Below are 263,212 nucleotides of genomic sequence, written 5' to 3'. Positions count from 1 at the left end.
GGTAGGCTCCTACAGCCAGTTCTGCGCTCCCACCCCCAGCTCCCATCCCATCTGGTGTTCCTCACCAACTGTTAGGGGAGCTTTCTTTATTTACCATTATTCTTGCTCCTTGTGAAAGCCCAACAACGACATAGAACCTGGAGAATTACGTGCAGCACAGATGCAGGGAGCTGCCCACCGTGCTGCTGACACCCTGAGACCTGCCAGGGACGCCCCGTCCATGCCCTGTGCACACCATTCCAGGGGAGCCCACAGCTGTCTGGCTGTATGTGGCTTCCGGAAATTTCTGGTTTCATCTTTTTACATCTCCCTGAGCTTCTCGGTGGTCTGTGGCATGGATCCTGAGTCCCATCAGCAGCCACACTGGAGCTTGCTGTCAGTACTCGCCTCTGATACATGCCCCAAACCCACCCCAAAATCCTTCAAACTAAAGTCAAGACCCTTCTTTGGCTGTTTGGGTACCGTACATGCATTCATGGCTGTGTCAGACTTCATTCACATGCTGTTGTAGCTCTGCTTGCCCAGATTTTCTGTTTGATGGTGTTGTGACCTCTCCTGGAAGGTGGCCTGGCAGCAACTAAACCCCCGTGGGCTGCAGATGGACCATCCTGTCTTCTCTGGAGGAGGGTGTGTTGAGTTCCATCACTGTCACATGTTGGAGTCATTGCCTGTCCTGTGGCCCTGTGGCCGACAGCACCCAGCTTCCGGGGACTGTCAGCCTGGCCTCCATGAGGCCCTTGCTGACCAGTGCAAGAGCCCCTCCTCCTTGCTCCCTGCTGGACCATCTGCAAGAGCGATCACCTCCAGGCCCGAGGGAGGCCTTGGGTGAGACATCAGTGTGTGCCTTGCGTAGATGAGGCCAGCCCAGGATGCATTCTCTGGTGTTTTCTTTCCCTGACTCACTGCATCCCTGCCCCTCCCCACCCCTATTCCCCTGGGATCCCATTCTGGACCCAATGTCCATAAGTCAGACTCCTCTCCCTGGAAGTGTGGCTGGCACCCTGATGCTGATTTGGTATGGAGGGGTATATGAGTCTGGGCAGCCTCTGGGCCCCGCCCCACACAGAACCTGACATACCCCATCCTCCTGGGAAGCAGAAGGGTGGTCCCTTGGTGGTTGTGGTTGAGAATGTTGAACAAGGGAATTGCAAACTCTTCCCTGAAGGGGGGATGCAGACCTGCTGTCAGTCAGGAGAAGAGAGGCCAAGTACAGTTCCCCAGAACACTTGCTTGTTTTCGTGCATTTCACGAAGTAATTATGGAGAAGGACAAAGTGCTGCTTCCCAAGCAAATGTCAGGTCGGGGGAGGTTGTGTGGACCATCGTACGGGGCTCCGGGGAAGGGGACACCATGCTCATGTTCAGCTCCACTGCCAACACGCACACACTCACTTGGTTCCATTGATGTGTCATGGCTCCTGCAGGGTGGGGGATGGGTGGGAGGTGACATCCTCCCTCCCTCCCCACCCACCCTCCATACTCCAGCTCCCTGGTCTGACTTCTAGCATGACTAAAAATGGTCCGTGTACTTGCCCAGAGCTCAGCATTGCATTTGATGGGAAGCAAAGGGAAATCAGAGCCTTTGAACCAATCCCCAGGCCTTGATGGGCCCCTTCAGCACCCAGTGGGTGGCCGCCCTGGGAGAGGGGGTTAGTGATGCTCAGCAGGACCCATTCACACCCCCACCCCCCTCTTCTCCTGGGTCTGCTAGCAGATCAAGAAAATGGACCATTTCAGTCCTGATTTGATATGATATAAAAACCAGCACAGAGCTTAAAAAAAAAAAAAAGGTGGTGTCCCTGTTGCTTGCATTCTGTTATTCTATTCCCTTTTAGATGAATTGATGTCATTTGTATAAAAATATCACAGTTGAAAATAAACATTTCCCTGCCGTGAGCATTGTGTTTTCTGGGGACCGATTTCCTGGCAGAGAATATAAGGGCCGATTCTTTCTATTGATCTGAGGCCCAGTGGGGAGGACGGAGAGAACGGGAAGGATTGGCTGAAGACAGGCTTTCGGCTCAAGCTCAGCACCCCTGACATTTTGGACTAAATAATTATTTACTGTGGACAGTGCCCTGGGCCCTACAGGACGTTGAGTGGCACCCTGACCTCTGCCCACTAGACGCTGGTGGGACCGCCAGGTCAGGACGTCAGGAATGTCGCCGGGGAGTAAAGTCTCCCCAGGTAAGAACCGCTCACACAGCATCACCTGGTGAGCAGTTTGCATCGATTGTAATTTGAAAGCTGAGAACAATGGCCATAATCCAATAATACATCCACGGCTGTATTACTCATTATACAGCTTGAGGGGGGTTGTTGTTGTTTTTGAGAATCTGTATTTCTTTTCAGGGGGCAAGGGTCATATGTGTCTCCGGCAAACCCTCCTGATACAGTGTTTGTATTTCAATGAACGAAATGTCCAAATACTGCTTTAGGAGGAAGCCCCGTAAGTCTCTCCATAAAATATCTTGGGTCTTTTTAAAGGCTCCGAGCCGCTTGCTGCCCTGCCAGCCCGGGAGGCTCCCACGTCTGCTACCGCTGTCCTTGGCTCTTCCAGGAGCGCGTCCAGGAACCTTCCTCCGGCCACCAGTCTCCATGGGAGTGAGGTCACTGTTTGGCTGGAGGATCTTTTTCATAGCACAGCTTTAAAGACTCATAGTTTTGTTTTGTTTTGTTTTTACAGTCTTGTTCATGAATAGTAAAGAAATAGAGATACACAAAATTGTTTCCTCCGTTTCCCCCTAGTTCTGGTTCTTGATTTAGTTCATTTTGGGTTTGCAGAACAAGAGATGCTGTAGGGAAACTCGCCCCTCCTGACCTTGTATGTTTTTTAAGGTGTCCCATGAACTTCGCGTCCTGCAGGACAAACACAGGGGTAACAGGGAGACACAGGCTCCTGTGCCGCGGGGGCTGCAGCTCGGCCCTCCACTCTCCGTCTGTAAGATGCAGCAACAGCGCTCCAACTGGGGCTCCGGGAGGCCCAGCCTTGCGAGGTCTTCTCTGGCCTTGCCGCCCACCCCGCCCGCCTTCTCGTGGTAAAAACCACATCATATGACTCTAACTCTCTAAACTGTCGCCACATGGACAGTAAGCAGGTGTCTAGGGCTCACTCACTCTGCATGGCTGAATCTCTAGCCCCTGGAATGACACCCTGACCCCGTCCGCCCCCCAGGCCCAGCCGTTGCAGTGTGTGTTCTTTCTCTGTGTACATGACTCTTCTGGGTCACATTCCTGTGCAAGTGGAATGCTACTTGCCATTTTGTGACTGGCTAATTTCACTCTGCACAGTGTCCTCGGGGTTCATCCATGTGGCAGGTGTCAGAGTTTCCCTCCTTTATAGCCTAACAATCGTCTGTCGTGTGCATGCAGTGTATTTCCTTTACCCTCTCATCTGTGATGGACATTTAAGCTTTTTTTTTTTTTTAAGATTTTATTTATTTATTCATGAGAGACACAGAGAGAGAGGCAGAGACCCAGGCAGAGGGAGAAGCAGGCTCTGTATGAGGAGCCCAAAGCAGGACTCAATCCCAGGACCCCAGGATCATGCCCTGAGCTGAAGGCAGACACTCCACCACTGAGGCCCCTAGGCATCCTGACATTTAAGTGTTTTCCACAACTTGTCTGCCATGAATGACGCCAAGGTGAACAAGGGAGTGCAGTTATCTCCTTGAGACCCTGGTTTCAATTCCTTTGGATAAACACCCAGTTTTGTCCTACTTCTGGCTTCATAGTCAGATAATCATAATTTTATGATAGAAATGAGAGACTCTGATTCTTTTCTTTTCTAAAGCCCTACCTGGCCTGGAGGGACCCATGGTTAGGGCCTGTGTCTCACTAGTCTCCGCGTCCCCAGCACCTGGCAGGCACTCCATAAAGCCTGCTGCATGCCCAGCAGGCTGAGCCCACAAGTTGCCAAATGTAAATGGCGTCCTGGCAGCGGAGGCCCTCAGTATACACGATGTCTCCTTCTCCAGGGCAGGACTGCAGACTTAAGGTTATAACAGAGGCATCGCATAAATCTTGCCCAGTCATGTGCTCTCTGTGACATTTGGGCTGCAGACAACCTCCCATGTCTGAATATGGGGTTTGGAACATAGCAATACCTATCCTGGTAAAAGAACAAAACAAAATACCCAAGCACTTCTGCTAGGGTATGTGAAGCTCGGCTTTCGGGTAAGCACTTCTGTAGGATATAAACGAGGGGTGGGGGGGAGCCAGTTCAACACCAGTACTTAGGGGAAGACAGTCTAGCCGCTGACCCCGACATGCCTTATCAATTTCTGGGCACGCTTTTGGCTGGAACATGGGGTCTCGCAAGGGCCTCCTGGCCAAGAAGTCGGGGAAGGTCATGTCTGCACACCGAAGCACTCATGCACCCACGCGTTGCAAGAGCTCTCATTCAGCACCACCCACACATTTTTTCCCAGCCTCTGTGTCTTCGTAAAATTAAATATCAGTGGGATGTGAGCCAAACAGATGGCTTCCAGGTCTTGTGAGAAAGGAATTGACTTCTTCTTCGGATGGGATCAGCACAGTCCCTAGCCCTGCAGCTCAGTCTTTGGGAAAAGGCAGGCATCCCATTACACTCTGCATTCTGCTCTGTCCCCTGTTCTCTGGTTCTGTCATGTAACGTGGCAACCTCGGGACGCCCTTGGATGCTCTGGCACTCTGGGATTGACTTCAGATGCCTCCATTTGTCCTGAATTAGAGCCACAAAGCCAGTGAGGTTCCCCGGTTTGGGGCTGGAATGTGTAAAGGCTCCTGCGCCTGTGCCATGCTTCTGGTCAGGCAAAGACCAGCGCTGCTGTCTTGAAATTGCCTGCTAGAAGCCACAGCCAATTCAGGACAAGTGGAGGCACAGGGGTCAGCATGCACGTTTGCCATATGTGGCAAAAGTGATATTATGATGATGAAAGCACTTCACAGAGTGGCTATCCTGTCTCATGGTCTGATGCTCAGTGTCCACAGCCTGATGCCCCTGAGGCCTCGCGAGAGTCAAGTGGCCAAGCCCATGCTCTTTTCTGTACTCATTGGTGTGCAGCGTTTGGCTCCCTGGCCCACGGTCGCCCGTGCTGAGGTCAGCCTGCTGGGGCTGAGAGCAAGGACTTTTTTTTAGAAAAAGATTTTATTTATTTATTCATGAGAGACACATAGAGAGAGGCAGAGGCACAGGCAGAGGGAGAAGCAGGCTCCATGCAGGGAGCCCGATGTGGGACTCGATTTGGGGGCTCCAGGGTCATGCACTGGGCCGAAGGCAGGTGCCAAACCACTGAGCCACCCAGGCGTCCGAAGAGCAAGGACTTTGGATCCAAGCAGACCCGCGTCTGAAGCCCTGTTTCACTGCTCGTTAGCTCTGTGACTCTGGCACTTCCTTTCTCTCATTGCTTCAAGCTCTTTACAAGTAGGGAATGTCACAGTTCACCTGCAGGGTTGTTGTGAGTTTGAAACGATGTAGCTGCATGAAAAGCCTGCCCGCACGCTGAGGCCTCGCCAGGGCCCAGCCCGGTCCTGTGGACCCCGTTTCCAAACATCGAACATCGCGGGTGGCCTGCGGAGAACTGCTCGCTTCGGCGCTCACTCTAACCCTCCTGAACCACAGGCAATCGAATCTGCATGGACAAAGATCGAGAGGTTTTCCTCTTGTGACTCCTTATTTCCATAGAATGTGTGGGAAGAAAGGCTCTGGTCCTCACTGAGAGCCTAGGGGAGCTTTGGCTACAAACAGAAAGTAAGGAAATACGGGGGTCCTGGGGGGTGGCGCAGTACAGCCTGTGAACGCTGCTGCGGAGGCTGCCTGGGAGAGTGCTCGCCTGGCTTGGGGCCAAGAGGACGGGCTGAGGGGTGCGCCGTCTGTCTCACTCCTGCGCACAGTCAGCCTCCCGGGTTGGGTTGTTCTCATGAAACTGATCTGAGCGGAGATCTGTGCCCTGGACTGCAGTGGGGGGCGCTCTCAGGATCGGGGGGTTCAGGAGTGAGGGGGGCAGGACCGAGCAGGGCATGGAGGTGACCTCGTGGACTTGCAGCAGGGCCTCGGCTGACCCACGCCGAGCTCCGCAGTGGGCCTGGCCTTGGTAATCCCACACTGACCTGGCCCTGGCTGAGCTCTGCTTCCGAGAAGAGAGGGGGTGCATCTTGGGCCAGGTGGCCTCTCACAACCGACGGAAATTCCAGGAAGGGATGGAGCTGGAGCCTCTGTCTTTGAAGGGGACCTGGGCATCGGGGGTGGGGGGTGGAGGTGGGGGCAATGTGGCCCTCTTCCCAAACTTTGCCTGTGCCTGAGCAAGCCCCATCTGCCTTGTAGTCTAGCCTGGAGGCAGCCCACGTAGAAGAAGAAGTCCATGGGTAGAGGCTGGGGACTCACAACTTGGTCCTCGGGTGTCCCCTGTTCAGCAGCACAGATGCCCCAGGCCTTTGGACGGGACCTGGTGGCACCTGCTCCAGCCAGTCTAGTGGGCGGGATATTGGTTCCTGTCTCTGCACACACCGGTGCGTGAACACTTACCGCTTTCCCAGACACACAAGGGGTCTGTCGCTAGGGCCACCTAACAGAGGAGTGCAGACAGGCAGTTAGACCACATGCATTGGTTTCTTACAGTGGTGGAGGATGGAGTTCTGAGATCAGGGCGCTGGTGGGACTGCAGAGGCCTCCCCTCTGGTCTGCAGAGGGTTGGCTCCTCCCTGAGTCACCACATGGAGTGTGTGTGGGGGGGCTCGTTCCTTCCTTGTATAAGGAACCAGTCATGTTGGGTCAGCACCCACCCCAGGACCTCTTTGAACTTAATGACCTGCTCAGGGGCCCCATCTTCAAATACAGTCACATCTGGAGGACTCCACACAGGAGCTCGTGGGGCAGTGGGGGTAGGCACAATTTGATCCATAGCAACGTCAAGAATTGACTTCAAAGATAAACTGTGTCAGATGCTTTATATGAAATCTAACCATGTTTAAGCTTAGAGTCTGGTATCCGTCGATAAGGACACATAACCCAGTGACCCATCCCTGGGGCTGTGTTGGGAAACCTGGGGCGGGTGTGCATCAGTCAGCAACACCACCTGGAAATGCTTCAATGCTGGAAAACCCAGGCGCCTTGGTCTTTTCTCTCCCAGAAAGGAATCAAAGCACATGACAGGTGCCAGGTTTTCAATTTAGCATGAAAGAGGCAGGAATCAGAGCATGTTCCTGGGTGAGGCTACCTCTGCACACTGTCCCACCTAGGCTGCAGGTGCTTTATCCCAGAGTGAGAGCACAGGTAACCTGTTATCTCATGGAGTGTTTGAGAAATGAGGACAGCCACGTGGTCACACATACTGGTGCTGATGTTCCCCTGTTGGCCCTAGGAATCATTGGGAGCTGTGACAGAAGTATGTGCTTCTGGCCAAGCCCACTGGTGCCATTTGCCCCTAAGTCAGGGATGGGGACTTTCGTGAAGTTCAAGACCCAGAAAAGAAGGTCTGGATGTGTTCTTCCCTGGGAACAGGTGGAGAGGAGTTTGGATGAATGGCAGCTGTTTGGGTGGATGCTGGATGCTGGGGACTTAAACCCCATTGGGCAGCCTGACCTGGCCGTCCATCCCTGGGGTCCACTCTCTGCTCTTCTCCAATCCCGAGAGACTCTCTTGATCCTATTTCCTTGCCCGTAGGTGCTGGATGAGAAAAGTTCCTTCTCTGGCTGCTTTGAAGTATAGAATCAGTAGGAGACATGAGGTCCATTGATGCCAACTGACCACAAGACAAGTGCTCCTAAAAACAGCGTGGACTCTCAGTTTGCCAGAAGAGGAGCACATGGGAGGGGGGCAAGAGGACTGGTCAGGAGGAAGAGGTTGGGGGGAAATTTGGGCAAGAGCCTTTAAAATGGTCTCCTCGGGAAGGAACGGGTGAGACAGGGTAGGCAGGCTTGGGATTGGCAAGTCTGGGTGACTCCAGCAGGCTCAGGGGTCGGGGGCTGTCTTAGGTGTCTGACACCTGGCCCTAGGTGATCAGGGAAGGTAATAATGGCCCGGACCATGGGTGCAGATGGAAGAGGTAGTGGGGTGGGCTCTGGACAGGTTGGCTTGCATCTGAGCGGTGTGTCTGCAGGCAAGTCCAACCGTCCTGGGAGAGGCAACCCGTCCATGGTCGGCAGGGCGCCAGATGTCAGAGGCACAGCTGGGGCTTGGTGGCAAGCTCTGGCTTTTTAGATGTAACTGGGTTTGGGATCAATGCATTGAACTTCGTAAAACATTTCGCATTCAGTCCAACCCAACACTGGGGCATGTGTACGTCTGTTTAAAAAAGATATTAAATCATTTTTTGAAACTGAGATTTTATCTGAAAGCCTTCTCATGACTTGAGATTGACAAACCAGACCTGTCAATCCAGAATTGTCAATCCAATGGCTTGACAATCCAGAATTGTCTTTTAATTTTTCCTCCTTTTTAGAGAAGAGTGATAACAGGATCTGAATAGTAAACATAAAAACCTTAGTAGGCATCAATCCAAATAATAAAAAAAATTCAAGAAAAATAGGCTTTTTTCCTCCTTATCTCAAATTCATAGTATCTGGAGCTATACCTGTAAGTGTTGAGTTTGCATTCTTTCCAAAGTGTTGGTGAGGTGCTTGACATGAGTTAGAAAAACATGTTCTTTCCCCAGATACACACTGTCAAGTGCTCACCTAGGTATTCCCGCCAACCGTGGAACTCTTCTCAAAGTGATACAAAACGAAGACCACTGAAACCTAAAGAAGTTTTTGGGCATGATATGAAGAAAGGGTCAAAATGTAAAATTCAAGATTATATGCCTGTGTTTATCAAAATTCTCCAGATAATAATTTTAAAGGATAATTAAAAAAATCGACTAGACCATTTTATAATTAAAAAAAAATTCTTAAGTTATTTGGACCAGATAATACAAGTATCAGAATCAAATCTGGCTGTTGAGTTATGTCTTCTCTAAAGCTCACGGGTGAGGCGTGAAGTATTTGAGTCCTCAGTGGTCCTCACCACACGCCACCTGAATACTCAGAGCAAAACCTCTCTGTGTTCTCTCTTCTTCTGAGCTCTGCTGGCACCCGACTTTATCTCCTTCCCTTTGTCTACCTTTTTCTTCAACTAACGCATTTATTGAGCACCTACTGTGTGCCTAGCTCTCCCTCCTTACATCAGGTGTTGGGGGCACAATGCTAAACAAGGCAGACAGCTCCTGAGGTCAAGTGGGAGAGAGGTGATCATGCAGCAGTTTCTGTCCAATCACTGTGGGAGGACAGGGGCAGGCATGGATGTTGTCAGTGGGAATCCTGGAGGCCATCTGCTGGGGACTTTGGAGACCTGGTTTTTGGTTATCATCGGTACTTCTATGGAAGGGAGGCCCTTGTCTTGTGTAGAGTGTTTGAGAAGAGAGACTGAATCATGAAGCGTGTGTCCCTGGTTTGCTGGCACCATCCCACTGCCACGAAGGGAGCTGGCCTCATGACAGATGAGATGTGACACTGCCAAGCCGCCACCGCTCAGCCCTGGATAAAAGCCAACCGTCACTTTGAACTCCTTGGCCAATGCGAGCCAATAAATGTCCTTCATTGTTCAACTTAAGTTGGTTTTGACGGACTCCTAACGGACTCATTAGAAGGGACGGTAGAAGGGGGAGAACATTCTAGAGACAGTGAGCAAATATGAGAGTATGTGAGGTGCTCGGCCTGGCTGGAGCTTTGAGAGGGAGGGAGAAGGAAAAGGCTTCAGGCTGGAGGATCTTGAGGACCCCTGCATGCCGGGTTACCCTCGAGTGGTGGGACACACTTGGGAGCTTCCTGGGGGAGATTGTAATGGCCTCACCTCACCCACTTCTGGCCAGCAAGGATGAGGTCGGAGAGAACGGGTTATGTTCTCAAACACTTTGGTATCAGGTCCCCCCTTACACTAGAAAATAAAAAGCCTTTGTTTTTGTGGGTTGTATTTACCAATACTTGTTAAATTATCAATTAAGTCAGAAATCTAAAAAAATTAGCAATGAATATAGCACATTTTAATGAAACATAACTATATTTTCAAAAACCAAAAAAGCTTCAGAAAAAAAGATGGTATCGTTGTACATCTTTGCAAATATCTTTAATGTCTGGCCCAGGGGAAGAAGCAGATGGTTTCATCTGCTTCCACAATCAGCCTGTTGGGAGTGTTTTTTGGCTGATGTACCCAGAGAAAGTCTGACTTCCACAGCTATAGGCAGTTGGAAAAGGGATGGATATTTTAATAATCTTTTCAGATCATTATGCATATTTTTCTTTGATACTACACCAAAATTCAACAAGTGATAGTTTCCTACAGGTTAGTTGCTAAGTGAAATCTGAAACCATAGCCATAAACTTGTATTGGATTAGGTTAAAATCCATTGCTCTCTCACGTGCTTTGAATGGCTTTTGCCCATGCTTGTTTGTGACCTTGCAGAACCCTGAATGCAACTCGGGGACCCCCAGGGGTCCCCGGATCACCCCTTGAGGATCGTTTCAGTAAGTCAAAGAAGCTATGCCAGGAGCCTGGATGAGGGAAGTGGTGGAAAGAAGGGCAAAGGAAAAGTGGAGGTGTGCTGAGGGGCGGCATGGGGGCCCTGCAGGGAGTCTGGGGACTGGTATGATTTATGAGAAGAGGAAGATGTGCCTCCAGGTTCTCGCCCAGAGACATGTAAAGAACACAGGGAGAAGATTAAGAGTGGATAAAACGAGGTGGATTCTTCTGAATGTGTTGGGATTGGATGCATACCAGACATCTTGGACATCACAGACATGAGGGCCTGAAGCTCATGAGTGCTCTTCCTCGGGGATAGTTGTTGATTGGAAGTCATCAGCGTATGTGCTGTAATGAAAGCCAGAGAACAGAGTAGGCATCTTGAGGAGAGTTTGTGGAGGGTGAGAGGAGCATTGAGAACAAAAACCCATAAAGTATTGACACCCAGGGGACAGGAAGGAGGGAGAAACACTCCAAAAGAAGACAGAGATAAAGAGGAAAAAACCAGGAAGATGCCATGTCATGGAAGCGAGGAAGGAGAAGGAGTGCTTCCTGAAGGAAGTGGCCAAAGGGAGTTGCAGATGGTTAAGGAAGACAGGATCCAACGTGCTCACCATGTTGAGAGTGTGAGCCTACGGGTGGTGTTGGCAGAGTGTGGTGGAGGGATCCGTTGAAGTCAGAAGCTCCTCCTTCTTTCCCTCCCACTTTTCATACCACTTGTTTTTATTGAGCACCTGCCGTGTGCCAGGCATATCATATTGAACATGGTCTTCACTTTCATAATAATTGTAATTAGTGTTATGGGGAAGACAGGAATCATCAGGTAAAACAATATAGCAATATACGTGTTTATGAGTCTATGGCAATCCTCAAATGAGCACTAAGGTAAAGATAAATTCACTCTATTATGGTCAATGCTAAGATCTAAAATGCTCTGAAAACCAAAAGTTTTTCATAACACATTTGGTGGCAAAGAAGTATAGGATTATACAATATGACCTCTTATAGTCTGGAAACTTCTGAATTCCTAATAGTTTCACAAAGATTTCAGATAAGAGGTCATGGACCTGTACTGGCTCCATTTTACAGATTAGGAAACAAGATGCAGAAAGGTTAAGTTTCTCCTTCATGTAGACATAGCCACACTAAGCTGTCACACTTGGCTGATTCCTTCCTGGGATGTCCAATGTCTAATAGAGTAGTCTATCTATCATCTACCTATTTATCATTTATCCATCCATGCATCCATGCATCCATCTATGCACTCATTCATCTACCCATCCACCCATACATTCATCTGTCCCTACAACCACCCAGCCAACCAGCCATACACCCATCCAGTCATGTACCCATCTATCCATCCTTCCTTCCAGCCATCCATCCATCTGCTGATCCATGCATCCATCCATCCATTACCCATTCTTCTCTCTGTCCTAAAACATCTAATTGAGACTTACTATGTGCTAGATTGTAAGACATGGTTCAAAGTTGTTGGAGAAGATATGAAAAATGGGGTGACTGGGTGATGGGCTCTGAGGGAAGCACTTGACGGGATGAGCACTGGGTGTTATATTGTATGTTGGCAAATTGAACTCCAATAAAAAATATATACAACCGCCCCCCCCCCCCCGGGGTTGCAGAAAGTACTATTTCCACAGATGTTACTCAGGGGCTTTGGGAACTCAGGGGATGGTTTAAACGCTGAGCTGCATCCTGGCTGTGTAAGGTATTAATCAACAAGGTCCTTCTATCCCTCTCATCATTTATTCAAGGTCAGGGAACACATTTCATTCCTTATAGCCTTTGTATTATCGCTACGAGGCCTCTTCCAGTGTTTGGATACTGTGGTCTCTGGAAAAAAATGATGAGGAGGAATTTAATGATTGATTTGCTTTGTGCTTCAGGAAGTAGCAGTATAACGACTGAATGGTACAAATACATGTCATATGACAGTCGTCAAAGGGATCGCAGACATATGTCTGAAAAACAGAGTAAGAGAAAGGATGCTTTAAAAATCCATTAGAAAGACTACTTTCAAAAGGAGAGGCAAGGCTATGGGAAAGAACAATACAAAACAAATGAATATTTTTGTACTTGTGAGGGGCCTGTTAGGAAAGGTATATCAGGAGGACGGAGTCACTGGTGCAGTGCCAAGGAGTGTCCCTGTGTGCATGAGGGGAACAGCAGACTAGGATATTCAATGTACATCAAGAGGGGCCTGAGGCTCTTGACCAAAGATGCCCCCCACACCTGTCTCTGGATTGCCCCTGCTTTCCTGTCTGGGTGTGTCACCCCTTTGAGATTCTGGTCTCACCTTGCTGGCAAGCTCACAGCTGCCTCCTGGTCTTGGCTCAGCATCTCTGCCTTGTCACGACAGCACACCCCAGCATGAGCTGCGGGCAGGAGAAGTTCTGAACTTTGAGGTTCTTTTCCGCTCAATTTTTACAAAGGATGAGATCGTTACTTGAAAATTTTGTGTTTTTTTGTGTTTATGTTGTTTTGTTTTTGACTTTTTAGCAGCAGAAACTTTTCCCCACCCCCGACAAACAAAAGTTAGTGCTCACCCACAGTTCTTATTTTTAAAAAAATTTTATTTAAATTCAATTTGCCAACATATAATAGTATAGCACCCAGTGCTCATCTCATCATGTGTCCTCCTTAGTGCTTGTCACCCACTCTATCTCCCCAAGAAACAAGAGTCCAGGGCCATATGGCTTCCCAGGGGAATTATACCAAACATTTAAACAAGAAATAATACCTATTCTACTAAAGCTGTTTCAAAGGCTAGAAATGGAAGGAATACTTCCAAACTCATTCTATGAGGCCAGCATTGTTACCTTGATCCCAAAACCAGACAAAGACCCCACCAAAAAAGAGAATGACAGACTGATATCCCTGATGAACATGGATGCAAAATTCTCACCAAGATACTAGCCAATAGGATCCAACAGAACATTAAGAGGATTATTCACCATGACCAAGTGGGATTTATTCCTGGGATGGAAGAGTGGTTCAACATTCGTAAAACAATCAATGTGATAGATCACATCAATAAAAGAAAAGACAAGAACTGTATGATTCTCTCAATAGATGCAGAGAAAGCATTTGGAAAAAATCAGCTACAGTCCTTAAAACAGAAGATGAGCCTTTGTGGTGGAGGTTGAGCTGTGAAGGGCGGAACCCCACCCTCCCTGCCCCCAGGGGCATGGGAACGTGGCCTCCTGTTACATTACTTTCTTCTTGATTTTCTCACAAGCTTTCATTTTGTGAACACATCAGAGGTTGACTTTCATGATGTGTGCAGACTCATGATACGTGTCCACATTTGTGTGTATATATTTTTCTATACTGTAGGTTACATTTGCACAAAAGATTGAAATATTCCATTGGTAAAAAGAGAAAAAGTAAAGGTAGAGATGCTAAGTACACATTGTCCAGTTGAAGAAAATAGAATCTGGGCTTTCAGTTGCGTGTTTTGGATCACACTCTAGAGACAGAATTACAAAATTGAATCTAATTTTGTGCATGTGTTGCCTATCAGTTCCTGAAAAAAATTATTTAAAAAATCATGCCACATTTCTCTCAATTTGTAATCGTTTCAATGAAACTACAGTGAACTCTAGTGAGTTTGCCCGACTTTAGAACACAGTTGAGCCTTGAACAACATGGGGGTAGGGGTGCCATCCCCCCACATGGTCAAAAATCTGCATATGACTTTGATTCCCCAAAACCTAACTAACAGACTACTGTTGACCGGAAGCCTTACCAATAACGTAAGCAGTCAATTAACACATATTTGGTACATTATACGTATTATATATTGTATTCTCATGGTAAGTAAGCTACAGAAAAGAAAATGCTGATAAAATCATAAGAGAAACAACAATTGCAGTATGTCCTGTATTAATTGAAAATAATCTGTGTATAAATGGACCTGAGTAAATCAAGCCTGTTAGGTTCAAGTGTCAACCATAGTTGTCAGAGGATTCTTTAAGAATCCATCCCCTTTCGCCTTCACTTCTCAGTAGTGAGCAATGGTATGGAGCTTTATGGGCAATCAAGGGATCGAAGGAAGTCTCCAATGACCAGAAACCCAAATGCATGGACCCTGTTCCGCAATAAGATGGTCCCAGGGAAACACGCCTCACGGAGGGTGGACGCTCTATGCCACTGATGGCTCAATGAGTGTTGAGGGTGCTCATTGCCTAAAGAACTTGCCTTTTTTGTTAGTATTGCCCAGTTATTGGAAACTTGGATTCCATGCCTGTCTGAAAAAAAAATCTCCACTGTGCTAAGACTATTACATGAATAATCTCATTTCTCTCTCACAAACTCCTAGGGTATGGATATTTTTGCCATATGTGAAACCAGGGTTTGGAGATGTTAAGCTAGTTGTCTAAGATCACACAGTGAATAGGAGGTGGAGTCTGGATTCGGACTCAGGCAGTCTTACTGAAAAGCTTGAGGCTCTTAATGACCTCACTAGCCATGTCAGTGAAACATTCCAGTGTTTAGAAACTATATACCATTCTAGTTAGTCACTAGAATGTGCAGTTAGAGTTGGCAGTGACCTCATTGACTCATAAGCCTTTGGTGAGAGGAAATTTCCAGTAATGAAATATCGTTTTCAAAGGCAAGATTCATGATTTCATCAGTAGTATATTAACTTTTTTCTCTGGAATTGGGATTCATGTAATGCTATGCTTTGGCTGTGTAAGGAAAGCAAAAAGATTAATCAGCAGTAAAGAGACCTAGAGGTGAAAGTAAAAACCTGCATCAAAATTGAGTCATCAAGAAACAGGAATTCATTTTTCATTTGTAGGAATGGAGGGCATGGCCTCGGACCTCTCTCCCCTACCTGCTTGCCCCACATAGACATTTCCCTATCAGGGCCCAGAAGATACTTCCACTGTCTTCTGCTGAGAAGTCAGCTGTGAGCCTTACCGCCACCCCTTTGAAGCGAATGTGTCATTACATTTTTTTCTGGCGGCTCTAAAGATCTTTCTCTTTGTCGTTGGTTTTCTGCAGGTTACCATGACAGTCCCTAGCGTAGGGTTTTCTTTCTATATAACCTGTCAGGTTCACTGAACCTCTCATCTGTGGGGTTTGTGAATTTTGAGAAATTCCCTTTGAATCCTGCTTCCGTCATAATCTCTTTCTCCTTGCTAACACTTCAGTGATGTGACATTAGATGGTTCCATCATGTTGCTCTTATTTCCTAAATGGATTTTATCCATTATGCTATTTACAAAACAGATTTTATTTGAGAGAGAGAGAGAGAGAGAGAACAAGCAGGGGGAGGGGCAGAGGGAGAGGGAGAAGCAGTTTCCCTACTGAGCAGGGAGCCCGATGTGGGACTTGATCCCGGCACCCTGAGATCATGACCTGAACTGAAGGCAGACCTGAGCCCCTCAGGTGCCCCCCCTTTTAATTTAGATTTTATTTATTTATTCAAGCTTCCTGATCCTTTCTTGAACTGTAACCAATCTAGTGATAAACTCATCCATCCAGCTCCTGATTTCAGTCCTTGTGCTCTTCAGACCTAGAATTTCCATTTGATTTCTTTCTTATCAATTTGAGTTTTTTTGCTAAGTCTCCATTTTGTCATTTGATTTCTTGAACATATGACTCACAGTTATTTTAAAGTCTGTGTCTGATCGCTCTCCTATCTGGATCTGTTATATATACATATTTTTTTTTCTCTTGGCTCTATCTTTCGGTATATCTGGAAACTTTTCATTGTATGGTATATGGTAGACATTGCATATAAGAAACTGCAGAAGCTCTGTCTACTGTCTACATTGTTGAGTAGAGTAGCCACTACGTGCCTACTGAGCCCTTGAAATGTGGTTAATTTTGTATAAAATACTGAATTTCAAAGATTTGGCACAAAAAATGTGGAATACCTCAATAATTTTAATATTGATTATGTCTTGAAATAATGATATTTTGAAGATGGTTTAAAAAAGTACGTTATTAACATTAATTGCACCAGTTTGTTTTTACTTTTTAAATAGGCTGTCAGAAAACTTAAAATTATTTATGTGTCTCAAGTTATATTCCTACTGCACCATGCTCCTCCAGATGGAAACATCCCCCTCCAGGGAGGTTCACTGTAGCTACTTTCTGGCACGCTGATAGAGGGGGTTAGATCACATGCATTCAATTATGGATTGAGCCAATTTGGCACCTGGTGGAGTCCTGGCATTGTACAGTGTCTTGGGGTCCTAACAAAGCCTAGGGAGTTCGAAAGGACCCTGCCCAGAGGCAGGCACAGAACTCCAATCCCTCTGCATGCGAGTTTTCCAAAGTTCCGTTTGGTTTCCCTAATGTCTTGGTGTGTTTGGTGGCCATAACAAAACATCACTGGCTGGGTGGCTTAGACAGCAGACGTTTAGTTCTCACAGTTTGAGAGGCTGGACGTTGGGGATCAGGGTGTGGTGTGGTCAGGTTCTGGTGAGGACCCTCCGCCAGGCTTGCAGACAGCCCCCTTTCCTCTGTGTCCTCCCATGGAGGAGAAAGAATCAAGAACTCTGGTGTCTCTTCTTATAAGCATATTAACCCCATCATGAAGACCCCACTTTCCTGCTCTCATCTAAACCCTATTATTTCCCAAAGGCCTCCTCCACCCCAAAGGCTATCACACTGGGGAGTAGGACTTCAAAGTGTGGCTTTTGTGGGGATGTAGCTCAGTCCACTGCACCAGCAAGTGTTCAGAATCTGCAAATGTCCCGGGTTAGAACTTGGCTCAGAAGGTCAGACTCATGTCTGCATTTTCTGCCCATCAGCAGACTGATCTCTCAGGCCTTAGACTCTGCCTCCATAGCTCCATACTACTGCTGAATCCTCAGACTTTGTACATCCGCACATCCCTGCAGAGGCCAGGCCGTGTAGGGTTCTTGGCTCAGCACAGTGTCCCCCTACTCTCTGGGACCGTGGTCAAGTGCCAGCAGCCACGTCTCCAGCATCTTCAGACAGAAGCCAAGGTGCCTTCTCCAGCTTCCCAGGGAGGCATCAGAAGAATGCAGCTGCCACAACAGACTGTTAGAGCCCAGAGTGCACGTGTCAGGTCATCTCCAACACTGCTTCCTCCCAATAAATGTTGGCCCACTTTTCTCCCTTCGTGTCCATCCCTCTGTGGAATCCACAGTGTGAGGCTTTCCAAAGTGACAGTGGGATGTGGGTGCTCTACTGAAGGTAAACCTCTGTGTTCAGGTCCTGCCCAGCCTGTCCCACCAGGTCCAGGGACAGGACCAGCCTGGGGCCCTGCAGAGCACAGACATGGGAGTCTGACCTTTATGGCTTTTGTTATATGCTTTGAAGACCCTAACCTTAATGTGTTATAGAACATTGGGAGCTAAAGTGAGCCCCAAATTACTTGTTTACTGCTTCTAGAATGTTCTTTTCCTTTGAGCATCTCTTTGCCTGGGTTGACACTTAGATGTTCACAGACAAGCGGTTCCCTCCAGCTGCCACCAGAGAGCATGAACTTGAACTTTGTGCTGCCAGACCTTTGACAAAAGCTAAGTGGAGAAAGGGCATGTGGTCCAAGTCTCCTGCTAGGTAGCCATCGAGCTGTGCCTGGATCAATCAGCTGTGTGCCCTGATTACACCACAGTAGGGACTAAGGAGCCTTTACTGAACTTTACATGGGATTAATGCCATCAGCTGCCATGGCAGGTAGAGCTAATTTCACTTGAGGACATGCTTTCCATGTGAAACAGTCCCCGCCTTTTTTTTTTTTTTTTTTTTTTTTTTTTTTTTGAATTTGGAAAACAACTTCTTTCTACTCCTAGGATCAGGAATAACTAGACTACTTCTTGGAAAATGGCTTGATTTTGTATTGCAAACTCTGAATTATGTAACCAATGGTATTTTCCTCTTGCATTGGCCACTTAATAGCTTCAAGTCATGCTTCCAGCTTTCTTCTAACAAGCATATGGGATCCACCGCATGCATCTGCTGTGCTCATCCCAAGTGTGCCTTTGCACGATTCCCTGAGCTAGGTGTTCTCCTACCTTTCACCTCCAACGACATTGCTCTAGGTCAGACCCATCTCTCCCCTTGCCCGATTACTGTGGCCTCCATTTTATTGGGTTTCCTCCACCCAGTCTTACCCTGATCTATTACCTCTATTAGTCAGGAGAGTTATCTGTGCTAGCTATCTGTTGCTGTGTAACAAGTTAGCCCAAAACTTAGTGTTTAGAATAACACACATTTATTGACTCATCATTTCTGTGGGGTGGTCATCTGGACAAGGCTTAGCGGGATGTCTCTGACTCAGGTTCTTTCAAAGGCTACAGTAGGTGTTGGCGGGGTCTGCATCATCCGGAGGTTGAAATGGGCAAGGGCTCACTTCCCAGCTCACTCACATTCCTTCACAGGCCTCCACGGGGCAGCTCACACCAGAGCAGCTATTTCCCTCCATGGGAGCAAGTGAGACTACAGGAGACATCCTGGAGGGGACCACGGTAATCTAACCATTCCATGCCTGTTGCTGTATTTTGTCTGTTAGAAGTGAGTCAGTAGGTCCAGTCCATACTGAGGGGAGGGCCACATGGCAGGAACATCACAGGGCATGGACCCTTGGGGCTGTCATGGGGGCTGCCCACCACACCTCCTGACGCACAGAGCAGGCTGTGCTCTGCTGGCATTCCTGTGGTGCTTCCTCACCGCCCTTCCACAAAGTCCAAACTCCTTGACTCAACTGGTAGGACTACCTGGCCATGGCTGCTTCTGGCCTCAGTGGCAGAAGCTCTCTTGCTGGCCCCATTCATCCTTTTCTAGAAAGAAGAAAATGGAATCCACTTGGCTTCATCTTTTCTCTGTCCCAGATGACATTTTCATAAATTAGCAAACTTATCCAAAAAGCATGAAGCATAAAGCTAAAAATGTCTCCAGAGTGGTGTCCCTTCCAGGAGCTGATCCCTGGGTAATATACAGTTGGCTGTCACCGGACTGAGATGAGCCAAGGCCCTCAGAACGGCTAGTGCTTAGGATAGGGGGTCAAGCACTGTTCAGAGGGCGTGAATTAACCTCTTTACCCCCCACACCACCTGCACACAGGTCCTTCCCAGGCCACAGGGGTTGGGCCCAAGAAGCTGGCGCAGAGCCCCACTGCGTGTGCTAAGGCTCTGTGGTGCATGCAGATGTGACCTGGCAGGGGACGGCTGGAACCACGTTTGCTGTCTGCCTTCCTTGGTGCCAGCACGGGGCTCCAGGGGCAGTCTGAGTCCTGCAAATAGCTTTCATTGGCTACTTTGAATCATACATAACATTTTAAGAGAAAGGACGGAAACAGCAATTTTGTACTATTTTTAACGTGTTTTGGGATTTAATGAATTTGATAATATGAAGAGATTTTTTGCCATTGTTTATTTTACTGTGTTCCCTAAGTAATCCTTTTGAAACAAGGACATTTAGGGGAAAAAATTAAGTGCCTTTGGAACACACAAGTCTGTGTAGGACGATTTTTCCAGAAGGTTTTCATGCTGGTTCTTTCTTCTAGAAAATATAATTTACAACAAGAAAAGTTGATGGAGACAGACCTGTGTTGGAAAGCTCCGCCACTGGGAGCCCACAGGGTGATATTGACATTTTCTTACCCATTTCTTCTTTTAACAAGTGTGGGATTGTCTTCTTCTTCTTCTTCTTCTTCTTCTTCTTCTTCTTCTTCTTCTTCTTCTTCTTCTTCTTCTTCTTCTTTTCTTCTTGGCAGAGAAAGGGAGAGAGAGAGAGAGAGCAAGCACACAAGCAGAGTGGGGGAGCAGAGGGAGAGGGAGAGAGAATCCTAAGCAGGCTCCACGCCCATTGAGGACCACGATGTGGGGCTCAATCTCATCACCCTAAGGTCATGACCTGAACTGAAATCAAGAGTCAGACACTTAGCTGACTGAGCCCTCCCAGGTACCTCCAGCAAATGTGGTTCTATTTTGGGGATCAAGTCAGGTGATTCCCAGCCAAAGACGTGACACTGAGACAAGCAGATTTGGGCTGAGGTCAGGAAGCCTCTTAGAACCAGGGACAAGGTGAGGTGCTGGCAGCTGGGGGCACGTGGAGAGAAGACAGCCCTTTTGGGGGAGGCCCCGGATGGTGCAGGGTTCCTGGGCAGAAGGCGGGAGACACATGTGTGCGTGCGTGCTGCTAACTGGGGATTCCCAGCATCCAACGGCCTTGATGCCCCTCCAGCCCTATGTCTAAATCAACAACGGCTAACGTGACTTCTGTGCGGCTTGGAAAGATGTGCAAACCCAATAGCCATGCCCCCTTTGCAAGTGTTAGCCTGCACAGGTGGTAGAAAAGAATGTCTCTAGAAGATCTAGGTCTCTGATAGCAATACCGTGTGGGCCCATCATTCCAGAACCTGTGGCATCCTGCCGGATGGGAGTGCTGAGAACTTCCCTCATTCTTCTCTGCCCAGGCTCTCAGCTCCTAGATATGCCATTCTCCCGAAAGGTATGACTTTTTCACTTGTCCCACCTACCCCACCCCAAATCAAACCCAAATGTCTTAATGCAGGCCTTATTAATGGTGATTTCTGCTAATTGCCCTCCTCTTGCAACCTAGAACAGCAAATGGGGGAAAACAAAACTGTGTCCCTCTCTAACCAGTTCAAACTGGCCGAGTCCAAGGGGTCCATTTGCCATTTAAAGATCTGGCTTCCTGTTTCCCCTTCCTAGGAGTTAATTTTCTGCTGAACACAGGTTTATCTTTTTTTTTTTTTTAAAGATTCTATCTATCTATATCTATCTATCTATCTATCATCATTTATTTATTTATTTATTTATTTATTTATTTATGACAGAGAGAGAGAGAGAGAGAGAGAGAGAGAGAGGCAGAGACACAGGCAGAGGGAGAAGCAGGCTCTCTGCGGGGATCACAACCTGAGCTGAAGGCAGACGCTCAACTGCTGAGCAACCCAGGTATCCCTGAACATAGGTTTTTTTGTTTTGTTTTGTTTTTTAAAGATTTTCTTTATTTATTCATGAGAGACACAGATAGAGAGAGAGGCAGAGACACAGACAGAGGAGAAGCAGGCTCCATGAAGGAAGCCCGATGCGGAACTCGATCCCAGGACTCCAGGATCACGTCCTGGGCTGAAGGCAGGTGCCAAACCGCTGAGCCACCCAGGGATCCCCCTGAACATAGGTTTAAAGGAGCTTTTAAGAAACCAGTAGAGTCAGGGACCAGACTAAAACCCTGGCCTGCGGCCCATCAGGTGGTCTGGCCTGTGACAGTGCTGATGCAGCGCTGCCTGGAGCATCCTGTCTTGAATCTTTCTGATGCCAGTAGTCCGGGGATGCATGAGGGCCACCCTCCCTCCTGCCTATCCTGGCCTTTTTTCCTCTCCCACTTCTGAGTGTTGCTCCATGCAGAAAGCAATCTGCTAAAAATCTGTTAAAAAACACACACACACACACACACACAACCATTTTCGCACATACCTCATTCCACTAGAAAAAGGAGCCCAGTCTGCAAAGCACAGCTGCATGATGGTCTCACTCAACCCCCATCCCATCCCACTCTTTAAAGGAGGAAATAGGCTCACAGGTGCAAGGAGACTTGCCCGGGGCCCGTGGCGTTTGGTGGCCAAGTGCGTGACTGGATACAAGCCTTCCCAGATGATCCCGGAGCTGTAGCTCACTCCGTCTGTGGTGGGGCCACCCGGGCTGAGCCCTCCATGCTCCCTGCCTGTGGGCCTCACTCTGTGCCCTCACCCCCTCTCCTGTCCCCACAGCTGCCCTAGCCCACCTTCCCTTCCCCAGCCCTCTGCCTGGGGGACGTCACAGCTCTGAAACATGTCCTGCGTGGGCCACTCAATGGGGGCGGGGCATAGGCATGGGAGGTGGGAGCCAGGGCAGAGCCAGGACACAGAGCTGTGTACCGAAACCTGGTAACACAGTGTTCTTAGAAAACAAGTCACAGTCAGTCATGCATTTCCAGAAGGTGACAAATACCATGGATGTCACAATATCATAAAAATGACATGTTTTTGTACATCGACATCCTTGTGAGACACTTGCTGACTATTGCTGCGCTGGTGGCAATCTGCACGTTTCCTCTGGAACAGCTGCTGCCCAGGGATGAGATTCACTGGCGTCCATAACTTTCGGGCTGCTGTGTCGGGGTGGACCGAGCATGAGCTCACAGACAGACGGCCTGGCTGTTTGTAGTGCTGCTCTGCCTTCTGCATCGAGAGATGAGCTCTGGTACATTGCATGACATGTGATTCTCGTCAAAGTGGGGGAGAAGAAGTACACTATGTGTATAAGTAAATATACTGCATTTTAAACATTTTTGTGACATGACGGCACTTCTCTTTTGACCAGCCATCAGTGGGAACGGCCCCGTTTCTAAGTGTAATGATGGGGACACTCTGTGTCTCTCAGGCCGTGCATCTCCTCAGCCACCTGCACCCCGTGTTGGAGGGCATGATCCCACCTCCCTGGCCTGACACCAGGGGCTGGCGCAGGGGGCAGGAGGGCATCCCAGGAGCTCATGTCCAACCTGCTGTGGTCAGCACTAAGTCAGCCATCCAACGGAGGCGACTAATACATACAAAATGCCCCCAGAAGGCTGCCTGTGTGGCTCAGTTGGTTAAATGCTTGACTTTTGATTTCGGCTCAGGTCATGATCTCGGGGGGTCATGGGATCGAGTCCGGCATCAGGCTTTGCACTCAGCCTGGGAGGCTGCTTCTCTCCCTCTGCCCCTCCCACTGCTTGCATGTATGCTCTCTCTGTCTCTGAAAGAAAGAAAGAAAGAAAGAAAGAAAGAAAGAAAGAAAGAAAGAAAGAAAGAAAATACTGCATGTTAATTAAAAACAAAGCAAAAAAAACCCCAGAGATCAAATTAAGCATGTTCCCAAATCACCTTCCCATTGTCTGGATCCCAAATGCTCACAGGCACCCAGAGGCCCTCCAGTCCGTGGGACAAGGGGAAGGAATGGCTGCAACCAATTTCCACTCCAATAACCCTCTTTCCAAACCTTTCAGAAGCATGACAACATGAACGGGTTGCTGGGGTGCCCACCGCCGCCTCGCAGCGCTCAGCTCCACTCGGTGCTGCCCTCACAGGCACTGGGGCCATGGGGTGGGTCTGTGGGCTCACCTGTACCCTAACATGCTCCAGCCCCGACACCCAGGACCTCAGAATGAGGCTGTGTTTGGAGCAGGGCATTTACAGAGGTAATTAAAGCCAAATGAGGTCATATGGCATCCTCACAGGAAGTCATGAAAGACCCCACTGGGGAGGCTGCAAGTGGTGTGAAGGGAGCATGGACATGCAGATCATTGGGAACTCCATTCCAGAGGGAGAGGCCTGAAGTGCAGGTGTCTTCAGGTGGAAGCCACCTGCATGGGCTAGATGGACATGGTGTGGGAAGAGCAGAGGCAGGAGAGTGGCCTGTGACCTGGGCAGTGCAAGCTGGGAGAGCTTATGTGGTCAGCACCCAGAGGTTTGGCTGTGTCTCATGACTCGGGTCACCATGGAGGGCCAGACGCATGGTGACCCCATCAGACTCCCCCATGGATGAAACAGCTCCATCTGGCATGGAGTCTGTGCCACAGGGGCCGGGGATGGAGGAGGGAGGTCACTTGGGAGGCTGTAGGGTCATCTACTTGGGACAGTGGGAAGGGGAAAGGGGGTTAGTTTGGGATCTGTTTTGGAAGTGGAGCCCATCTGGGGGGAAAGCTGGCATTCTGTGGGACTCTCACTGAGATGCAGGAGGTGGGATGAGCTCATTCGGGACATACGACGTCAGAGGTGTCTGTGAGGACGTGGAGGAGATGCCTGATAGCAGCCGCCTGAGTCGGGAGGCAGGGACATCCAGCCTCAGGGACGGGAGCAGGGCTAAGGAAGGGGAAGCTCTGGTGCGCACCCAGTCAGATGCACCTGGGAGGTGCTGCGGGTGTGCACCAGGCCGAGGGAGGGATTCCGTGACGCAGGCTGGAGGACCAGAGATGCAGGTTCTCAGTGAGAAGGGATTGGGGGACATGGAACAATGCCAGGGAGAGATCAGTGGGTTGACCTGGGAGTGACCAATGAGGGCAAGGAGCCTGGGAGGCCGAGTTCAGCAGGTGGCCTCGAAGATGCTCTGTGACCATCAGCTTGACTCTGGTGTAGACCAAGATGACAGAGTCATGCTGAGATGACAGTCCCAGGTGGCACATGGGCACCAACGGCCTGAGTCCTCCAAAAGCTCAGAGAGGGAGCAGCTCCCTGCGCCAGGGAGAGTCTAGCAAGAAGCAGATGGCATGTCAGGTTAGGCTGTTCCAGGGGGCGTTTCATGGAGGCAGTGCTAGCAGATGTGGTGCAGGTGACAGGAGCTATAGAAGCACCAAAGGACCAGGGATGAACCACAGGCAGACCCCGCCCTTGGGCCAGCAGCGTGTGGAAGGGGCGCTGCTGGTTCCAGAAGAACAGAGGCAGGGACAGACAGCACCCGGAGTCATTCCAGGGCGGCCTCGGGGTGAATGTGTGGGGTCGGCTCACTGACCTCGCTCTCATGGGTCTCGCCGATTCTTGCCGCAGCTTTCCCGGCACAGCCGGGGACGGGGAGCCTTCCAAGGAGGACGGAGGGCCGAGAGGGTGGAGCCATGAGCGGAGGATAGATAATCAGGCCCCCTCCAAGGTTTAATCACCTGAGCTGACATTGAGCCAGCGGCCGGACCTGAGAGTGGGGCCATCCTGAGTCATCCGCCCCCACTTCGCCAGGCCTTCTGACCTCCAACCGGGCCCCCCGATGTGCCCTGCCTGGAAGACCCCACGGCACTGTGAGGAATGACGTGTGCCCTTTCCAGCTCAAGTTTGGGGGGTGGTTTGATACGCAGCAGAAGCTAGCGGCCGCACACTCGCAAGGCCACCTGCAGAGTGATGAGACGGGTCAAGCGTTGCAGCATAGCGGGAATTCAATAAATGTTGGTCATTACTGATAGGGGCCAGGTGTTTGCAATCTTTTGTTTTGTTCTGTTGTTCACCGTGAGTGCTGCCTTGGCAGGGGGAGCTCTCTTCTCTGTGCGAGCTCCGCTCCGTGAGTCTGCAAGCGGGGGCGGTGTCCCTGCAGGAGGCTTGGTGCTTGTGTCCACCAGGGCACCAGGGCACCACGACTCTTTTATATTAATTTCTCAGCTTATAATGCTCATCATATGGCTCGTGTAGAGGTTTGCCTGGCACATGGGTCTTCAATGTACCACTTAATACGTCTGCTCGTGCTGCCTTAGACGCGTGGCAAGCTTTTGTGTTGCTACCCTGGACTGGGGGTGGGGGAGGGTCTTCCTTTTGCCTTCATGAGAAAGGGTGATGAGTGCTCGGTGGGTCCCAACCTGAGTGGGCTCCCCTGTCCCCCCGCCCCTCGGTCTGGTCTGCATGAGTGTTGACCACTGTCCTGCGGGGGGTGAATCTTGGCCTCCACGTTGGGGCCCAGGGTGCACACCCAGTCCTGCCGTGGGCCACTTTCTGCTCCAAGCTCCGTCTTGCTTCTGAGACTATTCCTTTTTATTCTTGGGAGCTAGGCTCTGCATTTTGCATGTTGGACTCCTGGCCATCATGTCCTGGCCTTTGTAATGGTGGGAACTTCTCAGCCCGCCCACTCCGGGACATTCTCAGCAATTGCTTTCTTTGCAGACCGGATGGGTCTTTCTTTTCTTTGCATAACATGGAAAACGCCTTCCAAACACTGACTTCAGAGCCAAAGGATAGCACTCCTCGGAGCTGCCTTGACAGGCTGGTGCAGATTTTCATTGTAGTGATTTCCCTGGGAAAGCTCTTCTCATAATTTAAATAATTCTCTTCAGTGTTTAAAGGAGGTAAGGCCCCTTCATGTCACACAGCCACCTCTGTCCCCAGGGCCATCCCTCCCCTTCCTGTCCTCTTGCTTTGACATGTCTAGCAGTTGTGTCCATGTTGTCAACGACACGTTCACACGTCCTGCTACCCACCACTCGATCCATCACCTCCTCCTCTCTCTGTTCCAAATATGATAGATGATATGATAATCACTTTGATAATCACAAATATGATAATCACATTGTATTTTATTATTTGATTGATCAATTGATTGAAATGACCCCTTTAAACTGTTCTCCATCCCAGAGACTTGATAGGGCATCCTAAGGCCACCTGGTAGGAGACACAGACATGATAGTCTAAAGCTCCCCCTGACTGCACTCCCTGTCATCCGTCAGACTTGCCGGTTATATTTCATGGCAATGTTTGCATTCTGTTTTGATCAAATATCTATAGTCTGGCCTTAGATTGACAGTAAGAGGGTTTTTTTTCTTAAAGCACAGCATTGACATAGTGTTTTATGTCACTATTCATTCCGAGTGCTTTGCCAGGATCACATTCTCTGCAGAAGTCTGTGCACTGCCAGAGAGAAATGCTCCTGCGCGAAGATGGGAAAGCATCCTCTTTCATTGCTCCCACCTAGCGCCTTCCACGTGGACTGTGACTAGCTACCTTTTGCTTCTTCCCTTGAGTTTCCCTGTATTTCCTTTCCAAAAAGAATAATGTATTTCATTTACTCATGTTTCTCTTCCTCAAATACTATTTGACACTCCTGTTGGAGGCAGCATCCTGAGAATAAGGATGCAGATAAAACAGAGCCATGTCCCTGTCCTTCCGTTTGCTCTCTTGGGGGCGAGGGATGCTGGGAAACACATAAAGAGGTGAAGTGCATGGTGGACGTGGAGGCCAGCATGGTGGAGGTCGAGTGGGTGGCACACGGGGAGCCCCAAGCTGGAGTGGGAAGTTTGCAATTTAAAATATGGTGACTCGGGGCACCTGGGTGGCTCAGTGGTTGAGTGTCTGCCTTTAGCTCAGATCGTGATCCCCAGGTTCTGGGATCAAGTCTCTCGTCGGGCTCCCCGCAGGAAGCTTGCTTCTCCCTCTGCCTACGTCTCTTTCTCTGCGTGTGTGTGTCTCTCATGAATAAATAAATAAAATCTTAAAAAAAAATACAATGACCAGTGGTCAATGTTCTCTCTGGGACGATGTCCTGGCCTTTCCTCTGCGGGGTCAGGAACATGCACAGAGTCTGAGCTGTGGCCCTGGGAGCCCTTGCCCTGGCTGATTACAGGTCAGCTGTCCCTCTCATGCAGGCCCTCAGGGCCCCGGCCAGGTCTGGTTGCAGAACAACATGTTTGGCAGAAGCCCAGGGTCTCACCCATCCGGTGACATGGCCCTGCGGGTCTCAGGCTTCAACCTTCTGTCTACAGGGCAAAGCATTGGGATACGCAAAGCTTCTGCTAAAGCAGGTCCAGCTCCCCAAAACTGCTCGTTTTCTGAGCCCCGGTAGGGTGAGGGTAGCAATCTTGGTGAGGCATCAAATTCATAGGAAACTGTCCATTTTTCCTCTTCCTTGATAAGAAACACAGTTTTAGCGCCAACAAGCGGTAGCAGTGCCAACCTTGCGGGTGCTGCCAAGAACATGGGTCATAGGCTCACAGCACTTCTGACCCTTCCTTCAGACCATCGAGACTTCCTGTAGAAAGAAAATGATAGGATGGATTTGTCATGAGTGCTTTTATTCTTTTATTTGGTACTTTCTGTGTTCTCCACATCTTACTTGATGCACATGGCTGATTTTTACAATCAGACTAAAACTAAGTTTAAACAAAAAGTTCACCCAATCTGGGTAAAAGGGGGGCAAGAGCGTATGGTTCTTTGTTACTTTCCAAATTCTCTCTGATGGGGTTTGGATTTTGTGCTTAATTCAGTAAAGTAATGTTTACATGATGTCACGGAAAGAAAGCAAGGAAAAGTAGACTCTTAACCGCTATGAAACATTTTACATAAATTCTATCTGGGCACAGTGACCTTTTGTTTGTTTGAGTTTGGACAGTTAAAAAGACAGGGTGCATAGAAAGGCGGACCTCTCCAGACCCGTCCTTCCTGAGTCGGGGCGTCGTGGTGACTTGTGTCCTGCTCGCTCATCAATTAGGGCTTTGGTGGTCTGGGCAAAGCTCCAGAGTTGCATGTGTTCCAAAGATTTCTGTTGCCTCCCTTGAAATGTTTTACTTGTTTTCAGAAATGCCCCAGGGAAGGCAAGGAGGTCCCCATGCTCTTGGTTTTCCAAATTAACATGTGTCTTTGGCGGGAGGAGGAACCACATGCTCCGCATGTCACTGCTGGTGTCAGGTCACAGGCCCGGCAGTCTGGGGAGTGGCGGCAGATTAGGCGACTATCCCTCACCCCTCGTGGGTGTGGATGGTGTGCTAGCTTGCAGGGAAGTCACCCCGGGGGTCTCACGGCTCCAAGCTGGGGAGTGTCTCTGGGCTCTGAGTGTGAGGATCGCCCACAGCCCCACGGGCCTTCGGCAGATGAGACGGGTCAGAAGCAGGGCCTCACACACCATGCTCGGCCATGACAGACAGCTTGCCCTGCTCAGCATGCCCTGATGGATATGGGCTCTGCTCTGGGGCTCCTTCCTGGCCATCGAAGTGGTTCTGCAAACCACGAACGGTCCATCTGGTGTGACGCTCACGCTGTGGCCCAGCATTCGGGGAGGAGGTGTCTTGCAGAGGAGGGATGGCCTCCACTGCAAATGGCCTGCCCATGGCATGTGGTGTGTGTGACCTGAACCGGGTGCTGGCTCCCACCCCAGAGCCTCCAAGACGGAGGAAAGTAGGGGGTGGCAGCTGGAGCCGATTCAGGGCAGATTTTGCTGAGTGACTGGAATGTCCACAACCCTGTGTTTCTTAAAAGCTTGCTCAAAACCCTAATTGTAATGTTTGGTATATATTTTTTTCTGTTCCCTGGAAAAATTGCACTGGGCAAATGGCACTTCGGAATCCAGCATTTACAGTATGGAAAGTACCTCTGCAGTGAGTGTGTAGAGGGAGAGGACTTTCTGTAAACACGGGGCGGGCGTGCTGCAGAAGGGCCACGTGGGGCCGCACCATCCCTAAGGTGGAAGCTCCCCAAGCACAGCAACCCGGGCCAGCGCGGGCACCTGCTAGGTCCCCCACCATTGTTTGTGCATGAAAGTCTACCCGGGTTCTCCAGGACACTAACAGGAGCTTCAGAGAACAAATGGTTAGCTTGGGGACACTGGGGTGCGCAGCAAGCACGGTTCTGGCCTGGAGTCCTCCGAGCATCTGTACTGAAGCCCCAGATAGAGGCCACCTGTGCAGCCACTCAGAGTCCCTGGCCACACCCTCTTTGGATGACAGGACAGAGAACTTTCTAGTAATGAGAAGGTGAAGCTTCAGACTCAGGATGCCCAGACTCACAGGGGCCCCTTGCCCTTGCCGACAGTCATGATGTTGGAAAGTTAAGCCCTGTGTCCACGTGCCCACATGAGAAAGAAGAGCCGTGGTGGTGTGATGCCACCTTCACTTGGCATGTGGCAGGGTGCCTAGAACAAAGCAGGTGTTCAATAAATAGGAACTCTTGAAACTATCATTGGAAAACTGGGTCCCAGAGATGATCACCCAGTCCCAGGCCACCCAGCCGGGTCCCTGGTCAGCTTGTCTCCTCCCATATCCCTCATACTGCCCTAGGCTCCTTGATAATAGAAATCACACATGGTTGTGCTCCTCTTGTAAGCAAGGCCAATCAAATAGGGGGTGCCAGGTGCTCCCCTTTCACAGAAGAGTGAAGTTCGCAGATGTGTATCAGGGCTCAGACCTCAGTCTTGCAGAGACATTGCTGAACTCGAACAGCCATAAAAGATGTCTGCTTTGGCATTCCAGCATTCCGGGGCAGCCCACACCACCATTTGGCCACATCTGGTCTCCATCAGGCCTGAAGTGTTACATAAATACACGCATGGTTTATGGGGTGAGGAGGCCTCTTGAGACAGCCTGGGCTTTGTTCTGGGGAGCTCTACAGATGGGTCCAGGGGCTGCCTCACAGCCAGGCAATGCTGTCCTCAGGGACAGAGCGCTCTGCCCCCATCATTGCAGCCGGGTGGGGATGCCACACTGGTGCACCCATCCATTCCAGCTGCCTTCACTCATGTCAAACACACCCCAAAGTTCAGTCTTCCTACAGAAGCTTCTGGTTATAGACAGTTGGCAGAGTTCAGCTGGTTGGAGAAGTTGGTTAGAGAATGCTTCATAACCCTGTGGGCTCTACCCCCACCCCCACCATCCACCCACCCATCTACATATCCATCCACACATCCATTCACCTACCCATTTGCCCACCACCTACCCACCCATCCATCCACCCTATCAACCCTCCCATATATCCACCCACCCACTACCCCCCCTTCAGTCCACCCACTCATCCACCCACTCATCCATCCACTCATCCATCCATCCATCCATCCATCCATCCATCCATCCCATCAACCCACCCACTCATCCACTCATCTACTCACCATCCACTCATCCATCCATGCATCCCAATTCCATCTACTATGTAATGAATATGAACTCTTTGCATGTGTGAAGTGTTATTCTAGGCAGAGGGAATGTAAGAGCAGCAGCAAAGTCAGGTAGGGAGCTGAGCTCTGTTCCACATTCCAGAGCGAGGGACTGACATTGAATGATTGCACAGTTATTCATTGGCTGGGGCGCTAAATGCTCAGAAGGAAAGTTGCAGAGTGCTCAGAGAGCACGGAATAGGAGATGCCTCCGTGTCCCTGGGAGGCAAACGGGCTTCCCTGCGGGAAGAGATGGGCAGCAGGACGGCCTCAGGGTGCAGGCTGCAGGCTGCAGATCCTGGCCTGACTCTCTCCACTGGTTTCTGTGAGGTTCAGTCCTGCTGGTTTGACGGCTAATTCCTTCCCGACAGATGCCTCTGAAACAAGGCTCTCCTTTCTCGGGGCAAAGCCAGTCAAGTGTCCCTAGAATCAGTTCCCTCAAGGAATCTGATTTAAGGATTTGATCCCATAAAAGCAAAGCAGAGGAAGGAGGGAAACAAGGGGTCCTGCACATCGCTGGCCCAGGCAAAGCTCCTCACCCTGATGCCCCGGGCTCTGCTGGAGCTGAGACCACAGCCACGGAGCGGCTGACCACAGCGTGCACCATGGAGCTGTCCTCCTGGGGTCTCATCTCTGTTTTATGCCCCTGCTGGGTGAGCCCGACCCAGGGGAGCCACAGAGGACAGGATATCTCCCTGCCCTTGGCTGTGGGGGACGCAGAGCCCTGTCCTCTCTGGGGAGGCCCGAGGTCGGGGGGCAGCCCGATGACAATGCCACGACAGTGGCCTGGCAGGGCTTGGCCCTCTCCGGGTTTGGCTGGTAATTACGCCTGGGAGGTGGTTACACTGGCCTTGTGTCTGCTCTCTGTGGCTTTGCCTGGACCTACAAGAAAGGGAACAGAACCCTCTGTTTTGTGCTACGGTGTAATTTCTTCGTAGGACAGGGCTTTTCGGCTACTCCCAAACCGGCTACCTGCTAGCAGTGGCCACTCATTTCCTTGCACGCAGAGTAGCAATTACACAGCCACAGGGCATCCACCAACGGGCGTGTTCCCCTCCGTGGGGCGCACTTTGTGAAACGGAGGGGAGGTCCTCTGCCTTCAGGAAGCAACTCTTAAAATAAACATGCCAGACGCTTCCCTCGGTTATCTGCCTGGGAATGGGAAGGAGCCTTGGTCGCTGGTCCACATGGGGACAGGGAGGAGGAGAAGGGGGAGAGCTTGTGCCCAGGTGAGGGCACTTGGGGCACACTCCCCACATGCCGGCCAGGACCGGCTGTGCCCCCACCCGCCTTTTTAAGCTTAACCAGAAGTTGTTTCCACCTAAGCAACGCGATGGTAAGACCCCAGCTGCAGGCAGCTCTCCCCCGGACAGAGCCAGAATGTGCACCTTGGTGCCAGGTCCAGACACCGCACTGGTCAAGACAGTGAGGGTCCTTGAGAGTCGTTGATACCCAGCCCTTAAGTAGGTGGAGGAAGCTGAAGGTCACGAGGTCAGCTGGACCGTCCAACGGCGTGGTCCCCAACCTCCTCACGTCCAGCTCCGTCTCCCCCAAGGCAGGAGTTTTCTGCAGCTCAGCCCTGGAGTCTGTGAGGCCTCAGAACAGGAAGATTCCGAAATCTTAGAGCTGGAAGGGCCTTGGCCCCTCCCTTCCTGGGGGGAAGGTGAACACACAGAGGCAGCCTCATCTGGGTGTCAGCCTGGGCACCGACGGCAGGGGCTGGTTGTATCTGCTTTGTTGTGTGGGGGTGACCAGTACAGGGCCCGGTTCCCCCGAAACCATGGGGGATCGCTACTTGTCGAGTGAGGGGAGGTATAGTGAGGGCTGTGGAGGGGCACCTGGGTACCTGGAGCCCCATCCTAGCTCTGTCTTCCCCCCACGTGGACCTCCTGCTTTTGAAACTGAGGAGTCATGTGCGTTCTCATGTCCCACCCTCCAGCCTGGGCTTCACTCCATCTCTGTGAACCCCCAAATACTCTACACTCACCAGCATTTCTAAATCGTCCAAGGATTTGCCTTCAAAGTAGTGTCAGTGTTTCCTGCATGAACATGGACACCTGCTCTGTGACGAGATGGCCAATTATTTCTCCGAAGGACAGAGGGGTGCTGAGCCCCTGACACCTGATATGCACCACCAGTTCTGTAACTGGTTTTGCAGCCAAGGGATTGTTTTGGCGTGCTTTCCACGCATCGTATCCTCAAAAGTCATTTTGACCAGCTCTTAGGACACCTCTTGATTTTGCTGGGCCTCTGTTTCCCTGCTGGTCTGGCTGACATGCCCGTGGGGTTTTGGATGGGGATGCTGGGACCTGACTATGTGGAGGCACAGAGACATCACCCCCCAGGCTCGTGAACACACAGCCTGTAGAACAGCCCAGGGAGAGGTGGAGAGGAGATAGAAAAAGCAAGACCAGGCTTGACTCAGAGGCTCCAGCCAGGGAACGTGCTGATGCCCAAGGCCGCCCCGCCTGGGTCTCCCAGGGGCACCTCTCAGCTGCCGTGTTCGTGCAGTGGAGTCCTCACGTTCAGTTCACGGCAGTAGTGCTCTCACCACCTGGACACAGCTCAGGATAGGGGATCGTGACTCTGTGATTTCATGGCTTGAAACAAGGATTGGGGGGATCCCTGGGTGGCTCAGTGGTTTGGCGCCTGCCTTTGGTCCAGGGCACAATCCTGGAGACCCGGGATGGAGTCTTGTGCCGGGCTCCCTGCATGGAGCCTGCTTCTCCCTCTGCCTGTGTCTCTGCCCCCACCCCTCTGTCTATCATGAATAAATAAATAAAATCTTTTAAAAAAAGTGCTTTGAGTTTTATGGGGATACAATCGACGCACAGGACCATGTGAGCTTGTGTTCCGGACGACGCTTGACTTGGGTGTGCTGTGACATGGTTCCCGGCGTAGGTTTAGCTCCCGTGGGTCAGCAATATTTAAAAAGGAGGGTCAAACAAAAAACTGTGGTTTATGAGAACTCCTGGTTCCTGAGAGAGAGGACAGGTTAGCACTCCAAAATGTGAGATGTACGAAGTCTCAGAATGATGGACAAGCTTTACGTAGATAAATCTGTCTTTATGGAAAACTAATACATGGTCCGTTTTTGCCTGGTTTTATTGTGGAGCTTCTGTTACTGAGCATCCCTGGTCCTGTAGGGCATCATCGGTCCAGAGCAAGGGTGTAGATGGGCCTCTACTTCAGAGCTAATGCCTGTGGCCAACTGTGCTGTGGATTCTGAAGCATCATCTAGGCTCACACATTATTAATTAGCAATGTTGGACTGGAGCTTATAGTGATTCTGAAATATGCTCACATTCCCCCTGCATGTGGGCAGCCTTAGTGACTTTTGAACCTCAGCTGGGAGTCCGGCCACAGTCTTGTGAGGGCAAAACTCAGGGTGCACGAGGAGGTAGCGTGCAGGTGTTTGGACCCATGGCCCCGGCTGGAGTGGCAGCGGACTGCGAGCATCGCCCACCAGGCACAGGGGTGAGAGCCTGCAGGGGATTCCAGCTGCCCCAGCCGAAAACATGGGAGGCCGAGGTGAGCCACCCTCCCAAGACTTTCTTTCTTTCTTTCTTTCTTTCTTTCTTTCTTTCTTTCTTTCTTTCTTTCTTTCTTTCTTTCTTTCTTCTTTCTTTTGTTTTAAGATTTTATTTATTTATTCATGATAGAGGGGGGGCAGGCAGAGACACAGGCAGAGGGAGAAGCAGGCTCCATGCAGAGAGCCCGACGCGGGACTCGAGCCCGGGACTCCAGGATCACGCCCTGGACCAAAGACAGGCGCCAAACCGCTGAGCCACCCAGGGATCCCCGCAAGCCTTGTTTTAAGCCGGTAGTTTCCAGGGTGGTCTGTGCAGCAGCAGCAGAGAACCCAAACCGTCACACCCGGGGAAGTGGCAATGTCTACTGGTCGCATCCTCAAGCATCTGAAATAAAACACACTCGAAGTTAATATTCTCCCACTAATCTATGCCTGTTTTCCTCTGGAAATTTAAGACCTCAGCGTGCCCGATGTAAGTGGAAGAACAGAGGGCGGGGTGGGGTTGGCTCCTTCCTATAGATCTCGCTCAGATGGACCGAGCCCTCGGCGGACAGCTGGCGGCTTTCCACACAGCCTGGGTGCGCTCTGCAGGAAGGACCAGCCAAGAAGCCAAAGCTCCCACTCTGGGGTCTGGCCCCCACCAACAACCCCCGCTGAAGGGCTCGTCCACAGTGATGACGTCAGCTTCCTACAGGATTTGTGACCCCAGAGCCCAGCCTGGGGTGAAATCCTGAAAATTTCAGAATTCAGGAGACCGGGAGCCCTCTATCCAGCACTCAAGCGTGCGCTCCTTCCAGATATGCCGATGGCCCTTCCCTGCGGTCCAGTGCATATTAGAAATGTCCTGTCCCCAGGGATGCGCACCCGCAGGTGTGAAGTGCATGGTACTGGACGTGACAGTCTTGTGTGAGGACAAACCCACTGGGATGGACTGAGATGGAGTCCAGGCTTTGAGGGATCAGAGGCACAGAGTCAGACAAACCCCTCATTTTAGTGCAGCATGGGGACAACAGGCTGTGGCTGCTCAGCATTCAGGGTGCATGTCCTGCTTGCTCCTTTCTTTTCCTGGAGAGGAGTGAGCCAGATGGGGGGGCAGGGCGCCAGGACAGTGAGGGCTCTGCTGGGCTCCCGCAGCCTGCACCTCTGCATGCAGGGGCCATGCAGGGGCAAAAGGGCCAGGAGGCTCCTGAGAGCCCAGAACTGGCCAGTGTAGACAGTCTGCGGGCTGGGAGGAGGTTCTCGCTGGGTCTAGGGGGGCCCCAGCTTCTCCTGCTGTAACCCCTCCCAGCCAGGAGCTTCTAAAGCAAAGGGGGCAGTGACTGGCTGCAAAGCAAGCCCAGTGTTTGGCTCTGGAGACAAGATGTGTCCTAGTCTGGCTTTTAGAGCTTTGTGCCCCCTTACAGCCCCATTGGGCCCCCTAGGTCCCGCCTTGGCCCTAGAGCCCCTGGCCTACCCCTGTGCCATCCAAGTGTCTATGAGGTGCTGTTGCTGTGAGATCCAACCCCGGGGCCAATGAGCAGCAGGACTGGCTGGCTTTCCCCCTGCACCTGACCCTCATCCCTTCTCCCTGAGGCCTGCATCTCTAACTGCACACCTCTCCCCATCTCCCTCCCTCCCCTCATCCCCCTCTTGCTCAGGCCAAGGCCAGAGGACCCCCAGGTGCATGCACAGCACCTGTACCTGGACTTGCCCCCATGCACATGACACTCTCCTGGCACATGTCTCCTGTACCCTCATGGCCACACCAGAGCACCTGGTCCACATGGCCTGGTAGCTTCATGCACACAGGCTTTCTAAGAACTGACACATCCGCCAGCAGGAGAGGCAGGGCCACCTCTGTCCCATGTCACTTTGTCACTGTGTCCCTGACACCTTCACAGTGTGGCCTGCGAGCTCCCGGCAGATGCCCACTGAGGGCTATGTCGGTGGTGGCCACATAGCAGAGCCTCGTGGTTGGAGACAACATCTCCGTGCCCATGGACCTACCCTCTGGGCTCCATGGGGTGGGGGGAGGTGGAGTGGGGGAGCTGGTCTAGACTTCACGGCCTCCTCCAGAGGGAAATGCCTAACATGGTCAGAACAACCATGTGCCCTGCGCTTCTTCGCGCACCATGGCTTCTGGGCTTCATGTGAGGGGGGTGGGGGAAGAAGGAAGTTGGAAGGAGGGAGGGAAAGGGAAGGAGAGAAGGAGGAGGAGGGAGGGAGAGGGAAGGAGAGAAGGAGGAGGAGGGAGGGAGAAGGAGGGGGCAGGGAGAAGGAGGGAGAGGGAGGAGGGGAAGGAAGGAGGGGGAGAAGGGGAAGTGGGGAGGGATGGAGAGGGAGGCAGGACAGAAGAAGGGAGGGAAGGGGGAGGGAAGGGGCAGGGTTGGGGGGAGCTTTGGGAACCACACAGCCTCACTTCCTCTGCACCCCCCAGAGGCAGTCACCAAGATGTGCGCAGCTTCCAGGACAATAGGGACCAGGGAGGAGGACTAGACTCCACCTCTCTTTGACAAGTCCTGGTAGAGCACACATGACTTAGAAGGCCCCACCGTAGCCTCTTCTAAGTCCCTGCTCAGGGGCAGAAGCACGTTCCCACTGCGGTGCAAACATCCCAGCACGTCTCCAGACCTCCTGCCCCTCCGGCCTCAACCTCCCTTGGAGCTGGAGCAGTGGGGTCTGGGTGCGCAGGAAATACCACCGTGGCTACTCCGGAGAAACACAGTCTGCCCCCAGGACGTGGGCTTCCCACCGCCATCAGGAAGCACACGGGAGGTAGTGCGCTGCTTCCCCCCTGAGACGCAGGGGGAGTGTCCCTGTACCTGACATGCCCACCCTGGGGTCACCAGATGCTCAGTGTTTTCGTTTTCACAGAAAAACATGACCTGTGCCCTGGCCTTTGAAAGCAGAGCCTCTGGGACATGGAGACCAGGGAGGGAAGGGCCCACCGTGTGAGGACGGGGTGCCCGCATCACTCATGGACCCCGGGGTCGGGAGCACACGGCTCTCTGCTTTCCTGTGGGATGGTCACTGCAAGGTCGAAATCAGGGAGAAGCCGTGATCTTAGAACCAGGGGGCTGTGCAGCCTCGAAAATCTGAAGAACGGCGTTGGCTGTGAAGGGGGGGGTCTCTGTCTGAGCCACACAGGCCTGTGCTCTAGAAGCCACGGACGCCGGGGCTGCACCCGCAAGAGCTGCACGGGCAGTGGAAGGTACCAGGCGCCTTTTAAAAATGTATTACTTTGGGGTAACTGGGGGGTTCAGCGGTTGAGTGTCTGCCTTTGGCTCAGGGCATGACCCCAGGGTTCTGGGATCGAGTCCTGCATTGGGCTGCCTGCAGGGAGCCTGCTTCTCTCTCTGCCTGTGTCTCTGCCTCTCTCTCCGTGTCTCTCATGAATAAATAAATAAAATCTTTAAAAAAAAATTGTATGACTTTGAAAATCATGTGCCAAAGTTTCTGTGGACTGTGCTGGAAAGGGAAAATATTTACATTCTCGGGCAGCCCAGTGGCTCAGCAGTTTAGCGCCGCCTTCAGCCCAGGGTGTGATCCTGGAGACCTGGGATTGCATCCCACGTCGGGCTCCCTGCATGGAGCCTGCTTCTCCCTCTGTCTGTGTCTCTGCCTCTCTGTCTCTCTCTCTCTCTCATGAATAAATAAATAAAATCTTAAAAAAAAAAAGAATTTACCATTCTCTGTACTCAGCCTGAGTCCCCGTGACCCAGCATCCTGTTCTGCATTTATTTTTCTAAAGTGAGACCTCAGCGCGTGTGGGAACTCCAGCAGAGCTGAGCTATCGCAGGCTGTGTGGTGGCTGCTGCACCGGGATGTCAAAGGGGGAGGCACGGGCTTCCCAGGTGAGGGAAGGGGCTCATCCTGGGACCAGAGCCCCCATCCCTCTGCCTGCCGTGGGTGGTGCAAGGTAACGACACAGGTGCTTGCAGGCCTGGGGGCCAGGCTCGAGATTCTGGGACTCTGCAGAGACCTGGGGCATCAAGAACATGGGGCGGGTGCTAGTGCTGCAGACCCACTGCCCGCCCTCCTGCCAGTGCACCCGCGGCCCGGGGGAAGCAGGCTCTCTGTGGACTTGCCTGGGTCTGCGAGTCTGGGCAAGGCCCCCTCGCGTTCCCAGCACCCACGCCTCCGGTCTCGAATGGCTGGTAAAAGGTCGATGTTCGAAAGGCCCTCCGGATCCTGAAACATAAACACTGCATAATAAGAATGTTGGAAAAAAATAAAAAGATGGTTTCCATCATTTTCCCAGCTGTCTGAGTTAATGGGCTGCTGCTCTGAGAACTGGGGAGATTAGCCTTAAGAGGAGATGCAGATGGCCAAGTGTGACCCCCGGGGGACCCAGCCCCAGGCCTGTCACACAGCTGTTTCCTGGTCCCCTCCCCCCTTCAGTAAACACTCGGTGAGCTGCCCGCCTGGAAGTAGCGCTGGACAGTCCCAAACTGGGTCCCAAACCTTTGATGTCCAGGGAGGATGAGCGAGCCAGGCGCGGACTTCAGTAAACTCAGAAACCGGGCGCGGAACCCATGTGACCCCCGGGGCTCGGGAGGGCAGCCTGGGCTGTGCGGGGCGGGCGACGGGCCGCGTGGGAAGACCCAGTGCAGCCTCCAGCCCACCCTGGCCTCAGCCAGGTCCTGTCTGTCTACGAGAGTAGGTGGCTTACTGGGGCGTTCTCGCTGTCTGTAACCACAGGCCTGGGCTTCCCTGCACACTGTGGAAATGTTCCCCCACAGGGACTGAAAACCCGGCATGAGGAGGGGGTTCAGAAGTGCCTGGGAGCAAGAACCCCACAAGGGAGCGGAGGGCCTGCGCTCAAGATTATGACCCAGCTGAGTGGGCGCCTGGCTCTGCAGGTGTGATCTGGGACGAAACAGCTCATCTCCAGGCTGTGCTGGGGAGAAGCAGGAGGCCAGGCCGGGACCGGAGGGCTCGCTGCCCGTGAGTCTGAGTGCCGGTGGGCGTCTCTAGCACGTTGGGGGTCATACCCCCTAGGAGAGCTGTCTGGAGGGTTGCAGGGGGCACGCGGGGCACCCAGTGGGCAAGTGCCACTCAGTGAGCACCCAGTCAATGAGGCCTCTTCCAGCAGTGTGAGTCTGATGTGACAGCACAAACATGCAGGGGGCTGAACACCGTTTCCGGCTCCCCATCTTGCCTTCTTGCTGCACAGATAATCTCAGCATTTTCTCTTTCCTGAAGCTGCTATAAAAGATCCACGAGCCATCCCAGGTCTGGAGAACATAGCGCCACTGCCGGAGCCCAGAGGAATGGAAGTCTTTTTCTGCTTTCCTGAGGCAGGCCCTGGAGAGCTCCTGTAGCAAGAGGCCTAGCATCCGAGTGAGCGCTGGCAGACGCGGGCACAGCTCCCACAGGCCACGAAGCAGAGCCTTCAGAGGCCTGAGGGCCTTCCGGTGGGAAAGACCCTCCCTACCTGCTGATTCTGTGATTCCACCACCTTTCACTTGGCAGAAAACGAGGTGGAAAGATTTAATTGGCACCTTGAAAGACAGTGCTAAGGCCCTTCCTGAATGCTCACACTGCCTCTCACCTGTACCCCCACTGCTCCCTCCAAGCTTGGGAGTCAGCGTGAAGGGCCCTGAAGGCAGCCCCATCTGCCCCGTCCTTTGCCGTGGTTGAGTGGGCCTGGAAGCCAGGAAGGTGCTCTGGTTTCAAGAAATACAGGGGTTGTATTAGTAGAAGGTGAAGGAGGAGGGGAGGGTATTGCCCCAGTCTTCCTTGCACAGTCTGTGGTCTTACCTCGTCGTCCCCTCTACCTGAGTGTGATGCCAATGGGGACCTGGGTATCTCAGCAATGCAGTCCACCTGCCCAGATCGGCCAATGGGAGATGGGACAGTAGGACCCTCTGAGGGGCAGCCCTGCGGTCGGTAGAAAGGATAAACCAGATTCACATGGGAAACTGTATCTACACCAACCTAACACTGGTTCAACCCTTAATTCTGCCAAAATAACTCCAACGAATGAATGAAGAGGAGACTAGGTGCTCCTAAAGATACAGGCTTCCAGTTATGAAGTGAATAAGTCCCAGGACGAAAGGCATAGCACAGGGGACAGAGGTACTGCAATCAGGCTGTACAGTGACATGGCAGCCACACTTGTGCTGAGTAGTGTGTAGACTTGGTGAATCGCTGTGTTGTATGCCTCAAGCTCGTGTAGAATTGTGTGCCAACTACACCAATAAAAAATGTTAAATAATATTTCACCTAACCCGATATATCCAAAATAGCATTTGAACATATTATAATATAAAAATTATTAATGAGATATTTACCCTATTACTGTTTTAGAAATCTGGCATATAAATAACTTACTTAGAGCACATGTCAGTCCCTGTGCCACATTTTCAGTGTTTAAGGGGGAAATGTGGGTCTGCCAAAACAATAAAGTCATACTTAATGGAAAAAAACCCAAACTCCAAACTAGGTGCTACTGCCCTCTACCCCAAGCTTCTTGTCTTTGACTAGTAATCAAACACCAAAAGAAGCCTAATTCAACAATTTATAGTCATTTTTAGAACAGATGCAATTCCATTTCAATGAAACTCATGGGATGTAAGTTTTTTTGGAAGACTTCTAATTTTGAAATAATTTTGGCTTCACAGGATGTCATAAAAATGGTAGAGAAATGAATGCCCCACGTACCCTTCACCCTATTCCCCTCAAGGGTTATACCTCATGAAACTATAGTTTGTTATGAAGCCAGAAAGCAGACATTAGCGCAGCGCACATGAGGAGTGCCATGTCATTTTATCACCTGGGTGGACGGATCCCCAAAATCACGGTATGTCCCATCACCGTGGTGTTCTTGCTTTCACACCGTCCCTGCCCTGGCTGCCTGGTATCCTAACACCTGACACCCCTTGTCTGCTCTTCGTCTCCACAGTTTTGCCATTTCGAAGTGTTTTATAAATGGAGTGATCTTTGGCTCAGCATGTTGCCCTGAGATCTGTCCACACCAAGTATCGACAGTTCACTTCTTTTCACTGCCGAGTCCTACTCCATGAAATGAACCACCACTGTTAGAACATCACTTCTTGAGGTGGTTTCCAGTTTGGGGTTATCACACATAAAGCTGCTATGAACATTCGTACAGAGGTTCCTGTGTGCCGATTTCTATTTCCCTGGGATTGATACCCACAAGTGAGGTTGCGGGTTGTACAGTAAGTGTATGTTTAGGTTTTGAAGAAACAGCCAGACTTGTTTCCTGGGTGGCTGCACCATGCACACTCACAGCAGCAATGGATGTGAGACCTAGTTCCTCCTCAACCTTACCAGGACTTGGCATCGTAACTGTATCAGCTGTTCGAATATGAGGTAGAAAGATAGATAACACATAACATAATCTGGTATCTAATATATATGTACTTGGAATATTATGTATGTAAACTCATGTGGTTGTTGGCCATCTGTGACTCCCTCCATGAAGTACCTGTTCATGTCTTTTGCCCATTTTCCAATGGGTTGGCTTTGTTTTTATTCTTGAGTTTTAAGAGCTGTGTAGATGTTCTGTGTGCAAGTCCTGGACCATCCATCCCCATACGTGGCTTATCTTTCAACCCTCTTCACCTTGGCTTTTTGAGACCAAGTCTTTAGAGTGGCTGAGGTCCCAATAGACTGATTTTATTCTATGATGGGTCCTTGTTTTGGTGCCATCAGGTAGTGTATTCATCATCCTGGGCCCTGAAGATTTTCTCCTGAAAGTTTTATAGCTTGTTCTTTTACATTTAAACCTATTACCCATTTTGGGTTAATTTTGTACAAAGTGTGAGATTTAGCCTGACCTTCATTTGCCTTGTGCAGGTCCAATTGTGCTCACACTGTTAAAAGACTAAGATATGAGACTAAAGAATTGTTTTAATTTGTCATTTTATTTGTGAATACATAAGTGCAATTACATTTCTTTGAGGTAGGTTTTGACAGTGAAACTCCTCATCAGGAACACTTTGGACCTGAAATACGTACAGAGGGTCTCGTGTCCATGCCTCCTCAAGGGCAGAGGTCTTACCATGGAGCCTTAGTTTAGTGGGTGGGTCAGTTTCCTGTGGGGGCAACATGTTTGCAGGATGGCTATGTGCCACTGGTTGATGGCAAAATGAAAGCTTTTCCTGTGCTCAATCCTGCCAGCACTCAACCAGCTTCTCCAGTTAACACAGGACCCACAACCTGCTTTCCTGGCATGTGGAGCAGGTGCACACAGGGCCATGTGGATGCCATTGGGGGCTCTGGGCCTTGTCCCCAGAGAGTAAGAATCTGTTTTAGTAAACACATAGATTGGGCGACTAGATGGTGAGTAGTTAAATCTAGTAAAATTTGTCAGTATGAATCTCGTCTTAGCACATGGCTTACGTTTATAAGGCAGCAACTTTCACTGCATTCTTTAGAAGGAGATTTAACTTAAATTCAGTTTTTTTCTTTCACCACCAAAACAGGAATGATTTTCTGTTCCTGTTCTGGGCGTGCACTTGGCATTTGGGCTTGGTCTTGATAGAAAGTAATGAGAGCGAGGGTTTTTGTTCTATTGTCCTGTCAGGCTCTCTGGGCGCTTCCCTGTGAAGGTGAGGTTCTGTTCACTTGTCAGCCATGCCAGGGGTACATGTTGATCTGATTACTCCATCTGGTTAGTCTTCATATTTCTGCTGTTTAGGGGGGTGAGCATCAAGACACAGCTCCAGTGGCAGCAAGACCATCCCCGTGGCTGTGGTCACCCCCAGATCCAGCGTCCCCACATCTGGCCTCCACTTTAGGCCATAGTGGGACACACGGGGAAGGAAGATGTGCAGCGCTGAACCTGTCCTGGAGCCCAGGCTGGGATATAAGATCCTCAGATAGGGTCCTGATAGGATCAGGAGGACATTGGCTGCTTTTCAGCGAATTGCTCAGATCTACTGTCTGCATGACTCCATCACAGGGACACTGGAACCATGTTCGATAAGTGGTCTGAACCCTCACCCTATTCTACCCACCACCGTGGTGCCAGCCACAGCTGTTGAATGACCCATGTGCCTACTATTTGTCTCGATTCTGGAACACAAGGACCCTACAAATGGCCTTTTCCATCTTATCCTCTCTACTTATCCCCTACTAAGGCACTAAGAAACCAGAGGAGCTTCCATGGGTAATTCTTGACTTTTTAAATACCAAAATGAGTGGCATAAATGAATATGGCAAGACTTCTGAGATGGGAGACATGGTCTTGGTGTGATCTGGGCAGAAAAACCTTCGAAGATCATGGGCACCTAACTGGGGCCTTGAAGGGAGCATGTGAATTAAGTGGCTAGTCTCCCTTTCCCTTGTCACACTCACTAGCCTCTAGAAGCCCCTTCACAGAACCCTGGACTGATTGAATGTGCAAGCCAGCACTCAAGGGTTAAACAGCAGAAAGCCTGCTTGTAGACAATGAGATCCAGATTTAGGCCGAAATTTGAGTTGATGCATCCCAGGCCCCACTCCCTGGGAAAATAAAGAGAAAAAGGTGAATCTCATCTGGTGGTGCTAGAGAAAGTCCCCTCGGAGAGAGACCATCACACAGGAAAGGGCTGGGAGCTGGGCAAGGAAGTCATTACCATGATATTTCAAGCTCACAGCTCCAAATCCAGAGCAGATGGAGAGTGTTAGGTTGCATTTCTGAGCCGGATTATAAATCAGCTCAAGGTAGCCTTGGCATTTCCTGAAAACCACTGCAGCCTCACTGGGGGACGTTCAACATTCCACTGCAGAGAGCTGCAGCAGATCCTGCTGTTTAGGGCAATTATAATTAAAAAGTAAGATTGGCAGAGTGGATTTAAAAAATGGCCCAACTGTGTGCTGTTTATGAATAATTCTCTTTGAGTTCAACAGCATACATAGGTAGGTTGAAAATAAAAGGACAGAAAAAGATATCCCATGAGACTATCAATGAAAAAAAAGGCATGAGAGGCCATATTAATTTCCAATGATGTAGATTCCAGACCAAAGAAAATAACTGAAAACAAAGAAGGACAATTCATAAAGATAAAAAGATCCACCCACCCAGGAAGACATTGCAATTCTAAATGTGAACATAAAAAACAACAAACCCTTAAAATACGTGACACACAAACTGGTAGAGTTGAAGGAGGAATAAATAAATCTACAATATGGTTGGGACCTTTGGCACCCACCTCCCATCACCTGGCAAGAAAATCACATGGACAGAATATGAAAACACAATCTACCACCGGCATCTCATTGGCACAGTGTAACCCTTGACTCCAGAGCAGCAAAACACTTTTTTTTTTTTCAAATGCCCATGAACATTCACAAAGAGAGACCCTATCATAGACCAAAAACAAATACCAAGGAAAGTAAAAGGTTTAAAGTCATACAGAGATTATTATGTGAGTATAATGGAATCAAGCTTGTAATCAATAACACAGAGACAAAAAAAAAATCTCTAAACATGTGGAAGGTGCACAGCATGCTTCTGAGAAACCCATGAATTAAATAATGTGGAAGTATCACAGGAAATGAAAAAAATGTAGAACTGAATGATGAGAGAAAATGAAAACACAGCTTATAAAAGAACGTGGGATGTGGCTAACACTGTGTAGAGAGGAAAATTCATAGTACTAAAAAATTCTTACGTTAAAAAAGAGAAATCTCAGTTCATAAATCTAAGTCCATACCTCCAGAAACTGAAAAAGAAGAGCAAAACAAATGGAAAGGAGCAGAAGGAGGGAAATCATCAAGATCAGAGCAGAAATCAGTGAAATGGAAAACTGGCAAACAGAGAAAATTAATAAAATGACAAGTTGGTTCTTCAAAGAAAAAAAATCAATAAAATTGGTAAGCCTGCAGCAGAGGGTCTCAGCAGCACCAGGATGGAAACAAGATGTTGTAAGGACATCCCTCAACCATTAAAGGATTACAAGGGAAATGAGGAAATGGGACAAATAATGTTATGCTCATAAATTTGAATATTTAGAAGAAATAAGCCTTTGAAAAAAACCCTAATGCTGCTAAAATTCAGCCAGGGTGAAATAATCTGAATAGTTCGAGAATCATGAAATAAATTGGATTAATAATTGAAAGTCTCCTGAAAAAGAAGCCTCCAGGCCCTGGTACTTCGACTGGAGAATTCTACTACATACTTGGGCTTTTGGTTCAAAACATTATTTTTATCATAATGATGCAGAAAGGGAATCCCGACTGTTGCAGAGTGTTCTTAGGTACTATTTCTTCTCCTTTTCTTCTTCCTGGAGATGCTGAGGCAAGACCTGCAGTGCCATGTTTGCTCAGCCCTGTGGGGTCCCTACTTTCCTGTCTCCAAGGGCCAAACTCCACCTTCAAGCCAGATGCCTACCCTTGCCGCCCACGACGTGACTGTGACTGCTCTCTTTCCCAGCAAGCCCCAGGCCCTGGTGGGTTTTCACTCTGCTCCTCCTCTAGTGTTTGGGACCAGAGCAGAGTCTGACGTGCAGAAGGGCAGGTCCCTGAACAAAAAGTGCTGAGCTCCCAGAGACAAATCCCAGGAGGCACAATTGGAGCCCATGAGTGGGATCAGGGGCAGCCAAGAGGCCAGCCAGTGAGTTCACCGGATGGACCGTCATTTCCTGTTCTCAAAATTTCCTTTACGATCTGCAGCCTGGCTGCCATGTGGGGAGGAGCACCGGCCCCAGTGCTGTGGGACTGGCTGGTGCTCCTGGTGGGACCCCAAGACCTCACACAGGAGCCTGTCCTGGCTGGTTCTGATCCTGCACACAGAGAGACACGACACGGCTGGATGTGAGGGTCAGCGGAGGGGTGTGTGTGCGTGTGAGGACACATGTGGGAGAGTGTGTGTGAACATGCATGTGCATCCGTGTTTGAGTGTGTGCAGAAACAGGATGGTGTCTGTGTGCGAGTGTGTATGTAAGTGGGCCAGTAAGTGTATGTATAGAGAAATATATATGTATCTAAAATGTAAAGACTATTTTTCTTTTTTTAAAGATTTCATTTATTTATTCGTGAGAGACACAGAGAGAGGCAGACACAGGTAGAGGGAGAAGCAGACCCCCTGCGGGGAGCCCGATGTGGAACTTGATACCAGGACCCCAGGATCATGCCATGAGCAAAAGGCAGATGCTCCAGCACTGAGCCATCCAGGTGCCCCTGTAAATAGTTTTTGAAAACCATAACCAAAGCCCCATTATCACCTGCAGATCCTAACAGAGATCCTCCGTAGCATCGGCACGCAGAGCTCATTCCTCTGGCTGCCTCACAGACCCTACTTTGGCAGCTGAGTCAGTGTCTGAAAGAGGCGGTTCCTGTGCAGGTGCAAGTGTCCCTCACTGTCCCGTGTGTTATTTGCTGTATCAGCTGCTCCCCTGTCCCCCAGAATCTGCTTTTGTTGGGACTTAGCACCCAGAGGCCGTGGTTCAGCAGGTCCCTCTGCCCAAGTGTTTCCTGTGAGCTGGCGCTTGGACCTCAGGCTTCACTGCCTCCAGTTGCAAATGTTTGTTGGGTACAGGCTCGGAGGGGTGTGTCCTCCTGCAAGAGGCTGCTGTGTCTGCCGTGTCCTCATTTGCTGAGGTCAGCCCCGGAGGGCTGGGGCTCCGGTGGCCCTGTGTTTGTGGGATGCACATCTGCCTTGCCCTGGCCCAGGGGCTCACACAATGGGGCCCTGGCACTGTTGCTTTTATGGGAATCGGTACTGGGAGGAGGGTCCCCATCCCCATGGACAGGCTCAAGGCCTCGGGAAGGGGCTCCCGTGCACCGCTCGGGACTGGATGATGCCGTGGACCCCGGGCCCGCACAGACTGTCCTGACGGCTAGCAGTCGGGTGGCACCTTTGGGTGACTCCTCTTCAAACAAGCGGGGAGCCCCTTACTTCAGCTCTGCTTTATTCCGATGCTGGGCTACAGAGTGCCTTGCAGGCTCCGGGCAGAATCTGGGAGCTCTCCTGGCTGCTGCGAAACCAGCACACCGTGGGCAGAGCCGGCGGTACTGCCAGATGAGTCTTGGGGCCTCACCTGGAGTGTTTCCTGCAGAAAGAGATGAGAGGGGGGCAGATGGAAACTGCGCGGGCGGGAGAGGGGACAGCCGGGGGCGCAGATGCTGTGATGCACAAGCCCAAGTGGCTGTGGCCTGTTGTCTTGGGTTAACGCCGCCGCCGATGACACAGGGCACACGTGGGCGTCACATGCAGATCGTCTGGCACTGCTCACGGCAGCGCCACCCTCCAGGGTCCCGAAGCTGCACCTGTCGTCACACGATGCTGCTGACAAGCTGCCGTAAATGGGCCCCAGGAGCTGCGACAGGCCCCGCTGCTCCCCATGCAGAGGACACGGGGACACCATGGCTGGGGGACCGCGTTGGGGACAGGAGGGGAATCCTGTCTGATTCTCTGCTCCCGGCCCTTGTATTGGGAGTGACCTGACACGTGGCACCCGCCCCTGGACTGTCCCTCAGTCACATGCACCTCCAGCCTGGGCAGAGGACCCCGCACAGCACAGGGAGCCACCCGGGCGTGTGCTTGGGCACAGAGTGAGCCAGAGGGTGGGTTGCCTCCACTTCCAGCAGAAGTTTGTGTCTGGCTTGTCTGGATGGTTCTGCAGGTGGGCAGGAACTAAAATTGTCCACAAAGGCATGAGCAGGGTGCACCTGGCTGTCTGACCAGAAGGCCGCAGGCTGGCCTCACCTGCAGGAGCCCGTGGCTGGGGAGCCTGTAGGGAGACCACTGGAAGCTCTCCAGATTTTACTAGCTGTGCAGGCAGCACACGCTTCCGAACTTTTCCTTGATGCCTTGTCTCCTAGAAACAGGGAGACTCCAAGACGGACAGGGAGTGCCTGCTGGAGGGCAGTTGGACACCTCATACCGGCCTGCAGACTCGCAGCGGTGGGGCCTGCTGGTACTGCCTGGGCTGCTGGGGTGCAGTCGGGGCACCTGGGGGCCTGAGCCCCATCCTCGTGCATAGCAGACACTCAGAAGCAGATATTTTAGAAAATAATCAGCACAGGCCCTAGAGCTACCACCTAGGAACATAAGGGAACAAATCCTGTTTCCAACACGCAACTAAGCAGAAAAACGGTACAAAGCGAGCGTTCAGAAGGAGAGCCGTTACGTTGAGAAACATAGTACGTGATGGGTAAGGGATTTCCCTGTTGAGAAGTGGGGGGTCCACTGAACAGACTGGTCCTTCGGCATCTGGCACAGGCCGTGTGCCTGGATCCCAGTGGAGAAGAGCAAGCATTGACACCTGATCTCCGTCAGACTAGGACGTGAGCAGGCCGTCAATGCTTGTGATGTTCAGTCCCAGACGCACTCGAGTTGTCCGAGCGGCAGCTGCCTTTACCCTGTTCCCTGGAGCAGTGAATCCTGTACTCGAGGTTGGCGCCTGGCGGGCACTTGCATAGGAAAGCCTGACGTCCGCGGAGTTGCCTTAGTTTTGGGCGGCCTGTGGCAAGGAAGTCCACGCCTGAGCACCCGAGCCTGGAAACGGGGAACCCACAAGGGTAAATCTGCTGCCCGTGCCTGCCTGAGTGGACGGGGCTGTGAACCGACAAGCTGGAGGTGTGGTATGGGGGCTGCACGTTTGCAAGGTCTCCAGAGGGAGACGAGCTCGGGGATGCTGGGCAGTTTGCAGGGAGAGGGAGAGGGAGAGGGAGCAGGGACTGCTCAAGGGGTGTCTCTCGGGGCCGGAAATGGAAAGCTGAGGGCTTCCAGGTCACAGGCAACGCAAGGTGGGACTTAGAAGAAAATCGGCCTACAGGAGGGCTGCAGACCCTCTCCCACGAACAGGGAGGAGGAGGAGCAGGCAGGGGAGGCGGCGGGAATAGAGACCCAGGTTGACATTCAGGGAGAGGCCCGAGCTCCAGCGACCAGGCTCGGGCCTGAATGAAAGCAAACAAACCAGGATACTATCAAGGTTTGGAGGGAATCGCATCACCACAGGGACCACAGAAAGAGATGTCGATTTGGGGAACATGTTGACTGTTGGGACCCTCAGACATCACTTGGTGCCATTGCCACAGCAGCCCCGCCACAGCCGGGGTGACACACCTTCTGAGGGCTCCATGGGACGTTGGTGCTCGGAGCCTGGTTACTCTGCCTCGAGGAGGCCCCACATCCTGGAGATGCCTGCCCGGGGGCACCCAGGCCTCCTGGCCCTGGATGAACTAACTCCCAGCACCTGCTCGCAGTCGCTATGGACATGGGTCCTTCAGCAGCACCCGAGTCATCACAGCGACACCACTGAGCCCGGCCATCACTGCAGATCTGTTAGCTGAGTAAATGAGTTTTGTTTGTGAGCTGCTAACCTTTGGGGGTGTTTGTCCCACAGCAGTAGATTCACAAAACTGCCCCACGAGCAAGAGGCTGGCCTTTCTCACCACCGCCTTCCTGGGACGAGGGCTCCTGTCCTGCCAGCACATTTCACCTGTGGCCCATAAGGTGGATGAGGAGGAGCCTCCCAGGTGCTGTGTCATTGAAGACAATGGATCCAGGAGCCCCGTCCCCCACCCCAGATTGTTTAATTAAGAGTAATCCCTGCACAGGCAGGCGGCTTCCCAGGGACTGCCCAGTGGAATCCAACACACCCTTGAACCAATACTACCGTGTGTCCCCTGTTCTTCTTCTGAGCAAGAGTTTACAGTAGGCCCCTGCCCGGCTCCACTGCTGCCACGGGGCCTGTGGGGGGAGGGCCGACTTGACCGTCTATGTTCCCAGAGAGATTTCCCATCTGGTCCTCATGGAGAAGAATGTACATCACCTCTGCATTCCCAGACTCTTGGCGTTAGGTTGGTCATGTGACGAGCTCTGGCCAGCGGGACGCGGCCAGCCCCTTGCCGGCCTGGCTTCTAGAAGGTCCCACAGCATCATCCTCATTTGCACTCTCTGTCCCTGCGGCTGAAGGCAGAGGGTCCTAAGATGCTTGAGTCTCGCAGTAGAAACAGCCCAGATGCACATGAGACATGCAGGGAGCAAAATTAACCTTTTTTTTTTTTTTTTTTATGTTAAGCCACTACGTTTTGGGGTTGTCTATCATAATATTTAGAATTAATCAGCTGAAGATGATAAGCAAAGACTATGGCTGGGTATGTTAAAGTGGAAAAGACCCAAATGGCCTATAAAAATGAAAAGATGCTCATCACTATGAAAAGCCAAACAGCACTTCAATATCATCACCCCCCTTCTCCCCCGTCAGATTGGCAAGCAGCTGTCTGCAGGCAGTAGGGAGATAGAAGCTCTTCAGCATCGATGCCGGCAGTGTGTGGACTCAGAGGTCACGGCGGGACACAGAAATGGATGTAAGTGCTGTAAGCGGAGAGATTTCCTGCAGATAGTGAGCTGAGCAGTCAGGGCAAGGGCTGGGAGGGCGGGAGGGAGGGGCTGTGGGAGGGGGCTATGGGTTACGTTCCAGGGAACAGACCCCCACCTGCCGCCCCGGAGCTTGCAGAGCGCCACCCCTGCCAAGGGATGTGGGGGCCCAGATATTGCCATTGGAACCACTCGATTCAGGGGCACCGTCCTCCCTGTGTTGCCAAGGTGGGAGAGCCAAGTGGTGGCCATGACTGACCCCCATGCAGACAGATACCACTCAGTGGGGAGGCAGTGAGGGCTGCAAGAGGGGCTCGTCCTTTGATTGTGCTCCGCCGGCACGACCTCACACAGGACACACACGCCCACAGAGCCTGGTACACACGGGGCAACGCAGCTAACCGGGTTTTCAGTGTTAAATTTTGGACACGTGGACTGTCTCTCAGCATAAGACCAATACATGTTTTTTTTTCTGTGGTCGTTAATAAGGGGAAATGGTCTGGTGGCCGAGGGGCAGGGCGGGGGGCAGGGTGGGGGGCTGGCATGTCAGTCACAGGAGGGACAGTCCCTTACAGACCCTCAGAGGGGTTGATCTCCATGGACATGGTACCTCCTACCAGGGACCCATTGCACCTGCCACCCAATGAGAAACCCTCCCTGCCCTGAAATCTTGCCTTTTCTCCAATAAAATTCCATTAAGACAACCCCTCTCCACTGTCTCCTCTTCCTCCAGAAAATTACCTTCCTCTCCCTTGTTTGCTGGATGTGCATTGGCTATCCTGTGCCATGTCTGCATAAGCCCATTATTGCTGGTAAAAGGATGGGTGGTTTTATGTTTAAGCTTCACAATCCAATCCATGGAATATTACAGAGCAGTTAAAATAGATGGATCAGATCTACATAAATTAACACAAATAATATATGTATTATATGTATCCCAGTGTCCTGTGATCGAATCCTGCATCAGGTCCCCCACAGGGAGCCTGCTTCTCCTTCTGCCTGTGTCTCTTCCTCTCTCTCTCTATGACTCTCATGAATAAATAAAGAAAATCTTTTTAAAAATATGCATCATTGATACGACACTTCATGTGTCTTTCCATCACGTGCCTGTTCGCTGAATCACAATGTTGTATATGGACTTTATGCAGCCATGGGATTTCCAACCAAACTTCTAATGGTCAAAAGCAGCAGAAACAGATGATTAGCATAGAAAGGGGAATTCAGGAGCTAAATGCTTGTTTATTCATAATCAGGAGAAGAGCCAATTCGCTGGACAAAGCTGGACCAATCAGAAAATAAAATAACCTAATTTCTTGTCTGTACGAGAAACTGATGGTTCAGATTCCTAGTTCACACCACCGTGTCCTTCTGTCTTCGTTTGAATTGGCTTTTTATTTACTAAGAGATAAACTTCAGTTATTGGATTTGAGAGCTAAATATAAAATCCCAAATATGCAAATATTGAAGATGGTTTAGGAGAATATAATTGACAAAAAGTAATCTTTTGAACTTTATTGTTACTTCCGTGGGTAAAGAGAAATCACAGTGTGATACACGTCACAAAATGCATCAAAGAGATAGAAAAGATGACAACCAGGGGTGCCTGGGTGGCTCAGTCGGTTGAGTATCTGACTCTTGATTTCAGCTCAGGTTGTGATCTCAGGGTAGTGGGATCCATCCTTGCATCAGGCTCCGCGCTCACAAGGGAAGTCTGCTTCTCTCTCTCTCTCTCTCTCTACCTGTCCCCTGCACATGCACTCTTGCACTCTCTCTCTCAAATAAATAAATCTTCAAAAAAAAGTGAAAATTAGGAAATGTATTCAGCGGAATCATATACTCATAGAGAAAACTAAAAACAACTCAGATTGTTTGTCCCTGGGTGGGGGGAGGGAAGATGAAGTGTGATTATTATTTTGTTTTCACACAATCTTGGGTTTTCCAGGGACGCATGTGTAATTTTTGTGATCTGTGCCCATACCTACTAGCCAAGGAGGGGCGGGGGCATGCCTGCCACCGACGAGGGAGGTTCTCTGTGTGTAGAAGTACGAGGACCATGCGCCATGGCCACTGGGTGATGTGTGGGGCTGACACGGAGGGCATGGCGCCTGGGGATGGTGGCAGGATGGCCTGGGCAGGGATGGGCCCAGTTCAGTAGATGTAGGGCCTTGTCAGGAGGGTCCGTGGTCCAACCCCGAGAATAGTTGCTCTCATGTGCAGCTACGTCAGGTGGGTTAGTGGTGCCAACCCACCTTCGACAGCAAGAGAATGTTCTGGAGAAGAGCTGAGCTCTGCTCCCACCCACGAGTAGGACCTCGGAGAAGGTGACCACGTAGGTGTGTCTAGTTTCCTCGTGTGGATGGCGGGGCTGTGCTGGATGATCTCCAAAACCGAGAGGCACAGTTACCCTCCGTCCCGATGCCTCAACGATGTGCATGCTGCTGGTTGTTGAAACAGCGATTAGCTTGCCGGAGCTTTTGCTTAGAGTCTCTTTCTGTTTTTCCAAGACAAGATAGTTGAGTGGGAGAGGATGCTAGACTTCTCACTTCCTCTTGCTTAGGGCAGGGCATGGCTGACCACATGGTGCTCACGTGTCCCCTTGAGAGGCACGGAATAAACAGCATTGTCATACGTGGCCTGGAAAGCAGGGCCCGTGGAGCGATGGCCGAAGAGCGCAACCTAGGAATGTCCTGTGGTCTGAAGCTGGATTCCCCGGCCCGCCCCGTGGCCACACGCGGGTCCCTCCTCCTCGCACGGCTAGCTGTGCCACTCCCTGAAAGTCTCCACTGGGGATGCCAAGCTCTGGGGGGGAGGGCTTTGGGTCACTCCATTTATTTATCTATTTATTTATTTATCTATCTATTTATTTATTTATTTATTTATTTATTTATTTATTTATTTAATGGCAAGACAATATGTTTTCAAAACCACCCCTCATTAGGTGGTTCCAGGCACGTTCCCTAGAGAGCTGGTCCTTTCTCTCCAGCGGCTCTGTTGTGCGAGGAGCGTGGCCCCAGGACGCACAGGTGGTTTTCCTGGGGAGCCAGACTCCTGGCCAGAGTTTCAGGGAGAGGCAGCTTTCCTGCACAGGGGAGCACAGGTGCAGTGAGGAGGGTTATGCCGGGCAGTACACAGGGGCACACGCACTCTGTGGTCCCCGCCTGGGCCGTCAGCAGGTGCATTCACTCAGCCTCCACCCAATGCCACCAAGTCCTCCTGGCTGGATTCCATTACATCACTGATCACTGAGGCTCAACTGCTGACATGGAGAAACAGCTCTGACCCTGTACGTATAGGAAGGTGGGCTTGGGAGAAGGACAGTGCGTGTGGCCCCTGCTGCACCCCTGCAGAGGGCCTCCTCTTCCTTCCTGGGTGTTGACCCCCACCCACCCTCCCCTCAAGGATGGCAAAAACCCACCCTGATTGGCTCAGGGGGCATCCCAGCACGTTCAAGGCACTCAAGTGTGAGGCGTTGGTAGCTAGGGAGGCAGACTCTTGCCCAGGTTGGAAGCTGGCAGCAGGAAGCGAAGCTGCAGGTGTGGAGGTGAGGAGGAGAAAGCCGGCCTCAGGAGAGCGCACGGGGAAGAGACAGAGGGAGACGTCTGAGTGCCTGGATCCATTATTGCCTGAAGCCTGCCCTGCATTCAGGTCCTTGTGTTCTGCAGCTGGGAGGTTCCCACCGTGTTTTAAGCTGCAAGCAGGCCTCACTGGTCCTGACCCTGGATGTGGCTCTTTGGACTGGCGCCGCTCTGCTCTTGTGACTGTGAGGGAGTCACCACGACACCCGTGACTTGGTGTCAGGAAGGCTGAGCTGTGATCTCATGCGATTAGGGTCACTGGCTCTCTGAGCCTCCGTGGTCATGCACCAGGGCAGTCCTGCCCTGCCTCTTCCATATAGGCTGGCTGTGAGCGTGGAGAGTCCAGGGCAGGGCAGAGGAGGGGTCACTGTGTGCCTGTCGCAACTGTGGGGCACTGCCCAGGGCAACGCCTTCAGAGCCAGCCGCTGGGAGGCCCCAGGGTACAGCGCCACTAGAGGAGCCAGATACCCCCCGTCTGGGGGTATAGGGCCCTGCGCCCCTCGTCCATCCACCTTCACTGTCTGCCTTTCTGTGTCAGGTCAGAAAGCAGCCCGGGGAGTCTGGGTAGAAGCTCCTCAACCTTGCTGTCCTGAGTGTAACGGGGGGCCGTAAGCGAGGACTCCGGCGGGGGTGGGTGTTGACTCCAGAGGAGGCTCCGGATGCGGATCCTGGGGGTGACTTCCTTCACCAGGAGTGCCGCTCAAGGGTTCTCTCCTGGCCCACATACTGTCTCCAAGACAAGTTATTTCCTCTGATTAAAAAGGAGTCAAGAGACCTGAGAAAGTCATCTCCTATCGGAGCCCGCCCGTCCTCCCCACCAGCCCAGGACACGGCCCCACCAGGCAGTGTCCCTGTCCCCATCTCACTGACCCGGCAGGGGCTTCGTCAACTGTCCTCATTGGCTTCCTGGGCCTTCCTGCCACTCCCCGAGTCGGCCCGGGTGCAGGCAGTGTGGACTCTCCTGGGAGCACGCTTTTCAAATACAAACCAGCACACACAGAGCCCACACGGCCACCTGCTCTGGGCCCTCACGGCCTGGGTCACTGTCCCATTGACCGTATCACCCCAGGGCCCAAGGCCGGACATCAGGGACAGTCTCCGGGCTCATGGATGTCATTCAAACCAGCTGATCCGAAGCCTGCTTCCACAGCCCCGTCCGTTCCTTGCCACAGAAGCCACAGCAAGGTTGTGGCCCATGCACCCGCTCAGTCCTTCTGCCACCTTCCGCCCCCCCACCTCTCCCATGGTGCTTTCTCTGGAACCACTGCTCTCGTCCTCTCCCTGGTTTCCTCTTAATCCTCCACACTTCTGAGGCCAAGGCACAGTGACTGTGATCCGCATGCGGGTTCCCAGCCCAGCCAGCCTTCCCGGGAAGGGCTCAGGGTCCTGCATCTTGTGTTTTAAGCTCCAAACGGCAGGATGTCTCAACCAAATGGGAAGACATTGTTTGTTCTTGCAGCCCGGGAGATACACATCAGCCCAGATCTGGGCCTGGAGCTGTTTATTATTCTTGGCGGAAGAGGGAGAGGGGGGCAGATCTTGCATCAGCATGCTTGTCCCGGGAGAGTCGTTACTGTGATGCTAGCCCCGCGAGGAGGCCAGCTCGTGGAAGGGGACAGCTGACCCCAAGCCCCGTGGACGTGTCCACTCCAAAGGGGACGGGAGGCCGGCCACCATGCCTGGATCAGAACCCGCTGGCATGGATGCTCCTGCCCTGGGGGGCACAACCCCCGTCCCCTGCTGGACTTGCCCCACTTCTGAACGCCGGGATTTAAAACGATGAAGTTCAGACGTGAGGCAGCCGGGTCCATCCACTTCTTCCTGCCGGTAGTGCAAATCCCCAGCGTCATCACCTCATCGGCCAGCAGGCAGCAGGGCCCCCGCGAAGCTCCCCGCCCTGCGTCCAGCACCGTAGTTCTCTTTTTTAGCACAGATGTTGCATTTTGCATTTTTATTACCCAGTCTCTGAACAACACCGAAGGGCAAACACAGCCAACTTCCAAAAGATGTCTGAGAGGCTGTTGAGCGGGGAGCAGCCCCAGAACATGAATCACATGGAGACCAGCTGTCCCTTGCAGCATCGCTCACGTACCGACCCGTGGATCTTATGGATCCTGATAGAGTGTCCAGCTGAAGTACCTGGGGCCCACGGGCGAGGCACACGCAGGACACGGGGGGCTGCGGTCCTGGCTCTCCTGTGAGCCGGCTGCACGGGAACGGTGGGTCCTCCCCGCCCGTCTACACCTCTTTTGAGGCGCCACTGAGAACCACGCTGGTTCACGCGGCGCCCCTTCCTGCCCTTCCAGCTGCAGGGTGGCACGTGTGACGCTCGCCTGCTCACAGCCCACGCGCCTCTCCCACTGCACCCCCACCCCCGCAAAGAGCTGGCAGGGGCTCCTGCGTCCCCCCGGGCTCCCTGACCCACTCCTCCCCACCTCCCACCGTGTGCGCTGCAGTGAATGGCTGGTGGCCTGCCCGGCAGCCCCGCTCCTTCTGCAGGCGGAGTCTGACTTTACTCTGGGAGCCAGCTTCTGCCACGGGACACTTTCCGTCCTGCAGGCAGGTGGGTGGAGGCCCTGGATCCGGGCGGTGAGAGGGACGTGAACAGCAGGCAGGGCTTCCAGGAAGGTCCTCAAAAGAACTGGATGTCACGTGTCATCCCTTCCCTGTCCTCCGTTTTTCCTCCTTCATGAACCTGGAGTGTAGACACAGTGGTTGGAGGGGCAGCAGTCATTCGGAATGATGGGAAAAACTTGACGATGGAGGCCATGGCCAAGGATGGGCAGACCCTGAGGGTGGAGGCTGTGGCTGAGGATGGGGAGGCCCTGAGGATGGAGGCCGTGACCAAGGATGGGGAGGCCCTGAAGGTGGAGGCTGTGGCCAAGGATGGGGGGGCCCTGAGGTGGGGGTTCATAATATGGCAGGTGATAAAGTCAACAATAGACCAGGACACTAAAATACCATGGATCGCATGCCACACTGGGACTGCTTTCCTAAGAATGTCACACTATTTGGGTGAAATAAGCCACTTATACACAATCGCGAGCCACAGTTGGATGATAACCCGGTGCCTTGGCGACACCTCCCCATCGCCCCCAGACACACTGAGACCCTGGATTTCTGCTTCCGAGTGGAGCCAGAGCTTCAGACCTTTGTTCCCTCCATTTCCTCTTCCCTCTGTCAGGAAAAGTGACCCCTTCCCCAGGTGGCGACCTCTCCTAAAGAATGTGTTTTGGATAGAAAAGTCTTAGGTGGCTGGTAAACAAGACGAGCTCTGCACCCAGCCCACATTCCCCTTTGTCCTGTGTCCCCATACCTGTTCCTCCCTACGCGTCCTCAAGACTCAGTGTGGTCATACTGTCTGGTGAAAAGTTCCCTGACCTGCCCATGTGGCATCAGGGGCCCCTCTTCTGTGCTTTCCAGGTGTGTCCAGGATACTGGGGTAACTGTCTGCTCTATGTTTCCCTCTTGGGAGCTGGGAATGATCTGGAACACGTCCTTCCCACCAGCCTCTGCTCAATTCCTGGTGCTCTGATACATGTTTGTTGAATGAACAAATGAGTAGTTGTAGGATTCACTTTAAATGAAGAGGGTTGGATCTGTTCTGACATTATTGGCCATTTGATTAGATCCCCCAAGGAAGCCCAAAACCCACCCTGGCCCAATGCCCCTCCTCCTTGGGGAGGATCGTGGAATTGGCACTGTCGCCTGCAGCTGAATGCATGAGTCACCCAGCGTGAGACCAGCAGAAAATCTGTGGTCAGCCCACAGAGTTGTGAGAAATAACACTCCATCCTGGAATGGCTTATGACCCCGAGCAGATATGTGATGCAAGATTCTTTCTCCCTAATTCCCTTTCCCGCCAGTTGAGAGGTGAGCTGAGCCTTTGCTGCCCCCCGTGGGAGGACGTAGAGGCGGAGAGCGGGTGGGAGGTTAGTGCTGGCGTGGGAACGGTATCTGCAGAGTGACACCAGGTGCGGCTCCATCCCTCCTCTGGAGGCGTGTGGGGACCAGCTTCTCTGGACCCCATGTCCTCTGTCCACGGGCAGCCTGAGTTGGCACAGTGAGTTTTCAAAGGTTAAGTGGGGTCTGCAGCCGGGCGCTGGAGGGGCCAGGCCAAGAATATCCTTGGAACTGGGGGTGTGAGACTCTCTCCACCTGTTAGAGAAGCTACTCTTGCATGGGTTTCATATATCAAGCTTCTGTCTAAAATTTTGAGAGAAGCATTGAGCTGCTTTGAACATGTGAAAATCACTGGACTAGATTATTTTTCAGGGCCTTTGGGGACCTAATCTTGAGTAAGCCGGAAGCCCATGGCTCCAGTAGGAGCCTGCGCTCATTTGGTGTCTTGCCGCAAACATCCAGAAAAACCTAGTGTCCAAACACCCTGTGGTTTCACATGTAGCTGGAGGACGTGGAAGCGTGTGGTGGGACACAGCACGGAGACATAGCTGGCCTGCAGGGCTGTATGCGGCCCCACCAGTCAGAACGAGTCCCTCTGACATTGCCAGTGAAGCACTCCTCGGTGCCAGACCAGCTGGCCCTGGCTCTCCCCTGTGTGTAGTTGGGGTCCATCCCTGCTCAGTCTTCCCGAAGGTTTGCTCAGCCCCCAGTATTGTAGACACATCTGTCGGCCATCTGCACACCCAGGCCTTGGCAGGACAGAGACCAAAGATCTGTACACCGAAATCACTAAGACATTAATACAAGAAATTAAGGAAAACACAAATAAATGGGAAGATATCCCATGATCATGAGTTAGAAGGATCAATATTGTTAAATGTTCAAATTGCCCCAAGTGATGCAATCCATATGAAAATCCCAGTGGCATCTTTCACAGACATAGAACAAACAGTCCTAAAATTTTTATGGGATCATAAAAAAAACCCAAATAGCCAAAGCAATCTTGGGAAAGACTAATGAGGCTGGAGGCATTGTATTTCTTGATTTGCTGGGTGGCTCAGTCGGGTAAGTGTCTGCCTTCAGCTCGGGTCATGATCTCAGGGTCCTGGGATTGAACCTCATGTGCGGCTCACTCCCTGCTCAGTGGAGAACCCGCTTCTCCCTCTTCCTCTGCCCCTCCCTCTGCTTGTGCCCTCTCTCATTCTCTTTCTCTAAATAAATACATAAAAACTTGCTTTCCAACTATAGTATAAAGTTACGTAATCAAAACAGTGTTAGCATAAAAACCGACACATAGATCAATAAAATAGAACAGAAATCCCAGAAACAAACTCACATGTCAACTAGTCTAGGGTAAGAGTGCAGGAAAATGCCCAAGGTGAAGGACAGTCTCTTCGATTAGTGGTGTGGGAAAACCAGACAGCCACATGTAAAAGAATAAAGTTGGACCCTTACTTTACATCATACACAAAAATCAACTCAAAATGGACTAAAGATTTAAATGTAAGACCTGAAACCAAAAATCTCCTGGAAGAAAACATGGAAAAATCCCCTTGATGTTGGTCTCGGCAATGGTTTTTTTAGATCTGACACCATAAGCACAGCTGACACAGAGAGAAGCCAAGTGAGACTGTAATCAAAGCAAATGCTTCTGCAAGCAGAGGACACCATCAAAAAATGAAAAAGCAACCTCTGGAATGAGAGAATATCTTGCTAAGGGATTCATATTAAAAATATATAGGGATTTCTACAACTCGATGGCACCTGCCCACATAATCCTATTAAAAATGGGCAAAAAATCTGAATAGACATTTCTGCAAAGAAGACATACAGATGGGCGATGAGTAGATTAAAGGTGCTCAACAACACTCATCGTCAGGGACATGCGAATCACAATCACTGTGAGGTGCTATGTCACACCTGTAAGGATGGCTATGGCAGGGACACGGAGAAGAGGGAGCCCTCGTGCACTGTTGGCAGGAATGAAAACTGGTGCAGCTGCTGTGGAAACCAGTATGGAGGCTCCCCAAAAAGTGGTAAATAGAATTACCCCATGATCCAGCAACCCCATGTCTGAGTATTCATCCAAAGGAATTTAAATTAGGATCTTGAAGAGATATCTGAACTCCCATGTTCATTGCAGCATTACTCACAATGCCAAGATATGAAAACAACCGGAATGTCTATCCATGGATGAATAAGTACAGAAAATATCACACACACACACACACACACACACACACACAAAGTGTGCACGTTGAGATATTATTTGGCCATAAAATGAAGGCAATTCTTTCAATTGGGACAAATGGATGGACCTGGAGTTCATTATACGTAGTGAAATAAGGCAGACATGTAGACAAATGCTGTGTAATCTCACTATATGTGGAATTTAGTCAAACTCACAGAAGGAGAGATGGAAGGGTGGTCACCAAGGTCTGGAGTGAGTGGAAATGCAGGGTGATGGTCCCACGGGACGGAGTTTCAGTTATGTGACACAAATACAGCCTGGAGACCTGCCCCAGTGCTGTGGCTAGCAGTGCTGCACTATATTCCCAACATTTCCTAAGAGGGTAGATCTTATGTTGGACGTTACACATGCATCATAGTCACAAAGGGGCAGGAGGAGCATGGGGAGGTGGTGGATTTGTTATGGCCCCAAGGACCATCTGGGTTCACAGGTATGAGCTTAGCACCTAACTCACGGAGTTGTGTCCATTACCTACTACGACTTTTAACATGTTGGTCACACCTCAATAAAGTGGTTTTAAAGGACAAAGAAATCAGCCCTGCATGTGCCTTTATTTCTGGACTATAGCTCCTTCTAATCCCTGTCACAGTCCTTTTCCTCTCTCCATGTCCCGAGAGGCATGTTTCCATTGAAAGCACTAGACAGATGACACGATAAGATTTATAATTTTCTTCACCAAGCAAAACAGTGGGAGTTTGTGAACCTCTTGAAACATGACCCATTCAAGCCCCACACTGAGCCAAGTGCATCTTCAGGACACTGATCATGGTCAGAGCTCCCATGTTTCTTGGGTGCTTTAACTGTTCTTCTATCTACTTATCTATCCATCCATCCATCCATCCATCCATCCATCCATCCATCCATCCATCCAACTAGCCATCCATCTGCATCCATCCATCCATCCATTTATCTATCTATCCATCCATCCACTCATCCATCTATCTTTATATATTTTTAATTTAATTGTAGTTGACACATAACACCAGTGTCAGGTGTACAACAGCTCCCCACAGGTGTAGCTATGTACCATCTTTTGAAGTTCCTCAAAAAATTGAAAATAGAAATGCCATGTGATTCAATAATTCTACTACTGGGTATTTACCTAAAGAAAACGAAACCATGCATTCGGAAAGACACACGCGCCCCTGTACTCACTGCAACTTTATCTACGGTTGCCGAGGAATGGAAACGACCCCAGTGTCCACCCACAGACGAATGCAAAAGGAAGTTGTTCTAATAGACAGTCTCTGCTCTGGGGCATTTTCTGGTGACCTAGTGACCATATTCTTATAAAGGAGGGGCAGCTTTTGGATTTAGATGAAAAATCGAGAAAACTGAGGATGTTATGAAAGAATTTGTAAATGGCGGCCCAGAGCCCTCTTCCTGCCAGCCCCAAGGAGGCCTGAATGTACGCTTTTCCCCCCCACCCCACCCCCGTTGATACTTCCTGCAAATGTGGTTTTAATCCAGAGCAACGAGTTCTGCAAACTTAGGTCTTGGGCCACTCCTAATAATAGACTGCCCCCTGCCCCCAGGCTGGCGGAGAATGTGGGGTCCCGGGAAGGCTGCATCCTGATGCCATTTGCCTGCCAGGCCCAGGCCGGCGGCAGCTGCAGCTGATTACAGCTCAGCAGAGGGCTGTGTGTGATCGATGACCCGCCTCCTCCCTTTCAGAACCCATCAGCACACACTTGTGGAAGTAAAATTAGAGGCTCCGGCCAAGGTTTGGCCTTGGGAAATGCACTTTCCCCTCCTTCTGTTCAGGACAGCCAGCTGTGTCCAAGGAGGCCAAATGGAGGGACTGGGCGAAGCCCTGCTGAGCCCCGCCAGCCCCCTGCTTGCTGCCGTCCATGTGTCCAGGCTCTGGAACAACAGTCTCTTCGACTTGCATGGCTTTTTGGGTTCAATTTGCCTGCTTCCTGCGGCTCGTCATCATGCTCCTTCCCCGGCACCCAGGAGGAATTCCAAGGCAGGCACTTATCTTCCAACCGTTCCTAGTTGGGCCCTTGGAAATCTCAGACTGTCGCCACCTACTTCCTGCTACCCTTACCCCCTTCTACCTGTCACCACAGCCCATCTTTCTCACTAAAGAGCCCCCCTCAGATTCCTGCTGGCCCCTCCTGCTTATTCCCAGGGCCCATTGTCCCTCGAGTGAGTGAACCAGAGCTGGCCCAGGGTCCCCCTGCACCAGCCATCACCTGGGCTTCTCCGCGTGACATTTCCACATTAAGATAACACTCTGTCTCCTTGAAATCCATATTTACCTCCAAAGCCTCAGCCCTCAGTTAAAACAAAGAGACTACTTGGTGAAGGGCTTCCTGGAAAGATCTTGTCAACTGAGGTGCTCTTCCTCCTTGCCCTATGACAGCTGAGAAAGCCCCTCTCAGGTGAGGCTGTGTCTGGAACACTTAGGGTCAAGAGCTGTGCGCAGGGCCCTCACCCCAGGTTAGAAGGGGAGCCAGGCAGGTCAAGAATGAATTAGAGAACATTAAGAAGTAAGAGCATTCAGGGGCACCTAGGGGGCTCCGTTGGTGAAGCATCTACCTTCGGCTCAGGTCATGACCTCAGGGTCCTGGGATCGAGTCCTGCTTGGGCTCCCTGCTCGGTGGGGAGTCTGCTTCTCCCTCTCCCTCTGCCCCTTCCGCTGCTGGTGCTCTCTCTCTTTCTGTCTCTCTTTCAAATAAATAAATAAAATCTTAAAAAAAAAAAAAGTGGGAGCATCCAGATGCAGAGAGAAAAGGCGCGGCCAGAGATGCTCTGCAGCACCCGTGGGCCCGGGCTGGAGAGAGCTCCCCGTCAGCCGGCTGAATCTAAGACACACTTTCCCTGCAGCGCTCAGTAGGACCCGACATACTCTGAGGGACTGGGCTCTGTGTTCCAGATTAATAAGAGTTTGGGGATGGCGGCAGCAGAGCATTGAGGCGGGCGTGGCGCCCCCAAGGATGCGACCCCAAGCTCTGGCTGCGCATCTCTGCTCTTTGTGTTCATTTTTCTCCTAAGAGAACCTCACTCCTGCTTCAGCCCCCAGGAGACGCCAACACCACGCTGCCTGCCAGGGAGGCACTCGCCTGCCCCCTGAGGGCCTGAGGCCATGGGGGGGGGGAGAGGGAGGCTGGGGGTTGGGAGGACAGGGCCCCACCCCCACCCCCACCTTGCCTGCCTTGCGCTTCACCTTGAGTCCGTCTCAGGTAACTTGGCTCCTGGCCCCACGAGCTCGACTTCCCACCCCGGGACCCGGAAGGAGTCCTGAGCATCCGCGGAGGGTCCCTGTGGCGGGCCCTGGACGGCCGTCCCCGCGATGGGGTCCTGCGCTGTGTGCACACGGGGACTCCGCAGCTGCCTCTGCCAGGCGGCCCCCCAGGCTCTCAGCAGGCTCGCAGCCCCGGGCGCAATGGGCAACCCCAGGCGCCGGCCACCCTGCCTTTCCTCCTCCTGAGTGTGGAGATGGCGGGGTGGCCTCCAGGGGCAGCAAGGGCACGGCGGGCGGGGGGCAAACCCACAGGTCCAAGCAGGTGCAGGGGAGTGTGAGGGCTGAGAGGCCAGTCCCAGGGAATGGGGCCCCCGCAGCTTTCTAGAGGCCAGGAGTGGGGATCAGAGCAGTGCAGTGCGTGGGGGGGCTCAGCACGGCAGCCCCGGGGGTGAGGACCAGCTCTCAGAGGCTCTTCCTTGCTGTGCTCTTTGAAAATAGGGATTTGGGGAGGAAAACCTTGCACCGTGTATATAAGTAGAATTATGTGATGACAGAAGGACCAGCTGTCAGGAGCGAGGGGAAGGCAGGTGGGCAGGGGCTGTGAGCTGAATCAGGCCCCCCCAGCTCATGCTGCTGGCCTCCTAAGGAGCAAGTTCAATGCCAGCCCGGAGCTCCGACCCTGACCCCACTGAGCCCCCATTCTGTCTCCACATCCCGTTAGGTGATCCGCACAAGGAGCACGGGCGTGTCCCCGGCAGGCTCTGCCGTTGGCTTTCTAGGAACATATATGTCTGCACGGGGATCCCTGGGTGGCACAGTGGTTTGGCGCCTGCCTTTGGCCCAGGGCGCGATCCTGGAGACCCGGGATCGAATCCCACGTCGGGCTCCCAGTGCATGGAGCCTGCTTCTCCCTCTGCCTATGTCTCTGCCTCTCTCTCTCTCTCTCTCTCTCTCTCTCTCTGTGACTATCATAAATAAATAAAAATTAAAAAAAAAAAAAGAAAAATTATTATATGTCTGCACGAGAGGGATGGGGAGCTGCACCCGAAGAAGGAAAGACCTGGCCTCCCCCACTGCGAAGTTGGCCGGGGCACTGCCCCTGTGTGTGGGAGAAGGCGCCTGGAGGTCCTGGGGACCCCGCCTTGGAACCTGCCTGCAGGGAGGAGCCCCCGGAGCTGAAACCTCTCCTTTCTCTGTGCGTGGGGCTTCTGCAGGGAGCACCCCACCCCGGGGCTGGAGAGGAAAACAAGTCTGGGGTGTAACTGTGAAGTCACACGGCTGCGTTCACTTGTCGCACAGATGCCAAGCCCCTCATGGTTGCAGGCTCCATGGGCCCTGGGGACAGGGGACAAGGCCAGCCTTAGCTGTGATTAGAGTGCAGAGACGGCACGCTGGGGCAGAGCGGCTCTGGGGCCAAGACCCTGAGGCCCAGCAGCTCTCCGTCACAACAGATGAATGGATAAAGAAGCTGTGGTCTATGTATACCATGGAATATTCCTCAGCCATTAGAAATGATGAATACTCACAATTTGCTTCAACGTGGATGGAACTGGAGGGTATTATGCTGAGTGAAGTAAGCCAATCGGAGAAGGACAAACATTGTATGTTCTCATTCATTTGGGAAATATAAATAATCGTGAAAGGGAATAAAGGGGAAAGGAGAAAAAAATGAGTGGGAAATATCAGAAAGGGAGACAGAACATGAGAGACTCCTAACTCTGGGAAACGAACAAGGGGCAGTAGAAAGGGAGGAGGGCGGGGGGTGGGGGTGACTGGGTGATGGGCACTGAGGGAGGCACTGGATGGGATGAGCACTGGGTTTTATTCTATATGTTGGCAAATTGAACACCAATAAAAAATAATTAAAAAAAAAAAAAAGAAAGAAAGGGACCTGAGGTGCTCAGAGCGAGGAGAAGGAGGAGGGAGCCTGGGGGCCCCCAGGAGACAGCCTCTGTGGAGGATGATGGACTGGGGCACCACAGGTGTGTGGTCACCAGGCAGGCCTGGACGCTCCCCAATTCCCCATTTCAGCACGCGGGTGCCTTACGTTTCCTTCCCAGGCAGGAAATTATCTGAGGACCTGAAGGGGTCGGTGCAGGGGCCCCATGTCATGGGTTGGTGATCCTGGACCGGAGTGAGGAGTCTGCGTGGTCCTGACTCAGGCTCTGGTGGACAGCAGCACTGGCCTTGGGGGCTGTGAGGATGTGCGCCCTCCCCGGAAGTGTCCCCTGGGTGCACCCCAAGTAACTGGAACCCCAGAGCAGCGATGCTCAGTGGGGTGGGGGTGGGGTGAAGGAGGAAGAGCAGGGAAGCAAGGTGGGAGCAGGGCTTGGGAGCCTGTCCTGATGAGATGCAGGGGGAGCGGAGGGGTGTTGAGGGGGGGATGAGTACGGCTTCCAGGGTGTGTGTGGTAGCAGGGAGGAGACAGGGGCCATCGTTACTGTGGGTAGGGGGGCCAAGGGAGGCAACAATGTGGATGGTTTTAGAGGAGCAGGAAGGGAGGCAGGAGAGGAGGGGAGATGCAGTGCATGAGGAGTCAGGGCGCCTTCTCCAGAGCCAGGTCAGACTTGACCAGCGTCACCCTGATGTTCTGGCTGAGACGGAGGCAAGCTGGGCGGTCATGTCCAATTGTACAGGTTGTGAAGTGCACAAAGCTGCCTTGCATGGTAGGAAGCATCATTCTTGCTTTACATCATTTTATGATGAGGCGCCCCCCACCCCGCCTCCCCTGCCTGTGGGCCCTGAATAGGGCAGGGACCTAGGGCATCTGCTGAGCAGGAAGGGAAGGGCCAGGTGGGGGTTCCTGGGGAAAATCAGGAAAGGGATGGAGGAAAGAAAGGCTTGCAGCAAGCCCTGAACATTTCTCCCCCTTCTTCTTGCCCAGATGACCTCAGGCTCTGCCCATGGCTTAGGACCCTGGACTATGACCCAACACCTTCCCCCAAGGACAGAGTCACAGGAAACCTGGCGAATGGACCTCTGCCGTCAGAAAACCTGATGTACCTGCTTAATTTTTTCAAAATCAAAATGAAGTATTTGATTCCCTGGGTATTTCAAAATACTCAGCAAAACCGTTTCCTCCCAGACCTCATGTCTGAGTTTTTTTTTTTTCAAGTACTGATGAAATGCAGCTCCTGGCATCTTCTATCTATCTAAGCCCAGAAGTGCTCATCGCCTGCCCTCGGCCACCCTGGCATGCAGGACCCACGGGGCCATCAGGACAAGTCTACCCCAGCCGCGTCCCCCTCCTAAAAAGGACCCTGTGTGGCCTGCATCCTCTGCTCAGGAGCTCACAGCACCCATTTCTGTGAATTCTGGGCTCCTTCAGAGGAAGGACACCCCTTCGGGCATTGCTGGTTTCACTGAAACCCACGGCCCAAAATTAAGGCATCGTGGACTCACGGGCATCGGCTCAAATCAAGGCTTCCTCGGACAGTGTGTGGCCTCCAGCAATCGGTGCAACTTCTCTTTGTCGCAAGTAGAGGGGCAGAGAGAGTCCCTCTAGGAGCTGACGCTTGTTTAAATGAGATTGTGCTTTCCCAGCGCAGAGCACACCCTGGCCCAAAAGTCAGTAACTACTAGGGGTCATCGTTACTTATTCTTTAGAATTTTTCTAAATGTGTTAACTCATGTGTTATATCGTTATTATTGAAAAGAAAAAAAAAACCTGTTTACAACCCAAGAGTTGCTGAGTCACAGCTGGGGGGCTGGGGCATGCTGCTGGGGTTCCAGGCGGACCCCGAAGCTCTGCACCAATAAGAGGGCCCAAGAGCACCTGGTCCCCACCCCTTGGGAGGCAGCGCGGAGGATGCACGAGACTGTGAGGACAGAGCCCACATCCTGCATCAGGACACACGCGTCTGCATGATGGGCGCGCTCGAGCCACCAGGACCCAGGATTGTCAGCTTCCGTGCCTCTGGTTCTGCTAGAAGGGCCAGGTAATGAGGTGGCAGGACATGGAGTCATCCTGTGATGATGAGAACCCCACACACTGTGCAGCGCTGGACAGGCCAGAGCCGCAGGGACGCCGACAGTCCCCTCAGAGCAGAAGTGCTTCCTCCGCGCCTGCACTTGTCTCTGTGAACCCAGAACATTCTGATGAGCTCACTGTGGGAGCTGCTGCCAGCAGCCTAGATCACTCTCCCCTCCTGCACATGACCACAGGGAGAGGCTCCGGGGTCCCCGGCCATCTGTCTGCTCAGTACCCCAATCCCCCAGTCAGCAGACGGTTGGCTCCTCTCACAGGGCCTGGCTGCTCCCCGTCTGCACTCCGGCCTCCAGGCCTTGGCCAAACTTCATCTGCATCCCCGTTCCCTCCAACCTACTGGGCCTGGCCTCTGACCTATCAGGCCGTGCAGACGCCCCTGCTGCTGGCTGGCTGGCTGTCACCGTGCCTGCAGGGACTACCCTGTTGCTGCCTGTGGGTCAGGAGGTCCGGCGTCATCTCTCCCTCTGCTCCTTCATTCCTTCTTCCCACCCTGGGGGCTGTGGGGTGGGTGCCAGGGTCCCGGGATGGGGAGTCAGACCTAGACTGAAACCACTCCCACCACTTGCCATGATGTGACCTGAAAATGGTCTAAACTCTCATTTTAGAGCTCGTGGCACACTGAGCTCCTCCTCGCAAAGTCCAGGAGAGCTTTTGTCAGTGTGACTGTGGCTCACGGAGAGTCCTCACAGGCTTGCAGACCCTGTGATGAGCACGCGGAGCTCCCACCCAGCCTCGGGGCTGGAGCCGGTGCCCTGACTCCTCTGGACGCCGAGGGTGCCGTCTGTCCGGGTCTCCATATATGAAGTGAGGTGGCTGCCCTGCCTCTCGACCTTGTCCTGGGGAGCAAGTGTGTGTCCCTGCTGGATCGTGGGGTGGATGCAGGTGCCTGCGTGGCCGCTGCAGGGGGCCATGCACCCAGAACCAGACCTGATGCCCGAACAGGTGTGATAAGCATGTATTTGAGGGATACTGTATGCAGGCCCCTCGCACACGACCTGGCAAAGCATGGACACTCGGCAGCCGGAGGAGGAGGGGTTTGTCCACACACAAAATCCCGTCACTCACCCTCCACCTTCGCTGCCCTCGGTCAACGACGCCAGAGCCCAGGACGGATCCTGGCTCACACTCGTCACCTGATAAGGCATCTGTGCCCCCGGGGAAGGTGGTGGCTGCAGAGAGGACAGCAGCACCAGCCCTGCCAGCACAGCGATACCCAGCTAACGTCCACGTGGGGAAGTCGGAAGGTCCATCTGGTGCCTGCGGTGTGGTCGGCAATGGAAGCTCACTTTCCTGTGATTCATTTTCTCCCCAAAACCAAAGTGCCTGGTTCTCTTGCTCTTTCCGTCATACAGATGAAACTGGGGCTTCAGTGTCCAAGCTGCCCACCGGCGTGACAGTGCATCACAAAAAAAAAGAAGTTTCTGTTGGTTTCTGCACAGCAAGCACTGAATAAACATTTGGGTCTTGTTTACTTGGAAGGGTTGTGGCCTCACCCCCTGTCCCTGCTGAGGGGGCAAGGTTACAGGGCACCTCCAGCCCCACTGTAGACCCAAGGTTGTGTCCCCTTGCAGGCCCACTGGGGGGGTCTCTCTCCCCAACACCGAGCAGTGCCCCAGGACAGCCTGAAGGGGATCGTGCTTGCTGCATCGAAACAGAGAACAAGGAACATCTGGGGGTCCTTTCTCCTTTCCAAGAACAACATAGGCTGCAATTTATTTTTCTTTTAAAAAAAATTAATAAGGGAAAAAAATGCCCCCTAAACTCCTAGGGGAAATCCAAAGACAGCTATTCCCACCACATTTTGAGGAAGTCTTGAACCTTTCATTGGCAGACATCAGATTCTCAGAAGGCGACTGACCTTCTGCAGAAGCCATTAGAATGCATCCTCTGGGCAGGGGTTCCAGAATCAAAGACTGTAGTCCCACCAGGCTGCACACAAGCCCTGCCGTTGGAACCTGTGCACGCGGCCTGTGGGGAGACACCTGCAAGTGTGCCACGCTCGTGGGCTCAGAGGCTGCCCTGCGCTGTCCAGAAAGGTCCCAAGTGGGGGGCGCTGCACGCTTCTACCCCAGCTCACCACAGTGAAGCTCAAGGGGTCGTCTCCCTTCCTGAATGGGCTGCTCCTTCCAGCAGAGGGGAGGAGGCCCCCACTGGGGCGTGTGCCCAAGGCTGCTTCTGGGATTTCCACAACATGTTCCTTACTAAAGGCACCTGGGTGCCTCAGTCAGTTGAGCGTCTGACCGTTGATCTTGGCTCAAGTCATGAGGGTCGTGAGATCCAGCCTGGTGTTGGGCTGTATGCTCAGTGGGGAATCTGCTTGAGATTTTTCCCTCTCTCTCCCTCTGTCCTTCCCCGCTGCTCACTCTCTCTCTATCTCAACTAAATAAATACATCCTTAAAATAAATAAATAATGGCACAGGGATGAGCTCACATTTGCAGATGATTGTGAGTGACTGTTCTGGGAAATGACAGTCCAAGCCCACATAACTAATGGGTGGGCCAGAACAATAGTCCAGGTTCTGCTCAGAGCATATCCTGTCTGTGGCTGCACAGGGTCCCTCTAACACGGCTCCCTGCCCCGTGCCTGCAGGCCATCACCCACCTAATAACATCTCAGGGCTGGGACACGCACCTACGCTCTCACTGCTCACCCAGACTCCAGGTGCTCACTGGTTTAGATAACATCTGCGCATTCTTGTGTGGCTCATGACTGCAGAGACCATGGCAGGGGGGAAGAATGGTCCATGCATCACATGTCCAGATATGTTACAGCTCTGGTCCCAACCCCAAGGAGACCATGACCCAGGTGCTCATGCACAAACATGTGGGCAGGTACACTGGTGCCTCTAATCTCTGGGCTGCCCCTCAGGGCCAGAAGGGCTCATTGTAGGCATGGTCAGCTCTTGGGAAGAGGCCAAGTGGAGGTGGGCTTGGGATGTTTTCACAGGGATTTCTGTGATTTAGGGTACCCCAAGCATGATCTAGAATGAGGAGTGCAGGCCCGAGGTGGGTGCGTCCTCTTACCCTATGAGTGCCTCTGCTGGAAGGGCCCCACAGGACAGGTCCAGCATGGGCATTCCGACGGCCAGGCCTGACCACAGGCTCCTCGTGCTGGGCTGAGGGCCATGCCAATGTCTCCTGCTCAGCTATATCTTCTGCTGTGTGATGCCAGCCTTTTAAGCCACATGCCCTCCCAGGGAGTAACATCTGCTTCATGTCCCCATGAACATGTTTGACATGGCCCACTTGTCATGGCCTAGGATCCCCTCACTGTAGTCACCTGCTGAACCCCCAACCTCCTCAGCTCCAGTGTGACTCTTATCACACTGTCTCATAGTCATTTTATGGTCTGCCTTCTGGCCAGAGGGGGATTCTATCTACATAGGACACCCAACACAGAGTTGGTGTTTAATCAATATATTGCCTTGTTTCATCCCCAACCTTGAGAAATGAGAAATGAGAGAGATCGGCTTCTGCCCAGGGTCGCAGATGCCCATGGAAGGAGGTTAGAGCAATGTGTGCTTGGATTGTCTTCTTCCCAGCAGACCTCAGGCCAGGAGCCCAGCTAAATACCATGCTCCTGGGAGAATCCGGGAGAGATTTAGCATCAGGGTCATCTAGCATCACCCAACAAACAGATGTCAGGTGCTTCCTATGTGTCAGACCCTGGATGGACAGTGACATACAAAGGAGCAGCCAACTGGCACAACTGGCACAACCATTGGCCAGAGAGGATCTCTCCATACTGCCTTCCAGTGACTGTGTCAAATTACATTCTCACTAATAGTGTGCAAAAACTCCCTCTTTGTTCTACATTCTCACCAACACTTGTTATTTTTCATCTTTCTAATAATAACATTTCTGCCAGGTGTGAGGTGACATCTCACTGTGGTTTTGATTTGCATTTCCTTGAGTGTTAGTGATTTTGAAAGTCATTTTATATACTTGTCAGCCATTTGTATGTCGCCTTGAAGCAACTAATAGTCTATTGCTCTTTCTAAAATTAGGTTATTTGGCTTTTTTGTTCTTCGGTTGAAGGAGTTCCTTAAATAGCATGAAATAGCATGGATATTAACCCCTTATCAGTTAGATGGTTTGCAAATATTTTCACTCTCTTGTTTGTTTCCTTTGCTGTGCAAAAGTTTTTGGTTTGATGTAATCCCATTTATCTCTTCTTTTTTTTTTTTTTCTTTCTTTTTTTTTAACTTTGTTCCCAGCGCTTTGCATGTCAGATCCAAAAAATTATTGCACAAGAAATGTTTTCTCTATGTTTTATTTTCTCTAGTTTTATGGTTCCAGGTCTTATGTTTAAGTCTTTAATCTATTTTGAGTTTATTTTTGTGTGTGGTGTGAGATAATGTCATTCTTCGGTATGTGGATGCCCAGTAACACCACTTGTTGAGGAGGTATTCTTTTCCTATTTTGTGTTCTTAGCACCCTTGTTGAATATCAAATATCAACAAAACCACAATGATTTTGGACAGGATAAATAAAATCAACACACACTTAGCTAGACTAAGAAAATACTCAAAATCAGGAGCTATTATAACATCCATTACTGTAAAGTGGGGTGTAGAAATTCCTTGCCATTATCGTACTGCTATCTGTCTCTTCAATTCTGTTACTATATTTAGGTGCTCTGGTGTTGGGTGCATATATATATTTATAATTGTTATATTTTCTTGATGAAATGACCCTTTTGTCATTATATAGACTTTGTCTCATGATAGTTTTTTTTTTTAAGATTTTATTTATTTATTCAAGAGACACAGAGAGAAGCAGAGACACAGGCAGAGGGAGAAGTAGGCTCCCTGAGGGGAGCCTGATGTGGGACTCAATCCCAGGACCCCGGGGTCATGACCTGAGCTGGAGGCAGACACTCAACCACTAAGCCACTCAGGTGCCCCTCTTTGACAGTTTTTAACTTAAAGACTATTTTGTATGATATAAGCATATAGAAGCATAACCATTCTGCTTTCTTTTGGTTTCCATTTGCGTAAAATATCTCCTTTCACGTATTTAATTTCAACCTTCTGTGTCTTTAAAGCTAAGGTGAGTCTTTTATAGATAATATATAATTGGATCTTTTTTAAAAAATCTACTCAGCCACTCTGTGTCTTTTATTTGGGGGAATTTAACCCATATATATCTAAAGTAATTACTGATAGATAAAGACTACCACCAATTTGTTAATGTTTTATGTTTGTTTTGTACCTCTTTTGTTCCTCTTTTTCTCCTACTGTCTTATCTTGGTGTTTTACATACATTCTTTTATGTTCTCCGTCAACATATTAGCTTTTTCTTCAATCTTGTCACTTGGTTTCCACAAGATGACCACTACAGTTCTGACCACTACAACATAATACAAATATGTCAAAGGCTGAAAAAGGGAAAAGGAGCTCTTCTCATATTCCTTTCTTTTTTTATCAGGGAGGACAAAATTTTCTAGAAATCTTCCGATAGATCTCTCCTTGGATCCCATTCACATGGCTATCTTTAGCTGTAAAGAAAGCTGGGAAAGCGAATATCTGATATTTTCAGCTTGAATTGTGGGGACTGGCCAAAAAAAGAATAGTAACTAACAGAGTCCGACAGACCAACACCCACTATTTGGCAACATCGATTCTGACAGATTTGGGGCAGGGGATTACAGAATGCCAGGAATTCCCCTAAAGACTTTCCCAAATTTCCTCATTAGTGTAATAAGCAAAACCAAAATACTGGTTTCCAAATGACACCTTGAATTTAAGGACCCCAGCCAGAACACAACTACAAACATGACCATAAGTCTAATATTGGAGAGGGGAGGGAGGTAATGCGCTCCCCAATTTTCCAGAAGTAGAAAATGTTAAAACTCAAAATAGGACAAATTCTCAAGAGTATGTGGAATCAAACGCACAAAATGTAAGATATTTCACCATGGGTTTATGCATTAGACAACATGAGTTCAAAAATCACGTTGGCATATGCAGTTAGTTAAAAAGCCCTGTAATCACTTTGAAACTCAAATCAATATTTTCAACTTGGTGCCTCTAAGCAGCTGGTATTTTCAGCACTTACATTTGTGAGCTCATTTGTTTCTATCAATACTCATTCATAGCTATGCACATTAGTAAACAAATTTAGCATCTCGGTAACTGATTAATTGTGTGTGTAAGATAACGTCCATTCTCAGAAACACCTCCACAATCACAGATTTAGTCTGCAGAATTGACTTTGATTGCAAACGAGATTTAGATTCTAATGTCAAGTATAGTATGAAGAGCCCTAGCCAGAGAAATCGGAAGAAAAAAAATAAAAGCATCCAAATCAGAGGATAAGAAGTAATATTAATCCCTATTTATAGATCATATAATCTTTTATGGTGAAAACCCTACAGACTCCACAAAAAATAATCTGTTAGAACTAATAACCGATTTCAGTAGACAGCATACAAAATCAACATTCAAAAATCAGTTGCAGCAAAACAAATCAAAACAAAACAAAAAAATCTGTTGCATTTCTGTAAACTAACAATGAACTTATTGGAGAGGGAGGGTAAGAAAATTCCGTTTATGATAGCATCAAAAGGAATAAAATATCTAGGAATGAGGGTCCCCTGGGTGACTCAGTGGTTGAGCCTTTGGCTCAGGTCATGCCACCGGGGTCCTGGGATCGAGTTCTGCATTGGGCTCCTCTCAGGGAGTCTGCTTTCTCCCTCTACCTGTGTCTCTGCTTCTCTCTCTATGCCTCTCATGAATAAATAAATAAAAGCTTAAGAAGAAAAGAAAGAAGAAAGAAAGAAAGAAAGAGAGAGAGAGAGAGAGAGAGAGAGAGAAAGGTAGGAAGGAAGGAAGGAAGGAAGGAAGGAAGGAAGGAAGGAAGGAAGGAAGGAAGGAAGGAAGGAAGAAAGAAAGAAAAAGAAAGAAAGAAAGAAAGAAAGAAAGAAAGAAAGAAAGAAAGAAAGAAAGAAAGAAAGAAAGAAAGAAAGAAAGTTTGCCAGGAGAGGCAAATCTGTGGAGACTGGTCTGCTAACTTTCACATTCAGGCTCCCACACAAGCAACTTCCATTGTCTCATGTTTTCCCTGTGTACAGTACACATTTTCCTGTTTCTTTGCATGTTTTATAATTTTTTTGTTAAAAATCTAAAATGAAGATAACATATATCACCATTCTGGATACTGACCACTCCACCTACCGAGGCTTGTTGTCTCTATTTGTTCATGTCTTTGTTGAATGATCTGGAGTATTTCACTGCAATCAGTTTCCACGGTAGTGTGACAGCCGTGATTTCAGTCCTCCGAGGGCGCTGTCCTGGACAGTCACTCTGGGGGCCAGTGTTTTCGCAGGGCTCTCTCAATCGTCTCTCTCGTTTCTCTGTTAGGCTCTTTCTCTCTTGGTATCGTACCAGTAATTATGCTTCACTAACTGTTAGCTGATTGCTCTGTTGTTCTCAAGAATATTCTGAAAATAATCTGTTGCTCTACTATCTGATCCATTTAAACTCAGGCCAGGGGTAATTTGTGAGGCCAGACTTTAAAGTTTGTTCTAGTTTCTTTCCTGTTATTCTCTGTAACTTAGCCAACCTACAGCATAGCTCACTGCTGCCAGGAAGACACCAGTCTCGGCTTCATGACTTACTGTCCAAACCTTCGCTGTTTCTGAGAGTTCCCTTAGGCTTGCACTCCCCCACACTGTTTCACATAAGTCTATTTCTTTGAGGAGAGTGTTGGGACTCTCTGTTCTTTGGCCTTTCTCGCCTATGAGCAACGTTTTGGAGCCATTGACCTGGAACAGGCACAGGGATAGGACAGTGATCCTCTTTTCCAGAGTGACACCCCTAGTTTATAGGCAGGCCCTGGCCTGGGGATGGCAGCCTCTGGTCCTTTCCACTTGCTCTTCACTGCATGGAAACTGTGCCCTGTGAGCTAAGCTTATGTGAGAGTGACAAGGCCCTCAATATGCTTAGTCTGCATGCCTCAGTAGAGGTTTTACCCTGTAAGAGAGGCTAGGGGATGAAGCTACTGACCTCTCCTCTGTGTTCACCTGGGCTTTAGTCTCTGACACACATACCCAGGGGGGTGGGCAGGGACAGATGTCCCTGTGTTCTTGACACACCTGTCCAAAGTGAAGCTTTCACCATGTTCATCTGGGAGAAAGGAGAGAGCCACAAATTCTTGCTGTCTTATCAAAATTAAGTGCTCTTGAGTAAACATTTATTTATTTTCTGTGTGCCTTTTGGAAAATTTCCAGGATTTAAATGATTGAGTTTTTTAAATATTTTTCACCAGTTGCAATTTTTGTGCTGGGAAGCAGGTGTATGGACCTTCTCAAACTACCATCCTGGAACAGAATGTGCTGATTATTTTAAAAGTACACTCCAAGGGTGCCTGTGGCTCAGTTGGTTAAGCATCTGCCTAAGGGTCAGGTCATGATCTTGGAGCCTGGGATTGAGCTGTGAGTCTAGCTCCTTGCTTGTTGGGCAGCCTGCTTCTCCTTCTCCCTCTGCCTCTCCTCCTCTTTATGCTCTCTCACTCACGAGTGCATGCTCTCCCTCTCTCAAATCAATAAATAAAATCTTTTTAAGAAACAAAATAAAAGTTCACTCAAGAATGCTGGAAGACAAAATAAAGGATTCTCTCAGAAAAGAGAAAAAAGGGAAGTAAGAGAGAAGACAAAAGACTTAGTGGGGAAACCTGGTAGTCAAGCTACTGAGTAACAGGATATCTAGGTGAAAAAAAACAAAAAACAAAAAACAAAACAAAACAAAAAAACAGAAAAAGATTAAGGGGGACAAATTATCCCAGAAAATACAAGGAAATTTCTCAGAACTGTAAGACATGCATCTACAGATTGAACATACCTTCTAAAGTCTAGCATTTACAATTTAAAATTTAAAATAGTTAATGATATTATAATAGTGTTGCAGGGTGACAGATGATAGCCACACTGTAATGAGCATATGGAACTTATGGAGATGTAGAATCACTATGCACTGAAACTGATGTGACATTTGTATCAATTATACTCAAAAGAAAAAAAAACAAAGGTACATAATTATGTAATTTTAGAATGCAACACCATAAACAAGATGGTTAAAAGCCATAAACAGGCTCAATGCAGTGATCATTTTTCAATATCTACAAATATGGAGTTGTTATGGTGTACACGTAAAACTATTATAATATTTTATGTCACTTATACCTCAATAATCAATAAATGAAAATTCTAAAATGTTAGGGGAGCTTGGGTGGCTCGGTCGGTGAAACATCTGCCTTCGGCTCAGATCATGATCCCGGGCTCCGGGGATTGAGCGCCACATCAGGCTCTCTGTGGGGAGCCTGCTTCTCCTCTGTCTCTCCTCCCACTCATGCTCTCTTCCTCTGTCTCAAATAAATAAATAAAATATTTAAAATAAATAAAAAATAAATAAAAATTCTAAAATGTTAAAAAAAAAAAACAGAAGATAGGCCACCTTCAAAGGAACACAGTTATGAATGGCATTAGCTTGGATTCTAAAGACAATACAAGAATGCCTTCAAAACTCTGAAGGAGAATAAATTTGATGTATATGTTAGATTATTAAATTACATTTATAAATAATATAATATGTTATATATTTATATATTAATACTATAAATTATTAATAATTTTAAATTAATATAGAAGTATATATTATATATTAGATTAAATAAATTTGATATATTATATTAGAATAATATATATATATATATATATTCTATCTATACCAAACATTACATGTAATGACTTAATCAAGACATTTTGGACATGCAAGAACTTAAAATTTATTTCCCACATGACCTTTCTTTGGTAGATATTTTTGGGTATATTCATCTGAAATGAAGCACTTAATCAAGTCAGAGCATCATGGGAGCTGGGAAGCCATGTCCCCACCTGGAAGAGAGTGTTCGAGGACAGCAGAGGCCCAGCGGCCCTGGAAAAAGGCCAGCCTGGGAGAATGGAGGGGTTCCAGGGGGGACCCGACTCCCAAAGTTTGGGGAGGGAGCAGGAAGTGAGGGCCATCAAAGGGAAGGCATCTTTGGATGACTAGGCAGGTGAGCAGCAACCACCCCAAGAGACCAGATGCAGAGATGGGGAACTGTGGTACATCTGGTTGCTGGGGCATGGTGGTGCACCCCTTCCCTGGAAGCTGTACTGAGGCTGCACTTCCACACAGTCCAGGGGAGGCAGGAGGCAGAGCCACCTTCGTGACTGTCAGGAGCTAAGTGGTTTCTAAGAGTGAACAAATCAAAAACCAGTATAAGCAGTTACATAGTTGTAGAGATAACCACAGTTGGAATGTGGTTGCCACTGAGAATCATGGTGCATTTCTTTCAACAGGATTTCTTTTGGTTTTGCAGGACTTTTGTGTGACTTAATATTTTAATGATATAGGATTTTTATTTTAAAAAATCTTTTTACATTCATTTAAAAATATTTATGATTTTGCTTGGCTCTTTACTATCTGTTTTATTTTTTTTATTTTGGAGATGAATGTAAGGCCCAGCTAGCCAGGAAAGCATGCAGGAGCCACGAGGCCGCACACAGAGTTCTTTGCCTTTGCCTGTATTGTGCCCAATAAAACTTTGGTTTATTTTCCAAATGCAATTCTTTCATCTCCGATTCACTCCTTGTCTGTTCCCATTTTCTCACTGTCCCTTAGTATTAATTGCAAATTTACTTTTTCTCCTTCCTTTTGTGGCCTGTTAGCCAAAGCTGCCAGTCCTCTTACCGCTGTCTGTGCTCTTGGGCTTCTGCACAGCCTGCGGGGCAGTGACCTGACGCTTCTCCCTGTAGGTTAGAGGGCCTGAACTCCGCACAAGGACGTGGCCTTTTCCTGACGTAATTAGGAAGGAAATTAGGCAAATCAGAACCAGAAGGAAAGCATTCCTTGGGAAAACTAGAAAGTGTCAAACATCAAGAAGCTTTCTAAAGCCTACGCATTCTCTACAACCCCTGTTTGTTTATTCATCCTTTTGGGGTCATCCACGTGGTTGGTGCATCTGCTCCTTAACTTGCATTTTAGTAGCATCGGGGCTACTAAATGAGGGAGAGAGGGAGACAGTGATATTGTGGGCTCTTTCTCAGCTCCCTCTTCACCCCGGCTGGTGGAGAAGCTTACCTGTGCGTGCTCATGGCAGCCTCTCACCCAGCTCACACCCACCACCGCTGCACATGCCTGCCCAGCTCATACCCGCGACCAATGCACACACATGAGAGAGAGGGCATTTGCTCTTAGGCTCTGCTCATCCAAATTCCCAGGATGGTTTGCCTCCTACTCAAACTTACAGAATTCACAGGAGAAAGGAGTGAAGAGACGCCCACTAGCAATATGTTTTTCCTCAGTTGTCTGTTTCAGATAAAAGAGGTGGAAATTATCGAAGGCCCAAGTTCCAAGTTCCACACAAGCTGCCGAGCAGCCCGTAGTGAGCATCGTCAGGAACAAAACTGTCACATGAGTCTTGAGCCCAGTCCCTGACGTCCAAGCCAGAACCAAAGCTTAAAACCTGTTTTGATTTTTTTTAATTAAATTGTTATGTATTAAAATGTGACTTATCCAAATATTTAAGTTACTGTTACTACTTCTTTCCTTTTTGAACTAGGATCGAGTTTCCTACTGTGTTGATGCTCCTGGGGTCTTTCCACTGCTGCCTCTGAAAGTGTATAGCCACATAGACACCCCCACCCTGGCACTCTCGGAATTCCAACACGTACCTGCAGGAAGCAGAACGGCGCATCTTGAGATTCACACCAGCCCCGAAATCTTGGGAAGAATGACCTACAGACAACAACAATCGGGTGTATGATATTTATCATTTGAGCAATTACAACCACATATTATGTGGTATCTGCAGCATGCATCAGTGAAGACCATGCTCCGTGCTGCCTACAGAGGCACACGTGGCCCGTGACCAAGGGCCCCGCCGCCTGTTTGAAGGTTACACCACAGTGTCCAGCATACAGGCCATTCCAGAGAAGTGTCTCCATGCCAGCCCAAGAAACTCTGTAAGGACAAAAATCACATTTTTCTCTTTTGCATTTGAAAAGATTTGTCTTGTCATGGAGCATGTTGGGATTATGAAAAGCTTGACATAGTTCCAGATCCCTTGTCTCTCACTTATTCATTAAACAAAATAGTTACAGAATACAGGGCACATGCCAGGTGAGAGCTGGAGTACCGTGAGTGACCAGGACACAGCCATTGCCTCATCCTGCTGCCCTGTGCAGGGCTCTTTCCAGCCACTCACTTAAGCTTCTTGATCTGCAGGATGTGTGATTACACCACTGAGCCAATGGCAAATACTAACAAAATATTCCAAGCACTGGTCTTTGTGAGTTATATTTAAAAAGAGAGACCATGGACGTTCAAGCGATATGTGCACCAGACCTCCAATCTGTTGTTTCTCCAAAACCTTAAGATCCTTTTCACAAGCCAGCTGTTTCCTAGCAGGTTAGAAGTTGAATTTATGTTTCTTCTCTTGTTGGAAAGCTGTAGGGGGAGGGAGAAAAAAAATCTAGAATTTACCATCTGTTTTGGGTTGACTATGAGTAATTTAGGATTATAAATTTATCCTAATTCCTGGGAAACCACACCATAGCACCTTACAGAATGCTCAAGGATATAAATCCTCATCTTGAGGTCAAGGCAAAGTCTTGTAGAGGGAAGTCCAGTGGTGCTCCCGCGATGGCCAGCATACAGAGAGTCTCTTGGTGGGAATTGTTGCAAAGACACAGCAGCACCTTACAATAGAATGCTCTTCCTGGGGCCTCACCAAGATGTGTGCACTGTAGGAGGATGAAGTGTCAGGACCTGCTCAGTGGGATAAAAGCCAACTTTACATAGACCAACAACCAGTTCCCTCTCTTTTTTCTGCCCTGGGGGAGTTCATCTAAGCTGTCAAAGCCAGAAACAGAAACAGAGCAGAACTTTCTACTCCTTAAGGATGGAAAGTGTGTTTTGGGTAACGTTGCCTCCCCAACACTTGCCACATAGCAAATGTTTGAAAAATTAAAACAAGGCAAGAAACTTGACGCTTTCACAGGGGAAAAAATGAAAATTAATGTGTGTATAGCCTTCTCCTTCTCCACCCTCTGCGAGACAGGGTCTGGTAAAGAAGTGAAATGAGCCAATGTGCTTCACTGGGGGAGATGAGCAAGGACGGAGCTCCCAGGAAGAACTGGGTAGGGCCATGTGGGGAGAAGGGGGTGTGGAGGCTGAAGGCAGGGTCTAAAATCCAAAAGGGATAGTCGCGGGTCCTGTGGGGCTGGAGAAGGCCTGGCTGGAAGGAAGAGAAAGAGAAATGGGGTCTTGAGATGAGAGAGTCAAGAGAGGACTTCTGGGAGCTTTTCCCTTTGTCCAGGGAAGCTCAGGGTAAAGATTCACATGGACGCCTGGGCTCTGGAGCTGGGGGGGCCAGGTGCTGCTGGGGGTGGGTGCTTGGGAGACTGTCCGAAGAGAGGAGCAGGCTGGCTTGGCTTTGTGTGGTTGTAATATTTTCAACTCCACTGTGTCACAGTTACCAACCCCAGACCTGTGGCCCAGTCACAGCCAAAGCTCATGTGCTCCCAGCAAATAAGTGGAGTTCACAGAAAACATGCAGAGTCCAGTAATACATAATGTACCCATTTAGCTGCATGAGCCCGGGGGGTGGTCAGTGACATGCATGAGTGCCACCCGAGACAGTGGAGGCTCATTGGGACCAGTTCACTTTGCACAGAATGTGATCGGATCCGTTCTAAATGCCAGACCACTGCTTTGACAAATACGGCAATCCCAAAACATCCGCCCAGTAACAACACCTAGTATTTACTCAGGGTCCGAACAAAATCACGTTCCAGCAGATCCAACAGCTCCTGTCCTAAACTCCTCCAAAGACCACAAGGACTGCTTTTCCATCTTATTTTTCTTCACAGTGATAACCGAAGGGAAAACACATCGTGATTTCTAACGACGCCGAGAGTCCTCCTGTCTCCTGCACATCTGGGGGCCTGGGCCGCTCCGCCTGAGTGGTCCTGCAGACCAAGTTGCTGAGGCGTGCAGATCGCAGGAGTTCTCCCCAGAGAAGGCCCAGGCTTTGCCGCCAAGCATCCGCCCGTTACTAATCCGCCACCCATGATCTCAAAGAGACGCCCGCCTGCCTCGGACCACACAGCGGCTGCCGGATGCCCACAGCTTCACAAAGGCATTCCTGTGTCTGTGGTCCCTGAGCAAGCAGCTACAAAATGCTGCGTCATCCTTTTCCCAGAAACCAATTAGTGTCCTCCGCCTGACCGGGCTCGCTGGTGGCTTTCTCAGTGTGCACAGGAGCAGCGGGCAATCGCCCTCCTGGTGGAGCCGTCAGCAGGTGGTACGCAAACAAGGAATTGCCCTCAGAACGCACAGCACCTTTCTGCAGAGAAATGCACACAGCGTGCATTCAATTTCTTTTCAAAGCTCTACCAAAAAGTAGTGTGTGGTGCACAGTGATGTCCATACTGTATTTCTGTAGGATAAATCCCGGGGAGGCAGAGCTGCTAGCTGAAACGCCATGCATATTTAGAATTTTGAAAATTATTACCAAGTGGCTTTCCAAAGAAGGTGACGCCAATTTATTGTCTCATCAAAAAGGTTACCCATGCTCCATCAGCACTGGATAATGTCAAATTTTTCGCCTGATAAAGATGAGATGGTGTCTCACCATTGTTGAAATTTGCATCTTTTCAGTGAGTTATGAAGTTGACCCTCAACTCCTATAAATTGCCATTGCTGTTCTTTGTGTGTGAACCCCGTGTTAAGTCCTCTGCAGGCCTGATCTAAAGGATCATTCATCTTCTTATTGGTTTGGAGGAGCCTTTTATATATTAAGGAGCTCTGTCTTTCTTATGAGTAATGCAATTAATTTTTTACTTCCTGGTGGCACAGCATTCATCTGGTCTGTTATTCTGTGTAAAGTTTTTACAGAGCCAAGTGTATCCATCTTCCCTGTGTCATGTCTGGAGTTTATAGCCATACTTAGAAAGTTTTTTCATAATTTGGGAAGATCTATAAAATCCACCTATTTGGTCCATAGTGCTTCCACAGTTTCATTTTTACATTTAATTTTTAAAAAATTTATCTGTTATTTTGGAATGAAGTAGAGAATGAGCACTTTTGTGATTTTCCAATGAAGAAGCTACCTCCCCCCTCACCTTCGACTCACTCACTTTATCTGGGATGCCAGGAGTTGTATACAGAATTTCCACCTGCCTTTGTTTTTTTTTTTTTTTAATAATAAATTTATTTTTTATTGGTGTTCAATTTGCCAACATACAGAATAACACCCAGTGCCTTTGGATCTGTTCTGGGCTCTCGGGGCAGTGGGGCTGTGCTGGAGCAGAGCGAGCTCTGCCTCGGGGTGGTCTGCTCCTAGGCAGCCCTGCACTGTCGTTTCTCATTGCTGCGACACTGTCACTCACAGATACGGCGAGGCTCACATTGCTCGATTTTCCCCTATGGTGCTCGGCCAGCCCCGCACACCCCTACCACACTTACTACCACCATCTTTGTTTCACTGTCACTAGTTATGCTGAGCTGTTTGGGACGACGTGGTTACCATCACGTCATGGAGTCACGTCAATTCGTATCTTTGTTTTATCTTCCCCTTTCCCTGGGGTCTTATTTTCACTCTCGTTTAACTGCTTGGCAAAGTATTTAGAACCACACAGGACAATTCAGGTTCAAGTGGGTCTCTTTGTCTTCTCTTGATTTTAAACGTAATACTTTAGGTTTTTTGTTTTTTGTTTTTTTAAGATTTTGTTTATTTATTCATGAGAGACACACAGAAAGGCAGAGACTCAGGCAGAGGGAGAAGCAGGCTCCCCGCAGGGAGCCTAATGGGGGACTCAATCCCAGGACCCCCTGGTCATGCCCTGAGCTGAAGGCAGACGTTCAACCACTGAGCCACCCGGGCGTCCCAATACTTTAGGTTTTTACTACTAAATGGCAGTTCAGAGTTTAGGTTTGGAAGTTACTTGGATTCAAATGCCAGCTCTATTTCTGACCTGATATGTGACTTGGGACAAACTCCTTAACAGTTTTAAACCTGGAGTTCCCCATCTGTTAGATGGGAATGTTAATATTGCAAAACTCCGTGTTTTCTTTTTTTCCTTTTTTTTTTGTTAAGTATTACAATCAGTGTTATGTCTGTTTCACTGTATGAATTTGGAAGTTTCCTGTCTTGGTACAGGTTCCAAACAATACAAATATCACCAGAGTCACATTTTTTTGAAAGCAGGGAAGAACAGGAGTTTGACAATGTGCGTGACAACACTCAAGAACTTTCACAATTTCTTCTGCTTGTGTTTGTCTCTTTAGATTTTGTTTTTACCTCTTATCAAATCAAATTTTGTCATTTCTATTTTCCTGGAAAATCACCCATTTAATTATTTTCAGTGGCTCTAAATATAGTGCAGAAAGGACATTTGTTCACAGTCCGAGAGCTGGCATGGGACAGAATGCCTCTTCTTGCAACCTTATTTGGAACCTGCTGGTCAGGACATAGACCTTTCGTGCTCTTCCTAAGTGTTGACTTGAAAGTAACAAATACTTTTTAGCAAGTAGGGGAATTCACAAATGTGGAATGCATGAATTATGAGGACGATTTGGATTTCTGGATTGATTTTCTAAAATGTCACAATTTTTACATCTATAATCATGAGGTATATTGGTCTGTAGTTTTTTTTTTATTATTAAAAGACTTTATTTATTCATGAGAGACACAGAGAGAGAGGCAGAGACACAGGCAGAGGAAGAAGCAGGCTCCACGCAGAGAGCCCAATGTGGGACTCGATCCTGGAACTCCAGGATCATGTCCTGAGCTGAAGGCAGACACTCAACCCCTGAGCCACCCAGGCATTCTGGTCTGCAGTTTCTTGTGAAGCCCTTTAACAGGTTGGATATCAGAAGTGGCAGCCTCACCACGAAGTGAAGAAATATATCTTCTTCCTAATCAATTTTCTAGAAGAATCTCTGCACTATTTGCATTGTTTTTTCCCTAAATGTCTGGTAGAGTGCACCATTGAGGTCATCCTGACATGGACTTAACCTTGTGGGAGGGATTTACGTGTATATACATTCGTGGGGCAGGGGGAGTGCCGTACTATTTATCACCTTCTTTTAAAATAAACATTTTATTTCTGAGCAGTTTTAAATTGACGGGAATCTTGCAAAGATCGTACCAGGAGTTCCCATAAACCTCACACCCAGTTTCCCCTGTTATAACATCTTACATTAATATGGTTCACTCACTATAATTCATGAACAAGTATTGATCAATCATTAACAAACGAAGTCTGTGCTTTGTTCATATTTCCTTCATTTTTACCACCTGTCCTTTTAGTCCTCCAGAAACCCTTCTAAGATGTGAAGGAAGTAGGGGAGGATTTTAATTACAACAAAATAAATGTCTGTAACATGTGCAGAGCTATGGTTTTGTTTTTTGTTTTTTTGTTTTTTGTTTTCTTTAAGAGAGAGAGGATGAATAGGGGCAGAGGGAGAGAGAAAATCCCAAGCAGACTCCACACCAGCGCAGAGCCTGATTCAGACTTCTTGGAAGACACAAATCTCTGAGGTCACTCAAGGAGAAAGCAGTGACTTGAATAACTCTGCATCGGGGTGCCTGGGTGGCTCAGTTGATTGAGCATCTAACTCTTGATCTTGGCTCAGGTCATGATCTCATTTCCATGAATTAGTCCATTCATCTAAGTTGTTGAATTGATCGGGGTACAGTGGTTCCCAGCATTCCCTCACAAGGTGTTATTACCTTTGGACTGTGTGCTGATAGGACATCTTTCCTTCCTGTTATTGGTGACTTGTGTCATCTTTCTTATCTAATCAGCAAGATTTAAGATTTATCAATGTCGATTTTCTCAAAGAAAGAGCTTTTCATTTTGTTGATTTTCTCTCTTATTTTCCCATTTTCCATTTACTTGATTTCTGATCAATTTTAATTATTTCTTTTCTTCTGCTTATGTTTTGTTTCTCGTGCCCTACTTTCTCTGTTTTTTTATGGTAGGATTAGAGATAATTCATTTGCAACCTTTCCCCCCCTCAATATATGTATTTGATACTATAAATGTCCTACTAACTACAGTTTTTGCATTATCCTGCAAATTCCGATATGCTGAGTTTTGTTCTCAGATTAAAATACCGCTTGGGGGATCCCTGGGTGGCGCAGCGGTTTGGCGCCTGCCTTTGGCCCAGGGCGCGCGATCCGGGAGACCCTGGATCGAATCCCACATCGGGCTCCCGGTGCATGGAGCCTGCTTCTCCCTCTGCCTATGTCTCTGCCTCTCTCTCTCTCTCTCTGTGTGTGACTATCATAAATAAATAAAAATTAAAAAAAAATACCGCTTGGCTTTCCTTTTGCTCTCTTCTTTGAATCATAGCTTATTTAAAAGTGTGATATTTACTTTTCAAACATTTGCTTATTTTCAAGATGTCTTTCGTTGATTTTAATTTAGTTCCTTGGTGGTCTAAGAACATATTTTGCATAAGGCTGAATCATTTTTTCCCTTTAATTTTCTTTTTTTTCCACATAAATGCTTATGTTCTCTTTATTTTATTTTGCTTTATTATTTTTTTAATTTGAGCATAGCTGACACACAGTGTCACTTTAGCATCAGGTGTATTTGACAGGTTTATGCATTATCCTGTGTTCACCACAAATGTAGCTTCTGTCTGTCTGCTACATTGCTGTTATAATGTCACTGACTATATTCCTTATGCTCTGCTTTTTATTCCCATGGCTTAATCATTAGAGGCTGGAAATCTGTACCTCTCATTCCTCTTTACCCATTTTGCCCAAACCTTGAGCCCCCTTCCCCTCTGGAAACCATCAGTTTGTTCTCTGTACTTATAGCACTAATTCTGTGTTTGGTTTATTCATTATTTTATATTCCATATATCAGTGGAATAATGCGGTATTTGTCTTTCTCAGTCTGACTTATCTCATTTAGCATTGCACTGTCTAGGTCCATCCATGTGATCTCAAATGGCAAGATCTCATCCTTTTTTAATGGCTGAGTAATATTCCATTGTGTATTTATACCACCTTTCCTATCATAAGTCTATCAGTGGGTACTTGGGTTGCTTCCATATCATGGCAATTGTAAATACTGTTGTGGTAAACACAGGGGTGCATGTACCTTTTCAAGTTAGTGTTTCAGTTTTCCCTGGGTGAATATCCAAGAGTGGAATTATTAGATCATATGGTATTTCTATTTCTAACTTTTTGAGGTGCCTCCATACAGTTCTCCACAGTGGCTGCAGCAGTGCACGAGGAATTCAGCAGTGCAGCACTGCATTCCCACCAACAGTGCACGAGGGCTCCCTCTTCTCCACGTCCTCGTCAACACCTGTTATTTGTGTTGCTCATTTTAGCCATTCTGACTAGTGCAAGGTGATAGTTCATTTTGATTTTGATTTGCATTTCCCTGATGATCAGTGATATTGAGCATCTTTTCATGTGTCTGTTGGCCATCTGGATGTCTTCTTTGGAAAAACATCTATTCATGTCTTCTGCTCATTTTTAATAGGATTATCTAGGGGTGTTTTGATATTGAGTTGTATCTTTACATAGTTTAGATATTAACCCTTTATTGGTTATGTCATCTGCAAATATCTTCTCCCATTCAATAGGTTGCCTTTTAGTTTTGATGACTAGTCTCCCTTGCTGTACAGAAGCTTTATATTTTGATGTAGTCCCCACAGTTTATTTTTCCTTTTATTTCCCTTGCCTCAGGAGGCATATTTAGAAAAATACTGCTATGGCTGATGTCAGAGAAGTTACTGCCTGTGCTCTTTTATAAGATTTTTAGAGTTTCAGGTCTCATATTTAGGTCATTGATCCATTTTTAGTTTAGTTTTGTGTATGGTGTAAGAAAGTGGTCCAGTTTCACTCTTCTGCACATTGCTGTCCAGTTTTCCCAGCACCATTTGTTGAAGACACTGTCTTTTTCCCACCGGATATTCTAGCCTGCTTTGTCGTAGATTAATTGATTGTCTAACAGTGGGTTTATTTCTGGTCTATTATGATGCATTGAGCCATGTGTGTATTTTTGTGCTGGTCTCACATTGTTCTGATGGCCACAGCTTTGTCATAGACCTTGAGGTCTGGGAGGATGATACCTCCAGCTTCATTCTTCGTTGGCTCTTCTGGGGTGGGAGTTCCCTTTGTTACCGTGTCCACTTCTCTCTTGCTATTCTGTGTCTCTGGTTGTTCTATGAGCAGGTATGACTTAACAGGTTCCAGGAAGGAGGTGAGTTCATTTTCCCTACATCACCATCTTGAATTAGACTTCCCTTTCCTTTAATTTCTTTGACAGTTTAGATTTGCAAACATCTGAATTTTTTTCTCGTGCTCAGAACAATTCTTATCTTGAAATATACTTGTACATATATTAAAAAAACACATAGCTTTTATTCAGGATGTTAGATTTACTTTTCCCAGCTTTAATATACCTCCAGCTGCAGAATGACTGACAATTGAAATGTATCCTTCTATTCCTTATTTTCACCCTCTCTCTCCTCTCCCACTCCTTCTGCCCCTTTCTCTCTCTCTCAAGAAAAGTAACAATGATAAATGTGAGGCTAATATTTATGTACAAATATGACTTTGAACATTCTTTCCTCAAAAAAGAATTGGAAGGAGGGAAATTTCCTTCTGCAATACTTTTCTTGACTATACTTGCCAGATGCTGGTGAGTAAGTGAGGTCAGATCCAATCTTCACTCTGTCTCCATGGAATATATTTATGATGCTTCTGCTGAATCACCTGTCCTCAGGGCTGTTTTCCCACCTTCTGCAGGTAGACCAGCAGCCCCAGGGAGGGAAGCACATGCTCAGAGTCCTAGCCTGCCTGTGTGTGTGCATGTGTGCATCTTCTAGGACAGCATGGTCCTCACTGCACAGACCAGTACAGCTGGCCTCAGGATGCTTGCGTCCTTTCTGGAATGGTAAGTCAGCAGGGATAAATTTATCCAAACTGTCTTTTATCCTCTGTCTTATCTAATTTTCTCCTTACACCCTTTTCTTTCCATAGCATCTCTGCCCATCATTCTCTTTGTTGGCTTGTTCCTTGGAGTGTGTAACATAGACAGTTACGGGTGAGTACAAATACCAAAGTACAAATCCCCATACCCTCAACTTTCAACTGCACTTCTTTGTATGGACCACGTACTTCCCTGTTTTACACAGTTTTCCTGGATTCTGCACCATCGTCCCAAGTTCCCAGACAGATCTGGATATTCACTTTGAAAAATACAGATATTTCTGTTTCATCTTCATCTTCACATCATGACTTAGGTCATGAAATTTTATTTGTTGTCCTTAGGTTCATAGTGTACTCCGGAGAATCTTCAAGTTGTCAAAAATCTACATGTAAAACAATTGCTTCCATAGGGTCAGAGGTAGAGGACAGAATATTTTAGATTTGAAGTTTATAGATACTTCCTCTTGAACAATTTGTATTGACATCTTATATAGAAAGTTTTTGATATTTTTATAGGTATAAATGTTATCAGAGGTTGGTTTGCAAAATGACAAACACAATTCTCCTTCAAGGACATGGCCAGTGTCTGCCTAACCCATTAATGGGTTAACCAGCAGGATGACAAACGTGACTCAGAAGAGAAGTCAGATCTCGAAGAGACAGTTGGTGGAGGAAAGGCTGCTGGAAAGAGGATTCCCAGTCAGATGGAGAAAAGAGGTTGATCCTGGGGTCCTGGGATCAAGTCCCGCATCAGTCTCCCTGCATGGAGCCTGCTTCTCTCTCTGCCTGTGTCTCTGCCTCTCTCTCTCTGTGTCTCTCATGAATAAATAAATAAAATCTTACAAAAAAACCCCTAGCTTTGAAGAGGTATAATTGACATCAAATGCATATTTAGACTGTACTGTTAGGACTCTATTGACATAGCGCATATGAAACCATCGCCATAGTCAGGATAACGATCATACACATCATCCTCAAATCCTCCGTCATCTTTTAACAGGAAATCTATTGAGACTGAACACAAGGGAGTTGTTTTCTGGGGTGGTTTCAGGTGTGGGAACAGCCCTAGGCTCTGGGCTTCTGCTCCTGAGAGAGTCACCTTCCTGGAGGGGTCCTACCTCCTCTGGCGCTGGAGCAGCGGGGGTCAACTCTCCTGTCTGAGCCGAGGCCCCCTCATCCCCTGCCCCGGGGCATCCTCGTGGTGCCCAGCTCCAAGGGGGAGTGCACCCTGGACTCCAAGCAGGTGGGAGCAGAGCCCCTCGGGGGGCCCTTAACTCTTCCCTTGTCTAGTTCGAGGCTCACAGTGGCCAAGCTCCTCAGAAACCATGATGTTGTTTCAAGGCACTACTTGCTCTCTTTTTGGGGGAAGGAGCTTTCTTCTTTAGAGCAAATTTGGTGTTGAGAACAGTCTGGCCACTCAGTGGCTGCGCCCCATGAATGACCTGTCCTCCTGGTTGCCTCATAGCAAAACGGGGCCGACTTTCCCTCCGCAGCCCACTCTAGATGCTCACACAGCAGCAGCTCTGAGACTTCTCCTTCTGCAATCTCACTTAAAAGCAACAGGCCTGCTAGTGGTTTGTATTCCCCTTGGTTCAGGAGGAGCCGAGAATGACCTCAGGCAGGGAGGGACGATGTGCACATGGCCCCCTGCACCCTTTAAAAGCCTCCAGCCCCGTGAGCTGTGACGGCTGGACACCCTGCTGGCAAGACAGGATGCCTCCTTCATCTCCAAATTACCTCCTGCCTCTGCTGCCCACCCGCCCTCCACTGCTGCCCCAGGCCACCCACTGCTGGTCTGCTTCTCGTCGCCGGAAGTCAGTTCACACATCCAGGGATTTCATGTGAAAAAGCGATACACCATGTGGCCTTTGGGGACCCGCTGGTTTCCCTCGGTGCGGTGGAGACACTCAGCGGTGCTTCCGCGTCTGCCAGTCCCTCGTCCTTCTGATATTGAATACGACCCGTCACATGGGCACACCTCATTTCGGCTTCCACGTACCTGTTGATGGACGTCTAGGTGGCCCTCAGATTTGGGCAGATTGTGAATAAAGTTCTCAAGAGGTCGCGCCGTCCCAGCTGGAGCGCGGTTCTGCTGGCACCAGGAACGGAGAGTGTCTCTGCTTTCTTCCCGCTGGCTCGGAGCAGGATCCCTTCCTGGCTCTGAGTTGTATTTTCCTGGTGACTAGGGATCCTGAGCAGCTCTTCCTCTGCTCCTTGGCCGCTGTAACTGTGCTTCTGAGAATCGCCTATTCCAGCCTTTTGCCTATTTCTAAAAAATAGGTTATTTGTCCTCTAATTCCCCTGGACACCCCAGAGAGTTGTGTTTTGTATTTTATGCAAAGAATAAGGTTACTTGCAAGACTTTCAGTTTGTTGGATGATGACTCTGCCACACTGGAAGCAGAATTCCCTGCTATCTGGACCACTTGTGCAGTGATTTAAGTATATTCAAGAGATACATTCTGTCATTATAGGAAAACAAATGAAATTATTTAATTTTCTAAGAAAAGCTTCAGACAGAGCATATTTTTTCCTTCTGGTCAATTAAAGCATCAAGTTGATTTTTTTTTTTCCAGAAAATACTGGAACACACTTTTCTCCATGCTCTTTCATTATATTTTGAATTTTATTTATATATTAATCAATTAATCACTGGTAATTTAAATAACAACTCATTGTTTGAATCCAATCACTGACATGAGAACAATGCATATTTAGAACCATCCAAATTGACGAAAACAGATTCCTTCTCACAGGATCTTCTTTAACATGTTTATATAAACTTTGCTTTGTTGGGCAAATGATTTAATTTGTTTAGAGATTATTTTAAGTACTTACTACAGTTTAATTCACAAAAGCTAAACATTGTTTCCACAACCCTGGATACATTAATTTGTGTAATAATAACCCTTTCTTTTTCTGCACTAACAGAGTTTTATTATAAGCAAAATCTAAATTATCATCCAGTTCTGAATTAAAGGAATCCAAATTCAAGAGTCAGGCAGACTGCAGCCTCCAAGCTGGCCGTCTTCGCACACCACCTGTGGTTCAGGTTGGGATAGTGTCTGACCCCGTACTGGTCCAGATAGCGCACATATTCACACCTCACTTCCAAGTATTCCTCTTTCTATATGCTACTTTTTTTTTTAAGATTTTATTTATTTATTCATGAGAGACACAGAGAGAGAGGCAGAGACACAGGCAGAGGGAGAAGCAGGCTCCTGCAGGGAGCCCGATGTGGGACTCGATCCCAGGACTCTAGGGTCATGACCTGAGCCAAAGGCAGACACTCAACCACTGAGCCACCCAGGTGCCCCATCTATATGCTACTTTTAAATAAAAGCCTCAAACAAATTTTAGAAAGTCAAGTGTGCCCGTTTGCTCTTTCCGAAGGTGTGGTGTTGCTCATGGGATGCTAGCTTCTTTGATTCCAGTGCCGGTCCAGAAGCTAAACAGAAGGTACATCTGGAAACACACTCTTAACTGTTGCCCATTCCCTCTGTCGTGCAAGGAGTGAGCAGATCCTGCCCCAGATGCACTTTCCCGTCCCCGCAGGACAGAACCTCTTCAAACTGTCTTGTTGGAGCTTTGAGAAGCTAGAGCTTGAGCATTCAGCTTAGAAATATTTACAAATATTTCCCAGGAAACATGACTAAATCTGCAGGAAATGTGACCATCTCTGTGCTTGTTATTGTGAAAGACGGCTCCCATGTTTTGGGGTTTGGAGAGTGAGCGGATGCCGCAGCAGATCCAGGCAGCTCAGTGAGCAAAGCCCCACCAAGGAGCTGCTGATGGTTTGCAGCCGCCCTCGGGAAGTGGAGGCCTTGTCCTGTGCTTAGGTTCTGGGCACCTTCCCACGCGGAACACTTTCCCCTCATCATCCTCACTACATGTGCAGCCTGGGCCCTTGCGGATGGCAAGTCGTAGTGTCTGCGATGCTCCAGCCCAGTATCTGCACAGACGCAAACGTTTGGCGGAGCCGTCATCACACAGGTATCACTGGCGAAGGGGCTGGTGGTGAATGTCCTCTGCGTCAGCAAATAGATATTCAACATGTGACGGGCTAAGAAGGGCCCTGCACGGCTCATCCGTGTCTCGAGACTGCGGCAAGCCAGGCTTTCCACGGCCGGGTAGGTCTGCACACAGGGAGCTGTTGTGCCACCCGAGGCCCTCGGAACAGGGGCAGAGCAGCAGCAGCCCCGCAGAGACACCGTGACTGTCTCCCCCAGAGTCACGAGGAAACCCCGAGTGCTCGAGTCTTCTGGCTGCCCCGTCGCTGGCACTATCACTGCAGGTCACGAGGTTCGCAGCCTGTGTTGGCAGGGGACTCGCCGTGGTGTCGGGGCACTGCCCTGGGGGCTCCGCTGCCCCTGCAGATGATCACGAACAGTGTCACGAGCCGGGATCAAGGCAGAGCGTGAGTCTTGTCACCGTGGGGCTGCTGGACCCGACAGCAGGCTGAGCCCACAGTGTCGTGCTGCCAATCACCCGTGGGGCAGGGGTGCCTCCTCGCCCCGGGGGGCATCCTGAGGTGCCTCAGCGAGAAGTAGTACACCCCCAGCGAGTCACTTCCACAGGGTGGCCGTGGCATCTGCCTTCCACGGTCACCAGGAAAAGGAGCGTCAGCTCCACGCTGCGATTCGTTCAACCTGGTGAGTCTCTACTTTTCTCATCTGTAAGCTGCAAATCAGGATTTTCCTGACAGGATTGATCGAGGCATCAAGTGCAGAGCCTGCCACGTGGCCAGAGGGCGGTGTGGACAGATCCAGAAGTCTGCTGTGTTGGAGGCCAGGCGTGGGGCAGTGGTATGCGCAGGTGTCCCACGACACCCTCCCCGGAGACCTCTGCGGGGAGGAATGCACCCCCATCACCCCAAAGACAGCTCCAGGGCCTGAAAGCAGGCACGCTGCCTCCCCTCTTCCATACACAAGAGCCCACTGTCATCACAGGATGTTCATTTTAGACAATTTCGTCTGGGAATGGGTGCAGGCACAGGGGAGTCCCTCTGCGATCCCCCAGGTCTGCAGCCTGCACCCCCGCTGCTCACACTGCTGGGGGCCCCTGCCGGAGGAACAGAAGTTTGACAAACCTGTTGGTGGAGAGGTCGTGTACGAGCTCCTGACGATGAGACACGGCTCCCAGGGAGAGCTGCATGGACAATGGAAGATTTCTGAAATGCAGACTTTTTGCCGACCATCCCACCAAATAAATGCAATGCACTATGACTTTCTCATTCTTGACTTCCTGTGTGAGGGACTTTTTGTGTTGAAAATGTTGATTGCAGAATGTTTGGAAGGTGCCAAGAGGTTCAAGGAAGGATGCCGTGGCGAACTGCATCTCAGCACCCACACCTGAGAGGCAGGTGCATGACCCTGGGGAGCCGAGCTTTCTCCCCTAACCCCACACAGTCGTTGGATGGTGGCACCTCCAGACACCCATCTGCAGGGTGACGTGCAAGAAGATTCCACTTTGACTGGAGGGGACTCTGGGCCTCTCTTAGGGGCGGGAAACGGTGGGAGGATGGACCCCTCTTGCAGAGAACCCCTGCCTCCGCTTTGCAGCTCTACTCTCCAAGATCAGAGGCCACAGCCCCTTCTCTGGGGTGGGTTGGGGAGGGGTTCTTGTCTGGTCCGGGGGCTGTGGGAACTCATTCTTGAAGACAAACCCAAAACAAGTGGGGAAATGAGGCAATTGGAGTCAAGATCTACCCTCCCTCCCCAGGTGGAGTCCCTCAGTCCCCAGTGAAGGGACAGCCTCCGCAGCCCCCTTTTGACCTCCCAGCTGGGGAGGCGGAAGACATAAGTGTCTTCCACGGACTGTTCCATCCTTTGCTTTATCCAAAGATGCAAAATTGTTACAGCTCTTTTACAAAGTTGTAACCCTTTACATATAATTTTGCAGCCATTCTGTTATTTTGAGGTCACACTTTTGTTTTTATAGTTTTTTCTGTTTTAAATTTTCTACGGTACACATGCATTCCTTTCTTTTTTCAAAAAAAATTTTAAGATTTTATTTATTCACCCATTAGAGACACACAGAGAGAGAGAGAGAGAGGCAGAGACACAGGCAGAGGGAGAAGCAGGCTCCACTCAGGGACTCGATCCCAGGTCCCCGGGATCACACCCCAGGCTGCAGGCGGCGTTAAACTGCTGCGTCACCAGGGCTGCCCCATGCATTGCTTTTTTAATTCAGAAAAATCCATGCTCTTCGTAAAAAGACAAGGTAAATGAGTAGTGGAGTGTCTGGCTACCATAGCACCCGAGGAAGCAGGTAGGTGGTGGGAGGGGGCAGGGCAGGAGAGGGGGTGGCAGGTGAGCCCTTGGTTCAGGGACCAGGGGATGGTAGCCTGCCTGCAGGACAGAGCCTACATTTTCATTGCTTTGAAGGGACAACTTCAGGTTTTACCCTATTTTTTCACTCCCTAACTCCTTCAAGGGGTGGCACTGCAAGTGGCAGCCTGCTGCCAGTACCTGGGATGCTCAACGGCCATCAACCAAGCTGAGCGTGGCCTGAAAGGATGACCAGCCTGGCGTTGACAATCCGCCAAGAACTAACAGTTCCTCCCACACTCTTGAAATACCTGATCTTTCCAAAAGGACAAGCTGAAGCCCTGAGGTCTGCAGGTCACGTCGGCAGCATCAGTAGCCCCGGGTCCCTGCCAGCAGAGATTGCCCTGCGGCAGACTGGAGCCTCCCTGGCCCGTCCAGTGTCCCCATCCCTGTGAGGCCCCACCACGGCCCTGCCCTGTGTCCTGCCGCTCCTGCAGGCTCCAGCGGTCTCTCTGGGCTGGCACAGTGGCAGCAAGACACCAGGCCAGACCGAGGGGCGTGTGCCCTTCCCGCCTCAGGCTCGTTCTCCCATCCTATTGAGTTATTCTTCACCCAGCAGCGATTCTTAGGCTTTTTCATTCTATCACCAAGCTCGGATACATCGCCAACACTCTTCCCAAGGGAGACAAGTGCACATTAATCAAGGGTGGAGATACTCAGTCTCGAGAAGACCTCAGTCCTGCACAAATTGATCTATGGAATCGATGCCATCCCAACAGATCGTTCAGCAGGCTTTGGAATGTTTGATAACGGACTCTACAAGTCCCACAATAGCCAAGATCATTTTTTTAAACGTAAGAATTCTTCAGTTATGGGGAGCTAACATTATCTGATTTCCAGATTGTAGAGAGTTCTCAGGCACCGAGGTGATGCACGTTTTTTTGAAACTAGGGACATTGAAAAGAGCAGTGGAATGGAGGCGACCCCCGCACCATGGGGACGGCCAGTTCTGACCAAAGTTCACAAGCAATTTCCTAGAGAGAGAATAGCCTTTCCTCTCACAGGTACTGCTACTGTCAGATTCATGTGTTAAACGATGGCATTGTTGTATTTTACAAAGTGAAGACATGGAGCGAATGCGGGGGCTGCAAGGGGCCCATTGGCCGCACACCCACTCGGGATCTTGAATCCTCCCCAGAAACTTGCCAGTGCGGTTAGCCCTGACACAAGTAAAGGAGAAGCAGAGAACGATGATGGTAAAACACGGCAAACAAATCTACGGTTTCAAAATGACTTTTCTCAGGAGTTCACATCAGGTGTCATAAATAGTCAAGGAAATGGAGGGGCTGGTGGCTTATCGAGATTCAGAGAAGCTTCTGGAACGGGAGGCAAGGCAGGGAGGGCGAGCTGGGAGCGGCGTGTTGGCGTGCTCCCCGAGCCTGGAAGCTCATTCTCCCTGGAGACGTCCAGGGGGCCCCGATGCCCTAACCTGGGGGGACTGTCTCCCGCACACACATCCAGCCCCCCTGCTCCTAGCTGAGAAATCGTGCAGCAGGGACAGTCTCAGGCTCCTCCCGCCCCTAACACCCACCATGTTCGCCAGCAGACTTCAGAAGGAGGTGCTAGCACCCCCATTTTACTTGGGAAACTAGTCTGCTCAGAAAACACATCTCACGCCTCCCAGGCCAGCCTGCCACCCCTGCCATGAACGCTGGTCCAGCTGTTCCTCTGCCAGAGCCCACGGGCACGGGGTAAGGGTGGTTGGTGTGAGCGGAGCCACAAGGACTTGGCACCTGAGGGGCCAGCAGGGGTGGGAGGGCCCTGGGCTCCTGAAGCAGACCCAGACTCAGCTTCGATCTTGAGGAAAGGTCCCCCTCCTCCTTCAGGTCCATAGAGTTAAAATGAGAGAGAAGGAGGCTTCAGAGAGGTCCCAGGAGTGAATATAGACTCTGCCCCCAGCAGTAACCCAAAGCTGCCTCTACAGAGGAGGAGGAGGGGCGGGGTGGGACGAGCCGGAGAGCAGAAGGACCGAGAGCAAGCTTTATTTGGTGAAGGAGACAAATAGGAGGTGGAGGGCCTGAATCATTTTATTGGGAGTAATGAGCTGGGTTTATGGGGTGGCTTCCTTCTGAAGATCTAAAGCCATTGCCATACCCTCTATTTTGTTTCTGTTCACAGCAACTTGAGAAAAACAACTGTGTTGTGAAAGAAACGTAGAACGCAGAGATGCCGCCTGGAGGGAAGACACAGGGGCCCACCGAGGCCGGGCAGCATCTGGGCTGGGGGCGGAAGCGCCGCAGCAGGTGCTCCCCACACCCTCGTGCCCCCTCCTCCCCGGTTTCCGCCCAAGGGGCTCCCTGTTCCCAGGGATCTTTCTCCCCCCCAACAAAAAAAAAAAATAGGTTTTAGCCTAGAGCAGTGTTAGGTTAATGCAAAACGTGGGAAGGAACAGGATCTCCCACATGCCCCCTGCTCACCCCAGACAGCCTCCACCCCCGCCCCCGACCCCGTCAGCACCCCCAGCAGAGGGCCGTGTTCATGACACGGGACGAACCTACACGACATGCCGTCCTCACATCAGGGTTCACTCGGGGACGTGCCTTCTGTGGGTTTGGACCAATGTACGGGGACCCGTGGCCTCCATGTGCAGCCCCAGAGTCCCTCCACTGCCCTGAAGGTCCTCGGGCCCCAGCCCTCACCTCCAGGCAGCCCTGGGCTTTCCACTGTCTCCGCAGTCAAGCCTTTTCCCGAGTGGCCCACAGCCGGGATCGTGCAGCCTTTCCAGGTGAGCGTCTCTCTTAGAGCATGTACTTAGGGCTCCTCCACGGCTTGTCGTGGCCTGAGAGCTCGTTTCTTTGCAACGCTAAATAATGTCCCATTGTCTAGAGGGACTGAGGCTGGGTTATCCACTCACCTCCATGGGTGAATCTTCATGAGTTTGGGCAGTTACCATCTGAGCTGCCTTGAACACTGTGTGTGGGTTGTTGTGTGGACTTCAGGGCTCACCTCTGTGGGGTAGATGCCCAGGACTGTGATCGCTGGACCCCGAGGGAAGAGCAGGTTAGCTTTCACTGCCATTTCCATCTCTAGATTCCTATTTTTTTTTAATTTTATTATAGAACCGTAACACAACACCACGTTAGTTCCAGATGTTTAATGGTGTTTTGACAGGTCTGTACATTATTGGAGCAGCTTGGGTGATAAGAAACCACCTGTTCTCCAGCCACAAAGGGGAGTCCCTGTGGCTTCCCTCGCCCCTCAGCAGGCAGATGCGGCCAGAGCACGGCAGAGACTGAACAAGCCCGGAGCATGGTCCCCACCTGCATCCAGACCTGTGCATGTGTGCAGGGGTCCGGGAGAAGGTATCTGATGTCCAGAGTCGGCAGTGGGATCCAGCGTTGCTTCCAGGGCCATGGGCACAGGTGACCCGTCCTGTCGTTTTGCTCACTGGTTAGAGCATGCGATACGTGCCAGCTGCTCCTATCCTGCAGCTGAACTGCAGAGGTGAAGTGGGTCGTGGTGCCCTGGACACAAGAGTGGTCACAGTGCGGCTCTTTGCCCTCACCTCCCAGAGGGCATAATACTCATCCCACTTCCACAGAAATACGTGTCACCAGGCCAGGGGCACAGGAGTGCAGAGACTTAAAAGCCTGACCATGTGGGACATTGTCTAGGAAAGCTAGCATGTTTCCTCCAAAGCAGCCAATGAACAAGTAGTAAATAAATAAGATGAGAGATGTTTTGGGAATAAAAGAATTAAGTGACCTAATAGTCTGTGTAATGGGTGGGCCTCGTTTGGTTCCAGACTTTTTTTTAAGATTTTATTTATTTATTCCTGAGAGACACAGAGAGACAGGCAGACACAAGCAGAGGGAGAAGCAGGCTTCCTGCAGGACTCGATCCCAGGAGCCCAGGATCACGCCCCGAGCCGGAGGCAGACGCTCAACCGCTGAGCCACCCAGGTGTCCCTGATTCCAGAGTTTAAAAGCCAAACATAAAATATAACATAGAGATAATCAAGGGAGTTTGGATATCCGCCAGGTGTTTGTCAGAGGTGGTAACGCCATATCCAAAGTATCAAAGATAATTGTCCTGTGTTTCTGAGAGGCTCAGGGAGGTACGCAGCAGTACAAACATATGGAGCCCAATATTTGCTCTAATAATGAAAATAAACCATCCAACAAACAGGGGGGCTCTCAGGCTTCACAATCCTGGCTGGGCCCCCCACAGGGCCAGAGTGTGACCTGGAATTCATGTTTCTCATGAGTCCAAGGTGCTGCCCACACGAGGTCACTGTCAGAGAGCTGCGGCACAACAGGAATGACAGGATTGAAAAGTGCAGACTGTCCCCGTGGCCGGTGTGGGGTTGGGCTTGGGGTCGCCAGGGTGTCCTTGAGAGACTGTCTCCATTTCTGTGCTTGACATAGAAGGTATTCGCACATCTTTCAAACAACATGTTCTCTGCAGCCTTTGAGCGCTGGGAACACGCTGACAGTTCAGAAATCGGCTCCTTGCCGGTAGTATCCTCTACCCAAGTCTCCCTGGACAGAAATCGAGCAGCAGCCCCAGGAGACACTGGACCAACGGGATTGCCCAGTGTCGGGCTCTCTCTTCCCACATCTGGGCAGAGACTGCGGCCACAGCCCCCCCCCCGGACACAAGCCCCGGGAGGGAAGGCCGCAGGTGGCAGGGGCTTGGCCACTCGCTGCCATGGGAAGAGCCGCATGTAGGTGACTTCGTTTGCAGGTGACTCATGTCCCGGTCCATTGGCCATGGAAGCGTTTGGTGCTGTGTGACTGTCAGAGGCAGAAGCCACTTTCTGAAACCCCACCCCCCTTCCCTCTCCAGGGAATAGAGACACAAAACGGTAGTTTAGACCAGAGAAACACGTGCTGCTCCTTCCTCTGGGGCCTCCTGAGCTGCTGAGGGGCCAGTGCTAACGATACTCACCTTGTGGCCCCACAGTGGGTGGGAGCACACGAGTCGGAAGGCTCCCAGCGCTACGAGCCCCCAGCTGACGTCCTCACTGGGGTCTGTCCCCTACTCCTGCCTGACTGGCGGAGACCTAGGGCCATGTGCCATCGGGACAGGGATAGACAGGTTCAGAACAGAAAGGACCACACTGCCGGTCTCCCCTGGGGACCCAGCAGAGCCCTGGAACCCAGCCTTTCAAAACTGTCCTGGACGTTCCATCGAGTCTCCTATAAGGTTGTCCACTGGCCTACCTGGAAGAAAAGCAGGACACCAAGTACTGCGTCCGTCACCCTTTAGCAGAGTGGGCTTTGAATTTGGGCTTCCCAAGCACAATGAAATGAGAAACCCACGGCCTATCCTGTTTTGGTGACAAACGTCCTCAATGCAGGAAAAGCAAGCAGGAGTTTGCATCCTGGCTTCTCCCAGAACGGGTTAAGTAGGCAATTTCAGGGTGATCTACTTCCTGCCATCCCACCTACCTAAAAATAGCTTACATTTTAGCATAGAAAATCTCCTCTGGGACCTACAAGTCTCAGGGTTGACAAGGCAGGAGTTGTGAGCCTCCATGTGGGGGGCAAGTCCAAAGTTTCCAGATGGTCCTTCTGCTGGGGGCAGGGTGGGGGGTGGGGGAAGGGTCCTCCCCACTGGGGGGCAGAATATGTCGGGGGGGGCGGTCCCTTCCCTCGGACCCTTTAGTACAGATTTTCTACTTTGTTCTGCAAGCAGAATTTAGTCCTAGGGCCTCAGGGGTCTCTGTTTATTTAAAATGAAATAACAAAATTAATACAGATGCCTGTTGAAAAATTATAAGATGTAGCTAAGAAAAAAAATCTAGGGGCTCCTGGTGGCTCCTCAGACGAAGGGAGCGTCTGCCTTTGGCTCAGGGTGTGACCCTGGGGTTCCGGTATCAAGTCCCGCATCGGGCTCCCCACAGGGAACCTGCTTCTCCCTCTGCCTGTGTCTCTGCCTCTCTCTGTGTGTCTCTCATGAATAAATAAGTAACTCTTAAAAAAGAAAAATATCCGTTATTTTCACCATGAGTGCTGCTAACTGTAAGACATTGCATGTATCACCAGGTATGCTCTGCTTTTTTGCAAACGTGTGACTGATTTTAAAGTAACAACCTGAAGCGATCATTTCTACAACCTTAAAGAAAGATTGAAAGTCATTGAGGTTCAGGAGACAAAGCCTTGGAAATTCAAACTTGGCCTCCACTGGGCGATTAGGGAAGGCACGCTGTGGAGGGGATCTTAGGAGATGCAGCAGAGCTGTGGAGTGGACACCCCCGCCCCCCGCCAGTGGCCCCAGAGGGTCCATGAGACCTGGGGAGTCTGCCCATGGTGCCCTTGGGTGAGGACCCAAGCTCCACTCCCACAGCCCGTGCTCCTGGAGGTGCCCGTCCCCATCCCGGGAGGAGCCTGGCCCTCCAGGCTCTGCGTGTGGGATCCTGCTCTCTCCCCTCTGCGCAGACGCCGACGCCTGGAAGTTCAAAGGCTTCCAGGGAAAGCGTGGCAGAGGCAATTCAAGCCCACACCTGCCTGCACCCCAGCCCACGCGTGGCCAGAGCGCAGGGAGGAGGGGCCTCGCTGCAGCAGGTGGCCGCACCGCCCCCTCGGGGAAGCCCAGAGGCCCCCCGCCCTTCTCTCTCTCTCTCAGGGCCACCAGCCTCCTGACTGAGCTCGTCTGGAATCACACCACGTTGCAGAAATGACACCATGGGTGTCATGGGTGGATCAGCAACAGGACTGCTGCTGGGCCAACCTAGAAAACTAGCCCCACGTGCAGCCGTGTCTTAGCAAGGTGGGGCCCGAATTCCAAACAACACACTTGGTAAATGAGCCGTTGACGCCCCACACACTTGGAGATAGAGGCTGGGACGGAAGGAGCACAAAGGGTGTTGGACGGGCTGTCAGCTCACCCCACTCCTGCCCCAGCGCCCCGCCCCTGCTCAGGGTCCACTCCCCCCAGGTACAAACATGGGGAGAGATGAGTGTGGGGGCCTAGTGGCTGGCTGGGGGTGCCCGGGACCAGCCCTGCCAGGATCGATGTCCTCGGATGGCCCATCCCCTCAGACCTGGGCCCAGACCTGCCATATGCAGCAGAATGTGGCAGAAATGCCAGGTCCCACAATAAACCCCAAGAAGGCCTAGCAGCCAGAGCCTTGTGCTTCTGGGCGGTGTGTCAGCCCCTGGAGGTATGGTCGTCTCCTGGGGACACTCCATGGAGAGACCTGGAATGGCCCAGGGGGAGATGTCACCAGCCCCCTCTGCCCATGCTCTGGGTGGGGGGCACTGACCTGTGGTCCTGGGATGGCCCGGGGGGAAGTCACCAGCCCCCCTGCCCATGCTCAGGGTGGGGGGCACTGGCCTGTGGGGTCCTGGGATGGCCCAGGGGGAGATGTCACCAGCCCCCACTGCTCATGCTCAGGGTGGGGGGCACTGGCCTGTGGGGTCCTGGGATGGCCTGGGGGAAGATGTTACCAGCCCCCCCTGCCCATGCTCAGGATGAGGGGCACTGGCCTGTGGGGTCCTGGGATGGACCGGGGGGAGATGTCACCAGCCCCCCCTGCCCATGCTCAGGGTGGGGGGCACTGGCCTGTGGGGTCCTGGGATGGCCCGGGGGGAGATATCACCACCCCCACTGCCCATGCTCAGGGTGGGGGGCACTGGCCTATGTGGTCCTGGGGTGGCCCGGAGGGAGATGTCATCAGCCCTGCCTGCCCATGCTCAGGGTGGGGGAGCACTGGCCTGTCCCATCTTGGGATGGCAGCCCCCAGATCTGAAGCCTGCGCCCCCTGCTTCCCACCCAGCTGTGGGTCTCTGCCTTTGCTTCCTCAAGCCAGACCCACCTCATGGGTCAGCTCACCTTTGCTGGCTGTGGTCCTTGGCAGGAGCCCCCTCCGTGCCCCCTGCTGCCCCAGAACAGAGTAGGGATCAGGTGTTTTCTATCGAGACAAGACATGCCTGAAAGACGTGACTAACCCTGGGGCCCAGAACCTCGGTCCCTTAAGGTAAAGTTTTATCATTGAAGTGAATTACAAACAAGGCCAACAAAAGAGTCTTTGCATAAATATGTTTTTTTAAAAAATAATCATTTTTATTATTTTTTTTAGAAGTACGGTTGACATACAATGTTACATTAAGTTTCAGGTGTGTGACACGGGGATCTCTCTATGATATGATTTGCTCATCCCAAGTATAGGGGCCACCTGTCAGCCCACGACAGCATCATGATCCCACCAGTTGGACACCCCACACTGCACTGTCATCCCCGGAATCACTCACTCCGTAACTGGGAGCCCGGATGCTCTGCTCCTTCCCCCACTGCGCCCAGCCCCCCACCCCTCCCTCTGTCAACCACCAGTTTGTTCTCTGGTTTTATGGTTTGTTTCCGGTTTTTGTTTGTTCATTTATTCATTTGCTTTGCTTTTTAGATTCCACAAATGAGTGAAATCATATGGTATCTTTCTCTGACTGATTTATTTCAGTGAGCCTAATACCCTCTAGGTCCATCCACATTGTCCCAAATGTCAAGATCTCACTGTTTTTACGGCTGCTATTGCACTCTGTATATGTGTGTGACATACACACACCACATCTTCTCTATCCCTTCATCCATCCACGGACATGGGCTGCTCTCATAGCTTAGCGATTGTATATCACGTTGTAATAAACATAAGGGTGTGTATATCTTTTTGAACCAGAGCTTGCATTTTTTGAGTAACTACCGAGTAGTGGAATTCCTGGATGCGAGGGTAGCTCTATTTCTAACTTTTTGAGGACCCTCCGTACTGCTGTCCACAGTGGCTGCACCAGTGTGCATTCCCACCAACAGTGCGCAAGGGCTCCTTTAAATACTTTTAGTGAGGAACAGCACTGTCTGTGCTTCTGGTGGCTGAGCTTTCTTTTTTTAAAAAGCTGAGGGAAACCATATTGATCTGCAATCCTGGCTGACGGTCAGAATCACCTGGGAAGGTATTTCCAGAACATTTCAGGGCTTTTAACAACACAGGTCCCGGATGCGAGGTTCCGTGAGCGTCTGAGTTTGAGAGCCCTTGACCTTGGAGGCTGGTCAAGATGCGTCCCTCCGTGGCTCCTGCGATTCCTCGCTGTTACTTGTGTTTTTCTCGCTAAGTCGGAATGAGCCCCTTAAGCACTGCAAGGCGTCAGACATGCCTTTTCCAGCAGCCAAAGAAAATTATGGAAACCCTTATTGTTATCATTCACCCTATGTTTGTAACTTGTTTTCATAAAAAGAATTGTTCTGTACAGATGCAAGTATCGGTTTTCAAATAATTCAATCTTAATTGTTAAAACTCTTAATGAGAGTGAGAGCAAGAGCTGTTAGCTAAGGGTTTGAATAGCCGAAAGGAAAGCAATACTCATTTATATTAGTAAATAACCAGGTATGATTTAAAATTCACTTTCGCAGTAAATACAGCTCATTTTTATTGAGCTGCGGTTGTGACTCACGGCCAGCCTCTGCGCGGGTGGGAAGCGTTTCCTCTGGCTGATAGCCGTGAGCTCGATCCCGCCACGGCGCCCAGCTCACCCGAGAGGAGGCGGCCTCGGCTACACGGGAGTCTGGGGGAGAACACGTCCCCCGGAGGGCACGCTCTCCCAGGAGCACCCCGGCCACTGCAGCACGTGTGCCAACAAGCCCAGAGTCCAATAAATGCTCGCAGGGCGGGCACTGTGGCGCCACCAGCACCTTGACGGTACACACGGCCGGACCCGCGCTCCAAGTGCCAACAAGCAGCCCCGTCCCCAGCGCTGTGGCCCCAGATGCCCACTGTGCTGACCGAGGTTTGCCTGGTTTCTGAATGCTGGAAACGCAGCAGTGCTGGCTGTGCTCGTCTGCGTCTGACTCTTCTGCTCGGCATCACGCGCGGCAGGGGTGCTGTGTCCCCGCAGACCGCTGCTCATGCGGACCTTCCTCCCTGGGCTGGCAGGGGCAGGTCCTTGCGTCTGGCTCAACCTTGTTACCACAGCCTCCCTCAGGGGGTTAAGCTGCTGGCGGTGCCCAGTCGTCCAGCAGGCATGCGTTCAGCTTTCCTGGGCAGTGATAGTTTTCCAAAGTGGCTGCATCTACTTATCCTCCCACCAGATCCATACCTTTGTCCTTCATCACTTGTTATCATTCCTGCTTATTGATTCAAAGGAGTTCGTTACATACTGCAGGTACGAGCCCTTTGTCGAGTATTTGCATAAATAGGAAATCGCCTTTTTATAATCACGTTGTTTTTTGGTGGATTACGAAGCCCATACTTGCCGGTCTATCAACTTTATCTGTCTTTTTTGCAGAACCAGCTGGCTGCTCTGCAGGTTCTCTATGTCACCGTGTTTCTGTTTTGCTGACCCCTCATCATGATTCCCCTCTGTCCAGTAGACTTAAACTTGCTATTCTTTGTCTGCCTTCTTGAGAGGTGCACATGAGTCACCAACTTCAAGCTCTATGCTGCCTCGCTAGATCCCTCAGGGCTGTGGCGTCAGCCATCCACACACCAGGAGCAAGTGGCCTCTGAACCACGGGCTTCTGCACGCCATCAGCCTCCGTGGCCCCCGGCCCTGCCTTCTGCGGGGGGTGCTCAGCAGCCGAGAGCATCACTCCTGTCCCAGGATGTCGGTGCAGGGACGTCGGAGTGTCCCCACTGCTCAGGAGAAAACCCAAGCTCCCCATGAGCAAGGCGGCTTGTCCAGAAACAGACTGGGACTGAGTGGCTGGGACCCCGACTCACTCTGTGCATCGTCAGCTCATTAGCCGGGAGCACCCATGGCGTCTGGGTCGCTGGAGATGCACCACCCCCTGCCTTCATGTGACAGACCGTGAGTTGTTCATAAGAGACGGTGAATATACAACCCCTGAAACTGAAAGCAGGCCCTTGAAGAGATATTTGTGCACCCATGTTCATGGCAACACCATTCACAGTGGCCAAGGGGTGGAAGCAGCCCCAGTGCCTGCGGATGGACAAATAAATACAACGTGGTCCCTACCCAGTTGGATGTCACTCAGCTGCACAGAGGACAGGCACCCTGCACCTGCCACGTTGTGGGTGGATGCTGAGGACACGATGCTGTGCTGGGTAAGCTGGATATAACAGGACAAAGGTTGTGCAACTGTCTTGTAGGAGGGCCCTGAGGATTCCAGTGCCAGGGGCTGGGGACGGGGAACACGGGCTTGTTTCGTGCCAACGGAGCTCCCGTGTGGGGAGACAAATGTTCTCCAGACGGATGGTGCTGGAGACGGTGGCGCAACGGCATGAATGTGCTTAATGCCAGTGAATGGTGTGCCTGAAACTCATTAGGATCACAATGTTCATGCGTCTGTGTTTTACCACAGGTTTTTAAACATTTTTAAAGATGCTGGAAGAGCTGGCTGGGTTTTCCAGCCTTGAACCTCACGTGGTCATTCATGGCCTCCTCCGTGAAGGACCCAGGGGTCGCCGGCGGCAGGGACGGCGCGATGGGTGGTCGCTCCACGGGACTAGGACCCCGAGCGGGCCTTAGGGTGGTTCTGTCTGTGCCCTCAGGCATGGTCGGAGCTCCCGCTGCTGCTGGTGGCCCCGAATGCCATCCACACGTCCAGTGCCTGAAGGAGGTTGAAGCTCAGGGCTGCACAGAGGCCACGCACAGCCAAGTGTGTGCAGGGCTGGCCGCCTCTGGGGGCCATTAGTCCCTCACAAACGGGCACTTGAACTACATTTGTCCCCACACCTTTGCCTCACTGGCTCCAGTCGCTTTGTTCTCCAGCCACGGAGAAGCCTGTGGAGTCTCGGCTGCCCTAGGCCTGTGGGTTTCCTGGAGCTTGTTTGAATCTCTGGGGACCTCTCGGGCCACCCCAGGATGGATGTGCTGGGAAAGGTCGGACGCCCTCATCCGAGTTCTTCTACTGACTTCACCCCCCATGGTAGGTGTGGGGCTGCTACCACAGGCCCGGAAAGCAGAGTGTGAGGGGCTGAGGTCTGCCCGCATCCCACATGGAGGGGAGGAAGGCCAGCAAGCGTGCTGACCCCTCTCGGGGAGCAAACACGGCTCCAGCCAGAAGATCCCGGAGGCGAAGGGCCACTCCTCCCTCACCGGCAGGGAGAAATTAGAGTTTGGAACAGCCCTGGCCCAGCCCAAAGCAGGAGGGGGCGAGGCTGCACCCCCCAGCCCCCGCTGGTGGTCCCACGCGCACGCCCCTGCCCGCAGACCTCACAGTCCTGCTGCGAGGACCCAGTCACCTCCTCTGGGTGGCATGTCCCATAATGAGACCATGTGGATTCCAAGTTGAATGTCTTCTTCTATGTGGAAGCAATCTCCAGAGATCGCCACGTGGCTGCCTCCGAAGAGACCAAAGACCAACACGGGACACTGGCCAATGACATCTGTAAGAGACAGACCAGGGGGTGATTCCAAAGTGTGTCAAGGATCCAGGTCTCAGATGGCACAGCCCAGCTCCCAACTCCACAGCCACAACAGATGCCCATCCTCCCAAGGGTTCAAATCAACTGTGTGCTCCACATCTATCTTAATCTCTCTGTCATGCACATATGCCACATGTATACACACGTACACACCATGCACACCGCACGGACACGTGCACAGAAGATTTAGAAATGCTGTGAGCAGCAAAAGGCGAATCCCAGTGGAAACGTACAAATTCCCAACAAATTCCAGCCAGCTGTGCCCGGACCCCCACACCAACGGAGGACCCACTCTCCTGCCACATTTTGCTGTATGAATCAGAACAGGCCGGTAAAGCTGCTGCTGGTGTGTACGAAGCAAACCCTGATAATGGTGTCTTATCGAAAACAAAGCAGCTTCAAGCCCCCAGGGGTTCTGTGAAATTCAGTTGCTTCATGGAAGAGTCTTTCTCTTGGCTTCACAGTTGACAGTTGCTTTGGACACCGAGTCCCCGTGTGCGGTAAGGATGCACGGGTGAGCCCCCGGGCGGAGCCCTCTGCACCCGGGACTGTCCCGCGGCCCTGCACGTGCACACGGAGCTCCCAGGTACGCACACCTGCCTTGAGTAATGAAGGTCGAGGCACAGAATTCCCCGAAGTGACCCTGGGCTGGTGGCCTCACGTCATCCAGGTCCACCCAGATGTCCAGCTGAGACCTGATGGGGTAACAGCAGTCTTCCCAGGAGACCCGAGGGGCCACACATGTGATTCCAAGTGGCCACAGGGAGGGCCTGGGGGGAGGGGTTTCTGTTTACAAATCTCCAAAGGTGATGAGCACACAGCAGAAGGACGGAGATGTGGACGCAGGAAAGCTGAGCACCGGGCTCCAGAATTGGACGCCTGTCCCCAGACACCCAGTCCCAGCGTAGGAGTGTGCGAGGTGCCATAACACAGCACCCCAGGCTGCGTGGAGAGGCTGAGACAACAGAGCTGCACCGTCCACCACTGCTCTGGAGGCAGAAGGTCTCGGTCCCGGTCCCGGTCCCGGTCATGGCGTGGAGAGGGCTGACTCCTGCTGAGGTCAGCGGGCAGAGGGGAGGCTGTGGGCCTGTGGGCTCCTCTGGCCTGCAGCTGCTGTTGTCATGCCCACACCGCATCCTGCCCGTGTCCTCATTCTCCTTTCCTGTGATAGTACTGGATGAGGACCCACCACGATGACCTCTTTTTAACTCGGTTACTTCTACACAGACCCTGACTCCAAATAATGGCTCATTCCCAAGTCCTGGAGGGTAAGTCTTCAGCATATGAATTTTGGGGTGGGACAGACACAGCTCAGCCCATATGCACCTAGCAAGGAGGTTGGGGCAGCTCAGAGATGGCACATGCATGAGCAGTGGAAACCTCTGCAGTGCGTCTACCCAGACCCCCCGAAACTCCTCTGGGACCCTGTACAACCAAGACCCCTTCTTTCCCCAGATCTGTGGCTGATCACAGGAGCCACACATGCTCACCAGAGCAAGAGGCTGCTCAGGACCTTTTTTGCAGCAAAGTCTGGGCCGTGAGACTTGATCCTTGAGGTCTACCTGCAGGGTCACAGGCTGGAAAGCTCATGGGCAAGAGCCCCATAAGTTCCTCACCCCCAAGAATGCAGAGGGGCTCCCTGGCCAGGCTACCTCGGCAGCTCCCCTTCCGTGTCATGTGCACTTCACAACCTGTGATCTGGGAATAGGTGACAACAAATGAAAACCCCAATCTTCTGACCAGCTGTCTCACTCAAATCCCACCTATCAAACATAATAGAATAGGTGTTTTCAATTTCATCCTAAGATCGTAGGATGGAAGTGCTCGAGAATCCCGGTGGTATCTGAGAAGACTAAGAACCAATGCTTCCTTTCAAGGAAACATGATGAGACGTGGCTCGTTCTGTCTGTTGTCAGTCCCCTTGATACCTCAGGTCTGGATAATCTCCCAGATGAACCCACAGGGCTCTTTCCCCATGAACTTCCTGGCCGAACGAAGATGTAGGAAAAAAGCCAGTTTCTCTTTTTAATGTTTAGCTCTGCAGAATCGACCTCTGTGTCTCTAGTGCATTTGGTTGTTGTGGTTATTTCCTCTCTGAGTCTCCCTTATTCCGCATGGGTCTACTCCCTGTCGTCAACATGGTTCATCCTTGTCTTGAGCATCTTCTCTTTATGGTCACTCATTCTGACAACCCGCTGGTTATTAGAGTTCCCTGGCCCCCAGACATTTCACTCCTTCCTCTTTTTCTCTCCCTCGTTATTCGCAGAGGACAGATTTCTTCATCTTCAGGAATGTCCTCACAATCCTGGATCTCTGAAACTGGACATTTCCCATTCATCACGAACAAAAGGCCAGGCTGGGCTCCTCATGTGTGTTTTCCTTACGTCTCCGTTTGCTGGGCCTGCGGGGTTAACCATGTGCGTGCTGGTTGAGCCCCGGGGGAACACTGGCCCCAGCTGCAGACTCAGAACCATGGCCTCCCGGCAGCACTCGCCATGCTGGAGCGAAGCTGGTGTCACGGTACGTGTGACGACCATGTAGGGGGCAGCGTGGCAGTGCCCAGGCCCATACATGCATGCTGCCTTCGAAGAGCAGGCTTAGTCTTGCCGGGGCCCAGATGAGGTCAGCGTCCAATAGACAGTCTCCCACCTCTGCAAGGCTTTGGGGACCAGAGGGGGGGGCGCGTTACTGTCCGTGTGGCCACTGTTTGCTCTGCAATGTGCTGCACGGAAAGCCAGCCACAGCCAGAGGCCACTTGACGGGTTCACCATGTAAGAACACTATACACAAGGCCAGGAATGGACATGCCATGTGCCTTTTTCATGGACAGAGCTGCTGGAGGTGGACAGGTCAGGAGTTGCTACAGGGCCAAGGGCACACGGTAGCCTGTGCTCTGGCTGGCACCGACCCCGTCTCCCACGGAGCTCCTGTGCTGGTTTTGCACAAACCCTAGGGGTGTGTCTCATATGGTGACATCTGGAAGCATCACCTAAACTCCTGATATTCATTACTTGGAAGGTGTCCCGGCCTCCCTTCAGTTCAGAGGGAAGACCTAGAAGGAATGGCCACAGTGCTATGGACAAATGGACGGCTGCACCAGGCTCTGGCCACCACAGGCCCGGAAAGCCCAGTGACCCCAAGAGCCCTTCACCATGTCACTGGTCAGACGAGAGGGTCAGATGGCCCGGTCTCCTGGAGCACCGTGGCTGAGTCACAACCATGTGGGGCTGCAGGCTTACAGCTCTGAAGGGCCCACCCAGGTGATGCACATTCCTGTCCTCTGACAAACCACAGCCAGGGGCCCTTGATGACTCCCTCCAGGGGTCGGGCTCTTTCCTCCTCGGTGAGGGAGGCCTCCAGGAAAGCTTGCAGCTGCTGTTGGATGCCCCCAGGAATGATGCTCGTGCTTGCAGCCCATAGCACTGGGCAGAGTGGCGCTGCAGGGCCCAAGGGACATCTGGGCACAGGCAGGGTTGACGCTGCTGATGAGTGTCTGCTGAAGGAGAGACGCCTCCTGGTTAGCACCGTTCCCCTGCCTCTCACCAGGAAGGGAGCTGAACTGTTGGAGTGCACGGGGAATATGTGACCATTTGGGGGGCATTCCATATATTCCTGAGTGTGAGGCCTCTGAGTATTTGACTTGACAAAGAACATTCACACAAATCTACTTCACGGGGTAACAGAGACCCCAAAGGTCTATGGTTCTTTCCCCAAAGACATGGAGCCAGTAAATGCCAGGTGGGCTCCAGGTAGGGCCCCCAGGTCCCCAAGCCCAGCAGCCACCTGGCTGCCCCTCCCCCTGAGAGTGGGGCTCCCTGCTGCTTTTCAGGATCTCCCCTCTCCCTGACCGCATCCTTCAAACAAACCACGTTCGGAGCATCAACGACCTAGATTTTAATTTTTATTCCAGGTTTAAGCTAGTTCATGTCAAGGTCAAGAGCATGTTGGTTAATAAATCCCTTTAAACACTTAAGATAAATAAAACCAAGTTCCCTTCAGCAAAACACGCTTGGGGATGTTCTCGGTGGGGTTTGCCTGGACAGGTGAGCCATACATCCTGTGGGGACGCTCTGTCCCTGGACAGCTCTGGACCAGGGTGAAGGACGCTGGCTTTGGGGATCAGGCCAGGGGCTCATCCTGAGACTGTGAGCATCCCCACCTGCTGACCAGCTCCAACTCTATCTTGTGTGTTTAGGGTGAAGATGAGATTGTTGTTTAGCAAACCCCGTCTTCCATGACCCCCTGTGGGAACACATCTACTCCCCACACATGCTCCCTGTGCACTCCAACAGTTCAGCTCCCTTCCTGGTCAGAGGCAGGGGAACGGCGCTGGAGACTCCTTCAGCAGACACTCACCAGCAGCGTCAACCCTGCCTGTGCCCAGATGTCCCTCGGGCCCTGCAGGGCCACTCTGCCCAGTGCTACAGCCTGCAAGCACGAGCATCATTCCTGGGGCATTCAACAGCACCTGCAAGCTTTCCCAGAGGCCTCCCTCACCGAGGAGGAAAGAGCCCTACTGTGGACAGTGCAGACGTGAGCTGAGTGCAGTGTGGCGAGGAACTGCCCACTGTGTCTGCTGTGTGTCTCCCTGTGTCTGCTGGCCCTGGGTCTGCCTCCTGCCGAGCAGGGGGCACAGGAATAGGGGTGCCGGGGGCATCTCCTTCTGTTCAATTCCCGTCCAGCACTGATCTAACTTGCAGAGATTGATGTGCCATCTGTGGACCGACTCCGAAGGTGATGAATCACGTGAGCTCACGCTCAAAAGAAATGTCAGTTGAGCCATCAATAGGAATAAAAACTGTGGGGTGCCTGGGTGGTTCAGGCAGTGAAATGTCTGCTTCAGGCTCTGGTCATGATCCTGGGGTCCTGGGAGCGGGTCCTGCATCAGGCTCCCTGCTCAGTGGGGAGCCTGCTTCTCCCTCTGACCCTCCCCTGCTCCTGATCTCATTCTCTGTCTCTCTCTCTCTTTCTCTCTCCCTCTCTAAGATAAATAAATAAAATCTAAAAAAAAAACAAAAACAAAAAACAAAAAACCCTGCTGATTCAGAGTGTGGCTGAATCACGAGTATGGTTCAGGAGAAAAAGAGTAGAGAGTGATTATGGGGCTTGCAGAGGACAGGTGTGTGCAGAGGACAGGTGTGTCCAGGGGTTGTGCAAAGGACAGATGTGCAGGGTGTGTGCAGAGAACAGGTGTGTGCAGGGGATGTGCAGAGGACAGGTGTGCAGGGGGTGTGCAGAGGACAGGTGTGTGCAGGGCATGTGCAGAGGACAGGTGTGTGCAGGGAGTGTGCAGAGGACAGGTGTGCAGGGAGTTTGTAGAGGACAGGTGTGCAGAGGGTGTGTAGAGGACAGGTGTGTGTGCAGAGGACAGGCGTGTGCAGGGTGGTGATGGGCTGTGGGGTGGGGCAGAGGGCGACGTGCTATAGCATGTTGTGTGCAGCGTTTGATGTGAGACAGGGCGCAGAATGAAGGCTTTCTACGGCTCTTCCGAAACTCACAGTCATTTCATGTCTCCATAAACATGAAAAGCTTCACATAAAAACTTCCCCTAATTAATTACAAGAACCCTCTAACAGGCAGGGGAGGTTTCACTACAGCGACAATGGGAAATGTTATCCCCACGACCGTGAAGACTGTAAACGCACTGGGCTCAGCTAGCTCTTAGGGACGCTTGTCAGGAGTCTACCTCGTCTGAGGTGATGTTGAAAGGGGGAGCCTGGTGGAGGTGGAGAGGCAGGGGACGGGGAAGCCAGAAAGAGAAAGCAGCCCCCTTAAGGAATTTCTGGCAGGGGCGCCTGGGGGGCTCAGTTGGTGAAGCATCTGCCTTCAGCTCAAGTCATGATCAGGGGTTCCTGGGATGGAGTCCAGTGTCGAGCTCCCTGCTTGGTGGGGAATCTGTTCTCCCTCTCCCTCCTCCTGCTCCTTCTCTCTCTCTGTCTCTCAAATAAATAAATAAATCTTTAAAAACATAATTAAAAAAAAGAAGTATCTGGCAGAAAATTCAGTTTAACACTAAGTTGACCCACCAGGGAGAACAGTATCTCTGTGGAGTGGCACCCGTAGGGGGCGCGGGGACATGGGTGAGCAGGGGAATTCGGGGACCTGCAGCCCAGGAGTGTGCTCTGTGCCATCCCGTGCCTGTGCGTGTGAGCCACCTGGGGCCTGCTGCCCCCCCCCAGAGGAGCCCCGCACAGGGGATGGGCTGTCCCTGCCCAGAGGAGGTCACACAGAACATCTAAGACCACCTCACGCTGCTGCATGGGAGAGACACGCGTGTGCCCTTGATGAAGAAAACTGCCATCCGTGAACTGCTGGAGATGGGGCCCCGCAGCCGGAAACCCACCAGGCCCCCACCACGATGAGCCAAATCCCACCAACAACCACATGAGCTTGGCAGGGGGCCCCAAGGGGCATGGGAACACACGGCCCCACGGGGTCCTTGCTTGCAGCCCTGAGAAACCCTGAGCTTGGAACTCAGTCAAGCCGAGCCAGGACTCCTCACCCACAGGTGCTGTGAGATAATAGACGGTGAGTTTTTTTGTTTTAAGAATGACTATATTGTGGCATATTTCACATATATACAACTCATCCATTATACATCAACGCATCTTAGTATAGTCACAGGGTTATGGAATCATCCTAGAATGTTCTAGGACATTTTGATTCCTCCTAGAAGAATCCCCATACCCATTAGCTATCACTCCATACTCCCCTCCACTCCCGTCGAGCCCTGAGTAACCATCGACCCAGTTTCAATTTCTATTTGTCTATTTGTACACTTGATATAAATGGAATCATACAGTATGTGGTCTTTAGTGACTGGATATGTCCGTGTACCCTATATCACTTCAATGTTGTAGGAGTTCTTCATATATCCTAGATACAAGTGCCCAGTCAGATACGAGATTTTAGATAACTTCTCCCATTCTAGGTGTTGTCTTTTTGTCTCTTGGATGTATGTTTAGTAGCACAGAAGTTTTTAATTTTAATGAAGTCTAATTTACCTCTTTTTTTTTCTTTTGTCACCTGTGCCTTTGGGGTCATCATCTAAGAAACTATTGTCAAGGCTGACATAATGAAAAGTTGCTCCTTTACTTTCTTCTAAGAGTTTTACAGACTTAGCTCTTACATTTAGGTTGATGATTCATTCTGAGTTCGTTTTTGTGTGGTGTGAGGTATGGGATCAACACTAGTCTTAAGCATATAGATGCCCACTTGTCCCAGCACCCGTTGGTTGAAAGACTATTCTCTCCCTGCCTTGAATTGTCTTGGCACCCTTGCCGAAAAGCAATAGCTCATAAGTGTAAGTACTTATTTCTTATCTCTTTTTTTATTTCTTGTTTTTAAAAATATTTTATTTATTTATTCTGAGAGAGACAGAGAGATAGGCAGAGACACAGGCAGAGGGAGAGGCAGACTCCCTGTAGAGAGCCCGATGCAGGACTCGATCTCTGAACTCCCATATCACGACCTGAGCTGAAGGCAGATGCTCAACCACTGAGCCATTCAGGTGCCCCACTTTTTAAATTTCTTATCTCTTAATTCTATCCCATTGATCAATATGTCTATCATCATACCTTGATTATAGCAGCTTTAAGTTTTGAAGTTGGGCTGCATGAGTCCTCCACCTTTGTTCTTCATTTTCCAAGATTGTTTTGGCTATTCTGCATTTCTTCCATTTCTATATAAATTATAAAATCAGTTTGTCAATGTCTGTTAAAAAAAAAAAAAAGGCCCGCTGGGATTTTGATAAGGATCACATCGAATTTGTAGACAATTTGGGGGGAGGGATTACAACAATCTTCACAAAATTAACTCTAATATCATTATATGGAATGTCTTTCCATGGATTTAGATCTACTTTAATTACTTTCAACAATGTTTTATAGTTTCTAGTGTAAATGTTTTGTACTTACTTTGTTTCTAAGTATCTTATTTTTTGATACTGTTGAAAATTGAAGTTTCCTTTAATTTCTTTGTCAAGATGTCCATTGTCAGTATATAGAAAGACAATTTCCTTTGGATTTGATCTTATATTCTGATACTTCGCTGAACTCCTTTATTAATTATATGGTAGATTCTTATCATAGATTCCTTAAGATTTGGTATACACAATGTCATGCTATCTGTGAATATTGGTTTTACCTCTTCTCTAATTTGGATGTATTCTTTTCTCTTCTTTTCTTTTGTTTTCTTACATTCTGTTATCTTGGCAAGGACTTTTAGCTCAAGGTTAAATAGAACTAGCAAGAACAGATATCCTTATCTTGTTCCTGATTTTAGAAGGAAAGCTTTTAGTTTTCAGCATTAAGATTATGTTAGTTGCACTTTTTCATAAGTGTCCTTTGTTAGATTTAGGAAGTTCCCTTCTGCTCCTTGCTTGTTGAGTGGCTTTATTATGAAAGAGTTTTGGACTTTTTACAAGTAATTTTTTGCAACTATTGATATGATCTTCTTTGGTCTTAATTCCATTATGTATTGCATCACACTAAATTTTGGATGGTTAAATCAACTTTGCATTAGTAAGATACATCCTTTATGAGATTTAGAAGATTTGCTTACAAGAATGTTTCACCACTTGCTGGATGGCCTTAGGACAATTTTCAGAGACTTTTAATGATCATTTGTTATAATTTTACGGGTTGAAATAGCAATTTTGTTGGAGAAAGCGTCCATGAAGCTCCTTATCGGCCATTCTGGAAGTCCTCTAAGTTGTTTTTAAAAAGCTCCCAAACATGGCAGTTGTCTGCTATGTGGTAACAGAAAACTCATACAAGAGTGACTTGGGTTCTGATTGCCAACCGCTGAGAATGAAGAAGCAGCTGTAGAAAAGTGTAGGAAGAATGCTTCTCCAAAAGACTTCTCCCAACTGGGCCACCCCCGAGGAGCAGGGCAGCTGAGGGCGTGCACTCTTGAGGTCCCACCTTTCCCCCTGGCCAGCTTGTGGGTACTGGGATGGAGGACAGGTGCAGCATGGGCCCCGGGGAGTGACGGGGGTCCCTCTGCTCCTGCCCACAGCACAGGAGAGCTGCGAGACACCACAACCCAATTTATGACCTGAAGCACATCTGCTCAGAGCAACTTACCCCAGTTTATCCCCGAATATCCAAAAAAAATATTCAGGGTGATAGAACTGCTAACCTGAGACATTAAATGCAGATGTGACTTTCACAGACCCTAGATAATAGAAAATTCTTAGCCAATAATCATCCTGTTAGGGATAATGGGTAAATTGTATCAAAGTACAGCTGGATTCCTGTAACAAGTACATAATCATGATATGGTGGAAAACTACCATTAACAATGATGCTTTTGATATTTTATGTTGTATTTTAGTGGCAGAAAGAAAAAAAACCAAGTTACTCTAAAAAGCAGGAGAGAGGCTTTATGTTACACAATCCTCATTGTCCCATACAATACACGGTGGCTCCCCATAGACTTCATGTATCTGTACCATGTGAACAAACACACAGAAGGACATGGTGTCTCTCTATATGCTCCCATGGATACTGTATGTAAATACATACATGCACAAATACACACGCACACACCATTTGGTGAGGGCCTGTTATGTGCTGTACCACACACAGTGCCAAGTGATTTAGAAACAACATCTCATTTCTTGCTTGCAATAACTCTGCAAGGGCTCTAGGTCCTCTTGGCACCTGTGAATGTGACCTTATTTGGAACCTTATTTGGGTCTTTGCAGATGCCATTGCAGTCATTCTGAATTAGGGTGGTCCTAAATCCAATAACTGGTGTCCTTATAAGAGGAGGCAATGTGGGCACAGTCATATGGGGGTGGACAGGCCAAGCTGGCAGAGAAAGACACTAGAGTGACGTGCTGTAAGCTGAGGAACCCTCAGGATCGCAGACAACCACCAGAAACTAGAAGAGGCAAGGAAGGATCCTCTGTAGCTACTTCAGAGGGAGCATGACCCTGACAACACCTTGTTTGGAGGATTCTGGCTTCCAAAACTGAACAAAATAAATGTCTGTTGCTTTAAGCCACCCGGTTTGTGATACTTGTTATGACAGACCTAGAAAATGAACACAAAGTATATTTATCCCCATTCAATGCATCAGGACACTGATCAGGACTAAGGGTTTCATGGGAGCTCCCACACTCGTAGTTGGCCACGCAAAAGCATGGGTGGCCTGGGCACCCTGTTTACTGCTGGTGTCAGAAGTGGGGAAGTGTTGCTGGCCTGAGCCCTTAACTGTGGGGTGTGTGCTAACTCTGGGTGAATGGCATCAGGAACAAATTGAATTGAATTGCTGGACACTGAGGTGGTGTCAGAAAGTTGGAGGTTGTCCCCGCTAAAGTGCAAACTAAGCCCAAAATGTAATACTCATATACCCATATTTGATTGGCAAAAAAAAAAAAAAAGAAAAGAATTCTGAGAATGCCAGCCGTGGGGAAGGCTGTGGGTGGAGACAGGGTTTCAGACACAGTCCTGGGGCATGCAGATCAGAGGACCACTTTGGAAGTGAACTGACCATTGTGTCTCAAAGTTGGATCACCATATACATATGATCCAGTAACTCTGCTCTTCAGCACGTGTCTGTGGGAAACTCCCACGCACATGCCCAGAGCATCTGCACCAAGATGTCCATGCCAGCCAAGACCCTGAGACCATGAGAAAATCCATCGGCGGGAGAATACTCTGTGGTCGAGTCCAAATGGCCATTGTGCCGCCATCCTAATGACCAAGTATAAGCAGTCCATGGGAGCATGGACGCCAGTCCCAAAGTTGCCTGCAAGAAGCGAGGCCCAAGAGACACTCTCTCTCTCCATAAGATGGTGAACTCTCCTTTTCCAAAGTTCAAAAATAAACAAAATGAAACTATATATAGTCCAACATACAAACAATTTGTTACAAAGCAAGGACTGACCCAGACAAATTTCTTCGAGGTAGTAAATACAGCTCTTGAAGAAGTAAGCAAAATTGCTGAGGTCTTCAGTCAGGTACCGGGTTTACCCTTCCACCCCCTCCCAGGGACGTCAGATGTGGTAGCAGTTAGCAAAGTACAATCTTAGGCAATGCTCTGCCCCGAGAGGTTTTTTCCACCAAGAAGACGTGTCCTTTCAGTTTTTATTTACTTGCTAATGAGAGTGAGAGGGTTTTCTCAGCAAATCCTTGGAGAATAGGCTTTCTTGTCGTGCATACATGTTATGAGATTTTTGTGGAGCAATGACGTGAAAACGTTTTGTTTGTACAAAACAATTAAGATTTTTTACAGGGTCATTTAACAGGGGATTTCTTTTTTCCCTTTTCTTGGGAACCCAGCCAAGGGACTCTGTCATCTGTCTGAGTGCCTATCCTGGTGGTGCGGGATTCTGTATGCAGAACCAGCACAGTCAGAAGTGGCTTCGGGCAATGGCAAGATGGCCCCATGGGGACCAAGTGGGGTAAGTGAGGTCGTCAGAGGACAGCCCATCCGCTTCGAGCGCTGGCTGCCGGCAGACACTGGAGCAGTCCAGACGCCAGTACAAGTATCCTTGGTTAGTGGGAGAATTATGCTGAATGGGGCATTTGTCAAAGTCCAAAGATCTACGAAGAAACAAGATGAAAACCATCAATCTCTTTTTTCTAATTATTTTATTTCTAGGAACTTATACCTTCAAAAATATTAAGATTTAAAGGGCACCTGGGTGGCTCAGTCGGTTGAGCATCTGCCTTTGGCTCAGGACGTGACCCTAGGGTCCTGGGATCAAGTCCCACATTGGGCTTCCCTCAGGGAGCCTGCTTCTCCCTCTGCCTGTGTCTCTGCCTCTCTGTGTGTGTCTGTCATGGATAAATGAATAAAATATTTAAAAAAGAGAAAAGAAACATTCACTCTGTACTTCCGGCAGTGGCCACAACATGAGTGAATGCCAGGCCATGGGTGCCCCCACTGGCTCCACCTGCACACGGCCTCATGCTTGGAAGATGAGGCATTTCCGTCGATCGTCGGGAGACCAGGGTCCCCGATATCTGCAGCACTGGCAGACAAACAGGACTGGCAGGCTATTTGGAACATAAAGTTATTTTTTAATTGCATATTTAGAAGTGTATATAAATGGATTCCCAAGAGAAATCAAGGTCAGACTTTGTGCTCGCAAACCCACCTGGCCAATGTTCCAGCTCTGTGTGTGTCGGGGTGCTCATGCTTGAACGCTTACTGTGAAAAGGTTCGTCTGACGCCGTCAGTCCAAAAAGTTACCACACCTTATAAATACTCTCAAAACTGAAGCCACCTGCCTACAGAGCCTGCGTGGCTTAGGGGATGCACATAACCTGCCCTTGCAATGTTTCAAAAATGAAGTTCAGATCATCCGGACGCGTAGGGTTGCCTGTGAAGCGCCTCATCCACACGGAACCTGTCCAGGCCAGGCCAGTAAACGCCAGGATCCATCTCAGTAACCAGCTTGCCCATTCTGAAAATGCGCTTCCTGTCACTGGCTGAATGCTCCACAGCCAGCGTTGTGGCATCGGCCCCTGGGGCAGGTTCCGCACTCCACCAGCAGCCCCTGAGCTCACTTTCGACACCATTCCTCCTGACAGCCCTGAAGTCCACCCGCCAGGTTGGGGGTCCCTGGGGATGCTGCTGAGAGCCAGGAGAACAAACATTTGTTCAGACGTGGCTTCTGCATCCACGTCCTCAAGTTGCCAGTGACACCACCCACCCCGGGGGATCTCAGCAGCCAGTGCTTCTCCCCACCCCCTCTGCCCACCCCGTTACCTCTGACTTTGCTCGAGAGCCGCCCTTCCCCTGCCCCTCCGACTCCCCGAGTCCTGCCGCCTGGAGCTGGGCCAGCTCCCTGCTGCCCTCAGCACTTTCTGCACAACTGCAGCCAACCCGACCCGGGGAGCCTATTTCCGCCACTCTGGGATGTGTGCATGTCACAATAACGTGTTTGTGAAACAGTCTTGAACAAACACAACTCAGAGGCAAACAACTACACAACAAGTTTCTAAAATGCCACTCACGTCTACCCAGTGCCACTGCCGGTCTACATCGGCCAACAGCTCCACGAACGTGAAGCTTGGGGAGATGCCTGGTCCCCCATTGCTTGCCTGCGAGGAGACGTGCCTCCCGTTCCAGTCAGGAGGAACACCGCGGCGTAGCTCTTGGGTCACCATGGCTTCCATCTCCATTATCTCTAAGAACGAGAGAACAATCATGGTAGAGTAGGAGGACGGTGGTAGAGGGGGAGGACTGTGGGCGAAAGGAATCCACAGCCTACTGCAGGTCGAACACAGAATTTGAACTCTTGAGATAGTCATACATCAATCACCCAGAAGTACCCCTCCGGAGGGGAGACTCGGAGAAAACAGATGGGTGGCCCTGATCACCGGCAGCCAAGGCACCACGCATCAGCCCTGGGTATGGAAGACTCGATGCCCCGTAAACTGAGGGGTACTGTCCCATTAGGAGGCCCAAAGCAGAAATTGGCAACATTCAAACCGGGTTTGAATTCCCTGACCTGGCCTGGCTTCCCAGGGGCTTTCTGTTTGGGCGACACAGGGCAGCTTTTGACCTGCTTTGGTGAAGTCACAGTGTATGTGTAGGAGATGGTGCAAATCAAAACCCCAGCATGATGATCCTTTTAGCTCAGGGTGCACTTGGGTGGTCATGGCTACATGCCGTGATCACACGTGTGTGCGCACGTGCGTGCATGCACGCACGAGGTGTCTCTGCATAGACACCAACTTCACTGAGCAACACCTGCCACTGAGCTCTTCTCCACGTGGCTGAAGTGCACTCCAGATGTCCAGAAGTGTCTCTAAGAAGAGCCAGGCCCACCAGGTGGTGGATGGAGGTGTGTGCACGTCCCATGGCAGCATCTCAGGGTCTGACATGACCTCCATCCACCCCGAGGCTCTGGTGTGGTGGTTACTACATGTCAACATGGCCAGGGCACACGCAGGCACAGGGAAGGCAGTTTTAAATGTGCATGTTCTCCACTGTGGTGGTTACCTCCGAGCTTTGGACCCAGCGGGCCCAGGAACCTGCATTTCTCTGGTAATGCTGCCGCTGCCCCTCCCCAGCCATGCCCTCACAGCTCCCATCTTTTGGGACAGACTCCTGAGGACCCACAGTACCTCTGCATGGATGGCAGGTTGAAGCCTTGTGAATGCTCACTGGAGGGACCGATGGACTGGCCACTTACCTAGAATCCAAAGAGAACCACCCCAGAAAAGACTAAGGTCCCTGGGCCAGTCACTCACAGAAGGAGCAGGAGGGCAATGGGTCGGGTCAGACAGTGGATTTGCAGTTTCCATCCTTCCCCCAGGACCAGCTTTATGTCTTTTCAATCCAACAGCCCCGGAAAGCTATTCCCAAATGTGCAATCAGCAAGACGCTGAGGATTGATGGTGCTTCTCCTCTCTCTTGCAACCACCTTCCTGTCACTGTAAGCTGGGTCCAGCTTTCCCTGCGGGGCCACGGTGGTTGGGTGGAGAGGCAGAGGGCCCCACGGTGTTGTTCTGTCTCCAGGTGGGCACAGGCCGCAGCAATCCTGGTCACCCCTCCAGCCATCTCGTCTGCCCTCCACCTCGAGGATGGAGCCTCACAGCTGTTCACGTGTTCTCTGTCCCCACAGAAAAATCCTAGGTGCTCCTGCTTCTCACAGCATTGTCCATGGACAACTGGGGACCTTAGCTTCAGTACACGTGAGAAGCCGCTTCCTGGATGTGAGGGCTTGCACCTGGCATTGGGCCCCTTGAGGGTTGGGACCCGAGGCATCCTCATCGTCTCCCCTGCGGCTCTAGACCCATTCGGCTGACACATTCACAGCCATTCCTAGGAGACTGTTCTGGGGACAGGATGGGAATGGGGAGGCAGGAAAGTTCACAGGCAACAGAGCCCAGAAGTGTCTCTAAGAAGAGCCAGGCCCTCCAGGTGGTGGATGGAGGTGTGTGCACGTCCCATGGCAGAATCCCGGGGTCTGACGTGACCTCCATCCACCAAACGTGAGCGGTCTAGCTGGGCACGGTTGGCTTCTCTGTGACAGGCTTGCCTGTCTTCTGCACTGACTTCCGACAGCTCCAGGAAGGTGCACTGTTCCTAGTGTGTTCACACCTCACATCGCAGTTTACACAGGGAGCCCTCTCCCCACCGTGAACACGAGGACCACTTAGGAGAAGCCTCCTGGACAGGGAGTGTCACCATCTATGCAGACACATGTCCCCTGGGTCCCCAGGGAAGCTGGGTCTGGGGTCTGTGTCTGCTTGTGAGGAGGGTAGGAAACCCCCTCAGCGGCTTCCATTCTGAGCCATCTCTGAGCCGTCCTGGGAGGCAGCCCAGACCTCAGTGCAGCCACACAGGCCGGTGCTCCCGGGGAACTCGGCCCAGGCCTCGTGGAGGGCTCTCTGGAGTGGCCTGCACGCTGCCCACGGCCTGTGGCTGGGGGAGGGCCCAGGCCGAGGTTTCTGAAACCAGCCACGTGGGGGGGGGGGTGCTCCGGCAGGCTCAGCTGTGCTCCTCTCTCCCGGCCCTTGTAAGTGACCCCCATAAAGTTGCAGCCTCGTGTCTGTGGGGTCAGCGTGCAGCTAAGGAGCTGGGATGCATTCCCAGAGAGGGAACGTCACACCAGCACCAGCGTACTGGGCGCGTCCTGGAATTTTGATGTTATTTCGAAACTCCTTCGAAGCTCCACGTCTGTGCTTCTCAACCGGATGGGATGTGGTCTCCCAGGGGGACGTTTGGGAATGTCTGCAGATATTGTGGTTGTCACGGCTGGGAGGGCAGGGAGCTACCACATGCCAGGGGCAGTGGGGGCAGAGGCCAGGATGTCGCCCCACATCCAGCAATCATGGGACGGATTATCTGACTCCACAGGTCAACGGTGCCAAGGATAAAACACCCTGCTCTACGGGCTTCTTAAGAAACACTGGCTTATGTGTAAGAGATCCAGGAGCGAAGCTCTCCCATACTCGCTGCACCATGTTACGTCTCCAGGGGCTGTGTCTGTTCCACGCGGCTCTCCCACCCTCCCCACCCTGCCCACTGGATGGAGCACCACACCCGGACCCACTCTCCCAAGGAGCTTAGGGTTTGTGTATTCGTTTGGGTCCTTCACGAGGCTGATGCTGAGACAGTTTGGTGGCAGTGGTTTGTGTGTGGATGATTACAGGAACCTCTTGGGGAGTGGCGAGGGGGTGATGGAGGGTGGGCTCCTGAGCTCCACCTCACTGGGAACCCACCCCAGCCAAACTCCTCCTGCTCCAGCCTGCTCCAGGGCTGTCCGTCTGAAGACACGGCAGATGCCTAGGAGTGGGCCAGGGTCAAGGGCAGGGTGCTCACGGGGTCCACTCCCACTGACCTCCCCCAGCAAATGTGGGCAGTGAGCACCACTGTTTCCCTATCAGCTCCTGAGACTCGGGGATGACCTCATCCCACTGTGTTCCCAGAGCCTGGCCCCTGGTAACCCCCAAGAAATCCTTGGTGCATGAGGAAGGAGCGAATGCCCACAATATGTGCGAGGGGCTCACGGCGATGGGTGGCTTGGCTTCCGTGGACCCCGCCTGGCTCACCAGCAGAACTCGAGATGCACCGGGAGGGACAACGGGCCAATCCAGTCTGAAATCTGAAATGATCTTGGGAAGCACACTCTGTGCTCAGCATCGATCCAGACGGTCGACAAGAGGAGAGGGCTTGGGCTATGATCCCTGCCGGGGAGGACCCCCACTCCTCATGACCTTGGATGAGAAATCCAGCAGCTGCAGTGGCAAGGGCCCGGGCTCTGCAGGTGCACCTGCCTGCTCCACGGCTGCAGCTCGACAGTGGGGAGAAGGTGAACGTTATGAGAGAATTACAGGGTCTGAGCCACTGTCCCACCTCCCTCTGCCCTTCCCCCCGACGTATTGCTGTGAAATGTTCCCAGTAAGCAGAGGAGCCAAAAGAACTCTGCGGTGATGACAGATATGGGCAGCGCCTCTGATCACTCTGCTGCAGCCACCTGCCGCCCCAGCCCCCATCCCACAGCTCCACTGCTGCCGTCACAAGCTCTAGCTCCACCCTGGCCGGTGGTGGCTGATGGGATGAGGGTGTCCCTCCGTGCGGGGCCCCCAACACCTCCTGCCCCCCGCCATTTGGGGGACACTACCCAGGAAGCCACCCCACCCCACAAACTTACCGGTGTGCACATCAGCTGCCGAGAATCTATTTGCTTAATATCTTGGAAATCAATTTCTCATTTCTACGGGTATTAAGTATGTATTATTGAACTGAGCAAGATGGATGCGATTACATCACAGTGACGATTTCTGAGACAAATACCCACCATTTGCTTCAACGTGGATGGAACTGGAGGGTATTACGCTGAGTGAAATGAGTCAATCAGAGAAGGACAAACATTATATGTTCTCATTAATTTGAGGAATATAGATAATAGTGAAAGGGAATAGAAGGGAAGGGAGAAAAAATGTGTGGGAAATATCAGAAAGGGAGACAGAACATGAAGACTCCTAACTCTGGGAAACGAACTAGGGGTGATGGAAGGGGAGGAGGGCGGGGGGTGGGGGTGAATGGGTGACAGGCACTGAGGGGGGCACTTGATGGGATGAGCACTGGGTGTTATTCTGTATGTTGGCAAATTGAACACCAATAAAAAATAAATTTATTATTAAAAAAAAAGAGGCTTGTGGATGTTTAGCAATTGTCCACCTTAATCCAATGTATACAAGAACAGAAAGGTGTGACACATGACAGAGGAAACGTTTAGAAGAAAGAAAATAGGGAAGTCCAAATAGACCGCAGACTATCATGACGTTTGAAGTTGATGTAAATGGAGAAATAAAGAAATTGGTAAAAATTGAGGCAGGAGAATGTAGGTCAAAAGCAAAACTAAACCAAAACGCAAATGAACCACAAAGTGTGCAAAATACAGAGTAGGACAAAGAAAGTACATGTGCTGGGCAGGGCAGGAGCGAAGGGTTTTGGTGTTGTTGATGCAGGGCCGGGGGTGTCACCACACCAGGAGGCCGGCTGACCTCCCCCCGCGGGGACCCTGGCAGGCAGCAGCAGGAACCCAGAATCATAGCGCCCAGAGGCCTGGTCGGCACCTGCCCCGCAGCTGGGCTCACCAGCGGCAGGAACCCCTGCTTGGGGCCTCCCGGGAGCCCCGCTTGCAACAAGGCTCGAGGACCGCCTTCGGCAAACCCACTGCACACGTCATCTGCTCCCCAAACACAGGGCCAAGCCAGCAAGCGGGGGCCACCTCCAGCGCCTGGCCTCCTTGCTAGCAGTCCCTCATCACTCCCCGGGGAGGTTCTCCAACGGTGTGACTGCTTCTGCTGAGGGACACCGAGTGTGTGCCGAGTGTGAGCTCCTGGAGCAGATTTCCAGGCTTCGGTGAGGGTGATCCTCCCACGAGGACTTTCTCGTCTCATCCGTGAGTTCCTTAACCAGCAGTGACTTACAAAACCAGTTCGCTGCTATCATGGTCATTGCCTGGCACAGCCTGTGTGTGTGTGTGTGGGGGGGGGTGTCCGTAGGCAGCTAACTGGGATGGACATCTCTGAAGGCCACTGCTGGACAGGAGCATCAGTTCCCTGCCATGAATGATTAAATAGTTCCCGGAGGACATGGTGACCTCATGTAAAGCTAGGAGACAAGGTTGGTGGCCTCTGCGGTGTCAGGGGAAGCGGACTTGTGCCTTGTCTGAGGCATTTGGGGTCCTCAGTAGAAGCCCCCTTGTGCGCTCCCAGCCTGGATGGGTGATGTGAAGAAACTTGGGGAGCCGTGAGGGCTGAGCGGGCCAGAGGAAGCCACACAGCATCCTGCACTGCTCTCCATCCCGCCCCCGACTCCGAGCCGGCGCACAAGGCAGGCCCCAGGCAGTCACACAGCTCTGTGTGGGCGTCCCCAGTGCCTCCCCACCACCTGCGGGGGAAGAACCCAGGCTGCTTCCCCAGCCCATGGGGACGGCCCCCTGGGGACAGCCACATTCCCCGAGCCTGAGAGCCCACAAGCAGACAGGCTGCAGAAGCAAGTGAGCTCGTCGGCTGAGTCTGAGGAAGGAAGGGCCCAGTGTGCCCAGTGTGATCACAGGGGATGGAGGGCCTTGAAAGGAGAGGAAGGAGGACCAGGAAGGCAGCCTGAGAAAGGCCTGGCCTGATGACCCCAGACTCGGAAGATGGAAGGAGGGGCCACCAGCCAAGGAGTGCAGGCAGACTCCAGGAGCTTGGTCCAGTGGGACCCATGTCAGACTTTGCATCTACACTTATCTGTGTGGTTCGAAGCCACCAGGTCTAGGGTCACCTGTTCCAGCAGCTTTAGGAAACCAATACAATGGCTTACAGGGTCTCCCCCTCTGCCCTCGGCTCCTTTCCCCCCCATTCAGCCAGTCTCAGCATGCTCTGCACAGACTGACTGTCTCATTCTTCCCAGCAGGACACACTAGTTCCTACCTCAGGACCCTTGCACTGGCTGCTCCATTTGCTTGCCCCACTTGGCCACTGCCCGACCTCCCAGCTGAGCAGCTGCCCCCACAGGCAATCTCCTCCTCCTTGCCGACCTAGCGCTTCCATTCTGACCCACAGTGATTTGGACCAAAGGCCCCCAACACACTCACCCTGATGTCACATGACATGTGGGCACACAGCCTTAGATGTCCTCACCCTGTACCTCACTTCTACTTCCACCTTATTCCCACGGTCACTGCTTTTTATCCTCTGCACTATTTTCCTTTCTGTGTCCTCTGAGGATTTGGCCGCAATCCGCAGGCTCCCCGAACCCAACCTTGGTCAAGACAGATCCTCTGCTCATTGTAATTCGTGGGGTGTCTGGGCCCGCTTCATGTCGGGCAGAGAATGGGATGCCCAGGGGGCGCCTCCTGGAGACCTCACTGGCTAGGGGCAGCAATGGGGCTGCTCCACCCAGCGTGTTGGTGTAGAAACACATGGGTCTTACTTCCCGCAGACAGTCCTGTTCTAACAGCCGTATTTGAAGATAATGCCCCCAAATCCACTTTAAAAAAAAAAAAAAAAAAAAGAATGCTTTGAAGTCACCTAATTTGCCACACACACATGTGGCTGGGGAAGCAGCGGGTCTTCCCTCACCCGTGGGTCCAGCCTGGGTTGGGGGGTGTCCAGCTCCCCTTGCAAACAAGCAGGGGAGCTCCCCCCTGAACCTCAAACACACACCCTCCAAAGCATCCGACCGCAAGGTCTTCCCTCAAAGGCAGAATCAACCTAAGGAAAAAATAAGATGAAATCCAGGGTAAGAATCTAAGACTTTAGTCGTAGTGGCAGGTGTTTCACGAACTCACGTTTGGTCATAAATGTCAGTGGACTTTCAGGGCTCTCATGCATCAGGAGAGATGAACCAGAGCTCCAGCAGCGTCTCCAGCCTCCCCTGGGGACGGCTGTGGGCCAAGAAGCAGCCTGTCTGGACTCGGGACTCGTGGGGAACGGTCTCTAGTGGGCTGAGCGTAATGGGGTGAGCGTCGTGGAACCTGCATGCAGTGTCCACTCAGGCTGGACACACTGGCTGGGCAGCCTCGGGCCTGCTGGCTGCACGCCTCTTGAACATACACCAATTCTGCACCCTGACTCAGGACGCGGTTTCTTCTGCTTGAGCCCGTCAGACGGGCCGCCCATGAGAGCACACGCTACCCTGAGGCGTCGGCCCCAGCAGCTCCCGCTCCCTGCACTGGCTGTCCTTGGGCGGGGGTCCCCTCGGAGGCCTCCTGACATGCCAGCCCTCCCCGGCTCACGTTTCTGGACCTCTGCTCCTGCTCACCGAGCTCGGACCTGTACCACGTCCTGAGCCAGAGCTGAGTGGCTTCTTCAGGAAGCTTTCTCAGGGCTCAGGAGCCCGCCCTGACCGACGTCCCCCACCGTCTGGCTCCCGCACAGGGATTCGGGAGAGAGACTCTGAGCCTCCTCAGCAAGGCTGGAGCAGACCGTGTGTGTGGGCCTCAGAGATGCAGAGAGGGAGGGAATTAACTTGGGGAAGGAGAAGCCGACAGCAAGCCCACAGGTGATGTTGAACACCACGTTTTTGTGCGACTAACCCCATGCCATGCATGGTGAATGCCCTGGCTTTGAGGGCATCCTTGACAAGTGCCCTGAATGGGAACTGTGCCGGAGGAGCTTCCTCCTGGCTGCTCATTTCTGTCGATTGCATTGTCCTCATCCATCCCCCACCCCCCATGAGCCTGGAAACATTAAAAAGCAACTGTCCTCACTATAGCAGAAGGCGGGCTTGGGCCGGCTTTGCTGTGATTCTGCACTCTGATGAGGCCCTGTGCGTAGCCGCCCTCCGTGATCCTCCTTCCTGCTTTGAGAGGCATGGCCAGAAAAGCCAACCATTTTCAAATCATCATTAGGAAGAGGGGACTTCCCCAGACTACCAACCCAGGGGCTTACCCACTTCCCTCCTGCCAGCCGGCCTCAGATGTTCCTGCAGAGTCTGCAGGCCACCACATAGGGCTGGTAAGGACCCCGAGGCCAGGGTTGTCAGGAGGCTGCCTGGCCCGGACCCCCACCCGCACAGCTCATCTCAGCTGACCACATCCTTCCTGGGCCCAGGCCACCCCGGGAGCCTGTGCTGTTGGGCTCCGGCAGCCTGGGAGGGCAGTCTCCAGCCCTTTGCCTCAAGGAGGGGTGCTGATAGGGCCGGGAGACCCCTGCACCTTCCTGGGAGCCCCCCAGGGTCCCGTCAGCAGCACCCTCACAGCCACATACCCACCTGTCACTTTCACTCGACCTTAGAATGTTCTTGCTCATAACCCTCGGAGTCAGTTTTTACCCTAATTAGGGCAGCTGAGCCTTGGAACGTCACATTCCAGCCAAAGACCAGGATGATGGCTGGGCCCAGGAGCAAGTGGGGATGCTGGTGTGGGCAGCTTCCGTAGCGTTCCTCCCTCCCAGCAGGAAGGAAGTGGGGCGTTCGGGGGCAGGCCTGGTGGGTTGGTGGCTGCGACGTGGGAGCATGTACACAGCCCTTTTGGTTTCTTCTGTTTCCTAATTGGGAGAACAAAGCAGTGAGTGATGACAAAGCTCTGGGCATCCTTATACAGAGGCAAGTTGTCTCTGAGCAAAGCTGAACAGAGGCCCAGGGGCCCCTCACAGCCACACAGTGGACATGACGAGAACCAGTCAGCAAGAACTCTGGAAGTGTACCCAGCTGCTTGTGGCTGGGAGGTGGAGTCGGGGCTGGGTGGAGCAGCTCAGGGCTTTGCCCAGGACTGCATGGGCAGTTGGCAGAGAAGGAGGGAGTTTTAGAGAGCTCAAGTGAAGGATGGGGACCCAATAGTGGGAATGGACTGCTCCCTTCCCGGGGACAGGCCAGGACATGCAGGAGATGGACCCAGCAACCCTGGGGGACATCCTGACCCAGCACTGGCGGGAGCCAATGGGATAAGCAGAAGAGGAAGCAGAGCCCTCTGAGCAGAGCCCTCTGAGCATAAGGAGGTGGAGCATAGGGAGCATAGGGAGGTGGAGCCCTGGGGGTAGGAAGGCTCCAGATCCAAAGGGTGTCAGGGACTAGGGCCAGGCAGGGACCATGTTAGGCAGCTATACCCAGAGATGAGGATGCAGGCTCAGGTGAGCCAGAGATGCAGGTGGGGCAGCTCCTGGGCACACAGCCACCTGGTCAGCTGCTTCTGCTACTGCTGGTGCCCGGGAGTGCTGGGGGGCCCAGCCACTCGGGACCCCTCCCCTCCATGTGTGCCCAACAGCCTGCCTGTCTGTTAAAGAGCAGATCCCTAAAGGCTCCACATCTGTGTTTCTGTGGACCAGAAGGGTGCTCACTTCGGCAGCACATATACTAAAATTGGAACGATACAGAGAAGATTAGCATGGCCCCTGCACAAGGATGACACACAAATCTGTGGACCAGAAGGGAAAGCCAGCCTCTTTGACATACCCAGTGATTCTGAAATGCAGGTTCTGGCAGCACCTGGCAACCAGCCCAGAACAGCCCCCGCTCCAGACCTCTGCCTTCCTTCACCTTCGAGGCAGAGCACCTCCCTCCCAAAGAGCAGAACAGCATGGCCAATTCGTGTGCTCACAGGCCCACTGGGTCAGGACACGCTTCTGCTTCGAAGCCTGCAAAGGCCCCGACGCCCTTGCCAGGACAGCTGCAAAGCCTTAGCCTGACCACTGAGAGGTGTGACCCTTCTCGCCACTTTGCCCTCATGCCCTCCGGGCATTTCTAATTGTGCATAATGCCCAGAGGGCACACATTCTCTGGGCTTGGAGCCCACCACCCAGCCCTCCTCAGCTGCAGCCTGTGTGTTGTATCTGTTCTGTAGAACAGTCCAGTGTCTTGGTGTTTTATGGATCCTCCATGCTGTCATGTATAGGAACTCTTCACCAGGTCCCGGGCCCAGAGATGCTCTCCTATATTATCTTATAAATGTTCAGGCACATTTTTTGCTTATGGATAATCAATCACTTTAACATCACTTGTTGAAAAGATAATCATTCCTTCATTGACTTGCTTTTGCAAATATCTGTCAAATATCAATTGACCATACCTATGTGGGGTTATTTCTGGGTTCTCTGTTCTGTTCTATTGATTTTAATGTCTCTCCTACCAACATCACAACATTATATAATGTGATTATATAATAAGTCTTGAAATCTGGTAAAGTGACTGTCCTGTTTTATTGTTTTCAGAATTGTTTTAGTAATCCTAGGTCCTTTGCTTTTCCATATAAATAGAATCATTTAGAATATTTTGAATAACTTAGAACAATTTTGGTTATTTCTCCAAAAAAAATTACTGGGATTTTTGTTAGAAATTGTGTTAAACATGTTTATTACTTTTGGAGAATTGAGTCTTTTATTATGTTGGGTCTTCTAATCCATGAACATGGTATGTCTTTCCATTCATTGAGATCTTTGATTTCTCTCTTCAGCACTTTGTAGTCTTCAGCATGCAAGTTCTGTGCATGTTTTGTTAGATTTGCATCTAAGAATTCCACTTTTTAAGTGACTGTAAGTTGTACTGTATTTTTCATTTCAGTTTCTGTATGTTCATTACTAGTATATAAAAAAACCAATCAATTTTTATAAGTTAATCTTGAATCCTGCAGCCTTGTTTATTAGCTCTAGGAATTTTTTATTTGTGAATTTTCATAGCTTCCTTAGGATTTTTTAAAAAGATTTAAAAAAATTTATTCATGAGAGACACACAGAGAAAGAGGCAGAGACACAGCCAGGGGGAGAAGCAGATCAGAGCCTGATGTGGGACTCAATCCCAGGACCCCAGGATCTCACACCCTGAGCCAAAGGCAGATGCTCAACCACTGAGCCCGCCAGGTGCCCTGATTTCCTTAGGATTTTTTAGAAAGACCATTATGTCATCTGCAAATAGGGACACTTTTATTTTTTCCTTTCTGATCTATATGCCTTTTATTTCCTTTCTTTTCCTTATTGTGCTAGCTAGATTTCTAGGACCCTATTGATTAAGAATGGTGAAGGTGGGCACTTGGTCTTGTTCCTGATCTTAGAGGAAAGCTTTCAATCGTCCATCAGGTGCGATGTCAGCCATAGGTTTTCTATAGATGCTCTTTATCAAATTGAGGAGGATTGACTCTACTAGTTTTTTGAGAATTTTATTACAAGTGGATGCTAATTTAGGTTTTCTCCATCTTATAATGTTCTTATAAATTAGATACAATCTAATTTGATACAATCAATATGTATGTATGTCAATAATACAATTGATACAATCATATGTTTTTTCTTCTTTATTTATATCATGGATTGTATTGCTTGATTTTTAAATCTTAAACCTGCATCCCATTCCTGTAATGAATTCAACTTGGTCTCAGTAATCTTTACTTCCATATATTGCTGAATTCTGCTTGCTAGAATTAGGAATGTATTACATTCCTACATACATTAAGAATGTATGTCTCTGTATTCATGAGGAATATTGGCCTGCGGTCCTTTTTTTGTACGATCTTTGCCTGTTTTTAGCATAGGATAATTCTTGCTTTATAAAATGATTTGGAAAGTGCTTTTGTTTTCTGAAAGAGATTGTTAGTGACAGTGTTAATCCTTTTTTATATGGTGTAGTAGAATTTTTCAGTGAAACCATCTGAGTTGGAAGATTTCTTTTTTGGGGAACTCAGAAATCATGAATTCCATTTCTCAAATTATTAATGTCATATTTGAAGAATTGTAGAAATGTGTACTTTCCAAGGAATTGGCCTTTTATATCTTAGTTGTCAAATGTACATGTGTAGAGTTGTGCATACCTTTTCCTTATTATCCTTGTGATGCCCTCAGGATGGGTAGTGACAGTCTCAGCTTCATCCCCAATATGCACTTCTGTTTAATCCCTTCTTTTCTTGGTCTTGCAAAAGTTTGTCAATTTACTGATCTTTCAAGGAATCACCTTTTGTTTCATTGATTTGTTTTCTCTGTTTTAATTTAATTAATTTCTACTCTTATCTTTCTTTTATCCTTTTTATTGTTGTTTTGGGTTTATTTTGCTCCTCTATCTTGTTTCATGATTTGAGAGTTTAGACTATTGATTTGAGACTTTTTCTCTTTCCTAAACTCAGCTTTTTAAGACATTTTTTTAGGGGTGCCTGGGTGGCTCAGCGGTGGAGCATCTGCCTTCGGCTCAGGTCGTGATCCCAGAGTCCTGGGATTAAGTCCCTCATGGGGTTCCTTGTGTGGAGCCTGCTTCTTCCTCTGCCTGTGTCTCTGCCTCTCTCTGTGTCTCTCATGCATAAATAAATAAAATCTTAAAAAAAAACTCAGGGTCATGAATTCAAGCCCCATGTTGGATTTGATGCTGGACAGGGAGCCTACTAAAAATAAATAAGTAAGTAAAACATTTTTTAATCAAGGAGAAAGGTTACTGCATGGTTTCAATTAATATGGAAGGAAAGCTTTTCACACACGTGCATCTTATAGAAAGTTATAGAACTTCTATGATCCATTTAAATACCCAGATAGTTAACATTTCACCCATTGAAGATGGCACAGTGTACCGTTTTCCAAATGGAGATTCTGACTCTCAGAAACTCAAGTTTCTTGATTAAGAAATAAGAATGGGGCAGCCCGGGTGGCTCAGTGGTTTAGTGCCGCCTTCAGCCCCGGGGTATATTCCTGGAGACCCGGGATGGAGTCCCATGTCGGGCTCCCTGTTTGGAGCCTGCTTCTCCCTCTGCCTGAGTCTCTGCCTCTCTCTCTCTCTCTCTGTCTCTGTCTCTATGAATAAATAAAATAAAATCTTAAAAAAAAATAAGAATGATGGTAGAAGCAAGATTCCTCATTCTTCCGCCCACCACAGTGCTCCAGCCTGCACAAGCTGTCTTCACGGGCTGGAACAGGCGCTGTCGGTAAGGGTAGGTTACCATATTGGCTCCCCGACCCAGCTGCTCATAGTCCCAAACTGAGAGAACAGTTGTGGGAGCTGGCCAGATGAGGGTCTGTGGATAGTGTCCATCCTCCTGCCCTTCTTGCCTTCCAGCTCCACCTGAGTGGTGGAGGGAGCCGTCCCTGGGCCACTCCACAGGTTGGTTGTTTGTGCACAAAATTCAGGCTAATGCTTTTCAGGAGGGGGGGGCAATCTCCAAAAAGCCAACTTAGATTAAGGAACTCCAAATGGATGGGACATTCCAACTCTGCCACTTACTAGCTGTGCGACTTGGGGTGAATGTAGGATCATCTCTGTGCCTTGGTTTGTTCATCTGAAAAATGGGATGATCAACAGTGTTGATGTCACAGCATCGTTAAGGAGTGGGCCTGTGTGAAGCTCTCAGACAGTGCGGGCAGCAGTGAGCCCCAGGTCAGTGAGCGCTGGTCTCAGCTCTAGTGATCCCCTCCAAGCTCCTCCTGTCCCTCCTGCTCAAAACCCACAGGCCTTTGATGTTGGAGTGAGGAAATTCCTGTTGCTTTCCATGGTCACCCTGTCTCCCCACCCCCACCCCCAAGCAAAGCTTCGCTCAGCCAAGAAAAAGCAAAGTTGTTCAGCGATGTTGCAGACACTTGTTCAAAAAGCCAGGAGCACGGGTGGAATATACAGAACCGGTCCAAGCGGAGGGCAGACAGGTTTCCGCACAACCGCCGCATCCCCTGCAAGCTCTGTGAGCGCCTGGATAAACACCACCAGGCGTTTCTGTCGAATTACACTGCAGACGGTATGTATAAACAGTCTTCCTAAGCCCAGGGCACTGCTCCGGCAAGCCAGCCCCACCACACTTTCCCAGGTGGGGAAAGGCCCCTGTGAAGGCCCTTGTTTTGGACAGAGAGCACCGAGTCCTGTTAGCACCAGGGCTGCTGAAGACAGAGCTCCCGGGCTGTGGGGTTCGGATGCCCACCTCACTGCCAGCCGTCAGACAGCTCTCAGGACGAGGGACCGAATCAAAGGTGCTCCCATCCCCCAGCCGGTCTTTTCCTCTCTGGCTCTCAGACTATGGAAAACACAGACACACCAGCCCCTCCCCATCTCCCCAGGCCAAGCTCAGATTTCCCCATCCGCTCCCGCTGCCCAGCCGACCACAAATTCGGAGGTTCCCACACCCACTTCAGGTTTGGTTGCTTGCTCCAACAACTTCCAGAACTCAGGATCACACTTTACTTATGTCTCTGGTTTATTATAAGGGCCACAATTCAGGAACAGCTACATGGAAGAGATGCACGGGCAGGGTGAGGGGAAGTGGCCCAGAGCCCTGTGCCCTCTCTAGGTGCGTCTCCCTCTCAGCTCGTAGACGTGTCCACCCACCCGGGATCTCTCCAAACCTCCCCGGAGATTTGGGAACAGGCTGGAAGTGCCAACCCTGCGATCACACTGTCGGTGCCTCTGTCAACTGGCCCCCATCCTGGAGCTGTCTGGGCCCCAAGCCACCAGCCATCCCGTTAACGTTCAAAAATAAACAAATTCAAGGATTTTAGGAGCTCTGGGCCAAAAAAGAAACAAAGACCAAATATTTATTTTATATTTTATTGGAGGGTCCATGTGTTCATGTTCCGTGGAGAGCGGGACCCATTACCTCCTTCATGGTTCAGACCCTCTGCAGCACACACACACATATGTGCACACATATACCCCCACACACATGCACACACATGTCACACACTTACAGAAACACGTACACACTGGCTAGGTGCCCTTACAAAATAAGAAATGTGAACAGAACAATTCCTGGCATCTCTGTTGTCTCCTGGTTGATAGCGCCGTGCAGACAGCCGCAGGAGGCAGGAGGCAGGGGCACAGACACACAAGGGGTACTTGGAAGTCACGGTTAAAGCTGTGCGGCTTACCCTTGGCAGGTGTCTGTCAGCGAGTGAATATGTATTGTGCAGCAGTACAGCCAGTCAGAGGCTTCACTTGGGTCCACTCGGGATTATTGTACAAAAGGCCAACTTCGGTCCTGCAGATCCGTCCCCGCCTTGATGCGTGACCGCCATTTCTCCCGGTGCTGTGTGAACGACTTCCATGCGGGCAATCTGTGGGACAGAGGCCCCTTTCCTCCTACGGGGCACCCTTTCTTGTGGCTCGCTCAGCTGCCCCCTGGCCTCCCCAGGGCTCCATCCCGAGCAGGCCTGAGCAGTGGCCTCCAGCAACCGAGAAAGGTGGTGTGCAACCTTTCCTCAAGATAAGAGCCAAAGCAGAGCTAAGAGTGGGTATAGTGCCCACTTATTCTGATCCTGGGGACTGGGAAAAGCACCCAGGATAGGGAGGCAGAGGCCGGGAGGGGAGGCAGCAAGGGGGTGCATCTCCGGGCCCAGGTGTCCGACTTGGCGGCGGCTCAGCTGCTGCAAATCCACTCCTGGGGCATCTTGGCTCTGTGGGGGACGGTATCCCGGAGGGTCAGAGACCTCCAACCTCCCCGCACCTGCTGGCGGGGCTGTAGGCGCCACAGTGCTCAGACAGCAAATGTCTGTACAAATCTTTTTGTAAAATTATAAACAATCATGTATTACTTATGTGTCATAATATGTAACTCATTTGTTCAAATGATAGTCAAGTTTGGGACCAGATGGTTTTTCAGAAGCGTTCACATTAAATCATGCTATTTTTTCATTTTATTCCTATAGGCCTCGACTTGATTTGACAGCCTGAGAACAGAAGTGGATACATTTTTAAAGTATTCGGTATCTGACATTTTGTTTTTCTCCAACCTCGTATTATGGAAAACTTTCAAACATCCAGAGAAGGGGAGCACATGCACAACTCCTCACCTTGTCCCCACCTGCCTCCAACCACTGGTTTTGTCCCACCAACTTCGTGTGCTGTATTGTTTTGCTGAGTCATCTAAAAACAAATTTTAGACATCGAGATATTTTACCCTCAATAGTTCTCCCAGAAATAAGGCCGTTCTTCCAGACGAGCATCGTGCTATTGTCATGCCCAATTCACACTTCCAATGAGCCCATGACATCATTGAACACTCCCTCCATTCTGAGATGTCCTCCTAGTTTGTCAGGTCCATGCTGGTCGTCAGAAACGCTGCTTCTTTTTGGCTGTTTTTGTACTAGAACCAATCCCACCCTTTTCAGGACTTTGATCTGTTGGAGGGATGTCAACCACCTGGCTCTCTGCACCCGTCTGGTCCTCTCTCCCAGTGTGGTGGACCAGCAGCTCTATCCCTTCTGCTTCCCGGAAACTGGAAGTGAGAGCTACAGGCTTGGCCTTTGGTTCAAGTGAAGTGTTTTTAGTAGGAACACAGCCTGGGTGATTTCGTGGGCTGGATTTTGCATCCCCGGAGGTGGGGCCGGTTCAGCCCAGTGATGCTGAGTTTGAGTTCCCGTGAAGGTGCTGACAGATGTCTCCGGTGGAAGTGGAGAATGTTTTTTCCTTCTCAGGTAGCACTGTGTGATCGACACACTTTCACGCTGCCCCGTCCCACACAGTTATTTCATTGCGGGACGAAGAATTCGGAGCTCCTAGTTCCTCCATTCCTTCTACATTTAAGAGCTGGCATCTACAAAGAGCTTTCCTTGGTTAATCAATCAGGGAGGCAGAGGGGGAGACTTTTATCCAACAGACTCGTCAGGAGGGAGGCCTGGTTTCCTAGAGAGAAGTAGGGAGAGAATATGGTCTTTAGGGGCTCAGAGCCCAGCATCTGAGCCTGAAAGCCCAGGGAGAGAGGAGAAGGAGGGGTGGGACCCTGCTTCATTGAGAGGGCTGTTGTGGGGAGAGCACTCATGAGGAGAATCTTTGGGGGAAAGAAGTGTTTTTGTAAAAGGATTTTCAAGAATGCCTCTATGTCCGATCCTCGATCCTCATGTCTCCCTTGGGGCACCTGCATAAAAAGCCCTAGTGTGTTTTAGGGTTCCCAGAGTCCTGTTCTGAGGCTGGTTTTGGAGGCATCCCCAGACCTCAGGTCGCCCTGTTCAGTCTGGATTTCAGAACCCCTCCAGTGAATGAAGACAGGGCGCCAATCACAGTGAACTTCAGGCAGTCACCAGTAGTTAATTTTACATTGCACAAAGCAACTAGTTGAAAGAATTATGGATGACCCGACTGACCAGTCAGGTGTAGACATGGAGGCCAGGACGCTGTACTGTCCCCTGGCTCTGGTGGGTGGCCAAAGCAGCAGCTATCTATTTTCCTTCGCTTGGCTTGAAGCTGAAGGGGGCAAGCACCCTCCCACTTGCAATTTGGGATGAAGCGGTTTCCCAGGGCTTGCACAAGACACGCTGAGTCAGTTTGGAAGGCCTCCCTGCAGACGGGGCTCCCAGCAGGTCAGGCTGACTGGATTAAGTGGCAGCAAGGACAGGGCAGGGTCAGCGGTCCTCTGAGCCCCAAGGGGAGGCCAGAACACTGCAAGCGTTCCAGCTCACATAGTCCAGGGCTCATGTTTCTCAGTGGGGAAAACACACAAAAGCCAGCAAAGTGCAAAACATGCCAGGCGCCCATTAGGGCTCAAACCCGCCCCAAATAAGCATTTGCTCCCAGCTGTGGAGGAAGGTGGGACAGGACTCCTTCTCTGGGAGCAGGGAGCCCCCAGATCTGCGGCAGGAACCTGAGGGAGACCCTTCCCCACATCCTCCTCTCTCCCTCCTGGGACCCCTGGCCTGGATCCTGTCTACCCAGGGAGGTACACCCTTGGTGTAGGTAACAAGCCTCAGCTTCCCTCTTCCCCCCACCCCCGTCCTAGGAGTTTCTAGGGTTGGTTGCTGTTTGTTCACCTGGCCTTCACTTTCCTTCTCCAACAGAAAATTCTGTAGTTTAGTTGTTTCCTCGGGTATTCCGTGGAAGCACTTGGTCTGGACTACTTCATTCATCCAGGCAGGAGGGTGCAATGTCTTTGTGGACAGCAGCCCTGAGAGCTGGGTGACTGTGTGTGCAGGGGGCCTGGGGTCCACAGCCAGGGCAGGACGGAGGAGGGTGCCACGTGCTAGCCCGGGAGCCAGGAGTCCGCTCGCCAGCCAGTAGCCACTAGCCCAGGGGCCAAGGGTCAGCAACTTCAACGGAAATGATCCAGATCACTGCCATGGTAACGATGATGATGGTGATCATCCTCACCCACGGAAACCCCTCCTGTGAGCACTGCAGGTGCCTGGCCCCAATCTAGCCTCAGGCCAGTTGGAACCTACATCCCACCCACCGCCCCTGACAGGCCAGGTCCTGAGACCCCCAGGGTCTGCTGCCAAGAATTCACCCACCCCAGGGCCAGAGGCCTGCCTGGGGCAGGGGCTTGGACGAGCTGCACCCTGAGGGCACTGAGGAGGGCACGGGAGGGCACGGGGCGCGGAGTGGGAATGGTGAGTGGGGGGCGGGAGGAGGGCGCGGGGGAGGCGCGAGGGGCGAAGGGAGGTGGGCTGCAGAGATGGGGACGGAGAGATGAGGACGAGCTGGGGAGGCGGGGGCTGGGGGAGGGGCGCCGGGGCGGCGGGGCGGGAGCGGGGAGGGCGGGCGCTGCGCGCGGCGGGAGGAGCGCGGGCCCCGCCCCCAGCGCCGCTGGAAAAGTTTGGGCCCGGGCGGGTGCGCGCAGAGGCTGAGCCCGCGGGTCCCGGCAGAGCCCGGCGCCACCCGCCACCCGCCCCCGCCGGCCGCCCGCGAGCGGAGGAAGGGCCTCGAGGATGCGCGCGGCGCGAGGACGCCTCCCAGGCGGCGGTGAGCCTGCGGGCCGGGCCGGGGGCCGGGCGGGGGCCGGGCGGGGGCCGGGCGGGGGGCACCTCTCCCACCGTCCAGCCCGCCCGGGGGACAGCGCCCTGCCCTGCCACCGCCTGCCCCTGCCCGGGCCACCCACTCCTGCGGCAGCCGCGGCCGGGGCGGACGGAGGGCTCCCCTGTGCACGCGGGCGCGTGTCACAGCCAGGGGCGCGGGGATGGTTCCTTTTTAACCACCTCCCGGGAGTCCAGACCGAGCGTCATCTTCCCATTCTCAGGACCTGGAGGAAAGAGAAGTGGCTCTTTCCAGAGAAGTCCCCTGGGCCCTATCCCTAGAGCGATTGAAAAGTTACGTGTCCTCCGGGGAAGAGGACCTGGGGGCTCCGGGACCGGGTGGCCGTCGTCGTTCTCCTGGGAAAACCATTCTTTTTTTTTTTTTTTCTTTGAAAACCATTCTTTTAAACGATATTCTCCACATCGTCCCATTCTTTCCCGTCTGTTTCTGGAAGTAGGCAATGAGGGCTGTCAGGATCGGGGCTGGAGGGTGACATCGCCACTTTGCAGTTGTGAGGTTCCCGAGGAAGTCAGTGCGCTGTCCTCCCAGCGAGACAAAGCCTGGAGAACGGCAGGGACTTGTCCTTCTTTGGCCTGATGCAGGAGACGGACGCTGGCTTTGCCACTTTCAGCCTCCCCGGCTCCAAATGGTCTCTCTCTCTCTCTCTCTCTTTTTCTCTCTCTTCTGGGGCTGGCCACTCCCGGTGACATGTTTCATTGTGGGTTTTTATATTTAGATGTAAGAGAGGGCCTTCTTGTTGGGGGTTTAAAGGGAACACGTTTTGTTAGGAAGATTAAGAAAAGGGAGTGGCATGAACACGGGGTCTCCTGGAAGATTATTTTCAAAAGCGGAAGGTCCACCCTGCACATGGTACCCACCCCCAGCTGGAGCCCTGAGCACTTCCAGAACTTCTTGCTCACGTCTGGATGTCAGAGGTTGCAGAGCCCGCTCTGTATACCCACATCTTCATCATTCGTGTTTGCAACATTCTTTTCTTTTTTAGTGGCAATCCTGCGGGCGTGGTTAAGACCAGTGATTCCTAGAAGTCCCAAGGCAGGATTGTCCTGTGGGGTGTGACGGACAAGGGTGGCCATGCCCCTGGCTGGCGGTGGCAGTGGTGATGATGGTGGTGGTGGTGTGTGTGTTGTCCTCGAGGAGTTGGTGGAAGTGTCTGGACCTGTAGGAGTTTTCTCGGAACTGATGCAGAGCTCTGTTCAGGTTGAATAATTCTGTGGCCCTAGAAGGACCACACACTGGGCTTCCTCAGTCAACAGAGCTTCACATCCGGCCTGCCTGTCTGGTTGCTCTGTCACCTGACACCAGAGACTACAGGTCAGCCTTTAGGAGCAATTCCCCGCCACCCGCCCCACCCCATAAAGATACAGCTGGGATGGCTTCTCAACAAGTTTCATCTTTGAAAATGCTGCTTTTGTCTTTGTTTCTGAATTTCATAAAATGCATGGCTGTCCTAATTTTCTACCACGGGTGCATGGTAGAAACTTGCATTTCCTGAAGAAGGAGCCTCCCGTGTTGGCCTCATAATATTCTCAAAATGTGGGGACTGATTTTCCGTTCTCTGGAAATTGTGACACTGATTTGACTCTGTGGTGTCTTTTTTTTTTTCCCATCCTTCTGAAGACACTTTGATAGCTACAGTGGATGTGTGGTTTTTTTTACAGTAAAAAAAGGAGACTCTGAGCATGCCAACATCTGAATATTTGTGAGTGTCCCTGCAGTGAAGCCCCCTTTTCTTCTGCAGGACTTTGTTCTGGGAGCCGGTGCTGACACAGTGGGCAGGGCCTTGGGGCACCCTCAGGCCTTCCGTGGTGGGAGCCGGAGCCGTGGGCCGTGCTTTCCGGGACCTTTCTTTTCCCTCTCACATGGCTTCCTCATTCCTGTCTTATCAGTTTGGAGCCACTTCTTATGATTCCTTTGCACCCATTTTCTGCTGAATTCATTAATTGCCTTATGAGATGTATCATGAGCTCTCGGAGGTAATAGGGTGTGCTTGGTGGACTCCATCCAGGTGCGAGAGTCCTGTGCTTCAGTTACGGTTATGACAGCGCTGGGCACGGTCTGTTCTGTGTTCTTTCCTCCTATTTTGGAGGAGCTGCAGCTGCGGGTCTGTAGGAGGCTCGGCGGCAGGCCAGCTAGGTGAGCCAGCGACGAGACTGCCCAGTGGAGAATGTGGCCCCGCCGGGGGTGGCTCCGGCTTGCCCGTGGCTCCGTGAGCTGGGGCAAGTCCGAGTGGCTCTTTGGCCCTGCAGACACCACTCCATCTCCCTGGTGTCGGTTTTCCATGTAGGTCGGCATTCCAGCATTTGGCTAGCCTGCTGGTGACACTCTTGTCACCTTCAAGTGAAGAACACCAAGAGGGGTGGACGCTCCAGAAGAGCTGACCCCTAACATGGTGCACGGGAATCAGATGACCCACATCTCCAGCCCAGCACCGCCTCCTCCAAGCTGTGTCACCAAGGACAGTGACCCCCACACCCCAGCCTCGGCTTCCCTCTATGTACACTCAAAAGGCAGATGCTGCCATGGGGACCAGACATGGTACCCTGCAAGGTGCAATGTGTGCTGCGTGTGCTGTGTCGCTGTGGCACAGGGAAAGGGTAGGAGAGACCCCACCATTAGGACTTCTTGGCCAGGTGTCTCCTGTTTGCATAAGCCCTTCCCTGCCCGGAGGAGCTCATCCCCGCACACCTTCATTCATCCCATGGCAGTCTGGGCAGGAGTCCAGCCTGTGCTCTTACTTAGGACAAGCGGAGGAGGGAGAGTCTGAAAAATCCGCTTGAAGAGCAGAGTTTAAGGCCTCTTGTATCCAAACCGGTTGCCTTGTGATGGTGGACAAGCCCAGGCACCCGGGAGAGCGGGCGCGGAGGCAGAGCCTGGGGCCTGTGCGGGGGTCCTGCAGCCCACCCCGGGTACGGAGCTCCGGAGGAGTGTGTGAACACCCACCTACCTGCTGAGAGAGTCACTTGTAGGAAAGCCACCGGGTGAGTTGGTAGTGGGAGGCCTGCTCCTCACAGTGGTCTCGCCAGGGCCCCAGGACTGGGCTCCCAGCAGAGGGCAGGCCTGCGGGGCTGTGCATGCAAGGCCTCTTGCACCGAGCTACCTCTGACTGTCCAGCGAGGTCACCTCCAAAATCTGGGGGCAAGAGGAAGTACTCATTAGCGAAGGAATTTCCTGGGGCATCGAAATGACCAGCCCGTTATTTCTTTCCTAAATTCTTGTAAACAACAACAACAAAATACTGCTTTCCAAGAAATCCGCTGGTTGGCAAATGCTTGGTGTTTTACTTCCGTCTGGAGGATAGTTGATTTCCCTGGGAAAACGTGCCTTTGACCAGCAGCACCCTGCGTCTGACCGGAGAAATCTCATTGTCTTCTCTTGTCTTTCTTGTTCACCACGATGGGGAGAGAGAGAAAGAGAGAGAGAGAGGGAGAGACCCCAGGCTTTTCAGAAATATTTCCCTTTACTTTTTTCGTTTCCTTCTTTTTATAGTTTATTTTTAAAATTGACATGTGTCATGTGTAGAGAAAGTGAATCGCTAGTGCAGAGCGCACATCTGGAACCCATGGGGGGCCCAGGCTGCCCCTCCCTGCAGATGCACCCCCTTGGAACAGAGGGACAGAAATCCCGCTGGCGTGACACACAGTGAAGCTACCTTCTAGGTGCCTCTCCCGAGCCCGCACACCGCCACCTTCCTCAGCATCAGCCTTTATTTCTCAGTTGTTGGGGGGAAATTACGCAGGATTGGAGTCTTAACAATGAAACGTCAGATGGTGGTCACTGCCAGCCGCAGATGCTTAACTTTTAAAATAAAGCAAAACGTGAGCACTCACGCTGTGTAAAACTTGCCCTCGTGGGGACTTGTCCAGGTAGCCCAGTGGCCAGTCTCTGCAGGGACCAGCTATGTCAGAGCCCATTCCCGACACCACCACGACGCTCGGAAAGCCAAACGACCCCATGGGAGCACAGGTACAAGCTCACAAGGATGTCTCCACCCACACCCGGCAGTGCTTCCTAGGAAAATGACGTGCAGAAACCACCCTATATCCATAGGCAAGAGTGGCCGGGGCATCCGTCCCTTGACGGGAGCAGGAAGTGCCAGCATCCAAATGCACCTCCCTGTAGGACTCAAGGGAGCATCGTGCCATTGGCAGAAAGATGCCAGGCACAGTCGGATGCTGTGGGACCCCATCTATGGGAAGGTCGGAAACAGCTACGTACAGCCCTCCAGAGGGTGAGAAGCCCAGCCCGTGACCCCTCTGGGGGTCGGTGGTGACTGCACCGGGTAGGACAGGCTGGCTCCCCAGGACTTGATGGCCCAGTGCCCTGCACTCCGCAGAACAGATGTGCCTGGAGGGCTGGTGCCCCACCTGGTCTTGCGCTCCGAGGTGGAGGGCGAGAGGGCGGAGTGTTCTTCCCGCAAATCCAGGTCCTGCCTCACCCCCTGAAAGGTGGGGCCCGAACTCTGTGATGCTTTTGACCACAAATAACAGCACTCAGATGCATCCAAAATCAATCTGGCCTTTAGCCCAGCACGTAACTCTCAGGATGGAGTCCGCGTTCTAATGTTGATAATCCAAAGAAAATAAGCTTTTAGATTCCAAAGGGAGCCAGATGTCTTCCAGTTATGAAAATGCAGCGAATAGCATTTAGCAAGAGATGCTCTGAAAAAAACAGGCTCTTCGAGTGATGAATATTTAATCAAGGAAAATGATAAATTAAGCATTAGTGGGAAAAAACATTCACCCTCAAAATGCATGTTTTTGGTGGCTCTCTGGCACATCTTACACCATTCTCATTGTGGCTCTTGTATTGCTGGGTCTTGGCTTCACTTTTGGCTTGTTTTTCTGCTCTGCTCTGTTTTTTGTTTTGTTTTTTCAAAACCTGGCACGTGGGGAGGAAAAGAAACGGATGGGAGTCTGTGTAGCCCTTCACTTGCGTGTCCTCGCTCTTTACGTCCAAGAGGTTCCAGATGCAGTGGGTTTATGGGGACACATGTCCCTTTGGTCGGTGCTCATGGCACAAGCACGGGAGTAGAGTGTGTGCCACGGGGGGAGCATCCACGACGTGGAGTCACCATGGGGGAAGCAGGCCCAGAAGACGAGGTTCACTTGTACTGTGGTTTCCAAACCTTTCAGATGTGGCTGCTTGGAGCCCTTTCTCACCCTCCTGGGTGTGAATTCACCAACAATTCACTTTCCTCACCCTTTCAGGTCACACTCGTGTGTCTGCAGTTCAGACTGTGCGGGTGCTAACTCACTCAGGATTATACCCCGTGTTAACCACACGCCCGCCGTCCTTCCTGAGATGGAAGCCCCTGGCAGGGGAGCAGGTGTTGTGGACACAATGGCCCGTGGATGTAGGGCATATGGAGGCCTCGGGGCAGCCACGTCGACCCTCCACCGGCTGGGACACAGCCGTTCTCGGGGCACTGCTCCCTTCTGACTGTCGGTGGGGTGGCCGTGTGCTTCTCGCCCCTGCCTCTGTACTGCGCCTCTTCCATGGACAAGGACGCTCGTAGGGCAGGGTCGGTCAGCCCCGTCTGTGTGGGGCTGGCTGTGCTCTGGGCTGTGCTGTGCCCAGGGCCCCGCGAGCAGAGGGAGGTCGTGCCAGCTCCATTCACAGCTCGCGGATAAGGAACCAGCAGACAAGCAGAGCATGTGTTGGGCTCCCATGAGCAGACAGGCGCCGTGAGAGGCGTGGGGCACTCTGCCCCTGTGTGACCCTGAAGCAAGCCGCTCCAGGCGCTGGGCTCCGGGATGGTCAGCAGCGTCATTATTCCCGCTCTTTATTTTATTTTATTTTTTAAGATTTCATTTATTCATGAGAGACACAGAGAGAGAGAGAGAGAGGCAGAGACACAGGCAGAGGGAGAAGCAGGCTCCACGCAGGGAATCCGATGTGGGACTCGATCCCGGGTCTCCAGGATCACGCCCTGGGCTGAAGGCAGCGCTAAACCGCTGAGCCACTGGGCTGCCCTGTTCCCGCTCTTTAAAGGACAGCCTGCGATCTGCCGTAAGAAGTGGCGAGTAGAGAAGTCTCGAGGGGCTGGGCTGACCCCAGGGCAGAGGGAGCCTGACTCGGGGCAAGAAGGCTTGGCCAGGGTTAGAGGAAGGTGCGTGGGGCCGGGGCGCTGGCGGGCCAGCTGCCCACCGAGCTGACCGTGCGCCTCCAGGGCACCTACCGGCACACACCTCGCAGGCATCCTGCACAGGCCACAGCCCATGGGCTTTCCGGAGGAGGCAGGGCCTGGGTGCCCCAGCACCTGGGGAGAAGTCCCTGCAAAGAAGGAGCAGAGCCGTCTTTCCTGATCTCAGAGAACCTGAGCCCCGGTGGAGGGGAGGGTGTCACAGCACCCTTGGCCCTGAGCAGTGCCTGTGGGGCAGCGACCTGAAGGGTGCCTGGAGCCAGGGCCCCGCGGACTCTCCTCTCCTCCTCATCCAACAGCAGCCACACACACTGCGCCCCGGGATCCTTCCAGGACCCAGCACCTCCCGGGCTGTACCCGAATCTGGCATCGAGCTCAGATCCCAACACACCCCAAGTGTGGAGCCCGTGTGTCTCCAAACCCAAAGTAGGGCTATGACTTAAACGTCATGAAAGAAAAAAAAGTCACCACTGGATACTCTGCAGGCTGTTCTAAGCCAAGCTCATGTGCTCATTAGTAGATGTTTAAACATAGGTTTGTAATTTAAAATCAGTGCATCCACTGGTAGCCCCGTCCAGCTGGGACGGTGATGTCCCCACAGGTGATGGGTGTGGCCTCAGGTGAGGGTGGGAAGTATCAGAGGGGAGGGGGGCTTAAACCCGGGGCCACCGATGGCTGGCACCTGGCTTCGGGCCTCCTCCGTCTGCCTATACCCCCAGCGGGGTCCTTTCTCTCTGCTCACGAACAACGGCTTCAGTTCCGGGGGCGCAGACGGTCTGACCTGAGCTCTGGGTTTTCAGCCAAGTCCAGAGGCCAAGTGCTTGTCCCTGACTCTCCTTCTATCACCCTTGGTAGAAGTATGGGCTCATGGCCCATCTGCCCCTCCCCACACTGCTGCCATCAGGGAGCTATGGGCCGTCGTGCCTCCCACTGCCCTGCCCTTGGTGGCCGCATGGCCCTGTCTCCGGCCTCCCCTGTAGGCCGTTGGGACCCCACTCTGTGTCTGGCCCTGGTCCCAGGGACGCCATCGGGGTGGTGTTGCTCCCCTAGTGTTGCTCCAGGCTCACCAGGGGTGGCTTCCCGGGGGCGGCATTCTGGTTCCCTTCTATTTTGCTGTCCCAAGATGATCCCATTTGTCTTGGGGTAAAGGGAATCATGGTTTGGCCGCTCCTGTGCTGTGGCGGAGGATGCACGGTCAGCGCCCCCAAGTGCCTTGGGATTCCCTGACAGACTGACGTGTATTTGGGTCTGTTGTGTCATTGTTGTACGAGTGAATGACCGCGGGGCTCACACACCGACCTCCCTCCCAGCAGCTGCAGACACCAAGTGGCTTCCTGCGGCCACCTCAGCCCCTGAGGAGCCGTGGGCCCCCACATAAGCTGCCTTCCCCCAGCTGTGCTGCGGCTGCCCCCTGGGTGGTCTTGAGCCCCCGTAATCTCTGGGCACCCCACTTTTATCTTCGCAGCCCCCTGCTCTGCACGCCCCGGCTGGGGTCCCGCCACCGCCCGGGCCACCCCGGAAGCCTGAGCCCGCGCCTGTTCTCTGGTATGGATGTGCCCAGGGCGCCCTCTGCTGGGATCCGGAGCTGAGCCTCTGCGCGCCCGAGCGATGGCCACAGTCGTCCCGCCGCGCGCCAGGCCCTCTCCCGGGAACGGGAACGAGACCGAGACCCTGCACGAGCACTACAACTACGTGGGCAAGCTGGAGGGCCGGCTGAGGGAGGCCCCCGAGGGCAGCATGCCTACCACCGTGCTGTTCCTGATCATCTGCAGCTTCATTGTGCTGGAGAACCTCATGGTTCTCATCGCCATCTGGAAAAACAATAAGTTCCACAACCGCATGTACTTCTTCATCGGCAACTTGGCCCTCTGTGACCTGCTGGCCGGCATCGCCTACAAGGTCAACATTCTGATGTCGGGCAAGAGGACGCTGAGCCTGTCTCCCACGCTCTGGTTCCTAAGGGAGGGCAGCATGTTCGTGGCCCTCGGGGCGTCCACCTGTAGCTTGCTGGCCATTGCGATCGAGCGGCACTTGACTATGATCAAAATGAGGCCGTACGATGCCAACAAGAAGCACCGCGTCTTCCTTCTGATTGGCATGTGCTGGCTCATCGCCTTCTCGCTGGGTGCCCTCCCCATCCTGGGCTGGAATTGCCTGCACAACCTCCCCGACTGCTCCACCATCCTGCCCCTCTACTCCAAGAGGTACATCGCCTTCTGCATCAGCATCTTCACAGCCATCCTGGTCACCATCGTGATCCTGTACGCGCGCATCTACTTCCTGGTGAAGTCCAGCAGCCGCCGGGTGGCCAGCCCCCACAACTCGGAGCGGTCCATGGCCCTGCTGCGGACCGTGGTGATCGTGGTCAGTGTGTTCATTGCCTGCTGGTCCCCACTCTTCATTCTCTTCCTCGTCGACGTGGCCTGCAGGGTGAAGCAGTGTGCCATCCTGTTCAAGGCCCAGTGGTTCATTGTGCTGGCGGTGATGAACTCGGCCATGAACCCCGTCATCTACACGCTGGCCAGCAAAGAGATGCGGCGGGCCTTCTTCCGGCTGGTGTGCACCTGCCTGGTCCGGCGCTGGGGCGCCCGCTCCTCACCCACCCAGCCCGCTCTCGACCCCAGCAGAAGCAAGTCCAGTGGCAGCAACAACAGCAGCCCCTCACCGAAGAGCAAGGAGGACCCTCCCCAGATAGCTGCCTCGCCGTGCATCATGGATGGGAACAAAACCCTGCAGAACGGGATCCTCTGCAAGTGAGCATGGCCACCTCCAGGAATGGCCATCCCCACATGTCCATGAGACAAGAGGTGCTCAGCTCCCAGCCACGTTCTTATTTATTGCATGCGTCACCCCCGGGGGTTCTGGAGCTGGCACTCGGGAAATCTGTTTGCCCATGTGTGGCCCATGTGGTGTGGACGTCCCAGGAAGAAGGGGACCCGAGGACTCGCTGGCCTGTTTCACAGTAGACAGCCTGCCTGCCTTGTCCATGTTGGCGTGAGTCTTCCAAACGTCCAATCTGCCACCTTCCCCTGAATCCCACGGGAGGGAAGGTCGTGGGCCCACAACGCGCAATGTGCTTCCCTGAATGTCATGGCAATGTCTGGTAACTTCACACTACGTGGACCGCGCATGCTGTGGATGCTGGCGTGTTCGTCTTTTCTGTGTCACGCAGCGCTCAGGTTTCTGACGTCCACCATCAGGACACAGCACCTGTTTCTGCTGTAGGCAGCAGGACGTGGCACGGTGTCCTGACCGGACCGCCAGGAGCGAGGCTGAGGCTGGCAATTAGCCGGACATGCCCATCCCTGTCTCCTCACACTGACACGGAGTCTTGTGTTCAGCAGGCTTTGAAAAAGGCTGCTCCCGGGTGGGTCTCAGGTGCGTGGATCTGACCCTGACAGTGTCCAAAGGACCCTGGGAGAGTGAGAGTGCGCTGAGAGCTGCATCCCTGCCTCTCCCCAGGGCTGTGTCCCTGCAGAGACTTGAACACATCCCCCAGCCCCATTACCCACATTATGTGACTGGTGACCCTCCAGATCTCAGAAAAGCCCACCAGGGGCTTCCCAGAGGCCATCCCTGGGCCAAGCAGAAGAGCCCAGAAGGCAGAAGCGGAGGACAGACACCCTGGCCAGAGGAAGCTGTGGTATGTTTGATGTGAGGAAAAATTTGTACGGAATTAGGAGAGGCTGACAGGCTGCACTTGGATCCTATTTGGAGCCTGGTCCCCTCTAGCCAGAGAAGCACCAGGTCAGTAGGACCGAGTTGTGTGCTCTTCCGGGAAATGTAGTGATGCTGTAGGTAACAATATGGGGTCAGCCGACCCTGCATCCCCATCCCCGCATGTAGGGGGTTCCTCAGGAGGTATTTGTGCATGAGGAGCTTCCCTCAGGGATCCCACCTGCAGGACACACCAATGAGGACGTGCACACATGTGTGGAGATCTCACACCCACAGAGTTCACGTGTCAGGCTCTTGGCCAAACACAAAACAGGCAGCCTTCAAAAGGACTCTCACATCAGAGCCCCTGAGGCTTTCTGGTTCGCCGGGCATTTCGGCTGAGTCAAGACTCCAGAGACACCTTGACACGTTAACCGTCTGGAGGAGACACTGCTGGCTCCTGCGTGTTATCAGATGCCCATGCTCCCAACCGAGGCACATTCCTGTGGGTCCTGGGGGGTCTCCGTGTCCTGACCAAAGACTTCCCTCATTTCTGTGACTGATGAGAGAAGGGGATGCTCATTGGTGGCACTTTTGTTGGCTTCTTTACGTCGCTGGAGAGGAGTGTATTCTCGGGTCAGACAGCATGTCTAGAAAAGTCAGGCATCAAGAAGACACAGCAGGGAGCACCACGTGTTCACCTAGGGAGTGAAGTGACCACAGAGCTCAGGGTCCCTGGGGGTTCCTGGGTCTCCGGTGCTCTTATTGATGACACTTGCTCCTTGATCCCGACTTCCCATTGTGAGAACACAAAACTTGCAAACAGTTTGAGTGGAAAAACCCAAAGGAGTAATCGTGTGCATTCAATACATGCAGAAAATGATAGACTTTAATAGCAGCATGTACAGCCTGTGCCAACAGCTGCGGGTCATCGAGGGGTTGAGTTTCAAAGCCACCTAGAACATATGCATTAGATCTCTTTACTGTGTCCCGTGTGTGTTTGTTAAAAAAAAAAATAATAAAACCAAAAGCCTGCTTGTAAACCTGTCACTGGAGGTTAGCATGGGGGGTTCATCTGCACCAGGGGTGCAGGGTTGCGGCCTGGCCTCCCCCATGGTGCCAGCGTTCCCCCAGGACTGAAGCCACCCTGGGAACCTGGGGACTGTGCCTCCTGCACTTCCCTCCGACCCCGGCATAGCTGGTGCCCAGGGAAGGGGAAGACTCGGGGTGTCAGGTTCTGTAGGCCCCAGTGTTTCCAGGAGGATGAGCTCTTGGATGGGGGGATTACGAGTCCTGGCCGAAAGCGACGGGATGTTTGGTTCTGCTCCATTTGCAGCAGGAGGGAGTCGGTCAGAAGCGGCCCATTGCCCAGCGCCCTAGGTGACAGAGGGAGACTTCTAGCCTGTGAGTGCATGTGTCTGTGTGCATGTCCATGTGCATGTGCGTGTGCATGCACGTCCATCCCAGAGTGAGGCCTGCATTCACCCTAACTGGTCTGGTCTGATGTTCATGGAGAAATCTCACAGCCCTGGCGAGGTCCACAGCCCGCCGCGCCCTGGACTGTGCCCCAGGCCACCAGGCAGCCGTGACCCCCACCCCACCAGCTCTGCTGCTGCCAGGCCCTCCCGCCCCCCGCCCCCGGCACCATGGGCCGAAGGGTGAAGCATGGCAGGCGACCGGGGTGTCTGGGGATGGCAGGGTACCTGCTCCCTATGGGAAGGTCCCAACCTGCCCTCCCCGCCCTCGTGAGGCAAAGCAAGGTCCACCACCCACGCAGAAGACTTTTTACACAATCCTTTATTGCTCACAGTTACACCGACGATCATTGAAACAGTGAACCAGAGATCTCGGCTGCTTCTCTGCACCCCTGACCCGGGGGAGGGGGGCGCGGGTTCTGCGCCGGTAAGGAGCCTTTCACAGACACAAAACAGGGCGCGTGGGATAGAAAACATCTCAGTGTCACCAAGTCCATGCTTCAAAATTGTCTCCACGAGGACGAAACCTGAACACCCAAATATTTCTTCGTATCAAAGTCAAAACATCAAAGGGTTTGCTACAGAGTCAGAAATGCACACACCGTGATCCCCAAAATGAAGGCACATTTTCTGCTAACCAGTGAGAAGGACAAGGGTGGCATGGCCCACACGAGCCCCGGGCGACGGAAGGGACCCTGGGGGACTCCACGTGGCCCCTCTGCTCGGTGGCCGCCCCCAGGCACACGGGGCCCTGACTGAAGCCACATCACTTCCTGAAGGAGTGAAGTGGGTTCGCAGAGGGAAGGAAGCTGTGGAAGCTGCCCCCTTCCCCGCCGAGCTGTGGAGCCTCTGCTCTGTCCCCCAGACACGGCTTGGGCGTCCCCAGTTTGCACGAAACGGCGCATGGAAAGCTTGAGATCGGTTTGGTAATTCCGCTCCCTGGAATCCAAATGCCGTTCCAGCATCCATGCGGAATAAAGTGATGAATCAGCAACATCCCCAGACAGACAGACACCTTCCCGGCAATCCTTATTTGTTCCACAGAAGTTGATGGAAGACAGAACACAAAATTCTCAAATAATATTTATCAGCAGATATAACTTTGCCATCCGAATACTCGTCAAAGAGTAAGAAACATCGTGACACATGAAATTCTACACGGAGTTCCCTCTTAATCCTTGGATTTTTAACATCAGATGTTTAATTCTGAATGCACAGAAACATCCACATACTTCATTTTTAACGATATTTATTCTGGAACGAGTTTTATTCAAAAGGCAAATGAGCAGAGAACATTCCACTTGCCACCGACACACGGTCATTACAGAAAAAGCTAATTCAGTGTTCAGGGATGGATATGCCCACAGATGTTTCTGCTGTGTTGATGGCTGCTTAGGTAGAAAATCTGGTTGTGGGAGAAATGTCCCGTGTGAGCGCGAGCTGTCGGCTGTGGCACACAGGACCACTTGCGGATTTCTCCCCACTACATTGCATGAGGAAGCAACCACACAGGAAGTGACCTAGTGGAAGCCTCACGTCTGGTGCTTCCCTGAATGACAATGGTCCTCCCAGTCCTCCAGAAGGTGAGGAGCCAGAGGGAGTCCTTCGTTCCCTGCCCCCCACCCCCCACACCCTCTACCCTGCCTTCCTCCCACCTGCTTCCCAGCTCGTAAAACCTGCAGACTCCCCAGGCCCACCTGGGAGCCCCGGCCTCCGTGGCCCTGTTGCACTTGACCACGCCAGCCATCAGGCTTCTTGCACTGTCACGCCCTGTGCATGTCCGCTTCCTACCAGGAGCCCAGCACCAGTGCCTGCCACACAGGAACCAACGCACAGACAAGGCCAAGAGGGGGCTGGTCGGAAATGCTTACAAGCCAGGCAGCGCACATGGCTGTGCCCAGGCAGATGCTCACGCCCAGCGCACCTGCTGGGGACAGCTTCTCCACGCTGGCCCCTCGTCATTCCTCTCTGTCCTCTGACCCGCGCTGCATGCTGCCAGGTGGAAGCAGGACGTGAGGCTGGACTTGCTTGTCCCCAGACCCTCCTTCTTGTCTCCCTCCTCCTGCACCGTTGCCCTCTTGGCCTCGTCTTCCCCTGCTGCCCCTGTGTCACCTCCACAGCGGCCCCCCGCCCCTGTGGCCCTCCTGTCTGCTCCTGCTCCATTTGCAGGTGGGTCCCACGTCCTACAGCATTCAGGAGCCTGCCCCCCCCCCCGCCCCGCCGTGTCTGCAGAGGCCAGGACCTGCAGTCCCCAAATGCTTCACATCTGTTTAACTTTCTGCGTGTCCTTCTTGATGAGAAATACCGAAGCGCGGGGAGGAGTGTTGAGGCGCAAGCCTCGTGGCCAGGCTGCATGTGCGCACACACAGGTGCACACCCGTCACAATCAGCATAGGTATGTGTGCATGTGCGCGATTGACATTCAAAGTCCTGGTATAAAATTGCAGTTTTCCTGGCTGCTATAAAATGTGCCAGTTTTAAAACTGTGCATTTGTTGCTTGCAAACTTATAAATATGTATAAACCCCATTATAAATAAATTGTGGCTGGCAGATGGCATTTTATCTGCCAGCAGTGATTGCATGGAGTTTTAAATGCTTATTAATCCTCCACTTTTAAAACTCAGAGCACAGACTCTGGGCTCCATGACATGAGGTGGTGGGAAAACACAGCCATAGTTTGGCGGGGGGGCGGTGGGGGAAGCCCTCGGCAAGCCATAGTTTGGCGGGGGACCGCACCTGGTGGTGGTCCTCAAAGTCCACACTTGCCACCAGCATTGCCCAGTTTACTAGGAATGCAAATTCCTGGGCCCTGCACAGACTCCTGGGGTGGGGCCTGTGGGCCCCTTGCAGACCCGCTTAGCCTGCAGGCCCGCTTAGCCTGCAAGCCTGTCCTTCTGCCCAGGATCCCCGGCTCAGGTGTGCACAGGGCCTGTTCCCCACCCGCGATGGGCCAGTGGCTAGGCGCTGCTGGGTGAGCACTGACATGTGCCCGGGCCTGTCTCCTGCTGTCCCTCAGAGCCTTGGTGACCTTAGTCTTCTACATGGTGGTGACTTGCCCTATAGGAGTCTGTCTCTGAAGAGCCCCAAACACTTCCTTGTCCATGTAGGACTCCCGTCTTTATATATTTTGCAAAAAGAATGAGCATAAATGCGAACCCAATGAGGAGGGAAGAGCTATGTGTCGTTCTCTACCAGGGGCTGAGCTTTATACGCGAACTGTAAAGGACCCTAATAAGTTCTGTGCTCCTAATTGTCACCACACTCCAGCGGGTCACCTGGCCTCAGGTGCCCCACTGAAAGGGGCTTCTGCAGCTTCACGATCCTCTAACACTCCCTTGCTGGTCATCTTCTGGGGGCCCCTGGCACACCCAGGTTCACAATACCTTCCTGTAAAGTGGTTTTTCCAATTCATCATTCTCAGGACCCATTTTTAAAGTTTCACTACAGAGCCAGATATTATCCTAAAACTCATGACCAAAATTTGTCTGTGACATACCGTGACCCAGTGCAGTATTTCCACAATCTCCGTCCCCTTTCCAATCAGCCTATCACACTGCCCACAGAAGGGCTCAAATGGACCCCAGGTGTGCTACGTATGCGGGCGGTGAGAGAACCATCATGCCTGTGCATGCAGCATCCTGGGAAGCACCTGTCCTTCCTGTTTCTGTCCTTTCGCTGGCACCTCCCGCTCCATCTCACAGCAGCGGGGTGCAGGAGGCCAGCCACCGCCCAGAGACACCGAGCGACAAGCGGGTGGCCACATGGCTCTGACAGAGGCCTGTGATCTCGCAGGAAATGCCTCCACCTAGGGACCCATTCAGGCAAAGAAGGACCAGGACATCAGTTTGTATGTGTCACTTATGTGAAGGAGCCACCAGGCATCAGGCAGCACCTGAAGGGAGCTCTCCATCTAAGGAGCCCAGGATGGCCGGAGCCAGGAGGCAGTGGCGAGCATCGGAGCGCAGGCCCTCGGGGGCCACCCTGACGGCTGCCCTACCCACTCCTCCCAAGCCAGGCCTTGCCCTTGGCACAGGCTTTGTCTCTCCTGCCTTCATGGGGCATCACCCGTGCTGCCTTCCTCCTCATGACCCCTTGGGACACCAAATGTCCTGCACCAGGGCTCCTGTCCACCCAGCCTCCCAAACCCCCGAGACAGCGCTAAACAGATGGTTGTTCAAATGAAACCCAGGTCACAGCAAAGCGGCCCCTGGGTCCTGTGGCGTCTCAAGTATGAAAAGCCCAAGAGTGGTGGCTTCTGGGGGGACAGAGTTGGGATCGGCCGCAATGGGGAGATGTTAGGACGTGTCGGCCATCAGACATGAGTGCCTCGGGGCCTTGAGCATCAGAGCTCGCTGGCACCACTGGGAACAGCCCCACGGGGAATGCCTAGGCTCTCGTGGGGCAAGGACGGCCCTTGAAAATGCCACTAATGCACACACGAGGGTGAGGGGGGTGGCGGTGGGGGGTAGGGGTCTCCAGGGCCCATGTTGACCTGCCGTACACTCCCAGCACACCCAGAGGCCTGGGCGGAGAGGCAGGGGCCCCTGGGGAGCAGCGGGCCCAAGGCCACCATGGGCTCCAGGGGTCCAGGCACAGTGAGCAGTGTACGTAGCCAGGGACTCAGAGGTCCCGGAACACGCAGCCCTGCCCTGGCAGAGATGCAGTCTGACTAGGCAGGGGGGCCCCAGGCTGCGCAGGGTGAGACCCGTCTTAGCCCAGGAATCCTAGCTGCAGGCACACGGCGGTGCCCAGACACGTGCAGGGAGCACAACAGCTCTGCCCGCCCACTGTGCCTCAGTTTCTCCACCAGCAAGTGAGGCTCCCCATAGTGCCCATCACACAGCACTGTGGGGGAGCTGAGGTGACCCCTAAAGCCACACCATACATCACATGGCGGGGGACACGGGCAAGGGAGTGGCAGCCGTCCGCCAGGTCTGCAGGGCGCCCCGGTGGCTACGAAGGAGCACAGTTTCCCAACAGCAATGCTGTTATTATAAGCAATCCTGGAATCTGAACTCAAAAGTACACATTTTGAATTAAAATTGAAACAAAATTTGATCTCCCCCCAATATTTCTAATTTTCTAAATGGATTCTCATGCAAAGAAACGTGATCTATACTGCTTACCACCACTGCGCTAACCAGTGACTTCACAGCAAGAGCTCCCACACCTGCAGACCACTCACTTCTGGCCTCCCCGAGAGGGCAGAGGAGGCAGGTCAATGTCCCGGGGCTCAGGGTCCCTCACCAGCCTTTCCTACTTCGCCCTTAAACATTAGCATTTGGGGTGCGTGCTTAAGATGCCCTTGCTGGGCCTCGCAGGCCGTTGAGAGGGAAGTTGTTTTATGCATTTTTATATGTGTGGACACTTGCACACGCGGGTGGGATGTGTGTGTGTGTGTGTGTGTGTGTGTGTGTACAGGGCTGCGGGGCTGCAGGGGATGGGACACAGGGCAGTTCCCATAGCTACCCCACCCCCCCGTCTATATCACCACAGGGCAGGAACCCCACCAGCTGCTGCCCCAGCCCTGTTCAGCTCCCACTACTTCTGGGTAACATGGGGCATGGTGTCTGTGCCATGGCTGAAACCAGAACTGCTCTAGGAAGAGCTAGGTGGTCCTAGGTTAGTTCGAATGCACAGTGGAACATTCTAGAAGCCTAAGCCACTGTTGTCTTAGATTCCTAGACCCTCGAAGGACAAAAAGTCCTAAGAGGGCTCCACACAAAACCTGTGGACCTGCCCAACCCATTCCTGCCCATGAGCTCCACCCCATCTTCCATCCTGGACACACACACACACACACCCTAGGAACAGAAATCAGGTTCATTTGGTCTAACTTTGCAGAATTCTTACTCCTCAGAGTTTGTAAAATCTACCCTTAACGCCTCATTCTTGAAGCACAGAATTTATTACCGACCTGCTGTTAAGTGTGCAGAAAGTCCCGTTGCACTGACCCAGGCTGCCACTTGCTGAGGGACTGCACGGGATGGGAGCCTAGGCTGTGGTGCCCACAACTGGGCACCAACCAACGAATGGAAGCTTCTGGCTTTTAAAAGACAGCATGTGTCAAGTCACCAGGTAAGCTCAACCCAGGTGTTTTTTGTTTTTTGTTTTTTTTTTTAAGTCAGAAACCTTGTTGACACCGAATGATCAGGTAAGAAATCAGAGTGTTTTAGCTCAAAGGAAGGAACCCAGACAAAGGGATGCCAGGGGTATGGGCCCTTTCCACAGAGCACTTGGGAAATCTGTTGTAGAGACAGCAGATCCTTTACCCACCAACCACTCGAGAGACAAAACCTCAACTAGTTCCCCACACTCCTGAGTCACCAACCCGAGGCAAACGTAGAGCAAGAAGAGTCCCGGATCAAGCGCTCGTGTTAACATCTGCCTTTGACGCAGCTCATACACATGCATCTCTCCCTATTGGATGCCAGGGATGGGGGCACATTCCTAGCAGCTACCCCAGCAACCTGCCATCATCGTATTGGCTAGAAGGACCCAGGAAGCATGGCTTTGCCCCAAGCAGCCCTCCGCACACAGATGAAAACAAGGGAAATGTTGGCCAGGTCAGATCTCGGTCGTGGAGGCTCATCTTGTGCCACATGTGTCAGTCAAACAGATCCTGATGAACCCCTGAACAACTGTGGTCAAGGAGGCCAGCATTCCTGTGCTCGGAACCACCCGGAACAGCACGGGAACCACCTGCTCCGCGAGCACACAGGTGTGACGGGGACGGTCTGGGGATGGAGGGTGGAGGCAACATCACGGAGGAGCAGGAGCGCCAGCAACTTGGAGCAGCAACCACCTGGACCAGCAGTTCCTGGAGCTTTACGTGCAGAGCTAAACTCCCTTGAGTGGCATCCCGCCTTCTTCTGCTATGGCTCTGCACTGAGGACCAGTCCTCCTGCTCCTTGTCCCCGTGTTGTGCTTATCAGGTAAAACTGCAGGTGACACCTTCCTAGTGGAATTTCTCAGTAGAATGGGTCAGTTGAATTAAATTTTAACCCGGACAACTATAGTCAAACTTTTTTCCCCATTAAAAACATACAGCACAGAACATTAGTCTTACATCTTTCTTAGTCTTAAAAAATATAAATATAGAGGGATAATTTGTACAGGATGTATAGGTATGTACACCTTTAATATGCACAGGAGAAAATCGGAACAAGTTTATGAAACTTGCACTTTCCAGACACCTTCCTCCTGGAGCATTTGGATGAGGCTCTGAGCCTGTGGGCAGTGGCCCGAGTCTCCGGAACCCCCCATACCCATTTCCCGGGAAGAACCAGGTCTCCTGACCACCGGCGCAAGGTCAGGACAGGGTGGCTGGCCGGTCACAGGGTCTTCTCCACCGGCTGCTGGAGGCAGAGCTCGCTTCCGGCAGAGACAATGGGCAGGCTGTTCTCCAGGTGGTGGTTGATGAGGTGGCTGATGCTGTCAAAGACCCTGTCTTTCGTCCGGATCTGGAGGGACACAGAGGTCAGGAAAGCATGACACACAGGTGGATGACAGAGGACACGTGCTCAGAGCCAGCCAGGCCTTGGGACCTGGAGCGGCACCTCCCTGGGGATCCCCACTCTTTCAGAGACACGTCTGCAAAGTCCCCAGTCATCGTCAGCGGCTGCTCAGTCCAGCGGGTCACCTGCTACCCACCTTCCCCAACCATCCTCCCCCCCCCCCCCCCCCGCCACCTGCCAGTGTTTTCTCTCCTGCTCCACAGCCCCTCCCACCAGAGGGTGAGCCTGTCGGGGATGCAGGGGCAGCACCACACACTGCTGGCCGTGCGGCTCTGGAACCTGAACCATGACTGCCCACCAGCTTCTCCTGAGCAAGTGAACACCTAGGGGTGAGGGGGGAGGCCCACCACTTCCTTCTGTTCACTGGGCCTGTGCCCTGGTCCCTGAGCTGTTACAGGCCCTGTGTAGACTCCACTTGAAGAAGACAGATGAAGCCTGACCAGGAGCAGTCTCCCAGTCTGGTCTGGACAGGATCCCCCTGAGGCCTGTTCCTTGGAGGAGGGTGGGAGATGGGGCAGGAAGCCTGTGCCTGGCTACACCGGCTACCCTCCAGGCCCTTAGCCCTCCCAATGGCTCTGGGATGCCCTGCATGCCTGACCTCTCTCTCCAGCCTTATTGCTGGGAGCCATCCCTCCCCTGGGGCAAATAGCCCTCCCCCACTTTTCCCTCAGGGACTCTGAGGGCACATCTATGCTCCTCCTCCCTTACCTGTGCCAGTATCCTCACCCCTACCCCTAATGTGACCCTCTTGTCTCTCCTGCTCCACTGGCCCACCAATGGGATGTTGATCTCTGAGCCTTCTGCCCTGATCTCATTCCTGCTCCAAGTCTATACCCCAGGTAGGCCCATCAAAGCCCCTGGGCCATATGCTCTGGGCTCTACCGACAAAGGCAACAGCAGAGGCTTTGAAATGAGGATGTTTCCCTCTCCTAGGGTCCCACTCTGAGGCAGGACACCATCCCCACCCATCTCTGTAAGCACCAGAGGGGCAAGGACCCACCGGGCCACAGCTCCCAACTCCTGGGCATTGAGCTGCTCACCAAGGAGGCAACCTAATGGGCACATTCACAAAGAAATCTTTTTGGGCATCTTTTCATTGAAGTTCTTTAATCCTCCTGAGTTCTTTAGAATTCTCACCCCAGAAAGATCCTGGGGTGGCATGGACAGGCCCCTTTCTTGGAGGTGAGGGGCAGGAATAGCTCAGCTTGAGACTACCATTGGGGTGTTGCCTGTATGTTGACTTCTTTTTCCTACTTCTTATGATTAACACTCATTTAAACTCTGGGGCAACAGGGGTGCTTGAGGATTTATGGCAGGGAAGTGTCTGGGACACGAGGGTCAACTTGGGCTCACATCCAAACCACCTGAATGCATTCAGGAAGCCCCATGCCCAGGCCAGCATCCCCAGGAGTTCAGGAAGGGGCTTGGCCCCCAGTGTGTTTCATGAAACCCCCATGATTCCAACATGCCGCCCAAGCTGAGAGCCCAGTGGTCAGCATCTCTGGAGGACGTAGGCTGGCTACTATAAACACACACACATGCAAACAAAGGCACACAGAAGAGGCAAGTCATATAAATTTACTGCCTAAGGAAGTAGGCCAGTTCACTCCATTTCCATAAATACTTGCTAAAACTCCAGTCTGGCTCCTGCCCAGAGAACCTGCAGCCCACAGAGGTGTCTGTATGGACCCCCCTGCTATGTGGGTCAGAAAAGAATGATCTGAAATCAATCATCTAAGCTTTTACCTTAGGAAACTAGAAAAAGAAGAGCAAATTAAACCCATGGTAAGGAGAAGGAAAGAAAGAATAAAAAATTGGAGCAGACACAGAGCCCCAACAACACTGGAAACAGGAAATCAATAGAGAAATCAATGATCCCAAAGCTGGTCCTTCAAAAAGGTAAATAAAAATTCATAAGTTTCTAGCTAGGCTCAGAAAAAGTGAGAGAGGACACAAATTACTAATGTCAGAAATGAAAGAAGGGTTATCACCACAGATCTTGTGGGCATTAAAAGAATAATAAAAGAATACTAGAACCAACTCTAGGCTCACAAATTTTATAACCTAGATAAAAATGGACTCATTTCTTGAAAGATACAACCTCCCAAAACTCTTACAAAAAGAAATAGATGGTTTGAATAAGCCTCTGTTTATTTAAAAAATTGAATCAATCATTAATAATCTGCCAACACAGAAAGCACTTGGCCCAGATGGGTTCACTGGTGACTTCTTCCAAACACTTAAAGAAGAAATTGTACCAAGTCCCTACCATCTTATTCGGAAGACAGAAGCAGAAGGAATACTACTTAATTCACTCTATGAGGCCAGTATTATTCTAATATCAAAAGCAGACAAAGATACTACAGGAAGAGAAAACTATAGACCAACATCTCTTGTGAACACAGATGCAAAAATCCTCAACAGAACATTAGCAAATTGAATCCAACGATGTATAGAAAGGATTACATACCATGGCCAAGTGAGATGTATCCTGGGTATGCAAGGCTGCTTCTACACTCAGAAGTCAATTAACACAATCCATCACATCATTAGGCTAAAGACAAAAAAAGCTGCATGATCATATCAATAGATACAGAAAAGGCATTTAACAAATTCAACCAATTCATGATAAGAACTCTCAGTAAGCCAGGAATATAGGGGGAACTTCCTCCACTTGATAAAGACACCTATAAAAATCTTACCACTAACATCCTCCTGAACAAGGCCAGGATGTCTTGTCTCACACTCCTTTTCAACACCATAGTGGAAGTCCTAGTTATAAGCCAAAAAAGGAAATAAAAGACAAAGATAGCATTTTCAATAAATGGTGCTGGAACAACTGGGTGTCCACATTAAAAAAAAAAAAAAGCCTAGACCAGACCTTACACTCTTCATAAAAACTAACTCAAAATGGATTACAGACCTTAATGTAAAATGCAAAACCACAGAACTCCTACAAGATAACACAGGGGAAAGTCTAGATGACTGTGGTTTGGGTGGTGACTTTTTAGATATGCCATCAAAGGCCTGATTCAAGAATGAAAGAAATAGCAAGATGAACCTCATTAAAATTAAAAAATGCTGCTCTACAAGTAACAGTCAAGAGAGTGAGAGGACGAGCCAGAATCTGGGAGAAGATATTTGCAAAAGACACATCTCATAATGAATTAGTGTCCAAAATATACAAAGAACTCTTAACACTAACAACAAGAGAACAATCAGATCTTACCAAAGAAGACATGCAGATGGCAAACAAGCACATGGAGAGATGCTCTGCATCACATGTCATCACAGAAATGCAAATTAAAGCAACAAGACACCACTACACACCTACCAGAATGGCTGAAATTCAGAAACCGACAGCCCCACGTACTGGAGGGGATGTGCAACAGTGAGAACTCTCCTCACTGCTGGTGGGACTGTAAAAACAGTACAGCCACTTTGGAAGATGGTTTGGTGGTTCCTTATAAAACTAAACATGCATGAGGGGCACCTGGGTGGCTCAGTCAGTTAAGCACCTGCCTTCAGCCCAGATCATGATCTCAGGGTCCTGGGATTGAGTCCTGGGCTGTGCTCCCTGCTCAGTGGGGAGTCTGCTTCTCCCTCTCCTTCTGCCTGCCATTCCCCTACTCCTGCATGCTCTCTCACTCTCTATCTCAAGTAAATAAGCAAAACCTCAAAAAAATAAACTACACATGCATGAGGAGGAAGGTGCTCGTGGCTAAAGCTTGAGGGTGGGGCAAGGCATGGGAAGGAATCCACAGGGCAGTGGGCAAGGGAGTGGGGCCCATACCTTCTGCTTCAGGCATGGTGGGCTCGACCTGCCTGCGGAACATTTAAATCAGGGGCCCGGGACTTAGAAATACCATTTAGAGATTGTGTATCAACAAGCACACTCCACCAACAACAGAATAATTACATCCGTTCTCTTCCAAAAGGTCACACTAGCTTGCGCAAAGCCATCAGACAGTGATGTTTGCTGATTAAACTCTGGTTCCATTGCAACAAGTTGCACACTCAGACCTGCTGCCCTTTGTCTAATATCTCAGCCTGGGTTGGACCCACCAGTAGACCCTCCACCCCCAGGGGCCCCAGCCCAAATACAACTAACCCAAGTGGGATATAGACTCACCCAGCCACATTGCCTGGCCTCCCCCACTGATTTTAAATAAAAGTGAAGTTTGGGTCCTTTCTAGACCGAGTGGACACAGTTCCAGGTTCACATCAGACCCTGGGGGCTGCAATGCCAAGAGTCAGTCCTGTAACCTTGTATGCCAACTATTTACATCCTTCCCATCAACACCTTGTCCCACATGAGCACTTGTTTTCCCCAACAGCAGGTGGAAAATTTAGAAACTCACAAATAACCTAACCTCCCACCTTCAGACACTAAAAAAAGGAAGCTTATTAGCCCTGAAGCAAGCAGGAAAAAGGACAGCCTAAAGATTAAAGCAGAGATAAACAGAAAATAGTAATACAGGAAATCAATGAAGCCAAAAGCTGGTTCTTTGAAAGGACCAATAAATTTGACAAAGTTGAAGGCTCACACTTCCTGATTCCAAAACTAATTACAAAGCTACAGTCATAAAAACAGTGTGGTACTGATATAAAGACAGGTATATAAGTCAGTGGAAAAGAAGAAAAGGCCTAGAAATGAATTCTTGCATATACAGCCAAGGGATCTTTGACTTGGGAGCCATAACCATTCAAAAGGAAAGGAACAATCTTTTTGATAAACGGTGCTGGGAAGACTGGATGTCCACATATGAAAGAATGAAGTACCCATAGCTAATGCCATAGGTAAAAATTAACTCAAAATGGATCAAAGACCTAAATATCAGACCAAAAAATCTTAGAAGAAAACATACGGCAAAAGCTTCAAGACAATGAATTTGCAGTGGTTTCCTAGATATGGTGCCAAGCACATAGGCAGCAAAAGAAAAACCAGAGACATTGGGCCTCATGAAAATTGTCGTGTCTTGTGCATTAAAAGGCACTATCGACAGAGTAAAAAGGCAACCCACCGAATGGGGGGATCAACTTGTAAATTGTGCATCTCGTCTAACAAGGGATTAACATCCAGAATATATAAAATTATAAAACTCAGCAATAAAAAACAAACCACCTGATTTAAAAATGGGCAAAGAACTTGAACTGACATTTCTTCAAAGAAGATCCACAAATGAACAATAAGTGCATGTTCAACATCACTCATCATCAGCGAAATGCAAATACAATAACATCTCACCTCACCCTTGTCAGGATGGCTAACTACCCAAAAAAGCAGAAAACAAGTGTTGGCAAGAATGAGGAGAAACTGGAAGCACTGTGTATGCTCAGTGAGAATGTAAAATGGTGTGGCCACTGTAAACTGATGGTTTGTAAAAAAAAAAAAAAAAAAAAAAAAAAAAAATTGTTAATGAATTATATGACTCAGCAATTCTGCTTCTATGTGGATACCTGAAAAATTGATAGCAGAGTCTCGAAGAGATATCTGTATATTGTGTTAATAGCAGCATTTGGGGGACATCTGGGTGGCTCAGTGGTTGAGCTTCTGCCTTTGGCTCAGGTCGTGATCCTGGGGTCCTAGGATCAAGTCCCACATCAGGCTCCCTGCAGGAAGCCTGCTTCTTCCTCTGCCTATGTCTCTGCCTCTCTCTGTGTGTCTCGAATGAATGAATGAATGAATGAATGAATGAATAAACAAACAAATAAATAAAATCTTTTTTAAAAATAGCAGCCCTTTCCACAATAGTTAAAATGTGGAAGCAACATAAGTGTCCATCAACTAATGAATGGGGAAGCAAAATGTGGTCCACCCATACAATGCAACTATATGCATTCTTGAAAAGGAAGGAGATCTGACACCTGCTACAGTGAGGATGAACCCTAATAAGGACACTATGCTGAGTGATACAAGCCAGTCACACAAGGACAAATACTATGTGATTACACTAACGTGAGGTCTTTCAAGGAGTCACATTCATAGAGATGGAGAGTAGAATGGTAGATGCCAGGGGCTGGGGGTGGAGGGGACAGAGAGTTATTTAATGAGTTTTGCAAGAAGAGAAGAGTTCTGGAGATGCATGGTGGGGACAGCCATATAATTTTGTGCACACAGTACCACTGGACTGTGCAGTTAAAACTGGTTTTGGTGGTCAACTTTATGTTATACGTATTTTACCACAATAAAGAAAATTTTTGAAAAGAAGGAAGAAAAAAATTGACAAAGGATTTGAATAGACATTTCTCCAAAGAAGATACATAAAAAGCCAATAAGCACAGGAAAAGAAGCTTGACATTATTAGTCATCAGGGAAACGCAGGTCAAAATCACAATGGCGTACGGCTTCACACCCACGAGGGCGGCTAGAATCAAAACGCTGGATAATGACAAGGGTAGGAGCAGGTGTAGAGAAATGAGAGCCTTCACACACTGAAAGTCAGAATATCAAAAGGAGCAGCTGCTTTGAAAAACCGCGTGATGGTTCCTCAAGTGACAGGTTACAGAATCACCACATGACCCAACAAATCCACTCTGAGGCAAATGGATACATACGTTCTGAGAGAAATGGACACATACGTCCATGCAGAAATCGGACATCATGTTTGCAGCACGATTGTTCATAATACAAGTGCCCATCAGCAGACCTGCCATAAGACAGACCGCGGCACCGTCTGTAAGTGGAGCATGGGTTGGCTATGAAGGAAGGAAGGATGTGCTATGCTACAACATGGATGAAAACACTGCACTCAGTAAAAGAGGTCAGTCACAAAAATCTATGTATTTATGTGATTCTGTGCAGAGGGAAGAACTCAGGGGTCTATGGGATTAGGGCATGGGAGGCTGGTGAGGTGATGGGTGAACGCTATGGCATTCATCTTGGAGATGATGAGCATGTTCCAAGTTGACTGTGGTAATGGATGCTCCCATCTGCGAATGTTCTAGAGCACTCTGAGTGCTCCACGTGAAACGAGTATGAATATACAGTATAGCCCAATAAGGCTGTTTTTAAAGATTCTGTGTCCAACAGTTTATAGAAAATCCAGGGTGAGGGGGTCAGAGAAGAAGTGAAGTGAGGCCCCAGGGACACGGCAACCCAAATCATAATGTGGGATAATTCTACAAATAAGTATCTCATCGCTCAAACAGGGGAAATAGAACAAGATGTACCACATGGACCCTGTTTGAATTCTGATTCCAACACACGTACTATACAAAGACTATCTTTGGGATAATCAGAGAAATCTGAATACGTTAAGTAACTAAATTTAGTTTTGTCGGCTATAACAATGCTGTTGTATGACTGTGGCTTAAACGTCCTGATTGGTGGAGATCACGCTGAAGTATTCACAGGAGGATCGGCTCGGTGCCTGGAGATGCTATCATGTGCTTCCGAAAGCTCCTCCCTCCCTATGCTCCCCATTCCCGCTCTTTCCTGAATGAACAATCAGTCCAAAGGCTGAGGGAGACAGGCTGGGGCAGCCCCGCTGGTCCTCCCATGGGAGACCTGAGTCCAGGATGAGTCAGGAGGGCACCACGGGGCAGGTGTGGGGTGCCAGGTGGGGGTGGGCCACCTGCGTGGGCATCAGGGCTGGGGCAGGGTGGTCTGAGCACGCTCTGGGGGACAGGGAGCCCAGGAAGAACCCTGGGCCGAGAAGCTGGCACTTCCACAGGGTCAGGGTGACGTCCACCAGGGGAGAGACAGAGGCTGTGGTGAGGTGTATTAACTCACATAGGTGAGTTAACCAAAGAGGTGAAAATACGGAGGCTAAGAGGTCAGGCTTCTCATTGCTGGAGAAGAGTCACAAATGTAGAAAAAGAGGGGTCTGGGTGGCTCAGCGGTGGAGCGCCGCCTTCAGCCCAGGGCGTGATCCTGGAGACCTGGGATCGAGTCCCACGTCGGGCTCCCTGCATGGGGCCTGCTTCTCCCTCTGCCTGTGTCTCTGCCTCTCTCTCTCTCTCTATGTCTCTCATGAATAAATAAATAAAATCTTTAAAAAAATCTTTAACAAATGTAGAAAAAGAAAAAAGTGGGACGAACTCTGGTATCAGACTGGAATTGAAAGAATTATTGTGAGCGTAGGATTTCTAACACACGCAGACACAGAGATGGCCACAGATGAGCACGCGCGCAGGCATCTACAGCAATATGTCCATCTCGAGGTGCAGGAGCAAACACACCCCACGTGCACATCTTGGTCCCCCCGGGAAAAAGAACTAGGTCATGGTTCCTTCTGAGAAGTGGCCAGTCATGGGACGGCAGCGGGGGACCATGATCCCATCATCCTGTCACGTGCTTGGAGGAGGAAGGTGCAAAAGAATGAGGACACATCAGAAACCGAAACCCGCTCATAAGAGCACGGACGCAAATGAAGCAGCCGGTGATAACCCGGTGAGCGGCACTGGTGAAGACAAATTCATGAACAGGTTGAAAGTTTGGCTGGGAAGGGGGGATTTACGTAGTTTCAAGGTGCCTTCCCTCAAATATTTAATAATGACGGGAAGGGGAGAGTGTGCAGGGGAGAAGCCAGCCCCTCGCCCCCCCTCCCCCCATCCAGCACCCGAGGGAGCACTTGCCAGCACCACTTCCAGCGAGTGGGGCCAGTGACACACACGCTGCAGTGCCTCTGTGACCCTGACGCCCCAACATACAACCTGACCCCAGCTGCAGGGAAGCATCAGAAAACAGAACTGAGGAGGGGGCCAGGGTGAGGGACCTGAAGACACGGCACAGCCCTGAGCAGGGCGGGATTCTGAACGGATCCTCCTGGTCAAGGCGTTCCTGGCGCAGCCACTGGGCAGGAAGGGGGCCTGTGGGAGCAGGTGGCCGGGGCGCATTTGAGGGGCAGGGGAGGAAGACCCGGTCCCGGTAGCTGCACAGGACACTCGAGGGCATGACACTCACACTCAAGTGCCCAGAGTGATGGAGCCTTTGAGCAAGGCATTCTCAAGTCACGGCGAAGAAGGTTGTCCTTTCCCTTCAGAAGATATCCCCCCCTTGGAAGACAAACCACAAGCGACTCCCGACTCTGAGAAACAAAGGGCTGCAGAAGGGGAGGTGGGTGCGGGGATGCGGTGACTGGGTGATGGGCATTCAGGAGGAGGGCACGTGATGAGATGAGCACTAGTTGTTATATGATATGTTGGCAAATTAAATTTAAATAAAAGAAAATAAAATAATAAAAGAAAATATCCCCCCTCAAAAGGGATGGGGTGAAGCGAGATCAGAACAATACTGGTAAGTTTTGCAGCAAATGGTAGGTACATGGAAATGCATGACTCTACTGCGTCTGCTTCTGTGCATTCCAGCAATGCTGACGGCACGGGGAGCGGGGGCAGGTGAGAGGGAAGGGACCCATGCTGCCGGAGCAGCACGGGCCTGCGATCTTTACAGGTGCAGACACGACCTGGCAAAATGGGAACACTTGTCAAAAACTGAAAAACGGGCTAACCGTTAGTCTTCAGAGGAAACATCAAGAAAAGACCCTGTAATATATGAAGCCAGTCAAAAAGCAGTTTGAGCACCAGAACAGCACCCCAGAACAGAGCCCAGCAGTGCCTGCCCCTCAGCATTGGGACGGGGTAAGGGGCTCCGGGGCTGTCCCTTCACAAAGCCTCCCGAACACCTGGCAGCGCAATTACACTTTGCAGGTGTTAGGTTGATAAAAAGTTAAGACAAGGTGGCCCCAGGCCCCAGCCACCCTTGCAGTCAGGTCCCCGTGAGCCCAGGCGTCCCGGACAAGGTCACTGGTAGCCCTGCTCTCTCCATCCCTGTCCTCTCCTTGGAGCCTCCAGGCTGGCAAGGCAGGCCGGGGACACAGAGGTCCCACTGAGGACCCGAAGCCCCCAACCAAGGACCCAAGGGGCAGGAGAGCCTCCCAACACACGGCCGCATGGGTAAGTGGGGGCTGCAGCCCCCTTGGCTCAAACCAGTGAGACTTTCCATTTCATTTGCTGGTTCAGCACAGCCTAGCCTGCCTGAGACAAAGGGAATTTTAAAATAACAAGGCTTTTTAAAGTGGAGAGATGGGGGTGGCATTTGTTTTCTTAATTACTGTCAGCATAAAATAAAATCCTAATAAATGTAGGGTATTGGACAGTTGCCCGAATGCAAAGCCCAGCTTGCGCTTTCATGTGTGCCACGCCCCGGGACCACGTTGGGGAAGCCCATGGAACACCAGCCCTGGGGCAGGTGTGCCAGCTGCCCACCCAAACCCAAGCAGGTGCCCGCCCCCACTCTGCTGACCCTTCTGGCCAAAGGGATGAATCCAGGACAGGAGCCTCGGAGAGGACTTTAGACTCCAGAGGGTTGAGTAAGTGATGGAGAAGATGTTGCAGAGAAAACTCCAGCCTCCATCTCCGGAGCTGCTCCTGCAGAGCCTGGCGCCAGCATCGGCCCAGCAGCTGCCACACCCCTGCCTGGGGCCTCAGGAGCCCCGCCACAGCCCTCCCCATCCCCCAAGACCCCAGCGACCCCAGGAGCCCCCGTCCTGCTCCATCCGTGTGCAGTGGGAAGGCGCACAGGTTGGTACACTCTGCAGTAAATTTAGACTCAGAACTGTTCTGCATCCTTATTTCTCTGAGTAATCTGCTCTGCCAAGTTTCCCCCTTTATAGTCAGGGACCAACCAATTACCATGAAAATCAGATGAATAAATATTGAAGAGAATGTGTTCATCGTCTATTTTGGTGTCCTAACAGCAAGGAAGCGACATTACATTTGTGATTAAGTCTTTCTCGGCTGAAGCTCCCCTTCACTGGATCAATTAAACAAGATCCGTGGACCCAGCAGAAAGCCTCCCCAAAGGACTGTTATTAGTAGGTGTGACTTACAGATTTTCTCAGCGGCCCCACAAATTTCTCCTCTGAAATTAAAGCCGCGTCGACAACACAGCCTGGGGTTGAGGTATAAACACCTGGTGCAAGCACACAAGCACCACCTGGCTCCCCCCTCCCATTCTCTGCACTATCCTGCCTCCCGTGTGTCAGTGGATATTAATAGTCATACTTGTCTTTCCTTAATCATCCTTTGGTCCATAAAGACTGAGTAATAAACTATTAGCTGTCTTCACTCTATGAGATGGTATAACTTAGGTAAATTGTGAATTTCTCATGTTAAAAAAAAATACGTAAAGGCACCTGGATGGCTCAGTCAGTGAAGCATCTGCCTTCAGCTCAGGTCATGATTCTGGGGTCCTGGGATTGAGCTCCATGTCAGGCTCCTTGCTCAGCTGGCGGGGAGTCTGCTGCTCCTTCTGCCCCTCCCCCTGCTAGTGCTTTCTCTCTTTCTCAAACAAAATCTTAAAAAAAAAAATACCTGAAAGTTTCAACTAAAATCTTTATATTCTCATAGAATTGCTTGGGTATCTTCTTTCAGAGAACAGAGATGAATTCGTAGCAGCCCTTGCCCATGGAAACCGCTCTGCACAGGTTCTGTTCAGGAAAGCTTATCTGTGATGACACACCTGCCAGTAGCACCTGCTTAGCACCACGTGGCCTTTGGGCGCTCAGCTCCGAGAAAGCCCAACATCCACCTGTGCCTTCACCTGCTACGTGTGTGTTGAACACTCACCACATGCCTGGCACTGTTCTAGGTGCGGGCGTGACACAATGATAGTCTAGAGGGGGAACCAACTGATAAGCAGGTTAACAAATAAATGAGTGCTTGTTTGTGATAAGGGCTTTCAGGTCAAGATAAATCACGGTGCAGGAATAGGGGCTCTCTGGAGGATCCTATGTGAGATACCACGGGATGGAATCCTTCTCTGTAAGACATGAACATAACCCTATACTGTTGACACCCCAACCAGATGAGTAACACAAGCAAAAGGCAGCAAAGATGATGACACTCGACCTCACTTAGGACCAAGAAGGGCTTGGTCAGGACCAAGACAGGCTAATGCCAGGATGGAGCATCTGAAAGACCTGCCTGTGCAAATCCCCACGTCCACAGACCTGGGGTAAGACCACGTTATTATTACATTATTTCAGACGATGCCAAAGAAGCATTTGACAAATGTCCATGACGGGAGTAATTTGGTGATTAATACGTACAAATTCCACACCAGCACACATCGTGTCTTGTAACGGGTTCACGGACGTCGCCCTGGTGTCGGAACCAGTGCCTGGATTTGGTAGCTATGATGTGTACAGTTGTTGAGTGAGTGAATGAGTGAGGGAGTGACATCCTTTGGGCTGATGAAGACAATCTACCAAAAGCTTACATCATCCTTCATGGAACAAAGCCTCCAACAAGCCCCTCCCAGGCAGGGAACACGACCAAGGCGCCCTCTCCAGGTCAACGCCCAGGGGCACCTGGTGAGCATGGTTGGGGAGAGACCATCCTGCAGGCTGGGGCCCTGGAAGGCAGGGCACACAGCTATCGGTGTTCGCCACAGCCTGGCCGCTGTTCCAGAAAAACTGCTGCAGTCAGCAAGATTTCTGGGCACAAGATCATACCATATTCCTCTCCCGGAAGGATTCACTCTTGAGAAAACGTAGCCGAAGTGACAACACACCACTTACAACAAGAATTAAAACCAGACTCTCTAGGAAGTAACCAAACAAAAGAAACACAACTTTCTGGAGAAAATGTTTAAATACTAACAAGAGACATCTTAACACTAAATAAGTAGAAACTTGGGCCATGTTCACGGATGTGATGATTTGATGCTGAAGAACAGTCAGCGCTCCCTGAAATTCAGCTGTAAGTGCAATGCCAGTCCCACCAAAATCATGCATTTTCGGAGCCTGGATAAACTGACTCTAAAACCAGAATGAAGAGGAATAAAGGCCTGAGAACAGCTGAGATAGAGAATGCAAAAAGGAGTTTCAAGAAGGACTCACACCACCGGATGTTAAGACTATGTCAAAGCCATAATGACTGAACAGTCGGTAATCATACCAGGATGGAACAGTCGCCTGAACAGAACAGGGGGGACACTCGAGACACCGCGGGACATCAGAGGGCCGAGTGAGCCGTACAAGCCAACGCTGGCTCACTGCCTACAGATTTAAAGGATGCTGGCTCCCTGTCTTATGTGATCGCCACAGGACCTCTAGTCAGAATCAAAATGTAAATGTGAAAAATAAAGCTCTCAAAGCCAAGCTGAGAAAATATAGAAATATAGAAGAGATCCTCTAAGAGATCCTCTAAGACTCAAGACCGTAAACTTTGCAAACGGTAAACTTGTGTTTGGTGGAGAACATCATGCACCAAACGACAAGCTACTTGAAAGTCACGGGCTACTGGAGAGTTCATACGGTAATTTTACAGCTGAGAAACTCAACACTCGAGCCCAGAGTGAGGATCAGCAGAGAAAAGTGGGGGAAAGGCAGGAATATAATGTTCACAGGAGGAACCCGTGGGTGCCGGGAAAGGATGGCACAGTGTGAGCCCCGAGACATGCTTTCTTTCTCACCTGCACCCTCCACCCAAGATTTGCCACGTTGGGAGGACGACAGTGAGGAGGAGGAGGAAGGAGCCCTGGCGCCCAGCTGCCTCGCCTCCAGTAGTCCAGCCATTCTGGAAGCAGATGCAAGCCCCTGGTGACACTAGATGTAGGCGTCTCCTGTGACCAAGAACCCCAGGCCTGGGATAAGCCCCAGAGATATCATCGTGGGGAAACATGCAGGAGGCTATGCCTTCACCTCTTCATCAGAGACTTCCATGGGGGTCATGTGGCCGCAGATGGGGGACATGCGGCAGCCCCCAACCCAAGTGATGCTTCTGGGTACAGAAGACACCACAGACAGATCTCAGAAATATGTGCAGAGGGAAAAATGAAAGAAATGAAATGGGATTTGAGGGGCAGTATCATGTTTGCAAATTTCTAAAAGTCACAAACACACAGTATGTATTTTCCCCCATGTACATATGTGGGAGTAATCCACATGACCGAAGAAGGTGGGTTAGAAGGATCTACATGACAGGAGTGTTGGTCCAGGTGGAGGGGAGAGGAGGCACAGAGCCCAGGTGCAGACACCTGAAACAATAAATCATGTCAGGTCCCCCCCTCGTCCCCCACTCCTGCCCCAACCACCAAGTCCAACCGAAGACGGAGGCTTCATCCCTACGCATCAATCAGGACAGGCAACACTCTTAGCTACTATTCAATAACTCTAACTGGGTCTTTGTTTTCACTGGATAAGGTTTTAAACAACAGTCTTGGAATTTATTTAACGGTTCGGTTAATATCATTATATTTATTGAGCTTAGCAATTCTTGGACAGTGCCAAGATCAAGCCGAATCTATTTATTGACTGGAAGGTGGGAAATCAGGCAAACCAACAGAGCTCTTCAGACCTGACCGCACTGCCAGAAAAAGCCAAACCCACTGTCACAAAGTGTGATTGTCCAGAGCCAGAAAGCAAGAGGCTAATTAACGGGGGCTTCATGTCCTGCTTCATCACAGCTTACACCCTAGGAGCATAAACTCCATGACTCAACTTTTAGAGATGCTTGAGGTACATACTGAAAGCCCAGGAGCCCTGCCCTTGTGTGTCCACTGTGAATCTATGGGCCCGGAAAACTTTCTCAGTGCTGGTATTTATTTATTGTAAAGGACATCGGCATCAAAGCTTTCACCCCAGGCCCCTTGTGATTTTGCAGCACGAGCCTGGTGCTGGCCTGATGGCACGGGCCCTCTGTGCCAGGGTTCCTGGGTCCCGGATGAGTGGCCACCAGGACCTCAGCAGGCACGTGTGAGTAGTGGAGGGAAAGCGTGGTCACCCAGCACACAGACCAGGGGGGACCATTCCGAGGAGGCGGGTCCCGTCCTGCCCCGTGCTCACCGTGCCTTCCGGGTCCACCAGCAGCAGGTGCTTGGCCTGGCCGTTGTGCATGCCCGTGAGGACGAAGGAGCCCGGGTTGGTGGCGCTCTTCCTGACCAGGAAGTCCCCATCGTTCTTCAGCAGCCCCTCGGCCTCCTTCCGGCTCATCTCCCCTTGGTACCAAGGCTCCCCTTCCAGCTCTTCCAGCATTTTGGCATCTGGAGCTCTGGGAGTGACGGGGCTGATGCACTCCACGGAGGCTGCTTTGCTCAGCACAGGCCCCAAGGACTGGTTCCTGAGAGCGTCTTCAAAAGGTTCTGTCAACAACAATCGCCAAAAACAAGTGAACCCCCAAGAAGAGCAAATGACAAAATGCACAATGGGATTGATGGAAATGCCAAGGCAACTTCCACCAGAGACAAACCTACAGAAAAACGACTGGCTGGTAATACTAACTGCAGCCCAAACCTTGGCATGACTTTCTGACGAGTCTGCTTTCCCAAGACAGCTGGGCGCTGTGCGTCGTGCCAAGGATTTGAGCACACCCTTTGTCTAGCCAGTTAGAATGACCTCACTTTGGCATGCTGTGCGAGGCCGGGCATATTACACACCATCTACTTTTTCTGGAACATCAACTAGCCTTTTAATAAATCTGTTTTCTTCTGAATGAAAATTTGCCAATGCCAACAGAAATACACAAAGAAAAAAGATAATCTACAAAGTTAGATTTAGTGCAAAACCTATACCCAACCCAGCAGATGTTTGTTTCAAAATTCTTGCATCAGGCAAATTTTTAAAGGAGAAGAAAACTGACATTTATGGGGTGCCCTATGTGTGACTTGCCCTGGATTAGGAGCACTACCTCCCCTTGCCTTCTCTTGTGTCTCTGTGGAAAAAAGCTCCCGTGTGACTCTCTGTGGTGGAGCATGACAGCACAGCCTTCAGGACACACTTCCCAGCGCGGGCGCAGCCCACAGCAAGTCTGCTGCTCTAACAGCAAAAGTCTGCAGCAGCACAGGAAGTCCCTGGGGACATCTGATTAAACCTCAGCTGTCCATTTTCAAATGAGGCAATATGTACAAAGGCACTCGAAAAGCACACGGTGCCACACAGCGTAAGGTGTGATGATGACTACATGGGACCCTGCTGCCAAAGCAGCACAATGCAAGCACCACGAGAACAGGAACAGTTCTCTCCTGGGCACAGCTATGTCCCCAGAGTCCAATACTGTTCCTGGGACATGTCCAGCCCTACAAATATTCAACAAATGCTATAGAATCAGACCAATTATTAGAGGATGGGCAGGAGTGAGGTGAAAAAATGAAACCCAAATCAGGGGATTTTGGTATTTGTTCAATTGTTCACAGATCTGGGAATAAAAGCAGGTTAAAATTATTGCCTAAAATGAGTTTTTTTTGTCCTATTTTTTCCTGATTACCTGGAGTAATTGAAAAGTTGTATACCATTTCTACACCATCACCAGCACCATCACTATCAAGACCATTACTACTGTCACCATCATCACCCTCATCGTCACCATCACCACCATCACGACCATCACGACCACCCTCACCATCACCTCTCTGCCATCATCAGCATCACCACCACCATTGCCACCATCATCACCATCACCACCATAATCATCATCACATCACCATCATCACCACCATCACCCTCATTATCACTATCATCACCACCACCACCATCGTCATCATGACCATCATGACCATCACCACCATAATCATCATCACCATCACCCTCATCATTATTATCATCACCCCCATCATCACTACCACCATTACCACCATCACCACCATCACCACCATCACCACCATCATCACTATCACCACCATCACATCACCATCACCATCACCATCATCCTCATCAACCCTATCATCACCCTCATCATCCCTACCACCATCACCACCATCATCACTCTCATGGTCCAAAATAAACAGCATAGAGTGCTGGCTTAATTTTTTTGCCAGACTTTTCAAAAGAAACTAGCCTCTCCAGGGCCCTCTCTTCCTCTTGTCTCCCCTTCTCTGGTTTGGGAGCAGGTATAGAACTTGATGGATGACAAAGAGTGGTTCTGGTTCTCATTTTCCCATCTGAAACCCTCATCTTACTTACCTTTCCTCAGGCTCTGGGGCCAGGAGCCACTGGTAAATTGACTAAATCAAACAGTGAAAACTGACCATAAATACAAGTACTAAGCTGCAGTTGGGAGCCACTACTCTGCTCTGAGTCTTGGGAAAGTTGCTTCATACTTCTGAGGCTGTTCCCACATTTTTTCAGAAACCAAATTTGATGAGATGACCGTTAAGGTGCCTCCAAGCCCTGAGAGTCCCCAGTTCTTCTGATTTTTGCAAGTCCGAATGGAAGTCTACTGTCTGGGAAACCTAAGTGGCAGAGGAAGAAGGCTTTGGTGGTCAGAAGGCCACCCGATCAAAGCGGCACTCAAGTCCATCATTCACACACAACACCAGGGAGAGCGCACGTCATGCCAACAAAGCTGCCGTGACCAGGGCCAAAGTGATGCAGCATCTAGGACCTGCGTGTTCTCCTCTGTAACACCGTAACAATAATGGTAGCTACCTGCATGACTGCTGCAAAAATTAAATGAAATAATGAATGCCTGGCACATGATAGAACCTTGTTAAATCTGGGGATCCCTGGGTGGCTCAGCAGTTTAACTCCTGCCTTCAGCCCAGGGTGTGATCCTGGAGTCCCAGGATCAAGTCCCACATCAGGCTCCCTGCATGGAGCTGGCTTCTCCCTCTGTGTCTCTCTCTGCCTCTCTCTCTCTCTCTCTCTCTCTCTGTGTATGTGTCTCTCTCTCATTAATAAATAAATAAAATCTTAAAAAAAAAAGAACCTTGTTAAATCCTAAGGAATTTCTTCAGCCTATAAAATGCTCAAGGAACTGATGTGAAATATGGGGATGTACAGCTCAGGAAGCACTTTCAATATCGCATAGCAACAATTCCCACTCTCATCAGCCAGTTCCTGGTTGGTTTACTTGTCCCAGCCTACACGACCCTCAGCGGGTGCATGGCACACCTCATGATGCTGCTGAGGGGCTTCCCAGCACACTTCTTACCCTGTTTGGTTTCTCGCCAGGGCACCTGTTGCCAACTGCTAACATACACTGGTTATTTGAGCTCCAGGAGACTATCTTGCTTTCCTGCAGACCCCAGTAAGCAGAATAGTATCTGACCCACACTAGGTGCTCCAGCGACAGGAATATGTGAGAGTGAGCACGTGTGTGCCCGCCAGAGGGTGTATCGCCCTTTCTTGCTCAGGTGTTGTCTTGCTCAACAGACTTGAGGGCTCTGTGAAGCATGCCTTTCACCGTGGCAGCCTTAGCAACTGATCCAGTATTGGGCACCTATCAGCCCACTAAGATTTAAGTGAATACACAAACCAGTGTTGTTTTGTGTGTATTATCATTTGTCCTGACACATGTGCAGATCTCCAGGAGGACAGTCATTCCAGAGAGAGGAGAAATGGCTCTGCTTCTAGACCTGAGAGGGGGTGCCATCCCAAAGCAGAGGGCAGCCAAGCTCAGAGCCTTGGAAAGCCCAATCACAACCCAGAAAAGTGCACAAAGGCATCCCTGTTCACCAAAACCCCGCTAGCAGAAAGCGTGCTAACTGCACAGATGTCAAGCCGAAAGCAGTGCAGAGAGCTCAGAGGAATGGCAACCCACTCATGTCGAAGAGGTCCTTCAGCGGGCTGCTCTCGGTGCTGCTGCCCGAGGCCGGCGTGGCCTGCACGGGGATGTGCTGGGCGTTCACGTAGGTGGGGGCTTCTCCGGGGGCCGCGGGCACTCTCGCTTCCGGCGTGCTGTAGATGTCCAAGGACCCTGCAACAAGAAGACAAACCCTCTTTCCTCTTACAATGGAAACTCTGGTCATTTGGGCACCATAGGTGAGCTGCCCCGCACCTCACAGAGACGTTCCTATGGGCCATCCATCAGGTAACGCCTCCCGCGGGTCCCCATCACCTACATGCTCCTCTTCGGACCCTGTCACCACTGCTCTGCGCTGTCCGGGACAGTCTCCCAGCCTTCATGCCCCCGGCTCTGTGCAGGAGGCCCAGGTGGGCGTGTGATCGAGGACCCCTACCCCCAGGCAGTGCCTCAAGGGGACCTCTCAGCTGGGCCAAGAGCAAGCCAAGGCCAGCCCAGGAGCGAGGGCCCTGCCATTGTCACCCGAGGGGTGAGGGTATTGGGTGATCACACCTGTTCAGGGCACAATGGGAGCCCTGTACCTGACACACAGATATACCCTTCTGCAGGGCCATCTCTGGAGAGAAGTGCCTTTCACACCCTATGGGCAGCCCAGTCCTGTGGGCAAGAGGGCTTTCTAGGCTCCCCAGAACCCATAGTGGGGCTTTTGGCAGCAAAACATGCATGAGAACGCAGGTGTCCCGGGAAAAGTCCTTAGTGGGGAGTGAGACCAGCAAAGTCAAGAACGGTCTCCACTCCTACTCCTGGACACCACTTCACGTGTCCTGAGTTACCTGTCCTGGCTCAGCCGTGGCCATTTGCAGCTCGTGTGTGTAGGTGCTGCAAACAAATCAGCCTGTAGGAAGGATTCTACAGACTAATTTTTTAAAAGGAGAAGATGAAAATCCCAGTGAACAGCTTTCCTGACGATGGCCCTTTCCCTCTCAGACCAGGGCAGGTGCGGAGCTAGGGCAGGGGACACACAGGCCATGAGGGTGCCGGGAGTTAGTTTTCAGTTAGGGATGATGGCTGCCAGCAAGTTAACAAAGGACATTCTTATTCAACAGAAGAAGATATTTATTGCTTTCAAATGAGAAGCAGAAGCTTGTTGAGGCATAGGAGCCCCAAGTTTCAGGCACGTGTCTGCCCTGGCGAGTCTTTATGTTGTCTGGTCTTGATCCGGCCAGGGTGGCTGGAACATACAACAAAAGACCTCATTTTTAAGTGAACCTGACATTTTTCCAAAAAAGTCAATATCTAATGTAAATAATGTGTCTGTTAGGCCTTCGCAGTATTATGTGGTTAGGTACACATCTGTTATATAAATACATTTTAAGTGTTTGTAGAACAAAGATGGAAACATAGGAAAAACGTGCCTCCAGCAAAGTGATGACTCAGGTTAGCTGAGTCTGTCCTATTTTAGATGGAGCCGCGTGGTGGCCCTGGCCAGGCCCAACCCTGTGACAGCCCAGCACATCCAGGTCCCCCTGCAGCTGGGTAGGCAACACCTGAGATGGTCTCACCAGGGGGAAGTTCTAAAACTGTACTGTCAATAAATAAATAAATAAATACATACATACATACATACATACATACATAAATAAATAAATAAATAAATAAATAAAATAAAACCGTACTGTCATTTACTCCCCGGCACAAACAGCCGTCAGGAAGGGGAAAGTCTCAACATCAAACCAAGAGATGGTTATATGTATATACATGGACACGTACGTCGGACATTAGGTCTTAATTCACTTGTCGCTCCTTCTCCATCAGACGCTGTATAGTCACCAGGTCTCTGAGTTATTGAAAGAGCAAGAAGATGTTTGAGGGAGCAACACATTTAAAATTAGAAATGCAACTGATGGAGCACCTAGCTCAGGTCGTGATCCCGGGGTCCTGAGATGGAGTCCTGCATGGGGCTCCCCACAGGGAACCTGCTTCTCCCTCTGCCTGTGTCTCTGCTTCTGTGTGTGTGTGTGTGTGTTTGAGTAAATAAATAAAAATCTTTTTTTTTTTCTAAAGAAAAGAAATGCAACTGACTTCTGTGCATTGATTTTTGTATCCTGCCACAAATTTGCTGTATGAGTTGCTGATTTGCCACGTGAGTTCTAGCAATCTTAGGGTGGAGTCTTTGGGTTTTTCCATATACCATATATCATGTCATCTGTGAAGAGGGAGAGTTTGACTTCTTTGCTAATTTGAATGCCTTTTAATTGTCTGATTGCTGAGGCTAGGACTTCTAGTACTATGTTGAATAGCAGTGGTGAGAGTGGACGTCCCTGTCGTGTTCCTGATCTTAGGGGAAAGGCTCTCAGTTTTTCCCCACTGAGAATGATATTTGCTGTGGGCTTTTTGTAGATGGCTTTTATGATGTCGAGGTATGTTCTCTCCATCCCTACACTTTGAAGAGTTTTGATCAGGAAAGGATGCTGTATTTTGTCAAGTGCTTTCTCTGCATCAATTGAGAGGATGATATGGTTCTTATCTTTTCTTTTATTAATGTGATCTATCACATTGATGCATTTGCAAACAGCCAAACTGTGGAAGGAGCCAAGATGTCCGTTGACAGATGAATGGATAAAGCAGACGTGGTCTATATACACAATGGACTATCACTCAGTCATCAGAAAGGATGAATATGTACCATTTACATTGATGTGGATGGAACTGAAGGGTATTATGCTGAGAGTAGTAAGTCAATAGAAGAAGGACAATCATCATATGGTCTCACTTATATGGGGAATATAAGAAATACTGAAAAGGATTATAATGGAAAGGAGGGAAACTGAGTGGGGAAAAATTAGAGAGGGAGACAAACCATGAGAGACTTAACTCTACAGAACAAACTGAGGATTGCTGGAGGGAAGGTGCGTGGTGGGATGGGTAACTGGGTGACGGGCACTATGGAGGGCACATAATGTCATGAGTACTGGCTGTTACATGTTGGCAAACTGAATTTTAAAATCAATCAATCAATCAATCAATCAATAAGACATTTAAAAAGTGAATTAAAGTAAAAGAAACCTTTAGGAATTCCTAGGTGGCTCAGTGGTTGAGCATCTGCCTTTGGTGTGATCCCCAGGTCCTGGGATCAAGTCCCTCATTGGGCTCCCCACAGGAAGCCTGCTTCTCCCTCTGCCTGTGTCTCTGCCTCTCTCTGTGTGTCTCTCATGAATAAATAAATAAATAAATAAAATCTTTAAAAAATAAATAAAAAAAAATTTAAAAGAAACTTTTAAAGCACACACACCCCTGTGTGTATAGAAACAACTATCTGGGGAAGAAGACTTGGGTTAGCAGCTAGCTCCTAGCCCCGTGGGAACTGTTTCCAGGGTGGGCTGTGGGTCCGTGCTGGCCTCCCTGACAAGATGGACACGTGTCCTCTGAGAGCACCCAGGGCCCAGGGGGGTGGGTCCTCACAACCCCGGGGCCATCTCCAGAGCAGGTGGGCTCCATCCTTCCTGAGGGTGACCCTGGATGGGGGTGGGACCAGGAAGGGAAAGCTACTGCCTGTTAGGAGCCCCGGGGCTCAGCCCCATTGCAGAGGTAGGGACAATCAAAAACACACTTCAGGGGCCCCCAGCCAGCGCCTGTCTGAAGTAGGTGCAGTGCCTGTGGGGAGGTCAGCCCCTTGGCCCCCTGGCAGGCAGTCTCTCCTGCAGGAAGGATGTCCCCAGGGTGCATGCGAACAGGAAGTGCTGGGATCTAACACCTGCGTGTGGGTGAACTCCCCGCGGGGAGCACGCTGCTGCCGTGATTGGGTGATTGGTTGTCTCCCACCTCACCTCGACACTCACCTTGCCGGACAGGTGTCTGCTGCCAGTCCTCGCCAAACGGGTCTCCTAAGTGTCTCCCCTGGTAGTAAGTTTGCTCTTTTCCTGCAAACTGTGGACACAGGTAAATACACAAAGAGAAGAAGCATCATCCTCCCTTTCCCCATCTCTAAAAGCCACGATGCAAGAGAAGGAACCTCTGTGGACTGCCGGTTCCTTTCCCAGTTATACCCATTTTTCCTTCATGCCTCACAGCTGGCATTAGGATTTGGGAAATAGGTTTGCATAGGTGCAAGGAATAAGATGCATCTCATCAAAACTATACATGCCCACTTTGTTTTCATTTTCTGCCACCAACCCTCCCTAAATTTGGCCGAAATTGGAGCTCTCTTAATGCAGCCTCATCACTTGCAAAGGAAATTTCAGCTGGGGTGGTTCTCTGGGTCAGAACATACCTCCCACAACCATTCACACCTGGGCAAGTCCACCCCGTCCATCTCCGTGTCAGAGCTACTGACACTTGATTTCATTATTATTTTGCCACTTTTATTAATATCACTGTCAGTCACATAAAGTAGGTCACCTCAAAAAACTCTATAACGAAATCCAGATACTGTAACTCTAAAAAGAAGCTGCCATACTGGCATGTTGAGTTGAAGGAAAAATCAGAAAAATGAGTAAAAAAGAAGGCTCATAAATTTCTCATCATTTTAAAGGCCCACATCCACTCTCTTTTCAGGGAATGCAAAGAGCCCCAGGCCTTTCAAAAATCTTGAACTGGTTCTTCTCCTCATTAGGAGAAATTTAAATAGGATTTGTCCCAGGATGGAGAGGAGACCCCAGGACTCATACCTCTGGAATCATAATATAGTTCCAAGACATTTGGTTAACACCTTCTGATGTTAAAACGAAAGCCTCCCATACTTGTCTGCTTTGCATCATCCAAGGGGAGAAAACAGGTGAGTTATTCTGTCAAAGGACTAGACACCAGCCTGCAAATGAAGTGGAAGAAAGTGGAAGGAATTAAAGCTCAGGTGACCACGACTTACCTGGGCTGTGTCAGGGGCGTGGGGTCTGGCGTGCAGCCGCACATCCACGAAGCCCCCTGGAGGAGGTGTCTTGCTTGGGATGCTGTTATAGTATGGGTGATCTGATCCGTCCCCCTCCTCTTCTGTCCAAGGCTCATCCAGACTCTGCATCCTGTTAGAAGAGGATTTTTCCAGAGCTTAAGCCAATAGTTGAGCTCATCGTCAAAACCAACAAATCTGACGCTAGCACCTGCTACCCCAGAAAAGAGAGTCAGTCACTATCTCCTCACTATCTAGAGCACAATACTGAAAAGTAGATGAATGGTTTGGCCAGATATTTCTACTTTATTTGCAGTTTCACCTTCTGGAAAATGTCCGTTAGATCTGAAACAGAGAACAACCCCTTTTACAAAAGTACATTTAATTAAGAAAGAAAGGATTTATATCTAAAGATAATGCACGTTCATTTTAATATGTCAAGACATTACCAACTAAAAAGCAGAGATTTTAATGACATTGAAGAAAATGACAGAGTAAAAACCTCTGTAAATTCTCTCTTCCATAGCACAAACAAGAAAACTGGCAAAAAAATTTTTTTTCAGAATCAACTTTTTCAAAACCCTGGAAATTAAGCAGAAGCTTGCAGAAAGTAGTATTTGTGTGTATCTCTGTGTATGTTTTTTAAAGCAAACAGTTATAAGAACAGTGGCTTGTGGCATTTTAGCTTGCCCTATTCCTGTCTCCATGGTAGCCTTGAAATCCAACAGCCCACAATCACAGTGTAAACCAGCAGCCTGACAGCCATAGGAAGGGACAAAACAGCACTGAGGCTCTTTCAAAGCCCCATTCCAGAGAACGATCATAATCTTTTTTTTAAGATTCTTATTTATTTATTCATGAGAAACAGAGAGAGAGAGGCAGAAACAGGCAGAGGGAGAAGCAGGCTCCCTGCAGGGAACCTGATGTGGACTCCATCCCAGGACTCCACGATCATGACCTGAGCCAAAGGCAGACGCTCAACCACTGAGCTACCTGGGTGCCCAAGATCGATCATAATGTGATCTGTCTGGTCTTTCCCTAAAAGACGTCATTTCAAGGCTGTCTTTATTTAACCTGATTCAGAGCTTGCTCAGGGGAAAAAGTTCCTCCCCAGTGGCATTTGTCAAAAACAACTGGAGGCTATTGTTCAACATCATGGCTCCTTGAAGCGGTAGATAGCATTTGGTGTTCTAACAAACCAGTAGGTAACAAAGAGGAGGCTATCAAAAAGCCTAAAAGGAAAATCTGGGCAATGGGATGTCCATAGGGACCTTGATCAGCTTCAATACATTTCTGGAAGTCTAGAAGGCCACATGTTTGTGTAGCACTGTGTTCATACTCTGGATTGTGTGCCTGCTTAGGAAAAATGTGAAAAGGTTTTAGTTCTCACCTCTGGTTGACTTTGAAACCTACATAAGCAGGAAGTAAAGGGTAAAGCAGAGTTGTCAACACCTTGGCTGAGTGTTGAAGTGCCCTAATACTACAAACAGCTCCTCAACAAACAGGAGGAGATTTAATGGCACCAAGCATTGAAGGAAATCTCTCTCTAATCATTAGCTGACTAATATGGGAACCAAGCAGAGTTATCAGTGTCATATATGCCAAAGAATACAGATTTTTACACCATTAGTTTAGAAAATCATTAGAACAAACAACCACAACAAACAGTAGCAACAACAAACCCTGAGGAGGGGAGCTTCTCAAGATTTGCCACTATAGTAGTTAAAATTTCCAGTTTCAATGAAAAACTATGAAATATGCAAAGAAATAAAGCACGGCTCATGAGCAAGAAAAAAGGCAATCAACAGAAACTTTTTCTAAGGAAACTCAGATTCGGGACTGATGAAACATTTTAAATTAGCTACTTTAGACATGAGAATATAGGAAATCATCAACAAAAAATAAACATGAGACTGTGGTCTCACCAAATAGGGAATATCAAAATAGAGGTAGAAGTAATTTTTGATATAACCAAATAGAGGGATGCCTGGGTGGCTCAGTAGTTGAGCATTTGCCTTCAGCTCAGGGTGTGATCCCACAGTCCCGGGATCAAGTCCCACATCAGGCTCCCTGCATGGAGTCTGCTACTCCTCCCTCTTCCTATGTCTCTGTCTCTGTCTCTCTCTCTCTCTCTCTCTGTCTCTCATGAACAAATAAATAAAATCTTTTTAAAAAATAAAATAAAATAACCAAATGGAAAAGGCTAGAGTTTAAAATGTTAATAACTAGAATAAAAAATTCATGGAGGAGCTCAAAACAGGTGTAAATGACAGAAAAAAAGAATGGCAGAATTTAAAGATAGCTCACTTAGGACTCTCAAATCAGTGAAATAGAAAGAATGAAGAACTAAGGAAAATGAACAGAGCCTCAGAGACTTATGGGACCCCATTAAGCAAACCAACATATACATGAGGGAGTCCCAGAGGAAGAAAGGGAAGGAAAGGGGCAGAAAGAACACAAGAAGACATCATGGCCAGAAACTTGTCAAATTTGATGAAGATCATTGATTTACACATCCAAGAAGCTAAAAAAAGAAAAACCACTCCAAATAGGGTAAATGAAAAAAGCTTCAGACCCCAAATGTCATAATCAGACTGTTTAAACCCAAAAAGAAAGACGGACTCTTGAAGGCAGCAAGAGAGAAGCCACTCATCATGTGCAAGGGATCTTCACTAGTATTTAAAGCTAATTTCTCATCAGAAATAACAGGCCAGAAGACCATGGGATGGCATAGTCCATGTACAGAAAGAAGTACTGTGTACCAAGAACTCTATATCCAGTAAAACTACCTTTCCAAAATGAAGCAAAAATTAAGACATTACCAGATGAACAAAGAAAATTCATCGTAGCAGATCTTCACTATAAGAGATACTAAAGGGGGTACTTCAGGCTGAAATCAAGCACTAAAGAGAAACACATATCTACACAAAGAAATGGAGGATTCTGGCAAAGTTAGCTACACAGGTAAGCATAAAAGACAAGATGCAAGAAAATACAAGTAACTGTACACCAGCTAGGCAATCTAGATGAAATGAAAAAATCCCTACCAAGACTCAGACTACCAAAACTTACTCAAGAAGAAATAGAAAATCTTAATAGACCTGGAAAGAAACTGAATTAGTAACAATTAAAACATCCTACACTGCAAGAAAAGCTCAGAATCATGGCTTCCTGGTAAATTCTATCAAACATCTAAAGGAGAATTAATAGCAATTCTTTACAACTCTTCTGAAAAATACAAAAGGGAGGAATATTTCCAAACTCAACCTATGAGGCCAGTATTATCCTGATACCAAAACCAAACAAACATATTACAAGAAAAGAAAGCTGCAGACCAATAACTCTGATGAAAATGAATGAAAAAAAAATCCTCAACAAAATACTCACAAACCAAATCCAGTGACATATAAAACGAACTATACACCGTGACTAAGTGGGATTTATCTCAGCGATGCAAGGTTGGTTCAACATTTAAAGTCAATTGAAATGTATCATATCAACAGAGTAAAAACAAACACCAAATACCTCAATAGACACAGAAAAAATATTTGACAAAATCCAACATCTTTGCTTGACAAAGACACTCAACAAACCTTGAATAGAAGGACATTTTCACAATCTGTGAAAAGTCCACAGCTAACCACAAGGTTAAGGTGACAAACTGGGTGTGGTACTTTCTCCCTAAGGTCACAAACATAAGAATGTCTCCTCTTTCTATTTCTAGTCAGCCTGGTACTGGATCGAGATTCTAGCCAGGGATATTATAGAATAAGAAGAAATAAAAAGCACTGAGGTAAAACTTAGAAGAAAACATAGGGGGCAGCCCAGGTGGCTCAGCGGTTTAGCGCCGCCTTCTGCCCAGATCTGGGCATCGAGTCCCACGTTAGGCTCCCTGCATGGAGTCTGCTTCCCCCTCTGCTTCTGTCTCTGCCTCTCTCTCTCTTTCTCTCTCTCTCTGTCTCTCATGAATAAATAAATAAAATCTTAAAAAAAAAAAAAGAAAACATAGGTATAAATCTTTGTGACCTGGCATGAGGCAATGGTTTCTCATTTTTTTTCCCAATTACCTCCATTTTTTAAATTTAAATTTCTTTTTTTTTAAGAGTTTATTTATTCATGAGAGAGAGGCAGAGACACAGGCAGAGGAAGAAGCAGACTCTCTGCAGGAAGCCCGATGCGGGACTCGATCCAAGGACCCCAGGATCACCCTGAGTAAAAGGCAGATGCTCAACCACTGAGCCACCCAGGAGCCCCTAAATTTAAACTTCTTATTTAAATGCAATTAATTAACATATAGTGTATTATTAGTTTCAGGGGTAGAATTTAGTGATTCATCAGTTGCATATAATGCCCAGTGCTCATCACACCACATGCCCTCCGTCATGCCCATCACCCAGTTACCCCATTTCCCCAACTATCCCCCTCAGCGACCCTCAGTTTGTTTCCTATGATGAAAGTCTCTTATGGTTTGTCTCCCTCTCTGGTTTTATCTTATTTTATTTTTCCCTCCCTTCCCCATGTTCCTCTGTTTTATTTCTTAAATTCTCCATATGAGTGAGATCATATGATATTTGTCTTTTCTCTATTTCGCTTAACATTGATGGAATAATAAGTTCCATCCATGTCATTGCAAATGTCAAGATTTCATTCTTTTTTTTAAGATTTCATTCTTTTGATGGCTGAGTAATATTCCAGTGTGTGTGTATCTTCTTTATCTGTCATCTGTCAATGTATATCTAGGTTCTTTTCATATTTTGGCTATTGTGGACTATGCAATGGTTTCTTACCCATGACACCAAAAGCAAAAGTAACCAAAAAAAATAATAAGCAAACTGGACTTCATAAAAATTAAAAACCATTGTACTTTAAAGGACACTATCAAGAAGGCAAAAGACAACACACGTAACGGGAGAAAATATTTGTTAATCATGTATCTGGAAAGAGACTAGTATCCAGAATTTAAGAAGAACTCCTACATCAATAAATGGGCTAAAAATTTGGGCAGGCATTTCTCCAAAGAAGATATAGAAATAGACAATAAGCACATGAAAATATGCTTAATCATTAGTCATTGGGGGAATGCTAGTGAAAATCACACTCAGTGTGGGGTAGGGTAGCTGTAATCAAAATGATGGGCAATAATACACGTCGGCGAGGATGCAGAGAAATTGGAACCCTCACACATCACTGGTAGAAATATAAAATGCTACAACCACTTTGGCAGTTTCTCAAAAAGGTTAGCATAAAGTTACCACATGGTCCAGCAAGTGCACACCCGAGTATTTACCCAAGAGTGCTGAAGCCTGTGTCCACACAAGGACTGTACACATCTTCACAGCAGCATTATGCACCCGAGCTAAAGGGTGGGAACACCACAATGTTAATAAAAGGATGAATGGATATACAAAAGGTGGTATAGCTGTACGACGGAATGTTAGTGAGCCCTAAAAAGGATGCTGCACTAGTATATGTGACCACCTGGATAAATCTGGAAAACATTCTCCTTAGTGAAAGAAACCACTCACAGACTAGGATTCCATTTATACGAAATGCCCCAAACTGGCAAATCCATGAAGACATAAAGTAGATGAATGGTTGCCTGGGGAGAAGGGGGAGAAAATGAGTGGTAACTAGTGATGGGAATGAAGTGATGAACATGTGCTGGACCGAGGCAGTGGCGATCCTTGTATAATTTCTGAACATACTAAGTATCACTGAATTATATGCTTTATAAGAATAAATTTGATCTTAAATGAATTACATATTAATTTTAAAAAATAGAATATTGAGCATTACCTACTTTTGAATTGTCATTGTCTTCCCTGGTTTTGCATTGAAAATGACCTTAAATTTCCATAAGAAAAATTCACAGAAAAAAAATCTTCCAAGGAAAAGCAGACCACACCAAAAAAGAATCCCCATTCATCCAAGAGTACTATTTTTTATTTCCAGTTGGAAATGGGTGATGAATCCAAATCAGAGTCTCTCTCCCAACAATGAATACAATGAACAAGAAATAATTCACAAGAAAAGCTGCCCCCTCACCAGGGACAAGGGAAGGAAAGAGGAATCGTGGGCTGCAGACACGGCACTGCCGTCTGCGGGGTCCTAACACCTCCACACTCCCTCCACGCCCAGCTGTCCACATCTCCACTCCAAGCCATGGGGACCAAGGAGCTGGATGCACCAAATTCTCATACCTCTGGCTATTAGTTACCAAGGTGGAGAGACATGGCCTGAGGGAGTGTGTAGAAGACCCAAGGGGAACTCCCCACAAATAGAAGCTCCTGTGTTGCTGGTGTCTGGATCTCGGCATTTCAGGAGGAAAACCAGCCAGCATCCCCCAGAGTCAGGGTCCTGGAACAGGGCAGGGAGGCATGGAGGGTCCTTTCATGGGCCTGGCTGTCCCCAGCTAGAACATAGTGTCCCCACCTGCTCCCATGCTCTCAGACCTGCTCAGTGAACGTGACAAGTAGCTTCTCACACAAGACGACAGGGACATCAGGCGAGTCCCCTCATTCCTGCTCTGCTTTAGAAATGTTATCCATTGGGCACCTGGGGGGCTCAGTCGGTGAAGCACCCGCCTTCATCTCAGGTCATGATCTCAGGGTCTTGGGATAGAGTCCTGCATAGGGCTCCCTGCTCAGCGGGGAGTCTGCTTCTCCCTCTGCCCCTCTCTCTGCTCGTGCTCTCTCTCTTTCTGGTCTCAAATAAAGAAAATATTTTTTTAAAAATAGAAATTTTATGCCCATACTTGCATTTGGAGTTGAAGTCTTTCTTGACAGATAAGATCCTGTCTACTTCATTTTCTTTCCCTAAACTTTTTCTTTCTTTTCTTTCTTTCAAACTTAATGATAGAAAAAATTATATAGAAAATTCCTACCTTAAGTACATTCCCAGGAAAGTATGGCAGTTTGCATAACTCCCCCACTCATTTTTGTACATATTTTTAAATATATTTATTTGACTATTATGTAACATTTCAAAAGTACAGAAAAGTATAGTAATTAATATAAAAGATATGCCTCCACCACGGAGATTAAACAAGTGTGAACATTTTCCTCTGCTTGTGTCTTTTTTTTTTTAAGAAACAAAATTTGTCAGACTTACATTGGATGGATAGATATGTCAAGTTAACAGTAAAATGTGAATGGTGGAATCTAGAAGGTGTATATACAGGTGTTCACTGGAAAATTCTTTCTGTACATTGGAATATTTTCTTTCTCTTTTTTTTAAGATTTTATTTATTCATGAGAGACACACACACACAGAGGCAGAGACACAGGCAAAGGGAGAAGCAGGCGTCCTGCGGGGAGCCCAATGTGGGACTCGATCCCAGGACCCAGAATCACGCCCTGAGCCAGAGGCTGATGCTCAACTGCTGAGCCACCGAGGTGCTCTATTGGAATATTTTCATTATGAAATGTCAGGGAGGAGACACACCTGACAAATACAGTTAAATCTCATCCATCACCACCCGGTCCTCAGGTCCTGTACAGTAGGGATGCAATATTCTTACATTTTTATAGTCTTCATATACACACACATTTATCCATAAACACAACGTTTATTTGGTTTTAAAACTTCCATAAATGTTTCCTATCCTGCTTCACTCCAATTAAGATTTTTGAGAATTATTTTGGTAATACACCTATACCAACTACTCTTTTTAATGACTATGTCCCATTCTATATAAAACTTAAAAGTGGCAGGAGAATAAGTGAACAAACTTTAGAACTTATGATTACAGTGTATACAATGTTACATACGATTCATAGAGTTATATACAGTATATGCAGTTTACGGATAAATGGGTGTGTATAAAGAGTATAAAAACACGTCTTGTGGGGCATGCGTACCCAGGCCACAGGAGGCCCTGAGTCCCTAGGCCACGCACCTCAGGATATCATGGAGAGGCCCCAAGTCATGACTGTGCTACCCATGATGGCAAAGACAAGGGACATGCCGCACCTGCCCCATGCAGACCCAAGGAGGAGACACATGGGAGCTTCACCTGGTTGCAGAGAAACAGCACCAAACATTTTACAACACATTTGTGTAACCTTGGCTACCGTCCCTATAGTTTCTGGAAAATGTTTTCCTAAACATTCAGAGCATCGCCCATATGTTGGCCTCCATCTGTGGGTCTCTTGGGCCTCAGCCCGGCCTCACCAGGTGCCTCCAAGCTGGGAGCCCTGTAATGACCATGTCTGTCCAGACCCACACCCCATGGAGGCCATGTCGTGGTTTTCTCCTCTCGAGCGATTTTGAGAGGAAAGGCTGTAAAACACAGAAAGGCCATGCAAATGGTGTCACAGTGCAACTCACCGGTCGTGGAATGCGGGGACCTTGGAAGGACACTGCAAATACTGCTTAAACCGGAGTTCGAAGGCCTGTCCGATGGAGCCGATGACGTCCTGAGCCAGCCCGTCGCAGCACTCCAGAATGTGGCAAGCTGTGAGCACAAGCAGCACAGGCCCCATTAGAGACCGGGGGGCCAGCAGGCTCCTCCGTGGGAGCCCTTCCCCACGGTGAGGTCACAGTGGGGAGGGGCAGGGAGCAGGGGGTGGTGGGGTGCGTGTCCCTCACCGGCTGTCCCAGCAGTGCCACAGATGCAAACTGTTGCCATGGGGATGCACCTCTCAACGGCTGTCTAAAACTAATGGTTGTATTTGTAAATGCATTTTAACATTTTTAATTTCAAATTGATTGCTCTTAACAATTTCTTAACAGTCTATAAAATACCAGCTCAGAGCCCAGCAGAGAGAAGCAGGGTTTGGAAGGAAACACCCATTTATCCGTAAACTGTTTGATGGGAACATCGGCGACATCTGAACTGGATCATAGCAAGAAATGAGCCCCCCCAAGGCCCCGGGGGCCTAGAGAACCCACCTAACCCAGCTCTTGTGGAGTGAGGCCTAAGCTACCCCGTGGATGCAGAGGGGGTTGTTTGCTTACTTCCCAGTGGGAGTCAAGTGTCCTCACTGAGTGTCGCAACTCAAAGACACCAAAGATGAATTTAAAGGGGTTATTAATTCACCGGGGGCTCCCACCACATGCCACCTGCACCTGCTCCCATGTGACATAGGCTACTCGTGCAGGTTCTCAGAAAAGCAGCCTGTGTTAAAGAGCAGATCAAAGCTGGGGGGCGGGGGGTCAGTGGCCCGATGAGGGCCCCTCGGGGGCCTGGAGCAACTCTTAGCCACTCTGTGACAGGCCCCCGCCAGCCCTGGAGGGCACCCTGGCCGGCAGCATGGCTGAGGCAGAATTGGTATGAACCGCCAGAAAAAAGAAGGATCAGAGGCAGAGGGCGGGTCCCCACTCCACGAGAGAGTAGGATGTCTCCTCCCAGACACTCGTCCTGGTTGGGGGGGGAGGGCCGCCAGAGTCCCAGCCCACCCTGTGTGACCTGCATAGCATGGTCTTGTCGTAACGGGGTAAAGGTATTGTCCGCCGAGAGAGGTGCCAGTGCCAGTGTCACCCTCCATGTGGCTCCCAACAATGGCTAGGACGTCACTGTATTTCAGGGGGGCCCCCTAGAGGTGTGGCGGGAGTGGGCAGGCGGCGGGAGGAGGCACTTCCACAAGGGGAGCTGTCCCCACACCCGTGACACCACCAAACCGTCCTCTGGCTGCACAAAGCCAGCCGGGCCATGCAGCTCACTGGGATGGCTGCTGCCAGGCCCGGGGGTCCTCAGCTTCCTGTCCCCCCCAGGCTGGAGGAGAGCCCACGGAGGACATGGGGAAAAGCATGTCCTGGGAAAAGCCACGTGGCTGTATTTCAGCTCCCGATCACAGTGCACGCCCTTGGGAACACTAAGGATGGCCGAGAGGTGTGTCCCAAGAAGACCGATGCCCAGCTGCATTTTTATTATTGATTATTTCTATAATTTTATTGTTGGGATTGGTTTTTATTTTATTTTTTTAAAGATTTTTTATTTATTTATTCATGAGACAGAGAGAGAGGCAGAGATACAGGCAGAGAGAGAAGCAGGCTCCATGGAGGGAGCCCGATGTGGGACTCGATCCCGGGATTCCAGGATCACGCCCTGGGCCGAAGGCAGGCGCTTAACCGCTGAGCCACCCAGGCATCCCGGGATTGGTTTTTATTAAACATCAACCCTGGAGGCACAGAGCAAGCCCATATTACACAGCTGCTGGAGGTGTGGGGCTGCGCAGGGAGCGGTAGGAGGGGACGTGTCTCTCCAGCTGGTAAGGAGGCAGGAGTCTAAGCAGGAGGGAGGCAGACACGGTGGTTCCCACCTGACCGCTTCCAGTCACACATGCCCCCTGCACCCCCTGGTTGGCCCCAGCCAAGGATGCTGCCCGGTGGCATTTTGGAGAAGAGTAGAGTGGGGAAGGAGCTTCCCTTCGTTCTGAAAAGCAGCCATGGTGAGGGAAGGACAGAGGGTGCCTCCCGACCCATCTGTGGGGCCCTGCTAGTCCAAACAGCAGGGACCCAGACACCTGGAACCGGCCCTCTAAGGCAGTTCCTGGCACACCTGGAAGGGGCAGGGCTGCGGGTGCATGCTGCCTAATGGGCTGATGGGCAGATAGGGGAGGGCAGCAGAGCCTGCAGATGCCACAGCCACATCCCCACGCTCCGGCACCTCGTGGGCTCCTTGGAAGGAGCAGCGACACTGGTGAACTCTCACCAGAGAGGCGCAGGCCCCCAACCTCAACACAGTTTCCAGCCAATGGCAGCCTGTCCTCTGGGGCGTCTGCAGGCCCCGCATTGCTGGGACTTTTACATCAGAGACTGGCAAGAGCTCCGGGCTCCAGCTCCCCTGTACAGACCAGGCGGGTGCCGCTTCCCGGCCCCAGAGGCAGACTGGCTAAACGCTTAGAAAGTAACTTCACACCCGTCAGATTGGCAGGGACTTAACCACCAGGGAGATGAGGTCAGGCTGGGAGGTGGGGGGCCCTAACCCAGTATCACAGGTGCCCCAGTGCAGACAGGCACCCGCTCGAGGCAGAAGGCCCTGTGAAGAAAGACCCTGGAGCCAAGTGGCCACAAGCCGGGATACCAGGAGCTGGAGAGGCAGGAAGGGTGCCCTCTACAGGAGGGGCTCACAGCCTGTGGCCTTGTACGCAGGAGCCCTAGCAAACCTGAGGCAGCCTCCCACGGGGAGAACAGGCTAGTGGGGAGCCTCTCATCTGCCGTTCTCACCCAGGCCAAGCCCTGCTTCTCTGCAGCTTCTACAGGAAAGTTGCTGCAAGGTGGGGAGTTGCTGGGCTCCGGATGTCAGCAAGGGCTGTTGCGGATGGTCCTTGGCTCATCAGGACCGTCCGTGCCCCCCTCCTGTCTAGGCTCAAAGCTTCCCAATCGCCCCACCTCTGGTTCAGGAGTAAGGATGTGGCCAGGATAATCCAGGACATTCACCTCACCTCGCCCCCCAGACACCCGTGCACCTGGGGGCAAATAAGGCTGACACAGAAAGCTCTTGTCTTCTCTGATGGCGTGGAAGGCAGGCAGCCCCGCCACAGCCCCGAGTACCAACCCGGGGCAGGAGGATGCTGGGTGGAAAATCATCCTCACGCACTAACACGGGAATGCAAATTTTTATAGCCAGACTGGGTGGTGATCTGCAAGGTTCACTGACCTCTGAACCATCTAACCTCTCTGCAAATGCCCCCCGAGAGGGGCCGCACAGCAAGGCAGGGACATCTGTGCACAGACTGACCCCTGGGACTCAGTTCACCTGGCGGATGAAGCTCACCTCACCACATCACCGACAGTTACCTGTTCCCTGCTGCCTGCCTGCCTTGGAAACGCATCCAAGAGATGGTAAGGGGGAGGGGGCCAAAACATAATGCTAAGATCTCATTTGCATTGGAATTTTAACAGAAGAGAACATATGTATATGTATGTAGATAAAAAGTTCTGTAAAGCAAACTAGAAGATGTTAACAGTTGGTACCTGGGATGGAGGGTGGGAGGAGGCATAAGTGCGGCTCTAGATTGCTATACACCCCCCCCAAGGCGATGGCAACTCCATCCACGAGTTCTAAGTTGGGACTGTGGGAAGCGCCCATATTCAAGGGTATTCAAGGGTCGCGCACCTGTGGTCAGTGTGCCCACCCAGGCCATTGGCACTTACAGAATGGGGTGGGGGGGCATGGAGGTAGGATCGAGTAGGAAAGGATCCACGGGGATGGAAAGTCCTTGAAGGCCTCAGAGGCCCCATCCAGCCTACGTCTGAGGCCCTGGCAGCATTGTAGGGCATGAGGGGGTTGGCAGGTGAGCTGAGCTGCAAGGCTGTGCCAGGCAGTGGAGTTGGCAGTGAAGCTGGAGCTGGACAGCGGGACAGGTGCGCTATGTGCAGGGTTCCAGGTGGGACCCAGGCCACCCTCAGGACCCGAGTGGGTGCTGTGACTGTGGACCAGGTGTGCCAAGCTACGGCCAGGTGCGCACAGGTGTGTGTTTGAAGCTCACAGTCGTCCAGCGTCTCCTAACCCGGCGGAGTCTGCTGCCACACTTGACTGCCTGCAAACCTCAATTACCATTAACAACACGACAGGACACGTGCTCCGGTCAGCGAAGGGAGCCGAGATGATGAGCAACATCTGGTGTCCAGCATTAAGCCTGTCTGCCTGCGAGCAAGAGAGTGTAAGTCAAGCATTGCTTACCTCTGCGATTAACAGGGTCCTTCGCTACGTATGCCACATAGTCTGTTGTGTCCTGTCAAAGAGAAATGAGACATCCACATCACTAATGACAGGTGAGTCGGCACAGCCAGACGCACAGCACACACACCAGCTCAGGAGTCAAACGCTCCCAGAGAGGTGGCCTTCCTCCAACCACCATGGGCAGTAGTCACCCAAATGGAAGATTCAGACTCAGCAGGTCACCGGCCAGGCCTGGGGTTCTGCATCCACAGCCAGCTCGCACTGGCGCTGACACTGCTGTCTGTGCCTGAACCCCGGGCAGCAGAGATGTGAGGTGCACCCCGTTCTCTGCATGTTGGACCCCCCTGAGGGGCGCTAACAACACGGAGGTCGGAAGCCCAACTCCCAGACAATCTGACCTAAGTAGACTGCATATGAGGAAGATGGTCCTGAGAGTGGAGGCTGCAGCCACTGCCCTCCACTCTGCCTAACAGCGGCCCTCCACCTGAGCTGGTGCCGGCATCCCTCGCGGGGCTTGTGGAAGCAGATGGCAGGGCCCCACCTCCGGGCTTCTGATTCTGTGGGTCCGATGTGAGGCCCCCAAATGAGCATTTCTGACAAGCTTCCCAGTGATGCAGTGCTGCTGGTGCAGAGGCCATGAGGAAACCAGAAGTGAATGTTCAAAGGTTGGTTGCAAAGATGGATGAGACATCACAGTTCTTTTCTTCTCAGACGTAAGCAGTCATTTTAATCCTTTTAAGACGTTTTAAACATGTGGGCTCCATGTAGTAATCTGGCAGTTACAGGTGACACACTAGTCCACTTGGCTGCCTCCTCATCTAATCAGTGCATGGAGGAAACTCTGCCCTCAGAAGTGGGTGGGGCCGCCACGTGGATTTTAGTTTCTAAACCAGCAGAGGAATCAATAATTATCTTCATTCTTGAAAGCAGGGAAGACCTCCCCGTAAAGTTGACATTTTCAATATTCAAAGAAATCTCAGGGAGGCAACTGGTGAAGGCTCACCCCATTCTTGCAGCTACTTCCCAAATGTCACTGCTTGGAAGGCTCCAGGGTTATTGACGAGCTCCTGGTGTGTTCAGCATCTGAAAGATGCTGTGTCATGTGTTCCTCTACTTCTCTCCATGCCCAAGACACCTCCCCCCTCTTCTCTCTCTCTCTCTCTCTCTCTCTTTCTCTCTCTCTCTTTCTCTCTCTGCAGTGCTCCAGGAAAACCCCCCAACAGGAGTGGGGAGGACAACGAGCGTGGGGGTGTGCACTGGTTATGAGCACCTATGGCTAGTGGTGCCAGTTGCAGGGTACTTGTCCATATGCCGATTCCCAGAGCCCACAGCCAGGGCTCTCCAGAGGCTTCTGACATGATGGGCTGCTACCCGGGGCCCCTCCTGCATGTACCCACCTATGCTGTTCCATCCTCCTATTCAGGCCACTATCCACTAGTCTTTTCAGACTGAGCTGGGAAGGGTGTAGAGCACAGACCATCAACCCAGCCACCGGTCATTTCCATCAAGGAAGATCTGGTCAGGATCTGAAGCCAACTGCCGCTTGTGGTCACAAATGCTCTCCATGGATTCAGGAGATGACAGCGTTGGAAGTGTCCTATGATAGCACTCATGTCTCTCAGTTTGTGATCCACAAACCCTGGGGCCGGGCAGATATGTTTGAGATGTCACCAGAATTTTTTTTAAATCTGTTTTCTTTGCCATGATAATCTTAAAAATTAATGCAAGAATATCCAGAACCATCTGAACAACCACTGTGGTGTCAGTTCTGCATGTGATGTCAGCGTCAAGGTTGTCTATTGGGTCTCCAATTTTAAGGGTGCCAGGTTTTTAAAGAATTAGAGAAAAAAAGAACACTCAGACTAGATGCTTTTGCCCCAACTCAAGCAATTAATGTCACATTTGTACATAATGATGTATCACTGAAGTGCTGGCTTGAATAGAATAAATTAGTGGAAGTACTGAGTCATCCAGGCACCCGGGGTAGTGGAGAGATGCTGACCTTGAAGGATCCTGTACTGTGGTGGCTGCTTCTAGAGTCATGCCGAGAGTGGAAATCCAGCATCGGCAAAACCATCCATCACAGGAAATTAACGTTACTTTGAATGTTACTGGCTTTACTGTGTTTATCAGTAGTAAATGTTTGAATTTGACTGGGGTTTAGTGTTCAACAAGAAGCATAAACCTAAGGAGTCTATACTTGACTGATTTTTGTGCCTATTTGGGTAACAAAATCATTATGCATCAGCTCATAGGCAAGGCAGTTCTTCTTTTTACTTTCTTATTGCAGTCTGAGAAATGCTGCTCTGGGGAAGGAAGGCCAGGCAAGGGATGTGACTTGTGTCCCACGTGTCCTGTCCCTTGGATGCTTAATGGCTGAGCCAAGGCAGAGCTCTTCTCATGTTAATACTGATCATTTTCTGGCTCACTGCGGGAGTGTATTGCTATTCAAAACACTGTTCTAGACATCACACAGCCACACATGGAACACTCCGAGCTCCAGACACGGGGCTGCTGGTGCCTGTCCTGTGACTGTTCCATCGCTGTTCCCACTCCCCTAGACCTTCTGAGCCTGGCCAGCACTCTGGCACTTCCCTGGGGGAACTTGGAGCACTGTTAATGACAGTAGATTAAAATAACAGTGCATCTCTTGGGGGGAGTGGCTGGATTAACAGTGTTTTCCAGTCTATCTTCTTTGATATTTCAAAATGCCATTTTCTTACTGAGTAAACCAAGGCACAAAGCAGTAAGTGGATACACACTTAGTGGCAGAATAAGGCATACAGCCTGGAATTGTTAGTGTTATTTAAACATCTACCAATTATCCTGGTCACAAATCAGTATGGAATGGGAACTTATGCAAATGCAAATATGCATTTGGACTGGTTAAAATGGAAAGTAACAGAGTTCCCTCCCCACCCTGGTATCCTGACATTTTCTGTGTCAAAAAAAAGCTCAGAAGAAAATATTAAAAAGTCATGAATTTCTTTAAGGGTCACTGAATGCTTCCTTTTTTTTTTTTTTTTAATGACAAGGTGTTGAGGACATTTGAAAGCAGCTCACAGACCCATGTGCATCCTGGAGAATAAAATAATTTTAACACACGTCAACGTATTTGGTTTCCAGAGTTTTTCTTTGCTGTATACCCACTCATCCTATCAGCATTAGCTGAGGTTTGAGACAAGTTCTTGGAAGAATCTGTTGTTACAGGTGTGTTCTATTCCTTCCTTTTATTTTTCAAGCTGGGTCACCTCCCATATTTCAGAAACTATGGTGCCAAGCATCATATTGAGCCAGTCGTTAGGGCCCCTGCAAGTCGATTAGGGCCGATGCAAACACAGGGGATGGCATGAGGACAGATACGTGTGCAGGTGCGGTGCAGGTGGAGAACGGGCACACCTGTCCCTCCACATCCTCAGAAACGCACCACAGATGGCTTTGATTGTGGCAGACTCCCACTTTCTAAATGTGTGTCTCAATGAGCTCTTTCACTTTACAATAAAACCTAAAAAATGAAGGGGTTGGAGAGAAAGTAAAGGGAGCAGAGAGGAAGAGAAAGAGGAAAAACCACGGTGGAGATTTGAGGATGAGCCCCTAACTACGAGAGACAGCGTGAGTCAGGTGGGTCCTGAGGGGTGCACAGATGGTGCTCCGTCATCCTCTGTCAATCAGGCGGGGGTTTGAGGGCAAAGAACTGCATGCAAGGCGGCCAAATCCTTCTCCTGCCAGTGCCCTGGGCCCAAGGGTCTTGCCAAGCATGACATCTCCTGGCCCAAGGGTCTTGCCTGTATGACATCTCCCCAGGGGCTGCAGCCGCTGGGGCGGGGATGGCAGGCTCAGGGTGTCTGCAGCCGAGATGCCTGGCCATGACTGTACTGTCCTTTGGAAATGTGGAGATGAGAGCCAGCAGTGGGAACTGCCCCCTCCATCTGGCTCTGCATGAGCCAGCAGCCGTTCCCCAGGTGGGGGAGCAGGGGAGGAAAGGTGTATGTGGGCAGAAGTGGGATAAACACAGGGCATGGGAAATACTCCCTCCCCAGCCAGACCCAGACAAGGTCTCAGGCACTGATCACCTGGGCTGCCCTGGACCTGTCAACTCCTACGTAATAAAACACCACTTCTAAACCTCCATGCTCTCATTATAGGAGACTATTTAGCAGCAAAGGGGCATCTTGTCAGGACAATTTTGCTTTTTGAGTAAATTTAGCTCCAAGAAAATACTCATTTTGTTGTCAGAATTTTTAAAAATTCCCCTAGATCGGTGAAAACCTGGGGCCAATGAGACATGGTATGATAAGTCTCCAGGGGTGGTACTTTCATCCCCTTTGCTTTGGGAAGGGCTGACTGGCTCCTCTTCCCTCAAGACAATTTCTTGCCTGGGTTGCTTCAGAGGACTGGCCGGGGACAGTGAGCAGCAGTTACAGTGTGTAGGGATGTGTGTGTGTGTGTCTGACTCTGGGGGAGGAGGAGGACGGAGAGGAGGGAGGAGGAGAAGAAGGAGGGAGAGAGACAGGAAGGGGAAGAAGAAGATGGGGAGGGGGAGGAGAGAGGCAGGGAGGGGGAGGAGGGAGAGGGGGATGGGAGAAAGGAGAAAGGAGGAGGAGGGGAAGGGGAGGAGAGAGAAGGGGAGGAGGGAAAGAGGGAAGAAGGGGGAAGGGAGAAGGGAAGGGGAGGAAGGAGAGGATGGAGATGAGGCAGGTGGGCGGCAGGGAGGGGGAGGAGGGAGGTGAGAGAGGAGGGAGATGGGGGAGGGAGGAGGGAGATGAGGAAGGAGGAAGATAGGGAGGGGGAGGAGGGAGTGAGGGAGGAGGGAGAGGGCAGCTTTCTGATGACGTGGACACTGTCTGTGGTGCTGCTGACCAAGCGTAGGGAGCAGATTTCCTTGTGACCCCACCTTCTTGAAAGAAGCAACGCAAAAATAGAACATTCTCTTCTGTTCTCCCTCCCTCTCTGTCTCTCTCTCTCCTTCTCTGCTGGCAAAGCAAACCAGTAAGACTACAGCATTGAATTTGGGGAGAAAGATTCTAATTCCAAATATCTATGAATAAACCAGATCCAGTAAACCCGCGGCCCTCCAGTAGACCCCAGGGACGAAATCAGAGGCCCAACAGCGGGAAGGAAAAGCGCAGGGCCTGGCCGGCCAGGGAGCTGAAGCTGGGGAGCCGCCCCACGAGCACCTCACAAAGCCCACACTCCAGGGACTTTTGCCAGTTTGGGGCTAAGGAACTGAACCCGAAGGGCGGTCCAGAGGGGCCTGTGGGCTGGGGCTTGGGATCCCAGTACCTCCCCGCCCGCGGGCAAGAGGCGCCCCGCGCCCCCAGCCCTTCTCGGGAAGCCCGGGCAGCGCGAGGAGAGCAAGCCGCGGCACTTGGCACTTACCGGGTCTCCCCCGGAGGCGAAGGAGATGGACTGCATGTGGTGGTTCGCGATGATCTGCGGGCCCAGAACGAGAGAGACACCGTCACGCCCCGCCCCGCCCCGCGGCTCCCAGCACCAGCTGTCGGCGCGCAGCACAGGGGCCAGGCCCCCGGGATGGGTAAGGTGGGCCCTACGGACACGACCTTGAGGTCGGTCATGGCAGCGGTCCCCTCTGGGGGGCCCTTCCTGATGCCCCAGCCGCAAGCCAGGACCGCGGCACCTGGGTCTGATCGCACCCGGGAGGGAGGAGCTCTGGGCACCCGCTCGTCAGACGGGGACCCCAAGACCCCGGCACTATAGCGGGCAGTGCCGTGGCCACCGTCGCAGCTCTGACAAGGAGTGTGTCTCCCCACACAACGCACGTCCGCTCCCAAAGACACACGCGGTCTTCAGCAGAGACAGACCCACAGCCAGTGCAGAGGGAAGTGTGTTCCCCACGTGAATCCAGGGTGCGTGCTAATCAGAAAGCCCGCCAGAGATGGGGGCCACCCCGGGCGCTCTCGTAATCAATTTTATCAATTCAAAGGCCAGCGAGGACCTTCTGAGTTAATTTCGAACTGGGAAATTTCCATGAGCCTTATCAACTGCAGGCTGCAGCGGGATTCAGCAGACACTGAGTGAATTAGGAGCTGCCCTAAATTTAAAAAGCTACGTAAGGTTTCCGTGCTATTTTTACCATTTTGAAGAGAATGTAATGACAGTGAAGTAAATTCTGGGGCTGTAAACAGTGGTCCTGCCCGCACCCCAAGGCCACCAGGTTCAGCTCTGCGGGGCGCCTCAGGCCCTCGGTGCAGGCAGTGGGGAGTTAGGGAGGCGACACCCCACCATCCCAGGGCCTTCCCGCTCAAAGCAAGACTAGGACTGAGCCGTAGGAGAAAACAAGACAGTTTAAAATGCCTGCTTTGGTTGTTGGCATTTGCAAGAAGCACTTGGGATCTAGAAAGACCTGAGCGTGTAGATGGATAGACACAAGGAGGTCGCCCTGGATCCGACTGCCCACTGCCCCACGTGGAGCCTTCCGGAATCCTCCCGCCTCCAGTCCCCGGGGCAGGGGGCCACCAGGAGGGTGGCGAGCACCATCAATCCCCGAAGGAGGATCAACTTCTAAAAGGTGTGGATTTGTGCTTGTAAGGCAGCTCTAATACTACGGTTTGGAAATTGAAGCGGGTGTTGTGACTTAGAGGAAAACAATTGGAAATCATATTTGGTCACCACAATGCGTGACTGTCAGTCTGCGGTGGTTGCGGCCCCTCAGGTAAGATGGGAACTAAATGGGGAGCAAGCAGGGTCAAATAGGTGCAAGCAGGTGTTTCCATCTGAGGGAGGGTTCAGGGGGCTCCTCCTCTCTCAGTGGGGCTGCTCCAAATCTGCAACAGCTGGGTGTGCGCTCCACTACAGAAGAGCCACGGGATGTGGCTGGGACATGTGCCCCTGGCGTCCTGGAAGGCGCCCTCCTGCCCCTGAGCCCAGCCCCACACCCATCCTCCGCAACAGTGAGGACCTGACACAGCCAACCAGCCCCCCAATCCCAGGATGGCTGCGCCCCTTCTGCTCTTCCTGAGTCTTTTTTAGAAGAGGAATGAGGGAGAAGGGGGGACTAGGAGATATTCCCACAGAACTGAGGGCCACGGTCTGAGGGTCCCTAGAAACATGGGAGCAGCCATACATCATGTGATAAGGGACAGAGGCACATGATTCGGGGCAAGGGGACCTGCCTCCCTCGGCCGTCCTGCAGCATGAGGGCCTTGGCAGCTCGGGCTCGGCCTAGGAAAGGGGGCGTGAAAAGACAAGAACGAGGAGCCCGTGCCAAACACAGGCACCTGCCCTGACACTGCACGTAGATCGGACACTTCACCTGTTATCCTCAAGGAAAAGGCAATTTATAGCAGAATTTAAGAAAACCAATTCCATCTACCACTCCATGGGCGACCCTTCAAAGGGGCCCAAGTTTGCAGGCGAGCAGAGATTTGAGACGAACGTGCTCCCCCCGGCCCAGCACACCCGTGGGGGCGGAGCTCGGGGCGGGGCGGGGCGGGGCGGGGCGGGGCGGGGCGCCTACACACCTGCTTGGAGTCCGGCGTCCGCAGGTTCAGGCTGGCGGTGGATATGGTCAGGGAGATGCTCATCCCCGCAAACTGGAGGTTGCTCTTGCCCAAGATGCTGGAGAGCATTTTGCTGGGAGGCTGTGGAATCAAGCAGAAGCCATGTTAGCTTTTGGTTCACATCATCGCGGCCTCTCCTCTCCAGTGCTCCCCCGGTCATCTGCCACACCCCCAAACCTCCATCTCCCCGCCCTCACTAGGCATGTGGCAGAGATGATGCCACGGAGGAGCTGGGAGGCGGGATCCGACACTAACACACACGCTCTGAAACACGCAGAGGCAGCTGTGCACACAGCGGGATGAGGACACTCGCAGGATGTCTGTGTCCAGGTGGCTCCCATGGGGCCACGTCCCATGTCCCCCATAAGCCTGGGAAAGTGCCACAGACCGGAGTCCACAGCTGCCAGGCTCAGAAACCGGCTTCATCCCACCGGGAGTTAAACCCTTTAGGGCCAGAGCAGAGGGGTCCAGCATCCTCTGGAGTCTGGAGGCCACTCACCCCCACTCACTTGTGGGGTGGGACACAAGGCCTGTGGCTGGAACATCCTCCAGCCAGTGCTCACAGATGGTCATTAGCCCCTGCTGGGCCCAGAGCCAGCTCAGGACGTGCCACCTGGCCCAGATAAACTCAAGGTCCTTTGCACGGCCCCATGGACTGTGCTTTCCTACTGAGCACCTTCCCGCAGGTGCCTTAGGCACCTGCTTCCTAGTCCAGGGTCCAGGCCCCACTCACTGACCATCCTTCCCTTTCAGATTAGAATGTGCCCTGTTTGATATGCTAATTAATGCTAGGTCCTTTTTTAATCTCCTGACAAAGCATTTTAATCACCCTCCAAAATTCTGATTAAGTTCTAAGGGGGGGGGGACCCAGAAATCTGTTTTACTTGGTCTTACTTTCCCTACCTTCACTGACTCTGAGACACTCCCCTAGCCCTATCCTCAGACTCCCTCCCTGTTAACATATGTGAGATTCAAGATCCAAAGTTCTCTGCCAGGAACCCAGTAGCCCCAGTAGCCCCGTGGCTTCCCCGATGTCCCCAAGCTATGATGACAAAACCCACCCACAACTCTGTGAGTAGCAGGGACAAGCATGCACCCTGCCTGCAAACCTCAGTGTCAGGACAGACTTGGAGACCTCAGAGATGCCCCCAGGATGGAGTCTGGGCCTAGATGGTCCTGAGGGTGGGTATTAGTTATATACCTGCTAGACTTTTTTAACCGGAGAGTTTTCCTGAGCTTTCTCTTAATCCATATTTCTCCCTGCCAGGTGAAAAGGTTGAGTGACCTGGTCTTGAGCTCAGCCCACCACCTATGCACACTGTGGCTTCTATCTCTGTGCCTCAGCTTACACCATCTGTAAAACAGGGATGCCCATGGCATTCTGGAATGGACTGTACCAGCTAATGAGAGACAATTATTAAGTTTGTAGGAATTTTATGAGCTGGGCTTTAAAAGTGGCTGCTATGAAAAACTACTTAAATGTACAGTTAAATAAATTACAATTAAAAAACAATAAATACTCAAAGCTTGTCACTTTCTAGCTGTTTCTGCTACATTAATGCTCATCTGCATTGTTCTGGCCTCTTGTGTCCCCTGCACTTGCCAGGTGGGGACGCTGTGCAATGACCTGCCACCGCATGTCTTCAGGGATGTCACGTCACAGCTTGAAATCAGCCAGGAGGGGCACACACGCCACAGATCTGGTGCTTCTTACTCTGACCCCGAGAGCCGCTGGTTAAATCTGCCAGCACAGGGGCACCTGGGTGACTCCGTGGTTGAGCATCTGCCTTTGGCTCAGGTTGTGTGATCCCAGGGTCCCAGGATCAAGTCCCACATTGGGCTCCCTGCATGGAGCCTACTTCTCCCCCTGCCTGTGTCTCTGCCTCTCTCTCTGTGTCTCTCATGAATAAATAAATAAGATCTTTAAAAAAAATTTTTTTAATCTACCAGCACAGGGCATCTGTCACAGCAGCTATTCTACTGAAGTGAATTAATGCCCGTAAAGGCTGAGAAGGGCTCCTGTCCTGTCGATTGTGTCTATTCCCATCACTGTCTGCAGGTTTAGTTACTGGGGGTGCAACCAGAGAGCTGACTTGGGTCGGCCAGTGACAACTGTCCTGCCCATCACATGGCAGAAGGACCCTACGCTCTTATTGTTTTAAAAGCGCAGAGAGTCAGGCAGTGAAAGGGGATCCTGACGGGTGGGGGGTGACAAAAGGTGCCACGCGGGGAGGAGACACAGGAACAGTACCTTTCTCTTCCTGAAGGCTCCCTTGGTGCCAGGGACGGCTTCACAGACACGGCTGATGGCTTCCCTGAAGGGGGCAGGAAGAGAGATCCTTTTGTCACATTATTCAGGATTCTGTAACCCACAGAGCACATGTGCATGTCCCCAGGGAAAACATCTGCTGTGCAGTTGAGTGTAGACAGTAGGCCCCCCGCAGCGGGGGTCACCTAGTTCCCCTCAAACGAGCAAAACTGTGCAAAACACGAACAGGTCATCTTGAACCTCTGATGGGCAGTGCCCTCCTGGTGGATGCATCCTAACGGTGTGATAGGTATGACAGGTATCGATGACACACTCCTCTCCTGTATATTTGGTGAGGATTCCATTCGATAAAGCAGGACCTTGATATGTATTGGTGTTCCCTTCAAGGCCATGGTCCTGGCACAGGCCCAGACCTGGCCAAGCATGGCCACGGGTCAACATCCTTCTTCCAAAGCAGGTCAGAATGTTATCAAAAGAAATTTGGTCTTCTGAGTGTTATTCTTAGCTTCTACAGTTAGTATCATAAAACCAAAAAGGTTCTGAGGGAGGAGAGGCTATCCCGCGGTACACAAATGAGCCAGACATGAGGTCTGTGCAGGGCAGCTCCCCGGAGCACGCATTTGCTGAGCAACTACTATGTACAGGGTGTGCCCTGAGGAGAGGAGGCAAAGAGAGTCCTAGGTACAGGGGATGTGACGGGAGGCCGGGCTGCAGAGGGTCCTCCCGGGCGGGAGCCCTCGAGAGGTGGGAAGCAAGCGGAATGGACCTCATGGAGGCTGCTGTGGTCCAGATGGTGGAGGCAGGGGTGCCTACGGTGGAGGGGGCATGGCTGACGGCAGGTGCTTGAAAGCAAAAGTGGGAAGTGGCCTCAGTGGGAAGTGACAGAGACGGGCCAGAGGTGGCTCCAAAGTCAGGAGCCCAGAAAGGAGCTGGGTGAATGTGAACATCTCCCCTCCCTCGTGGGGAAGGACGAGACAGTAAGAGAACACAGGAAGAAAGAAAAAGAAAGAAACAGGGATCAGGACACGCCAGGTGACAAACAAGACAATGGGTCCTCAGAAATATTCTGCAAGCTTTAATACTTCTTGAGATTATTGTCTATCATCTGGAAAAATAAGTACCACCACACGACAATGCTCTTACGAGAAACCTGTCCTTGTCAAATTAGGTAAGAGACTGTTCAGGTAAGCTTCACCTTTGCTGCTGAATTCACAGCAGAGGGTAGAGAAAGACCATTCTAGAAGTTCAGATGCCACAAAGACTGCAGGACTGAATCGCCGTGACTCACAAAAAGTTCATTTAAAAGGAACGCGTGTTTTTGATGTTTATGCTTAGTCACACATTTTATAATAACGTTCTAACTGTGGTTTTATCGAAATGATCACCCAAGGACCTTCTAAAAGTAAATTCCTATTGAAGAAGGTCAAGCTGTCTCTTTATAGAGCTGAATAAACCCCAGCATTTATATTTTATCTCTTTAATTAAAAAAAAAAGTTCAGCACATCTCTGCACTGTGCTTGTTATATTAAGTGACAGACTCGGCCGAGCAAAGCAGCCAAATCTCTGATGGTCCCAGCAGGCCAGAAACATATCATCCGGCAGGAAGTATCCTGTAGGTCTCTCCTTAAATATCCATTATAAGCTTCAGATTTCTTTCCCGATCTACCACCATGGACAATGAGAAAAAGAAATCAGCCTTGGGTGACAGTTTCCCAAGAGGATAACTGTCAAGTGTCTAACCTGTATGACACTTGAGTCTGAGCGGGTGGGCCATGAAGCTTGGGCCACAGGCCTCCCCCCGCTGCCTGCGTGCAGCTTCTGTGAGGGAGGTGGGACCCACCCGTGGACATTAGAATGGGTTGTGGGAGGCAGTGCAAATAATAAACCCATCTGTCAAGCAAGTCCTCCCACAGAGAGTCAGGCAGCAGCCCAGGGCACATTTGGAGACTCAGTCTTTTGTCCTTAAGATTTGCAAATGTCAGAAATTTCTCAGAGCTCCAGCACCAGGTAAAGTCCAAAGGATCCCCTTGTGAGCTCTAGAATTCCCCAACACAGCTGCAAATCAAGCTGCTCTTGAGAAAAATGTCCTCTCTCCATCACCCGCACGTACTTGCTTGTAATGCTCATGTGCTAACCTGCATGCGTGTGAATTATCTCTGCACCCAGGCCAATGGTGTCCATTTCCATTTGAAACAGGGATGTGATGTAACACAGTAACTGCCACCCTTCCGTGCCTGGTCACTCTGCGGTCTAACCACAGAGGTCACGATTCTCCTCGTCCCTCCTCACTCTCTAGCACAGCACATTTGCATGAGTGCTCCCACCCCAATTTGTTCATTTAGCAATAATAATTTGGCTTTGTGCAATTGCAGTGAATCCTGGAGTGAGTCTTAGGTGGCAGTAACAGGTGCTCCCTTGTCATTAGTAACAGAGAGTAACCTCGACCCACCTGTTCAGCATGATCCCACCTAGGTGAGCCATGCTGTGACCTCTGGCACCTGTGCAGTCACCCAAAAGTACTCATCACCTCTCTTTGTTGTGGTCCCACCACCTCCCCCCATTCAGCATAAGGTTCTCTTGAACTTCCACCTCTCACATTTCATAACTGCTGCAGAGTGTAGCAGGAGTTGAGAACTGGGTCCTTTGAACTCATGGAGCACCACTGTTGTCCCCGTTCATCCATCTCATGCTGCCCACTCCCCCTCCCCAAACACACCATTTTACAAACTAAAATCATAAAAAAAGATATGTGTTCCAAATGGTGATTTTTGTTATCATGTTATATTCTAGTGGGTGAAGGAACAACAAATATACACGTATGATGGCAAACTCTCATCCGTTGCACAAAGAAACAAAAAGGAAAGATAAATATGGTGGAAGGGAGTAGAACACACCACCCCACAAAGGCCACCCTGGCAGCAAGTGAAAAAAATAGCTCTGCTCTTCCCTTATTTGTCTAGAAATAGGACATAAATTTGTGGAGACAGCCCCACTGCCCTGTCTACAGGGAAGGATGGAGGTGAATCACCAGATAGCCCTGGGCCCCCTGCAGCACCAAGAACCAGCACTGGAATCGACTTGCTGCAACTAGCTCTATCTATCCATGGATGTCCATGTGTATTTGCCTCCTCAGTTTGCCACACCTAGAAACCCAAAATTCTTTTCCTAGGCTTTGTCACTTCTGTCTGGATTGCTTGTGCTTTGTTAAGATGTGATATAAGCCCAAGTTCTAACCACTTCTTTGAGTTACTCATCACCGAGTTTCCCTGTGTATGTGTATTATGTGTATCAATCACCTGCTTCTCTCCTGTTAGTCTGCCTGTTGTCTGCAGGGCCCTAGTCAGAGAACACAGGAGGGCAGAGCAAAAAGTGTTTTCTTCCTCCAGAGTGAAAAATACAGCAATCCACACCAAAGGAGGACAGAGTTATCAGTAAGTGGTGTTTCAGTGTCTGGGTAGCTATCCAGGAAAAGAAAATCAAACTGGGTTTCTGTCTTGTGCCTTATATACAAATAAATCCTAAACGGATTGCAAACTTAATTTCATCGTAATGAAACCATAAGTTCTTTTTAAAAAGAAAAAGAAAATACTGACACACTTAAGAGGATAAAAATAAAACTTTATGCAGAAGTAAAATGGTAACATTTCATAGTCAGAAAGATAATTAATATAACCCAATAAGGAAAATATCAAAAGCCCAATGTACAAATGATAAAGAATTCACAGAAAAAAAGAAATACAAGCAACTCTTGGACACATGAAAAGATTCTCAGCTTTACTCAAAATAAGATGACAAATTAAAGCTTGTGCTAAGGGGCACCTGGGTGGTTCAGCTGTTGAGGGTCTGCCTTTGACTCAGGTCATGATCCCGGGGTCCTAGGATCAAGTCCCACATCAGTCTCCCTGCAGGGAGCCTGCTTCTCCCTCTTCCTGTGTATCTGCCCCTCTCTCTGTGTCTCTCATGAATAAATAAATAATCACTTTTAAAAAAATAAAAACTGTGCTAAAATGCCACCTCACAGCCAAAGGTCAGACAGAGATTGATGAGACATCATAAAAAACCCCTCCATGTGGCAAGAAGCGGAGTGGCACAGCCTCTGTGGGACAGACTCATGGCATCAAGCAAGATAGGACATGCTCAGACCCTTTGGTCCAACAGATCCTCTTCCAGGTGCACACTCTCTAGCATGCTGGGAGATGGGCCACGGACATGTGTACACCATTACTCACTGCAACCAGGTTTTTAATAGGGTGGGAAACAGTGGTCATCATAAGAGCCAGCTCAATAAGTGATGGCAACTCCTCAAGGTGGACGGCCAGCATGGTGCTGGTGCTGGTGCCCCCTGTGCCCTCACTCCATTTCCTCCAAGCTCTTACTCCTACGAGCTGCCCCTGCAGATTCTCCCATACCTGCCATGGCCCCAAATGTGGTGGGCAACCTGTTTACATGCATCTGCCCTCAGCAGACCCCTCTCTCCCTTGCCACACTCCCTTTCCTCAACTCTTGACCCCACACTGCTCTGATGTTCTCTTCACCCTGGTACTCTTTGCCAGTTTCTTGCCTTCTCTGTGACTTGGCCACAGGGCTCCATCCTGCCTACCTCCTCTCTGTCCTCTGTGCTACTTGGATGAGTGGATGAGCAGGGGACAATCCAAGAACCAGCTCACTGCCCCCAACTCCTGTCTCAGTGCACATAGGGGTCCCAGTACTCCCTGGCCCTGGATGAAGCCCCAGACACACTCTGTATCTAATCCACCCACTTTCGCACAAGAAAGTGACCCCAGGCACTTGCAAGTCACTCCATTTTCCTATTTCCAGTAATAAAGATGTGCATCTCAGGTAACAGTAAAACACCCTGAACACCACGAAAAAGTAGAGCCGTCCTCCCCTATTTAGAGCTGCCTGGGGAGGAGACTACAGGAAGCCAAGGACGGCAGGTGCCTTAGGCTGCAGCTTCTGACACCCTGGCCTGTGGGAACATGGGGACGTGGAGACACAAGTAGAGAGGAAGTTGGGCTCACACAGCAATCCTACCAGCCCTGGAGCTGGGGCCCCTGCCAGGGCCAAGGGTTGCATCTGACTCTGCTCCTTTGGACTATCTGGGTGCGTGTGCTGTAAAGGTGTTGGTCCTTCATCTGCCCACACATCTGTCCCCTCTGGCATTCACATCCATGGGCCAGCTGTAGCCCTCTTGCTGCTGTGGATCCAGTGGGCTCAGAGCCCACATGGGGTGCCCCCTGCCCCCAGGCCTTCAGCCTGGTCATTAGCAGGAAGCTGTCAGCAACACCCACTCCTGGTATAGAGACCATCAGTGCACTAGACATGCCAAAGGCTGCATCACCTCCGTGAAGCCCTTCACTCTGAAGCAAGAAGGAACCACTGGCCCCTCCCCAGTGTGGATAGCAGAGAGATCACAGGGCTCTCACCACAGAAACAGGTTCCATAATCCTGCCCTCATCCTGCGATTCCCCCAAGCTTGGTGCTGGGCAAATAGCAGCAAGATACACCCCATCCCCCTCTTGTCTTCCCAAGCCCTGTTGGGTGGCCATCCCCCATCGAGACTGCAGGAGCTGAGGCCCTGAGGCCTCTGTGGTGTGTTCCCTCCACCCACTCCCACCCTCAGGGTCCTACGTCTCTGCTCCAAATGCTTCACTAGTCTTTATCTCAAGCCCCCACATCTGCTCCAGGGATAGGATTTTGGAGACAATTCCCACACCCAACTGATAGCTCCATCTCATTGTCTTGAAGGCTTCTCAGACATCATGCTTCAAACTAAGTCTTGACTGTCTCCACCGCAGGCTCTCTGACCTAGCTCTTCCCGTGGGGGAAACAGAACCGGGGTCCACAGGGGAGCGTGGCACATGGTGGGCAAGTGAGGTGCGGCCACGGGGAGGAGGCCTGCCAAGAGGCCACAGGTGGACAGATTTGCAGAGCCATGGGTGGAGGGTTCAGACCCAGGGGTGGCTGAGGAGTGACAGACCCAGAGGCCCTTCACACAGTCTGGTGAGATAGTCACGGAGCTGAATGGACATTAGCCGCTGTGTGTGGGACAAGGAGGTGGAGAGACATGGTGGGCACGGAGGCCAGCCAGACGTCTGTGGCAGAAGTAGCCAAACAGACCACTGGGGAGGAGGCCTTCAGGCCTGCCTAGCCATGGAGAGTGACACTCAAGGTGCTCTTGTCATGGGACAACCTCTCTCCCTTCTCAAGGACACATGAAAGCTGGTCAGTATGTCCACCCTGAAGCCAAGAGACACAGGTGGGTGATGTCACAGAGCCAGACACCCGGCCCCTCGGCGAGGACGGAACCAGGAAGCTGCCAGCCTGGGTCAAGGGGCACGTGGAGCAACTGGCTTCCCCTCAGTGCCATCCACGCCCAAAGCAATTCCCATTCCTGGGTGCCTGTTGCCCAAAGCATCCAAATATAACTGAACCGTCACGCACACGCAGAGTTACACAGTGATCTTGGGCATCAAAAATACTTCAGACTTAATTTCTAAAAAGTAGTTTCACTGGAACGAGTTGAAACCACTTAAATCTTCCAACGATAAGTATATCTCAAGCATAAGCGGTGCCATGCATTTGGAGATCTGTGCAGCTCTTGAGAAATCAGTGGGGTGCCAAAGCAACCTCGCTGGTGGCTCACGACTTTGCAGAATCACCCCTGTCATTGTAATCCTAACATCCTCAGCACCTGTGGTCTGCCCCCGGCACACTCACTCAGTAGGTGCAAATAAGTACCGGCTGATGATTACCAGACACAGGCAAACACAACAGATCCTTTAAGTTCCCATAAAAATCCCAGAGGAAACCAGGAACGAGGATCCTTACCCAGGCTGACAGGTATCTCACGAAATGAAAGAGGAACCCTTGGGAAGAATAGGAAGGTATGGATCCAAGAGTAAAACCCACCCATGGCAATGTGGAAGCTAATATTCCTTTTGGTAAAAGAACTAAGGTTAAAGTTCACTCGAGGCTACAGGGAGTATCGCAGGCGTCTTGGACAGATGGGGGGCTTGCGTTAGTCTTACGAACGTTTTCCCTGAATCTTCTTTTCCCCCTTAAAATTCTCACCGTTGGGTTAGAAAAAGTCTTCTGCTTCCAACCCAACTGCTTTGCGGTGCTGATGAGCCAAATCAAAGGGAAAGAAGTGCGCCATGGGTGCTCTTTTAGGCAGGTGCAACCTTGTAAAGGGGTCACATCCTCAGGTCGGTGGGATGGGTCTGTGGCTGCTGCCCTGCAGGCCACAGGGCACCACTGCCTTCAGGGCGCCACCAGGTGTGATGGCAGCCCAACCAGAGAGGAATCCACAGACCTGTGCAAACCCGGCCCCCACCGCCAGATTTTAGAGCCACGTATCCGTTTGGAGAGATGTATTTTCTGAGATCGAGTCTCTCTCACAAGCGTATGGAACCCAATTCCACAGAAATCTGCTTCCTGCTGGCAAGGCAGGAGTATGGGAGGTACAAGGAAACCTGACCCCAATGTCTGTGGCCCTTTGGATACACACACCAGTAACCACAGGGCCCCTGCCAGGCCCTGTTCCACACGCCTTCAACATACGGGCCCATTCAACCCCCACACACCTGAAAGGTAGGGCCATTCGTCCTGGTGTTACAGTTGTAGAAGTGGAGGCAGGTGAGCCAAGCCATATGCCCTTGATTGGACAACTAGCAAGTGCCTGCCCCTCGGAGCCCAGGGAGTGGGACACCAAGACCACGAATCCACAGCTACAAACCCCGCCCACGTGGGAGGTGCAGAGAGATGGTGCTTCTTCTGAGCTCCAGTCCGTGGACCTCCAGTGGCCCTTCCACGTGCTTCCCAGAAGGCCACAGACAACGGGACTCAGAATCGCGTGGTTGTTGCAGAATCACGAGACCTTGGACACCCTAGGTGCCGTTATAGTCCACCGGAAACTTGAGGGGTTGGGCCCCGAAACCAAGGGCTGTAGCGTCTAAGTATCTGCCTTGGGGGATAAAGAAACCACGTGAACCTGTGCTCCAGGCAAAAGGAGCGGGCTATGGATACACCCAACGACACCCACGAATCCTAGTGTAATTGTGCACGTGAGAGGGCAGACGTGAGCAGGTGCTGCATGTTCCTGTTTGTACACGAACGCTAGGAAATGCAGGTGCCCTCAGTGACATAGCCTTGGGGGCTGGGGGGTGCTGCTGCAGGGCCCTCAGGGAGCATATGGCCCCCCTTGAAGCTCGGGCTGGGCCCCCATCCCAGTGCCCCGTGCTGCCACCTGCACCAAACACCGGCCTCCTTTCAGTGTCTGATGTTACCATGTCTTTGTAAAATGGTGGCTCCATCGTCACCCAGCAGTGCCTGTCCTGTCCTGCTTGCTAGAGCAACAGAGACTGAGGGCCACCCCCATGAAATCCTCCCCTTGAGCTCTTGCAGGTGGAAGGGTGCAGGCCTGAGGGCAGCTAAAACCAGGTGCAGACATGGGAGCATCTCAGATGCAGCCCTTCAGCAGTCGTCACTCAGACACAGCCTTTGGGACCATTTCCCACATATGGTGAAGAGTTGACACCTTGACCCTCCTGGCTGGGGAGAGAGGTCCCTGCTGGGCTGGCCAATTCTCAGCAGAGGGCCCGCACAGAGCACACTGCGATGTACAAACCAGCCCACCCTGAGCCAGACCTCCTCTGTGTGGCCCGTGCACTCAGAACACGACATTCCTGTCTGAATTGTCCTAGGGCCAGGGGACAGGCGACAAGGGACACTCCACAGCTCGCTCAGCGCCCCTCTGCCGGTCGCCCTTCTCCACCCTGCCCATGGAAACTCCATGAGGGCTCTGGCCTCGGCTACCCTCCCATCCTGTCCATCCTGGCCCCTCTCCAGTGGCCCCGTGTGACTCCTGTCCCTTCCTGTGTCTGGGACACAGATGGATAATCGACTGTGTTCTCCTGAGCTTCTCCTGGGTCAGCTCTGGTGACCATCAGACCATCACATAAAAACAAAGAACACGGGGCCTAGTGGGTTTTCACCGAGTTTTAGGGAACAACAACAACAACAAAAAAGTATGATTTTCCCATGATTAACTATGTGGGGAACATTCCCTGAAATATCTCCATTCAAAGTCCTAAGGGAAAAAAAAGTATCTGTCGCTGTCCCCAGGCTAGGTTTTCCCAGGGACACCAGCCCACATGAGGTGATGCTGGACCCGCCTCCCAAAGACACACACTCACTCTGCAAAACAGGGTCATGTAGCTCCACCAGCCCTCAAGGTGGAGGCATTCAGTAGAAATGCCTCGGCGTCCCCGCCCCGTCCACCCTGGCCAGGAACAGACACGTCACGTGTTCCTTTGCCAACAGGACCCTGGAGATTCCCTGGCGGAGCTGAGGGCACACGCATGGATTTGGTCCCCACCACCCCCACCACACGAGGCACCACGTCCTGGGTTCTGAGGGCCCACAGATCACCCGAGAGCCCACTGAGCGTCTTTGCAGGCACGGCGTTGGACATGGGCCACAGCTAAGTGACCATCAATGTGGCCACCACTGGCATTCACATCAAAGCGACAAGGATGCATCTTCCTTCAGAACCGGGAGACAAGCTTGTGCCAGCTGGAGGCACCCGAACTGATCCCATAACCGATTATACGGCTGACCCTGGACCACAGAGGCGGGAGCAGTGCGAGTCCACCTGCACGTGGATTCCCCTAAATAAATGCGGTGCAGTCCCGTCTATGTGTCTTCTCTGCCTTACGATCTCCCCGGTGACATTTTCTTTTCTCTAGCTTACTTTATTCTAGGAATATGGTATATGATATATATATATAACATGTAAAATATGTGCTAATTGACTGTTTGTGTTGTTGGTAAGGCTTCCCATCAACAGGCTATTCGCAGTTATGTTTCTGAGAAACCAAAATTTGTGTGTGCATTTTGGACTGTGCGGGCGGGGGGGTCAGCGCCCCTAACCCCACATGTGTTCAAGGTCAACGATATACAGCAATTACATACGTGTGCACATAGACACATAGACACGGAGCGTGTCAGAGACGGAGAGGAGACGACTGTAAAGTCGCGGCAGCCAATTCTAGCTCAAACGCGACGCACACGCACACTGACCGTAATCTGATTCATTTGCAGACATATGGTCCCTGGAAACATATGGTCTCTAGGAAACTATAGGAAAATAAGTAGAGCCGTGTGTAAGCATGAGCTCCTGAGAGGTCCACTCTGGGATCTGTGTTCACAGTCCTCTCCATCGTCTCATGTGTGGAGACTCCGCGGATGGCAGCTGGGGGCATTGGTTCTCTCCGGCGCCAGGGGCTCGGTCCACTGCGCAGGTGCACACTCCACCATGCCCATAGGCACACGTGCTCGTGTCCATGGCCCCAGACGTTCTTGGACACGCAAAATAGTGATGAGGCTGTCAGCACAGCAAACTCCAGAGGCTCTTTCCCCAAAGGAAGGAAGTCGTGTTTCCTGCGTCCTGAGGGAAGAGACCTGCTCACCTCAGCACGAGGGAAGGCTCACTTCTCCTGAGCTACAGGAAGGAACACGCTGGAGGGCAGCCCAGAGCACGACACGGTCACAGATGACGATGAGGGAGAGGGGAAGGGCGGGCCCAGTTCATGAGCAGCTCCAGGAGGGCCCAGGAGGGTACATGCAGGTTACGTTCTGGGGTTGGGGACCTACTGAGTCCTGGGCTGGCCGATGGTTGTGCCGTGCGTGCACATGCCAGCGAGCCACACACCTGAGATCCAGGCACTCTGTCGGAGGTCCAAGCGTCAACACAAAAACAAGTATAAAATGCAGAAAAGAACCAGCCAGTGGGATTGGAGTCTGATCTGCTGTCATGAGGAGTCACGGAAGCTACTGGAGCTGCAGGAAAGCACGTGGGAAGTGATTCAGGAGCAGAAACGCCAGAGAATTAGAGGAGGGAGGGCTTGCGGGGCAAATCCTAGGGGGTCTGATGGGAAAGTGAGCCCCTGTGGTGGAAAGTCCTGGAAAGGCCCAGGGCGTCAGAGAAGGTCAGGGCCCCAGAAGGCATTTCCAAGCAGGGCATCCAGCATTTAAGGCGATGCAAGCAGATGATGTCCTTGCCACAGGAGGACCATAGAAGCCGCAATGAAGCCACAACCAGTGCCCACCGGGCATCCACCAAGTGGCCCTGCTCTACCACCGTGAGGGTGTTAATCTTCCAACGCAGTATTAGTCGGGGTGACCTCCACTTGGCAGGTGAGAGCCAAAGGCCAGGTGACCCGCCCGAGGACTCACGGCTGGGGGAGGGGTGGGCCTCTGTGCAGCACGAGCCCTGCGCGCTGTGGACCGCTGCGGAACGCACACCGGGACTCCCGGCTCAAGGGTCACCTGCACCCACTGACCCATGACAACAGCAGGAGAACACAGGTGCAGGGGGGCTTTGGGTAAAACAGTCAAGCACTATCCCAAGTACAAACAATCGCTCTGTTACAACCACAATGAGATAGCGCGTCACGTCCATTAGGACAACAATCCTAAAACAAGACAAAACACAAAGTGCTAGGTGCCGGCTGGGGTATGGGGAAACGGACACCCTGCACCCTGTGGGTGGGAATGTGGAGCGGTTCATCCGCTGGGAGATGCAGAACAGGACGGGGTGGGGGCCTCCTCCGAAAATTCAACACAGCAGGTGACCATGGGATCCGAGGATTCCGTGTCTGGGTACACACGCCCAAGAGTGAGCAGTACAGGTATCTGCACATTCACACTCATGCTCACGGCAGCCAAACCATGGAAGGAGCCCAAGTGCCCCCTGAGCACATGCATGGATAAGCAAAACATGGTGCATCCACACAGGGAAACACCACTCACCCTTAGGAAGGAAGGCAATCCTGTCCTTGGCTCCTCTGTGGACGAACCTTGATGCTATGATGCTACATGAAATAAGCCAGCCACAAAAAGACGAATGCACTTGACCCTCACACCACACTGGGGTGAGGACATCAGCCCCCACGCAGCTGAAAATCCCTTCAATCCTTGAAGACTTGACTACTAATGGCCCACTGTGGACTGGGAGCCTCACCAGCAACGTAGCAGCAGATGACGTGTCATGTATATGTTGTATGTCCTCCTGTCTGCTTCTTACCATAAAGCTAAAGAAAATAAATGTCCTTAAAATCCTGCAGGACTCAGGACGCCTGGGTGGCTTAGTGGTTGAGGATCTGCCTTCGGCTCAGGGTGTGATCCCAGGTCCAGGGATCGAAGTCCCACACCGGACTCCCTGCAGGGAGCCTGCTTCTCCCTCTGTCTGTGTCTCTGCCTCTGTGTGTGTGTCTTTCATGAATAAATAAAATATTTTTTAAAAAAATCCTGCAGGACTGAACAGTATTCCTTGCAAAAAAACATCCACACCAAAGCAAACCCATGCAAATGTTCAAGGCTCCACTGCACCATGTAATCCCACCTACCCGAGGTCCCTGGAGTCACCAAATTTCCAGGCACAGAACGTGGATGGTGGGCACCGCTGGCTGGGGTAGGGAACTGGTTTGTAATGGGGACAGGGTTTTACATAACAATGCAAACACACTGAATACCTTTAAACTATACACTTAAAAATGGTCAAAATGGTAAAATATTAAAAAGTAGCCACTAAGTATAGAAGCCAGAACAGCCTCGTGCGGGGCCAAGCCCGACGCCTCACGCTAGGCACACGAGCCAGGTAGGAAGCCTCCCGACCGCAGGCCCAACCATGGGGCCCAGACGGCCCACCAAGATCCAAATACATTTTCATCTCTTCCTCCATTCTGGGCATAATTAAATCTGCAGCTCTTCCTGTCAAATGCATCGTCATGTTTCAGTGCACTTTTATGCCCGTCATGATAGCATTCCTGCCTGACGTTCTAAATAATTGAGCTAAGGCCCTTTCAAACTTACATGATCATGTGCTTCTATGGGACATCCTTCAGCACATCCTGTGCTCCGCTGCTATGAAAAGGCTCTGTGGGCGTCTGGCCACATGTCAGAAAGGGCTGCCTCAGATGTAAACAAACCCCAACTAAGAAATAATAAATAACATGTATTTAGGCACATAAATATTGCAGAGGACCAGGCTCTACTCCACCACACACACTAATGTCCAACATGGGCGACAGTCACATTCAGACGAAAACAAGAGTTTCATCCAACGTACAAAATGGTACCGCTAATAAGTGCACAGAGGATGACCACTGACTTCCTGAGAACCCCGACATCATTATTTGCTTGTGTCCTGGATTTGGGGAGTTGAGAGACCGTGAGGCCAGCCCCACCCACCCACCGCTAAGCGAGGTCTGCGCTGGACTCGGCCTCCACCCCCAGATGTGGTGGCCTGACTTCATCCCCACGACGACCAAGTGAACCCACAGGATGCGGCAACCTGGAGATCCCACGTGCACACAGCATAAAACTCAATTCCTACGTGAGCCTGATCACTTACTAACACCCGCAAAAACAAAGGAAAGGCACAAAACTTTGCATGAAGTGCACTCGCAAAATGTGAAAGAAAACCTCCCCTTCTCTCTCTCTCTCTTTTGTTTTATTTGTACTTCTGTTTTCTAAAATTTCTCTCGTGGCCTCGCACATGTGATGGTTATAGTGGAACAGGAGGGAGTTTGGGGGAAGGCAGGTTAGTGGTTTTAACCTGGGAACACTGGGCAAAGTCTGAAGACCCTCGGCTGTCACAATGTTGGGAGCACATCCTGTGGATGGAGTTCAGCGGGGGGCTGCTGGACATCCTAAAATGCACGGAAGAGCCCTCGCAACAGAGCATGACCCAGCCCCGAATGTCAGTGATGTCATTTTTGCTCTCTGGTCCAGGCCCTTGACTCCCAGGCCCAGCTCCCAGGCCAGCAGCACCAACAAGAACAGCCAGTGGGTGAGCCATTCACGCGAGAGGTGTCCCTGGAAGGTAGGCTACAGGGCAGTATCCCCTCCCCTGTCACTGTCACTGGGATGTCCTGTGGGTCCCAGGGGTCCACAGGGATGTGGGTGACGGCAGCCTGGCCTCTGGTGATCATAGGCAGCAGAGAGGGTCTGTGGCTACTGCCTGAAAACCAGATCCTGGGAGTTACATGCCTGCTGCCCTCCCCTGGGCTCCAAACTGAGTGCTGGCGAGACAAGTCTGGTAGTCACCTGTGCAGGGCTGGTCCTCCTGGATCTGGGGTCAGAGGAGGGGAAGAGGCTTTGCCCGAACAGAAATTGCATGGGGCTATGGGAAGCAGGGCAACCTCCTGGCACAGGTGCTCCCATCAATTGGACAGGTGCAGGCACAAGCTCCACCAGAGGGGGCGCTGCAGGACCTTGGGGCCTGGGGAGGACACCTACCCACCCCTCCGGTACCAACAGGCGACTGGCAGAGTAGGTTTGCTGCCATCAAAGATCACCAGCCCCAAACTGCAACCTCCAAAGGCAGGGTCAGGCCCACTGCTCAGCGACATGTCTCTCTCATCACATATTTTACTGCATTTAAGTAAATTAGAGCAACTTGCAGATTGGCAAATGGAATTTACTCTCTGGCACTTAAAGGCTATACTTCAAAAGGAGTTAAAAATCACTAATCCTGAAATGATCCACATCTTCATTCCAAGTTGTAAAGCAGTAAATAAGAACTTAAAGAGAAAGGACATTATGCCACCATGTCATCCTCAAAGAAAGCTGTTTTTTGTACAATAAATGACTTTCATGCTGCTCATCGCATGCAGCCATGCTCATTTTCATAAAAAAGGCCCTAGAGGCAGAAAGGAAGGAGAAATGATTTAATAACACCTTTTCCACATGGAGTTGGTCTCACTAATCACATCCTCTGGGCACCACTATTAACAATCTGCTCTTTTCCGATGCTTCATTTTTAGCCATTTCCCCAGACTCCTGAAGGTTTAAGATTTCAAAAAACATTGATTGACCGCCTATGATGTGCTGGGCCGTGAGCTTCTAGAGGGTCCTTCTGTGAGTCCCGTTGCCTCAGTGGGTTCTGACGATACCTCACCCGGAACTCAGCAAGGAAACTCAAACCTTTTGTTTATTTTTATTTAATTTTTTAAGATTTATTTATTTATTTATTTATTTGAGAGAGAGAGAGAGCACGCCTGTGAGCGAGAGCCCAGTGGAAAGAGGCAGAGGGTGATGGAGAGAGCAATTCAAGTAGACTCTGTGCTGAGCATGGAGCCTGATGTGGGGCTCAACCTCTGAACCCTGAGATCATGACCTGAGCTGATACCAAAGGTCAGATGCTTAACCAACTATGCCACCCTTTTTCTTTTTAAAAAGGAAAATTTTCATTTTCATTTATTCGTTTGAGAGAGAAGGAGAGAGAGAGAGAAAGAGAGGGAGGAGAGAGAGAGACCATGAATAGGGAGAGAGGTAGAGGGACAGAGGGACAAGCAGACATCTCACTGAGTGGGGAGCCCGACATGGGGCTCCATCCCAGGACCCCGGGATTGTGACCTGCACTGAAGGCAGACACTTCACTTACTGAAACCCCCAGGCACCTGAATCCTATGTCTAGAAGGCAACACAATTCAATCCTCCCTCCCCACTGCGTTCAGATGCTTTAGAAACTTTGTTTTTTCTCAATAATGACCAATCAATATGAATGGATGTTGATGATGAGAAAACGCTTATGATCCTAAGAGATGATCTGCGAATATAACCTTTTATATACAGTCCGAACATTTTTATATTCAGAATGCATATGAAAAATATACTTCAGCTACATCACCAAAAGTGACATCATCACTACTAAGACAAGGTGATAATAAGCGCTGAGAAGGACACAATTTCTATGCTGCCAGAAATACATAATGACCTAAAGACAACAGGCAAATTAAAATTGAGGGAAACTCTACAAAATACCTAGCATGTACTTTTTATAAAATGTCAAGAAAGACAAAGAAAGGCTGAGCATCTGTACCAGTGGAAGGGAGCCCAGAGCCGTGACAGCTAAATGCAATGCATGATTCCAGCTTGAGCGTTACCTTGATACCAAAACCAGACAGGGACGCCACCAGAAAATTACAGGCCAATGTCCCTGGTAAACACAGATGCAGAAATCCTCAATGAAACCTCAGCAAACCAAACTCAGCAGCACATTAAAGGATCATGACCAAAGGATTAAAAGGATCCCATGATCAAATGGGATTTATTCCAGGGATGCAAGGCCGGGTGACAAATCAAGCAACGTGATACACCACAATTTACAAAATGAAGGATGAAAACCATATAATCATCTCAATAAATTCAGAAGAATCATTTGATAGAATTCAACACACATTCCTGATAAGAACGCTCTACCAACTGGGTATACAGGGAACGTACCTTGGCATGATTAAGGACCTACAGGACAAGCCCATTATTACACTCAATAGTGAAAACCTGAAAGCTTTCTCTCTAACGTCATGAACAAGAGGAGGATGTCCACTCTCGCCACTTTTATTCAACATACTATTGCTTTTTCAAAATTGTGTTTGGTTCTACTAGGTCCTTGACTGTCCTATACACATTGAAGAGTGAGTTTACTGATTTCTACAAAAAACTTAGTAGGACTTTGATTAGAATGGTATTAAGTGTATGGATCAATTTTTAAAGATTTTACATTTTGAGGTGCCTGAGTGGCTCAGTGGTTGAGCATCTGCCTTCAGCTTAGGTGGTGATCCCAGGGTCCTGGGATCAAGTCCTGCATCGGGGTCCCTGCAGGGAGCCTACTTCTCCCTCTGCCTGTATCTCTGCCTCTCTCCCTGTGTCTCTCATGAATAAATAAATAAAATCCTTTTTAAAAAAATTATTTTATCCTTTAACAGTCCTGAGTTTTGTAACCAGTGAACACAGTATATACATCTCTAGTGATTTAGATCTTTCTCTCATCAATGTTTAGTGGTTTGTTACATGCAAATATTACATGTTTTGTTAAAATTAACGCTAATTCATGTTATTATTTTATTGTATGTGGTCCTTTTAAAATTTCATTTTGTGGGGATCCCTGGGTGGCTCAGTGGTTTGGTGCCTGCCTTCAGCCCAGGGCGTGATCCTGGAGTCCAGGATGGAGTCCCACATCAGGTTCCCTGCATGGAGCCTGCTGCTCCCTCTGCCTGTGTCCCTGCCTCTGTGTGTGTGTGTGTATGTGTGTGTGTGTGTGTGTGTGTGTCTCATGAATAAATGAATAAAATCTTTTAAAAAAATAAATAAATACAATTTCATTTTGCAGTTGATTTCTGCAATCTTGCTAAACTCACTGCTTAGTTCTACAAGCTTTTATGTAGATTCTTCAGAATTTCCTGTATAGATGGCCATGTCCTATACAAATAGAGACCATTTTTTCCTGTCCAATTTGTATGGCTTTTACATTTTTCTTGTCTTATCACACTAAGATCTCTAGTTAAATAAGAGCTGCTAACCATGATACTGGCTGTCGGGTTTTTGTGGATGTCCTGTTATCAGATTAAGGGACCGTCCTTCTATTCCTGGTGTGTTGACAGTTTTTATCATGAACGTATGTTGAATTTTCTCAAACCTTTTCTTCATATATTAAGATTTTTATGTGTTTTTCTTTTTCGGTCTGCTGATATGGAGAATGACATTCATTAAACTATTAATGTTGAGCCAATCTTACAATCCTTGGATAACCCCCCTCCAGTATATGAGGTATTATTATTTTTTTGATAAGTTACTGGATCCAACTTACTACCATATTGTTAGGGTTCTGTGTCTACATTCACAAGGTTTTGTTTTGTTTTGTTTCTTTTAATGCCTCTATCTGGTTTTGGTATCAGGATAACGCTGGCCTCATAGGGAAGTTTCTCTCCTATTTTCAGGAAGAGACTGTGAAGAACAAGTGTTATTTCTTTCCAAATGTCCGGTGGATTATACCAGTGTAACCATGTGACTCTGGAGCTTTCTCCATGGGAAGCTTTGCTTGTTTGTTTTTATGATGAATTTAATTTATTTAATAGATATAGGCTTATTCAGATTACTTTTTTCCTTAAGCCACTCTGGTAGTTCTAACTTTCAAGGAATTTGTCCATTTCATCTAAGTTATTCAATTTATTGGCATAATGTTGTTCATAATATTTACTTAGTATCCTTCAGTATCTGTAGTATCTGTGGTAATGTCTCCTCTTTCATTCCTGTTGGTAGTGATATAAATTTTCTCCCTTTCCATGACTGAGCTAATAGTTTATCAATGTTAGTGTTTTTTTTTTAAACCATCTTTTGGTTTTGAAAATTTTCTCTATTCTTTTTCTGATTCCAATTTCATTGATTTCCAAAGCTCTTGAAGTGGAACAATAAAATTTAGAGAAAACAAAGCAATGATTCTGAGTCAAGAAATATTTCTTGACTCTTTTCCAATTCACATTCTTTACTATATTCAGAATGTGAAATGGAAAAGAGTTTTAGGGAGACCTTTTTCATATTGCTTATGTTTTTCTTTTAACAGATTACAAGAGTTCTAATGATATAACTCTGTGCTTTCAAAAATCCAAAATAGTTACATATATATATATATATATATACACACACACACACATATATATATATATATATACACACACACATATATGTATATGTATATATTCTAAGTGATATGAAAGCATTGTGTCATATTTCTTTTTTTTTAAAGATTTTGTTTATTTATTCATGAGAGACAGAGACAGAGAGAGAGAGAGGGAGAGAGAGGCAGAGACACAGGCAGAGGGAGAAGCAGGCTCCATGCAGGGAGCCAACACGGGACTTGATCCTGGGTCTCCAGGATCATGCCCTGGGCTGAAGGCGGCGCTAAACCGCTGAGCTACCCAGGCTGCCCATGTGTCATATTTCAATAGACTGTGCGTTTCCTTTAGTGGTTATAAAATAATGAGGTGGTTTTTTTTTTTTTTTACAGGAAATGGTATTTTAGAGTAGATGAAATATGGTCTATGTCTTCAGAAGTCTAATACAATACCCAATGAGGTAAGAGCAATTCAAACAATGTGGTCTTATAGCTCAGGACAAAAGTGGATAATTCTGTTGCTGAATGTTTGGCCTTGAGGCATGCGGCATGGACCAGGAGAATGGGAGGTATACAGGTCAGTGAGGTTGTGCAAATTGGGGCATCATGAGAAATATATTTGGAAAGGTAGCTGGGGCAGGTCAAACAGAACACTGGCTGCTAAATTAAGAATTTATCATTGTGTCCTGCAAGTAATGGATAAACAATGAAAGTTAATGGGGAGTAGTATGTCTCAGGCACTGACCCATGAGCAGGTGCCCAGGGAATTGGAGAAGAGAGCAGAAGGAAGCAAAGTACTAGGGAGGCTGCCCAAGGAGAACCCACAAGCACGAGTGTTTGAACAAGGGAGAAAGATAAGGTAGGACAGTCCTTGTTTCTCCTCTGGGAGAAGGCGTGGGCTATCGTTACAACTCCCAACACTCTGGTAGACATGAGCTGGGCCCAACAGTGGTCCTGGAGGTGAGGTGCTGGGATATGAGAACAGGAGGCAGAGATACGACGCTCGGGACCTGGCAACTGACTGAGTAGCTGTGTCCAGGAAGACACAGGTCTATTTGACCACTATCAGTCCAGGACTCAGAATATTCAGAGGTGCGGACACAGATTCGTGGCTTATGCACCTGGAGTATTACTTAAAGCAATGAGATGGTCAACCTGGACAGAATACCATGAACATGAAAATATCAATATCCGCGAGCACGTCTTGAGCTCTTCTGTGTACTAGATAGTATGTTAACTGCTTTTCAGATATTAATTCAACAACTTCTCAACCCTATGGAGATACCAGAATGACCCCCATTTTAAAGATGGAGAAGCAGACATGCATGGTCACACAGCTGGAAAGTGGTCCAGCACACAGAGAAGCCCAGATCCTCTGACTCCAGAACCTGTAACAGTAGACTGTTCTCTGAAAGGGCAAGGAGATCTTCATGGAAGGATATATTTGGGGGGCAAGTGAACTCAGAGAAAGAGACAGAAAAGGAGCAATCAGAGAGGTACATCCTGACACAAATGTGCTTCTGGCATGAGGATTATAAATATACACCACGCCAGATGGTCCTTAAGGAGAGTATGGAGTGAATGCCATATACTCATCTCATGGATTCTATTTAAACCATGCTAAGCCACCAAGTCAACTATGCTCTCCATTTTTAAAATTTCTGGATGAGTGGGATCACTTGAAAAAAAGTAAATGGACTCATTTTCAAAGCTGTGGTTTCATAGATGGGAGTTGCAAATGGTTCAGAAGTTAAAGATAGAACTCTGAAGTATTGCTTCTTCAAGGGTGGTACCTGGGCCGGGAGCAGCAGCATCCCCTGACGACTTGTTGCGAATGCAAATTCTCGGCCCCCATTCCAGACCCACTGAATCGGAAACTCTGAGGGCGGGGCCCGGCCATCTGCTATAACAAGCTATCCACGTGATTTCAATGTATGCCCGAGTTTGAGAATCAATGCTCTAGAAAATAACATGATCCGTGCGTGTGCATCACATCTCTGGAGCCCTCGCCCCGGGGGGAGACCATCCCTGCAGCCCCTCTGCCCAGCCTGCCGGGTTCTGAAAGGAATCCAGACTCCAGGGAAGCCCAGGTTGGGTGGGGGGGTCCTCTCCTTCTGGTGCAACATGGTAGAGAAAACACAAAAGTCCTCTATGCCTGCTGCCTTCATCCAGAGATCTTAGCAAGGTCACGTGCCCCCGAGTCTTACCCCGACCCACCACGGGAGAATCCCACAGGAGGGTATCCTGGCAATTAAGAAAGTTCCCGAGTCCTCAGCATGTGAAGTGCAACACATCTACCAGGAGAAAGTTCCTTCAGGAGCCAGCTAATAGGCTGCCAAAGAAGTAAACTAACAGACAAATCCCGAGGCTTGAACGGGAGGCTCTGCAAAGTCCTCAATCTGCTTTGCTAAAACTCATAGACACCGTGGTGGTGTCTAACCCTTTCTCTGCATTGCAGGGACACCTGGGCTCACCCTGGCCACCTGCCCTTCCTGGCCACACATCCTGCGAGTGCGGCCCTATGGCAGCCCAGCTGACCCCGACACTGCCGGCCAGGAGCCGGGACCCTGGCTGGACGTTCTCACACCCGCGGGCAGTGACCGCCCTCAGCGGCAGAGACAGCTGCATGACGTGTCCCCATGCTCTGCGACCCGCTGACCAGAACTATAATGGCAAGGTCTGTCCTGACCCGCTGTTAACCAGCCCATGAGAGGAAAGGGGACACATGGAAGTAGACGTATGTCTGGACTGTCCAGGGCGGGGCGAAAACAAGAACCAGACCGGCTTGCTCAGGTGCTCAGGGGAGGAAGATACCTGGCCTGGGACCTCTAGGACACAGGATGGCGTGACTCTCGTCCATCCCACCCAGCTCACCCCAGCCCACCCACCCATCCGCCCGTCCTCACCTCCTCCGTCCCTGCACCCCATCCCACCTTGTCCCACGTCATGGCACCCCACTCCCCTCGAGCTAGCTGAGGAGGTGAGGGTCTCATTCTCTCTAAACCATACACAAGGAATTTTTTGTTAAGAACATTTTTACCACATTTCCTCCTATTATTTGGAGACATTTAATGGGGCAGCTGAAGCACAGGATGAGCAGCCCCAGGATGAGCTGAGGAAGAACAGTCCACGGGTCAGAAGGGTCAGTCCCAAACTGACTCCTGTGCCCGCGGACTGTGAGGGCCTCACGAGGACCCTGCGCTCTGGCTCCAGGCCCCTGGGCCTGCTCGGGCCATCGTCCCACGGCAGCAAGGAAGGGCGATCACAACTGGCGGCACCTCGGGGGCTTGCCCAGTGTGTGCTTCCCGAAGGCACACTGTCCCTGTCCCTCGTCCCTCAATGGGGCCACAGACCTGCTGAGGGCACGATGTCTGGTGCCAGCCGCGCAACCTTTCCCATCCCTCCTCCTCATGTGTGGGAGGCACACAGCCCACCCCGGGGCTCCTGGGAAAAGCCCTGCAAGCAGACGCCACTCTCTGAGATCACCCGCAGACGTCTGACCATGGTCACCTTCTTCATCGACAAAAACGGCAAGATCGTATGGTTTGCTTCAAGTCGTGCTCTCATGCGTGTGTTTATTCTCCAACCCACCTCCCCGCCACCCCACAAGAGGAGGCGAGCTCTCCTCCCGTGCCTGATTCTCAATATCCCAACAGCACCCGGATGTGGCATGTGGTCCACACATTTGTTGAACGAATGAATGACACGCTCAGTACAAGGTCCGGGATGCAGAAAGTATTCAGTATGAGAGCCATGATCAGTATTATCATCAATTATTATTAGCAACCAGCAAAGGAGGGACACAGAGTGAAATACTAGATAATATTGCCTCGCGTGAAAATGAAGCCACATTACTAAATATTTTACCCTTTTCGGTAACTTACGATCTTTCTCCTCAGCTAGAAAAAAATACCCTGGATTGAGCCGGTATTGAGGATTAGTAATATCAACCAGCAAATCATATTACAGATGAATCATTATATCAATTATAATTACAATGATTATATTATCAGTGTTAATATCACACAGGAAATTGGAGAGCGTGAACAGCAAAACAACGCATGGCCCGGACCTGTTGGGGAGTGTTGGACATGGCCTGCGTGCCAAACGGTCCCAACCCCTCCCACAGGTGAGGACCCTGGGCCCAGAGAGATAGCAAGTACATGAGTAGTGCTCAGCTGGTGCCCAGGGGACCCCTGATGCACCCACTGGGTCAGGAGCCTCATCCCATGTATGTGGGGTTCTGCAAGGAAGGGTCAGGATCCCACTATGGGGCGCAGGGTGGTGCCTGGGACCCCATCCTGCTGCCTCCAAGGCCCAAGCCTCACACAGACTGCCGTGATCGGGGCTCCTGTGGCATCGTCAGCCCGGCCTGGGTGCCCCCAAGCCATGGACCTCTGTCCTCAGCCCAGGACAATAGTCCATTTAAAGTAACTTAGCACAAGGTAGTCGGTGGGCAGATGTGCCAGTAGCGTCCCCCTCCCTCCGTGGGAGAATGAAGCCAGCCAGCCATGGGTTCTGGCAGGGACCCCCTCCCAGTTCCTACCCGGTCTCCCTATGACACCCCCCTAATGATGCCTCACAGTGAGTCTCAGGGTCCACTCAAGGCACAGAAGAAGGCATGCGTGTGAACAGGGCTGGCCAAGGGAACAGTCTTCGGCAGCTTGACTGTGCATGGCCTATACCAGATGTTCCCAGAAATAGTGTCTCATTTAACACTCACCAAGTGAGTGAATCATTTAGTGTTAGGGACGCAGAGACTGAACACACGAATGAGGCCTGTAGGAAAGCTGACCCCACATCCCTTTGGCCCAGGGCCCTCCTGGCATCCTCGGGCAGCTCCAGGCAGGACCTCAGATGGGTGCAGACGGCCCCGTGCTCCCTCTCCACGTGTGCATCACACGCTGGAATCACTGCAGAGGCACACGGACAGAACCTCCCGTGGGGCTGGCTGAAGGGTTTTCAGGGCTCACCGCCCACATCCCAGACACTCCACGGTCTGGCTGCAGAGCCCAGCCCTGTGAAGGCAGCGGCCTCAATCCTATGCTTCCCTTGGATCTGCCATGTAGTTAAGGGAAGAATCTACGGGCTTAAATGCTCCCTTCTCCAGGAAGCCTCCCCGGACTTGCTCAGGCCCTGGGGACGCTCCCCCGAGTTTCTGTGGTACTCGTGCCTGTTTGCCCTGAACATCCATCCAACCGTGACCCTGGGCCTCTCCCAGGGCGTGGCCCACTAGGCACCTGCGCGCAGTATGTTCTCGCACACAGATGCCGATGGTGGAGACACGGGCACACGGTTATCCCAGGGCCGGCGGGGTGACGCAGAACTCGGCTTTACTCCAGGCCCCGATGTGCTTGGCAAAGAGACCTCTAACCGGGAAAACACTGCCTCCCTCCTTGCCGGGCCTTGCCCCTCGGGGACAGGGCTGCCCAAGGCGCGGCTGTGACGCGTGTGGGGAACAAGGGAATTTAGAATGAAGTAGTGAGGCGAGTCAGCAGGGAGCCGCTCCGCGTTCCCTGAGTGCGCGGGGACGGGTGGGCTGACTGTTCACACCCGCCGTCGCCTTTCTATTTCTGACAGTCAACCTGCCCCGGGGAAGATCCTTGCAGATCTGCTCCTCTCTGGCACGCTGAACTCAAGGCGACACTTGGGCCGTGTCTCCTGCAGGGAGACAGGAGCCCGGGAGAACCCAGCACTCTGACTGGGAGGATCCCACAGCCCCGGGGCGCCCGAGGAAAGCCACGTGCTAAATCACACCTCTTAACACCATGGATCTGGTGGGTTTTCAAATTGAGACCTTCTGAATTACACCACTGTCCTCAGGCCCACGCAGATGCCCAGACCCCACTGCCCTGGGGCCTCAGGCATCCTACCGGGCGGGGAGGTGCCATAAGAGCCTCACCTCATTTCCTGGGCCACAGGCAGCTCCCCCAGTGGCCAGACGCCCAGTACCTTTCTCTGAGTCCATCTCCAGCCCTGGCATCTGCTCAGGGCCTGACATCTTGTTAGCAGGGGCAGCCTTGTTCCACAGTGCACAGTATGCTTGCTCCAACCCGAACAAGCTTCTGAAGACATGGCCAAGCCACACAGCCCTATGGGAAGAGTGATGGGATGCACTCAGGGATGAGAGGCATGAGTGGAGGGGCCCCTTGCTTGCAGGAGTCTGACCAGGGTGCATAGTCTCAGGAAGGCCCTCATGTACACCAGAGGAAATGCACACAGATGACGGGCCGCACGGGGGAGTTTTTACCTTGGACTTGTCGTCTGAGGGCATGCAGAGAATGCCAGAGCCAGAAGTGCCTGGAGAAGCCAGCATTGCCTGGCCTCCTGGGTCAACTCAGAGAAAGGGGGTGGACAGAGTCTCGAGGTCACACTGTGGGCATCTGGCTTCCCTTCTGGGCTGTCGATGGGCATCCTCCACCCCAGCATAGGGTGGGCATCCTCCACTCTCACAAGCCCCCATGATCAGAGTGCCCATTCCCGGGGCCTTGGGCATGCTCTCCACTCTGTCATAACTCAAACCACCAACTGACTTACCAGCATGTTCAGACCAAATCCACATGGTCATACCTTCTGACCACAGTCCAGGTCTGAGACATCAAGCAGAAAAGATGGCAATGTTGCAACATTCTTGCTGCAGGCCAACCACCCTCTGCCGGAGCTTAGGATGTGAGGGGGACGCGGCCAGGCAGCAAGGGACCCTAACTCTAACCCTACCCCCAACCTTGACAGACTGCATCCCCTAGGAATGTCTCCCGAGCCCCCATGGCTGTGCCCTGGGCAGAAAGCTAGGGAGCAGCTCACATCCATGCAGCAGTGCCGGAGAAGGTCTGGGCCTAACCAGGGTTTTGGGGCCTACTGAAGCTACAACAGTTTCTAAAATAAAAGAAACAAAAACAAAACGAGATTCTGTCATTGAGTCTCTACAATTTGGAAGAATGAGTTTATTTTAGGACCTGGACAATGTGTAGAGCATCCACCAAAGCTCAGATGCACAGCGGAGTCTGCATGTGTTCGTGACCATCATCTGGCGCGTCCAGGCAGTGCAGGAGGTCAGCTGGAGCCGCTGAGAGCCAACAACACACGTCAGATGTTTGCACTTGTGGCTGGAGAAGGGCCACCTCACTGAGGACTCTGGGCTTAACTGTGTATATATTTATAGCCTTTTATGTCCTAAAAATGGCTTAAGATGGCTTCCAATAATAGATTAAATTTAACACAATAAATAACATAAAAATGAGCAGATGAGGTCATCAGAGGGAAGAAGGAAAGACAGTGCTGGTCCAGGAAACAAAGGCACACACAGAGCTGCTCATCAGTGCGCAGGGCAGGCCTGATGGGCAGAGAGAACATTCTCTCCCATGGCCTCCTGTCTGATGTGGCTCGTCCCTCCATAACATGGATCAGCCCCCAGCCCCACCCCCTGTAACAGAGGAGAGCTGTCTGGAGAGAGGTGCACGGTGTGATCCACTTGGGCAGTCGTCTGACACCCAGGCTCAGGCCAGGCAGGCCACTCTCGGGAGCAGTGGGAACAGCACTGTTGGCCACTGTAACCTCATCTGGAAACCCAGCAGCCTAGTGCAGATGAAAGCAGAGGTCTCTGATGGATGCCCGGCTGGAGAGCTGGGTCCTCCCTGTTTGGGATGCCCCCCCCAGCCTCCTACCCATCTCACCAAGCAATACCAACTGGAGACCCTCCCTGATGCCCCTCAAGGGCTGTGATGCACACTTTGCAGGTGCTGCCCTGTGAGCATCAGATTTCCCACAACAACCACTGAGGTGAGCATTATTTTTGCATTCCGTTAATAGGTGTGCAAGCTGAGGCCAAACTTTCACAGGTGGGAAAAGACAGAGCAGGACCCCATATCCAGGGATGTCCCTGTCTCTGTTAGGACAGAATAGCGAGCACGCCCGAGGCCCCGGGAATGGGAGCTCTGATCATGGGAGCCTGTGAGAGTGGAAGATGCCTGCCCTGTGCTGGGGTGGGGGGGGTGGCCCCCAAGCTGCTCTGCCCGAAGCGTTAGGGGTACAGGTGGTTAACTGCCATCACCACAACTGAGTATATAGTCACCAGCAGCTTCCGGGTAGTTGTAGAATTTATCCACTAGGAAGAGATCGGTAACCCATAGGGGGCTCTACGGAAGGCATGACAATCAGCCTAAGCTCAAACCCAGAACAGGATGACACTAAATTGACCCCAATAAGAAGACACATGGTTGGGCTGCCAGAGCCTCCGAAAGATACTTACATCCAAAACTTGAAACAGCCTAACGGATGAGTAGGGGCTGGTCATTTGCTTATGGAAATATGTATATTTTTATGAAAGGTATAGTTGGGGAGCCTTTGGAAACACGTCTTCCCAGAGCCTGTTTAATATAACCCAATCACAACATCACGTTTCCCGGCGACCTTCAGTACAAAGAATAAGCCATAGTGGGAAAGTACTGCCCAGGCCTGGTCAGCACTCAGAGACCAGAAGGGCTTCAGCAGCTCCAGCGGGCGCCCCACCCACAGGACCTTGCTGGGCTCTCTTCCTCTGGGAGCAAAGGCTTCTTTCTGACATCAATTTGTCCAATTGTTTTCTATGAGTGGTCTCCAGCTATAATGGAAAATAAGGACTGTGCCATGTGATATAAAAACAAGGCAAGAGAAAGAAAGCATATGGCAGAGACAAGCACACAGAATTTTCAAAAAGCCTAATATAGCCGGAACTCAACACCAAAATTCGCGAGTCCAAGAACGGCACTTGAGTCCATGACGCAATGGACACAGGGACCTGCAAATCCACCAGCGTCTGACCCACAGCTTCCTTCTATGATGCTATCACTACATCTGCCCCCAAGAGTGCCAGGAGCCTGATCAAGGGAGCATCGGGATTGTTGGCAGGCCCCTCCTGCCAATGCTCCCCAGGCATGTGCCCCCCCATGCACTCTTCTGTCATTTGTGTATGTATCTATGTCCCCACAACCGGGACCCGGCCAAGCAGGACAGCCCACAAGGGCCAGCATGTAGCATGTACACATCTGTCCTTAAATGTTCAATAAATACATCAGGAGAATTGAAGTGAAACCATCTTGGAAGTATCAGATCTACTAAGGGAATTGAGCAGAAACGACAGACAATTCTCTCTAATGAAACCACCACTACACAGGAGAAGGAGCACAGTCACATGATGCCTGTATCCCCAGACACGGGGCACAGCGCTCCGCCCACCGCCGCCACCCTGCACCTGCCACTTGATGCGTAGGACCATCCGGCTACATAAACCTTCCCACTTTTCTTTGGAATGCTCTTGGTTCAGAATACCATTCCCTTGCCTTGGAAACTTCTGTTAACCATTTTGTTCAAACTGATTTAGACGGATTCTCCCCTTAGTGCAGATTGTAAAGTTGATGCGTTCCGACCATGTGTGCCTGGAGTGGCTTCAGAGGGAAGAGAAATATCGTTTCTTTTGAACACAGATTTCTTCAGTGAGGAAGACATATCAGTGCAGTGTTTACCACAATTAAAGTGTGTACACTTAGCAGCTAATTACTACAAATAATTGCTCTCTAAAGTTCGATCATTAGACATTGGCTTGCTAACCCGAAGACATACATAGACTGATTTGAATGCCATAAGTATGAGGCATTTTCTGAGGTTACCATTTAGACCAAATAAGTCTACAAATGCCAAAGCAGGCTAAGCTCATGGCTCACAGAATTGAGCTATTTCATGACCCCCTCCTGGCTTTCCAGTCCTCTTCTTCCAAGTGACCTGAAAATGGCATTTTTCTAAAGTTGTAAGCTCTAAAGGGCTATAATTTTATTTAAAAACAATGCTTAGGGATCCCTGGGTGGCGCAGTGGTTTGGCGCCTGCCTTTGGCCCAGGGCGCGATCCTGGAGACCCGGGATCGAGTCCCACGTCAGGCTCCCGGTGCATGGAGCCTGCTTCTCCCTCTGCCTGTGTCTCTGCCTCATTCTCTCTCTCTCTCTCTGTGACTATCACAAATAAATAAAAATTTAAAAAAATAAAAAATAAATAAAAACAATGCTTAACTACAGAACTGGCCCTCAAGGAGTTTAGAATCTAGTTGATGATGGAGGATAAATTCACACCTGCTCAAAATCACTGACCTCTTAAAGAATTTATTGCTTCCTAAAATACTACCACCATGAATATTTCTGCCTGCAATCACTTATGATTGCAATCATGCATTTTATTCTCTGTGTATACAGTTGCAAATTCTCTCCTGATACCTTCATTTTCTCTTTAAAAATAAATAACACAGTTTAGTGCATTTGAAAATATCAATCTGGTATTAGAGCTTCACATATAAAGAAACAATCATAAGCACTGCACGTGTCTGTAGCTTCATTATAAAGAGAGCTCGGAAGCAAGGAGCATCTCCAAGGTTCTTGTGTCAGAGACGCACGTCACAAACGTGGATGAACAGGTGGAAATTCTGAATACACTGGAAATTTCCAGGCTACTAACCCTGAAATCATTTCTTTCCAAAGTAAAGTCACAGGAGTCCATGTTCAGGAGGGCTTACCTGGTAATCTGTGTTCTTGTACTGAAGTCAAGAGACCTCATTGAGCGGAGAACTTCAATGCACCCCAAGTACTGCAAGGGGAAAGAAACGCAAATCATGAGTCCGGGAGACCGAAATGAAGAGATAATTCCTAACTGCATCAAGGGTGAACCTGGAAGCCACACATGTTTCTTAAATCACATTTTAACTTCACATACATCATGAAGCTTCGTTTTCTTTCTATAAAGCAATAACTCACACCTGTGAGAAAGTATTCCCCAGTGTCTATGCTGGCACTAGACTTGACTCTTCTGAGATCCATGAGTATTTGCATTTTATTTAATAGTACATTTTCGAAGACTTTTGTTGAGGTATAACATATCCCACAAAAGGCAGAAATTTTAAGGGCATAATTCAAGTATTACTTAAACATGTACCTGTGTGTAACCACCACACAGACCCCAACATCGTATTTCTAGTCCTTTACAAGAGTCTAGAAGTTTATAATTTCTAAAGAAAGAATTAAAACACTATAATACCAACATTTTGAACAATATTAAACTTCATTACTTAATAAATATATTTCGGATTCTGTCAACAAACTCTATATACATTACCCTCATAGTTGCTTTATTTTGGTTTACCAGAAAGCCCTCTTCTGCATTATGTAACACAAACTTTCAGAAGTTTCAATTTACACATCTAAATTTGTAGCTAAATTTTTAATCAGTTTCACACATGTAAGTGTGTGTGCGTATGTAAATATATGGACATAACGAAAGCTGTAGATAAACAACTAAAATAGTAGAGATACAATATTTGTGTTCCAAAGCCCTTAGGAGTTTGAAGGACAGATGTTTTATACAAATGCCTTTAAATTTAGACTTTGCAGGAAGAGACCTCATGCTGTAGTACAGAAAAGACTGCATTTGAATTATTCAGAAAACCTGAATTGGAGCCTGACTCTGTCATATCTTGTTATGTAACTTTAAGCAAAACTTTAAAATTCTCTGAACCTAAGCCTCTATACCCATAAAATGTGACTATTGCTCCAACCAATGTGCAGTTATGTGATACCAACATCACTGCCACATCTCACAGTTCTTGGAATACCACCACCACCCCAGTCATAGAGTTACGATGAACAACATCACAGAGGTACACAAATCAGATGACCCCCAACACCTCAGAGTCTCATGATTACAATGACCAACGTCATAGACTTATGTGTATATCAGGATGAGCACCGCAGGACTATATGACTCCTAGCACCACCAAAGTTACAGAGTTACATGAATACCACATCCACCATCCCAGAGCTCCGTGAGTACCACAATGATGCCACAAGTTATATGAGAAGTAAGAACAACAGTGCAGAGTGTGGGAGCACCACCACTGCTATTAGAGTTGTGTGGGCGCCATCACCACCATGGCAGGGGTATATGAATACAACAACCACTGTCACTCAGATATGTGAGGACCACAACTCACTTAGCAGAGTTATGGGATTGCCACATCCATTACTGTCACAGCATGGGGACAACACAACAATGTCCTGAGCTATGTGAGTACCACCCCCAGCAATGATACAGAGTGGAATAATTAGTATGACCCAAGTGGCAGAATGGTGTCAACACCAAAACCACTACCTTTCAAAGGTATGTGAATACGTCACCCCTGCCACTGCATTGATGCAGTTTCACATCCGCAACTGCAGACTTATGGGAGTACCCCATGACCACCATCACAGACATGTGACTATGACAAGAACCGCTACAGATACCTGAATATTAATGCCCACCACCATCAGAGAGCTATTGAATACCACAACCAAAGTTATATTATGTGAATACAACCATCACCATCACAGAGAAATGGGAATACCATGAACATTGTCACCGTTATGTGAACACCATCTGCAACACTGCAGCGATATTTAAGCACCATGATGACAACTATCGCAGAATTATCTGGATGCCGCATCCAGTCTCACAGTTGAGTGCTACCATGACTAAAGTTGCAGAACTATGTGAATACCAAATCCACCAACACTGCAGAGTTACATAAATGCCATGACGGTCATCACAGAGTTTTATGGATAACACGCATGGCTGTACATAAATATATGTATCCCCACACCACCACTGCAGTTATATAATATAGGTACCATGACCACTGTAGAATTATGTGACTACCACCAACACCATAAATACACCCACAAGCATCACTGCACTTATTTGAACCACCAGCAATAACATCTCAGATTTATGGTAAGATGATCAAAGTAATTGAAGAAGTCTGTGTATATTGTCACTGACATCAGAGTTATGTGACTACAACCAATAGCCTCACAGTTATGTGGGTACCATGACCACCAACACGGGGTTATGTGGAGGCCACACCAGCCCTGAAAATTTGTACGAATACCATGACCACCATTTCTGGGTTATGGGAAGACTATTCACTACTGCTGTGCAGAGTTATCTGAATACCACAACCACCATGGCAGATCTAGGAGAATACCACCACCATGGCCATCACAGAGACACACGAACACCATAACCATCACCACAGAGTTATGCAAATACTGTCACCACCACTGTCACAGAGCCTTGTGAATATCATGACCATGAACCAGGAGAGTTATGTGACTCTCCTGACCAAAGTCACAGATTTACATGAATCCCACCACCTTGCAATGACGCATTAATTCCAAAACCACCATCATCATAGAGTTGTGTAGACACCATGACCAGATCACAGGGTTGTCCGAATTATACCATCACCACCGTCACAAGATACATGACTAGCACCATCAATTTCCCTCTGTTATTCCACTGCAGTGACAAACAAATATTGCAGGGTGGTAGGAACAACAGGTTGAGCTTCACAGACCATGTGAACACAACCTCCACCAACATTGCAGGGTCATGTGAATACAAGACCACTGTCACATAGTTATTTGACTCCACCTCCACCATCATCATGGTGGTATGTAAACACCACGACCAACCTCAAAGAGTCATGGGAACAACACCAGCAATAATGTCACGGAAGTACAACTACCACAGCTATAGATTATGTGCACACAAGCACCAGCACCATCACAGGGCTCTGTGGATACCATGACCATAGAGTATGTGAATAGACAGCCAGCGATGCAATTATGGGAACACTACCACCAACACGACCACAGAGTTGTGTGACTCCCGTGACCAACACCCCAGTGACATTTGAATTTCATCATCACCACACCATTGCAGGTATGGAATATCATGACCACCACAGCAGGCTTATACAACTACCATCACAAACTTCACAGTGATGTGGATAGCACCACCACAGTAGGAGAATTATGTGAACACCACCGCCGCCAGGGTTGTAGAGTTATGTGGAATACTGCCGCTGCACTACATGATTATGTCAACACCACGGCAAATGGGCATATCTCCACCACCACCACAGTTGTGTGGAAACCACAATGTCATAGAAGTATATGAACACCACCAACATCACACACAGCTACATATGCACCACAACCAACACTACGGAATTCTGTGAGCACCGTGACCAGCACACTTACATAACTACCCCCACCACCTCTGCAGTTGTGTGTAAATAACTTCTCAGAGTTCTGTAGGCACCACCACCAGCAGCAGCTGTGTCATTATCCCCACCGCTCTCAGAGTTATGGGATTACAGCCACCACTGCTGCCCCAGAGTTACATGAAGACCACAATGAACTCCAAGGAGTTGTACAATTACCACCACTGCCACACGTAAGTGCAAGGTGAGTGTGATGTCACAGACTTGATCATGCCCCTAAGGTCTGCAGCAATTTGCCCTCTTACTATCAACGTGTAAGCAAGCTTATGTCTATCCTTTAACACTGTATAGCATTGATCTCTGAATCTTTGACTGTCATGGGCAAAAATACTTCATTTTCTTTTTAATTTGCATTTCCCTGATATCTATAAGGATATGTGATTTTTCTCACATGGGTGTTGGCCATTTTCACTCTTTTCTTTTAGCTAACTGCTGTTATCTTTGGCCTAGTTTCTTATTATATTCCTTATCTTCTTATTGTAGATTAATGGGATGATAATCTCCTGTTCAATCATGTTTCTTTTGATGGTTTCTACATTTTACCTGACACAGTTGTTACTGTAGGAATATAGTAGTAATTCCTGTAATCACATGTCTGCCACATGTTCTGTGTGGCTCTGGAGGGTCCTGGGTTTCTCAAGGTCATGATACTCTCTCTCCTAAATTGCATTTAACAATATTTATTTATTACTTACCTATGCATTCACTTCTTTATGTTTTTAAATTTTATTTATTTGAGAGAGAGAGACAGGGCACGTGTGCGTGTGAGTGGGGGAAAGGGCAGATGGAGAGAATGAATCCTCTAATAGACTCCCACTGGGTGCAGAGCCCAGTGCTGGGCTCGATCTCATGGCCCAGAGATCATGACCTGAGCCAAAACCAAGACTTGGACACTTAACTGACTGAGCCTCCCAGGCATCCCACTTCTTGTTTTTTTTTTTTTTTTTTTTTAAGATTTTATTTATTTATTTATTCATGAGATAGAGAGAGGCAGAGACACAGGCAGAGGGAGAAGCAGGCTCCATGCAGGAGCCCGACATGGGACTCGATCCCAGGTCTCCAGGATCACACCCTGGGCTGAAGGCAGGCACTGAACCGCTGAGCCACCCAGGGATCCCGACATGTTTTATTTAATGTTTTTCATTTGGCTTTTTAGTGTATTTGGAGTTCATCTGTCTGTACAGAACATGGCATGAGTTAATAAAGTCAGCCTCCAGACTGACTATTATTTATGTCAGTACCACCGATCTAATAATGATTTATCCACATCTTCCTGCAGTGATGCGCCAACTTCTCGGTGTATTAAATTCTATTTTCTGTGTGGACCTTTACCTGACCTCAATCCTGTTACATTCCCTATGTCAATTCCACATCTCTTGTGTGTATTTTTCCTTAAGAACTTTAAAATCATGTTGTGAAGTTCCTCCACCCCTCAAAAACCAGATTATAATGGAAAGTTCATACTACCTTAAGAAGAACTTATATTTGCTCTTAAGTTTTTTTATCCCTAATCATAGCATTGTCTCCATTTTAGATATTTATTGCTTTTTGTAGGACTTTGTGGTCTTTATGACATATATCCTGTGCTTTTCTTCTCCAGTGTATTCCAAGGCATTTTTAAAAAATTTTGGTTACCATTGGGGGTGACATTTTGATTTTTCCATTGCACGTCTATCTGGCTTTCACCAGCAGAGAGAAAGTCTATTGATTTAGGATGTAAATAGGAAATTCAATCAATAGGCCCCAGAGATGTACAAAGAACTATGGAAACTGGACAATGGGACCCAGAAAACCTCCCAGCGGGGTTGGAAGACATACAAAAGAAACTGTAAAGTCTTGGAGTTTGGATCCAAAGCTTCTTGCATCTGCCTCATATGAATTCCAGGAAAACGAAAGAAAGAAACAGAGGAGAAGAAATATTCAAGAACACAGAAAATAAAGTATTCAGTATTAGAAACAGGAGTATCTATATTTTCAAGGCTCCCAAAAGAAATATGAAAAGACCCACTTGTGGACATGGCAGCTCAGTTTCAGGACAAAAAGAAGACCCAGAAAGAAGCATCCTGCAAGCGTTCTGTGAGGGGAAGAGACACGGGTTACTTACAGAGCAACTTCTCTTGCACACTCGATACAAGAAGACAAACACCACCATCGGAAGTCTGAGGAAGAACAGTATCGAGCCAAGAATCTTATATCCACCCAAACTGGCATTCAAGTGGGAGGACAAAGCGAGGACTCAGAAAGTTAACCACCCACAGATACTCCCTGAAAGAATTATTTCAGAAGAACAATGAATACAAAAAACAGGAGGATGTGGGCTAGGAGGAAAATAATAGGAAAGAATCAACAAAAATCACAGGTACGCCTGATGCTTAATAATTACTGACACATAAGGGATCCCTGGGTGGCGCAGCGGTTTGGCGCCTGCCTTTGGCCCAGGGCGCGATCCTGGAGACCCGGGATCGAATCCCACGTCGGGCTCCCAGTGCATGGAGCCTGCTTCTCCCTCTGCCTGTGTCTCTGCCTCTCTCTCTCTCTCTCTGTGACTATCATAAATAAATAAAAAATTAAAAAAAAAAATTACTGACACATAAGTTAAATTTTTTTTTTACAGTGACAGGGAGCTAAATCTCGGAAGACCCCAACTCAGCTGGTTGGGGCAGACATAAAACAGAGGTTAGAGCTGGGGAAGCACACTGAGCACTCATAACTGCAGCAGCAAAAACAATGTACATTTATGTAACATGTAAAAAAAAAAACTGTAAAATCCATAAAAAAAAAAAATAGGATACCTGACTGCCAAACTGCGAGAGAACAGGAGGAGGAAGCAAATAAAAGCAGTCCAGCGGAAAGCCAGAAGTGCACAAATGAAAGACAGGAAAAATAGGAACAGGTCCAAACATCTCAGTAATCATAAGAATCGTGAATCGAACAAACTCACCAATTAAAAGGCAGAGCTTTCACACCAGTTAAAAACAATGTGCATTAAATGGAGTGACAAAGACTAGGCTGACAAGACAGCAGATTCTTGACAAGGCAAAGGCCAGTGAAAGAAACCAGGGCTCCAAGGGGGTGATTGTCTCATTTACGATTGTTGGAAACACAACATGAATTAAGCTTAAAAAACGTGCAAGATCAAACTAAAGAAAACCTTTAATGGAGGATGAATAAATAAAAGAAAACCTCCATCTGTGGGAAGATGTATCATGATTTCTGGACTGCAAGATATCATAGTAAACACATGCCAATTCTCTCCCAAATCAATCTATGATTTTACTGTGATGCCACCCAAAGTCCCAACAGGATTTTTTCCCAGAACTTGAAAAATTAATTCCAAGGTTGAGTCATACAGGAAGATTCTAAAGAACACAAGTAAGTTTCTGAGGAAGAAGAGAACAACAAAGAACCGGTGCTACTGACTTGTGAATAATCGTGCAGTGAGAAGGGTGATGCCACACATCGGGCCTGGGGACCCAGAGGGGCTCCCGCAGGACCAGCCAAAAGGCCCTGGGGCTGCGGGAAGGTTAAAAGTCAAACTCGAGCCAGCAGGAGGTGAGAACAGAATATGGTGAACTTATAGAAAGAGAGATATAGACAGAGCATCCCGGAGACGTGGAAAAGAGAGGAGGGAGTCTCGTCTTTGTGGTCCTGGGGATTGTTACTAAGGATGGTCGGTCTGGTACACGCATCCCCACAGACATCCAGGAACAGTTAAAACAAAGACGAAGGCCCAAGTGTTATTCCTTGGAGCCAGAGGGCCCTGGCGTCCAAGGTGTCTAGCCCTGATTCTCAGGAGCACACATGTGATGGCTTCCAGTCATTCTCCCCTGGCTCTTCCTTAGATGTGAGCTGTTCTAGAGAAATCTCTGACACTTTGTCCCTTACAAGGAGAACAGACACCATCTGTAATGCAAGGCATGTGTAGACTGGGGTGGGGGTGCAGTTCCCAGCAAGATAGAAGCTGGAAAAGAAGCAAAAGGAAAAAAATAAAAAGCAGGTTTTCTCTCATGGAGTCCCTTCCGTTTCCTCATCTCAGTGGGGCTGAGAAGACAAATGCAGACACATCTGTGGGAATCAGGGAAGAAAAGAGGCAGAGCCAATAAAGTGAATACCTGACGGGCCCCACACCCAGACAGCCTTCCCACGCAGCTGAGGAAGGCTGGGTAAGGCGTAGGAATGACACACCCTCTACAACACGCTCACCTTACCCCATCCCCAAAAATATATCCCGAAAGGATTAAAGAGCTAAAGCTAAGGAACCAACGCACAAAAGCATTATAAGAAACCACAGAATACTATTTCTGTAACAAGATCTAAAACTCAAAGGCCATGATGTAACTTGTTACATCAATAAATAAAAATACAACAATAAAAATTGTTAATTTTTATAAGAAAAGACAAGCAATGTAAATATGAAAAGGCAAGTGAAAGATTAAGAAAAATGCAATCAATTTTTTTAAATGCAGTCAATTTAACAGGGGAAAAAATTAATGACCAGGCTACTCTAAGAGTTTCTATGGGTCATCAAGTAAGCCCATCAACTCAAGAGAAAACAGTAGTCAAGAACACAAACAGGAAATCCACAAAGGAAGACAGCTGGCCAACACACCTCTGCAAAGACCAGTGATCAGAGCAATTAAAATAAACCCAAACAGAGAGTTTATTTCAAACAGGGAGATCATTTTTCACCCTGCTGAGTGGTCAAACTGGGTGAGGAAGCAGGAGAGAGGGTCCTCCCTCATGTTCCGGTAATTTGGTGAAAACTTTTTGGAAGACTCTCTGGAAGTATCTATGGAAATGGAAAACATACTTCCCTTTGACCCAGCAGCATCATTTGTAGAACTTGATTCATGTGTGAGTGCGTGAAATTGTCCTACAAAACATCCATTGCTTCACTGCCTGCACAGACTGACAATGTGAACTCCCTTCTCGAATGTTTGTCCATACGTGCACGGCCAGATACTCAGGCCCACCCAAGCTATGATTCTGAATGCAGCCATTTTAAAATCATTTAAGCTCAGAGTCTTCAGGAGACGCTGTCACTTCACCCACATTGTACTGATTAAAGCACGTCACAGAGTCAGCCCAGATTCAAGAGGAAGGACTTGCTTCACTGGGTCCACCTCTGGAGACATGAGAACAGGTGAAGAGGGAGCAGTTGCTCCACAAGGAGCCTTGGGAAGGAGGCCTTACTTCTGAGGCTTCTTCATCGTTTAAACTTTTTATAATGAGAACTTATCCATCTATTACTCATACAATTACATTTAAACACTTTCCACCAAAAAAAAGAAAAAAAAAAGATCATGCTTATAAACATGGACCTCTATGCTATGATGCAGACTTGGTTGCAAAGTGGCCACAGACATCTGGAGACTCTAACTCCAAGGGATCTGAGACCTCCCTCTTCGGCCCTCTGGGGCGTCACCTTGCTCAGTGAAACCAGCCACACCTCTCAGATGGGCATCTTTGAATTCCATCCCCTGGCCTCGCTACGGTTGGGGATGGGGATGGGGATGGGACCCCAGCCAGGCCAGCGAGTCACAGTCCTGGGGCTCTGGCAGGAGCCCTTTGGACCATCTACCATCTAGGAGTGGCAAGGTCCCACGCAGCTTCTGGGAGCTGACAATTAACCGGAACTGCTCCTGAGCTGCCAAACTTTCCCGGCTGGAGAATGTTGGGAGACTTTATGAATCATTAACCCCAATGATTTCTACCCTCAGCGACTATTAGAAGCATCTTTATTTTTTTTAATTTTTTAAAAATATTTTATTTATTTATGACAGCCACAGAGAGAGAGGCAGAGGCAGAGGCAGAGGGAGAAGCAGGCTCCATGCAGGGAGCCCGACATGGGACTCGATCCCGGGTCTCCAGGATCACACCCTGGGCTGAAGGTGGTGCTAAACCGCTGGGCCACTGGGGCTGCCCAAGAGGCGTCTTTAAAAAGACAATAGAGTCCTAGCTTCCAAATTCTGAGGGAGAATAATTTTCTGAACTTGGCTTCAAGGCCCAGCTAACTCTACTGGAGGAGTGAGGGAAAAGTGGAGAATGCTCTCAGATACATGCAGACTCAGTTTACCACACAGGGACTCTCTCTAAAGGAATTAGTTGAGGTTGTACTCAAGCAGGAATTGAAATAAAGCCAAGACAAGGAAATGGGAAGCAATCGCCAATGAAATGGTTATGTCTATGTAGGTCTTTGGCTTGTACTTGTACTCATAGGACAGTCATCTCAAGCTAAAGCCCCGTGTCATTCTGGAAAGTGGACCAAGCATGGTGGAGGGAGGGTGGCAATGGTGGGGAATGGAAGGACATCTCATCTCCTTTGGGGGAGAACACCGATTAACTGCAGGCATCAGAGTTTGTGTTAGAGAAATACTAGTGGTTCACGTTGTATGTTACATTTTAAGGTAATTTCAAGTGGCAGATACTCAGAGGAAAGGCGACTCCTGTCTTCAGTTGCAGGGTGAATGCTGGCCAGAGCTAAGATGGAGGCAAAATATTGGGGAACAGGGCCGTGTTTTCTCCAGAAGCCGAACACGTGCCTTCCCTGTGACCCAGCACCTCCACTCCAAGAGGGACAAATCCATCTGCCCACCAAAGAAATGCACATACTCATGGTAGCAGTGTTCACGAAACCCCAAAACTGGAAGGACAATCAGGTATCTGTGATGGATAAACAAATTGCCATGTAGCCACTTGAGGTGGTGGTGGCACAGCAACCAAGACTGGAGGGCGGCAACTGCACACCACCGCTGTCCCGCAGCTGGCAGAGAAGGCCCTCCGACGGCCATTCCCCCAGTGGGCGCGGACCCAGCCCCCACCCATGCCTGACGCGGACACGGTGAGAGAGCTTGTGCACTGACTGAGGATGCATCCTCGTTGGGATCGCAGGCGAATAAACATGAATAAACAGTCGGCCTGTGGTTCCCGTGCTGTGTGGGCTTCACACGCCACCTCCCCACCTACGCTCCGACCGCACCAAGCATTTCGTACATCCCTCGGCCTGTGTCCACATAAGTGATTTCCCCTGCTTGCAAACTTGCATCCCCTCCTCTCTTCCTTGCATCCCCTCCTCTCTTCCCCCTTTTCCAGCCTCACCAATCAGTCCCTAATGATCCCCATCAAAGATAAGACACCGAGGAAGAGCCATCCCAACCTCAGGCAGCAGCGTTCCTTAGCCCACGAACATACTTTCTGTGTTCTGCGTCCACGGAGCCCGCACCTCTGTGCGTGGAGCCTCCTTCTGTTGGACAATGTCTCAGTGCTTGGTCCGGACAACGTAAGGAAGTCTCGTTGCCAAGACTCAAAACCAAGAACATTTAAACCTTTACAGACTCTGCCATTGTCCTCCCTTCCTCCTTGTCAATTCCCTAAGACCTGGCTCGCCTCCAAAATGTCCAGTGAGTGTCCTGGGCCATTGTCCCCAAATCTAATTGCTGGCTCCAGCACCCACTTACATATTGTCATCCAGAGGACTCTGCAGGGCCATGTCTTTATCCCTGTCCACTTTCCTAATGCCTCCATGTAATGGATACAAAATGAATGTTTGTTGAATGCATTCACCAGGGGCCAACCAATGTAGAGATGCTTCCCATACACCCCCTGCCCCCAGGGCTCAGAAGTAGATGGCTTGTAACTCTTCATTTGATCATGCAGGAATCTCATGAGCCATAATTTTCTATTAACTTTTTATTTCATTTATTAGTGCCAATTTGTGCTGCTTCGTGATATGTAACGTATTTGAACGTTCTCTGTGTTTCCCTGAAGTTATTCTGGAATTCAGACACCTGACTGCTCTGGAGGCCTCTCCGCCTAGCTGAATCAGTTTGAGTGACTGACCAGGGTGTGCATTTGCAGGTTTGGAGCAGTGACAGAGAAAGGGAGGATGCTGATCCCAGTGAAGGAAGAAAGGAGCAAAAAAAGATACTATGTTTACAACAAATAGGTCTGTAATCACCTCCAAAAAAAGTTTAAAAAATTTTTTTTCAAGGAAAAACATGTAGACTATAACACCTCTGCTCTAAAATTCAATATCTCCTCTCAGTTTACAGGGGTGCATATCTTTCCCCACCTAGGGCGGCATCCTGGACATCACTGCAGGTAATTCAGTTGGGGCTACGGGTGCATCCCCAAAAAGATCAACAGTTGATTCAATTTTCTTGATTGAATCACCTGCTTAGAGTTTCCCAATGATTTTTTATAATTTTAAGATGAACATAAATTCTGTGAGTTCACCACCTAGTCTCTAAATCTGAATGTTAACTGGCATGTGCCCTCTGAAGTCAAGTATACCATCATTACACAATTCAACACTCACTCAGTGTTTTCAGGTGCCCTGCACTGGACACAAAAGTGAACAAGAAAAACCCCTGGCCTCCAACTTCACTCCTCTGTCTCCTGTTCCGTGAAAAGAACGAGACAACAGTTGCTGTTCTGGCACATGACCAAGCCCTGAAAAACGTGCACTTATTTGTGTATTTTGCGTGGCAGTCAGGCATGAGTGGACTCTGGACGCATACAGCCCTAGGTTACACACCCACTTCATGGTGACCACTGTGCGAGCCTTCAGATATTTCTGAGTCCCTATTTCTTCATCTGTAGAATGGGTTGACTTGACTCTGAGAAATACACAAGACGGCGTGGGTTTAAGCCAGCAGCGTTACGCTACAGATCATCGGCTCTGGTGATAGACCCCAGACTCCCAACATCCACTATTCATCCACAGCACGTGCCAGCAATAAGCATTTGCAACTGGCTTTTCGTAAAACTTGCACCAACAGACACACCCGCTCAAAGAAAGGAGCATCTTTCTCCTGCCTCTTTGCCAACTCTGCAGGATGCCATGATAGGTGATTTATTTTTCACTTTGTTATTTATCCGAATATCATAATTTTTACAATGAACTTTACCACTTCGGAAATTTTATTGACAGAGATTTTATTTTATTGACCATTCAATACCCCGTCTCTTTCGTCTCATCCAGGGCAATGTGGAAGGGTGCAGTCAGAACAGGTGCTGCCCCTTCGCCCTCCTGAGAACCTACTCACTGCACCCCTGTATCCAGAGCACCTTCATCCATCCTCATCTAGACGAACGCCATTTACATTGGGACCTCAGATCCTCCAAGAAGTCACTTAGACTCATTTTATTTAGCATGACTGCATTTTTTTTTGTGATTACGTTTTATTGAATATAATTCACATGCCATCAGAATTCACCCTTTTGAAGTGTTGAATCCCTGTCATTTTCAGGATATTCATAACAGTCGTGGTCCAACCACCACGACTGTTTAATTCCAGAACATTGTCATAAGAAGCCCGGATGGGAACTCATCAGCAGTCACTCCCCATCCCTAGCTCCTGGCAACCCCTAATCCACGTCCTGTCTCTGCAGAGGTGACGGTTCTGGACTTTCCCTATAAGTGGAATCACGCAGTATGTGTCTGGCTTCCTCACCAGCCACAATGTTTTCACGGCCCATCAATGCTGTAGCAGGTGTCATCATTTCACGTCTTTTTATAGCTGAATACTAATCCATTGTATGGACCCACCACATTCTGCTTCTCCGTTCACAGCTGGTGGACACCTGAGTTGTTTCCACATCCAGGGATGACGAAGACTTCTGCTGTGAACACCCACAGAGGAGCCTTTGTGTGAACATAGGTTCTCAGTGCTCATGGGCATAGCCCTGCGGGTGGAATCGTGGGTCACGTGGTAACTCTGTTTATACTTTGCAGGAACCACAGGTTTTCCAAAGCAGCTGCAGTGCTCTACATCCCTGTCACCCATGTAGGAGTTCCAATTCCTGACACCCTTGTTATCACCCGTCTTCTTAATTTTAGCTGACCTAGTGGGCGTGAGGAGGGATCTCATGGTGGTTTCGATTTGCAATTCCCTGATGACGCAGAGCATCTTTTCACATGTTTATGGGCCATCTGTATGTCTTTTTCAGAGAGATGTCTATTCAATTACTTTGCTTATTTTTGAATTGGGTTATTTTTATTGTTATTATTGAAGTGAAGTAGTTCTTTATATATTCTGGATGCCAGTCCCTCATCGGACACACGACTTGCAAATATTTTCTCCCATTCTGTGGTTGTCTTTCTTTCTTCATGATGTCCTTTGAAGCAAAAAAGTTTTTCATCTTGATAACATTCAATTTATCTATTTTTCTTGCTGTTGCCTGTGCTTTTGGGGTCATATTTAAGGAACCATAGCCTAATCTAAGGTCATGAATATTTACCCTTGTGTGTTTTCTATGGGTTTTATGGTTTTAGCTCTTACATTTATGCCTTTGATCCATTTGGAGTTCATTTTTGTAAAATGATGTGAGAAAGGCTCCAACCTCATTCTTTCCCGTGTGGACACCCAGGTGTCCCACACCATCTACTGAAAAGACAATGCTCTGTTGAATGGCCTTGGCACAAAAATCAACATAAATGTAAAGGCTTACTTCTGGTCTCCTAATTCCGTTCCATTGATCTAAGTGTTGATACTTAGGCCAGTAATATATTCCTTTAGATCAGAAAATGTGAGTCCTCTAACTTTGTTCTTCTTCATCAAGATGGGTTTGGCTATTTTGGGCCAAAAATAGTATTTTTGATGTATTTTTAAAATTATTTGGTTCATGATTTAATTAAGCCTGTATTTGATTTGTTTGTTTGTTTATATGGTTAGTCTCTGATATCTTCGCCAGAACGCAGGTGCCAGGACAGCAAAGACCACATCTCTTTTTTTTATTCCCAATTATGTTGTCAGCACCTATACGGGGACTGACACATAATATAAGCTTGGTGCAATTTGTTGAATAAATGAATGAATGACCGAATATTCAATTTTGATCATGATAAATAGAAACAGCCTATATATTCAAAAATGGGACAATGTTGAAGTAAGGTAAAATACATTAATGGGGTAGGATATTACGCAACTATTAAAAACCATGCCTTCCAATAATATTTAATGATCTGAAGAAATCACTGAGCCTGATTCTCAATTTTGCATAAATGAAAATAAAGGATGAAAAAAGTCATGGAAATTTGAATAGAGGACATCATGGAAGACTGTGATTACAGTGATTTTTTTAATATTTTATTTTTATTTATTCATGAGAGACATAGAGCAAGTCAGAGACACAGGTAGAGAGAAAAGCAGGCTCCCTGCAGGGAGCGCAATGTGGGACTTGATCCCAGGACCCCAGGATCATGACCTGAGCTGAAGGCAGATGCTCAACCGCTGAGCCACCCAGGAGTCCCTACAGTTGATTTTAATTTTTTCTTTCACTTTTCTCTATTTTCGATTTTTTTCTGCAATTAGTATTGCTCCCATAAAAGGAAACTAAGCCTTGTTAACTAAAGTATCCACAGGCATCCTGTTGTGCATGGACACCTAGATTTACAGTGAAAGTCAGTGACACCCACACTGGGATTTTGTTGTTCGTGAAGCTGCCCTCTAGTGATTTGAATGGTTTCAGAGTCTATCGGGGAGGGGACCACATGTGGGGAATTGTTCTCTGAGAAATCAGCGCAGAAGCTGGGGGGTGTAAAAATCAGTATAAACAAGCCCCTGCCCCAGTCTCATCTATGACATCACCCAGCAACCTGTGAGGACCCAAGCCTGGTGCGGGTTGTGAACTTCATCTCTTCCAAATCCCCAGTGGGGACCAGGGCACCTGAGCAGGTGCTACTACCCACCCCATCAGAGCTCAAATGTCATCAACCTACAGAATGTGGCAAGTTTAGGTTCAAGCCAAATTCAGCCTAGTATTGCTCTGGAATAATTAGAGGTTCCAAAGTGACTTGGTCTAGGACACTTACTTGCTATTACTGTTTATATATATATTTGAGAAAAGGCTAACTCTAGATCTCATTAATTTTCCTAATCTACTTTATATAGGGTCATAGATCATTAAAGGTATATACTTATAAAATGTCCATAAAAATAGCCTTAATTTAAAAAAGAATTACTATTCACGCTAAAGGATCGGCCACACCTAACAACACCAATTTGGCCAATATTGTTACGTATTTTTTCATTCAACATAATCAGTGGTGGCAGAAGTCAGAATACTGGAGACCCTGCTGATGGCTGGGGGACGAGGGAGCCCAGCAGGGCCTGGGAATATGCTTTAGATCTTGGTCAGGTGCCTAAGTGGGCATCATCTTCGCATACATGTGCTCACCGAGCTGAACATTTAAGGTTGCATGGTTTACTACAAACTGAATAAAAACATTTTTTTAAAAAGATCACGAAGGGGCACCTGGGTGACTTCAAGGTGGAGCACCTGCCTTTGGCTCAGGGGGTGATCCCGGGGTCCTGGGATCGAGTCCCACATCAGGCTCCCAGCATGGAGCCTGCTTCTCCCTCTGCCTGTGTCTCTGCCTCTATCTCTGTGTCTCTCAGGAATAAATAAATAAAATCTTTTTTTAAAAACAAAAGATCATTGCTATTAAGAGAGCCCCTGAAATTATTTTATCATTAATGCTCACCTTCTTCTGATACATCACATGTGTTCATTGTACAAAACTTTGGAAAATACTAACAGCATCAAAAAATTAAAATCGTTCATAATCCACCTGCCAGAACAACTCGGCATCATGATAAATGCTGCCTGAAGCCCTGTGACAGTGCGGCTCTGTTCACTGGCTTATAGGGCAGCTGGCAAGCTCTTAACCAACGCCGGTCACCTTGGACCTGACGCCACCAGCTGCGGCCGCACAGACCCACCCACCCTGACCACGTCTGCGGCCCCCACGCGGGCTGCTTCCTCCCAAAGGCTTCCCACCAGCGGCGGGTTGTGCCGAGTCATTCAGTTCCCTCCAAGACAAGCTGGCGCCAGTGGTCCCCTACAGCTGGGAGCCCGAGCGGGGGCCAGGAAGGCCGCTAGTCCCTCAGCCGTTCCCCACCTTGCTGTCTGCACCCCTGCCCCGAGGGCAGGTCCCCGGCCAGGAGGCGGGCTGAGCAGGGCTGCGGCCAGTCTGCTCAGAGGACCGACCTCTCCCACACAGGAGGCCGCGGCCGGCCCTCACTCCCCAGCGCAGCTCTGCGGGGCTCAAGGACCAGAGCCACGGGCGGCCCCAGCCGCCAACAGTCACGGCCCCCGCCAGGCCCGCTCCCAGCTGACCCCACGTCCGACGAGTGACCCGAGGCTCAGAGGTGCCTCAGGGAAGCAGAAGGTGAAGAGCAAAGTGAAGCTGTCCTTGTGGCTGGTGGCCCTGGGCACCTGCTGGAGCTGTGGCGCCCCCCACGGGCTGGGGCCAAGGGGGCGGGGGGGGGGGGGGGGGGGGGGGGGGGACAAGTGGGTTGGCCGCTGAAACAGATGACGACCTGCTTTTCGGCTTTCCCGTCTCCTTTGTCGGGTCTCTTCCCGCTCCCGGCCCCGGGAGGAAGCCGGCCCTGCAGGCTCAGCAAACCCTGCGTCCCAGCTTCCTCCTCTCTCCGTCTTTCATCTCGCGGAGAAAATAATATTAACACAAGTGCCATCTAGGCTTTCATCAAAGGAGCCAAGAAGCCTTTGTGAGTGCTGGCTGGTGGCATGTGTCATCCGCCTCACGGACGGCGAGGACGCTGAGTCACAGGGAGGAAGTATGACCAGGGATCAGTTAAAAGGAAGCCACTGTGCTCTGTTTCATCTGAAAATCACAGCAGTGCAATAGGCCGCATCTGCTCTTCAAAGTCAGAGGAGGAGAGGCGAGAAATACTCCAGAAACACACGCCGTTGTCGCCGCTAAAGCCACGTCACAGCTGATGTGGGAAGGACGCAAAGCGCACTGGCTCTTTCTATTCACGCGTGTCCCCATTTACCACCGTGGTCCCTACTCTGACCCGGAACTAGCTGCTTGGTCTTAGAAAATGCCATCTCTCCCCTTGAGCATTGGTTTTCTTCATCCATCCTTCCTCCCAAACTAAGCTGATCTGGGCCCTGCTCTCAGCCTCGGGCTTCTGCTGTGCTGGAGCACACCCTGCACCACAGGCCCTTTGCTCGGACCCGGCCCCGCTCTCCTCGCCCTGAGGAAGCATTCCGTGGGCTGCGCCTGGGCTGGAGAGGCTGAGCTCGGGGCCGGGAGCCGTGGGGGACCTGCGGGACAAGCCCTCGTCCCACTCCTGCCGGCGCTGATCTCTGTCTTCTCCCTTTTCATCCCTGTCCGTCCTGCTGCATTTATCCATGTCATTGATTTTTTTTTCCTATTGATTTTCTGTTTTTCATTTCATTGATTTCTGCCTTTACCTTTGCGATCTCCTTCCCGCTGCCTTCTTTCTATGTATTTTGTTCTCGTTTTGTCGCGTCTTGAGAGACACACTTAGGTTCTTGGTGGGAGAAACGTCCTCTTTTCCACTACAGGCATCTGGTGCCGTAAGCGCCCGCACCCCCCGCTCTGCTCTAGCGCGTCCCACATACTTTGATACGTGGTGCCTTCATTTTCATTCAGTTCTGTGTATTTTTAAATTTCCTCTGAAATGTCTCCTTTGTCCTTTGTTATTTATAGGCATGCTGCCTAATTTCCAAGTGTTTGGAGACTCTCCTGTTGCCTTTCTTCATGAATTTCTGATTTAAATCCATTCTGGATTTCGATCATTTCAGGTTTGCTTGGATGCCTTCCACGGTCCCAGATACGGTCTATCTCATTGACTGTTCCACGGGCACTTGATCCAGTCGCTTATTCTGCTGTGGCTTCGAGGAGCACTTTGTGCGCAACCTGGGCTCCTGCTGGTGGGTGCTGCTGGGTCCCTGTGCCCTTGCTGATCTTTGGCAAGGAGCCTGTCAGTGGCTTGGGCCCTGGTGCCTGCAGGTACATCTGCGCTGGTCTCTGTCACAAGAATGGGCATCTAGGACACCCAGCGCTGCATCCCGCCCTCTCCCCGACTGACTGTACCTCATGAACATCTCTTTCTGTCCATCTCAGCAGGACTCTTCTTCTCTGCTTTAAGTGGCCGCATGTTGCTGCACGGGTTGAGGCAGGGGGATGCACCAGAACTCACACCCACTCCACCCCATCCCCCGTCTGTTACGGGACATTCGCTTTGCCCGACAGGGGCATAATCCCCAGGGCCGATTCCACTAGCTTCTCACTTGCAGTTCTGAGCCCTGGTGGCGGAGGCCGAGGCTGGAGGCCCACAAGAGTCCAGTGGCCCGTAGCAGGTGGTGGGGTGGAGCGTGGGTGGCAGAGGCCAGTCTGCATGGAGCCTTTTAACAACAGAAGTGTAACTCTAAAAATCATTCATAGTGCAGCCTGAAGATCACCAGGAACCAGCCGCAGGGACGCCCTATCCCACTTCCCTGTATCTCAGGCAAACATGAGCTCACCCTCAGTCATGTGGGCTTATGAACTAAGGCCCAGATCACCCTCAGGATGGGACAAAACTCTAAAAATAGGATATACGCCAACCCAAGGCCACACTGCAATTGCACCGAGTTCCTCCTGTGGGAAGAAGAGGGAGTGGAGTCTCCAGACTGGGGTGTGAGCAGATCAGAGAAGCCGAGAAATATTGAGGTCAGGCGACTCTGTCTCAGAGCTCAGAGAAAAGGAGGAGGGGACTCATACCCTAGCAGACCTCGCCTGGTAGGGAGGGAGATCCGCCTGCAAAGTCCACCAGGGGACAGCACCCCACACCGGCCCCTCCAGTACGTGGGGAGCATCCCAACAAGGAAGGGCTGCAGCCTGAGCCACTGACACATGGCGGCTGACATCTCACATCCCTCTGACCTGGGCTGGTCCAGGTAGCCCATTGCCCTCACCCCCAGGCAGACGTCCAACCCACTCCCACCTCCAGTGGGTTTCCTGTCTTGACCCTCCTGCCTGGAGCATCGTCAGCCACCTCCTGCCCACAGGGATGGGGACAGCCTTCCAGGACCTGGACACCCCCTGGCCTCTGTGAGGCCTCGCCGCATGCTCCAGGCCCACTTCACCCTCCCAACGCCGCCGGAACCTTTCTGAACATCAAACTGTGTATTTGCTTCAAATGGAGCATCTTCTGCTCAATAGGATCGTGCACTCCTTTTGGGAAAACAGAACCTGTTTTGAACCTCCTTCACAACCTATGATCCCCTCCAAGGGGGACTGAGGGAGCCCTCAAAACACTTCCTGAGTCCACTATCCCCCCCCCACTCTCTCTTTTTCATAAATCTGAGGCTTTACTTGGAGCCAGGGGCAAGGGGAAATGTTCGTGAGTTCAGCTTTCCGTGTGGAAGTGTCCTGGTGAAATCTGGCTACACAATATTTAACTTCATAATGACCACTTACGGCTCTCATTAAAGCCAATTCTCTTGCCGAAACCCTCCCGTAATTAGCTTTAAAGAGAACTCGTGGGTCTGCTAATCATGCTTTCCATCTACAGAACAGCCTGTGAGGACTCTGGGTGGGCCAGGCACACACGCCTGTTCACAGAAAGAATAATTATCCAGCAATTTTTTTTTAATAAAAGAGAGTCCAAAATGTGCCTCTCTGGAATTACATTCTTAACAGCCGAGTACATGTAAGGGGGCCCCAGGTCACCCCCTTGACCAGTCCCTTTAGCTCTGTCATGTTCCCCGGTGCCCCTCAGATGCCTCACCCCCCACCCCACCCTCCGCCCCTGAGGCTGTGCTCCCAGGGGGGTCTTGGGAAGCACAGGGCAACCACCTTCCCCACAGCTCCAGGACTTAGTGCACACAGAAACCCCCACCAAGGGGTGGCTGACTTCCTAGGGAGCAGGGCCATCTCATTTGTCTTGGGTTCTGGGGGTGGGGGGCAGCAGGAGGCACCTGCTAGGGATGGAAGTGATGAACAAGAAGGCAACCAAAAGCATAGAGCCTGGGGCGCAGGTGGGGAGAATGCGAGCCAAGGCCAGAGATGCGGCTGTTTCGGGGGGAACAAGGTGTTTCCTGTGGCTTTAGGTCTGGTACCCTGGGGTGGGGGGTGACAAGAGAAGGGGCCAGACCATGGGCATCTGTGTCTCCTGACGAGGAGCCAGACAGGCTGCCATCCGCAAAGGCCAGCAGCAGGGAGCGTCCACGCAAGAAGACAAGACACGTGTGTTACAAAGATAAATGATTCCTCGCATTAACAGAAAAAGGTGGAAAATACCAATTTCTCTCACTAGATGCTGAAAAAACCCTTGAAAAAATTCAACAACCATTTCAGAACCTTTTTTTAAAAAAAACTAGGGTTATAAGAAATACTTCTTCGCGTGGGTTGTATCAGTCCTTGGGCTGGGAGGTGCAGCCAGCACATCCAAACTCCGCTGTCCCAGCCCCAGGGCGGTGGATGGGGGCAGGTGAAACCACTAGGCACAGAATGCTCTGGGGGATCTGACCCCCACTCAACATCGGTACCCGTGCATTTTGGGACCCGAGCTACATGTGAGGCCTGTTGAGCATTTACACCCACCATGGGCAGCACGCCATCCATGCAGAGGGCCATCCTCGTGCTCGGTGCCCCCACCTTAAAGACATTTCTTATCCACCGCAGACGTTAAATTACTTTTTTATGCTGAAATCCAAATTTTTATTTCTGTTCTTTACTCAGGAAATACGCACGACTGGCCATTTCTTTCCGGGTCATCTGAAACCATCTCAGTTCTAAATTCAATAATTCTATTTGACTTCATTGGTCCTTGACGATTTTCATTTAAAATGCTGGGCCCTCACCATACTTCCTCTGAACCCACCAAACACCCTGGCCGCAACCAGCCTGCAGACACCTGACCCAGAGCAGCATGGCCCGCATTCCGCGGAGGTGTGAGGGCAGGAGCAGCTACTGCCACCTGCCAGGCCTCCACAGGGCACAACACACCCTCTGCTTCCCACACAGGCATGGGAAGGTCCAGAGAGGCTGACCTCTGGAGCCCTGCACTCCAAGGGGACTGAGGATGGTTGGCGTCTGGTGTTGGGGACCCAGCCAGGCCACCTTGCTGGGCCGCTTCTCTGCACCAAGTCACCACATCCAAGCACACCCTTCGAGATGAGCCTATTGGCTGGAAAGCGAGCCTCTTACGTGGGTTTGCACGTTCACTGTCCGCCCACATTCTCTGTTATGGGACTTTGTTTAAATAACATTTTTCATGCATTCCTCATCAATAAGACATAAACTCAATGATAAAACACAGTGGGGAAGTAGAGAAGAAAGAAGTCTGTGCTTTATAAGATTAAAGTGTGATCAATTGCTTATCTTTCACAGAATTATTTTCTCTCAAACACAAATATGAAAAAATGAATGAGATAATCAGGTATTTCTGGAAATATGACATCTAGTATTTTCTAATAAGAAAGAAAAGTCATCTCTGCGCAAAGTTATCACACATCTACCGGTGCGATGTGTGCATACGTGTGTGCATGTGCATATGGATCACTATGTGTGCTGTATATGTACGTGTGTGCATGTGTGTGTGGTGAGTGTGCTATCTGGTATACACACATTTAACACATTTGCTATTCTGTGTCACATAAAAAGAGAGATGATACATTTCCCAGATTAAACTAATAATTTTGCCCATTAATCTCAAAAGAATTTCTTAAACTGTTTTCCAAACCATTTGGATAATATTTACACGTAAGCCACCCCTATGATGAGATTTTTTCAATGATTATTTTTGAAAAACCAACTTTCAAAGTTCTACTTCACATCAAAGCAGAATTTTGTTCATCTAGAACTAAAACAAAATTCAATCAATCCCACCATGATGGGACGCCTGGGTGGCTCAGCAGTTGAGCATCTGCCTTTAGCTCAGGGCATGATCTGGGGGGTCCTGGGATCAAGTCCCACATCGGGCTCCCCACAGGGAGCCTGCTTCTCCCACTGCCTGTGCCTCTGCCTCTCTCTGTGTCCCTCATGAACAAATAAATAAAATCTTTAAAAAAGAAAATCCCACCATGATAATGTATCCTGGCTATACTTGAGATAAGTTTGCGATGACCTTTGCTCACGGTATCACAGGAGCACAGTGCTAAGATACAGAAGATTTAGGGTATGTTTACAGACACTGAGGCAAGTGGAAAAAAATACCAATTTTGAATAAGTGTTACAGTAAGTGCAGTGTATAAAGACCATCTATCAGGAACAATAGAACATTTATAAATAAAGCGAATAATTTATACCACCCTAAATATCACCAGATTCACAAATGGGAGGAACAAAATAGTCTTAAAAAGAATTCTTGTAAACACAAGGCCTCGTTCCAAAAGAACAGTCGGCATCTGAGGTGAAAAGTCTGTAGCTCTCCGACAGTTAGAGCCCCCAGCCTGTGGGCAAGAGCAGCCGGCAATCTGTGCGCAGAGGGTGAGCAGTGAGCATGAGGGTGAGCAGTGAGCATCTGAGGGCGCTGCTCCCAGCTCGGCTAGGCTCCTTGTTCTTGCCATGGGCCCTGGGGGCGGATCCTAAATGTGGTCACCTCTTTGCCGGTGTCACATACTATAAGGAAGAGCCCTTCTTCTGGGGACCCGGGGGGCCAGCGGCACCCATTATCTCCACCTATGGTGTGGCCTGGGGGGGCGGGTGGTCAGGGCTGAAATTTCAAGGGCCTGCCGGTCTGCAGACGGCTCTCCTACCTCGGCCAGCGGCTCTCCTATGAACAGACCCCCGACCCATCCATACCTGTCTCTCCTTCCCAAGCCACCCCCTCTGCAGGCCTGTGCATGGAGCACCCCCACATGGCGCTCAGGCCCCACTGAGGACTGGTGGCGGCCTCCACGGGCACTCGGGTGCAGCCGGCTTGGACTTTCAGGAAGAGAATTTCAAGGTGGGCAGCTGCATAATCAATACAATTTCGATGGGCCTTCCATGTCCAAATGTGGTTTTGAGATGGAATCATCATGAGAATATTCATCATTCTCTGCGGTCAGGCAGGCCCCATGAGTAAGGGGCAGGCGGGGCTGGGTAGGGGGCTCGGGACCGGGCTCTGAGAGATCCCCGATGTGGAGAAATGCAGAGGTGCGTGCAAAACCAGAGCCGAAGGAACATAAGGAGACCCCCTCCTTTGTCCTAAACGTCATAGACGAGTTATTCTCATGAAAACTACAAACTGACCACTGCACCTACCCAAACTCCAACAGAGAAGTAATCAGTAGTGACCTCAAGAAGATTTAAGTTCCTTGGTCAGTGTTCTATAAAAGACTGTCCCTAAAAGCCCTCTGGGGCCACCCATTCGGGACTCCGCTCACTTTCGCTCCTTTCTGTTCTCACCTGCACTTAAACGTTCACTTCACCCTTTGGTGTCTGCGGGATTCACTCTTTGACTCAGAGAGATAAGAACCCTGCGACCCTTGGAGGGTCTGGACATCCAGACCATTGCAGACCTGGAAGCCGCGTGGGGGGAGCCCCAAACTCTGGTGCTGTGGCAGCAGCAGCCTCGCTGACAGCACCCAGGACAAATTAGACACACTGAGCTCTGAATCCTCCTGTTGCTCAGGAGCCTTCTCCGTCTTCAAATTTCATATCCTTCATTAATTAGGATTACAACCTGCTGTTCGCAGAGTCTGAGGTCTCCTAGGTGAGCAAACCTCACCAGACTCCTGCACTTCACAGTTTCCACTCCCATGTAAGCAGATGGCATTGAAATATTTTTGAATAACAAATCTTGTATAGTGCCCTAGCAGGTACTGCTACGAGGGGGATAACCGATAATCATAGAGCATATGAAGTTTCCAGGAAATAGGAAAACATTGGGGTGGGAGGTGGAGGTTCCTCAACTTACAAATAAATTTAAATCCAAGAGAATAATGAGTTCTTCCCCCAACCCTGAGCCTGTAGATTGACAACTGATGTACAGTCATGTAATCAACATATCCTCTCTCTCTCTCTTTCTCTCTACCAGAGACCTTTAAAACCAAGATACTGATAAAACTATTCTCAGATCAGTGCAAGAGGGTTTGTTTTTTGGTTTTGTTTGGTTTTTCCTTGTTTTTGTTTTAGATGTGATTTTTCAAGAAAATGAGCCCATGATGTTCAACTCCACACGGGCCACGGGGAAATGTGCACCAACAGAGGGCCACGTGATGACGTGAATGGAGCGTGGGCACAAGACACGGTCTATAGCATCTGATCTCCCCTGGTTGTGTGCTTCCAAACTTCTCCAGGGACACCTGAGCTTGTGTTCACATGACCGAGCATGAACCAGGCCACGGCACCCAGCACTAGCCAGGCTTGCTATGTGCCCCTAACGTGCTGCCACCATTCATCTGAGACCCAGTTAAGTGGCCCCCAAACCCAGAGGCTCGGGGACCCCCAGCTTCCACCCGGCTGAGCTCTGCTGCTCCTGCGGTTCAGAACCTCACATCGGCGGGATGGCCCACAGCACTGGCCTGCTTGGCTATGCTCGTCCGAGTTCAATCACAACTGACCTTTCGAACTGCATGTCTGCCTTCTTCAGAAAGCAAGAGCAAAGCTCTAAGCCAAGGGAATGATTTTTTTTTTTTAAGAAAAACTTTAAAGGCATAAGTTTGAGAATTCTCCCTCCATTTGAAAACTACCTCCTATGCTCAACATGACAGGCATAGAGAGCTTTGCCAAAGTCTATTTTAAACGTAGGCTCTTTTTCTGGTGGGTTTTTTTTTTTTTTTTTGAGATAGCAATTATATTAGCACACTATAAGTAATACACTCCAGTGTCACAGTTTCACCTCAAAGTTGTCAAGGTTTTTTTGGTTTGGTTTGGTTTTGTGGTTTTTTGTTTTTTTTTTTTTTAATTCTTTCTGGTTTGGCTCCTGGTTATATAATGTAAAGACAGACTACAGGAAGAATATTCACTTTCTTCTATAATAAACTCAGGCAGACGTGCATATTTTATGCTGAGCTGCATCCCTTCTGTAAAATAAATTAATCCATTTTCAGAAGGTGAGATGAAGAACCCATGAGAAAACAACCTCCGAAGGATGAGAGGCCCCATTTTTAACACGAAGGATCACATCCCTTTGTCAGGAGTGTTTAGACAGTTCAAGATAATCCACAGTTAAGTGCTTCCTTGAATATTTTGGTGCCCAAACTGCCAAGATACAACATTTTACCTGGGGATGTGTCTGCTGAATTTCTAACCTGAGTCTGTAGCCGATATGTGGAGGCTAGACGTCCTGCAGGCTTCTCGGAGTGTTTGAACAACATCGTGGAGATTGTGCGTGTGTGTGTATGTGTGTGTCTCATTTCTTTTTAAACAAATAGCCATGCCTTGGAGAGACCTGACAAATCATGCAGCTTCCACCCCTTCCCCCTGTCAGGCGGACATCTGCCCGGCAGCAAGGCGCAGCGACAGCCCACCTCTGTCCAACAGGCAGGACAGGAGCATGTGGAAGGCCGGTGGATGGGTGCTGGGTCCTGGCTCTTGAAACACCACAAAATATTTGTATAAGGGAGGAATCGTATGGACCCTATTGGGCACGATTGTATAATTCTTTGTGTTGGAGGAAAAAAAATCTGCTTTGCAGCCGGCAGCTCCGGGCCCATATTCAGCCCCTTTTAGCCCATTTAAATGGAAGGCTACAGCCTCAGGGAAAAACAGTCCCCAATTCTGCTGTGATTGCCTGAACCCAAAGCCTTAGGTATGGAAGGAAAGGCAGGCGCCCACGAAAACCTTGCTGGGTAAGAAAGTGCCCCCCCACTTACATAAAGCAAGCCAGCATTTGGCCTGCACCTGCTGGGAGCTGCGGAACCGAAACCGCCCACCCTGCCTCTTGGGGCAGACACGGCAGAAGTAGTGGCACTGCCGGCATCTGTCGGGGCAGGGCTGTCCGGCTCTCCCCAGCGTGTTCCCGGCATCGGCCTGATGCCCACTTCCCGGGGACAGGGGCCGGTGCCCAGAGGGACCCCCCGCCCCCACCCCACCCCCGGCCCCGGCCCCGCGCGCGGCCGGAGCGGAGCAGCCCAGAAGGCAGGCCAGGCCGGAGCGCGGGCCCCCGGGCGTCAGCCTCCCCGCCGTGCGCCCCCGGCCTCCGCGGCGCCCCTCCCGGCCCGCGCCCCTCCCGGCCCGCGCCCGCGCCCGCGCCCGCGCCCGCACCCACCTTGACGACGTAGGTGACTCCGGCCCCCAGCACCTGGTCGCTGGCGTGCGGGGCGCGCGGCGGCGGCGGGTCGCCGGGCCGGCCCTTCCTGGCGGCGCGCATGGCCGGGGCGCCGGGGCCGTCCGGGGCGGCCAGGCTGGGCGCGCTGCAGCTGCCCGAGAGCCGCGCGCCCGCCCGCGCCCTGGCCGCCGAGCGCCCGCGGAGGCCCGAGCTGGAGAGTTTCAGGTGGGACACCTTGTGGAGCAGGTGGCCCAGGCTGCCCGGCCCATCGTCTCCGGACACCAGGTAGGGGGCCGCCGCCGGGGCCGCGCGCGCCGCCGAGACCTTGCCGCCGCCGCTCACCGACAGGTTGTGCAGAAGGTCGTCGACCGATGTCACCGAGTCATTCCTGAAGCGGTTGTACTTGGTGCGTGGAAGCATGCCCCTCCGTGGGCCGGCCGCATCCGCGCGGGCGCTGCAGGGGCGAGCGCGGCCCCGGGGCACGGCGGGGGGCGGCCGGCGGGGGCGGCGGGGGCCGCGGCGGGGCTCCGCGGGACCGGGCTCCGCCGCGCCGCCTGCCCGCTAGCGGCCCGCGCAGCCCCGGCCGCGCAGCCCCGGCCCCGCGCTCCGCCGAGGGTGGCTCGCGGGCGCCGCTCCGGGCATCGCCTCCGAAGGGGAGCGCCCGGCCGCGGGCTGCGGGCTGCGGGCTGCGCGCTGCGCGAGCGTGACTCACTCCGAGGAGACCCTTCTCAACAAAGGCCCGGGAGCACTGCGGAGCACTTCCTGTAGCGCACACTCGCACACTCACACACACGCGCGCGGAGGAAAGAAAGAGAGAAAGAAAAAGAAAGAGGAGAAAAGAGGGGGAAAATACCGACACCCACGGACAGCACACTAGAGCCAATCAATTCTCAAACTGCCTTTTCTACCTTCCCAGACATTTCCTTCCAACCTCTGGCTCCGCGCCTCCCCATCCCCCGACTCAGCGCTGAGACACAGGTGAGTCCAGGCCCTTCGGACGGTCAGACGAACTTTCTGCAACCCCCTCTTCGGCGCTGGGGCTTCCCGTCCCCCGCTTCAGCCCTCCCGGGAGCCCCTAGGTGTCTGACAGCCGTGCCTTAAAATGTGACGAAGGCATTTTAAGAATAAGATCTTCCGCGGATCCTCATGAATCCGGATTTGGAAAGCAGCTGAAATTGGTAAATAGCCAAAAATTAAAAATTAAAAACAAAAAAACCCACAAAGGAAAACAAAACCAGCAAAGAAAAGAGTATTTACTCCCAGGTGAACATAAAATACCAGTCTCCTGGGTTTTTCTTTTCTCTTTTCAAGTCAACAGAGCAGCCATGACAAGTGTCTTTGTGGCAATGCAGTTCCTCCGGGAAAAAAAAAAAAAAAAAAAAAAGGAAGGAAGGAAGGAAGGAAGGAAGAAAAAGGAAAAAGAAAGACAGAAAGATCTGCACAGAGCCAGTGAGGATGTGTTCCCTGCTAAGGACAACAGCCTTTCTCAGTTGGGGTTAGGTTGAAAACCTACTTCCAAAAAAGAAGAGGACTTCTCTGAGGAATGGCAGCCGGCTCCAGAAATCCATTCCAAAAAGGGGGCTGGGCTTGAGGCTTTATCCCAAATGAATGTGCTCAAGGTCTGGAAAGATGCCTACCAAACGCTACAAATACATTTCAATGTCCCTTCTGTTGCTGCTTTGCTGCCCTGCATTAAGGAAGAAAAAAAAAATGCAGCTGCTCTGGTTACACAGCAAATCCGTTTCAGGAGTCAGACTCGGCTGCAAGGGACAGGCGCAGGCCTCCTTCCTCTCAGTTAGGAGAACGGGGCGTTGGCGGCCCCCAGAAGGTCCACAGAGACTCGAGCCCCCTAAGCCCTGACGCCCCAGGCTCCGCGGGTCTCGCCCCGCGTGGAGATATCCCACCTGACACAGACAAACCTCCCTGTGCGAATTGCCAGGCAACTCTGCGCAAGCAGATGAATTTACCTCTAGCACCCTGCCTTCCCACACCCACGGCTAGGCGTGTGCCACACGAGGCACCCAGCCCCTCGGAGCTCTATGGACCAGGTGAAGGGAGGGCGGCTCCCGGCAGGCAGGTAAGGCCCGCCCGCCGGGATGCAGGGGCGCAGGGCCGCAGCCGCTCCCCTCCCTGGGCTCAGGCCTGGCGGAGCAGCCGCAGGCTCTCATTCCTGCCTTTCCCCTTGCTCGCTTAGCAACAGCAAGTGCACACCCCATCGACGATGGTGATGGTTAGTTAGCAGAGCCCCCCCCAAATCTGAAGCCAAAAAAATGCCCTATCATTCCCAAACCCCGCTCTTCATTAGAAGCAGACAAAAACAGCAAAATGTGAATGAGAGGCTGTTTGTGTGAATGGAAGGGCTAGCAGCGAGCCAGCGATTCTGTGAATGAAGCCGGGCCCTGCAGCCGGTGCCAGGCAATCCCCTGGCTCTGGCGGCCTCAGCCAATGAGCAGCCGCCCCGATGACTCATTGAAAAAGGCTTGCTCAATAGTGGAAGATTCCATTTCAATCAAAGGCGGGATCTTTATTCCAACGGCAGTGTGGGAAAAAAAAAAAAAAAAAAAAGCCAGCCTGATTACAAAATGCATGGAGGAAGGCACCATTGTCATGGAGAGCGGAAAAACTAGTTTCTCAAGAAAATTCAAGAACCGTTGGTCAGCTCCCAGGGTGACCAGGACTGCCTCTGTCGGAGGTGAGCTGTGCCCCCAAAACTTTCATTCAGCAGTTCATTTACAAGCAAGAAGCAACCATGAATGTGCCATTCGGTTCAGCATTTATCATGAATGTACAGCAAACGCACATTCAAACCTTAGGCATCTCGCCCTTGATTCTTTTTGTGAAAGGATCATCGAACATGCGTGCACGTTCTGAGTCTCCAAGGAGGAGGGGAAAAAAATCCAAAGCTACCCAGTTAACCCTTTAGCCAACAGGAGATTTTTATTCATTTTATTATGATGAGCCAAGTGGAGGAAAATTGGCTATTTTAAAATAATCATAGTAATAGAAATTTACTGCATGTGAGAAGATCTGCCATCAAAGAGAGTAGTTAATATTCCAGGGACGCAATAGAAAGCTAAGCCCTCATTTTGTGGGAAGATGACAGCAAGGGGCAACAAGAAAGAAGCTGCAAACCCAGCCGGAAACCCAAGCCCTGCTGTGTCCAGGGCCCTCACCCGGCCGGTCCTGCATGTTTTAGGCACTGTCAGGCTGAAAGCGTGGGGAGACGGAGGACACACAAAGTGTTCACAGTCCGGTGGCACAGAAGGAAAGAGGGAAGGAAGCCACTATACAATCAGCCTTCAGGATGCCTGGGGTCGTAGTCGACAGTAGCCTTTGCAGAATATTGTGGTTTCTCTTTTTAAACCTATTAATTTAAAAGTGTATTGGTTTTCCATTGATGTCATCATCACCAGATCAGTGGTTTAAAATGCCCCAGCTGTATTACCCGCCAGTGCTGCAGGCAGAAGTCTGACGTAGATCGCCAGGGATGGAGTCAAGGGCTGGTGGCAGTGCGTTCCTTCTGGAGTTTCTAGGGGACAACATCTCTCCCTATCTCTTCCTGCTTCCAGAGGCTGCTCTGGGTCATGAGCTGAGCCCTGGGGACGGTGGGAAGGTTTCATTCTACCCCCAGAGGCAGATAATCTGACATTCACATCATAACCCAGTATGCTATGCAACAATTTAAATATGAGTAGGACATAAAACCCCTGCAGAAGGGAGCCTGCTGAGCTTGGCAGTGGGATGTCAGGGGTGACCTCAGTGAGGGTGACTGGGAAGCTGAATTCTGAGGGGTTTCTGGGATCTTCCAGGTACATG

The 263,212-nt window shown here is 50.4% G+C and overlaps 2 protein-coding genes and 1 pseudogene across 2 annotated transcripts; 2 read left to right on the top strand and 1 right to left on the bottom strand.

The window, feature by feature from the left end:
• Positions 1-129,936: 129,936 nt before the first annotated feature.
• On the top strand, positions 129,937-130,051 carry LOC112645787 (U6 spliceosomal RNA; annotated as a pseudogene).
• Positions 130,052-139,136: 9,085 nt separating this feature from the next.
• S1PR3 (sphingosine-1-phosphate receptor 3) lies at positions 139,137-150,138 on the top strand. The gene is made up of 2 exons (XM_025423595.3): positions 139,137-139,224; positions 146,904-150,138. The coding sequence occupies exon 2, from the start codon at positions 146,990-146,992 to the stop codon at positions 148,193-148,195; it is 1,206 nt and encodes a 401-aa protein (XP_025279380.1). The 5' UTR covers positions 139,137-139,224; positions 146,904-146,989; the 3' UTR covers positions 148,196-150,138.
• Positions 150,139-150,874: 736 nt separating this feature from the next.
• Positions 150,875-259,869, bottom strand: SHC3 (SHC adaptor protein 3). Its single transcript, XM_025423594.3, has 12 exons — positions 259,397-259,869; positions 232,851-232,921; positions 203,838-203,901; positions 201,548-201,667; positions 199,446-199,499; positions 194,067-194,118; positions 189,767-189,893; positions 181,421-181,571; positions 180,396-180,483; positions 176,575-176,730; positions 172,884-173,179; positions 150,875-158,034 (listed from the first exon to the last, which is right to left on the bottom strand). The coding sequence occupies exons 1-12, from the start codon at positions 259,814-259,816 to the stop codon at positions 157,906-157,908; spliced, it is 1,728 nt and encodes a 575-aa protein (XP_025279379.1). The 5' UTR covers positions 259,817-259,869; the 3' UTR covers positions 150,875-157,905.
• Between the last annotated feature and the right edge of the window lie 3,343 nt (positions 259,870-263,212).

The sequence above is a fragment of the Canis lupus genome, chromosome 1, assembly GCF_003254725.2.
Source record: "Canis lupus dingo isolate Sandy chromosome 1, ASM325472v2, whole genome shotgun sequence".
Taxonomy (NCBI): domain Eukaryota; kingdom Metazoa; phylum Chordata; class Mammalia; order Carnivora; family Canidae; genus Canis; species Canis lupus.
This window is presented reverse-complemented; position numbering and strand designations above follow the sequence as displayed.

What these genes read in the sequence shown, in the direction of transcription:
- S1PR3 (XM_025423595.3), top strand. Translation starts at nt 146,990, where the DNA reads ATGTGCCCAGGGCGCCCTCTGCTGGGATCCGGAGCTGAGCCTCTGCGC.
- SHC3 (XM_025423594.3), bottom strand. Translation starts at nt 259,816, where the DNA reads ATGCTTCCACGCACCAAGTACAACCGCTTCAGGAATGACTCGGTGACA. An exon ending in ACAAGAACACAGATTACCAG is followed by an intron (nt 203,902 to 232,850) that starts GTAAGCCCTCCT and finishes TGCCCCCTTCAG; the next exon opens with GGAAGCCATCAGCCGTGTCT. An exon ending in GAGCCTTCAGGAAGAGAAAG is followed by an intron (nt 201,668 to 203,837) that starts GTACTGTTCCTG and finishes TTGATTCCACAG; the next exon opens with CCTCCCAGCAAAATGCTCTC.